We start from the raw sequence: 288,358 nt of genomic DNA on the forward strand, positions 1-288,358 counted from the left end.
CACATAGCTTTTATGACCTCGCCTTGGGAGTCACACACTGCCCTTTCTGCAATATCCTACTGGTGGCACACATCCATTGTATTAAGTACAGTAGAGGATTACATGGGGCGTGAACACCAGGAGGCAAGGATCATTGGAGAACATCTTGAAATTTTGCTACCACACCCCCATCTTCAAAACATGGCACCCAAGTTTGCTGCAGAAATGAAAAAAAGCACGGAGGATTGCACAGGAAGTTTTCATGGGTCAGGTCCCAAAATGGCAAACATCACTCCTGCTCACACTCTTCTGGCTGGAATTCTGTCACATGACCATACCTAATCCTAAAAGAGGCTGCAGAATTATGTCTAGCTGGAAGAAGTGGGTTTGGAGATTAGCTAACAGTTCGCCTGCAGTTACATAAATTCAATAATCACAACACTAACAATGAATAAAAGAGAGAAATTGGATACCTTATGCAACACCAAAGTGAGAGAGAGTTGCAGAAGCAATATTCAAGACCAGATCTGCTTGGATGCTGCCAAAGAGAGATGTGGCTGGTTAATCTGATAGGGATTTTACAATATAGTTGAAACATAAATATGTCAACTTGCAATCATAAGATAGATTAGGAAATACTAAGGGCTATAGTAGAAGATAAGGAAACCACTCTGCAGGCAGAGATGATGAGGGAAGTGAACCTTCCAGGTAAAACATCTTTTGTCTTGGTCCGTAAGAGAAGCCTTCACGGAAGAGAAGACAAATCGATTTGAATCAGAGCTAAAGGAGAGAAAATATATTGCAGAATGAGAGAACAAGGGTGAATCAGGCATTGTTTTGAACTTTCAGGCTTTCAGGGTGAACAAGGACACTGAAGCCTGAAACCTTAGTCGTGAGAGGCCCCAGGTGATTGACACAGAAGGGCTGCAGGTGGGTAGCGAAAGTGCGGTTGAGTAGGTGAGCTGGAGTGAAGCACCATAAGCCTTGAACCCCGCACTAGCCCCGGACCCTGCCTCTGTCTGGGAGTTTACGGACGGGGTGTTGTCCATAAATCACACGCTCCGCCCTGTGATTCCCACATCACTTCCACAGCAGTGGTAAGGGTGGCACAAGAGGGCCAAGGGCTGGCCGAAGGGAGAGCAGCTGGGGTCTAACGGACGGCGGAGGGAGATGGAAGGAGACTGCAGCTGAGCAGCAGCAAAGCGTTACAGAGGAGAGGCTGGATGCCAACCTCCAGGGACACAGCCTCAGTGGGCTTCAGGGTCATGGGCGATGACGCCCCTCTCGGCTCTGCATCCTCACAAGCAAAGATCTGCAGCTGCACCTGTTCCCAGACTGCTATGGGCTCCGTGTTTTCCAGATACCTTTTGTCATCAGTCCCGGATTTTAAAGAGGGAGGTTTTGGGATTTTGTGTTTTTTGTTTGTTTGCTTGCTTGCTTGTTTATTTTTCAGAGGAAAGTGGGATGCAATTTCAGAGTTAAATTGATTCTTTCCCTCCCTCTGGTGAAAAGATGAACTAACAACTTAGGTGTAGTGCTTCTAATCTTTATAACCACAAGCTAGCAGTTTTTTATCTAAGGTCGTGTGTCTCCTTGTATGCCGATGTAATGAGTTAGTGATAATAACAACAACAGCTACCATTCACCAAAAAAGTACTATGACCCACCCATTGGGCTAAGCAATTTAAATGATTTGATTTCTTTCTCTGAGGTAAAAAATATCGTTTTTATGCCCACTTCACAGATAAAAGAAGCGAGGTTTAGGTCAGCCTTATTTGGCTCCAGACCTCACAGCTAGTGACGGTGACAAATACAGGTTTCAACACCAAAGTCTCCTCCAATCCAGCAGTTTCTGGTATCCTTTTTTCTGTTCAGTTCCACATGTTTCACAATCTTTGTGGATAAAAATAACAACTAGTAAATATTTTTACTAGGTCAGTCTATAGTATTGTGTGATGGTTAAGTAGACCACTGACTCTGGAGTGAGACTACACAGCTCAGATCCCAGCCTTGGGTTCATCATCTGTAAAATGAGAATAATAACATGTACCTCATATGGATGCTGTGATGATTAAATAAAATTGTGCTTGCAATGTACTTAGTATGGGGTCTCATACCTGGGGACCGCTAAGTGCCTGTCATCCATTATCACTGTGGGTGTCATCACCATCACCATCTTTATTATCACTGTGGTTTTGAAATTTATGGTACTTAGCTGGTACCATGCTAAGCCTCCATCCACCACCACCACCATAGATTAACTCATTTAATTCTCACAACAGCCTTGTAAGAAAACTGGGGCTCAGAGAAGCTCCATAGATTGCCAAAATCATCACCTTGTGGGCAGCCCAGCTGGTATTCGAACCAGATCCAACCCGGAAGAAACCATGCTCCTCTGCTGCTTGTTGTTCACCAAGAATAATGACCTGATACAAAATCAATTCAGAAAGAAAAGCTTGATCAGTCATTATTTGTAGTCAATAGAGTTGTGCAGCACTGTAAGCATTATTTTTTTAAAAAAGAAAATTAAACACTGCCCTCAAAGGTCTTGTAGTTCAATAAGTATGTAAGTTAATTACACTACAAGACAGAACAACACCACTCCTATCACAGTGGCACCAAAAGTGCTGGGCAGGGATGCTGGGGGGCGTCAGAGAAGGTTGCACGGTGAGTGTGACATTTGAGCTAGACCCCAAAGGATAAGTCGGGCATTTAAGAGACACACTGGGGTAAAATCATTTAAGACTAAGTAAAGAGCTTGAGGAATAATAAATAAATAAAAAACAACTCTAGTCCTGGAGTTTGACATGTTTCCGATGTGAAGTCTGGTGCGGTTAGAAAAAGTGGCATGTATCCAAGGAATACTAGTCCTTTACAAGACTAATAATAGCTGCTATTCTGTAAAGGGGAGAAACAGATTCCATGGTCACATAAGTTGGGAAACATTAAGTTAAACAAAATTAAACACATTTCTTCATTTCAGGACTTCCCAAGAGTCTAGAATGTCCTAATGCACCATTTGAATATCCAAGAGTGAGGCAAAGGGAGCAGTGCTTTCCAGTTTCTTACCCTGAAACCCTTCTGCAGAGGAGCATCTCGAAGTATCCACATTCTGTGGAACACACTTTGGAAAAGTGCTGGTCTCAAGCACATGGCGCATGGAGATAGAGGAACATGCAAGATAGGAAAAGATAGAAGAAGGGAAAAATGGAACGAGGACAGGACAGCTTCGAATGCCAGAAAAAAATGATTTAAACTTTTATTTGTAAGTAACAGAGGTTTTGGTGGTAGCGGCGACATGGTCAGATTCACCATTTAGAAAAACTGCTCTGGTTGCAAAATAGAGGGATAAATGAAGGGGGAGAGTAGAAGGAGTCATGAGATGACTGAACAGGTGCGATGAGGAATGATGGGAACATGAACTCAGTGATGGGGAGGAGAAGCCTCACTCGGGAAGTATTCACAGGACAGAATGGAGTGGTTTTGGTGAGGAGTCGGATATGGAAGACAGGAACAGCAAATCGCTTACAAGTGCAGAGCTTGCTTTTAACTAAAGGAAGTAATGCTGAAGATGGAAAATATTCAGTGTTTTTGTGGTGGGGTGAAAAGGAGGATTATGGAGAGAAAATAATGAACTTGGTTCAGGACATGCTGAGTTTGAGGTTCACCAAGGGCGTCGGGTGCTGCAATTGTCACTTATTGTGACAAGTGTTGTCAGCATCTCTTAGGAGTTTGTGTAGAGGTAGAACTAGACATGTTAGAGTCATCAGCTCATACATGGAGGGTAAACAGAAGACAGAAGAAGGTGAAGCGCCTTGCCAAGTATGCAGAGAAAGAAGACTCTCCGGGCCAGTGTCCTGTGGGCTTAGACCTCTGCTTCAGGTCAGTAAAGTTTCACCCTTCATCCACTCCGCTCCTAATCAGTGCCCAATTTTCTGCTCCTCTCTACCTTGTCTCTGCAGAAGCTCACCTTGGAACTCCGTTCTCTCATCTGCTCTTGGGTGGTTCCTTCTGCAGATGGGCCCACCAGTAATAATCTACTCATCTGATCAGCACAAGAGGCTTTACTCTTCAGGCTTAGCTCTCAAAGGAAGTCCTGGCAAGTACAACAATGAAGACCATCATCTTGATTTGGGCTCCCCCAATGCAGACTATGAGACAAGGTTTCATGTGCAGAGTCTAGTTAGGAGATACTCCCAGAAAAGCACTGCTAGGGGAGTGAGGAAGTAAGGGAAGGGAAGGAATCCAGTAAAAGGTTGGGCAAAGGAGGAAGTTCCTTCTGTAGTCAACTGGGCCCCAATCCCACTGGGGAACTATGAGGAACTATATGGAATATACCTGATGGTTCTCCCTCATGGTGGCAGGGTGTGGCTGTGTATACCCATCAGTTCCTATCTATCATCCACCAATGGCTACAGGCCATTGCTTCTACATTAACTCCCAGGAATTTACAACTTTCATATGCCCAGGCCAACAAGCTCCCAAGTCCAGGAAAAGCTCAGGAAGAATCTCAGGGTTCCTAGTAGGAAGATGTTGGTACATAAAGTGATCAGTGCTAAACACCAAGGATGCACAAAGGTGGGGCAGCCACTAATAACCAAAGAAGCAGCTCCCTGTTTAACTGGAGACAGAGTCTTTGATAAGGGAGAGGAAGAGGGCTTCTCTCCTGAGAAACTGGCCAATACCATCCCCAAGGAGAAACCTGAGTCAAATGTGCTTATTTCATGCAGTTAGCAGTATATTTTAATGATCCTGAAAGTTCAGCAGTCGCCACCAGCACCAAATTTCTCTTGGCTCTACCTCATTTTCTATATATAGGTCAAAGAACTCTCAGCCTCACATGAAAGCATTATTGACCAAAATTGTTTCAAATGTCAAATACACATCCCAAAAATGAAAACCAATCAAACCAAGGCTTAGAGAAAGTATGTATATGTCGGACTTACCCTATAAATTACTTCTACCTTTGATTAAATTCCTCTCTCTAACAAGTTTCTAGACTATCAATTATTATAATGGACAGGGCTGCTGGACTTCTAAAGGAGGCTTAGTAATTGCATTCAAATGTATTCTTCAGAAACATGGTCAGGACCTGGCATTTGAATGCCAGCCTGGAGTAGTGAAAGACACGAGGAAGAATGAACACAAAGAAATGGTTAGCCAGCTGGTCAACCAGCAATCCTGATTCATGGCAGGGTATGTTTAATATTCAAATACACAACCTGGGTAAATTTAATTTCCATGGAAGTGATGTTTACCAAATTGAGCACTACACTTTTCTGAATTCTGGAAAATGAGCATACAGCTGTAGAATTTTGCAGCTCACGCATCTCAAGGACTTTTGGGCTATCATTTGCTTCAGTGAAATAAACGGCCATGCAAAGAATTTGCAGCCACAGGCCTAACAGAGAAGAAGAAAACCATCACTGTTGGTTTTTTTCTAAGTCACAAACTTAAGTGAAAATAAGTCAATGTTGCCTTTTCCCAATCTCAACAGGGTGCTGAAGTTTTTTGGCTGGGTTTCTGGTATTTACTGCTCTCAGAAAATTTGTCTCCAGGGTCATATTTTTACAAGGACAGATTTTCCATAAAAAGCAAATTTTGGACATCAGCTTGTTCTAAGACAAAAAAAAAAAATTATTTGTGGAGCTAGCCCTAAGAAAAATTGAGCTGCCTTACCTATAAAATGGTAATAATACCTGTTGTGAAGATTAAATGCAATAACAGTGCTGAGCCAGGGCCTGGCACAGGAGTTGAATAAACTGTGCTCACCTCCCCAGGTCCCCGAAGGAGCCGCACTGCTAAGTCTGAGGGATATCGTTTCTCTGAGTCTGATAATTTCTAGATCAGTAAACAGTCAGGGCTTACTCAGGGAGTTTGACCCTCATGGGTGGCATAGAATTAGGGACTCACTACATGGACTAGATCTTGGGCAAGCAATGTGGGAGCTGGTGGAAAAGCCTAGAAAGGTCATTGCTTCTGCATCTGATGGGGGCCTGAAGTCACTGAGGTCAGCAGGAAAGGCTAGCTGGAAGAAAAGCTAGGTGTGAAGAAGGAACCCACAGGGATAGACTGGAGCCCATGTCTATTCTCACCGCCATCAAACTTGATGACGCAGTTAACACGGAGAAGATAACTGGTGCATATGCCATAGAGCTATACCCGTGCAGCCCAGGACTTGGGAGAAGCTGAAGGAAGGCGTGGATGGGAGCCGGGGGAACTGAGGGTCTAGTGCAGCGCTGCCCACAGCCTCCAGGTGAGTGAGTGTTCACAGGTGTTGCGGCTTCCCTTCTGCCTTCCAGACCCAGACAACAACAAACTAGAGCTACGCAGGGGAGGGAGCTCTGGGAAATGTAGTTCCACCAAAGCTAAGTTGACAGAGCAGAAAGCCATTACAACTTTCCTGAATAACGGATTACTGTGCTTGCTCCCAGAAAGCTGCTGGGAAGCAAGATAATGCATACAACAATATCCTATATATTTTGCCTCAACACACAAACTTGAGTTCCCCATTCTCTGTACTATATAAATCTACCCAGAGACTTAAAACACACACAGCTATCCCTTGCTGAAAAATTTTAATTTATTCATGAAAACCTGTCCATAACTTAAAAGTCATTAACCTTCAGTTTTTTCATAAATATTAATGGGTAGGGAATAGAATGTACTTCATTTCTATTAATTCCTCTCTGTCTGTATTAAAACATTTACAGATAGAAAAATGTATCACTTGAACAACAAAAAGAAATTGACATAAGCAATGAACAGCAATATGAAAATTAAAATTAAGTTTATACATAAAATGTAAAATAGTAAAAATTATTCTCATTCTGTCTTCTTTTTTCTGCACATTTTATTCACCAATTCTTAATTATATACTTAATAAATGTAGTGCAGATATTGCACTTAATTGCACTTAATAAATGTAGTGCAGAAAAACATAGGGCAAAATAAAGGCTGAACATGAAAGTGCTTTAACATGTATGTGAATGGTACACATGTGGAAGAGACTCAACATGTGTAGAAGATGCTGCCACTTCACACCTCACTTGGCGTAAACATATGAAGGAAAATTTTGTGGGCTCACCCAAATAGGGCACACAGCTCAGAAGTGTCCCATGTGATACTCTTTGACTAGTGAACGTGGCATTGAGTAAATCAATGAGTGTGTCCTTCCCTGAAACTGTAATATCAAAAGTTAATTCTTATACTGTATTTATTTAGTGCATTTTGGAATAAGAAGCTTATTATACAAAAATAAGGTGATGAAATTTATATGGAACCCAGAAAGAACTCAAACAGCCAAAGCAATCGTATGCAAAAAGAACAAAGCTGAAGGCATCAAATTACCTGACCTCAAATTATACTACAAGTCTATAGTGACCAAAATAGCATGGTTAGCATGGTACTGGTATAAAAATAGACACATAGATCAGTGGAACAGAATACAGAACACAGAAATAAATTCACATATCTACAGCCAACTGATCTTTGACAAAGTCGACAAAAGCACACACTTGGGAAGGGACACCCTTTTCAATGACTGGTGCTGAGAAAATTGGATTGTCATATGCAGAAGAATGAAACCAGACCTCTGTCTCTCACCATATGCAAAAACCAACTCAAGATGAATTAGACTTAAATGTAAGATCTGAAACTATAAAAATACTAGAAAAAAACCTAGGGAAAACTTTTCTGGACATTGGTCTAGGCGAAGAATTCATGACTAATACCTCAGAAACAGATGCAACAAAACAAAAACAGACAAATGGGACTTAATTAAATGAAGAAGTTTCACAGCAAAAGAAACAATCACTAGAGTGAATAAACAGCTTGCAGAGTGGGAGAAAATATTTGCAAACTATCCATCTGACAGGGGACTAATATGCAGAATTTACAAGGAACTCAAACACTCAAAAAAAAAGAAAGAAAGCAAATAACCCCATTAAAAAGTGAGCAAAAGATATACAGAGACATTTTTTGAAAGAAAATATACAAATGGCCAACAAGCATATGAAAAAATGTTCAACATCACCAATCATCAGAGAAATGAAAATTAAAACCACAATGACATATCATCTTATACCAGTCAGAATGGTTATTATAAAGTCAAAAATAGGCAGAGTGCAGTGGCTCATGCCTGTAATCCCAGCACTTTGGGAGATCAAGGCAGGTGGATCACCTGAGGTCAGGAGTTCAAGACCAGCCTAGCCAACATGGTGAAACCCCATCTCTACTAAAAAAAAAATTAAAAAATTAGTTGAGTGTGGTGCTGGGCGCCTGTAGTCCCAGCTACTTGGGAGGCTGAGGCAGGAGAATCACTTGAACTTGGGAGGCGGAGGTTGCAATGAGCCAAGATTGCACCATTGCACCCAATCCTGGGCAACAAGAGTGAAACTTCCCCTAAAAAAAAAAAAATAACAAAAGTTAGCGAGATGCAAAGAAAAGGTAATGCAAACACACTGTTCATTGGAACATAAGTTAGTACCACCTCTATGGGAAACAGTATAGAGATATCTCAAAAGAACTATCATTCAATTCAGTAATCCTACTACTGGGTATCTACACAAAGGAAAAGAAATCATTATATCAAAATGATACCTGCACTCGTATGTTTATTGCAGCACTATTCACAATAGCAATGATTTGGAATCAACCTAAGTGTCCATCAGTGGATGACTGATTAAAGAAAAAAAATAATAAATATATATATATATCACATTTTAGATATATATAAAGAAAATGTTATGTATTATGTGATGTATACATAAAACACTACTCAGCTGCAAAAAGAATGAAACCATGTTTTTTATAGCACTATGGATGGAATTGGATGCCACTATCTTAAATGAAATAACTCAGAAACAGAAAGTCAAATACCACATGTTCTCACTTATAAGGCGGAGCTAAATAATGTGTACACATAGACATTGGCAGTGGAGTAATGCACACTGCAGACTCAGAAGGTGGGAGGGTGGGGGTGTGAGAGGTGAGAAATTACTTAATAGGTACAATGTACGTTACTTGAGTGGTGGATACACTAACAACCCAGACTTCACCGCTATGCAATACAGTGAATAGAACAAAACTGCACTTGTACCTCTTAAACTTTTACAAATTTTTTAAAGGGAAAAAGTGGAAAACAAAAGCTGGAAAGTGGTACCGTTTTTCAGAAGTCATGATGATGAATGTTTGACATCATTTGAGTCACTACGTCAGTGAAGTCTTATAGGTCCTTCACATATGTGCCTCATCCAATTCTCAAAGCCACTGTCAAAGTGAGATTTTCATTTTAAAAAATGAAGTATGATAAGTTCCTGAAACACTATTTACGTTGCTAGAAATATCTTTTGTGTTCAGAAATTTGACTCCCAAAGCAAAAGAAATCGGGAAACCTGACAGACAATGCTAACTGCCTATCCAATATTCATTCTTCTCCTTTCCTTACTAAGAGAAAGCCAATTTCATTTGGGATAACAATGTGCCTGGTTAAAAATATTGAGCCTTCCAGACTTCCCTGCAGCTAAGAGTGGCCATGTGACTCAGTTCTGTCCAATTAGACATAAGCAGAAATGTACCAAATGGAGCTTCTGGGGAAGTATTGTTCCCCAGATAAGCAGCATAGATTCAGCTGAATGTTTACCTTTGCTCTTTCCTTCTTTCCCCACCCGGAATGCATTCTCTATGCCTGGAGACCCATCCTGTGACACTGAGAGCAAAAGTCTCCAACTTAGGGTGCCGAGCCTGAAGAGGGAGGCAACCTGGACATTTATAATATCGGAAGCCCTGTGCTGGCCCTGAGTCATCCACTACTAGCCTTCCTGCTGCATGGGAAAGAATAGCTGCTGTCATTTAAGTTTTCTGTTCCATCCAGAAAATGGAACATATGAAATATGAAAACATATTATTTCAGTTTACAGCTTATATTTCCAGTGTTCCACATGTTACAAACAGGGCTTACTATTTTAAAAAAGTAAACTGGTTCTGTGATAACATAAAACAGTAACTAGATTTATCAAAAAATATATATTTTAAGAAATATACACAAAATAAGAAATATTTAAATTAATAATTATTTCATTTTCATTGCCCAAAAATAAATACTTTGAAAATATTTCTTTTAGCTTACTAAAAAATTGTATTTCAGGTCAATGATGATAAAATATGATAATGTATCTCTGAATAAGATGGGTCATGGCCATGGGATTTACTTGTTAGTTCGTTTATTGATCTATTATTTGTTTATATCTAGAATCTTCACACACACAAACATCTCATTAAAAATGTTTTTAATGAAAGATGAATGTACCACAGTGATTAAAATAGGGAGAAAAAATTAATAAAACATGTTTTTAAAAAGAGAACATAATCATAATTAAAAGCTAACTCAAGAATATTGAGTAGCCAGGCATGATGTCTCACACCTGTAATCCCAGCACTTTGGGAGGCCCAGGAAGGCAGGTGGTTTGAGTTCAGGAGTTCAAGACCATCCTGGGCAATATGGTGAAACCCTGCCTCTACAAAAAATATAAAGATTAGCCAGGCATGATGGTGCGTGCCTGTAGTCCCAACTACTTGGGAGGCTAAGGCAGGAGGATCACCCAAGCACAGGAAGTGGAGGCTGCAGTGAGCCATGACTGTGCTACCCCCACTTCAGCCTGGGCGATGGAGTGAGACCCTATCTCAAAAATAAAAATAAGAAAAAAGGAGAAGAATGAGTACAGCTAAACATTACATTTTGCTCTGAGCCTCCTGTAAGTCAAAGAAAAGAAACAGACATATTGAGTGACAGTACCCTTGTCAACTACCAGAAGGAAATGTACCAGTTCATAAAAAAAAAGCCTGTTTACCAGCCAAAACAAAAACTAAGATAAATTTATTATATAAATATTTAAATAAGGTACCTCCAATCCTCCAATGATATAACAGTAGTTTGCATTTGTCCAGCACTTTACAATTTGCAAAGCATTTTTATTTTATCTTATGGCAACCCAATAAAGTAGGCAAAGCAGGTATTACAATGATCCTTTTACAGATGAAGGAACTGAGGCTCTAAGGCTGATACTATTAGCATAGCTCCACTAGACAGATCAGAAACTGAGGCTTACAAAGCTTAATAGAAAGCACCTGAAGAGATAGTAATGTTGGTTACTGTAACGAAGAAGGCTTGGGATGAAAGGAATACCATGGATGGATAAAATGCTTAGTCTATGTTAAGCTGGAATTTCCTAAAAGACATGTTTTTTTTTTTTTTTTTTTTTTTAAAAGACATGTTAAGGGAGCAGTTTCAAGCATGATTCTGGTGCTCAGGGGAGAAGCTCAGACTGGAGAAATTAATTAGGAATCATAGAGTATACACGGTGTTTAACATTATGGATCTGTTGATATCATCAACATATGAGAAAGTACATGTGAAGGCCAAGGACTGAGACATGCCAACATTTAGCAGGAATGGGAATGGAGGAGAGGTGAGGGCAACAGAAAAAAAAAACAGGTAAGCACATTGCGGTGGCATTTCAAAAAGGAGAAAGTGGTCACCGAAGTCAAATACTGCTGAGATGTCAGGTAAGATTTGGATATTGGCTTTGCCAAGACCAGGCCACCAGTGGTCTTGATGAGAGACAATGCAGTGGTGGGGATGACAGCCCTACTGGAGAACACAAAGAAGGGAATAAAGCAAAGAAGGGAGACAGCACCCATGAAGATCTCTGGACATTTGTTACAAACAGGAGCAGGAAAGTAAGTGATAGCTGAGTGTGGACTTCAAGTCAGGAAACAGAGAAAGCAACCAAGGCAAACTCTGAAGGGGGCACAGGAAGGATGAAACTCACCAGTTTCTCTTTCCAACTCAGAGCCTGAGGTCACACTTTTGTGTTTTCATAAATCTCATGTTGCATAGATTTCTTTTACCAGCCACAGCAAGAAGGATATGCAAAGAATATTTCTCCTATCTGTCCAAACTCTAAGTAAGAGATATTCTAGCAATTCAATCAACACATTCCTACAGTGCCCCTCTTTTATTTTTTATGCCTCTGTGTGGCTTTTTTACTTCCAAACGTTGCCTCCTGGTCCCCACCTCATCTCCATGACTTCACAGTTCTCAGAATAATTGGACAAAACCTAAGCATACCTTTATGACTTGGGGCCCAGGGCCCTGCAAGGGAAAGCAGAAGGTAATGGGAAAGGGTAGATGACATTTAAAAGTTATATCGTGCAACAAAAGCAAAAAAAAAAAGACAAATGGGATCTAATTAAACCAAGAGCCTCTGCACAACAAAAGAAACTATCATCAGAGTGAAGAGATGACATACGGAATGGGAGAAAATTTTTGCAATCTATCCATCTGACAAAGGTCTAATATCCAGAATCTACACGGAAATTAAACAAATTTACAAGAAATAAACCACACAACCCCTTTTAAAAGTGTGCCAAGGACATGAACAAACACTTCTCAAAAGAAGACATACATGCAGCCAACAAACATATGAACAAAAGCTCAACATCACTGATCATTAGAGAAATGCAAATCAAAACCATAATGAGATACCATCTCACGCCAGTCAAAATGACTATTATTAAAAGGTCACGAAACAACAGATACTGGCAAGGTGTGGAGAAAATAGAACGCTTTTACACTGTTCGTGGGAGTGTAAATTAGTTCAACCATTGTGGAAAACAGTGTGGTGATTCCTCAAAGACCCAGAGGCAGAAATACCATTTGACCCAGCAATCCCATTACCGGGTATATACCCAAAGGAATATAAATCATTCTATTATAAAGATACGTGCACACTATGTTCATTGCAGCACTATTCACAATAGCAAAAACATGGAATCAACCTAAATGCCCATCAGTGAATAACTGGATAGACAAAATACTATGCAGCCATAAAAAAAGAATGAGATCATGTCCTTTGCAGAGACATGGATGGATTTGGAAGCCATTATCCTCAGCAAACTAACACAGGAAGAGAAAGTCAAACACCGCATATTCTCACTTATAAGTGGGAGCTGAACGATAAGAATACATTGGCACATGGGGGAGAACCACATACTGGAGACTTTGAAAAGAGTGGAGGTGGGGGAAGGAAAAGCATCAGGAAGAATAGCTAATGGCCACTGGGCTTAATACCTAGGTGATGGGATGATCTGTGCAGCAAACAACTATGGCGCACATTTGCTTATGTAACAAGCCTGCACATCCTGCACATGTACTCATGAACTTAAAATAAAAGTTGGAAAAAAATAAAATACTAAAAATAAATAAATAAATAAATTTTTAAAAAGTTGTATCATGGCTAGGCCCAGTGGCTCACACATGTAATCCCATCACTTGGTGAGGCCAAGGAAGGAGAATCACTTGAGGCCAGGAGTTCCAAGACCAGTCTGGGCAGCAAGGCAAGAACCCCATCTCTACAAAAGTAAAATAAAATAATCAGCCGGGCATGGTGGCCCACACTTGTAGTTCCGGTTACTTGGACTTGGGAGGCTGAGGTGGGAGAATAGCTTGAGCCCAGGAGATAGAGGTTACAGTGGCTGTGATTACACCACTCCAACCTGGGCAACAGAGGGAGATCCTGTCTCAAAATCAAAAACAAAAAAAGTTGTATTGTGTTCCTAGTGCTAAACCAGGACTCCCTGATCTCAAACCCACTTCTCCTTGCACCTCACTGATAGGAATTCTCAGCACCATTTACAGAATAAAGGTCTGCAAAGGAATTCAAATTATTGGTACCATTACAGTGAAACCTGGACAAATGGAAATGCTGGACCCCAAATCAAGCGTGAGCTTGTACATAATCCCCAGAGACACCCCCTGCCCAATGTTAGACAACAGAGGCTCAGAGGTGGCTACGCCTTGTCCAAGGAAGAAAGATGCCAGGATTCCAGGGCCAGTTGGGCAAATGGGAAACCAAGCAGACAAACACCTTGCTCCCAAAATATAAAACTGCTGCACAGTTTCATTTCTATTGCTTATTTATAAAACTACTTTTTGAATCTACAGCTTAACAAATTTGCACAAACTGAACACACCCATGGAACCAGCCCCTAGATCAGGAGACAGACCCTTCCAATTCCATTTTCAAAGAGTTAACTGCATTCTATTTGAGATCCAGAATTCTGATGAGGCTGAAATTGTGCGATGGTTAAATTTTGTTCTTTGGAAATATTTATACTGTTCTTATTTTTATTATCTAGTATACATTTAATCAGATGATCTTAAGTTATTCTGGATAGATCTATGGTAACGGTTCAAAAGAACTCTTAGACGTCACAATTAATTTCTGAGATTTGTGAATCAAAATAAAATCCCCACATTCTCTGAATAGATGGATACACACAAAATGGGGCAAGAACAGTACCATGTTGGTGGCAGGACTTAAATAATGGGTATGACAGCTTCCTGTAGAAATCTTTCATCTTTGCTATGTGTTTGACAATTTTCATAATAAAATTCTTGATTGCTTACAGCGATATTATTCAAGTTTTAGTTTCTCCCTTGAAAAAAGAATTTAATTGGATTAAAGCTGATTTTGTTAATATCAGCTTAGTTTTAAAAAAAAAAACAGATTTAATAATATTGTATCTGAATACTTTTTAAAATGTAAATTATTATCATTACTAACAAAATGCAATGCCTGTTATGCATCTTTTCCAGATCCTATCCCTCTGCCAGTCCTTCACTGTCTCCACCAGGGGACTTTAAAATGAAATCCTTTAGCTCAAGCATCAAAGGCCGACCTAGAATATCACAGCACACCTGTATTGTGCTGATTCCTTCCATTTAGGCTCATCAGAAGCTCATTTGAGGCGCGATTGCACTGACCCTGTTCAGCCAGCGGTCGGAAGGTCACATTCCAGTGGCCAGGGAGCCTTGATCAGTAGATAAGGCAGTCAGCAGCAGCCAGGTCAGCCCTTCCAGGAGCAAATCTCCTACGTGGTTCTGCCCCCATGGCTAGGACTCTCTGTGACAAAGGAAATCCAGAGCAAGTATATCTACAGGAACGACAGGAAAGCGGAAAAATGTTCTGTGTGGTAGTGTGACTCTAATCCCGCACTTTTTACAAATGTCTGGGACAAAGCAGCAGCAGGGCAAACACGCATTTAAGGGCCGTTCACGCAAGCACAACTCCGGCGGGACGAGGGACAGAAGGGGGCGCTACTGTGCGCAGTGCTGGGTCGGAGGCGCCAGTGCTTTCTCCCGGGTGCGGCCTCTCCGTGGGACAGCCATTAATCACATCAAATGAAGAAAATGAGTTGCTTTCTTACAGGCATTAAAAATAAAAAGCACAAAAAGCGTGCAAAATATAGTAGTCATGCTGGCTGAGCACGGCCTAGACACACACACCTGAAACAGCCGCAAGCCCCCAACTCCTCTCCCAAGATAACTGTCCACAAAGCCAGGAGGCGTGCAGCCGAATGGCTGCAACTCCAGGCTCCTCATGAACATCAAACAAGGAGGTAGCCACCGATTATAGGGTATTGATCGCGTGCTCAGTGTTTGCAAACATTTCCTCTTTTATTTCTTACCACAAACCTTCCCAGAACTGCTAACCCATTTTACAGATGATGACACTGAGGTCTGAGTGAAGACAAGATGTCAAATCAGTGAGTGGAGAAACCAGATTTCAAACCCAGCTTGACTCCAAAACTTACATCTCTTTCAGAGATATGCTAGACTGTCCAGGGTTCAATATAACTCACTCCCTATAACTTCCTCCTCACAAAGCAAAACCTGAATAAGGTAAGGATGTTCAGAGTTAAAAACAAAAATCTCACAGCATCCAGTTCAGCTTGGACAAAATGCTGTTTCAAAGTTAATTTTGTTCCTTTTCTACCAGAACAAGTTTCGAAATTAATTTTTCCCATTCCATCAAATATCAGTTATTTGCTTACCACTTTGACCATTCAGCTAGTGTTTAATTAAAACATGCCATTAAATCTAGTTGCTTTCTTACCTAAATAAATATATTTTAAATGGAAACTCGACGTCACTACCATATAGAAAACTAGTATTACCATAAACAGAAGGTGACTTTCACAGCTGATACATAACTTTGAAAGGTGATATAAAAATATCTACCAATGCTCCAGCTAAAGTCACTCTATACACTCTGTAAGAGCCAGGCACAGTAGCACACATCTATGGTCCCAGTTACTTGGGAGTCTGAGGTAGGAGGACAACTTGAGCCCAGAATTCAAGGCTGCAGTAAGCTATGATTGTGCCATTGCACTCCAGCTTGGGCAACAAAGTGAGACCTTATCTCTTAAAAAAAAAATACATAAATAAAATAATTCTACAAGGATGTGCAGAAAATTAATACTAGAGAAATAATACCTCACCGACCAACAGAAAACCCCCTAAATATGGTGGGAAGGAAGCTTAAGGCAAGGAACTTTTTTACCTGTTGCCCAAGAGAATGATCATTTGAACAGCAAACTAGTGCACACACCACCAAAAACAGTACACCTCTGCTGGGTCTTAGGAGACCTGGACCTCTATGACACCACTGGTTCATGGGACAATTGATTGTACCATACCTAATTCCAAACAAACCAGGAGCCTCAACTTCTTGGTGCAGCCAGTTCCAGGGAAAGCAAGGAAGTTGGGCTCTGCCAACCCCTAACATCCCCTGTCATGGCCCCACCAGCCTCTCACCCTCCTTCACTACCTGTGCCACCCCAGTTCTTCATTCAGTCCCCAGAAGGCCTTGACCACAGTTAGCTGTCACCTAATCCCTGACAAGGTGTAGATGCCAAGACTTAAGCCTGATACTATGCAGCAGCAGATGTGCTTACAAAGTGGGACTAGGAGCCCTCAATGCCCTCCAGACCCCCAGGAACTGCATTTCTAATGCTGGACATTCATGCACTTTGAGAAGTAAGTGATAAGCTATTTAAGCCAGTGGGGCCTCGGATCATGCCATATAGACAACCAACTTTTAATGACATGAACTTTACACCTTACATATAACCACATGTTATCTTTTCCTTAAAAACTTTAAAATCAAGCTGAATTAACCACAAAGAAATTCTCTTCCTGATGAATTAATGGCATTTGCAGCAAGCTGGATGAGTTTGGAGACTATTATTCTAAGTGAAGTAACTCAGGAATGGAAAACCAAACATCGTATGTTCTCACTCATATGTGGGAGCTAAGCTATGAGGATGCAAAGGCGTAAGAATGACACAATGGACTTTGAGGACTCAGGGGGAAATGGTGGGAAGTGGGTAAGGGATAAAAGACCACAAACTGGGTGCAGTGTATACTGCTCAGGTGATGGGTGCACCAAAATCTCACAAATCACCACCAAACAACTTTCTCATGTAACCAAACACCACCTGTTCCCCAATAACTTATGGAAATTAAAAAAAATTAATAAAAAAAAGAAATTGTCTTCCTGGCTATTACAGGAAAAAAACACACAAGAGAATGTCCCATATTTTAGAGACCATAAAACATGCAGTGGGTAATCCACAGCCTAAGTTTGTTGAGGTAGAAAAAGTAGTGTGTATGTGTGTGTGGTGTGTGTGTATGTGTGTTCTTTGTACTATTTCCTGACTAGAGGTAGCACTGTGTTGATATCTCTGTTTTAGTATTTCTCACATAAGAAGTCTCTCATTTTGAGCTTGGGAGAGATCAGAATCATTTCTTATCTGGATCACTAGCACAATGGCCTGATCATCATATTTAATCAATCAATGAATGAGTGAAAAACTCTGCGACCTTTTTTGAAGCCCCTTCTCACATGAAATCAGTACTTTTTCACTCATTTTATTCCTACTTGTGAATCCTAAAATCAAGACATTTGAAGGAGGAAGTTTTGAATGACTTTCCTTCGAACTTATAAGCAAAGGTATATTTAGCTTCTCAATAAAGGGCCAATGACAAATCTGGCCTGGAGTCAACTGACCAGGTTGAGGTCCTGACCCTGTCATTTATGAGCTGTAGGTCCCTGGACTTCTCAGCCTCTGTGTTTCAGCTTTCATCTGTAGCATGGGTGGAATTTTTAGAAATAAACTCTACAATGGAGAATACTAGAAACAGTCCTGAAATCCCAGGGGGAGAGAGGTAGGAGGTTATTGGTGTGTCGGGAACTCTATGGGAAGAGCAACAAGTGAGTGCTACAATCCCCCTTCTCCTGGACTACTGTGGGACTGCATGCCCATGGTAGTCACTCATTAGCAAGACCCATCCTTTGTGCTGCTACATTCCATGAAGCCTGAAGACCAAGGCTCCCACAGGGCACTGCACAGAGTACATGCCATTGAATGCAGTCAGTGAATGAATGAATGAATGAATGAAAATTACTAGGTTTATTTTGCACAAAGTGACACTATAAAGGCAATAACTCTATTCATTATCTATTGGTATAAAACAAATTTCCCCAAAACTTAGTGGCTTAAAACAACAAATATCTTACAAAGTTTCTGAGGGTTAAGAATCCAGGAGTGGCTTAATTGGGTTGTTCTATGTCATGAGGCTGCAGTCAAGCTGGCAGCCACAGCCACAGTCATCTGACAGCACAACCTGGGCTGGAGGATCTGTCTCTCAAAGACTGACTCACATGGCCATTGTCAGGAGACCTCTGTTCCTTGCTGACTGTTAGCAGAAAGACTCAGGTTTTCAATTCATGGACCTCTCCATAGGGCTATCATTGTATCCACAAGACAGGGCACCTGGCGTACTCCAGAGCAAGTGACCCAAGAGACAACAAAAAGGAAGCCACAGTGCCTTTCATCATTTAGTCTTGAAAATCACCCACCATTATCCTCACATGACTCTGTTCTTCTAGAAGCAACTCACTGAATCCAATCCAGTCTACACTTAAGGGAGAGGAATCCAGTCCCATCTTTTGAAGGGTTTGTGGATATATTTTAAGCCACTATAATGACCATGTTTTCCTCCAACCCCCTCTAAGCCTATGACATAAAAGACATCATTCTCAGCCTACATTCAGATCTCCCAGCCCTGTCATTCCAGATGGATCCCCTAGCCCACTCTTGCACATGCCCCGTTGATCTGCTTGGTGGTCCTCATGCATGCACAGCGCTTTCCCATCTTTCAGCCTTTCTTATCAATGTTCCTTTGGACAGGAATATTCTACAGACATTTGGGCATAGTTGAATCCTATCCATTCATCAAACTGAGCTTAAACTTCTCCATGGTGCCTCCCCCAAGCTCCACTGAAATCCTGAAGCCCTTTGTATTTTCCGGGGCACTAGTCATTTTCTTCCTCCAAATTGTACTAATGTCCATGACTTAACTTTCCCAATTAGACTGTACGCTCTTTGTGCAGAAGGTCCAGGCACATCACAGGATGTTTGAGAGCATAATCAACTCCTTATTGGGAACTGGATCAAGCCTCAGAAAATGTTTTCTGTAAAGGACCAGATAGCAAATATTTTAGGCTTTGCAGGCCATTTGATCTCTGTCACAGCTACTCAACTATGTCATGTAGTATGAAAGCCGCCATAGACAAACGATAAACACATGCGTGTGGCTGGGTTCCAATCAAATCTTATTCACCAAAACAAGCAGCAGGCTGGATTTGGCACAGGGGCCACGGTTTGCCAACTGCTGAGCTAAAACATCTCCTAGGTATCATCAAGCTCCAGAATTCCAGGCTTTCAATATAAAAGCTGCTGCAACTATTTTAACATGAATTTTTTGTTGTTGTTGTGAAATTGTTTATTTTCTACTATTTCTACAATCTAGGTGCTCTTCCTTTATAAGGAAAAAAAAAAGGAATACAACTTCCCAAGTCCTTCTCTTTCATAGATTTAGGAATTATTTTAAGGAAAAAGGGGCTGGATGAGATATACACATGTAATAATATAGTAGTCACTTTCTTGAAAGTCTCTTAATTCTTCCATATTTCCCTACCTCATGTGAAATGCAACTCATTTTATTCCCAGTTACAATGAAACTACAGTTCTGTCACGGCTAAACTGGAATTTTCATTCAAAGCTGAGCTTTAGATTGTTCTAAAAGACGGTCTAAATACCATCTTTGACTCATATATTTAAATTATTACCTTCTTTTATAAGAAGAGATATGAATGAAAAGTAATAGTTGAAGAATCAGTGACTCACAATCATAAACATGAATACTAATATGATTATTTAAAGAATGAAGTTGAGCTTAATAAGCACATAATACAAAAATAAATAATTGTCAAGTTTCATGGAGACAGCAAGAGGATGTGAAAGGATATAAGCTTGAAAAGTCAAGTTATGGGTTTTCATGAGGAAATAACATTGCTGAACAAAGCCACTCTTAAAAAGCTCAACTCACCTTTACAACAGTGGATATGAAGCTTGAAAACCACCCGGGTGACAAATGAAACTTGCTATTTTCAGGGAAACGTCAGGATGCAAATTATATTCTTGTTTGAATAGAGCTAAAAGAGAGGCCACTATGTGTGTTTGACGGTGACAAATGGCTTCCAAAGAAAATAGGGTAGTGTCTGTCCGGTCCTGCCTTTGGGGAACCTGTTTTGCCAGCTGTCAATCCTTCAGCCCCTTTCTGTCTCAAGTGATCATGGGAAATGATCATGAATTACTTATTGTCCTAAATTTACATAGACCTCTTCATTTCAACTATTTCATATCACCTGAAATTCTCTAGACAAGGGAAGAAGAATGTTACCTGAAATGTAATTAATGAATAAATGTTCAAGGCATTCAAACCAGTTTTGACTGTCCTCTCTGTCTTTTCTGACCACAATTCTTTCCTGATTACCAGTGGAACTTTGAGGACAGCATATTTAAGCTTCAGTATCTCAATGTCACAATAAAATAAAGAAAAAGATGCTTATAACAGAAGTGAGAAGATACATACTTCAGTCAATTCCGTGATAATGAACTGCAAAGGGTCCCAGTTGGTAGTTGTCTTATTATTTTGCTGAGTGAGTTAGAGCTGGAAATTAATGGAAGAATCTAAAAAGGGGTTTTCTTTAACATGATGCAAAGATTCCTATTTTAATTGTGGGATGTTATTTGTAGTCAAGCTTACTGAAATGCTATATAAGAATATGATTGTCTCATCAATAAGAGAATGAATAAATTATGGGATGGGGGGTGTTTTGTTTGTTTGTTAGTTTTGAGATAGAGTCTCACTGTCACTAGGCTGGAGTGCAGTGGCGCGATCTCGGCTTACTGCAACTTCCGCCTCCCAGGCTCAAGCGATTCCCCTGACTCAGCCTCCTGAGTAGCTGGGACTTCAGGCACGCACCACCATGCCCAGCTAATATACATATATGTGTGTGTGTATATATATATATATATATAGTATTCTAGTAGAGACGGGGTTTCACCGTGTTGGCCAGGATGGTCTTGATTTCCTGGCCTTGTGATCCGCCCATCTCAGCCTCCCAAAGTGCTGGAATTATAGGCGTGAGCCACCACGTCCGGCCCAAATTATGGTTTATTTTTGTAATATGATATTACACCACAATAAAAAAGAACAAACTACTGGTACCCATAAAACATGAGTGGATCTCACAGACATAATGACAAGCAAAAGAAGCCAGACAGAAGAGACTACTCACAGTATGAGTGCATTTATATGAAGGTGAAGAACAAGCAAACCAATATATAGTGATAGAAGCCAAGATGGTGGTTAATTCTGGGGAGAGATGAGGTGTAGACTGGGAAGGGGCATGAGAAACCCTTATTAAATTATTGATCTCAATGGTAATTACATGGATCTACACCTTCATAAAAATTCAGCAAGCTGTACTTAAGACAATTGTACTATGTGCACTTTCCTGTACCTATGCTAACCCTTAATTTTAACCCCCTGGGGTTCCTCCATAACCATGCTTAACAGCATGGTCTCTTGTGTGCCCAGTTTTCAGCTTTTGATAATGATTATCTGGTGAGATAAAGATGAGTAGAAGTGGGAGGATCTGCTCATAGATAAGACTTCATAACCTTCATTCTGACAGCCTCTGATGCAATGTAGTAAACAATACACCCTAAAGAAATAATCTAAGACCTAGACAAATCCACATGTTCAATAATATGTATTGCAAAGTGATTTATAAAAATAGTAAGATTGGAAACAGCCTACATGTCCACCTAAAAGGAACTAATTAATTAAACTGTAATACATCCATATCATGGAGCATCATACAACCAGTAAGTTATTTATTTGAAGAATGCATGGAGCACTTGACAGGGATTATGTCATCTAATCCTCATAAAATTATAGGAGGTATATCTTATTATCATTCACATTTTACAGAGAAGGAAATTGGGGCTTAGCATGGCTGTGTTCAGGAGGCCTCAGTCCCTAAACACATGAACCTCCACACGAGGGGCTTGAGCCTCCTCACAACATGGCAGCTGGCTTCGCCCTCCCCCAAGCAAGTGGTCCTTGTGAAGCACAGTGGGAGCCACAATGTCACCTCAGAAGTCACACACTGTCATGTCCACAGTGTCCTGTTGCTAACATGGGTCAGCTCTAATCAGTGTGGGAAGGGACTACCAAAGAGTGTCAGCAGCAGGAAGGGAGGGTCAGCAGGTCCCACTTGGAGGGTGGCCCCAAAAGAGGTCTTCAGGAAGGGCAAGTTGCCCTCCAAGAGTTTTCTTGGGTTTCGTTGGAATCAAAGACCAAACCCTAAAGGCTGTTGCTGAATACTTCTGCCAGATTTTTGGTTGCTGCATCTCTCCAAGCTATTCTGGGAATCATTTCTTCAGGGACTAAGGAACAAATTCTCTCCTTGCTTGGTGATGTTGAGGACTTGGCAGGGTTGACGACTTAACAGGCAAGTATGTGCATGTGTCAGGCCTGCAGGCACAACGGCAAGCTGATCACCTACTCAGATAAAGCGATCCCCTTGCAGAAGCAGTTCTTCGGTCCACTGCCTCTTTTCCTCCTTAGGCTGTCAATTCCTCACCTTTTCCACATACACCTTTCCCATTCCACATGGGTACATTTTCTAGGAAAAGTGTTCATACTTTCATTCAGAAAACAGAACGGAATGCTTGTTACCTACTAAGCCTCCCTGACAGTTGATGGGGACTCAAATGCTGAGTGTACTCAGGAGAACAGGCAGCAAGTGGCAATGTGGGCAGCATTCCAAATCTGTTATCCTCACCAATGTAGAATCTACAGAACCACCTGCAATTCAAGTTAGAGGATTGCAGTCCAGTTTTCTAACAGTAAGTAATTTCCATCACCATGACTGCAGACGTGTGCCCTGGGATAAGATGAGTGATGTTCCAAGTCACCACCCTAAATGAGGTCCAGGATTGACAAAGATGGACCTTACCTTCCTCAAGTTCTTCTTCCAAAAACCCAAAGATCTCACTTGCCCAGAGCTCAGGCATCAGAACTGATGGAAAAACAATGTAGTCTTAGGAGATAACAGCAGGGCAGCACCCGAGTTCCCAAGAGAAACTGTTTTGAGGTCTCCTCTACTATAATTTTGGTTGAGGAGTAACCTGAAGCCCTACACATTTTGTAACCAAGACCAGAAAAAGGATATGAGGAATGTGTGAAAAATATCTCTTATTTGTATTTCAGGGAGCACCTTTCTCTGAGAAGCTCAGAGGCTGTTTGAACACAAGTCAACATTATATATGGTGCTTCTGTTCATGCCTGTTTGCTTGGATTGCTCAATTCTGCTTCCACTGTGGATTCTTTGTTTCCTTTCTTTTGCTTATTGCTGCTCACGGTTGTAACGGTGTTCTGTTATATCCATTTACTAAAGGACTTGAGACTTATGTTTTAGGAATCTAGAAGACCAAGGTGACAAGCTTAAAAATGGAATTTTTTATGATTGCAACATGGTGATTCACCCTTTTATATATTACAAGTTCAATAAATGCATCAGCACACTGAGAAATATTTACAGCATGTCCTGCTTTTGTCAAAGTGCCAGTGAATGCGCATACAGCCGCTGGGAGCAAAAATGTCTGAAGAAGCAGAGACAGATGTTCTTCTTCCTGTAGGATTAGGTTTAAGGTGATTCTCTCCAGAGCGTGGCACATAACCCTGTGCAGGTCAAAGTGATAGCTTTAATAGGAGATTTGGCAGTATTTAGATGGAAAGATGGAGATTGGATTTGAGGCTGCAGTGGGGCTCTCTAACCCTGACTCTGAAAGAGGGAAACCTACACCTCTTTGGTTCCCTGTACAGTTCCAGGTAGGGTCCCTGGATCTCCCTACAGAGGGCTTCAGAAGAGTGAAAGGAGGACAAAGACTTGCCCTATGTTGCTTGTGGCATGGGAGCCAGGGGATCTAGGGATGTTTTACTCACTCATGAGAGAGGCAGTACAAAAGAGGAGAAGCTGGGCCCTGGGTTTGTGTTTAAGACCCCATAACCCCACCCTTGGGCAGCACAGACCTTAAAAAGAGTAGGTTCTCACCAATTACATTATCTACTTCCTTGGGGGAAGAGGAAGCAGAGGAGACACTAAAAGTTCCCATTCCAATGTTGCTTCCCCTGAGAAGCGTAGAGAAAACATGAGAAGGGAAATACAACTGACCTTGAATAATCTGGGTCTGAACTGTGTGGGTCCACTTATACATGGATTGTCTTCTACCTGAAAATCTTCTTCTATCTGTGCTACCCCTGAGACAACAAGACCAACACTCCTCCCCTTCCTCCTCCTCCTCAGCCTATTCCATGTGAAGACAACAAGGATGAAGGCCTTTATGATGATCCACTTTCACTTAATGAAGAACAAATATATTTTATCTTCCTTATGATTTTCTTAATAATAATCTTTTCTCTAGCTTATTTAATTGCAAGAATACAGTATATAATACATATAACATAGACATATGTGTAAATTGCTTATGTTATCAAGAAGGCTCCTGATCAATAGTAGCCTATTAGTAATTAGGTTTTGGGGAAGTCAAAAGTTATAGGCAGATTTTGGCTGCAGATGATGTGAGGGGGGTGCTGGTGCCCCCAACCTCCATGTTATTCAAAGGTCAACTGTAAGTCTGCCCATTTCACATGCATTTGTTAGAAGAGGGGGGTCAGTGAAAACACTTTTTTATTTATGCACATAACTAATATTCTTCATTCTTGAGGGTGGAAGGCAAAGGAATTTGGGCAAGAATTTAATCCCAGCCTCAGTCTTGATAATCACAGTTACCCAGCTACCATGACTTTGCAGGGAGAAATGAGAGAAATAATTAAGACTGTGTCATCCCAGTCCTCTGGGGTCACCAAGTAGTAATCTTATGATTTTTCCTCTTCCACAAAGTATCAAATTGGCTTCTCCCTCATTGTACCCACTGCCTCCCCATCCAAACACAAACCTGGGGCAGCATTCTCCATGTGGCTCCAATTCAGGTCAAACTTCATCCCACACTGGTGATTTCTGTTGGCTTGGTCCCTGCAGAAGGGAACGTGGTAACAGTAGTTTTGTGGCTTGCACAATTTATGTTATGAATAAAGCACTTACATGCTTAATCCCTTTTAAGCCTAGTCAATTGTCTTTCAGGCCTAAGGTACTATTTGCATCACTGCCTACATGTCCCAAAAGCAATAAAAATCCTTGCCTAGTTTTCTGAGTCAACTGACTACTGGGACCAACATTGCCTGAACAGTTTTCCTACTGTATATACTTCTTTGGATCTGTCGCAGGCACAGTCATATATGTGACTGCAAGTCATAGATTGTGTTTGTGTATGAGTGATGAATGTGACTGTCTCCACTGGAAGTGTGGCTCCAACCAAGCTCAGGATAAGAACACCAGCTAGATGAACAAACAATCTAAGCTGACCCCTGTTGGCAAAACAGCTGCCACTCAGCTCACTCCTTCCCTCCCTTTTTGACATGTCCAAACACTTTCACTGTTGCCTTCACTGAGGTGCCAGTCCTTAGATGTGGTTGATACATGGAGGTGTGGAGTCTTAAACAGGACTAATTTCAAAAGACCTGGTTCAAATTCTGGTTCTGCACTTAATAGGCATGTCACCTTGAAAAAATCATTCTTAGTCTCAGATTTATAACCTACAAGGTGAGAATAAGTGAGAATGTATTCTTTAAAAGCCGGGGGTAAGGGGTAGAGACAGAGTATTGCTCTGTCACCCAGGCTGGAGTGCAGTGGCACAATCAGCTCACTGCAGCCTCTGGCTCCTGGACTCAAGCAGCCCTCCTACCTCAGCCTACTTACTAGCTGGGACCACAGGCATTTGCCACTCTAGCAGGCTAATAATTTTTATTTCCTTGTAGAGATGGGGGCTTCACCATGCTGCCCAGGCTGGTCTCGAACTACTGGCCTCAAGTGATCCTCCCACCTCAGCCTCCCAAAGTGCTAGCATTACAGGTATGAGCCACTGTGCCCGGCCTTCTAAAAGTTGTATGTGTGATTCCAGCTATGGTGGGCTAGCTTAGAATAAACCAAACCCTCTGTACAGAACAACTAGAAAACTTGGAAAAAAGTCATGAAAAATATCAGTTTGGAGATATCAGAGTACTGTGAAAGCTACCTGAATCTGAAGAGCCATAATCCAAGACACAAGAAAAACATGTCTAGCCTTTCTCCTTGAGAGACTGATGGATTCCAAAGCAGCAGCCTAGTGGCCTAGAAACTGAAGGGGAGGAGAACAGAGAAGGAAGTGACAGCTCCAAAAGTCTGAGATACACTAGGCATAGCTTTAAGCAGTCTCACAAAGCTGGGTGAGGGGAACAAAAATTAGAACTCAGAGCCTGACAAAGAAGAGAAGCTCTGGAAAACACCACAGGCTTTGGGTTGGGACTGTTGCAGGGATGAACCCTAGGAGTAAGGCGAACTAGAATTAAACAAGCCATGAAAAACACTGGCTCACCTCCTGGCTAGACTGATGAGCTCTCCTTCCATCACAGCCTGCCTGAAGCACAGGTAAACCCTATCTATAGGAAGATAAGACTGTCCAGAACCTCCAACTATCACTAAATGTATTATATATAATATCTGGCATTTAATAAAAAGTACCAGGCATACCAAGAGATAAGACAAAATGATAATACACAAGTTTAAAGAACAATCTTATACAATGTAATGTAAATGTAAATGTAACCCAGGTAACAGAGTTGTCAGAAAAGAACTTTAAAATAGCTGTGATAGACATGTTCTAGAAAATAGAAGACAAAAAATTTCAGCATATAAATCCAATTTTAGAAAAGAATTAAATGCAGGTTCTGTAATGAAAAATAAAGAAACTGAAAATAAAAGCTAAACAGATGGGTCCAAAACCAGATTAGACTTGGAGGAAGAAAGATCAGTAGAAATTAAACAAACTGAGGCACAGAAGAAAACTAGATGGAAAATACAGAAAATACATAGTATAACTGGAACCTCAAAAGTAGAGGAGAGAGAGAATGTAACAGATGCAATATTTAAAGAAATAATGACCCAAAACCTTCCAAAAGCAATGGAAGACAGAATATCTTACATTTAGGAAGTGCTATGAACTCCAAGAGAAAAACATACAACGAAAACCACATCTAGGCCTATCAGGGTTTTGTTAAGCAGAGCAAACAGAAGAAAAAATCAGTAAGAATACAGAAGATTTAAATAAGGCAATGAATAAGCTTGAATTGTTTGCCATATATAGAATATAGCAGAATAGACATTGTTTTCAAATCCATGTAAAAAATAAGAAAAGTAAACATAAAGATAAAAGTAAACATAAGTAAGGGGTAATAAAGCAATCTTAATCAATATCAGAAGTTTGACATCAGAGATGCCATGTTTCTGGTCACAGCTGAATTAAACCAGAAATTAATAGAAAAAAGATAACTAATAAAATCCCAGTGTTTGCAAAGTAAGTAATACACCCAAAATTTCCTATGGGCTAAAGAATAAATCACAATAGAAATTATAAATTTTATGGAACTGAATAGTAATAAAAATGTGACATGAAAACTTTAGGGATACAGATAAAACCATACCCAGAGGGAAAGTTATGGCCATCAGTGAATATTTTAGAAAATAATAAAGGTAAAATTAATGAGCAACTCAAGAACTTAGGAAAACAACAGCAAATTAGACCCAAAGAAATGACAAAGATGAGAATAATAAAAATGATAACAGAAATTGGTGAAACAAAACCAATATACAATAGAGAAAAATCTGGAAAGTCAAAAGTGGGTTCTAGAAAGGAAGGGAGGAGAACACAAGCTACTAATATCAGGAATGAAAGAGAGAACATCTCTACATAATGAGAGAACATGATAAACAACTAATTTAAAACAATGTACCAACAATCTGGGCAATATAGTGAAGGACCTGAAGGACCTGCCTAAGGCTGTCTTACATTAATTTTTTTATAACTGGAAGGAGTATACTTTAAAATAATAATAAACAGCATAGTATAGTAAAGAAATTAATCAATAACATAGTCATTTATTATTATTATCATAATAAATGAAAAAATGTGCAAGATCTCTCCATGTGCAATGTTTAAAACTAGAGAACATTATTAAGAGAAATTAAAGAAAACCTGAATACAGTAATGCACCACATAACAATGTTTGGTCAGCAACAGACTGTATATACAATGGTGGTCTCATAAGATAATTATAATGGAGTTTAAAATTTTCTATGAACTATATACAGAAAAAGAGAAAGAGTTTCTTAATCATTTTATGAGGCCAGCATAACCTTGATGCCAAAATCTGAAAAAGCCATCACAAAAAAGGAAATTGGCCGGCTAATGTCACTTGCAAATATAGATGTAAAATTTTTAACAAAAGATTAGAAAACCAAATTGTTATACATAAGAGAATAATATATCATGACCAGCTTGAGTTTATTTCAGAAATGCAAAGGTGAAAACATATAGAGGTCAATACACTGCAGTAAACATCTAGAAAATGAAATTTTAAACATATCCTACTGATTCTACAAATGCTAATAATAGCATCAAATTCCTAGAAATAAACCTAAAAAAATGTGCAAGATCTCTACAGAAAAAAATAGAGAACGCTATTCAGAGAAATTAAAGAAAACCTAAATATGGTAATGCAACACATAACAATGTTTTGGACAACAGACTGTATATACAATGTACAATGGTGGTCTCATAAGATTATTATAATGGAACTGAGAATTTCTATCTTCTAGTGATGTCTTAGTCAGTGTAACATTACTCATACTGGTGAAAACAAACCTACTGTGCTGTCAGTCATATAAAAGTATAGCACAAGCAATTGTGTATAATACATAATACTTGATAATGATCATAAATAACTATGTTATTTGTTTACATCTTTACTATACTGTACTGTTTTTATTGTCTTAGAGTGCACTCTTTCTATTCATAAAAAACATTTTAATGTAAAATAGGCTCAGGCAGGTCCTTCACCAGGTATTCCAGAAGAAAGCATTGTTATCATAGGAGATGACAGCTCCATGCATGTTATTGCCCTAGAAGATCTTCTCTTGGGACGAGATGTGGAGGTGGAAGACACTAATATACACCTCAAACAGATGGGTGCCCCACTGGGACAAAACTTCCACAGACAGCAATATTTGCCATTCTGCAATATTTGCTCTTCTGCAGCCTCTGCTGGTAATCCTGACCCTGTGTAGACCTAGGCTAATATGTGTGTTTGCATCTTAATTTTTAACAAAAAAGTTTAAGAAGTAAAACAATAAATAAATTTTAAAACTAGAAAAAAGCAGGACAAACACAAAGATGGCCAAACGAGAACAGCTTCGGTCTGCAGCTACCAGTGTGATTGACGCAGAAGACAGGTGATTTCTGCATTTGCAATTGAGGTACCTGGTTCGTCTCACTGGGACTGGTTGGACAGTGGGTGCAGCCCATGGAGGGTGAACTGAAGCAGGGTGGGGCATCGCCTCACCTGGGAAAAGCAAGGGGCTGGGGGATTTCCCTTTCCTAGCCAAGGGAAGCGCTGACAAACTGTACCTGGAAAAACAGGACACTCCGGCCCAAATAGGGTGCTTTTCCCATGGTCTTAGCAACTGGCAGACCAGGAGATTTTCTCCTGTCCCTGGCTCAACAGGTCCCATGTCCATGGAGCCTTGCTCACTGCTAGCGCAGCAGTCTGAGATCGACCTGCAAGGCTGTAGCATGACTGGGAGAGGAGCATCCACCATTGCTGAGGCTTGAGTAGGTAAACAAAGAGGTCAGGAAGCTCAAACTGGGTGGAGTCTACCGTAGCTCAGCAAGGCCTACCGCCTCTGTAGACCCCACCTCTGTGGGCAGGGCATAGCTGAACAAAAGGCAGCCCAACTTCTGCAGACTTAAATGTCCTAATCTGACAGCTCTGAAGAGAGCAGTGGTTCTCCCAACACAGCGCTTGACCTCTAAGAATGAACAGACTGTCTCCTCAAGTGGGCCCCTGATCTACATGTAGCCTAACTGAGAGACACCTCCCAGTAGGGGCCAACAGACACCTCATACAGATGGGTGCCCCTCTAAGACAAAGCTTCCAGAGACAGCAATATTTGCACTTCTGCAGCCTCTGCTGGTGATACCCAGGCAAACAGGGTCTGGAGTGGACCTCCAACAAACTCCAACAGTCCTGCAGCTCAGGGACCTGACTGTTAGAAGGAAAAGTAACAAACAGAAAGGAATAGCATCAACATCAACAAAAAGGACATCTACACCAAAACCCCATCTGTAGGTTACCAACATCAAAGACCAAAGTTAGATAAAACCACAAAGATGAGGAGAAACCAGAGCAGAAAAGTTGAAAATTCTACAAACCAAAGCACCTCTTCTCCTCCAAAGGATTGCACCTCTTGGCCAGCAACAGAACACAGCTGGACGGAGAATGACTTTGATGAGTTGACAGAAGTAGGCTTCAGAAGGTCGATAATAACAAATGTCTCTGAGCTAAAAAAGCATGTTCAAACCAATCTCAGGAAGCTAAACACCTTGAAAAAAGGTTAGACAAATGGCTAACTAGAATAAACAGTGCAGAGAAGACATTAAATGACCTAATGGAGCTGAAAACCATGGCACAAGAACTTCATGATGCATGCAGAAGCTTCAATAGCAAATTTGATCAAGTGGAAAAAAGGGTATCCATGATTGAAGATCCAAATAATGAAGTGAGAAGACAAGTTCAGAGAACAAAAGAGTAAAAGGAAATGAAAAAAGCCTCCAAGAAATATGGGACTATGTGAAGATCAAATCTATATGTGATTGGTGGACCTGAAAGTGACAGAGAGAATGGAACCAAGTTGGAAAACACTCTTCAGGATATTTCCAGGAGAACTTCCCCAACATAGCAATCAGGTCAACATTCAAATTCAGGAAATACAGAGTACACCACAAAGACACTCTTCGAGAAGAGCAACCCCAAGATACACAATTGTCAGATTCACCAAGGATTAAATGAAGGGAAAAAATGTTAAGGGCAGCCAGAGAGAAAGGTTGGGTTACCCACAAAGGGAAGCCCATCAGACTGACAGTGGATCTCTCAGCAGAAACCCAACAAACCAGAAGAGAGTGAGGATCAATATTCAACATTCTTAAAGGAAAGAATTTTCAACCCAGAATTTCATATCCACCCAAACTAAGCTTCATAAGTGAAGGAGAAATAAAATCCTTTACAGATAAAGAAAATGCTGAGAGATTTTGTCACCACCAGGCCTGCCTTACAAGAGCTCCTGAAGGAAGCAATAAACATGGGAAGGAACAAGTGGTACCAGCCACTGCAAAAACATGCCAAATTGTAAAGTCCGTTGGTGTGAGGAAGAAACTGCATGAATTAACAGCCAAAATAACCAGCTAACATCATAATGACAGGATCAAATTCACACATAACAGTATTAACCGTAAATGTAAATGGGCCAAAATGCCCCAATTAAAAGACACAGACTGGCAGTTAGATAGAGTCAAGACCCATCAGTGTGCTGTATTCAGGAGACCTATCTCACGTGCAGAGACACACATAGGCTCAAAATAAAAGATGGAGGAAGATCTACCAAGCAAATGGAAAGCAAAAAAAAAGCAGGGGTTGCAATCCCAGTCTCTGATAAAACAGACTTTAAACCAACAAAGATAAAAAGAGACAAAGAAGGCCATTACATAATGGTAAAGGGAACAATTCAACAAGAAGAGCAAACTATCCTAAATATATATGCACCCAATACAGGAGCACCCAGATTCATAAAGCAAATCCTTAGAGACCTACAAAGAGGCTGAGACTCCCACACAATAATAAAGGGAAACTTTAACACCCCACTGTCAATATTAGACAAGTCAACGAGACAGAAGGTTAACAAGGATATCCTGGACTTGAAATCAGCTCTGTACCAAGTGGACCTAATAGACATCTACAGAACTCTCCACTCCAACTCAACAGAATATACATTCTTCTCAGCACCACGTCACACTTACCCTAAAATTGACCACATAATTAGAAGTAAAGCACTCCTCAGCAAATGTAAAAGAACAGAAATCACAACAAACTGTCTCTCAGACCACAGTGCAATCAAATTAGAATTCAGGATTAAGAAAATCCCTCAAAACTGCACAACTACATGGAAACAGAACAAACTGCTCCTGAGTGACTACTGAGTAAATAACAAAATGAAGGCAGATAAAGATGTTCTTTGAAACCAATGAGAACAAAGACACAACATACCAGAATCTCTGGGACACATTTAAAGCAGTGTGTAAGGGGAAATTCATAGCACTAAATGCCTACAAGAGAAAGCAGGAAAGATCTAAAATCAACACCCTAACATCACAATTAAAAGAACTAGAGAAGCAAGAGCGAACAAATTCAAAAGCTAGCAGAAGACAAGAAATAACTAAGATCAGAGCAAAACTGAAGGAGATAGAGATACAAAAAACCCTTCAAAAAATAAATGAATCCAGGAGCTGTTTTACTGAAAAGATGGAAAACAAAATTGATAGCTAGCAAGACTAGTAAAGAAAAAAAGAGAGAAAAATCAAATAGACACATTAAAAATGATAAATGGGGTAACACCACCAATCCCACAGAAATACAAACTACCATCAGAGAATACTATAAACACCTCTACACAAGGAAACTAGAAAATCTAGAAGAAATGGATAAATTCCTAGATGCATACACCCTCCCAAGACTAAACCAGGAAGAATTTGAATCTCTGAATAGACCAATAACAGGCTCTGAAACTGAGGCAATAATTAATAGCCTATAAACCAAAAAAAGTCCAGGACCAGATGGATTCACAGCCTAAGTCTACCAAAGGAACAAAAAGGAGCTGGTACCATTCCTTCTGAAACTATTCCAATCAATAGAAAAACAGGGAATCCTCCATAACTCATTTTATGAGGCCAGCATCATCCTGATACCAAAGACTGGCAGAGACACAACAAAAAAGGAGAATTTTAGACCAATATCCCTTTAGAACACTGATGTGAAAATCCTCAATAAAATACTGTCAAACCGAATCCAGCAGCACATCAGAAAGCTTATCCACCACAATCAAGTCAGCTTCATCCCTGGGATGCAAGGCTGGTTCAATATACACAAATCAATAAATGTAATCCATCACATAAACAGAAGCAACGACAAAAAAAACATGATTATCTCAATATATGCAGAGAAGGCCTCCAACAAAATTCAACAGCCCTTCATGATAAAAACTCCCAGTAAACTAGGTATTGATGGAACATATCTCAAAATAATAAGAGCTATTTATGACAAACCCACAGCCAATATCATACTGAATGGGCAAAAACTGGAAGCATTCCCTTTGAAAACTGGCACAAGACAGGGATGCCCTCTCTCACCACTCCTATTCAACATAGTGTTGGAAGTTCTGGCCAGGGTAATCAGGTAAAAGAAAGAAATAAAGGGTATTCAATTAGGAAAAGAGGAAGTCAAATTGTCCCTGTTTGCAGATGACATGATTGTATAATTTAGAAAACCCCATCATCTCAGCCCAAAATCTCCTTAAGCTGATAAACAACTTCAGCAAAGTCTCAGGATATAAAGTCAATGTGCAAAAATCACAAGGTTTCCTATACACCAATAACAGACAAACAGAGCCAAATCATGAGTGAATTCCCATTCACAATTGCTTCAAAGAGAATAAAATACCTAGGAATCCAACTTACAAGGAAGGTGAAGGACCTCTTCAAGGAGAACTATAAAGCACTGCTCAGTGAAATAAAAGAGGACACAAATGAATGGAAGAACATTCCATGCTTATGGATAGGAAGAATCAATATTGTGAAAATGGCCATACTGCCCAAGGTAATTCATAGATTCAGTGTCATCTTCATCAAGTTACCACTGACTTTCTTCACAGAATTGGAAAAAACTACTTTAAACTTTATATGGAACCAAAAAAGAGCCCACATAGCCAAGACAATCCTAAGCAAAAAGAACAAAGCTGGAGGCATCATGCTACCTGACTTCAAACTATACTATAAGGCTACAGTAACCACAGCAGCATGGTACTAGTACCAAAACAGAGAGATAGACCAATGGAACAGAACAGAGGCCTCAGAAATAACACCACACATCTACAACCATCTGATCTTTGACAAACCTGACTAAAACAAGAAATGGGGAAAGGATTCCCTATTTAATAAATGGTGCTGGGAAAACTGGCTAGCCACATGTAGAAAACTGAAATCGGATCCCTTCCTTATGCCTTACACACAAATTAATTCAAGATGGATTAAAGACTTAAATGTTAGACCTAAAACCATAAAAACCCTAGAAGAAAACCTAGGCAATATCACTCAGGACATAGGCATGGGCAAGGACTTCATGACTAAAACACCAAAAGTAATGGCAACAAAGGCCAAAATAAACAAATGGGATCTAATTAAACTAAAGAGCTCCTGCACAGCAAAGGAAACTACCATCAGAGCGAACAGGCAACCTACAGAATGAGAGAAAATTTTTGCAATCTACCCATCTGACAAAGGGCTAATATCCAGAATCTACAAAGAACTTAAACAAATTTACAAGAAAAAAAAACCCATCAAAAATGGGCAAAGGATATGAACAGACACTTCTCAAAAGAAGGCATTTATGCAGCCAACAGACACATGAAAAATGCTCATCATCACTGGTCATTAGAGAAAGGCAAGTCAAAACCACAGTGAGATACCAATCTCACACCAGTTAGAATGGCAATCATTAAAAAGTCAGGAAAAAACAGATGTTGGAGAGGATGTGGAGAAATAGGAATGCTTTTACGCCATTGGTGGGAGTGTAAATTAGTTCAACCATTGTGGAAGATAGTGTGGTGATTCCTCAAGGATCTAGAACTAGACATACCACTTGACCCGGCGATCCCATTACATGGTATATGCCCAAAGGATTGTAAATCATGCTACTATAAATACACATGCACATGTATGTTTATTGCAGCACTGTTCACAATAGCAAAGACTTGGAACCATCCCAAATGTCCATCAATGATACACTGGATAAAGAAAATGTGGCACATATACACCATGGAATACTATGCAGCCATAAAAAAGAATGAGTTCATGTCCTTTGCAGGGACATGGATGAAGCTGGAAACCATCATTCTCAGCAAACTATCACAAAGACAGAAAACAAAACACCACATGTTATCACTCATAGGTGGGAACTGAACAATGAGAACACTTGGACACAGGGTGGGGAACATCACACACTGGGGCCTGTTAGGGGGTGGGGGCTGGGGGAGGGATAGCATTAGGAGAAATACCTAATGTAAATGACGAGTTGATGGGTGCAGCAAACCGACATGGCACATGTATACCTATGTAACAAACCTGCACGTTGTGCACATGTACCCTAGAACTTAAAGTATTTTTAAAAAGTAGAAAAAAGCTTATAGAATAAGGATACACAGAATGAAAATAGTTATACAGTTATCCAGTGTTTTCATGTTTTAAGCTAAGTATTATTACAGAAGTCAAGACTTTTTTAAAAACTTGAAGTTTTAAAAAGTAAAAATGTTATAGTAAGCCAAGGTTAATTTATTATTGAAGAAAGAAAAAATACTTTTATAAATGTAGTGTGCCCTAAGGATATGAACAGACATTTCTCAAAAGAAGACATCCATACAGCCAACAGACACATGAAAAAATGCTCATCATCACTCGCCATCAGAGAAATGCAAATCAAAACCACAATGAGATACCATCTCACACCAGTTAGAATGGCAATCATTAAGAAGTCAGGAAACAACAGGTGTTGGAGAGGATGTGGAGAAATAGGAACACTTTTACACTGTTGGTGGGATTGTAAACTAGTTCAACCATTATGGAAAACAGTATGGCGATTCCTCAAGGATCTAGAACTAGATGTACCATATGACCCAGCCATCCACTACTGGGTATATACCAAAGGATTATAAATTACTCTACTACAAAGACACATGCACACGTATGTTTATTGCGGCACTATTCACAATAGCAAAGACTTGGAATCAACCCAAATGTCCATCTGTGACAGACTGGATTAAGAAAATGTGGCACATATACACCATGGAATACTATGCAGCCATCAAAAAGGATGAGTTTGCGTCCTTTGTAGGGACATGGATGCAGCTGGAATCCATCATTCTTAGCAAACTATCACAAGAAGAGAAAACCAAACACCGCATGTTCTCACTCATAGGTGGGAACTGAACAATGAGATCACTTGGACTCGGGAAGGGGAACATCACACACTGGGGCCTATCATGGGGAGGGGGGAGGAGGGAGGGATTGCATTGGGGAGTTATACATGATATAAACGTCATGCACATGTACCCTAGAACTTAAAGTATAATAAAAAAAAAAAAAAGAAAAAAAAAAAAAAAAAAAAAAATAAATGTAGTGTGCCCTAAGTGTACAGTTTATAAAATGATACACTCTGTATAAAGTGTATAAAGTGTTTATAAGTCTACAGTAGTGTACAGTAGTGTCTTAGGCCTTTACATTCACTCACCACTTACTCACTGACTCACCCAGATCAACTTCCATTCCTGCAGTCTCTATTCATGGTAGATGCCCTATACAGGTGTGATACGGTTTGGATATTTGTCCCTCACCAAATCTCATGTTGAAATGTGATTTCCAGTGTTGGAGGTGGAGCCTGGTGGGAGGTGACTGGATTGGGGTGTTGATCCCTCATTAATGGCTTGACACCATTCTCTTGGTGCTGTCTTCAAAACAATGAGTCTTGCTCTGAGATCACATGAGCATGTAGTTGTTTAAAGTTGGCACCTCCTCCTTGGCTCTCTCTTGTTCCTGCTCTCACCATGTGACATGTTGGCTCCCCATTGCCCTCTACCATGATTGTAAGCGTCCTAGGTGTCACCAGAAGCAGATGCCAGCACCATGCTTCCTGTGCCAATTAAACCTCTATTCTCCCAGCTTCAGATATTTCTTCATAGCAATGCAAGAACAAGCTAATACAAAGTATATCATTTTTTATCTTTTATATCATATTTTTACTGTACCTTTTCTGTTAGATATGCTTACACTCACAAACACCATTATGTTACAGTTGCCTACAGTATTCAGTAAAGCAACATGTTGTACAGATTTGTAGCCTCAGAGCAATAGGCTATACCACATAGCCTTGGTGTGTAGTAGGCTAGGCCACCTAAGTTTGTATAAGTACGCTCGGTGATGTTCACACAATGACAAAATCACCTGACACAGTTCTCAGAATGTATCCCTATCTTTAAGTGACACATGACTATAAATAGAGGAGTACACCATCTTGAGGAATTAGAAGACTCAATTTTGTATTTATATCAATTATCTCCAATTTACTTTATAGATCTGAAGCAATCCAAATCAACACCTTGACAGACTTTTTCTATGTAAAAAGCTGTGAATTTATATGTAAATGCAAAGGGCCAGCGTGGTCAAAACAATCTTAAAGAAAAAGTTGGAAAATGTACATGATCACATATTAATAGTATCCGGAACTCTTTTTTCTAAAGATACTTAAAGAAATTATCCAATCTAAAGTGTAGAAAGAAAAAAGATGGTTTCAGAGACCTATGGGATGGTATCGAACAATGTAACATATGTGTAACTGGAGCCCAACAGGAGAAAAGAGTGAGAATGAGACCAAATATATATATATATGAAGAAATAATTGCCAAAATATAACTAAATACAATGGAAAACACCAATTTTAGATTCCAGACATTCAGCAAACCCCAAACAATACAAAGAAAGCACATCTAGATATATCAGAGTAAAACTGCTAAAAGAGAAAAATCTCAAAAACAGAAAATGGAGAGAAAAGATGTATTACATAACATAAAAAAAAATTACAAATGACAGCTGATACGGTTAGGCTATGTCCCCACCCAAATCTCATCTTGAATTCTAGTTCTCATAATCCCATAAACCCCCCCAGTGGGAGGTAACTGAATCATGGGAACCAGCTTTTCCCTTGTTGTTCTTGTGATAGTAAGTCTCATGAGATCTGATAGTTTCATAAAGGGCAGTTGCCTACATATGCTCTCTTGCCTGCCACCATATAAGATGTGCTTTGCTCTCCTTTGCCTCCTCAGCCATGTGGAACTGTGAGCCCATTAAACCTTTTTCTTTATAAATTACCCAGTCTCAGGTATTTCTTCATAGCAGTATGAAAATAACAGACTAATACAACAGCTGACTTCGTGTCCTAAACAATAGAAACTAAAGGACAATAGAACACTGTATTTATAGTGCCAGCTGAAAGGCAGAGAGAGATTGTCAACCCAGAGTTTAATATTTGGTGACAATACCCTTCAACAATAGGGGTAGCTTTTGGTCCAAGGTGGCAGGGTCGAGCCAGCAGCACCTGCCTCTGCTCCCCAGCTCTCCACACTCCATTGTCCTGCCTGCCACCATGATGGAACAGTCCGACTCCTTCACCAAGGACTCCCAGATGGCTGTGACTCAGATCCAGCAGGTCAAGCTGCTGCTGCTGCAGGTGCAACATGCCAGTAGCAGATCACAGCCCAAAAGTAGCACAAAACGTGGGGGATGGACTGCGTCCTCTGCATCTCCAAGGAGCATGGGGCTGTCCTCCTGGAAGGGCAACCTTGCCAGTGCCTTCCATTACTTCCCATGCAAGCCCTTAACTTTGCCTTCAAGGATAAGTACAAGCAATTCTTTTTTTTTTTTTTTTTTTTTCAGTTGGAATCATTTTTAATATTTAAATACAAAAAGTAAGCACTGACTTCTGTTTTTTTTTAAACACACACACAGGTCTAACAACCAAACTGTGCAGGGGAAATGAACTCCTGATCTGTCTTCCACAGTCCCCATTCTGTGGCTGAAGCTGCAGCCAGCCTCCCTCCTCTCATACATAGGGATTCATAGTGGCCGCTTTACACTACAGGTGTAATGCCTTTTGTCTTTCACATTGCGTGCATGTCCCTCCCCAACAGCTCCATTCTTTAAAAAAAATAAAAATAAAAAAGGCAGTCATTAATGGTCAGGGGCACATCCCTCCCACTGGCATCGGTTCCTACCCACAAGGGGAAAGTGACATCTTCTAGTTAGAAGCAATTTGGTGAAAGGAGTGGGGTGGCCAGAGCAGGAATAACCGTCTGCATGGCTGCACTCTGGTATCAGAGTGAAGACAGAAGTAAGGATAGTGTGGAGGGCACAGTTGCAAGTTGAGTCTTTCCATGAGACAATGTGAGGAGAATTCTCCCCACCAGGTTTAGATAGATCAATGTGCCAAAGTTAAAAAAAAAAAAAAAAATCCAAATAATCAGCAGTTCAAACACTTGAATTTCAAACTTATCCCACCAAGACAGCTCAAACAGCAGTAACAATCTAGATCTTTCCAGGAAGTGAGGGTACAGCCCCTGGCATTCCTCCTGAGAGCCCTGTGTTAGGCCCTAGAAGTATCTGCCGCTGCTGCAGTTGCTGCTGTTGCTCCATTTGCAACTTCTCGGTCTCAAAGACAACGGGAAGAACCAGGATCATAAAGGAAGTGGTCCCAATCCACAAGGCTGCCCTGGAAAACCTGTACATTTTTTGAGCCACAAAGAGGGAAAGATCAAAAGTGGCTCCAGCCGCGGACCGGACCCTCTCCGGAAACATCTCCGTCAGGCCCCATAGTCTCTCCGACAGGGTTTCATCTAGCTCCTCATCGTCGTCCTCCTCCAGCTCCTCCTCAGGCTTCTCCGCGTCGCCTTTCGGGAGCAATTCGTCCGGGGACTGGGGTTCCCCGGCACCGGCAGCAGCAACGGCGGCAGCCATGACTGTAGGGGACACCGGAAGCGGAAAAGAGGTCAAGTACAAGCAATTCTTCCTGAGGGTGCAGACAAGTGCATGCAGTTCTGGAGGTGCTTTGCTGGCCATCTGGCCTTGGGTGGCATGGCTGGCACCACCTCACTCTTCTTCATGTACCCCCTGGATTTCCCAGAACCTCCTGGGAGCTGACTTCGGGAAATCAGGAACAGTGCATGAGTTCAAAGACCTGGGAGGCTGGCTGGTGAGGATCACCAAGTCCAACGGACCCAGGGCCTGCCAGGGCCTCAGCATCTCATACAAGGCATCATCATCTGCCCAGCAGCCTCCTTCTGCTAGTAGGATACAGCTGAGGGCATGCTCCCCAGCCCCAAGAACATGCACATCCTGGCAAGCTGAGTTACTGTAAAGACTATGAGGGCCATGGCCAGCACGATCTCCTATCCTCCCACACGAAGCTCAAATGAGCCCACATCAGGTATACAGGGACCCTAGATTGTTGGAGGAAGATCTTTAAAGATGAAAAGGGCAAGCCTTCTTCAAGGGCGAGGTCCGATGTCCTTTGAGGTGTCAGGGGCACTTGGTGCTGGTCCTGTAAGAGGAGTTGAAGAAAGTCATGAAGTGCATTTGTCTCCTCCACAGAAATGGGAAACAACAGAATCACGGTGAGTACTCAACAGCTGAAGACCACTAACCTTCAAGAAACTAAAACTGTCTGTCCTGGCCAGACATGTCTGTGGAGGGCAGGGGAAGGCTCTGGAAAAGGGGTGCGTTGTGATCACGTTCGACCATCAGCATCACAATCAATGACCATGATCAATTCTATGAACTGATCGCTGGGGGAAGGAATCATGATGTCCTTGCAGGCCCACAGGCATTTTCTCTGCTGCTCAGACCTAGAGTCTAGTTGTTTGTAGGACCTGAGTTGTGTATAAGTATTTATGTAAGACAAAAGAAACATGTGTCCCATTTGTATTTAAGCACTAGCTCCTCGTTTGCACTGCCAAATATTTGCAATTATGTTCTATGTGGTCATTCTGCTGCAAAACAATAAAAAGAGAACACTGAGAACCTCAAAAAATTAGGGTAAATACATTTTCACAGAAAATAAAAACCGAAAAAAAAAATCATCACCAGCAGATCTGTCCTACAACAAATAGTAAAGAATGTTCCTCAGGCCAAAGGCAATTGATTCCAGATAGGAATGTCTATCTACAGGAAAGAAGGAAAAGCATGAGAAATGATAAGTGAGTAGGAAAATATAAAATAACATGAAATTTCTTTCCTTCTCATAATTGTCTTAAAACACAACTGATTATACAGAGAAAAATATAACACTGTAAGGTGAGGCTTACGATGTATACTGAAGTACATGTCAGGGGAACAGGTTCAAGGGAGTTTACTCTTGTAATGTTATTACATTTGTAAAGTAGGAAGTGAGACATTTCAGACCAGGTGTGAAGTACAAACTGGGAAATGGTACAAGGTTGACTTTAAGTAAGCTTTGATAATTGAAGGATGCATATGGTTAGCCACAGAGCAACCACTTAAAAATTAAATTAAAAGTGATATTCCTAGGAAACCAATACAGGAAATACAGTCTTAAAACCCAATAAACAGGTGGCAAACAACCCAATTAAAATATAAGCAAAAGGGCCTTGCAGGGTGGTTCATGCCTGTAATCCCAGTAGTTTGGGAGGCCAAGGCAGGCAGATCACTTGAGCCCAGGAGTTTGAGACCAGCCTGGGCAACATGGTGAAACTCCATCTCAACAAAAATTACAAAAGTTAGTCAGGCACGGTGGTGCACACCTGTAGTCCCAGCTACTTGGGAGGCTGAGACTGGAGGATTGCTTGAGCCCAGGAGGTCCAGGTTGCAGTGAGTTATGAGTTGTGATCATGCCGCTGCACTCCAGCCTGTGTGACAGAGCAAGACTCTGCCTCTTTCTCTTTCTCTCTATTTCTATCTCTATCCCCCAAAATATTTTTGTAAATCTTCTGCATATATGTATGCATACAGAGAACACTGAGTGTGCATGTTCTTGGGGCTGGGGAGCATGCCCTCAGCTGTATCCTACTAGCAGAAGGAGGCTGCTGGGCAGATGATGATGCCTTGCATGAGATGCTGAGGCCCTGGCAGGCCCTGGGTCTGTTGTACTTGGTGATCCTCATCAGCCAGCCTCCCAGGTCTTTGAACTCGTGCACTGTGCCTGATTTCCCAAAGTCGGCTCCCAGGAGGTTCTGGGAAATCCAGGGGGTACATGAAGCAGAATGAGGTGGAGTCCAGCTCTCAGGAAGCTACATCTCTAGGGAAAAGGGGAGAACACTACATCAAGGGAACACCCTGTGGGACAGAAGAATCTGAATAGCAGCTCTTGAGTCCCAGATCTTCTCTCTGGGACTGTATGGATACATATATGTAGAAGATTTACAAAAGAAAGTACACAAATGTCCAGCAAATCAATAAAAAGCATTTGCATAATTAGTCATCAAAAAAATACAATTTACACCAAAATATGATACCACTATACACCCACTAGAATAGACATAATGAAAAAGACAAAACATTCTTAGTGTGGGTGAGGATCTGGAGTAACTGGAGTAACTCATTGCTGCTGGGACGAGTATGTTGAAGTCAACAATTTTGGAAAAGTGTTTGGTAGTTTCTAGAAGCATATACACACTCTATGACCCAGAAATCCCACTCCTAGATATTTATTGAAGAGAAACAAAAACATGCCAACAAAAATACTTTTAAAATATTCACAATAGCTTTATGCATACCAGCCCCAATCTGGAAACCACCCAAATATATATCCCCATTGGAATAAATAGTGATATATTCTACACAATGGAATACTATACAGTCATAAAAGGAATGCAAACTGAAAGAAAAGATACACAAAAATAATCCATAATGAATTATTCCACTAATGGAAATTAGGACAAATTAGGAAAAACTAATATTTATTTGGGATAAGAAATCATGAGAGCAGTTAGCATTGAGGGAAAGTGGGTTATGGAGACTGAGAAGGACAAAATGAAGTTTCTGGGTGCAGATATTATTCTCTTCTTGAGCGAGTCAGAGGCCACATGGATGTGTTCAACATCTGAAAATTCATCAAGATATGAACTTCTAATTTGTACACTTTTCTGTATATGCTTTACTTTGATAAAATAGTTTACTTTAAAAATATGCTTGGCTGCCACCACAATAATCATTGTTTCAAACAAGAATCATCAGTTGGGGGAAATGGCTGGCTGGAGGCAGGTCTAAGTTGCAGCCCCCACTCAGACAGACAGAGCCGCATGCAGAGACCCACATTGTGAACTCTTGCTCCAAGAACTAGCGCAGGAACATACCAGGAAAGCTGAGAGAATCCCTTTGAAGGAGGTGAATTGCCCCTGCAGGCTCTGTGGAACAGCTGAGGAACTGTGAGTCAGCTTGCTTTCTCAGCTGGGAGGCTTGTAGTATGGGGCAAGTTCACAGCCCTGCTCACTGGCTGCCTAGAAGAAAACTCAGTGCTGTTGGGGTGTGGCGGGGGGAGGGAGGCATGCTGGGAGAGAGATTAGCCTTTTGGGCTCCATGGGAGCTGGGGGAGTCCTGTGGCAGCTGGCTTTCTCCCACTTCCCTGGTAACCTGTACGACACAGCAGAGACGGCCCGGCCATAATCCTCCTGGAAACATAACTCCATTGGCTTCCACACCGCCATCCCCCTCAGCAGCTGCAGTAAGCCCTGCCCAAGGAGAAGCTGAGCTCAGATACACCTAACTTTGCCCCACCTGATGGTCTTCCTCACCTGCCCTGGTAGCCAAAGGACATATTCTCTTGGGAGCTCTACCACCCACCACCTGATCCTCCCTGTATTACTGCAGCTGATGCACTCTTGCAAGCGCCACCTCCTGGCTGGAGGCCAACCAGCACAAAACCAGTGCACTAAACAAAAATACAACCAAGAACCCTCACTGAGTTCACTTCACTTCCCTGCTGCCGCCACCACAGCAGGTGCTGTTATCCACAGCTGAGAGAACTGAAGACACATTACATCACAGGACTCTTTGCAGACACTCCCCATTACAAGCCCAGAGCCTGGTAGCTCTGCTGAGTGGCTAGATCCAGAAGAGAAATAACAATCACTGCAGTTCAACTCTCAGGAAGCCACATCTCTAGTGAAAGGTGGAGAGCACTACATCAAGGGAGTACCCTGTGGGACAGAAGAATCTGAATAGCAGCTCTTGAGTCCCAGATCTTCTCTCTGACATAGTCTACCCAAATGAGAGGGAACCAAAAAAAAAAATTCTGGCAACATAAGAAAACAAGGTTCTTTAACATCCCCCCCAAAATATCACACTAGCTCACCAGCAATGGATCCAAAACAAGATGAAATTTCTGAACTGCCAGAAAAAGAATTCAGGAGGTTTACTATTAAGCCAATCAAGAAAGCACAAAAGAAAGGTGAAGTCCAACTTAAACAAATAAAAAAAAAATTATACAGGATATGAATGGGAAAATCTTCAGTGATAGTATAAATAAAAATCAAACACAACTTCTGGAAAGTAAGGACACACTTAGAGAATTGCAAAATGCACTGGAAAGTCTCAGCAATAGAATCAAACAAGTAGAAGAAAGAATTTCAGAGCTCAAAGACAAGGCTTTCAAGTTAACCCAACAATGGTACAAAAAAAAGAATAAAAAAAGAACATAGCCTCCAAGAAACTGGGATTATGTTAAACAACCAAACCTAAGAATAATTGGTGTTTCAAGGCAAAAGAGACATAAAAATTTTGGAAAACATATCTGAGGAAATAATTGAGGAAAACTTCCCTGGCCTTACTAGAGATCTAAACATCCAAACACAAGAAGCTCAAAGAGCACCCAGGATATTCATCACACACACAAAAAAAATTATCACCTAGGCATATAGTCATCAGGTTATCTTAAGTCAAGACAAAGGAAAAAAATCTTAAGAGCTGTGAGGCAAAAGCATCAGGTAACCTATAAAGGAAAGCCTATCAGATTAACAGCAGATTTTCTCAGCAGAAACTCTACAAGCTAGAAGAGATTAGGGTCCTATCTTTGCCCTCCTTAAAAAAAAAATTACCTGCCAAGAACTTTGTATCTGGTGAAATTAAGCTGCATAAATGAAGGAAAGATACAGTCTTGAAAAGACAAACAAATGCTGAGAAAATTTGCCATTACCAAGCCAGCACTACAAGAACTGCTTAAAGGACCTTTAAATCTTGAAACAAATCCTCAAAATACACCAAATAGAATGTCCTAAAGCATAAATCCCACAGGACCTGTAAAACAACAACACAATGAAAAAAAAAATGAAGGTTTTCAGGCAGGCAACCAATAGCATGATGAATAGAATAGCACCTCACATCTCAAAACTAATGATGAATGTAAATCGCCTAAATGCTCCACTTAAAAGACACAGAATGGCAGAATGGGTAAGAATTCACCAACCAAGTATCTTCTATCTTGAAGAGGCTAATCTGACATATAAGGATTCACATAAACTTAAGGTAAAGGAATGGAAAAAAATATTCCATGCAAATGGACACCAAAAGTGAGCAGGAGTAGCTATTCTTATATCAGACAAAACAAACTTTAAAGCAGCAGCAGTTAAAAGAGACAAAGAGGAACATTATATAATGATAAAAAGACTAGTCCAAGAGGAAAATATCACAATGCTAAATACATATGCACCTAAAACTGGATCTTCGAAATTTATAAAACAGTTACTAAAGACCTAAGAAATGAGACAGATAGCAACACATTAATAGTGGAGGACTTCAACACTCAACTGATAGCACTAGACAGGTCATCAAGACAAAAAGTCAACAAAGAAACAATGGACTTAAACTATACCCTAGAACAAATGGTCTTAACACATATTACAGAACATTCTACCCAACAGCTGCAGAATATACATTCTATTCATCGGCACATGGAACATTCTCCAAGATAGACCATATGATAGGCCACAAAACAAGTCTCGACAAATTTAAGAAAACTGAAATAATAACAAGTACTCTCTTAGACCACAGTGGAATAAAATTGGAAATCAACTCAAAAAGGAGCACTCAAAACCATGTAAATACATGGAAATTAAATAACCTGCTCCTGAATGATCTTTGGGTCAACAATGAAATCAAGATGGAAATTTAAAAACTCTTTGAACTGAATGATAATAGTGACATGACACACCAAATCCTCTGGGATACAGCAAAGGTGTACTAAGAGGAAAGTTCACAGGATTAAATGCCTATATTTAAAAGTCTGAAAGAGCACAAATAGATAATCTAAGGTCACTCCTCAAGGAGCTAGAGAAACCAGAACAAACCAAACCCAGACTCAGAAGAAGACAAGGAAAAACAAAGATCAGAGCAGAACTAAATGAAATTGAAACCAAAAAAATACAAGAGATAAGTGACACATTAAGCTGGTTCTTTGAAAAGATAAATAAAATTGATAGACCATTAGCAAGATTCACCAAGAAAAGAAGAGAGAAGATCCAAATAAGCTCAATTAGAAATGAAATGGGAGATATTCCAACCAACACCACAGAAATACAAAAGATCATCCAAGGCTACTATGAACACCTTTACACACATAAACTAGAAAACCTAAAAAAGATGGATAAATTCCCAGAACTATACAACCCACCTAGATTAAACCAGGAAGAAACAGAAACTCTAAACAGACCAATAACAAGCAGTGAGATTGTAATGATAATTAAAAAGTCACCAACGAAAAAAAGTCCAAGACTAGATGGATTACCAGCTGAATTCTAGCAGACATTCAAAGAATTAGTTCTAATCCTATTGGCACTATTTCAAAAGATTGAGAAAGAGGGAATCCTTTCTAAATCCTCCTGTGAAACCAGCATCACCCTAATACCAAAACTAGGAAAGGACATAACAAAAAAGAAAACTACAGAACAATGTCCCTGATGAACGTAGATGCAAAATCCTCAATAAAATATTAGCTAACCAAATCCAACAGCATGTCAAAAAGATAATCCACCATGATCAAGTGGGTTTCATACTAGGCAATGCAGGGATGGATTAACATCCACAAGTAAATTAATGTGATATATCACATAAACAAAATTTAAAACAAAAATCATATGATCATCTCAATAGGCCAGAAAATCTCAATAGCCAGAAAAATCATTTGATAAAATCCAGTGTCCCTTTATGATTAAAACGCTCAGCAAACTTGGCATAGAAGGGACATACCTTAAGGTAATAAAAGCCATCTATGACAAACCCACAGCCAACATTATACTGAACAGGGAAAATTTGAAAGCATTCCCACTAACAACTGGAACAAGACAAGGATGCCCACTTTCACCACTTCTACTCAGCATAGTACTGGAAGTCCTAGCCAGAGCAATCAGACAAAAGAAAGAAATAAAGGGCATTCAAATCAGTAAAGAGGGCGCCAAACAGTCACTGTTTGCTGATGACATGATTGCATACCTAGAAAACCCTAAAGACTCATTCAAAAAACTCCTAGAACTAGTAAATAAATTCAGCAAAGTTTCAGGATACAAACTGAATGTGCACAAATCAGTAGCCCTGCTATACAACAACAGCAACAAAGCTGAGAATCAAATCCAGAACTCAACCCCTTTTTAAATAGCTGCAAATAAAATAAAACACTTAGGAATACACTTAACCAAGGAGGTGAAAGAGTCCTACAAGGAAAACTACAAAACACTACTGAAAGAAATCACCAATGACACAAACAAATGGAAACACATCCCATTCTCATGGATGGGTAGAATCAATATTGTGAAAATGACCATACTGCCAAAAGCAATCTACAAATTCAGTGGAATTCCCATCAAAATATTATACCACTATCATTCTTCACAAAACTAGCAAAAAAAATCCTAAAATTCATATGGAACCAAAAAAGAGCCTGCATAGCCAAAGCAAGACTAAGCAAAAAGAACAAATCGGGAAGCTTTACATTATCTGTCTTCAAACTACACTATAAGTCCATACTCACCAAAACAGCATGGTACTGGTATAAAAACAGGCATATAGACCAATGGAACAGAATAGAGAACCAAGAAATAAGCCCAAATACTTACAGTCAACTGATCTTAAACAAAGCAAACAAAAACATAAAATGGGGAAAGGACACCCTATTCAACAAATGGTGCTGGGATCATTAGCAAGCCACACGTAGAAGAATGAAACTGAATCTTCATCTCTCACCTTATATAAAAATCAACTCAAGATAGATCAAAGACATATCTGAGACCTGAAACCATAAAAAATTTAGAAGATAACATTGGAAACCCCATTCTAGACATTGGCTTAGGTAGAGACTTCATGCCCAAGAACCCAAAAGCAAATGCAACACAAGCAAAGCTTAATAGATGGGACTTAATTAAACTAAAAAGCTTTTGCACAGCAAAAGAAATAATCAGCAGAATAAACATACAACCCACAGAGTGGGAGAAAATCTTTGCAATCTATTCGTCTGACAAAGGACAAATATTCAGAATCTAGAAAGAACTCAAACAAATCAGCAAGAAAAAAAACAAACAATCCCATCAGAGAGCGGGCTAAGGACATAAATAGACAATTCTCAAAAGAAGATATACAAATGACCAACAAACATATGAAAAAATGCTCAACATCACTAATTATCACGGAAATGCAAATCACAACCACAATGAGACAACACCTTACTCCTGCAAGAATGGCCCTAATCAAAAATCAAAAAATAATAGATGATGGCATGGATGTGGTGAAAAGGGAACACTTTTACACCATTGGTGGGAATGTAAACTGATACAACCACTATGGAAAACAGTGTGGAGATTCTTTAAAGAGCTAAAAGTAGATCTACCATTTGATCCAGCAATCCCACTCCTGGGTATCTACCCAGAGGAAAAGAAGTTATTATATGAAAAAGATACTTGCACATGCATGTTTATAGCAGCACAATTTGCAACTGCAAAAATATGGAACTAGCCCAAATGCCCATCAATCAATGAGTGAATAAAGAAAATGTTATATATGTATATAAAACACGGAATACTACTCAATCATAAAAAGGAATGAAATAATGGCATTTGCAGCAACCTGGATAGAATTGGAGACCATTATTCTAAGTGAAGTAACCCAGGAATGGAAAATCAAACATTGTATGTTCTCACTTATAAGTGGGAGCTAAGCTATGAGGATGCAAAGGCATAAGAATGGTATGATGGACTTTGGGGACGGGGGTAAAGGGTGGGATGAGGGACAAAAGACTATACATTTGGTACACTGTACACTGCTCAGGTGATGGGTGCACCAAAATCTCAGAAATCACCACTAAAGAAGATATTCATGTAACCAAACACCACCTATTTTCCAAAAACCTACTGAAATATAAATAAATAAATAAATAAATGTAAAGCAAAGCCCCACAGAGGGGGAAAAACAGAATCATCAGTGGATGTTGAACTGTGTGGCCTGAAGGCATGATGGAGAACAGGAGATCTGTTGTCTCACTCTCTCCCCAGAACACACTTATCACTCGCAAAGAAAAAAATAGTAATTTTACAATAAAGGGAATTGAGGACACCATCTAACCAAGTAATCAACCTATCAACATTAACATGTGTGTTAGTTTGCAAGGGCTACCATAGTACCACAGACTGGGTGGCTTAAATCACAGAAACTTATTTTCCCATACTTCTGGAGGCTGGAAGTTCAAGATCGAGGCATCAGGAGGGCTGTTTCCTTCTGGGGGCCATGAGGGAAGGGACTGTTCTTCCAGATCTCTCTTCTTGGCTTGCAGACAGCCACTCTCTCCCTGAGTCTTCATAGCATCCTCCATTTGTACATATCTGTCCAAATTTTCTCTTTTGTTCGGGGGGGACAGTTTCACTCTGTCACCCACGCTGGAGTACAGTGGTACAATCTCAGCTCACTGCACTCTCTGCCTCCCAGGTTCAAGCAATTCTCATGCCTTGGCCTCCCAAGTAGCTGAAACTACAGAGGTGTGCCACACACCCAGGTAATTTTTGTATTTTTAGTAGAGACAGGGGTTTCACCATGTTGGTCAGGCTGGTCTCAAACTCCTGACCTCAAGTGATCCACCTACCTCGGCCTCCCAAAGTGCGGTACAGGCACAAGCCACCACACCCAGCAGATTTCCTCTTCATATGGAAACACCAATCATGTTGGATTAGGGCCCACCCTAATGACTTCATTTTAACTGAATCACCTCTTTAAAGAACTTGTCCCCAAATACTACCACATTCTGAGAAACTAGGAGTTAGGGCTTCAACATCTGAATTTTAGGGGACATGACTCAGCCCATAACAATGTATACCAGTCATGGAACAACTGGGCACCATGGGCCTCAAGATAGAAGAAATTGCAATGATCACAGCATCATTTTTGCGACTTTCTTGCCAGAAATCCCAAACCTGCATCTCATCATAAAAAAAAAAAAAAAAAAAAAAAAAAAGGCAGAAAAACATACATCAAGCGAGGGACATTCTACAAAATAACTAACCTGTACTCAAAAGTCTCAAGGTTATGAAAACAATGGTTAAGGAACTGTTCCAGATGAAAGGAGGCTAAACAGATGCAAATTAAATGCAATGTGTGATCCCGGACTGGCTCCTGGCTCAGATGAAGGAAACAATCGATGAAATTTGAAGAAAGTCTATCAGTTGGATAATAGCATCATATGAATGTTAATTTCTGATTTTAATAATTGTGCTGTGGTTTATAGGAAATGTCCTTGTCTTTTGGAAATTTTCACTGAAGGATTTAGACGTAAATATAAATCTGGGGAATCTTGGTGAAAAGTCCTTGTATCATTTTTGCAACTTTTCTGTAAGTCTAGAATTCTTTCAAAATTAAAAATAAAAGTTACAGAAGAGAAAATACTTTAAAAACTCTGCAATTCAAAAAAAAAAGTGTGTGTGTGTGTGTGTGTCTGAACACATCTAGCATCCACAGTACCTGAGAAAATCAAGGATATTCATTTGCTCATTCTTGCATATTTATGTAACTAGGAATTATTGATATAGGAAGTTGAAATCAAAGGCAACATGTGTCTAAACTTATAATGTCTAGGAATCAAATTAATTGGCAGAGTGGCCCTTTAAAATAGGAGTGAGTGGGTGATTTGCTCAAAGACCTTCATCTTGGGTTCCTCAACTGTTCCCATAGCTTTGGCTCAAATTCTGGTTAAAACTAAAATTTCAAGAGCATGAACCCTTATTAAAATGTTGCTGGCACTGCCTGGACTTATATTTAAAACCAAAGTCATAGTATAAAATTTCACATGACTCCATTCTCCCAATGTTTTACCTCTGAAAACATTATGTGACAGTCACACAATCCCCAAAATTAAGATGACAGACATTTCCCCTACAAGGATGATTATTTCAGCATTGTGTAGGTTCAGATTCTAACCTCCCTCAATCAGGATTTGACTCAACTCTTCCACGTGGTTCTCTCCTTATTTGTTCAGCCAGCAATTATTGAGTGTCCAATGTATGCCAGGCACAGTTCTGTGAACTACATGAGTGCAAAAATAAATAAGACATAGAAACTGTCTTTGAGGGGCTTGCCTTTACCTAAGATGTTGAAAATAAATGTTTTCCCTTTATTCTTAAAATTATTATTAAAAATAGGAATTATTTGGCATTAAAATCTTGTGTACTGCCTTAGTTTCCTAGGTTTGCCATTCATAAAAACAATAACAAAAGCCCAAAACCAAGGTGTGAGGAGGGTCAGGCTCCCTCTGAGACACTGGACAGAAGCCTTCCTTGCCTCTTCCCTGCATCTGAGGGTAGCTGTCAGTCCTTGGCGTTCTGCGGCTTGTAGCTGCATCAACTCCAACTTCTGCCCTGTTGTGACACAGTATCCTCCCAGCGTGTCTGTCTCCACATGGCATTTTCCTCTTCTTATAAGGACACCAGTTATACTGGATTAGGGCTCACATTAATGACTTCATCTTAAATTAGTTGCATCTGCGAAGATCCTGTCTCCAAATAAGATCACATTCCCAGGTAATGGGGGTTGAGGCTTCAACACATCTTTCGACAATTCAACAGTTCAACTCCTGCAAGCACATTTCAATAAATGAATTTGTTCTTCTCCTCAGGGGACTTAAATCTTCCTAAGGAGAAAACAAATTCATGTTTTAGACTTGTTTTCCAAAACACTATAAATGACCCTCCACAATGTGAAGGGCATCTTTCTGGGCCTCAGAAGAAAGTTTTAACATAATACTTGCTTAGTTAGATATGTGGGTGAAAGGGTCAGTTCAAGCATAACGCTAGGTATGAAGTCTCAAGGCCACTCTGATCCATTATTACATAAATATTAAACCTGTATTATCCATTATTACATAAAGATTAAACCTGTATTATCCATTATTACATAAATATTAAAAACCTGTACTTTGGGCTGGGAACGGGGGATGCAGGGAGGAGAGGGGAAGGGAAAGTGCCTAACTGTCAGATTAGAGGCGGCTGGATCCCACCTCCAGCCAGAACAGCCATCATTACCGCCTTACCTGCTGTATACACTGGGCTCCTGCACAAAGATCCCCTCTAGAAAACAAACAAAGTAAAACAGGTTCCCAACTTAAAACATTTGAAAATCAATGGCTTAGATTTCTGGGAATTTTTTTATACATAGATTGAGAGGGTACATGTGCAGGTTTATTATGTTGGTATAGTGTAATGCTGGGGTTTGAGCTTCTAACGAGCCCATCACCCAAATAGTGGACACAGTACCCAGTAGATAATTTTCCAACCCTCACCCCTTTCTCATTCTCCCCGCTTTTGGAGTCCCCAGAGACTCTTAATTCTGTCCTTATGATCCTGTGTACTCATTATTTAATTCCCACTTATAAGTTAAACACAGCCACATTTTATTCCTGTGGTGATGTTTTTCTTTCCTTTGTCTTCTTAATAAAATTAGGCTGGTCAATTTATTTTCCAGTTTCAATTATATTTTCCAAACCATTGTTTTTCTGCCCTTGTACTAATAAAATGCTGTCGTCCTAGGTCCCTGCTAATAGTAAAAATGTTTAAATAGTGGAAAGCTAACATATTTTTCCTCAATTTTTCTGACAATAATTCAAAGATTTTTTTCCTTAAAAAAAAAATCAATGAGTTCTCTTTTAAAATTCAAATTCTAGTATTGATTTAAACGTTATCACCACTGATGTATGAAAATTTCAGATCACTTTTTTCTTTGCATTTTTAATCTTTTCTCAATACACGTTCACTTTCTAAATAATTTCTTGACTCACAGAAGAAAAATTGCATGAATAAAGTTAGTTTTCTACCTTCCTCTTGCCATACCTTCTTTTTTTTAACCTCACTGTCTTTACATCCTCCCTACTTTATACCTTTACTGTTCTTTTCTACTACGCTTACACTTCCACAGTTTTTCATTTCTTCATTTTTCTAAACTTCCTTATTTCTAATTTTATAGTCACATATTTTAATACACTTGAATGATTCTATTTGGCATTGTTTATTACTCTTATACCACTTTTAGTAAAAATTAAAAATATACTTTGTCATATTAAACAATTTTATTGAAAAATTTTCGAAATCCAGATAGATTTAAATTTTTTTTTTAACTCTTGAATGACCTCTTTGGACAGCATTTTCAATACTTCGATGTACTGTATATACTTCCAGACCTTTGCTATGTAAATAGATTTTATTAAAATGTAAGCATACTGTAAACTGATATTTGTGGATAGACCTAGTGAAATTACAGGGAAATCTACAACTGGCAGCAGTGAGCCGGTCTGTGGTTGTCCCTGGGGCGCACCGAGGAGAGGAAGCAGCTGTGTCCCCAGCGCACCCATGGACACGCACCCCACTTCTGGGCTCCCCGACCTGGCCCAGACGTGCGGTCAACTGCATCCTTGGAACCCCATACTGGTCCTCAAAAAGCTAAGGGAGTCATATCTACCCATCTCCTCCCCGCTCCTCCCCACTACCCCAGTACTCACATCCTAGGTCCTCTGTGCTCCGCCTCTGATGGTGTGGAATATGCTGGAATGCAGGACCCATAGAGCAGCTGCTGAGAGTGCCACAGCGCCCAGGCCACAGCGGCCAACCCTGAGGGGTGGCCTCAGCTGCAGAGTCACCTCCAAACCATGCCCAACCTGGCCCACTTTCAGAATCTAAAGTTCCGACTCTCTCGCCCGAAGTTGGGACCATTCTGGAGGGCCACTCATCTTCCGAGCTGCCCCCTACAGCATGGCAGACAGTTTTCCCTTGCTCACTCCTGCTTCTTTCTCTCCCCTTGCCCTCTAGGTGAGGATCCCAGGAACAGCTCCCACCGTGTCCAGAGTTTGTTCCTGCTAGTGGGTTCGTGGTCTCGCTAATTTCAGGTATGAAGCCGCAGACCTTTGGGGTGAGTGTCACAGCTCTTAAAGATAGCACGGACCCAAATAGTGAGCTGTAGCAAAGTTTATTGTGAAGAGCAAAAGGACAAAGCTCCCACAGCCTGAAAGACGACCCAGGCGGGTTGCCCTTGCTGGCTGGGGTGGTCAGCTTTTATTCCCTTATTGTCCCCTCCCATGTTCCATTTCTGTCCTATCAGCGTGCCCTCTTTTCAATCCTCCCTGCAACTTGCTACTTTTAGAATCATGCTAATTGGTGCATTTTACAATCCTCTTGTAAAGCAGGAAAGTTCCTGATTGGTGCATTTTACAATCCTCTTATAAGACCAGAAAGTTCCCCAAGTCCCCACTTGATCCAGGAGGTTCAGCTGGCCTCACCTCTCATCAACAGGCATCCTAGTGCTCATCTCCATCTGCGTCAGCTCACTGGGGACCCCAGCCATGCACTGGTAGGTGGGATTCCAGAAACAGCAGCACCGATTTTTCCTCCCCCTGAAGACCACCAGGCTCCCCTGGCCCCTCAACATTTTAACACATCGTTGTATATTCAGTTAAAAAAAAAAACGGGCTGGGTAGGGTGGCTTATGCCTGTAATTCCAGCACTTTGGGAGGCGGAGGCGGGCGGATCACGAGGTCAGGAGATGGAGACCATCATGGCTAACACTGTGAAACCCTGTCTCTACTAAACATACAAAAATAATCAGCGGGCGTGATGGCGGGCGCCTGTAGTCCCAGCTACTTGGGAGGCTGAGGCAGGAGAATGGCGTAAAGTCCCGAGACAGAGCTTGCAGTGAGCCGAGACTGCACCACTGCACTCCAGCCTGGGCGACAAAGCGAGACTCCATCTCAAAACAAAATAAAACAAAAAAATGATAGCTAATTTTATTTTGCCTTTCTTTGGTTACTACTGAAGTGGACATTTGTTTCTCTTACTTACTGGGCATTTTCACTTGCAGTTTGTGACTGTTATGTAAATCATATTATTTTCACTCAACTGCTTTCTCCTACTGATTGGTAAGAGCTTCTTAGATGAATTGTTAAAGCTTTGCTATACATTACAATTCTATTCCTAGATGTATTTTTTATTGTCTATCTATTTATAATGTTTTGAGATAAGCTGAAATTTTTGTTTCTATTTAGCCAAATGTCTCAGTCTTTTCCTTTGTGACTCAATGTTTTTAATATCATATATACAAAATTCTTGGTCCCTCCAGGATTATATGAATATTCACCAGAGGGAAAAGATGTCTATAATTATTTCAATGAACATTATGAAGTTGTCTATACATTGGAGAAACTGTTATTTGTTTTGTCAGTGTTTAAAAAACTCTTATTTTGTCAAGGTAGAAGATAAAAATCAACCGCTATGACATTCAGAAAGGCTTGTGCCCTCCCTCTTGCAAACTCTGAAATCATTCATTTTCACAGGCCAACCAGGTGTCCTGGTGCAGTCTTCTCCAGGACTATCTTGGCATTTATTGTCTTTTAAACTATATTTCCTGGGACCAGGACCAGCAACATAATTTGCAGGGCCCAGTGTGAAAGTAAAATGTGGGGCCCCTTGCTCAAAAAGTATTAAGAATGTCAAGAGGGTAACAACAAAGCATTAAACTAAGCATGAGGTTGCATAGGGGTCTCACACCCGTGAAATTACCCTGCTCAGAACACAGAGAACTAACCTTCTAGATCAATTTCTGTTACCAATTAAATTAGTCAAGTCAGTCAAAAATGTATTTCATGAGTTTTTCACTTCATTAGTTCCTAAAAAGATGTGATTGAATTCTTTTTGACTGAATTAGGTGGATTTATTAGGATGGGGGGAAAAGTGAGGAAGTCATTAGGCTGAAAGTTCTGCAGACAATTTGGGGGCAGTATTTGAAGTTAAAATCTGAGATATATTATCTTTGAAGATCCCAAAGTATAATTCCATAATTAGATAATAACTGCCAATAATGATCTTTGGCCAAGATCCTGGGCTAAGAGTGTTTACAGGGAAATCCTCATGGCAATCCCATGGGTCAAGGAGTCACCTATTTTACCGATGGTTCACACATGGATGGTTCATCGATTATACAGATGCAGAACTTGAGGCTTGAAGGAGAGCAAGTAACTTCACCAGTTAACACTGCCAGTCAGCAGCAGAACAAGGGCTCAGATTCGAGTCTGAATTCAGAGCCTCACTCTTGGCCTCGATGTTGTTATGACATCATGATCACAGGTCCCACCGTCTACAAACACAAGTGAAAATCTGGATTTGGAAAGTGCTATGGTTTGAATATTTGCCCCCTCTTAAACTTATGTTGAAACTTAATTCTCAATGTGACAATGTTGAGAGGTCAGACCTTTAACAGGTGATTGAGTCAGGAAGGTTCTGCCTTCACGAATGGATTAAGCCATTCACGGATTAAAAGGTTAATGAGTTAATGAATGAATGGTTTATTGATTAATGAGTTAATGAATTAATGGGTTATCAGGAGATTAGGACTAGTGGCCCTATAAGAGGAAGAGAGACAAGAGCCAGCACAGACAGCCCTTTGCCATGTGATGGCATGTACCACCTCGGACCCCAGAGTCACCACCAGCAGGAAGGCACTTAACAGATGCAACCCCTCTATCCTGGATTTCGCAGCCTCCATGAACTCCAAGAAATAAATTTTTTTCTTCATAAATTACCCAGTTTCAAGTATTCTACTGTAAGCAACAGAAAATGGACCAATACAAGAAGGCAGTAGGGAGGCTCACCTGGTGATATTGTATGTCATGCATTCTTAAGATGGTCCTCGTACTTGTAAAAGAGCCAAAGCTCTGGGATGCCACTGAATTTGTAGGCCCACATTTCAAGGCTGAAGGAGGTGGAGCTACTCTGTTTTCATATAAAGACAAGGAATTTTTTTCTCCTCTGTGTAAACAGCAGGTTGTTTTCCTACTTCTAAACTGAATGCTAAGCTTCAGTTAAAAAAATTTTTTTGTGTGCATAGAACATTAAGGATTGGGCAATTGCATCTCAAAAACACAAGTGTTCAGGTTCCATGTAAGTGGCCAGCATTTCAGGTGCTTACTTAAACCTTGCCCTCACCCAATAGAGTTTAAAAGGCAACAGTTACAAGCATTTGCACTAGATTAACCTTCTGCCTTTGATCCTACCAAAAACAGTAGCATCAAAATGACCTGTTCATAGTACCGTGTTACTTATCTGCTTTCGTGGCTGCCTACAGACCCAAAACAAAACTGAAAACAAGAATTGAGCCATCTGCATGATTTAAGCCAAAATCAGGAAAGAAAATACATATTTTTAAAATATATTCCATGTATATATGGAACTTCTTCAGTTTTCCAGTTTATTTTCTGCTTATAAACATCAAAATAAAATATCAAACATCTTTACCTTTTAATATTTCCCACAGTCTCTTCAGGATGCAGACAACTGGACTGAAGTTTTCAAAAGACATTTATTTGTTCTTCTCACTCATATCTAATTTGATAAGAATACAGAGGTCCCCCAATTTCATACCTAATGTTTGTTTAGCATAGTGATAGCCAGTGCTTTTAATGAGAACCCTGAAATAAGATGCAGAAGTGACTCCCAACTATTAAAAATAATATTGTAAATATAATGTTGCAAAAACTGTATTTATAATATTTTAGAAATTGAAAAACTCTTTTAATATCAATTCTTGGGGGTGCACCTAACATGGCCAAATAGGAACAGCTCCAGCCTCCAGTTCCCAGTGTGAGCAACACAGAAGATGGGCGATTTCTGCATTTTCAACTGAGGTACTAGGTTCATCTCACTGAGGCATGTCAGACAGTTGGCGCTGGTTCATGGGTGCAGCCCTACCAGTGAGAGCTGAAGCAGGGTGAGGCATCACCTCACCTGGGAAGCATGAGGGGGAAGGGAATTCCTTTTCCTAGCCAAAGGAAATTGAGACACACAACACCCGGAAAATTGGGTAACTCCCACCTAATACTGCGCTTTACCAAGGGTCTTAGCAAACGGCACACCAGGAGATTATATCCCACACCTGGCCCAGAGGGTCTCATGCCCACGGAGCCTCCCTCATTGCTAGCACAGCAGTCTGAGATCTAACTGCAAGGTGGCAGCAAGACTGGGGAAGGGGCACCCGCCATTGCTGAGGCTTAAGTAGCTAAACAAAGCCGCCGGGATGCTCGAATTGGGTGGAGCCCACCACAGCTCAAGGAGGCCAGCCTGCCTCTGTAGACTCCTCCTCTGGGACAGGCCACAGCTAAACAAGAAACAGCAGAAACCTTGGCAGAGGTAAATGCCCCTGTCTGACAGCTTGAAAGAGAGCAGTGGATATCCCAGCACAGAGGCTGAGATCTGAGAATGGACAGACTGCCTGTTCAAATGGGTCCCTGACCCCTGAGTAGCCTAACTGGGAGACATCCCCCACTAGGTGCAGACTGACACCTCACACCTCACACGGCAGGGTACACCCCTGAGACAAAGCTTCCAGAGCAAGAATCAGACGGCAACACTCGCTGTTCAGCAATATTCTATCTTCTGAAGCCTCTGCTGTTGACACCAGGCAAACAAGGTCTGGAGTGGACCTCAAGCAAACTCCAACAGACCTGCAGCTGAGGGTCCTGACTGTTAGAAGGAAAACTAACAAGCAGAAAGGACGCCCACACAAAAACCCCATCAGTACATCACCATCATCAAAGACCAAAGGCAGATAAAACCACAAAGTTGGGGAAAAAGCAGAGTAGAAAAGCTGGAAATTCAAAAAATCAGAACGCATCTCCCCCTCCAAAGAACACAGTTCATCGCCAGCAACAGAACAAAGCAGGATGGAGAATGACTTTACGAGTTGAGAGAAGAAGACTTCAGTCAATCAAACTTCTCAGAGCTAAAGGAGGAACTATAACCAGTGCAAAGAAACCAAAAACCTTGAAAAAAGAATGGATGAATGCATAACTAAAATAACCAATGCAGAGAAGACCTTAAAAGAACTGATAGAGATGAAAACCATAACACGAGAACTACGTGACAAATGCACAAGCTTCAGTAACCAACTCAATCAACTGGAAGAAAGAGTATCAGCAATTGAAGATCAAATGAATGAAATGAAGCTAGAAGAGAAGTGTAGAGAAAAAAGAGTAAAAAGAAATAAACAAAGCCTCCAAGAAATACGGGATTATGTGAAAAGACCAAATCTACGTCTGATTGGTGTCCCTGAAAGTGACGGGGAAAATGGAACCAAGTTGGAAAACACTCTACAGGATATCATCCAGGAGAACTTCCCCAACCTAGTAAGGCAGGCCAACATTCAAATTCAGGAAATACAGAGAACGCCACAAAGATACTCCTCGAGAAGAGCAACTCCAAGACACGTAATTGTCAGATTCACCAAAGTTGAAATGAAGGAAAAAATGTTAAGGGCAGCCAGAGAGAAAGGTCAGGTTACACACAAAGGGATGCCCATCAGACTAAGAGCAGATCTCTCAGCAGAAATTCTCCAAGCCAGAAGAGAGTGGGGGCCGACATTCAACATTCTTAAAGAAAAGAATTTTCAACCCAGAATTTCAGATCCAGCCAAACTAAGTTTCATAAGCGAAGGAGAAATAAAATCCTTTAAAGACAAGCAAATGCTTAGAGATTTTGTCACCACCAGGCCCACCCTACAAGAGATCCTGAAGGAAGCACTAAATGTGGAAAGGAACAACAGGTACCAGTCATTGCAAAAGCATGTCAAAATGTAAAGTCTGTGATGCTAGGAAAAAACTGCATCAACTAGCAAGCAAAACAACCAGAGAGTATCATAATGACAGGATCAAGTCCACACATAACAATATTAACCTTAAATGTAAATGGACTAAATGGTCCAATTAAAAGACACAGACTGGCAAATTGGATAAAGAGTCAAGACCCATCAGTTTGCTGTATTCAGGAGACCCATCTCACATGCAGAGACACACACAGACTCAAAATAAAGGGATGGAGGAAGATCTACCAAGCAAATGGAAAACAAAAAAAAGCAGGAATTGCAATCCTAGTCTCTGATAAAACAGATGTTAAACCATCAAAGATCAAAAGAGTCAAAGAAGGCCATTACATAATGGTAAAGGGATCAATTCATCAGAAAGAGCTAACTATCCTAAATATATATGCACCCAATACAGAAGCACCCAGATTCATAAAGCAAGTCCTTAGAGACTTACAAAGAGACTTAGACTCCCATACAATAATAATGGGAGACTTTAACACCCCACTGTCAACATTAGACAAATCAACGAGACAGAAAGTTAACAAGGATATCCAGGAATTGAACTCAACTCTTCACCAAGCAGACCTAATAGACATCTACAGAACTCTCCACCCCAAATCAACAGAATATACATTCTTCTCAGCATCACATTGCACTTATTCCAAAATTGACCACATAGTTGGAAGTAAAGCAGTCCTCGACAAATGTGAAAGAACGGAAACTATAACAAACTGTCTCTCAGACCACAGTGCAATCAAACTAGAACTCAGGACTAAGAAATTCAATCAAAACCGATCAACTACATGGAAACTGAACAATCTGCTCCTGAATGACTACTGGGTACATAACAAAATGAAGGCAGAAATAAAGATGTTCTTTGAAACCAGTGAGAACAAAGATACAACATACCAGAATCTCTGGGACACATTTAAAGCGGTGTGTAGAGGGAAATTTATAGCACTAAATGTCCACAAGAGAAAGCAAGAAAGATCTAAAATTGACACCCTAACATCACAATTAAAAGAACTAGAGAAGGAAGAGCAAACACATTCAAAAGCTAGCAGAAGGCAAGAAATAACTAAGATCAGAGCAGAACTGAAGGAGAGAGAGACACAAAAAACCCTCCAAAAAATCAATGAATGCAGGAGTTGGTTTTTTGAAAAGATCCACAAAATTGATAGACCGCTAGCAATACTAATAAAGAAGAAAAGAGAGAAGATTCAAATAGATGCAATAAAAAATGATAAAGGGGATATCACCACTGACTCTGCAGAAATACAAACTACCATCAGAGAATACTATAAACACCTCTATGCAAATAAACTAGAAAACCTAGAAGAAATTGATAATTTCCTGGACACTTACACTCTCCCAAGACTAAACCAGGAAGAAGTTGAATCCCTGAATAGACCAATAGCAGGCTCTGAAATTGAGGCAATAATTAATAGCCTACCAACCAAAACAAGTCCAGGACCAGACAGATTCACAGCCGAACTCTACCAGAGGTACAAGGAGGAGTTGGTACCATTCCTTCTGAAACTATTCCAATCAATAGAAAAAGAGGGAATCCTCCCTAACTCATTTCACAAGGCTTACATCATCCTGATACCAAAGCCTGGCAGAGATACAACAAAAAAAGAGAATTTCAGACCAATATCCCTGATGAACATCGATGCAAAAATCCTCAATAAAATACTGGCAAACCAAATCCAGCAGCACATCAAAAAGCTTATCCACCATGATCAAGTGGGCTTCATCCCTGGGATGCAAGGTAAATCAATAAATGTAATCCAGCATATAAACAGAACCAAAGACAAAAACCACATGATTGTCTCAATAGAAGCAGAAAAGTCCTTTGACAAAATTCAACAGTGCTTCATGCTAAAAACTCTCAATAAACTAGGTATTGATGGAACATATCTCAAAATAATAAGAGCTATTTATGACAAACCCACAGCCAATATCATACTGAATGGGCAAAAACTGGAAGCATTCCCTTTGAAAACTGGCACAAGACAGGGATGCCCTCTCTCACCACTCCTATTCAACATAGTGTTGGAAGTTCTGGCTAGGGCAATCAGGCAAGAGAAAGAAATCAAGGGTATTCAGTTAGGAAAACAGGAAGTCAAATTGTCCCTGTTTGCAGATGACATGATTGTATATTTAGAAAACCCCATCATCTCAGCCCAAAATCTCCTTTAGCTGATAAGCAACTTCAGCAAAGTCTCAGGATACAAAATCAATGTGCAAAAATCACAAGCATTCTCGTATACCAGTAACAGACAAACAGAGAGCCAAATCATGAATGAACTCCCATTCACAATAGCTTCAAAGAGAATAAAATACCTAGGAATCCAACTTACAAGGGATGTAAAGGACCTCTTCAAGGAGAACTACAAACCACTGCTCAGTGAAATAAAAGAGGACACAAACAAATGGAAGAACATACCATGCTTATGGATAGGAAGAATCAATATTGTGAAAATGGCCATACTGCCCAAGGTAATTCATAGATTCAATGCCATCCCCATCAAGCTACCAATGCCTTTCTTCACAGAATTGGAAAAAAACTGCTTTAAAGTTCATATGGAACCAAAAAAGACCCTGCATTGCCAAGACAATCCTAAGCCAAAAGAACAAAGCTGGAGGCATCATGCTACCTGACTTCAAACTACACTATAAGGCTACAGTAACCAAAACAGCATGGTACTGGTACCAAAACAGAGATATAGACCAATGGAACAGAACAGAGCCCTCAGAAATAACACCACACATCTACAGCCATCTGATCTTTGACAAACCTGACAAAAACAAGAAATGGGGAAAGGATTCCCTATGTAATAAATGGTGCTGGGAAAATTGGCTAGCCATAAGTAGAAAGCTGAAACTGGATCCTTTCCTTATTCCTTATATGAAAATTAATTCAAGATGGATTAGAGACTTAAATGTTAGACCTAAAACCATTAAAAACCCTAGAAGAAAACCTAGGTAATACCATTCAGGACATAGGCATGGACAAGGACTTCATGGCTAAAACACCAAAAGCAATGGCAACAAATGCCAAAATTGACAAATGGGATCTAATTAAACTAAAGAACTTCTGCACAGCAAAAGAAACTACCATCATAGTGAACAGACAACCTACAGAATGGTAGAAAATTTTTGCAATCTACTCATCTGGCAAAGGGCTAATATCCAGAACCTATAAAGAACTCAATCAAATTTACAAGAAAAAAACAAACAACCCCATCAAAAAGTGGGCAAAGGATATGAACAGACACTTCTCAAAAGAAGGTATTCATACAGCCAACAGACACATGAAAAAATGCTCATCATCACTGGCCATCAGAGAAATGCAAATCAAAACCACAATGAGATACCATCTCACACCAGTTAGAAAGGCAATCATTAAAAAATCAGGAAACAACAGGTGCTGGAGAGGATGTAGAGAAATAGGAACACTTTTACACTGTTGGTGGGACTGTAAACTAGTTCAACCATTGTGGAAAACAGTGTGGTGATTCCTCAAGGATCTAGAAGTAGAAGCACCATTTGACCCAGCCATCCCATTACTGGGGATATACCCAAAGGATTATAAGTCATGCTGCTATAAAGACACATGCACACATATGTTTATTGTGGCACTATTCACAATAGCAAAGACTTGGAATCAACCCAAATGTCCATCTATGACAGACTGGATTAAGAAAATGTGGCACATATACACCATGGAATACTATGCAGCCATAAAAAAGGATGAGTTCATGTCCTTTGTAGGGACATGGTTGCAGCTGGAAATCATCATTCTCAGCAAACTATCACAAGAACAGAAAACCAAACACCGCATGTGCTCACTCATAGGTGGTAATGGAACAATGAGATCACTTGGACACAGGAAGGGGACCATCACACACCAAGTCCTATTGTGGGGAGGAGGGAGAGGGATAGCATTAGGAGATACACCTAATGTAAATGACGAGTTAATGGTGCAGCACACCAACATGGCACATGTATACATATGTAACAAACCTGCACGTTGTGCACATGTACTCTAGAACTTATAAGTATAAAAATAAATAAATAAATAAATAAATAAAATATATCAATTATTTATCTTTTTAGTGGTGTCTACTCTGGTAGATCGCCTAACTTGGCCATAAGTTTCTCCCATCCAGGTATGCATGCCCCTTTGTAATGTGACTTTGCTGTTCTTCCATAAAGAGGTAGAGTCTACTTTATCATCTCTTGAATCTGAGTTGGCCTGGTGATTTGCTTTGACCATTAGAATTCTGTAGAAGTGATAATATCCAACTTTCAAGGCTGGCTCTTAAGAGACCTTGTGGTTTCCACTGTCACCCTCTTAGACTGCTTCCCTGGGACTGCTAGGTAAGAAAGTTGGTCTAGCTTCCTGGATGAAAAGAAGTCATGCAGAGCAGAGCTGAGAGCCCCAGTCAACAGTCAGCAGCCACTGCCAGCCACATGAGTGAGGTCACCTTGGGCCTTCCAACCCAGCCAACCTCCAGCTGAAGCAAGCTGCATGAGCTAGCTCAGGGGAAACCTGCTAAGGAACCAACCAGCCAACACACAGAATCATGATAAATAATAAATTGTTGTTGCTTTAAGCTACCACATGTTGGTATTGTTTGTTACACAGCAATAGATGGCTGATACATACACAATACTGTCACAAATATCAGGTACAAATAACTCTGCATTGCATTGGAGGCTATTGCAAATGTAGGGACTCTCCAATTGTGACATTATACAGACATCAGAAATAAGTAAGATCTCGAGGGTAGACTCTTCACTTGTGGGCAGAGAGAGAAGAGGATGAAGCCACTGAGGGACTTATAAATATCTCCTGGTTTTGCAGGGATTAAGCAGGGCTCTGAGGCCAAACTGTATAAATTCAAGCTCTGTCCCTGCCATAATTAGGTGGGTAACCTCAATCAGGTCATGTTACCTCAATTTCTTCATCTGGGATGCAGGGATAGAAACAGTACTTCCCGGCCGGGCGCAGTGGCTCACGCCTGTAATCCCAGCACTTTGGGAGGCCGAGGTGGGCGAATCACAAGGTCAGGAGATCGAGACCATGGTGAAACCCCATCTCTACTAAAAATACAAAAAACTAGCTGGGTGTGGTGGCGGGCGCCTGTAGTCCCAACTACTCAGGAGGCTGAGGCAGGAGAATGGCATAAACCCGGGAGGCAAAGCTTGCAGTGAGCCGAGATTGCGCCACTGCACTCCAGCCTGGGTGACAGAGCGAGACTCCGTCTCAAAAAAAAAAAAAAAGAAACAATACTTCTCCTGAAGTCTGCAGGGGAAGTGTTCATATTTTGAAACATATACGGTACCTAGTAAGAGTGTAATAAATATTGGCCTTTATCATTGGAGGTACAGAAAGCCTATGTACTTCATAAAAGCAAATTTAATATCAGAAGATGACAGCCTCCATTTGTGCAGCTGGCTTTCCTGTACTCTGACTTTTAAAACTGTAGCCTTCGCACTGGATGCCATCAATGTCACGTCTTTCTTTACAGAAAAGTTTGGGGAAAACAAGGGACTCCACATGTATACCTATACAAGAGAGGTTCATGAAAAATATGTCTCTTTCAAGCTTTTAACTTTTTCTCCTACTATTCTCTCTTTTGTAAGTCATAATACTTCTTTTGAATACTTTACACATGTGAGGGTATGAGAAATTTATTTTTATCCAAGGGAATCACAAGTTTAAAGGCTCTACATGGATAAAAACAGATGGAAGTGAACTAGACCATTTATTATTTTCATTTGTGTTAAACTCGCAAAATAAACCTTTTACTGGACCAATACTTACCACCATTACCGACTGATAACATAACAGCTAAAAGTGGAACTTGCAAGAAAAAAAAATCTGTGCTAATTTGTTTTTACTTAACAAAATGAAATTCTTGCAGCTAAAATTCCTTCTGATGCTGAGCCTAGTGTAACCTGAATAATTCTCTAAGGCTTTAATTGTTATCAAGACAATTAAAAATAAAATGTTGGTTGCATTCTTGACTGAACTGGTAGATCTTTAATTGATTCCAAGCATGACTCAGATACAAACTTTATTTTACATTCTTGATAGAATCCATTCCATGTGACCACAAGGAGCTGAACATGCTTTCCCTGCACTTTTTTTCCTCTCTCAGTCCTCTTATGCCTCAACGTAAATTTATCATGAAGCCTCAATTGTTAGACTTGACTATGGTGTTATCCAAATTTAAGAGAGTGATAGTGTGCTGAGCATAGCAACCTGGAAGTTTATACAGGAAGAAATGAATCTGGCCATAAACTGTAGAATGTGCTCAAAAATAGAAATTCAAATTGCAAGTGCGTCTCTGGAGTTTCTTTCAGAAAAGCATCCTTTTGGGGTAATATTAATCATTCTCCAATGGTTCAAATGACATCATAGGATAGAGGAGTCTGCACGGTTTTGAATATGTTAAGCACTTTTGATTATTTTCAAAGTTTCAACAAGAACGTAAAATATATTGTAGCCAGCACATTTTCTTTTAATTTTTAAATTCATGCATATTATCAGAGAAATGAAATCCATATGCTTGTAAAAATTCATTTACACTTTGCACTTCAAAATATGTGACAGAGTCTTTTCATAAATCTTTTAATGTCTTTGTTTACTTTTGCAAGCATCCGGTTTGTGAGAACAAACTCCAAATAATTTAGAATCAGAACCCAGCTGCCATATTCAATTAGCATGCACCCTTCACAGATGACTAATAGGGCTGCAGACATCTGGAACAAACTCGTGGACACTCTCTAAAACTAAGACGCACTGTTAAGTAAGAAGGCCTGATGAATGCTTGTGAATGTTACTGTAACAGTAAACTCTACTGCTACCTTTTAAGTCATCTTTTGTCACTAATTTGGTGTGTGTGCCTTGGAAGGCTTTGAGAATTTGTAGATTTCCTCTGGTTAAAGTTCAGCAATATATGAAGATCTCACCTACATTTTGAATTTCAAATGGACACCTGAGAAGGACAGGACATTTCCTCTCCCAATGGCCATAAAAATCTGATAGGATCTTTCAAACAGGGAAGATTTGAAATGTAACTCTTTCTGAAGATGATCAGTTAAAGGCTTTTGTGCTATCTTGTGGTGTCTCCAGTAGCAGCTAGAACACATAGTTTGCCTTAACGAAAGTCATTTACTCATCAAAGAGACACAAACTGAAACTCAACATGGCTGCCCACAATCATTGTGTAGCAGGATGAGCTGCAGACAAAACTCCTCAGACACCAAGTTAAAAAAGGAAGAGGTTTATTCAGCTGGGAGCATCGGCAAGACTCTTGTCTCAAGAGCTGAGCTCCCTGAGTGAGCAATTCCTGTCTCTTTTAAGGGCTCACAACTCTAAGGGGGTGCACATGAGCGGGTTGTGATAAATTGAGCAAGCAGGGGGTACATTACTGGGGGGCTGCATGCACTGGTAATTAGATCGGAATAAAACAGGATAGGGATTTTCACAGTGCTTTTCTCTACAATGTGTGTAATCTATAGACAACATAGCCTATTAGGTCAGGGGTTGATCTTTAACTACCAGGCGCAGGGTGTGGCGCTGGGCTGTCTGCATGTGGATTTCGTTTCTGCCTTTTAGTTTTTACTTTTTTTTCTTTGGAGGCAGAAATTGGGCATAAGACAATATGAGGGGTGGTCTCCTCCTTTATTCCCCTCCTTTGAGACTCTCACTCAATAGTGGGAGTTCCCACTTTCATTTTTACTACCTATGTCTTCTTGCAAGACAGATCGATAGTGATTCGTGTAGTACACTTGTGCTGAAGCATTTTGGTGAACTAAGGTAGTGATGAAGCTTTTTATCATTTGAAGAAGAACAGGTAGCAAACAAGGGAGCAGTAAGCAGATTCCTATTACTATTGTAACTCTTATTATAAGAGTTTTAAATTAATCTTAAAACTGGGAACCATTTTCTAAACATGGCCTCAGGATTAAATCCATGCCACACTTGCATGGGCACATGTGCCGGTTTTGTCATATCTCTAACTGTGTCTTCAACTACTTGTCCTTGATTGTCTATGTGTAGGAAGCAATTAGGAAGGTTAAATTTCCTACAGACCTCTACTTCAGCTGCTAGCAAGTAGTCGAAAGCTAATCTATTTTGATAGATAGCATTTCTCATCTGAGTTTCAGAACAGTCAAGGCTCTGCCAGTTTTATTAGTGATTATTTTTAAGACAGCTTGTAACCGTATGATTCGGTTGATCATGTAAATGGGGGTCTGGTATCCCCATGAGCTGTCTTGTGCCTAAGTAGCAAGCCAATAATATTGTATGATTCTCTTATGAGGCCATTTATCTATCATTTTTTCAATTTCTTGTAGCTATGCTTCTCTTTTCACGGGAAGCATAGACAGGTAAGCCCAGGAGTTCACCTGTTTTTATGGGCAGTAGAAAGAAAGATGGTTTAATAGTGCCAGTAACACAACTACCTGCCTACTGGTCAGGTAATTTGGCATGAGCTCTATGCCCACATATCTAGTATAATCCAGTGGGGGCCATCCAGTCTCGGTGGGACTCTGGGTGGGTCTACATGGTTTGCAACTTTGGGAATTTACTAAATGGATTTCTTTCTGTGTGATTTGAACTCCACCAAGTGACTGTTTTTGTGGTACCATTATACAGTTTCTGTCTCAGACAACTAAGTTGTCCTGCAGGGTGAGTGAATTCTTTTCCTTCTCTAGCTATGCAATATTGTCCAATCATTGAGGCTTTTAGGACCTAGAAATTATCAGGGTGATTTTTTTGAGCTGGGAATTCATTGGGAAGTGGGTCTGTAGGTACTAATTCTTAGGCTTCCTATGGCCATTGATCTCCTATTACAGTTCCTCCACATACATAACATGAAGTGACACTGAGAGACTGGGCTACATGCTCAGCTAATTGCAAAAACAAATTTCTTGTTTTTCCTGGAATTTCTGGTACTGGCACATTTAGTTCATCATAGAAAGTTTGAAACACTGGCTCAGGAAAGCATTTGTAAACTTCTCCTCGAACCAAGATACTTACTCGAGGATCCAGTCCAGTACCATCGATTCCTAAGGTCACATGCTCCTCTTTTTTCTAGCGAAGATCAAGGGGATTGGTTATTACTAGCTCTAAGGGGTTACGTTGTCCTTTAGTATAGGAAGGGCCATTTTTTCCTTTCTGAAGGTGGACTAGATCATTTCATTTTTTTTTTTTTATCCAAGTGGCCTAAATGACACAAGACCAGTATTTAAAACACATTTATTTTCACACAGTCTTTTTATGACAGATGTACTGATTTTCTGCCATATCGTCTGTTTTTTAATTAAGAGAACCACACCTTATTCCTAACTTATTTTTATTAATGACAGCACAGGCATCAAATTTTAAGGTGACTTGTTTGGGCATCCCTTTTTCTTCTGTTTTGGCTAACACTTTATTCATATCATTTATGAGCCCTTACCAGTCCTCAGTCCTTAATCTTATTTTAAAAACTGTGGTCATGGGAGGCTCAGATGGGTCATAACACACATCAGGTTGGTCATTTCCTGGGCTACATACCTTGTAAAGAATAACATTATACAAACCAGTTCTTTTTAGAGTTGCAGTACACTTATAGTAACTATAAAATAATAGGACTGTAGCAACCTTTTGTCCTACCTCAGTGACTTGATGTATACACTGGGAACAGTCCTCAGTCTGAGGAAGGTCAGTTGAAGTCCTTACTGTAAAAGTCCAAATTTTAAGGAAAATGAGTCTCGCAATGAGTTTTCTCATGCTTTGGCCGTGCATGGACCAGTCAGCTTCCAGGTGTGACTGGAGTAGGGCTTGTCGTCTTCTTCAGAGTCACTTTGCAGGGATTGGCAAAGCTGCTCCCATCCACGTACCGCTCACAGTCTACTGATGTTTAAGGATGGTCTCGGAGGTTGGGCCTGCTAGAATAAACTGAGTCCAACACCTCTACACAGTTATGTTCAACTGGGCTCTCTGATACTGGGAGCAAGGTGGTGGGGTTTAGGGTGTTGCAAACTTCAGTGGTTATGTAGGGATTTTCACAGAGCAAGCTTTGGTACTTGGTTAATCTAGCATTTGTTAACCAATGATGTCCTTTGGTGGTCATTAAAGTTACCACAGCATGGGGGGCCTTTATATTCAGGTTTTGCCTAAGGGTTAGTTTATCTGCTTCTTGTGCTAACAGGCCATTGCTGCTAGGGCCCTTAGACCAGCCTTTGGAAACCCTGTTTAGTTATTTTGAGGCCTTTGAGAGATAGGCCTTGGCCAGGGCCCCAGAGTCTGAGTTAAAACTCCAACTGCCATTTTTTCTCTTTCTGACACATAGGGTGTAAAGAGTTTTGTCAGGTCAGATAACCCCAGCGCTTGGGCCGACATGAGTTTTTCTTTTAACTCATGAAAACCTCATTGCTGTTGGTTGTAACAGATGTAGTTTATTTAATCTACATTTTTATTAACTGTCACCTACCAAAATACTGACTCAAATCCTGCAGCTATTTGATTTCAAGCTTTAAGTTGATCTGATATTCCTCGTGGGACTCCAATTGCATAAACAGACATGAGAGTCGAAAGACCCATAAGGGGTTTCTCTCACTTTATGATGTCTTATTTTTTTCCTTCTGGTTGATGAAATGCCAAGGTGAAAGGGATAGCCAAATGGACTAAAGTACATGTGCCACTCCAGTTATTCAGCAGAGTGCCCAGTAAAGGTCCACCACAATACCACCACACATCCACTCGGGAATGAACAAGGGCTGACTGATTGATAAGCTCTTGAAAATTCTTAAGCTCACTGCATCCTTTCAGGCCTCCAAGGAATGCTAAGTTTCCTCCTTGTCATGAGAGACACGAAGTGAACTTAGTGTTGGGAGACGGAAGCTGGATGGCCCTCGGGGGCTGACCTGCAGAGTGCCAGACTTTAGGATATAGCAGAGAGAGCTTGGCATGATTTATTACTCCAGGCTGTAGAATTCTGGAAAAGAGCTACCATGCAGCCCACACCTAGTCGACTGGAGGACCATCTTAGTTTTTAAACTAAAGAAAGCCAAATATCATTTTACATTTAACAATGCTTCTTGTATGATTTTTATACCAGATAAGCTAAATTTCATCTTTATATTAGTGTGATATTACTGTTAAACCTAATTTTAATAAAACCTTGTAGACGTATTTGTCTAATTTTTAATGTTTGACCATAAGGTAAGATTTTATAGACTCTTTTTAACCTTTTATAACTTTTGCTAAAAAGCAGATTGGTGCTTTAAGAAAAACCTGTTATGCTTTTACTTTAATGTTCAGTTCACAGAAAAACTGGATGATACTTCTTTAACTTTAGCTAATATGTTTACACACAGAATTTTCTTTACAATTATCATTTTAAAATTTGCTTAAACCTTCAAAACAATAATTTTTTTAACTTTTTAATGTAGGTAAAAATGTACATTCTTATGCCTCCTTATAATCCTTTTACCAAAGGTATATTTTACTTTTCTTATACACCTGCACATAAACTAATTTTTTTCTCAATAGTTTTACATTCAGGAGGCCTAGTTACTTTTAAATTACACAACATTTTTTGCGTAAATTCTTTTTTATAACATTTTTCTCTCTCATGACTTTCGCAGACAATTCTTCGACATGCCTCAACTTTCTGATTTATTACAAATATTTATTTTTTTAAACAACCAGTTAATTTATTTCAGGACAAGAATTTACTATATAATTGTCTTTTTATATAAATTCCACCCCCCCACACACCTTTTTCCCCCGCTTAGGATACTTCTGAACTGGTGAGGTGTGCTCACAATGAGGTTTCCTGTAAAAGTTATTTTTTTACTTTTCTTTTTCTTAACTACTTGTATACCTCTCTCTTTCTCTCTTCCTTTCTCTGTTTGACTTTGTCTCTTTCTCTTTGACTTTCCTTTTGCCTCTGTCTCTTCCTCTCTCTCTCTGCCTCTTTCTTTCTCTCTCTCTCTCCTTGACTCCCTCTTTGTCTGTCTCTTCCTCTCTGTCTCTCCCTCTCTCTCTCTTTGCCTCTTTTCCTCTCTGTTGCTTTCCTTTTTCTCTCTCTGCTTGTATTTCCTTGTCTCTACCAGCCACTTATGCTGCTGTTCTCTCAACCACTGTGTGTTGGGGGCAGGGGGTCTAAAACCAGCTGTAACCAAGTGTCTATGCATGGAAACTGGTCTGGGTTCCCTGGCTTACAGGTTACCTTGTGCCATACCTTTGAAAAAAGGGACCTGTCCAGGCTTTCCTCTAATGGCCAACCTACCTCTAATGCTGGCCAGTGTATCTTACACAAAGTTTTAAGTTTTCCTAGTGTCATAGTACTCTATAGTCTCCTTTAAGTTCTGTTTTTGAAATTTTTCAACATAGTTCCTAGTAGGGTGGGCTTATTTGTGCCTGACCTATGCTTCTTTGAGACAAAACACCACGCTCACACCACAGGCACACCACAACACAAAGAATGGGTAAAAAGGGCACACACACACTTCTGCAGTTTGCACCAAACCAAAATCAAAATCAAAGTATCCAGAAATCCAAGCCAGGTCAAAACCAAAACCAAAGTAGCAAGCAATCCAAGTCAAGTCAAAAACAAAACCAAAGTGCCAGTACAGGCACACCATGGGCGATCAGGCCACACTTCCACTCAAATGGAGTAGGCAAGTTCCCAAGTCCAGTCCTATCAAACAATTCAAACCAAGTCAAAACCAAAACCAAAGTGCCAATAAAGGCATACAGTGGGTGATCAGGCCACGCTTCCACTCAAATGGAGTGGGCAAGTTACCAAGACCAGTCCTGTCAAGCAATTCAAACCAAGTCAAAACCAAAATCAAAACCAAAGTGCCGATAAAGGCATGCCATGGGTGATCAGGCCATGCTTCCACTGAAATAGAGTGGGCAAGTTTCAAAGACTAGTCTTACCAAGTTTTAGACGTCCAGACTCCAAGTGCCCATTCCCTCCCGGTGTTCAGCCGCTGCGTTGATCCCCCACGGGGGCCTGCCACTCACTGCTCTGGCGAGGCGTCCCACGGGGCAAATGCCTACCCGGGAGCGCGCTCAGGATCCGCACCGCTCAGGCTGGTCGAAGTCCCCCCAAGCGATGTTCCATAGGGCAGGCTTAAGTTGCCTAAGGAGCTGCCTCTACCATCCGCCAATCGCCTCACTTCCCGGTCAGAGAACCAAGAAACGTAGCAGGACTAGCCACAGACAGAACTCCTCAGACACCAAGTTAAAAAAGAAAGGGGTTTATTCAGCTGAGGGCATCAGCAAGACTCCTGTCTCAAGAGCCAAGCTCCCTGAGTGAGCAATTCCTGTCTCTTTTAAGGGCTCACAACTCTAAGGGGGTGCCCATGAGGGGGTCCTGATCAATTGAGCAAGCAGGGGGTTGACTGGGGGCTGCATGCACTGGTAATTAGATCAGAACAAAGCAGGATAGGGATTTTCACAATGTCTGTAATCTATAGATAACATAGCTGATTAGGTCAGGGGTCGATCTTTAACTACCAGGTGAAGGGTGTGGTGCTGGGCTGTATGCTTGTGATTTCATTTCTGCCTTTCAGTTTCTACTTTTTTTTTTTTCTTTGAAGGCAGAAATTGGGCATAAGACAATATGAGGGGTGGTCTCCTCCCTTATTCGCACTAAAGTCAGCAGCAGATGCAACAGGCTTTTCAGCCCCCTTGAGGTGAATGCGTTTTCCAAGTAGGACGAGGTCTCTGCACACCAGTTCTGGATCTGTGGACATGACACAAAGCATGATCACATAAAATTGATCTAAGTGGACTTGCTACACAAACTCTACTTCAATGCAGTAATGGCAGTGACCTGCTGGCTGTTAATCCTCACAGGTCTAGCCATGAAATCATCAAGTAGTCTTAAGGTCTTTGTGAATGTTCCAGAGCCATCAGATTGGATTAGTAGCTGACAATGGCTCTTCCCTCTGATGCTGTCAAGTGCTCCAGTAAATTCAGAGACTTGTGTTAGCAGTCTTGATGGGCTCTGGAACATTAACAAATCTAATATAGAGCCAAGGCCAGGGGTGGTGGCTCATGCCTGTAATCCCAACACTTTGGGAGGCCGAGGTCAAGGTGGAGGATGGCTTGAACCCAGGAGTTCTGGGCAACACAGCAAGACTGCATTTCTACAAAAAATTAAAAATAAAAAAATTAACCAGGTGGGTTGGTACACAGCTGTAGTCCTAGCTACTCAGGAGGTTGAGGTGGGAGGATCACCTGAGTCTAGGAGGAGTTCAAGGCTGCAGTGAACTATGATCAAACCATTATACTCCAGCCTGGGCGACAGAGTGAGATCCTGTCTCAAGAAACAATTCATATATATATATACACATATATATAATAACCAATGTGGTCTACAAGCTTAAAACACGATTTAATTCGCCATAAAATGTTGATGTACAAAGAAAAAGAAGAAAACAGCAACAATAATAACAACACTAATAAAAGCTGACTGTGACCCAAAGCAAATCTCTACTCTTAATGTGTAGTACTACATTTAATTCACACAACAGCCCAGGGAGAGAAGTATAATTTCCATTAAACGGATGAGGAAACTAAGGCTGAAAGGTTTTGCCTAAATTTACCCAAAGCAACACAACTGGTAAGTGGTAAAACAGACTTTGAACCTAGACAGGTCTGCCAACTTTTAGCTACACATCCCCTATCTTTTCCTAAACTGCTTCCTGCATAAAGATGTTCCACAGCTGGTATTCTGAGTTATGTATGTGCAAAAGACCACATTACAGATGGTAAGAGAGGCTCCTTTTTTTAAATCTAAGAAATAAATTATCGTTGCCTCACCCATGGTGATCTTTCTGGATTTTATCCTACAGTAAATAGAGAGTGGGAAGATAATCATTTTCCTTGCTGTTTGTTGTCTCTGTAATATGTTGGTCCTTACAGAGAAATATTGTATTATAACTTTAAATGATTAAAACTTTCAAAAAGATCACTAAATATAGATAAGTTGCTTAAAATGAGAGACAACCCCAAATGAATCAAAAAAACTAAAATTTCACAAATATAAATGAAATAATTTTATTTCCCAAAAATGTCAGTTTAGATTAGGTTGGATTTTTTTTTTCTCTTTTTTGAGACAGAGTCGTACTCTGTCACCCAGGCTGGAGTGCAGTGGTGCAATCACAGCTCACTGCAGCCTCCCTCTCCTAGGCTCGAGGAATCCTCTTGCCTCAGCCTCCCAAGTAGCTAGAACTATGGGCATGCACACCACATCCAACTATTTTTTTTTCAGTAGCAATGGGATCTCACTAGGTCGCCCAGGATGGTCTCAAACTCCTGGGCTCAAGCAATCCTTCCTCCTCAGCCTCCCAAAGTGCTGGGATTACAGGCCTGAGCCACTGTGCCTGGCTAGTTGCTTTTAAAATTCACATATGTTTATTTTAAATTCAAAGACTTCAATATACGTATATCTTACAGTCAAAGTTGGAAGTGAAACTTATTTTCAAGGTGCTATTGATGTCTAAGCCAACTTGTTTGCTAAGTCATGTGTTGATGAGCCTAGAAAGTCCATTTTTTACCACATGTGCGAGCATCTGGCTAACAATAATAATAATAACAACAACAAGAGCCCTTCTCTTGTAAGTGGACGTTAACAACAGGAAAGTTCCCACTTTAACAAAAAGACAAATCTTTTACATTGTATTATTTATCTTCATGCTTGTCTTTATCTCCTGGAACAATGTGTGCTCCCCCTGGTGGCCAGAATAATACTTTCAGCTTCCCAGTTCAAGCTAATCATATTCCAACTTGTTTGCCAAAGAAGCGTTTTATTTTTCATGCTTCACAAGTTTCAGGCTCCAATTCAACTTTTTAAGAAGTCAGTTTCTTTCCATTCATTTAAATATCTTGCTTACTTTTCATCCAAGAGATTGTTGTTAAATCTAGTAATTTTTGTTTTGTTGTTTGTTGTTGGGGGTAAAATAAAATCTTACAAAGCTAAAATCACATCCACAAATGACTGAAAGAAACCCTGAAAGTTAAAATTGTGAGGTCTATATAAGAAATGACACTGCAGATAATCCATCAAGTCAATATATTTCACCAGAGAAAAAGGAAATAAGACATTACAGTATGGAAATGTAATTTAATAGCTCAATGAATACTTATCTGCCTATTTCATCCTTAAGAAGAAAAAGGAAAGTGAAGGCAACCCAGGTGGTTACATTATAATGCAGTCGAAATTCCATCACCCATGAAAACTGCAATTGGGATTCCACTTTTGGATTTGGCCGGCCAGAAACAGATGTGTGTTCCAACAAGAATCACAGGCCGCATCTCCTGGACAAGAGCTCTTTAGAGTGCAGCAGGAGTTTCAGCTGGTTTTAACTCCAAAGAAAGGACTAGACTAAACTGAGTATAATTGTTCCAAGTGTTTAGAATTCCCAAGTTGGATCCGGGCTAAATGTGTGGTTCTCATTTTATGGCCTTGAAAAAGAAGACAGTGTGATTCTTCCTTGTTCTGTTAAAAAAGAAAAAAAAGAAAAAAAGAAAAATTTAAGGTTGAGATACAAAGGTTTGGCTAGAAGTAGCTCAACCATAGGACATTTCTTCAGTGAGTAAGGCTATGGTTCAGACAGCAAGGTCAAGGTGAAAACCAAATACCACTTTGTGCATAAATCTTGCTCATTAAAAGAAGGGACTCAAATGTTTCTTATTATATAGACTGTCTGGATGCACGATCCTTTCAACTGAGTTCCTCGGGCACATTCTAGCAAGATTCTAAATTCATATCATCCAGCATTACAAGGGGCAGGTAGAGTTTCTTTTGAAAAGAAACCCAGGCCAATGTAATCCTAGCTAGGGAAGCTGATGCCAGGAAATCTACAGCGTGCTTTACCGAAACCACAGTTCAATTAAATAAATTCCATCCTTCTTACCAGGAGTCAAGAAACACACAAATGGCAGAAATACAGTTGTCAGTGAGTGGGGTTCACTTGTCAGGAGGTTAATTCCACATGGATTTTAGTAAATTGAATTTGGGATAGGTTAAAAAAAAAATACTTGTGCCAGTATTGAAAACCTAAACTTTATTTGTAGCCGGTATTTCTTCAAACAAGGTTTTGCCGCACCCCTCTGCCTCCATGTCTCTTTCCTGGCCCAGAGAGACTGACTCCCTCCAAAGGAGAGGAAGCCTTCCCCTCACATCTTCGAATGCCTTTCAGTGATCTGTAGAACAACTCGGGGCATATTCAAGAAGGGCAAAACTTCATGCCTCTTGTTCCTCAATCCTCCTTTCCTTTGGTTTGTTTTCCTTGCTTCTTGCCAAAAAGCAGCTACCTTTGGCAGGGAAGTTACTACAATCCATTGCAAGTACTTCCTCCAATAATGAACACAACAAAATCCTGTCTTTATTCATTTAAAGCACGAAGCTGGCCCTCTTTACAAATACCCTGTTTTTAATAAATCCTTGGTAATAGACATCCATTTACGAGAATAAAGTGGGTACATTGGAGCTGAAGCTGATGGTACACAGATCAGATCTTCAGCTCATGTCTGTGTGTGTGCACAGCACAATTCATTAGGGTGAGCCTTTAAATAACACATGGACAGAAACAGATACTTTCCCGCATGCATGTTTTTCCTGGAAAGATTCACAAAACACTGTAACAGCATTCACCTTTAAGAACAAAGATAAGAGTAGAAAGAACTTCCACTTTTCATTTTAATGTTTCTGTACTGCTTGAGTTTTTTAGTGATACACATATATTATTTCTATTCTTTAAAAAAATCAGAGGGCTACTGAGAGATTACGTCTTTATTTTGGGGGGTTACATTTCTATATTTTTCTTCAAAAAAACTTATTCTTAAATTAAAAAAAAAAAGGCAAAGACAAACTGTGTTTAGGGAGTGATTGTTTCTCAAATTATTCTGCCTGACGTGGTGGTGCATAATTTTATTATGAGCTCTCAATGCCTCCACAGATCCACATGAACAAAGAGCAACAAAAGTGCAATATTCCAGTGGGATCTTTTGGAAAATATTTAAATTCTGGGTCTCCCACCAACCTTACAAGTGATTCCTTTAACTTTTGTTAACAGATAAGCAAAATTGTCTCCAAAGAGGTGAAGCCACACCAGTGCCAGTCTTCCTACAGGGCAGGTCACCATGTGCATTACTGCATTGAAGGCTACATTTCACAGACAGGCTCAGAGAGGTCCCAGTCCCCTGACGTATACAGTGGAGCAAAGATTTAAGCCAAGTTCACTGAGACATTCTGTGACCCCCAGCCGCGAGAGAGGGGGTATGTCCCTCCACACCCCACATGATGTGCCAGAGCCTACTGGCTCTGGGACGAAGGCTGCTTATCCTTTGTGAATGCTCAACCCAGAGCCAGGGAACTCAAAGACCCGCCTCCAGCCACAGGATACAGGGAACAAGAGGCAGATTTGAAAAATGCCTTCCTTTGAGGGTGGCACTTAAAACACCGGTGCTTTGCATCCATCCTGGGGCGCATTTCCCAGCTCTTCTCCCCCAGAACCCTGATCAGCTCTAACACAGAAGTGGGCCATAGCAGGGAAATGAGGATGGTGACAACTCAAAGGTAGAAGTTGTCATATAGATTCTTCTCAGTCCTTCAGAAAAGGACGTGATGTCTTCCTCCGGGCCTGAGCAAACCAGTCCTTCTCCAGGCATCACAAATGGGTGTATGAAAATTCTGTCCAGGATGTCACAACTGAGCATGCAATGCTCATCTAAGCACAAGGAGACAGGCTGAGAGGATGGGGGACTTGGGAATATACTTCTTTGTCATACTTGTTTCCTATTATCAGTATGACAAGCTCTTCTACAGGATATGCTGCCATGGAAGGCTGAGGACCTCAGTCTCAAAGTCCAAGTCTCAATCCTGCCTCTCTGATGAGATAGTGTCACCCAGTTTCCAAGGACAAGCCCACTAATTCATACCTTGCTATGTGGTCTAGAGAAAATAAATCAAATCTCTAGCCATCACTAACACTGTCTACAAAATGAAACTTTAAAAAAAAAAGACAAGAGACTTTGAATCTGAGAAGAGTCTAGGAAAAAAGTAAGTACTGTTTTATAACTGATACCTTCAACAGGTACTATCGCAAAGAGATGCAATAAAACCAGTTTACCATTGGTCCCTAGGTGCATCCAGTGCACACACCAAGCAGGCAGCTCCACTCACAAACAGCAACTTCAATTCAAAAATCTCTTCCAACAGTTTTAGAAAGCCAAACAGAGAGAGGGAAAAAAAAATTAGCCAGAAGCCCCTTCGTAGTGCAAACCCCCTAGATTACTTGGTAGCCTGGGATTGTCTTCTTTAGCTTTTAGAATACTAGAAATGTTCTGAAGAACTCCTCCATTCTGGCTTAGTGCCTTTTGCCCATTTTACTCTTTTCAGAATTAACTGCATTTTAAGATGATTTCTGCATATTTCCTCTCTAGCTAAGTTTCTCAGGGCTCACCTGGCACCCATCCCTTTCGAGGGAAGAAGGGGCTCCCCACCCCATTGGCAAATGCCTTCCCCATTTCCATTTCGCTTTCCCTTCCACTTCTTGACCAACCTGGAATGCAGGTGCTCCTGAGGAAACCAAGAAAATAATTTCCCTTGATAGTGTTCATCCTGGGAACTCAGGGGAGAGAGTAGCTGCGGAGTAAGAATTCAACACTCTGCACTCAGAAACAGACTTGCTCACCTCACCACACACCTTTCAGACGCTTTCCTTTATTTAGAGGCAGCCACCTTAACAGGCGATGTCAGGCTCTCACCAGGGATATTGCTGGGACTACAGAATTGCATTATGTCCAGGGTCCCACCACCAGCTAGCCTAACTTGGAAGCAGTTCACAGCTCTTGCAGCTGGCTCTAGAAGACGCTTTCTGGGTTGTTTCGTTTTGTTTTTAACCCTCATCCCTTGCAAACCAGAAGTCCAAATGAACCTTTGTACCTGGAAGCCGTTTGTGGTTTAAATTAACAAATGTGCTGACCCCTGAACACCAAAAAGTGCTGATGTGTTTACCATTTGTTCGATTCCCTGGCAAGTGTTGTGAGTGGAGGGATGGGAGGAGACACCTGCAGGACATCCAGTTTTCTAAGCACAGAAAACGCCAACAACCCCTGTGCTCCCTATTCCTATCCCACTCTTCTTTGGGGTGACATCATCTCAGAAGGGAAGAGAAGCCCGGCGGCCACTGGGCTCTGAGAAAACAGATTTCCAGACAATATACTGCGGGGATCGAAGGGAGAGGACAGTTCATGGAGGGTTTTTTAGGGTTTGTTATTACAAAAAATATATATAAAATAAAGGCTGTGGCTTTTCTGTCCACTTCTTAGGTTTGAGCTCCCCTCCATTAGGGCTGGGGGTCTCAGAGGAGTGAAGGCTACAAAGTCCCAGGTGCCAAAGAAGGGACTGTCACCGAGATGGCTCTAGGGCTCTCAGGGACTGAAGGAGGGTTGGGGAAGCAGTAAAACAAAGGGAATTAGGGCCCTTGACAGTAGAGTAAGAGAGAGAGAGAGGGAAAGACGGGATGGACCAGGAAAAAGGGCTGAGAGCATATAGAGGAGTAGATAGAGGAGAAGGGGAAGGAGCCGGACTGGAGCAGAGGTCGGAGCAAGAAGAGAGTGGAAGGGCAGAGGGAGCCATGGAAGGTCGGGGAAAGCCGGGGGTGGAAGGGAGGGAGGAAAGAAAAGAGAAAGGGAAGGGAGGGAGAGTGAGAAAAAAAGAGAAGGGAAGGAAAGAGGGAGAGAGGCGAGACGGAGACGGACAAAAGAGTGACAAAAAAGAAATTTGAGGCCGGCAGAGCGAGGGAGGCCACGTCAGAGCAAGGATTGTGAGGAGGGTGCAACAGTCTAAAGCCAAAGTTAAGAGAAGCCTCAAAACCCAGGCCAATAAAGGAAGTGTGGTGGGTCCGGACAGAGGCAGGGCTGGGCCTGGGGGCTGGCTGGGCGTGCACCCGGGGGCCGGCGCTGGCTTCCTCCGCCTCCGCCGCGTGTCCTCCGGTCCTGCCCGCGCAGCTTGCCGGGGCCGCCGCGCAGACCTGTGCGCCCGGGTCCGCCTGCCGTTCCCTCCGAGCTCGGGTCCGGGGAGAGCTGCCCCTAGGAGGTCGAGGCCGGGATGGGCAGTCCGTGTAAGCTACTGAGGGCGTCCGGGGCCTTGCTGCCGGGGCTGGGAGGCTTCCTGTCAGCCACTGCGGGAGGAAGCACATGGGCGTCGGATCACTGCCTAACGCCGCTGCAGGGCGAGCGGCACTGGGACGCAGGCAGAGCGAAGTGGTGCGCGCTCAACCCTTGAAGACTCTGGAAGAGGGAAGCAGAGACTCGCGCTCTCCAGAGACCCCAAGCTTCCGTGGGCGACCAGCCCTCCCTCTCCCGCTAGGGGAGCCACTTGCAAGGACAGCCTTGGCAAGCGGGACTCTTCGCAAGGCCATTTGCAAACACTGACCGCTGGCCGGGTGCAACTCCCGTTGCCCTCCAACCCCCTCACCACCTGCTCAGTAAAGGAAGTGACGGGCGCAGAGGGCTGGGAAGGTTTCAGGTCTGATGGAGACTTCCGCAGAAGGGAGCGGGACTCTAACGTTGCGCGGACCCTCACCCTTTCCAAACCCCAGGCGCGTGCAGAAGTGCGAAGGGCAGCCAAAGCGTCGAGTCAGCTGACACCCGCGGCTCGGAACTTGCTGTGGGCAGGGGGAAATCGTGCGCGAAATGAGCCACCAGAGATTCCCCTGGAGCGGCCTGGATTCCTCCGACACAGGAGGCAGTTGCGCTTTAAGTGAGAGGCAGACTTCGTTGTGCCCACGAGGTCCGGGGATCCAGATGCGCTCACCACTGTGGGCACAGCACGTCCTGGGACCTGTAGGCCTCCGGATTAAGTGACAGTGGGATGGCCAGATCGGGCGGTATTCTGCGCCTTACTCTATTATTTGGGGGTTTGGGAAGGGGCCCAAGTTTTACTACTGGAAACCAGACAGTGACGCCGCGATTGCGCAAGCCTGTTTTTCCTTTCCCAACCTTGGGCCACTCTGCTTCTCCTACAACCAGGATCCACAGTATGTTTATACCTACAGGGGCCTATTTTCAATTTTCTTTTTTCCCCAAGTCCTCCTTTAAAGGGGGAGCTTGGAGCGCCTCAATTTGCGTGAGGGGAACTCTGGATTTTTTTTCTCCTGCAACTTCCCTCGCCTCAGCCTCAGGCGCAACTTGCTGTGGCTGCGCAGAGTTGGGCCAACCACCTCTGTGCAAGACACACACACCCAGACACAAACACACACAAACACACGGTTTCGCTGAGGTTTTAAAGAGGTCTAAAGACCTTCCCTGGACGGTGGCCCCTCTGCTTTTCCCTGGCTCTCAGTTCTTTTTCCTAAACATAGTTGTGGCCGCCCAGCCAACAAGTATTCAGACCTTTTCTTTCTACCCTGGACACACACTTCAAAGTGAGGACCTGTTTAGAAAACATCTGAGGAGGAGGAGGTTTCTCAGCCAAGGGACGGTTACCTTAGAGACAAGCAAGAAACTGAACTCATGAAAAATAAACACCCAGGACGACTGCATCCCACCCTACAGGGGCGAATCCTGCTGTGTTTTTAGCCCAGTCCAGACCATCCTTTCTCATAGGGCCCCTCCTGCCCTCCATTCCCTCCACAGGACAAATGGGTGGGTACTTCTGGGCCCTCGGAGGCCAGGGCCTGGGTCAGGCTCATTTAATTCAGGGGCTAAGAATGGGGAGAGGCATTTTTTTAATATTCAACTGCAATTGCAGGGCACTCTGGGACCACCGTTGAGGGGAAGGGACCCCTGGGGTTGGGTCAAATGAGGCTACGGTTGGCAGCATCCGGTGCGACAATGCCAGCGCCCTAGTGCTCTCTGACAAAGTTTACTTCTAGGATCCTCCAAGAACCAATCCCCAGGCAGAGGTAACTAGAGCAAAGCTGCAAGTTATCTTTAACAAATATAAGCAATATATTTTCTTTGTGAGTATGCAATATCTTATAGATTTGATTTCCAAATCTTGAGTCATTCCAGAGCCCCACAGGGAGGGACTTAAAACCCTGAGGTTTCGAGAGTATTTGGAAACACCCTGTAAATACCAGCTGTCTTGAGGGAACATCTGGTGGTGTCTGCCACCTAAGAGTGGGGAAGGGGAGATGGTCATCCCCTGGCTGTGAAAAGGCATTTGGATGTGGGTGGAGATTCCTAGAATGTCGGCCTTTCCAAGTGAAGATCAAGCGAAACTTTTCCTATTCTTCTTAATTCCCAAAAATTAAAGTTTCCTTTCAGGGGATGGGGAATGTAAATTATACCTTTTGCCTACATAGTAGGAAACCCAGACTCACTACCTTTAAAAAAAAAGAAAAAATTAATTATAGTATTAATTAAATAACAATTAATCAATTAATATCTAATTTATTGCTAAATTTTCATTTTGACATTTGATTAAGTTTCACTTAGGGTAACTGTTAAGCTGTTCATTTGCACTAATTTGGAGGACATGTTGATATATATTGCACTGTGTGTGTGTGTTGTGTGTATGTGTTAGGTGATCAAAGGTATTTGCTTTTACTGAGCGTTTATTATATTAAATTGCTTTTCATTATACAGAAGAATTTTTTCTTACTGAAAAGAAATTCAGTAAATGCTATTCTCACTATTCTTATGAATTGAACACTTGGTGATTTACTATAGTAAATTGTCCTGTGGGACAGGTTTCTTTGAAAATATTAATTTCTTAAGAACTGGTCAGAAAATAAAAGGCAGTGATTTTTATTATTTTTCTTTCTTTTCAAAGACTAGTTGTGTTGAGGAAATAGATCTTTGAAGTCCGCTGTTCTACCAGTAAGGAGTAAAAATCCATAACCCAAGTATGTATGTAATTCTCAGGCTATGAATATAGATAGATAATGAATGATTATTTCTACATTCCTGTTCGAACACAAACAATTGCATGCCAGCTTGAGAAATCATTACTAATGATGTCCCCAAGTTATCTGATTATCTTTTATTAGAACCTTTAAAGAACTTGGAGGACCACAAAATTAAATTAACTTAATAACTAGAGTAACAAATTATTGCTGCAGCTTTTGAAAACAGGTGGGATATTACATAATAGCAAGCCAATATAATGGTAAAAGGGACTTAAATACCAGCACCATTCAATGGTTCTGTATTTCTGAAAAGGAAAGTGTCTTCTAAAGAAAATCAATCACCAGTGAGGCTAAATGTTAAAATCAGCTTCCCCACCACTTTCACCTCAAATTAATGAGAAGTAGTTTAGAATTAGGAACTGTGTGTGCTACCTTTGGGTTATTATCTGCACTTTATAATTTGTGTCTAATGTAGAGCTTAAAATGCCTCCAGGGCAAAGTAGCTCTATTGGAAAACAAATGCATTCCTCTGAAGATTGTGGGTCTTTTTTCTAAGTCTTCCTTCTCCTTAAGATGAACCCAGGGAAACATTTCAAATCTGTAGTTATACTTTTTAAATTCAAAAGAACCTGCTTATTTAAATGATTTGTGTAATGTGGTACATTTTATTTTGATTTCGATTTTGGCAGATAACCTCAGTTGTTGAGAAAACAGGTTGATTGGAAGCTGAGGATGAGTGAAGCGCTCATCTGCGACCCCTTAGCTATCCTTAAATGTAAAGCTTAAAGGAGTTCTCACTCTTAACTTTTAACATTTCCTTCACTTGGATTTTTGTATAAATGAGCAAGTGATAGTATCCCGTTTAAATTAAACTTAAAGTTTAAAAGAGCTCTAAATCCCAATTTTTATAAATTTTCCTTACTTGGATCTGTCTGTAACTAAGCAAGTGAACATTATCCTAATATCCCAGGATGTCTGTGCTCTGGGAAAGGTGGAAATAGAAAAGTATTTTTCTCCCTTCGTTTCACTGTTGTGGATGGCATCTTTATTTCCTTCCTGCCCCCATCCCCACCCCCACTCCCCAGGGCATGCCCTCCTATCTTATCAAGACTACTTGGAAATAACACTTTCTGCCTGGGCAGCACCAAGGAGGATGGCCCTCCTGTGCCCTGCCTGCCCACTGCCACCTGCCACTACATCCACCTGGCTTCCAGACCTGGACAGGTGGAGGCAAAGCAGTTAGTAAAAATCCTTTTATAATCTGAGAACACCACGCTGTCTCCCAGGTCTGTGCCTGGTCCCTTTCTCTGCTGGGGCTGGGACGCCCTGGGGGACCCTTTCCTTTCCCAGGTTGGTTGAAGTTGCACATTTCTGGTGCTCAGAACCTAAGCACTGGCAAGTTCGAAGTTAGCAAATCAAGCCATTCCTTTGAACAACAAAGAACATGAGACTCAAGGGCTGGTGAGCTTTTCCCAAGTTAAAGGAAAAACTGGACCCCTCCGGGCAGTGTGAGAGGATGCCCCTCACACTGCTGACTGTCAGTGACATACCTAAAATCTCTTCCTTGACTTTTCAGGAAGTGGACTTATGGAAGAGGAAGAGGAAGAGGAAGCAGAAAAGGAGGCAAGACTACCAGGCACATTTTCCACAGAAAGAGAGAAACCTCTCCTTCCCCGCCACCCACCACCACCACCAACCACCACCACCACAGGAAGCTCCTGAGCCTGGAGTAAAGGACAATGATTCACATGGCCTCTACTTTCCCACAGTGTGTATTTAAGAAAAAGAATCCAAAGGCTCTTTTTTTTTTTTTCTTTAAGGAAGCTGGGAAAAACAGGTGGGCAGTGGGGCAGAGATGGGAAGGGTCCTGGGATGGAGGTCAGGTGCCATTAGCAAGTCCAACCCCACCTAAAGGGCTCAGGTGCTAGGACAGGTCTACAGAAAGGTGAGCCTTGAGGGTGCCTGCTAGACGTATCCCTGGATGGAGAAACAGAAACCCAGAAAGAAGCAGGAACTTGGTCGAAGGTGCCAGAACCGGATCCAAACCCACGTGTCCTGTATGCCAGAAGGACCCCCTTTCTCATCTCCCCTCATAAGTGGAGGGGACAGTCTTGGGGCCAGTCTCTCAACCTCAGGTACCTTTATAGGGACACCTGTCAGAACGAATCTGCTCCAAGAAGCTACAGGCATATAACGGTTAACCCAGAGGAAGGGTTTATGCCCAGGATCCACCTCTTCCCCACACGCTCTCCCTTTTCCCAGGCTCACACCCCCTCCCCAGTACCCTTCCTAACCCTTCCAGTATCCACCCGACCCCCTCCCTGCGCTCCTCACCTTCTCGGCTGGGATGCTTGAAGGTCATTGCTGCTGCGAGTTCCCCGCCGTGCACAGCTACGCCAGCCCCGGGGGGCGCCAGCGGAGGGCCTTGCGCCGGCGGCCACGGCGGGCCCGGGGCGAGGTAGCCGCCTCCCGGGGCGCTGTACACGCCGTGCTGGTTGGAGGCCGGGTAGGCGCAGGCGGGGAGGAAGCCACCCACGGCAGAGAGGGTAGAGGCCGACTGTGGGGATAGAGAGGGACCGTCAGCAGCAGCAAATCCTGCCTTCTCTAGCCCACGCCATCACTGAGACGGGGGTTCTCATCTATTATCCCTCCCCCACGCCCTGTCCCCATCCATCAGCCCCCATGAGAGGCCTGGCCTCTAAATTTCCTAGTAAGGACCCCTTGGCAAAGTGATTTCTAAGAATTCACTCAAACTGTTACAAATAATGATTTGAAGGGGTCACGGTGTTCGTATCGGGATTTAGAGAAAGAAGGTCCTTGACTGTGGACCTGTGATCTGGAGTTCCTGCTTTTTTAGCTAAGGTGTCTTGGCAAAGGCAAGTCAACCCCGCGAAAGTCAGACTCCTCCAAACTAGTACGCTTGAGGAAAGGACAAAAAGGATGCTTGCTGGCCAGCCTCCAGATACAACCATCTCTCTGCCTGGAAATTTTGTCTTTTATTTCTCTCTCTTTTTCCCCACTTCCCCAAACCTTCTGCTTCCCTACTTAAGGTCACCTCCCACACGTGCCTCCTGGTTACCTGAGTGTATTTAATGTCTGCCTCTAAGGCAGGTTTCTCCAGCCCATTCACTGCAGGGGTGGTGGGGAAGGCCGTGCGGTTCACGCCGGCCCAGTCTTCCATCTTGGGAGAGTAAGTGGTGCCTTCACTCCCAGCCAGGGCCCCTGCAGGGGACAGAGGACAGATTAGAAGGTGCCTCCAAATCTGCCCTGGGCACACGTGTGGCCAACCACCCAGCTTATATCTGAAGGCAGGGCCAGGGTTCCCACAAAATTTGTAGGTGGCCTGACACTCCACCAGTAGACAGAGGGCGACAGGGACTGGGATGTTCACCACTCTGGGTGGGGCAGAGGAAAGGCAGCCAGGCCTGCTGACCTGTCCTCCTAGCCTTCAGCCCGCTTCCCACGAACGGGAGGCTGCTACTGAGTCAAAGCCTGGGCAGACTCAGCCAAAGCGGCTGCTCCATTGTCTAGACACAGCTCCCAGAAACTTCCAAGTTCAAATCTACAAGAAATCAATACAAGAAAATTGTATTGATTTCTCAACATCTGCACAAGCATCTAGAGGGCAGGGAGACGATTCTACCAGAACTGCCTCCAGAAACGCCCAGGGTTTCCCAAAAGAAGTGTCAACATTATGGTCCCCGTTCAGATAGAAGCAGACAGCTGCTCCCCGGGCCCTTGTGTGTACCAGGAACCAAGGGAAAGCTCCAGATCTGCGTGCAGGCTTGGTGGGGTCACCTCCCGACCAGCTGCCCACTGACATTTCATGGGAAGCTTTAGCGTCAGGCTGGGTTAGAGCCACCAGGAGACATAAAGGCAGCGCAGGGCCACAGAGGCGCTGCTACTGCTGGAGCTGAGCACTCACAGTTTCCAGCCACCACTCTTTCCTCCTAGGCTACCTTGAATTTTGCTTCTTACCCTCCTCCTGAGTCTGCTCTCCTAAGAGTGTGCCATCCCCTGGCCAGCTGCTGGCAGCCGGGGACAGGGCAAAGAAATCCAGACCGATTCTGGCCAGATTCTTTCCTGGTCAGGCATCAAAGTTGTTCCAAACCTCCCTGCCTTCCCCATCTTCCTCATCACCCATTTGACCAACAGTTTGTTGAGCTTTAATTGCAGACAAACGACAAATCCTTGTGAAGGTGGCTGCAGCCCCAGCAGCCATCACCCCAAACTCCAGGACCTGCAAGGCCACAGGGCCTTAGAGACGTAGGCCACTCAACAGACCACAAGATCCCTTTTCCTTTAACTCAGAAGAGCCACTGGGCCTGGGACTAGGGGGCCAGAACCCTTGGGAAATTGTGAAGGATTCTGAGAGCTAAAGAAAGCGTCTCAAAATTGCCTGAGCGTTTTTTTTTTTTTTTCCCTTAAATTTGGCAATAGCGGTTTGCATACTTTTTGCAAGAATGAAAAAGCGCAGTTTCAGGCCTCCAAATTTGTGGTTGGCGATTGCTCTTCCATTTGGGAAATATTTTCCATATTTGTCATAAAAAGTTCAAGATGTCCGAGGTCTCTGACAAAAGGCCCAGGACCACCAGCCTCCCTGGCCAGTGTGGAGCCCTCCCCTAAGCCAGAACCGGTCCCGGGAGGAGAGCGAGTGTGAGTCCTCTCCTGCAAGCCTGCCCGCCCCAGGTTCTGCCCCTTAATAGAAGGCTACGGAGGCCGCCACGACTGACCTGTTTGTTCCATAAACGTCCGGATGCCCAGGATGTTGCTGACCGAGTGTGCCGAGGGCCATGAGCGCGGGATGCTGACGTGGCCCGCCGTGCCCGGGACCCCGGGGTGGCTGCCCATCTTGGCGCCGGTGGGCGACACGGGACTGGGGTAGGGGTACTGGTAGATGTGGTTGTAGGGCAGCGTAGGCTGCGACGGCGGCTGCTTACTTGCCTCGTACGGTCCTGGCTGCGCCAGGCTGCCGATCTTGTTGCGCAGGATGCGGCTGATGGAGCTCACCGAGGGCACATTGTACTTGTCACAGACGCCGTCGGCCAGCAGCCGGTCGCGGATCTCCCAGGCAAAGATGCCAGGGTCTCCCTGCTTGTAGTCCCGGATGTGCTTGACCACGTTGGGAGTGGTGACGCGGGGCTTGCTGCCCCCGATGGCCCCGGGCAGAATGGAGCCGGTCTCGTTGTAGCGCGCCAGGATCTTGCTCACGCAGCCGTGGGATACGCGGAGCTGCCGACTGATGTCACAGGGTCTGATGCCCAGCTGCGCCAGCTCCACAATGCGCAAGCGGATGGCGTTGGGCAGGGGGCGGCCGTTGACGAACACACCGCCCAGCTGGTTCACCTCGCCATACGTCTGCTCTGCGGATGCGCCAGACAAGAGTGAGCAGGCAGGGGAGAAAACACCGGGCGGGTTAGCCAAGGGTCCCCACGCGGATCGAGGGACTGCACCCAGGCGCACTTCCAAAGAGTGACCTGTGGGTCCCCAGACAGCTCGGAGTCCAAGGGCAAACCGCCTGGGTCCGGCTCGGAGTGGGCAAGGGCACAGAGGAGCCGCGGAGTGGAGCGCCGCGCATTGTAGCCCTCCGTGCCCTTTCGCGACTTTTAGCGCGTCTACTTGGAACACGCCCTTCCCAGACTTGCTGAACTGTCCCCTCCTTGGGGACCAGAGGAGAATGTAGCTCCTCCAGGACCCAGGACTGGGTCGCCCAGGGAAAGCGGACTAGAGGGAACGGAGGCACACGGACCCGACCCACCTCATCAGCCCGCCCGCGCTCTGCCTGTCGCCTGCCCCTTACCCATAGCGCGCGGGCCGGTCAGCTGCCTGGCGCCGGGGTGGCCGGGGTGGCCGGGGCTGGGCCCGGCGCAGTCCGGGAGAGCTTGGGCGCCGCCGCCGCCGCGGGAGAGGCATAGAGGGAGGGCGCGCGAGAGCCGAGAGCCGCGGCGGCCCAGCCGCGGGCTGGAGACGCGCTGTGAGCGGCTGCCGAGCGCGCTGCCGCCCGCTCCAGGGCCTGCCGCCGCCGCTGCTGCCCCCTCCCAGGACACTCTCCACGCCCGCGACCCCAGGCCCAGGGTGAACTTCATCCGATTGGGAGAAATTCGTCTGACCGGGAGGCTGCAGCGTGCGGGAATCAATTTGACGTGTCCTCCACGTCAATCTCGGCAGTCACGCCGGAGACGCGCGAGTTGGCAGCTCATTGGTTCCCGTCACTGCTCCCCAGCGTCCCCCTCCCCGCCCTGAAACTCTACCCCCTCCTTCTATCCTCCCGCCTCGGCCCTCCTTCATTCCCCCCCACCCCCCCACAACCCACTCCTCTACACACACACACACACACAGACAGACACACACACACCATTTGGGCCTGGGACTTTGCACTACTCTGAGCCCCTTGCAGCCCCCTCCCTCCTCTGGCTTTGGGAATGATGGGGAAGTCATCTCAATTGATTAGTGTGCTAGTACTAGTACTCGTTTTCGTTTTGGTTTTAATTTTATTTCCGCCACCATTAATAATAAGATAGAGAATAAAAGTTTATCGTGGCAAGGTGTTTAGGATATGGTTGTCTCTACCTCCCCACTCCCTGGGCAGCGGCCGGGGAAGGGTGGGATCAGTACCCCAGCTGGCTGGGAGTGTCAAGGTGAGCGTCCAGCGCGGTGCAGAGCGCCTGGCAGGAAGACGCAAGGCAGAACTGATTCATGTGTGTCCCATTCTTGGCCAGGTCCTCAATCCTTCTCTCAGGAAATCTTCACAACGTTTAATAGCCAACCACTCTCGGAATAGTGGGGGTGATTTCGGTGATGCGAGAGGGGCACGGTCCAAATCCTGTCTTCTACAGCCAGGCCCAGCCACCAGAACTCATTCCTCTCCAAGAGGCGACAGAAGGGGCAGGAGGCAAAAGGATTCCGGCCTGCTGCTACGAGGCGCACAGATCCGGCGCCCTCCGGTCCCCAGGCGCGACCAGCGGGAGGCCAAATGCATAGCTCCAGCTCTAGGCCTGAAGGACAAGTTCCTTTCCCCTTGGCGGTGGAATCCGGCACCACTCTATCCCGGGTGGCCTGGCCTCGTCTTTCTCCCAGTACCTGCAGCTTCAGGAAGTCTCGGTTAAACCACAAAATGGTCATTTCTCCTTCATTTAAATGAGGTTTTTCGCAGTCCTGAATTATTTGCCCCTGAGATTGAACATCGACAATTTCTCTGTTTCTACCCAGCACCAGAGCAGTTCTGAACTCCCCAACCTGTGCAACTAACCGTGTCCGGTAGCCATGCGGTGAGGCCCAGGAGGAGGAAACTCGTGGTTTTGAACCTGAACTGATTTGAGGGTGTCAGGACCTGAGAGTTCTGAGTTTGAGCCCAGTAAGCACCAAAGGCATTGGGCTGAATGTGCTAGACCAGGAAGAGGGCATAGGGGAGAGAGTAGGAAAAGCAGAGATTTCTGAGACTCCCAGCTCTCCCCTGGAGGGGAGAACCCTCTTCCCCTCCCTCCCGCCCACCCCAAGGGTCTAGCTCTTCTTAGCCACCCAGAGTTGAATATGGCGCCAGCGCGGTGACAGTGGCTGAGGAGCACATGGACCCTATCAGCCCAGCCTGGGGAGCCTTGGCTGCGGAGGCCCCGACCCCTTTCCCTCCACTGCAGGGTCAGAGAGCATCCCTGGCTCCTAATCCACCCGTCTAAATGTATCTGTTAAGAGAGACTGACTCAGGCTCTCTAGAGAGAGCACGCGGTGGGGCCACAGGCAAGAATTACCTACGGAAAAAGAAAAATCAGGTTTAAAAGAAGTGAACTCTTCCTCTCCAGCGGCATGAACACAGTACAGTCTCTGTCTCTGGGAGGTCCTGGAGACCTGGAGGAGGTTTGAGGGTCAGCGCACTGGCAGGAGGATGCGAGCGTGGGAGCAGAGGAACCTATGTAGAACATCAGGCCTGTCCATGACAGCGTAGGTAGGTTTGGAGTAAGGAACGGGGAAAGGGAATGGTTTGGATTAAAGTGGGCACGCCAAAGCCAGGAGTTACGGGAAGGCAGCGAAGAGAGGACTAAGCATGTACAGTTTGCCCGGGACTCCGGGGGTGCGGGGAGTGGGGACGCACGCTGCCCAGTGCTCTCCATTGCGGAATCTGCTAGCCTCTGATCTAGACCTTCGTCGGGCGCGAGATACCGAGAAAGGCTGATTTCCAGACCTTGGAGTCTCTGAGATAAAGGAACGCCACATCCCTGCCTCAATCCCGTGCATACTCGTGATCCGGAAAAGCAGCTAAAGCCGCTTCTTCCCCCCAGTAGGTGAGGAGTCAATAGGCACACTCAAAGACAAGGAAATAAAGCCGGTTGTGACACCGTGAGAGCTGGTTAGCCCAACTACCCTTTCAGGGGAACGTCCACCCCACCTCTGCTGCCGAGCTTGGAAAACTGGCGAGGAGTCGCAGTCCGGGACAAAACTCCGCCCCCATCCCCGTGAAGGCCGCCCTTGGCTGGGGGCGACTGTAGAAGAGTGAGGCTGGGGATTGTGCACGATGAGAGGGGGTGGTTCTCTGGGGTAGCAGAGTCCGCGGACCCTTGTCTCAATCACGGCCCCTTTCCCGCAGCCAGCTGTGCGCGATCGGGACCACACAGTCCTCGCTGCAGCCTTCTGCACGATCGGGCATAGAGAAAACCTTACAGTTTGTCGCCCCCTGTTGTCCCCCGGCTGGGCATCGCGGGTTCCAGAGCGGCAGGCTAGGCTTGGGGAGAAGTGGCCCTAAGATGAGATTGCAGAAGGAAAAGAAACGTCTCTCCCACCTCCCACGGAGGCAGCTTAGCCCTCTCCATGGCCCGGGGACAGCTACTAGTCAGCGCTGAGCGCACAGAGAGGTAAAGAGCTCGCGGATTCTGCGTTTTTACTTGGCTGGGTTTGGCACCGTATTTCAACTTGTTCTGGGCGCGGAGTGCAACAAAGTGCCGCTTCCAGGGTCGCGGGAGCCTGTTAGCTGAGGGCGCACTCAGAAACCTGGGGCAAAACTCTTCCTCCTGGGGCTGGACTCCTACCAGGGCAGAGGATGGATGTGAAGGTACCCCAGCGGCCTCGGGCCCTCGCCCAGTTTTTCCCAAGGCAGGGAAAGAAAGAGAGGCAAACTCTGTGCCAAAATCGGGAGTCAAAAAAGGAGGCGCGAAGGGGTGTCTGTCCTTCTGGGAACTGGGGTTGGCGGCAAGGGGGGTTGCTGGTGAGTACTCCCTTGCTGCACGCCACCTGAGCCGTGAACTCAGCACCTGAAACTTCAGACTGCTAACCACCCAGGGGTTCGGTGACAGGGCTGTTCTTGGAGCTACAGTCGCCCCCACTTCAGGTCTCCTACCTGGCTTTGATTTTTGGTGGGAGTTAAAACAAGTAACAGGCCGGGATGTTCCCGGGGTCCATGCATTTCAAGGTCTCCAGGAGAAACCTTAAAACGCTGATTTAAGTCCAACTTGGGCATACAGGTGCGCATTTCGGTTCTTGTGGGAAGTAGCAGAGAACAGAAAACACAGGTGGCACTCCCCGAGGGCCCCGGCCAGGCTTGGGCCTAACAACGAACGCTGGTACCCACCAGCAGCAGCCTGCAGGGGCCGCAGGGCCGGGATCGGGGTCTTCCTCACGATGCCCTAGCCTCAGGCCTTAATAGGCCTGCTTTCCCTCCTGCATGAGTCCTGGCTCTGCTTAGGACCTGCGCTTTTACTGTGTTTTTAAGAGCACTGAGCCGTGAGTCCTGTGGTTCAAAATCAAAGTCAAATTGAGTCTCTTAATTTTCTTCTTAAATTTACTTTTGAAGAGAAAAAAAAAAAAGCAGCTCATCATGTACCAAGCTCCACACGTACACATGCCCTCAGTTTTGCAAAAAAGATCCGCCACACCATACTTAAAAATAAGAAGAAGAAAATTGACGAAAAGAGAAATGAGGAGCTGCTAGCTGCAAAGAAACTATGGGAAGAAAAGCTGAGGCAGCTCAGGGAGCTGCAAACCCTCGGGAAACGCGAACAGCTAACAAACCAAAAGTTGGCTTGTGCGACAAAGCAACGAAACTCCGCGGGGAGTGACTGCGGCGATGGAAGAAGGGGGGCGAGGAAGGGAGAGGAAGACTGGATTCTGAATTGGCGCCTGTGAGCGCTGCCTCAGAGCGCGAGGTCAGTGCGTCCTCCCTACGTTGTGGATCCTCAAGGACGAGGTGGGGAGTGCGTTTTGCACAGAACCTGCCTCTCCTGACTGGGACACACAGACTCTCCAGACCCCAAATGGAAGGTGTTGAGGACCCTACAAGCTGGCAATGAAACAGAGCCCCCAAGAGCAAGAAATAACGTCCTTGGCTTCGCAGACCCATTCCCGCGGCTTATTTTCATTTGGCCTGCAGCTGATCAAGGCGGTCCTAAAGTTGGTTCTTTGCCTAGGTGTGCATGATGTTCGCTACCCTGGAAACGCTTATTATCTAAAATGAGTCGGGTCGGCAGTGGTGGATGGAGCACCGTTTCCGCTGACACTGGCCACTACGAACGAGTAACGTCCTTGGAAATGTATGGCGAGAGAAGCCAGGAAAACGTTTTTCGTTTTCCTAAAATGAAATGAATAAACAAGAATAGGTGAACATTTTCAATGTGATTAACAAAATGCTGAAAGACGCGAGTGCTCCTCAATTCTGTTCAGAGATGTAAGAAAAAAGCAAATTAGAAAACTGATTTGCTGTGAAACTTGCACTAGAAATAAATAGGGGGAAATTGAGTATTGGCAACAAAGATCTAAGATACTTTCTACCCTGCAATGCAGGGATCTGACTACTACATTAATAACATTTATTTTGGAGTAGAAACATTTTAAACGTGGAATTTGGCTGATAAAAATAAACTACAGAGAGTTGGTGCCCTTTGTAGGAAGAAACGGTTTCTAGAGCCTTCAGGAGGATCTGGCATTCTTGCCATTCTTGTGTGTATATCCTCACTAGCCCCAAATCGAGTTCTGCAGATTGCTATTATGTCTCTCTCTTTCCCTGGTAATGAGCATGTCAAATAAGCCTCAATTTCCTCTTATATAAAATGACTTCTACCATGCAATTAGATCTTATTTAATTTCATTTCATCAACATGAATGCCTGCAGAAATTTCCAGACATGGGTCAAAATTCCACCTTTGCCGTAAGCGCTCAAAAATGTTTAAGTGACAGTATCAAGTCTAAATGTCACTAATAAAAAGGAAATTATTTGGGAAACTTGAAATGTCCATGTGTCACATCTCCCGGGTATTTGGAAAAGGGGACATCTAAGAGTAGCCACAGGGGTACAAAGGATAGAAATAGCATTTGTGAAGGGAGCTGAGAGGGAGGTGGTGTAAATGCCTGCAGGATTGCTCGCAAAGGCAGCAGTAAGGAGGGTCTCCTGCTGTCTAGAGGATACCCCTGCAGATCTGACTAGCTCAGCCGCAATTATTGACACGTGTGAGACATCTACACTGGCCCAGCCTAATTGGAACCAGTTTGAATTGTGTTGCCCTTGAATGCAAGGGTCATGCTTTGGAAATTCTGTTCCTACATGGTATAGAACCTGAGTAATGGACAAGGAAGCTGAAGGACCCGTGTGGAGCCCTTTGTCTTGATTAAAGACAACATCAAGCCAGTCTTTGTTTGCCTGGATTTGTCTAGTTTCTTATTAAATGAGACCAGTCCTCTCCAATCTTCAGCACACACCCACACAAAAACATAATTCAAGCCCTGAAAATGAGATAGGTAGAAGGTTTGCACAAAGGAACACTAACACCTGCAGGTGTTAAAGCCAAAGTACTGCCCCCATCTTCAGTATCCACTTCTTCCATTATTAAAATTATTATTAGAATTAGATGCTAAGGCTTTTATGTTTTATATCCAGCATACTATTTAGAAACACTGCTATTTTGGAATAAAGGCTTTGTTACAGGGTTGTGTAAACTCAGAAGTCTTGAAGTCCTCTATAATTGAATATTCTCATGAAAGTAGGTTCTCCTTCACATTCATTTAATTTATCATATGTATGTCACTGTTATTTCTATCCACCATGGCATAAATCATTTTCCTTGTTAGAAATCAAGTGTCTTTTATGATGAGCTTTCTTTAAGGCACAAATGGATAATTTTTACTTGTGAGTAACTTTTTACTGTCTGCCTAGCCAATCACTTTTAACTAATTATTGTTCTATATATGTTTGTCTCTAATTGCTATGACATCCCAGTGCTTGCTACATATACATACATACATACATACATACACACACACACACCAAAAAAAAATACACACACACACATATAATATGTCCACAGCTTGGTGATGGTTTTAATTTTCTTCTCCCTCCCCCTTGTGTACAGGCTATGAAGTTTTATTGAAGACCGGTAATGCCTCCGGTTTTGATTTAGTGTTTTGGAGTTTGTGATCTCATTGCCTGGCATGGAAAATATTAGACAGGGTCTGTAGATTGCATGCAGGAAAAGACCCGCATCACCACCGTGGGTGAGTGCTTCTCCCCAGTCCTGCAATAAGCCAACCGAACAGCCATCTAGAGTTGATGTTCTGTTCTGTGCCGTTGGATAGACACCACTTCAACCAGTCCTGCTTTCGTAAAGGGTTCTTTAAGAAGCACTGAATCTCAACTGGTGCTGCATATTTAACTCACCAGAGGGAGACTTAGAAGGTCCTGATGCCTGGGCCCCATCCCCAGAGATTCCGGTTGAATTTTTCTGGGCTGTGGCCTGGACACTGGGATTTTTAAGAGCTGCCCAGATGATTCTAATGCGCATTAAAGTTTGAGAATCTTTGCTTTAGGAGAAACTGGGAAGAGAAGGGCTGTTGTAACATGACACTTCTTGCTTCACAAGTGTTTTCCTGGATGCCAAAGGAAAGGCTGGCGGCTCACTGGTCTCACCTCTGGGAACACCTTACAGTGGCTCACAAAAACTTATTTAAATCCATGTCTAAAACAGCCTTCCGGGGCATTTTCACACTATATCACTTTGACTTCTCCTGGAAACAGCTGAAAAGGGAGAACACTGCCTTCCCAGGCTGGGTTGGCTGCCTGAGGTTTGTCGTCTTTAAAGATTCCTTTGTCTTCCTGCCCTCACACAGGTGACCCCAGCCTCCTGTTTAGGTGTAAGCGTCTGTACAGCTTCACTGTACAGTAAGCTGGAGGAGGTGGGGAGCAGCAGAGAGTCAGTGACTGACCTAGCCACTCGGGCTGACAGATCAACTTTGGGAGAGGTGGCAATGAATCGTAAATGCTATGCAATGGGAGAATCGGAATGATTTCATTGTCTGAGGAGGTGGGAGTTGAACTCGACTCTTAGCACTGTTAAATAACACTTAAATAGCACAGTTCTCTAGATATGTAAAGTCACAGGGCAATCATAACTCTCGAGCTCCTGATACCATCTGAGAAATACAGAATCTTCTGAAGGGCCCAGTGTAGTTTGTCTCTTTATGACTAGTGGGATTGCTAACATTATTTCATTGCCATGCAGCTTGGAACGAGGGTGACTCTTGCACACTGGCTAGGGACTACTGTATTGCAGATCTAAGCATTGCTTTTATCCAGACCCAGACTTGTGGTCCTGATAGAACACTTCACTTATCCTCTTCCAAGTCTCAGAAATCATATAAAAGAAAGCTCCTTTTTATTCTCACTAGCCTCACCTTGGTAATAAATGTTAAAATCTAAACTGCTTTAGTTGATTTGACTTTTATTGTTTTGTAAGCTTATTCTAAAATATAAACCACATTTCATTTTTTAAACAAGTTCCAAAAATATCTGGAAGTAACTGCATCACTGTAGGACCTTTACATCCTCAAAAGGTACGTAAAAGTACAGCATTGGAAGCAATGGTTTTTCAGATTCTTTTTCGCTATAAAATGTTGTTACTAAGTCACTATTAAGACTAAAAGAGCAAATACACAAATTCTTGAGGGGCTTTGGGTCTTGTTTATCTTTTAAAATCTTACATGGACACCTCTTGAGAAGATCTTGAAATGCATATTTTAGAAACCTCATCAGTTTTTTTTAAAGTATCTTGTAAAATATTCTTTACATTCATCTACTTTAGTAAAAGTAACTGTATGTTATGTGATGATGCTAAAATAGTTTAAAGGTACATGAAAATTAATAATAGCAACAACAGAAACCAAAATGTCCTTAAAATGACATTTAATATTTGGTATTTCTCTGCAATACTCAGAAGCTTAAGGGCTATAAGGTTACTGGAAATGCAGTAACAGATGCTGAACGAGGGTGCAGGACTGTAGATTTTACGAACGGGTATCCTGAGAAAATAAGTTTTGACAAGGTTTCTAGGCATTTCAACGCTGGCAAAGTAGATAATTGAATTAACATCCGTCAGACTGGGAAATGCTCTACATTTGGAATATCGCTTTTTGACAGGCCAACAAGGCAAGAGCTTTGCTCCCCTGTAATGGGTACCCTATAACAGTACTGTCCATTTCATTTTGCATAATAACACCTCTGGCTGAGCCCAAATTCTGTGTGGTTTAATCTCTGCTGTGCAATTTTGTTATCCAAAATATAACCCACTTCGTTTTGCAAGGGGCTGGTCATTTCATGTGCGGGACATGTGTTCATGTCTGTGATGTTAGCCAACTGATTTGGGCAGAGTGAATCAGGCACTTTCGTCTTACTTTCTCTTTAAACTGGGGTGTAAGTAAGTAACTGTGGAAGAGGAGCTGTGGAATTGGCTGGGGCTTGGCATTCAGAAGAACTTTAATTTGGACGAATAGCTTTAGGCAGGGTTTGATGGCATTTTGTTACGACTCAGGCTTGGGGTTCTTCTGCCATTTTAGGCTGTACTCACCTGCCCTTCATTACAGAGGGAGTGAGGATTTAATTAACGACCCTCAGTTCTCATTGTGTCTTCAGAGCTTCTCTTTGCAGTTCTAGTATTTAGGCTGCTAGGAAGGTTGAAGAAATCTGTGATCAGACACAATTAGAGCTACTACCCATGGCGAGTGCTTCTGCATGCGTGCGCGCGCATGTGTGTGTCTGTGTGTGTCTGTGTATTTCATTGTCGAGTAAGCACACAGAGGGTCTACACATTCTCTTTAAGGCTCAGTATTTGTAGGTCAAAAAATGCATATGTACCTCAAACTCAGAAAATCACCTGGCTACAGAAAAGCCCAATATTGACAAGTCTAGGCATTTTTTAGCTCAAAAGTCCTCAGGCTGAAATCCACGTTCTGAATTCCACCTCCTGAGGCTTAATCTCATGGATCTCATGGACCTCAGTGTTCTCATCTATAGGATAGGGTCATGGCCAGGGCCAAATGATCTAACCACAGAAAACACTTGATGACAGGAGGTGCTGAATCACTGGCCATTATTCTCATTATACTATTTTTCCATACTTTTTTTGAGACAAGGTCTTGCTCTGTCAGGCAGGGTGAAGTGCAGTGGCACAAACACAGCTCACTACAGCCTCGACCTCCTGGGATCAAGCCATCCTCCCACTTCAGCCTCCTGAGTAACTGGGACTACAGGTGCACGCCACCACATCTGGCTAATTTTTTAAATTTTTTTGTCTCACTATGCTGCCCAGGCTGGTCTTGAACTCCTAGCCTCAAGAAATCCTCCTGTCTCCGCCTCTCAAAGTGCTGGAATTACAGGCATAAGCCACTATGCCCTACTTATTTTTCTATACTGTTAAAAAACTAATACAGTTTAATTTGTATCTTTTTTTTTTTTTTTTTCTGACGAAGTTTCTCTCTTGTTGCCCAGGCTAGAGTGCAATGGCATGATCTCAGCTCATCACAACCTCCACCTCCCAGGTTCAAGTGATTCTCCTGCCTCAATCTCCCGAGTAGCTGGGATTACAGACATGCGCCACCACGCCCGGCTAGTTTTGTATTTTTAATAGAGACGGGGTTTCTCTCTATTTAAGAGAGACGGGGTTGGTCAGGCTGGTCTCAAACTCCTGACCTCAGGTGATCCGCCCACCTCGGCCTCATAAAGTGCTGCGATTACAGGCATCAGCCACAGCTCCCAGCCTTTATGTCTCTTTTATAGGACATCTGTTAAACATGCTGTGGATGATTTGCCAATAGAAATAGGTATAAACCAAGCCATCTTAAATTGAGTCTCGAGAAGAAAACAGCTCTATTTTTCTGAGTTTCCATTTGCTTGCCACATTCTTCCCTGGTTCAGAAGCACTTCACAGGGCTGGTTTCAAGACCCTGAAGTGACACTCACTAGGAAGACAGGGTCAGCAGCGTCTGTTGCCAATAGAAGATGAGTGATGGAGGTGGTGAGTGACAGCTATACGCTCTCCAGTTTCAGAAAGCCGAGGAAGACGGCAATCCACAGCTGGCCCGGTATTTTCCTGCAACACGGGAGAACTATGGTTCTTCCTGAGGTCCAGTCCTCTTGAAATGCTGGGCCCTGCACTATACAGGAATCACCGGCTCATTCTGGTTAAATCCACTGTAACATCAAGCTCTTCCTTTGTCAGAAAGAAGAAGATATTTTACTTCTGTGTTTACTTTTATGCTTTTTGTGTCCTGAGTGTGGTTTTTCCCCTTCCTTGTTTGCCTTCTGAACATGTTCTTTCACCAGGAGCTCCCTCAGGGAATGGGCCCAGTCCCTCACAAATCAAGCCTGGGCTTGGGGTTCAGGGACTGGCTCTCTGAGCAGGCCCCTGCTTGTGACAAGGGTTCCTGACTAAGGAATAGTGAGACTTGACTCTTCCATTTATCCCAAGTTACCATTTTTCAAAAAATTCACACCTCTCTTGGGTTGCCCCCCATCTATAACTTTTCCCCATTCCCTGAAGTGCCTGATGTCTAAGATTTTAGTGAAGTGACATCTTCTATTATGAAAATGTTGTACTCTTGGGATAAGCAGGCTCCTAGTTATTCGTCCTTATTAATGCGGTAGAGTGCTGTAGGGAGCTCATGGCCTCTGTTCACCGTGAGGCTGGGCAGCTGTGTATTGTAGGAAACACTGCCCAGCTGCCCAGATCCCCCCACCAGCATGAGACACTCATTCCCTCAAGGCTGGTGGCTCACAGCAGAGCCTCCTTCCCATTGCCCTAGGCTAAAGAGAACCATAAAACCCAAGCAAACACCCCCTTCCTGGGGACCACTCACTGTGGAGTACAAAAGCTTCAATGGAGGACAAGTCTGAGGCCCATCCCAGCACCAGAGCTCCATGGAAGATCAGCTTGAGACTGCTTTGCTACTGCGTCATGGTCAGACTTCTCTGCTGGTCAGCTCCTGTCCCTCATCCCTCACAGGTATCAATCCCGAGAACTCTTCCCAGTACACCAGCTGCCTGCCGGGAAACCCAGCCCATGCCATGCCAACCATGTGGGTTTGTTATGACAGTTTCCTTGCTGCAAAGATGAAGGCATGGAGATAAAATCATTGATACCTAATCACAGAGAGATAGAAGCCAGGGTGGCTCCAGCCAGCTCACAGCCTTCCTGCCCTGGCAGAAGGAATTATTCTGAGAAGGTGGGAGTTCTTGCCAAAAGGAAATGATTTAGCCTGTAGTGCTCCAAGAGCAAGGAGGGGGCAGGCTGAGCTGCAGCCGGGCCACATCAGAGTTAGATTACCATGGGGTCTCTTAGAATCTCAGAGGCAAGAGAAAGGCAACGAATATGGAGATGGGAGGGCTCTGGGACAAATGCAGCAATTTAAGAATGTGGTCTGGCTCAGTTTCTAGCACATAGAGATTTCTGAAGTGGAAAAGCAACAGAATCTTCTAGGGACCCCACAAATTAGAACTTGGGAACATAAACTATGTTGGTGGGCTCATACCAGCTCTAAAAAATAGCTTCATTGAGCAAATTAATCAAGTCATTTTGATCACAAAGAAAACCTACATCTACTGAGAAATAAATTATTTTCAGACCTTTTAGGAGGTGGTGTTAACATATAATCCATTTGAGCAAATATAAAGTTCATTCTTTCTACAGTCGACATCCGCTGGTGAGGCAGGGCAAGAGGCAGTTTCTGCCTTTGAGGACTTTGTGTTCTGCTCACCTGCTTCCTAAACTTGGATGTGCCTCTCCTGTTAGTACTTGGCAGTGGGATGGAGGGAGCGTCTGCCACGGGAAAGCACGTCTTCCTGAAATCTCAACCTCACCTAATGATTTTGGAAAATAACATTATTTTGATATGAAATCAAGTGTAGACTCTTCATGGCACAAGATCGAAATTTTTGTCCATTTGAAGGACAGAATAGAATACATTAAAAAATGCCGCCCTGGTTATCTAGAACCCAGGCTGAGGTCTCTTTCCGGAGTTGCAGGGCATTTGCCTCTGGGAACCAGGAGGGGGTGCTGTGGCAAAATAGTTTGAACCCCACTGTAAGTAGAGGGAACCCAAGGTAAACACACAGTTCTGAGACTGAGGAGGCCATGGGCCGCCAAAGAACACGGGGCATTTCAGGAAGGAATTGGCATCTCAGACGGACCTTGACGAATGGGTGGATTTTGACAGGCGGAAGTCCAGAGGCCAAAGGAAGGACAGGAAACATCTCCCTGGGAAAGCAAAAGTGGTGGCAGAGGTAAAGTCACAGGAAAGCAGGCTTGAGACAGTTTGGCTCAGGAAAGGAGCTGGGCAGTGTGGGATGTGGTAGCGCAGAGAGTGGGAAAGAGGGTTAAGGTTGAGTACTCGTGAGCCCAAAAGGCAGGTTAAAGTGCAGTTACTGAATTGAGGGGGGCGTCCTCCGAGGGGAGAGGCCCAAGTGGAACATTGACTTCAGCCTGAAGAGGCTTCCTGACTCACCCACTTGCATCCTGTGACCCAGGCAAGTCATCTAACCTCCGAACATCTGTTTTTCCATCTGGAAAATGAAGTCACAACAGAACCCATTTTGTGAGGATGGCCAACCATTAAATGAGATGAAAAAGATAAGGTGTTTGGCCGCATGTTCTCACTCATAGGTGGGAACTGAACAATAAGAACACTTGGACATAGCATGGGGAACATCACACACCAGGGCCTATCATGGGGTGGGGGGAGGGGGGAGGGATACCATTAGGAGATATACCTAATGTAAATGATGAGTTAATGTGTGCAGCACACCAACATGGCACATGTATGCATATGTAACAAACCTGCACGTTGTGCACATGTACCCTAGAACATAAAGTGTAATAAAACAATTTTTTTAAAAAGATACAGTGTTTGGTACAATGTCAGCTACATAGCAAGTGCTCAATAAATGATTGTTATTATAATAATATTATATAGCTATAATAGATGACAATTTTCATATAATACATAATTGTTATGGTTTTCAAGACTAACCATGACAGTACTGAGAAATCAAGAGAAAACCAGATGAGCTGTGAGTTCAGAATGCCAAGAGAGGAAAGATGCTCAGACAGGCGTCCTTGCTTGGCTAACGGTGAGAAGATCTTAGCTATTCACTAAGGCAGAATTTCTGCAAGCCGTAGCCTGCTGGCATCCTATATATTCCTCCCTGGAAAGCAGCAAAGTCTCATTTTTAAAATCTCTTCTGAGTTGAGTTGCACTTTCACAATGTTCTTCCTCTCTGTACTCCCATCCTAAAGCACTCAGTCTTGGAAGCAACCCCTGGAAATCAAAGCAGCCCTCAGAGGATGGCCTGAAGGGGCCAGACCGCAGAGGGAAGCAAAGGCAGGAGTCAAGGAGCCCAGTCAAGGGCCACCGTGGGCTTCAGTAGGGGAGGACTCTGGGCAGAATCACCTCTATTTGCTTCCTTTAACTTGACTTTCAGACACCAACTTCTCCGCCATTGTCTGTCTTCTAGGTCTCTGCCCAGCTGCTAGTAACTGGGGGTTCCCCAAAGCCAAGGGCTGGGCCGAGTGTTCAGGCTTCTTATGTGACTGTAGGGTCAGCCCTGCAGTTCAGGGAACCCCATCTTCAGCCTGCTGTGGGACCGTGACCCTGCTTCCCATGGACCCCTGGCCTACCCTCCTGTCTTCTCTCTTTCAAGCTCCATGGAAAGGACGGTACTGTTTCCTCACTCTCCTCACCTCTGGCTCAGCCAGCCTCTCTTGCTGGGGTCTTCCATTGCCGCTGGCTGTATCAGAATGTGCTCCAGCCTTCTCTGAAGTGGTCTTTGCATCATGCCTTGCCCTCCATCCCTTCTGCCTTCCTGCTGTCGAGGCTCTAATCTCCCCCAAAATCGCCCAAATCTTGTGATTTTTTTCTCTTCCTTCACTCATGACTCCTTTCAGCCCCTGCACCCTAAAATGTAACTGTTCTCAATCTCTTTAGTTTTACTTTTTCCTCTCTGGAGGACCTCTGCTGCATCCACTGCTTCAAGCCATGCTCGCAGGAATTCCAACATCACAGCCCCCTCCCCAGCTGCCACCTGTTCCCAGAGCGCTGATTCTCATTTCCAGCCACCAGCTGCACTCCTGCCCCATGACACAGGCCTTCGGGGCCCTGCTTGTCCTATTTCACTGGTGCTTTTCCTACAGTTGGAACCCCCTTCATTCTAGCTCCAGGCAACCTCTCCTAGATGCCTTGATTCACCCGCTTTGCTGATTGGATTCCTGACTCCAGCATCTTCTCTCCTCCCGAATCTCTACAACACTAACCATTCTCTCCTCCCGAATCTCTACAACACTAACCATTCTCTCCTCCCGAATCTCTACAACACTAACCATTCTCTCCTCCCGAATCTCTACAACACTAACCATTCTCTCCTCCCGAATCTCTACAACACTAACCATTCTCTCCTCCCGAATCTCTACAACACTAACCATTCTCTCCTCCCGAATCTCTACAACACTAACCATTCTCTCCTCCCGAATCTCTACAACACTAACCATTCTCTCCTCCCGAATCTCTACAACACTAACCATTCTCTCCTCCTGAATCTCTACAACATCCACCAGATGAGGCTTTCCACTTTTTATTTAAGCATCCCAACTTCTCTGGAGGCTCCCCTAGGCCTCCATCTTCCCCTAAAATGAATGAATTGAACCTGTTTCCTGTTAGTTGGCTCAGATTTCTAGTGCCTTCCTCAGCACATGGCACCTAGTCATTTTTGATAAACCTGTCTCCCCAGGAGATCGCCAGCTCCTGGCTGGGTGCTGAGTGGTACTCAGCTCAGTGCCCAGCACCTGGAGCTGTGCCCACTGTCTTAGGCACACAGGAAATGCATGAACAGATTAATAGAGCTGCAGCTCTGATGGATTCAAAGGGACTCAAAACCCTTTAATGGCACCCCACCACCTGCAGAGTAAAGTTCAGGCTCACATCTGGACAGGTAGGGCCCCCCCAGTGCTGACCCCAAGGGCCATTTTTGTCTTCCACTGCCCTCTGCTCCCAGCAGGCCCATAGTGCTCTCAGCTGCTGCCCACACTCACCAAGACATTGCTCCTGTGAGCTTTTCCTCCTACTATTCACTGCCTGTCAGCTTCTCCTCAATCAGCACCTATTGAAACCAAGATCCAGCTCAAGTGCTTCCCCTTCCATAATACATTTTTTAAATTGCCCCATCAAAATCATGGGCCACTGTTCCCCAGTGAGTGCTTTTTGCGGGGTGCACCTTGTTGCTGGGGCTTCCTGTTACACATACTGGTACACATGCCTTCTCCTTCCTAAACAAGCTGTATACCTTTCAGACTCAGGACCATTCATGTTTTAAATTTTTTTTTCTGTTGAGACAGAGTCTCGCTCTGTTGCCCAGGCTGCAGTGCAGTGGCATGATGTCAGTTCACTGCAAACTCTGCCTCTTGGGTTCAAGTGATTCTCCAGCCTCAGCCCCTTGAGTAGTTGGGATTACAGGCACCCACAACCACTATTGTTTAATTTTTGTATTTTTAGTAGAAACAGGGTTTCGCCATTTTGGCCAGGCTGGTCTTGAACTCCTGACCTCAGGTGATCCACTCACCTCAGCTTCCCAAAGTGCTGGGATTACAGCCACTGTGTTCAACCGTTTTTAAATTTTATTTTTTGTAAATATGTAAGATATTCGCATGATCTTAGGGCCCATACGATAGATAAAGGTCTACCTTGAGAAATCTTCTTACTCACACCCTGCCCTGTCCTCCCTGAGGTCAGTTTTTACTCTGTTTATTTTGTTTCCTTTTATGCAAATACATGCAAATAAGAGTACATGGTCTTTTCTCTCCCCTTCTTACCCAAAAGGCAGCACTCCAGGTACTCTTTCTGCACTTGCCTGTATTCACTGACTCCAGTGATTTTTCCATAACAGCATATGGAAAGCCTCACAGTCTCTGTTAATAGCTGTGTGGTGTTCCACTGACGGAGGTACCAAAGTGTTTTCGGCCTTTGAGTTGTGTCTAGTTCTTTGCTATTTTGTGGACACACAGGTATGCATCTGTGGGATAAATTCCAGAAGTAGGATTTCTGTGAAAATAATATATGCATTTGTAATTTTGATAACTATTCCCAAATGTCCTCTCCAAGGGTTGTACCATCTTCTGCCCCCAACAGTCACTTTTTTCAGCCAATCTAATAGGGATGGATGGTAAGTTATTATTACATATCATTACAGTTATTACAATTAGATCTGCATTTCTCCTCTTAAGAATAAGATTGAACATCTTTTCACATGTTTAAGGCCTTTTGTAGTGGTTTTGTGAAATGTTTTTGTTTATTTTCATATTGGGTTGTTGGCCTTTTTCTCAGATTCTTGGAAATCTTCAAATATTAGAAAGATTTGCACTTATCTGTCATATAATATGAAAATATTTTTCCCAGTTTCTCAATTGTCTTTTGATTTTGCTTATGGTGGTTTTTTTGATGTACAAGTTCTTGACTTTTAGGAGTCAGAGCAGTCTTTTCTTTTTAATGGATTCTGGATTTTGTGTTACAATTAGAAAAGCTTTCCTTCCTCCATGTTATAAAAAATTATTCCATGCTTCTGTCTAGTACTTTCATGGCATCATTTTCCACATTTAACCACCTGGGATTAACCTAAGTGTGTGGTGTGAGGTATGGAACTGTCTTTCTTCAGGCCACCTAGTAGAGGAACAACCCATAGAATTGTAGGTCTGAGCTTGACCATTGCCAAAGCTCTGAACCTGCTCTCTTGTCCTCTGATCCTGCCATTCTATGCCGTTCCTTCTATGTTCAGTAATTGACCAGTTCTTCATTCTAAAATGTCTTTGACAATGTTATTCTCCAACCTACAACTTTCAGTACTCCTCCATCCCTACTCTGCCACACCTATGGCCAAACATTCCACAAATGGTCCAGGCTCAATGTTACCAAAAACAGAAAAGAGAGAAATTCCCATTTCTCACTTTTGAGCAACCAGGTCATTCTGCCTAGGGAGGAATCTTCACTTCCTCTGGATTACCAGGCTGACTTAGGGAGTTAGTAAAGTGGTTCGAACTAACAATGGCAATAATATTATTTAGTCTTGTAATGCACCAGACACTGTTCTAAGTATATGTATACAAAGCACTTAGCGCATGGCCTGTTATATGTGTTTTTAAAGTGTTATTGTGCATATTTCTAGCTTCGTCTTGCTTTGCTTCCCTCTAAAATAGAAACCTCCCTCTGAGGTTTCTATTTTTGATATTAGTTTATTAGCTATACCCGGAACACTTTAGAGTTAAAAAATTGTCTTCAAGTCTTTTACTAATGAAATCCTGTTTATCAATAAGGCTTTCAACATCTGAACCAAATGATCAATCTTCTTCTTTTTCTTTTATTTTCTTTTTGGAGACAAGGTGTCGCTCTGTTATCCAGGCTGGAGGAGTGCAGTGTTCAGTGGCACGACCATAGCTCACTGCACCTTTGAACTCCTGGACTTAAGTGATCCTCCTGCCTCAACCTCCAGAATCAATGATATTACAGGTGTGAGACACCATTCCTGGTCTCCAATTATTAATCTTAATATCACAAAGAGAGAAACAACCAGACCTTATGTGTCTCTGTATGGTACAGCAGGAAGCCCCAGGCCCATGGAGTAAAACTGAATCTGATAAAAACTTTGAATCTAATCACCAGCTTACAGGAATTATAAGATAAAAGTTCTTATTAAATGACCTCATGAGGATGCAATTAGCCAAATCTGAAATGTGGGAAATTTTACAGAACAATGGCCTAAAATATTCTGTAAATAAATGGCAGTGGAAAACAGAAGGGCATGTAACACATAAAAGTAAAATTAGAATAAATAAAAGAGACCTAAGATATAGAACAACCAGTGGAGACGGCTGACCTTGTTTGAATTCTGATTCAAACAAATCAACTGCAAAAACTCATTTATTCATCAACCACAGAAATGTGAACACTGACAAAATGTTAGAAAATATTTTTAAATTATTGTTAATTGTTTAGGTGCATAGCAGTGTTGTATGTCTGTTTTTTTAAAATCCTCATCTGTTAGCGAGACATACTGAAAGATTTTCTGTGAATAGGCGTCTGAGATTGGCTTCAACACAATCCAGCAGATGTACAAGCTATATTCCAATACAATTCTTGCCCATGCTTATTATATCAGAAGCCATTCAAGGTCAGGAAGCAGATCCTACCTTCTTCCATTGGGCCTTGAGTGTAGGTTTTCCAAGAGGCATATGTTGAATTATCTGAACACAGTCACATCAACAGAGGAGCAGAGTTTGGTTGCCAAGTGTCCCTCATTTTGAGAGTTCGGTAAGTTGGGCCATCACATGAATATGACAAGATGCTAGGGGTCTGGTGAGAGTTGGCCTTCTTAGTTTTTTCGTGGAAAACATTGCCAAACCTATCCTCAGCACCTAGTCTCCTTCCACCAACAGAAGCCTGGGAAATGGTAGTAACAAGAGTTTCATTATTGTAACTTCCAACCCCCCTTTTGTGGAACACAGGAAAATAAAACACTATGTAGTCCACTTAAAATTGTCCTTAAGGCTTTTAGTGTTTCGTTCCCAAACACAGCTGAACTCAAATAGCTCTCTAAAGACAGGCCAGAGTTCATTGCTCTGTTTCTTTTCCTAAATGCTAACCTCCTGTTCACCTACAATTTAGAGAGCTACAATTCCTGCTTACTTAAAATACACAGATGAGGCCAGGTGTGGTGGCTCACACCTGTAATCTCAGCACTTTAAGGGGCCGAGCCAGACGGATCACTTGAGGTCAGGAGTTTGAGACCAGCCTCGCCAACATGGTGAAACCCCGTTTCTACTAAAAATACAAAAATTAGCCGAGCATGGTGGCGTGCGTCTATAATCCCAGCTGCTCGGGAGGCTGAGGCAGGAGAATCACCTGAACCTGGGAGACAGAGGTTGCAGTGAGCCAACATCATGCCATTGCACTCCAGCCTGGGCAACAGAGTGAGACTCCATCTCAAAAGAAAAAAACAAAGTGAAGTTTGAAGCTGAGTTTATTCATGTCATATGAAGCACAGTTTTCTAGCTTTAACTTTATCATCAAATCAGTATGGAGGACACCAATAAAATGTGTCCATCAGGGAGAACATTTTTTAGATTCAAATTGTCTTTCTTAAAGAACTGGCCTGCTTCCTCTTCAGATGCACAACTGTATACTCCATCATGCTTCCCCCACATTTTAATGTTCAACTTCAACGATTGTATTGGCTATCACTGCTGGAATAGTCATCATCCTTTTTTGACCTTGCCATTTACTTTTTTATTTTATTAGCCTTATTGACATACAACCCTACTGATACACCAATATAAAATAAAGCAGATATTTATAACTTTTATGGAAGCCTAACATGTGTAAAGCTATTTACACAGATGCTATTGGATATACTTTTGAAAAATGTCAGGTTTTGATGTAATGAGAGGTAAAGTTGGGTGATGGCCTGGTAATCTGAGGGGAAGTCCTCTCACCATTCATAATGATCTTGCATAAAACACTCTACCTATGGATACATTTTGTTTTCTCTGGAATGGGACATTGGCCATCCCGTTCCATCTGTTTTTCTCATCTCTAGTCTCAGAAATTTTGTGTGGGTGACTTTGGACAGCCAAGAGATTATCACATTATTCCTGATAACCACAAGCAGATTCTGCTCAGAAACCACAGAGTGGCTTGGAGCTCAGAGGCAGCAATGCTCTGACCATGACCTTCAGTGTCATCATTCCTAGGACTTCTTGATCCTTTGCTTCAACTGCACATGCCCCCACAGAGGCATCTGCAGCTGGCTCTTGACAGTGCAAGGAGGTCTGAGTTCTCCCACCACTGGTAGATTGTCTTGAGTCATTTCTACTCCCAAGCCAGAGCTGCCCCAGACAGGAGCACACACTGAGAAACGGCTGCCCAAGCCAGGGTGTCAACTGTATCTCATTAATAACGAACGACCCTCTAAGTGTCCCTTTCTGAAGCAGTCACTGGAGCACAGAAAAAAAAAAGTGTTGTTTAGTATTTCCAGCTGGGAATAATCTGAATTGCATTATACTCACCATTCAGGTCATGAAAGCAGAATTGGAAGTCTGAATTTCAAAAGATGTGAAGAGGTTTCCTGTGTTAAAAAAATAATAATTTTAAAAAAAGAAGATAAGGTGTTTTTAAGTTTAAAAAAAAAAAAAAAAAACTATTTCCAGGGAACATTCCTTTTATGCCTAGGAATAGAAGCTGTTTCCAAGGTGAAAATCCTGAGGTGGAGATAGTTTTATGACCCAGTGCTAAGCCCCTGCATGAGAGGACCTGCATCTGAAATACTGGAAAATCACAGCAGCCGCACACATAGAGCAAATAAACAATTAAAGGGGACAAAGGAGACAACGCAGTCACTTCCAAAGAAAACAGGCCCCTTTTTGATAAAACGTTCTTTACCTTACCAATTTAAGAGGAGAAAAATGCCAATTGGATGTTTAGCCCCACAAGGAGTACAAATGCAACTGAGGAGCAAACCTCAAGGTCGGGTCTTGCCTGGTTACCGAAGAAATTACAGCAGCTGCCTCACTGTCAACTATCCCACTCCACCGGGTCCACATGGCTGCAAACTGATGTGCTCCTTCTTGGCCTTGCTAGGAAGGGCTGAGGCTTGCTGAGCAACTTTTATGTGCCAGGCAGCATTCCAGGCATTTCCACTTACTATCTTGCTTGAGCCTCACAACAGCCCTGGGAGGCTAAACTAACCAAGTTACCTCCATTGTACAGACTAGGAAATTGAGGGCTATAAATGACAACTCACCTCCAGCCACACAAACCAGGAAGTGCCTGAACCAAGATTTGAACCTGGCATTTGACTCCAGAGTGCACATTGCTTCCCTATGCTATTCAGGGGATGAGAACATTGGGGCACAAACACTTTGTTCTCAATTCAGGAAGATCCAACCCTCCTCTAAGATTTAATATGCAGCCCATTCAGAATTTCCCAGAAGGGATTTCTGACCAGCAGGCTACCCAGTCCCTGAAGGACTCCTGTAGCCCCAGTGGGATGCTTTGAGTGCTCACCAATACCTCCACCAGGAGGCGGCTGATGGGAGGAGAGGCAAGGAAGGCAATTGGGGAATTTGACTAAGCTTGTTTTCAAAAATATTTGGTAGATGATTTGTAAGGTGAAGACCTAATAGAATTTACAGATTTTAGTTATCTATCAATTTCATTTTAACTGGAATCCCAGGTCCCATGGATGGCCTCTGGATCCACAAATCCCCTAACATTGATTGCAAATTTGTGTGTCTTAAATAATCCTTTGTTTCCATTATATTGTCAAAAGGCTTGCTAAAAAAATTTCTAAAATCATTGCTATCTTTGTTATTCAAACTTGTGAATAAGTAAAAGTGTATTGTAAAATAGGTAACATAGCGTCAAATGCAATCATTTAAGGTAGCACAAGTTTTATTCTGTTTCCTACCAGGAGTCAATTTCGCATTTTAGAAAAGACATTGATCTTGAAATCGGAAGACCTCAGTTCTTGTGCCTGCTCAGCTATTCATCAGCTGTGTGTCCCGAGGAAAGGCCTGTATTTCTCAGCTGGCTTCTTTTGTAGAAGGAGGATAGCAAGATTTTGCCCTGTCTGCTAAATCCAATGGTTCAGTTATGGGTTTAAAAAATATAACATTGTCGGCCGGGCGCGGTGGCTCAAGCCTGTAATCCCAGCACTTTGGGAGGCCGAGACGGGTGGATCACGAGGTCAGGAGATCGAGACCATCCTGGCTAACATGGTGAAACCCCGTCTCTACTAAAAAAATACAAAAAATTAGCCAGGCGATGTGGCGGGCGCCTGTAGTCCCAGCTACTCGGGAGGCTGAGGCGAGAGAATGGCATAAACCCGGGAGGCGGAGCTTGCAGTGAGCTGAGATCCGGCCACTGCACTCCAGCCTGGGCGACAGAGCGAGACTCCGTCTCAAAAAAAAAAAAAAAAAAAAAAAAAAATATATAATATATATAACATTGTCTTGTGAACGAATATCAGCCCTTGAAAATGTCCATGGAGTTTAGATACAATATTTTCCTAAGCTTTGGATAATATTTCCTAAGGACAATATTTGTTCTTCAGGGAGTGATCCACCTTCCATGAAAGGTGGGCATTAAAATGAAAGGTAAGGCAGGTACTTGTCCTTATGTTGAACGTTGGGAAATACTGCTGCCTTCTCAGGCTGCAAGGACTCTGGACTCTTGAGCGGCCCAAGTGCCATGAGGTCTGTCTACAGCCGGAGGAGACCCTCACTGAGAATTCAGGGCCTGGCAGTGAACATTAAAGACTTGAGTCTCCTTCATCTTTTTATGAATTTGTCTTGCTTGGCCCCACCTCTGTTTCAGGTGATGAACCACGCTGACCTTGTAGGAGGAAGGTAAAATCACAATACCTGGGCCTAACCTTGTGCAGAAATTTTTAGCCAAATATGGCAATTGCTAACAAATGCAGGCTCCTCCATCAACAGTCTCAACCCCCAGAGTAATTGTATTCATTAATACCAATGGCTCTAAATGCCAGTGACTGCTCAAGCCCCTGTTGAAGAACCTCATCTCAGACCCTGTAACACTTTTTTGAGGCCTCTATGTGAAATAATTTATAGTCTTTGGTCTGGTGGCTTTGTATCACTGAGACTAATGACTGTTTCGATTTGAATTTCAGATGCTTAATTACAGTGGAACACTTCAACACCATTAAATTAATGCAAGCTACTAGCTTATTCTTGATCACGGCCTGGCACACATTTATAGAAATATCATATATTTAATTCATACCACACATTCTGCAAACCTCGGAACAAAACGGGAAAATGCCTTCCACAAATCCGCTTGTGAGCTAAGAACTCTTCCACCAAGGAAAGAGTTTGGGGCAGTATGTCTCATCTGCTAATGAGATTTTAGTGTTTGGCAGAGATCAGAGTCCCTTTTCTCGGGGAATAATGATTTTCCAATTTGGTTTTCATAAGGACTGCTTATATTACATTTTGTGAAAACTAATGAAATTACATATTTCTTGTAATCATGGCCTTATTTACACCACCATGTGACCAAGCCTATTATTTGGACTTGGCAAATGAGCAGACAGGCCATTAATCCTCCGCCTTTCGGTGTAGAAAGCAAGCTTTTTAGGTGCCACAAAATCCTGCAACGCAAGTACCTATGTTGGAAGAGAGTTAAAGGCAACATCAGGCCCCTGTAAGATAATATTCCTTGGGAATGGATGTTAAGAGTTAGTTTGTGTCTTTACAACATCAGTCATATGGGTATTGTTTGGATCTGACAGTTTTTCTTTCAAGATTAATGTGCTTATGAAAACCTTGTGCGTTACTCTACGAGGCAAGCTTGAAATCCATCAGCATTACCATCGGAATGACACAATGCTGGGAGAGCAAACCAAATGACAAACAGAATCTGGTTTTCAGAGGCCAGTGTGTGTTGAAGAGAAATGATCTGAAGCCAAATTTGGCCTCCTTCCAGAAATTCCTCTTGCTACACTGTTGGCACAGGCCACCAAAGGGTGGGGGCTGGGGGAGGAGGGAGAGCACTTGGACAAGGAGGGGGAGACAGTACCATGGGGACAGGGGAGTCGGAAGGGAGCATGATGGATTGGAAAACTTGATCTTTATTGCAAACAATAGTCATATGTAAAACTAAATCACGGAGAAAGAAAAAAAAACCATTGTGAAAAATGGGACTTTTTCTGGATCATTAGGGAAAGTCATTTCTAACATCACCATTTGACATGCAGTTGGTGATGTCCATGCAATTGGATTTGAGGCGTAAGAGCAGAATGGGGGTGGGGGCGGTGCACCAGCTTAAGGGGAGGAGAATCTTGAGGACCTCCACTGCATCAGGAGCCTTTACCTACTGCAAAGGGATGCTTGCGCTTATGAGAAGAGGAGGGGGAATTGTGATGTGGTCTGTAGGCCAAGGGGAAATCAAAGCAATGTCCAGCTTGAGAAATCAGGCTGCTGTCTGCGGCAGCCAGCGATGCAAACAGCACTCACCAGGCTCAGGGCAAACAATTATATAGAGATGGAAAACGGATGCCAGGCCTGGCAGCAAGAGCAGCAGGCAGGGCTGGCGAGGCCCCACTCAGGCGTTCGGACTTACAGTCCACCAAACTGAGAGGGATGAGGGCATTCTCACCCCCCACTGCCGTCACGTTGGCTACCATCTTTCTTGATTTCAGGCAGTTTCATTTTGGCTCAACTTGGCCAGATCCCACTCCCTCAGCTCAGAAATAGGTGGCCAGAAATAAAAGGGAGCAATGCTTCAGAGTCTCCTCGATCCACAGCGTTTTTGAGTCCCAAATCGCTTCCAAATGTGGCAGCCCAGCGAAGCGCCAAGAGATCGCACTGCCTGCAGCAACTGCACATTGGAGACATGATGAATTGGTGGGACCCCAAGGCAGGCTTTGTCAGTGGAGCCAGCCAAGAGGCTGCTACTGCCTGGGGGAGTTAGGAAACAGCGGGACAGGCTGGGTTTTCACACCATCTCAGCCCAGGCCGGCACTCTGCACCACCGACAGCTTCCAGTGGGTGTTGCCTCCTGTCTGGCTAGGGAGAAGCTACACAACACCAAGTGTCTGAAACAAACAGTAGATGCAAGAGTGGGGAAGATGGGACAGGCATGAGCAGTTACCAGAGAGAATCCCACCAGCTGCCTGGGATTTGTTCCTAGACATCTGCATCTGGGGGCCCCTTCTCAGCTCAGGCCTTAGAAAAGTGTGTGTGAGTGGAGTTCAGACTGACTGGCTTGAGACGGGATTTCTCAACAGGCTGCCGGCATCCACATCTCTGCAGCTTTCAAGGAAGGGAGGGAGGCCTGGTGGCTGAGGCTACTGTAAGCTACAAGCCTCCACATGGGCTTCAGTCTCCTCTCTTGACCTCCCAGGCGTCTCATCTTCTGGGCAGATGACGGGCATTCTGTGTGCATTTGGTGGGTGGGCTACTTAACCTGTCCTGGGGGTTTTGAAAGCAGAATTATTATAATGCACCTTGGCTTCTTGAGAATCCAGAACTGATTCCTTTAATGATTTCTTTCCTATGGAGGTGGCCATGATCAAAGCCAGCCCTGCAGGGAGAAGCAATGGTCCGGAACTGGGTGAAACCCCTGTCAGGCTCATTTTATTTCAATCTACACGTTTTGAGGGAGAGGCAGCCAGGTGGGGGGATACAGTGTTCCAGTCTCACTCCTGACACTTATTTTCAGCTGTCCTGACCAGTCCATTAACAACCTGGCATCTCCACTCCCTCATCTGCAAAATGGGAGTAATACAGTGACCACCCATTGATAAGGCGGTGGCAGTGAGGAATATATAGGTTACCGGGTTTAAAAAATCATCATCATAAACCTAGTCTATTGACAGAACATGGGGTTTTCTAAGTGAATTCAGCTCAAACTCTTGAAAAGTAAATAAATGGAGTATATATCAAAGACTTGAGTGCCTTTGCATAATGGTGACATGGACATATATTTATTTCATTTTGGTGACCCAAAGCTCTTAAGAATTCAATCTTTCTTTTTTTTTTTTTTTTTCGGCTTTTTGTTTTTGTTTTTTGTTTTGTTTTGTTTTGTTTTTGAGATGGAGTCTCACTCTGCTGCCCAGGCTGGAATGCAGTGGCACGATCTGAGCTCACTGTGACTTCTGCCTCCTGGGTTCAAATGACTCTCCTGCCTCAGCCTCCTGACTAGCTGGGATTACAGGCACACACCACCATGCCTGGCTAATATTTAGGATGTTTAATAGAGAAGGGGTTTCACTATGTTGACCAGGCTTGTCTAGAACTCCTGACCTCAGGTGATCCACCCACCTTGGCCTCCCAAAGTGGTGGGATTACAGGTATGAGCCACCACTCCCAGCCCTTTCTTTTATTTTCAATAAATAAATCTATTTCCTTTCTCCTCCCATAAGCCTATACCATAAACCAGTCTATTCTTCTATTGTGCCCTAAAAAGATTGAGGAGACATTATTCTATGCAGGTCCTAGAGAGCATACCACATCATTTTTCTCTGCCCTGTTAAGTGGTGCATTCTGGAAACATTTTTAATCTACAGGAATGAGCTAACCACTCCATCCTCGAGGCATACTAAGTCTCAGTGAAACACTTAACTTACATGCTGTCTGTGCCGCCACAGACCATGTCATACATGCGATCTGACATTGACGGAAACATTGTTACATAGCACATGACTGTATAGAAAATTGTTTAAACTGTGGCACAATGGAGTAATATGCAACCAAAATTAACATGATATCAAAAAACTAACATGTGGTGATAAAACCAGAGCAGTCCTTTCTTGAGAGTGGAGTGGGGGTTTGACCAGGAAGAGACACAGGAGAACTTGTAGGTTGACGATAATGCTTTATACCTTGACAGGGGTGTGTATTACCCAGGTGTATGCATGTGTCAAAATTATTTGAATTGTTCACTCAAGATCTGTGCATTTCAGTGTATGTAAATTTCCTTTAAGCAAAGAGCCATAAACAAATATTGAGCTCTAGTTAATTGTGTGCATGCTGAAGAGTACTGGTTTCTGCAACTTACTTGAGGCTACGTTCTAAATGTATGTGTGCCCCGAACGTTCATGTATTGCAACCCGATCCCTGATGTGATAGTGTTGGAGAGGGGGGCCTTTGGGAGGTGATTAGGTCATCATGGGGTCCTTGCTGTCTGCTCTCATGAACAAGATTGGTGCCCTTGTATAGGAGACCCCAAAAAGACAGCTAACCCTTCTACCATGTGAGGACACAGCAAGAAGGTATCATTTATGGACCAGAAAGTAGGCCCTTACCAGACCCTGAATCTGCTGGCATTTTAATCTTGGGCTTCCCAGCCTCTAAAACTGTAAGAAATAAATTTCTGTGGTTTGTAGATGACCCAGTCTGTGGTATTTTGTTACAGAAGCCCAAACAGACTAAGACTTTTGAAATCTGTTAAACAGAAGATGGATTGATGGATGGATACAGTGATGGAGAAATGAATAGATATTTAATAAAATAAATGTAGCAAAAGATTAGTAATAGAATATAGGTGGTGGACATGCAGGTGTTCTCTGCCTATAATTTCCGTCAACTTTCTGTGTTTGAAATTGTTATTAAAATATAAGGAACAGGATGACAGAGAATATTTAATGATATTTCTCCTGATATTTAAATATATTTCATTCCCTTTTTTGTGAAAATGTCAAAAGGGGTTATTTCTAAGGACTGGAATTAGAAATGGCTTGCTTATGTTCACATGCTGAGAAAATGTGTCATTTTGAATTAGAGGTTGCTTTTTATAACCTTGCTTCTCTCACTGCTCTAAGTGGAAATTGAGGCCAGTGTTGCCAGGTGGAGTAGACAGGTTCTGCACCTCCAGCCCACCCTGTAAGGGCCACTCAGGACCTCTCCCACGTGAGGTTCAATAGATTTTGTGATCACAACCACAAATAAATGTGTGTTTGTCATGCAGTTTCTAAAGCCTCAGAGGTGTATTGCTCAATTATAAATTGAGGCCAAGCTTTCTTTTCTTTGAGACCAAACTACAGATGACTTGAAAATGACCATCAGAGGTGATGTGATAATCCACTTGGTTTCCAAACAGCTCCTTGAGGTTGTAAATCAAATCCCAGTTCTGTTCTTTCCCCAATGCTTCCTATGGGACTGATAAAGCCTATTCAATGTGAAGGGAGGGGTGGATCCTAGAGCTATTGTGGCAAATGTGCTAAGTGAGTCTTACACCCTCACTGTGTGGTGAGAAGTAGATCTCAGAATAATTTACCAACATGTCATTTTTGATGAACTACTGAAGAGAATATTTGTATTATTTTCTGCCCTGACACTGTTAAGTAGACGTGAAAGATTTATTTTCTTCTGTTGAATTATTGACATAATACTTACGCCCTTTCATTCTAACTTTTTAAATTTTTCAATTTACATACAGTGAAATTCCATTTTCTTGGTATACAGTTCTATGAGTTTTGACAAATGCAGAGTCATGTAACCACAACCCTAATCAGGATGTAATCTTTTCTCCCAAGAAGCACACATATAAATATTTGAGCCTCTGGCTGTGGCAATGGTTTGGAATGTTGTTTCAGTTCTTTATTTTTTTAGAGATGGAGTCTCACTACGTAGCCCAGGCTGGTCTCAAACTCCAGGGTTTAAGCAATCCTCCTGCCACACTCTCCAAAGTAGCTGGGATTACAGGTGCGAACCACCACGTCTGGCTCAGTTCACTTTATGCCTGGAGAAATAGAGGCTACATAAAGATTGTGGAACCTCTTTGCTGAAAAATGGTGTTTGAACATTTTGAACATTTATCCTCTTCTTGAAATAAATCAGATTGTAGGAAAACTTGAGTAAGGTGTGGAGTGGGGGGAACTCTGTATGAGTAAATAAGGTGACATTTTTTGCCATATGAGTTCAAAATCAAAATGTGGAGCGTAGCTGGATGGTGCAGGAGCCAATGGTGATATTTAACTAGGGCATGGCTGCTGATGCCAAACTCCCTGGGCTCAAACCTTGCTCTGCCACTTGCTAGCTGTGTGACCTTGGACAAAATACTTCTTTGCTCTGTGCCTCAGTTTTCTCATCTGTAAAACTGGTCATAATAACATTCATCACATAAGGGCATTGTAAAGGTTAAATGAGGATTTAGGTACATAATAGGCAATTGATAAACTTTTATCACGCAATCAGGAAATCCTATTTCTATGCATATAATTCTATTTCAAACGTGTATGCTGGACCTAGTCACATGGAACACAAAACTGAAAAGGTTAGGAGAGGGGAATGTGCCTCTGACTCCAAGCAGCTTTTTAATGGAAAATTCTACCAAGAGAGAAGGCTGGTGAAGAAAATCCCAAAAGCTTTTTGTTCCAGGGAACACGGGAAGCCAATTGGGAAGACATTCTCTTTAAAGTAATTGACAAGCCACACTTGCCCACTACACCTGCCTACAGTGCGCAGGACATGGGCTCAAGAACATCCCACATTGAGATGCCTTTCCCCACTGCATCAGACTGAAATGGGAAGGCTGAGGGGATGCCTCTTAGGCAGGACCCCACTGCGTTGCCTAAAAACGCTGGCTTTGAACAAGAGCTGTCTGCGGTTTGTCAGGCAGGTCCGCCATCAACAGACACATTACACCCCTGCTCGGGCCTGCAGGCCTGCTCACCAGCACACCCCTGTTGAGGAGATGAGGAGGATGTTATAGTCCATGCTTATCTAATTTCTGTAGACGTTGGAATCTCACATCTCACTGGGGATTCAAAAATAGTTCCAGGAAATGGCTCTTGGGGAGAAGAAGTCTCTCACCACCTGTGTTTGTGGAGTCGCTGATTTGGCTGGCTTGAGCCTGCCCTGGTTCTCATCTCTTTCTGTCATGCTCTGAAGCCTGGTACTGTCCCTCCCGCTCACCAGCCTTGCTTCCCACCACTCCCCAACCTCAGTGGCTACTCCAGTCCCACTCTCCTGTCACTGTCACTCCACTCAGCTTGTGGCCCAGGACTCCAGCCTTGCCTTCTGAACTGGGTTTTCTTTCTGAAAATAGCTCCCCTCCTCTCTCGCCCTAGCATCCCACATGTCTCTTCCGTTCTACAATCCAATTACACGGTTGAACTGACAACCCAAGTCTCTCCAGACCCTGTGTCCATTGAATCCCTCTGAAAACTGAAAAACAATGTAGGGAAAAGCAGAGTGAAGAGTTCAGCTGAGGGCAGGGAACTAGAGGCTACCCATGGGGAGCGGGGGGACGGACTCTGTACACGGCAAGGCAGAGGTGCTGCTTCAGATGGGTCCAGTACTTTGTTTCTTTCTCCTAAATTCTCAGTAGAAGAACTTCTACTGAGGAGTGTTGGCCATTGTCTCACCTAACTCTAGTCATGTCAGACACAACCAATTCCCCAGAGCGCTAGGCATTGAGAGAATTTATGACCTTGATGTGTGTGTGTGTGTGTGTGAGTGTGTGTGTTTGCTTTGCATTTCTGTTTACCAAATTCCTTTTTAAAAAAAAAATAAGGATTACCTTAAGGTAATCAGAAACTCTCCACAACGTGAAATTGTGACATTTTTACTTTAATTTGAACAAAAGCATTCAAATTGACTGCAACAGTCTAAGCAAGAATGGCCCCCAGTGAGGGATAGAGCAGCCAAGTTTTTTCAGTGTTCTGTTAAAGGTAGATTGGCCTAAATTTGCAGCTACACATTGAGCATTGAGGGTTGAGGGAGGTTGAAGGCACCGGGTATGTCATGAGGTTGAGAACACACTGGCAAGAACAATGCCATCCCTGCTCTTCTGTGATCCCATCCCTAAACTTAACAGTGCCAAAGAATACCCATCTGATTTCACCCAAGGTTTCTGTATGTCAAAGTGGGAAAAAGGGAGGGTGGTTGTCTCTGCCCCTCCATGTCTGAGGCCTCAGCTGGGGATACCTGACTGGGAGTGACTGCACCTGCTGGAATCATCTGGAGAAGACATCTTTTTTTTTTTTTTTTTTTTTTTTTGAGACGGAGTCTCGCTCTGTCGCCCAGGCTGGAGTGCAGTGGCTGGATCTCAGCTCACTGCAAGCTCCGCCTCCCGGGTTTACGCCATTCTCCTGCCTCAGCCTCCCGAGTAGCTGGGACTACAGGCGCCCGCCACCATGCCCGGCTAATTTTTTTGTATTTTTAGTAGAGACGGGGTTTCACCATGTTAGCCAGGATGGTCTCGATCTCCTGACCTTGTGATCCGCCCATCTCGGCCTCCCAAAGTGCTGGGATTACAGGCTTGAGCCACCGCGCCCGGCCCATCTGGAGACATCTTTACTCACATCTGCGGTGCCCGGGCTGGGGTGACCAGAAGAATGAGCCTGCTGACTGGAGCGCCAACACAAGGCCCTGCACATGACTTGGGCTCCCTCACAACATGGTGGCCTCAGGATACTGGACTTCCTACATGCAGCTTAAGACTGAGATGTTCCAGTGTCCAAGTTGGAAGCTGCATGGCCTGTCATGACCTTGCTGCAGAAGTTCTGTGACATCACTTCAAAAAAAAAAGTATATGTGCAAGTGTCCTTTGCTGGTGTGTTGCATATTCACTCCACTCAGATGTACAAGAAAATGCAACTTTTTTTTTTCTTTTTGAGATGGAGTCTCGCATGCCCCCCAGGGCTGGAGTGCAATAGTGTGATCTCAGCCCACTGCAACCTCTGCCTCCTGGGTTCAAGCAATTCTCCTGCCTCAGCCTCCTTAGTAGCTGGGATTACAGGTGCCCGCCACCACGCCCGGCTAACTTTTTGTATTTTTAGTAGAGATGGGGTTTCACTATGTTGGCCAGGCTGGCCTCGAACTCCTGACCTCATGATCTGCCTGCCTCGGCCTCCCAAAGCGCTGGGATTACAGGTGTGAGCCACCACGCCCAGCCGAAAAATGCAGCTTCCTTACTCTCCGTCACTGTTTCCATCATTCTCTGGAGCCCCACACCCCCAGTGGGGAGACACAGGTTGCTAATTCACAATATTTTTGCCTTCTTTGGTTTAATTAATTACCTTCTATTAAAAGAGGCTCCATCCATGAAATATTCAGTATGCTCAAACGGCAGCACCCTGCCTCCTTCCCAAGATGTCACCTGGGGCAACTGAGAGTGCCCCTGGACGTTGCAGCAGGACTCCCTGGACTCCTATCTATCCTCGTGGAGACGTGGCTGACGGGCAGTGGGTCTGGTCTTTGAGTGTGTCCAGGCAGGATTTACCTGAGGTGTGGCTCATGTGAGTCTGTCCCGGGGAACCTTGCTGGTGATTTCTGCTGGCCTCTGCACCTGGAGAACTCATGGTCTTCTCTTAGCTCTTTAAGAGTCAGGTGGTTTCCCTTATTGAGTCACAACATGGCTCTTACATGACATCATGACTGCAGAGCCCTCCCTGCTCCTAAATGGTCTTCAGCCTGGTTACCTTCCCTGGAGCGTTCAGATAAAGCCATACTCCTAGACACATGTTAAAACATAGCTGCACATTCTTTAACATTGTTTCCATTGAGAAGTGGTGTTTCTGTACTTTCTCTTTGAATCCGGAAGACTTGTGGATACTTTGACCAATAGATCACGACTGAAGTAGAGGGATTGAGATTCCCTCTATTCCTGACTCATAGTAAACATCTTGATATTGCCCACAGTGTTGGGCTTTTGATATTTGAAAATACTTTGGTCTCTCTCCAAAGCCTAGCTTCCAATATTAAAGTTGAGAACTAAAAAAAAAAAAAAAAAAGTCCCTTTCTATCTCAAAAGTTGGACATAGATTCTTGTCCTGGCATTCTTGTTGTAATGATCCTGTTCCTCCTGGAGGCAACTGGGGGGAAGCCACAAAGAGCAAAGACAGTGATATATTCACAAACATTGTCCCTAGTACTTCAGTTATGCCTTAAGCATAGATGGATACTCAGACTGATCATGAGCTCTAATGACAATAATAGCAAGATCCTACATTGTGAATTGTACAATTTGGAATGTGATTTCTTCGACAATAACTTATTGCATTTTCACAGCCATCTTGTGACGTAGCAGGGGCAAGTCTCACTACCAATGAAGAAACCAAGGCTCAGAGAGGTTCAAAAACTCTCCTTGGGACAGGCAGCAAATAATGCGAGCAAGGGAGCGCATGGACTGCTTGAGGCCAGGAGCTTGAGACCCGTCTGGACAACATGACGTAAACCTGTCTCCACAAAAAAATTAGCCGGGCATGGTGGTGCCTGCCTGCAGTTCCAACTATTCGAGAGGCTGAGGTGGGAGGATCACCTGAGTTCTGGAGATTGAAGCTACAGTCAGTCATGATTGGGCCACTGCTCCCCAGCCTGTCTCAAAATAAATAAATAAAAATAGATGATAAAGGTGTTTCTGAAATGTTACGGTGTTGAGTGGCCTTTCTTCTTAAGGGTGGCAGAGGATTCCAGAGTATAAAGAGGGGATACTGGAAGACATTGGCAAGGGTGGCACAATTTTCGAAGCGTTCCCATCACACAAAAATATTAACATGGAGAAACCAAAACCCCAGGAACCTGAAAAATACCAGCAGATAGAGATGAACCACCCAGTAGCTACAGGGTCAGCATGGGCTCTGCAAGGGGAAGGAGAGGGAGGTGGGGGGCCGAATGAAAACCCTGAACCCAGTTTTCTCCTCAGAGCCGGGAGGCATTTGCAACTGTGCTTAGTTAAGGTCTGAGCGGCTGGAGCAAGCAATATGCTCTCAAAGCTGACCCCTCAAACTCTCTCAGAATAAACTGCAGAGATCAGAATTCAACCTGAACAGTGGGGGTGCAGAAGAGACAGCAGAAAGGAAACGTCCAGAAAAATGTGGAAGAGGCACAGACCCAGAAGATCTCAATACCAGCCCCCAGGCTTGTTCACACCCACATGGATAAGAGAAGAGCCCTCGGGAGCCATGACGTTAGAAAAGTATCTCGAAGTATGCTTCCCTTTTAAAAGCTCCAAAAGTCTAATTTCACGGAAAAATAAGAACCAAAAAATGATTGAAGTCAAATTTGATACAAAATTATTATAAGAAAAAAGAGAAGAAGGTAAAGAAAGAAAAGGGTGCACACCAGCAAAAACTCACACTTCAAAAAGTCTTTATAATGTGATTTACTTCAATACAAATATAACTTTACAGTAATTCCTAATGATGTTCAAGTGATAATATATTTTAAAAGCCTAAAACAGGATAAACAATAACTCCCAGGCATGTGGAATTTATCCTTGTGACCATGAGCAAGGCAGTCATCAGCAAAATTGTCCTCATGCTGGGCATGGTGGCTCATGCCTATAATCCCAGCACTGTGGGAGGCTGAGGCTGGAGGATCACTTGAGCCCAGGAGTTTGAGACAAGGCTGGGAAACATAGTGAGATCACAGCTCTACAAAAAAAAAAAAAAAAGGCAGGTATGGTAGCACATGCCTGTAGTCACAGCAACTCAAGAGGCTGAGATTGGAGGATCACTTGAGCCCAAAATGTAAAGGCTGCAGTGAGCCATGATTGTGCCACTGTACTCCAACCTGGGCCACAGAGAGAGAGAGAGAGACCCTGTCTTAAAAAAAAAAAAAAAAAAGTGTTCTCCGTCCATCCTGCTTCTGACCACACTCACAGAGATAGGAGTCAAGTTCTGGCTTATGCCAGGACCCATGGAATCAAAGGGAGGTGTGAGTGTGTGTGTGAGAGTGTGTGAATGTGTACGTGTGTGGGGGGTGTGTGTGTGTATATGTACACGTGTGTGAGTGTGTGAATATACAAATGTGTGTGTGGGTGTATATGTGCATTGTGTGAGTGTGCAGTGTGTGAGTGTGTAAATGTGTATGTGTGTGTAAATGTGGGTGCAGGTGTAAATGTGTGTATGTGTGTGTGAATGTGTGTGGGTGCATGTGTGTGGGAGTGTGTATGCGCATGTGAGTGTGTAAATGTGTGTATGTGTAAATGTATGTGAGTGCATGTACATGTGGGAGTGTGTGTAAATGTATGTGAGTGCATGTATGTGTGGGAGTGGGTATGCATGTGTGAGTGTGTAAATGTATGTGAGTGCATGTGTGTGGTGTATGCATATGTGTGTAAATGCGTGTGTAACTGTGTGTGAGTGCATATATGGTGGGAGTGTCTATGCCTGTGTGAGTGTGTAAATGTGTGTGTGTAAATGTGTGTGAGTGCGTGTGTGTGGGAGTGTGTATTCGTGTGGGAGTGTGTAAATGTGTGTGTTGGTGTGAATGTATGTATATGTTGGGGGTATAGTGTGTGTGTGTGTGTAGGAAGGAGGTTGGAAATCCAATAGACTGACCTTTGTGCTTATCAATAACACTCTTCTGAAAAATAAAACACAGATGATTCCCCAGTTTAAAACCTGTCCTGGGTGAATGGGGGTACCTTTGACAGTAGTGTAAGCAGATGGGGAGGGTCTCCAGGGACCTTAGAAATTTAATTGACTTAAGCAATTGGCCTGTTTTACAGCCTCCTGCCTTGCAGCCGGTTTTCTCCCAAACCTTGAGTGGAATGAGGTCACCTAGTCATTGGAACCGGCTCCTGACAGACCTCTGCAACTTACAGAGTGAACTTTCCATATGATGCTAGCATCTCCGCCCTGGGAGGAGCCACAGCTTCATCACCAGAACATGCGACCTACATGCTGGCGTGATGACTCGCTGCGTCTGTGCCACCGGGACCCCTCCTCCACATGCCATGACGCGTTCTCTCCCTTCTCCATCGCCCCATAAAGCCCTCCTGTCTCTTTCTCCGGGGAAGCACTCCTTTGGAAAGTATTCCTGTGCTCTCCTTACCTTAGGAATAAAAATCCTATTGAGCAAAACCTGAATTCTCACCGAGAGTTGTTACTCATCAGGCAAACAAACCCCAGGTTTTGGGGGTAACACTAGTTCGGAGATGAATATGAAGTTTGGCTTTGGGCCTGTCGAATCTGAGAGATGACGGAGATGCAGGCAGAGCTGCCCTCCTGGCACCCAGAAACCTGAGACTGAGACTGAAAGGAGTTGGCAGACCTGGAAGCTGCAAGAGGAACTCGTGCTTGGGGCTTATCATTCTGCATTTGCCATCTTGAAATTCTTGTATTAATTTTGGATTTGTGTTTTGCAACTGAATCCCATGGGACAACCGGGCACAGGCCAGGTAGTTGAAGCCGCGACTCACACATGGTCTTGCAGTCCAAAACCTCGGATGAGTTCTAGGCCGCCTGCTCCCTGCCCCCAACTCCCCGCACCACCCCCAGGCTTCCTCATGACCATGGCCACCCTCTGCTTGGGGCAGTGACCTGGTTACATCAGTAGGACAAAACTGTGTCCTGGCATTGCCCGCTGTCCCTAGTGAACACCTGAGTGAGGCCAGGACAGGTTAGGATCAAGTGTTCACCTGTGGAGTATCAGGGCAGGACAAAGCCATCCCCAACCCCCTGCAAGACTGGCAGCCCCTACACATTCAGCCAGTGACTTGGCAGAAGGCATTTTGCCCATGACCAATCCAGATGCCTTGAAATGCCAGGGATGGTCTCCCAGCTGCAGCTGAAGTCAGAGGTGGGTCAGGGGAGACAGGCTGGGCTCCTGGACTTCTGGCGAATTAGGGGAATATTTTCAGTAGAGTGGAAGGACACACCACATTGGAAGGGGCTGTGGTGATACCAAAACAGAGGCATACCTAGAAGCAGAAGGAAGGAATGAGAGCAAGCGTCAAGACAAGATTTCTTTGAGATGCAGACAGCCTGGAGGAAGAAGACCTAGTAGCGCAGGAGAATCAGAGAAAGGAGGGGTGTGGTGGACAGCAAGGCATGCTGACCCCATCTCCTTCCACACTTGCAGCCCTGCTGGGGAAAGCACTGCCTCCGGGGGCCTCCAGCCATCAGAGCCTTAGGGTCTGGATCAGAGAGTGCCCCACCCACACTGAAACCCCTCCCAGCCTGTCCCAGGTCCCACGGCTGATTATTATGGGAGTGGAGAGCTGGCTATCTTGACCAACTCAGGCCAACTCAAAAAGGCCCTCCTGCTGCAGAGCTCCCTGTGGAGCTGGCCAAGGCTGTCCTTGGATGGGAATCACAGCTCCACTTCTCCCTCTGCCCTCTCCTGCCTCCTTCCCTTCCCTTCTACAGGTGCTGTCCCCGCTGCTTCATATATGGCCTGCACACTCCATGTCAGAGCCTGATTCCTGAGGACTCTTCTTGTGGCGGGTGGGATCAAAGGTCCATGAGACTGTGGACAGAACAATAGGGACCTATGGGATCTCTGGGGCATGGGTGGAGAGGCCAGACTTCTAAGAGAGGCCTGAGATTCAAGCACCAAGCCATTGGTCCCACCCAGCCCACCAGCTCTGAACGACACCCCACTGAAGATCGACATCCCATGAACCCCATGGTTTGTGTGTGAGCAGCCCTCTTGAACCATCAGACCAGCAGGGTGGCACCTGAATTAGCTCTCAAGCCCCCCAGGCATTGGTCACATTCGTAGACCTGAAATACTTAGAAATAAATGCTGTATGTAATCAATTGTGTGATATTGGGCTGTTCAAGTTTAGTTACACTGGAATTACACCCTAGAAGTATGGAATTATCCATGATAATGCCAAAATAATAACAAAGGGAAAATAAGTATAAACAAGACAACTCCACTTAGAATCACATCCAAAAGTCACATACCAGGCCTGGGAGCTCCCGATTCATCATTATCAATAAAAGACGGCATAGGACCTGCTCAAGCCAGTTGTCTGATGACGTGGCTCCTACGGAGTGTTTTGTTTTGTTTTGCTGTGGGTTTTTTTGTTTTTTTGTTTTGTTTTGTTTTGTGTTTTGAGACAGTCTCACTCTGTCACCAAGGCTGGAGTGCAGTGGTGCCATCTCAGCTCACTGTAAGCTCTGCCTCCCGAGTTCATGCCATCCTCCTGCTTCAGCCTCCTGAGTAGCTGGGACTACAGGTGCCCACCACCATGCCTGGCTAATTTTTTGTATTTTTAGTAGAGACGTGGTTTCACGATGTTAGCCAGGATAGTCTCGATCTCCTGACCTCATGATCCGCCCTCCTCAGCCTCCCAAAGTGCTGGGATTACAGGCGTGAGCCACTGCGCCCGGACCAGAGTAAGTTTTTATGCTCCTCTCCAACATCTTCCCTTCCTCTGAGACTGAAGAGCAGGAGGAGAATTTTGGAGAAAGGGGATGCTTCCAAGTGAGTTTGTTAAAATGGACCTGCTTTCAACCTCTGGGCACAGGAATCATTTCTTATGTTTTACTATCATTATAGAGGAAGGATAGGATGTAAGATGCTATGCAAAACACAGAATGAGTCTGCTTTTCTTTCTGTTAGATTTATGCCCTAAATTTATTAATTCTAAAAATATAAGACATATACAAAAAGTTCTCAAATCTGTGATAAAGAGACAAACCTCAGAGGACAAAGGACATGAACAGGAAATACACCTGAGGAATACAGCTAATGTGCAATGAAGTGTTCTAGCTTACAAACTGAAATAACAATGCGACAGCCTTTTTCTTCGATCGTAACAGCAATACTTTAAAAAGGGACGCAACCCAGTGTCAAGGGTGGAGGGCAAAGGGTACTTTCATACAATATGATGGGCATGTACTACCTTTCTGGAGATCAGGTTGGCAATATGTGTCCTAAGGAAAGGGTCATTCGTGACCTGTAAAGATTTGCCCACAGAGACATTCGTTGCAACACTGTTTGTAGTAGTGAAAACTAAAACCAACTGAAGCGTAATCACAGCATTGGTGAAATCAATCATAGTACATCTAAAACAGAATAATACAATACAATCACAGAAAAAGAATGCAGTATATTTGGGGAGTGGAGGAGAGTAAAATAACAGTGATTAAAAGCATAGGCTCCAGAATCATACTGCCTGGCTTTAAACCCTACCTGTTCACTCACAGCTGTGTTAATTGCTCTCAGCCTCAGCTTCCTCCTCCATTGGATGAGGACAATCACAGCATCTTCATAGGGTTGTGGCAAGAAGGCAATGAGACAATGCTTGAAAATGCTTGGCAGAGGATTTGACGTGGAGTAAGTACTCAGTAAGTGTCATATAGTAATAGTAGTAGCACTGGTATTTACCAACATGGAAAGATGCTCACTGAAGGTAAGTGATTAAAAAGATACACAATGTACTAACTAGAATCAATGGACTGAGAGCTTATTAAACAGAAATAAATGAAAGAGAAAGGATAGCTGAAAATATACTTAAGTCTTGCATGACTGTCAAGTTATGTGGTGAAAACTGGAAGCCTTGTGGAACATTTTGGCACAAATAAAATCTTTTGTCTGAGTGATCTAAATGGGCGCTTTCTCGCTTTTTTGTTTGTTTTTTTTTTTTCTGAGACAGTCTCACTCTGTCACCCAGGCTAGAGTGCAGTGGTGCGGTCTCAGCTCACTGCAACTTCCGTCTCCCGGGTTTCAGTGATTCTCCTGCCTCAGCGCCCCCCAGTAGCTGGGACTATAGGCACCCACCACCACGCCCAGCTAATTGTTTTTGTATTTTTAGTAGAGACAGGGTTTCACCCTGTTGGCCAGGTTGTCTCAAACTCCTGACCTCAAATGATCTGCCCACTTAGGCCTCCCAAAGTGCTGGGATTATAGGCATGAGCCACTGCGCCCAGTCTCTCATTTTTTCTTGACAAAATATTCACTTTGCTATTCTTTGCCTCTGTTGGGGTTTCCTGCTGGTCAGGAGCGGCTTACAGATTCTTAGAGGAATCTGTTGGTGACTCAGGTGAGATTTTCTGGAAGACGTGGTGTCTTAGACAAGCTTCTGATAAACAAGCTCCTTTGAGAAGCCCGTGAATCCGCCTGGCTGAGTAACCAGTGAACAGGAGAGAAGACAAACCTTGCAGGCAGTTTCATCCTCCCTGGGGGTCATGAACCTTATATGGGAAACAGCCTGGAGAAGGAAAAAGGAGTTTTGGTTAAGAGGATAGTAGAGGAAACTCAAGTTCTTCAAGGTTACTGGCTGAGCTCATGAAGTAAACACCCAGATCTGAATCACTGCAGACAAAGGAAGTCAGTAAGCGCACAGCAGAAAGGGTCGGGGTTGAGCACATCATTTTAAAACGAGTCCCAATGTTTGTGGAGGTCACATGACACTGTGTTGCACAAAGGGTGGAGCTAGACCCTAATTCTACCCTCGCTGGAGCTTTTTTTCGTCATCCCAAATCTGCATTTGTAGTATTTTTCTCCCTTTGGGGTGGATATGCTGCTCCCTACCTTCCAGTAGAATTGATAGAAGAAATACACCAATGGTAGTGAAGTCTGTGTGGGAAATGAAGATTGAGGGTTTATCAACATCTTTCCTGTTGTAATGCAAAGTGAACTCCCAAGTTCAGCTGCGCCTGCAGGTGCAATCCTGACCCCAGACCTGAACATGAAGGAGATTGTTGATAACGCTTAAAGGAAACTCAAGGTGGCTTGGATACCCCAGGACGTCGTATTGGGTAGGTAGGAGCTTCCAAGAGACCAGGTCAGCAGAAGCATTGCTCCCACATCCTCAGACACTCCTCTATACCCCTGGTTGCAGCAGGGGTCTGCTGAGTGCAAGGGAGCCCTTTGAAGAGATGGGATGGGGCTCCCCATGCGTGTTTGCTTCCTTAGGGTCAATCTGTTCAAAAAATGTTTCCCTATTGCCTACAGTGTGTAAGGAGTGAGCAGCCACATACAAGCTTCTCCTACAGGGCTTGCTATCCAGTGGGCCTTCCGAGAGTGGTTAAATAGAATGGAACCAAAAGAAATCAAAACCTGGCCGGGCGCAGTGGCCCAAGCCTGTAATCCCAGCACTTTGGGAGGCCGAGACGGGCGGATCACGAGGTCAGGAGATCGAGACCATCCTGGCTAACACGGTGAAACCCCGTCTCTACTAAAAATACAAAAACTAGCCGGGCGAGGTGGCAGGTGCCTGTAGTCCCAGCTACTTGGGAGGCTGAGGCAGGAGAATGGTGTAAACCCGGGAGGCGGAGCTTGCAGTGAGCTGAGATCTGGCCACTGCACTCCAGTCCGGGTGACAGAGCGAGACTCCGCCTCAAAAAAAAAAAAAAAAGAAAAGAAATCAAAACCTGCAGCTGGAAACACAAAGTGCAGCTCTAAGCCCCAGACAGCGCCAGCCGAGCCAGTGCTATGCCCACCCTCAGGGTTCTCCTTTCCTGAGATTATAGAAACTTCAAGAAAATTTTAGCCTTTGAAATATTCCTGGTTAAACTGATCCCTCTTGGTCTTTGTACCACAAGAGGTGTTTGAACCACAGCATTTCAGCATTAACTTACTGACTGAGTTGAGAACCATGTTTCCTTATTTGAGGCTGCTGGTCAACCCAGGCTCACTGTTCTGATACTCTTCCATGAACTTGGAGTCAGACAAACCTGAATTTGAGCCCAGGCTCTTCCCAGCAATCTTACTACCTTTCATTTGTCCAGCATTTCTCCAAGTGTGAACGGGGTCCTGAGAATCTTTCAGGGGGCCTGTGTGGTCTAAAAATATTCATAGTAATTTCAAGAAGTTATTTATTTTTTCCATTCTCCTTTTCTCACAAGTGTACAGTGGAGTTTCTCAGAGGCTATAGGAAGTGTGTCATCTCAGCAGATCGAATGCAGAAGCAGTTATGAGAATCCAGCCATCTTCTATTAAGCCAGACATTAAAATAATTTGGGAAAGAAATGTAAAACTGCCACTTCACTCACTTCCCAGCCCTGGTTCTTACCACATTCATTGATTTTTTTGTTTTGGATAATAGTTATTTTTTAATGCAATGAGTCATGCTAATATGTAATGGGATTAACACTCTTACTTTAAAAATGTATAATTAAATTTAATTTTTTTTCAGTTAAAAAAAGTACATTTGGATAGAGATAACCCACACAAACAAAAACTCCTTGAGGTCCTCAATTTTTAAGAGAGTAATGGGGTCGTGAGACCAAAAAGTTTGAAAACTGCCCACCCTAGTTCATTCATTTTCCCACTCGAATACAGTGGCTTTGTTTCTTATTTCATGGAGACAGCAAAATCGATCAGAAGAAAGGATAACTGGCTGTGCAAGGTGGCTCACGCTTGTAATCCCAGCACTTTAAGAGGCCAAGGCAAGAGCCCAGGAGTTCAAGACCAGCCTGGACAACATAGGGAGACCTTGTCTCTACTAAAAAATAAAAATAAATTAGCTGGGCATGGTGGTGCACACCTGTAGTCCCACCTACTCAGGAGGCTGAGGTCAGAGGATTGCTTGAGCCCAGGAGTTCAACGCTACAGTGAGTTATGATCATACCACTGCACTCCAACCTAGGCGATAGAGTGAGACCCTGTCTCAAAAAAATGAGGGAGAACAGCCTCATATTCCCACCACTAACTTCCCAGCCCAGCTACATCTGTCCCCATGCAGCCTCCTTCCCTCCAGCTCCATACATAAATTGACCCATCTTCTATCCAAATTTAGTTCACTGCTCTTGCCCAGACCCCATCTCCTCAACCCCTTCCCAGGGATTCTTCCCTGTAATTCTCTCTCCTACATCATGGATTTCTTCTTCGACTACCCTCAGCAGCATGCAAACATGTTCCAATTTCTCTGTCTTCAAAAGCTCCTCCCAGGACTCCACATTCTTCTCTACCTACTGAACCATTCCCCCATGTGCCCTCATAACAAAGCTCCTAAACATAGCCTGTTTTGACATCTTCATTGATTCACTTCTCTTTTTCTCTTTAATCCATGCCACTGAGCACATTCTTTGAGGTCATAATGGATCTTATTTTGCCAAATCCAATGGACAATGCCATATCTTTGTCTTATGCAAACTTTGAGCAACATTTGGAATAGCTGGTTACTCCCACCTCCTGAAAACACTTTCTTCACATGTTTCTAAGAACCCACACCCTCCTCATTCTCCCTACCCTACTGACCACTTCTTCACAGCCCTTTCTCCAGGCTCCTCCTTCTGCACTTGTAAGTGTTAGGGTACCTGAGGTTCAGCCTTAGGCTCTTCTCTTCTCTCTCTACCTCCTTCTCCTGGTGATCTGTGTCCCTTAGTTCCAAACACCGTTTCTATGCTGATGACACCCATATGTATATTTCTGCCTCATATATCTTCCCTAAGTTCCAGATGCAGCCATCGATTATCTCCTTAGCATATCAATGTGGTTGTCAAATAGGCATTTAAAACTCAGTATGTCCAAGCAAAACTTTCTTTTTAACCCATCCGAAGCTCCTTCCTCCTGCAGTCTTATCCTCTTGGCATATGGCACAACTGTCCACCCAGTGGCTCAGACCAAAAGCCTGGGAGTCGTTTTTGACTCCTCTCTACTTCTCACACCCCATATCCAATCTATCAATAAAGCCTGACTGCTTCTTGTCACCCCTATGGCTGACACTCTGTCCAAGCCACCATCATCTTACACAGGGACTACAGCAATAGCTCCTAACTGATCTTTCAGCCTTCAGCAGTTCACTTTCTAAACCAAAAATCAGAACATGTCACTGTACTCGAAGCCCAGCCATGGCTTACTTACCATTGTACCTGGAATCACAGAACATGGTACAACTCCAAGGTTTTTGTGGTCTAGTCCATGCCTCCCTCTCCAGCCCTGGTTCTTAACCCATACTCACTCTTGCCATCTACCTTGCCCCTGTGACTTCATCTCCCACCTCCCTGTGCCCCAGACACATTGGTCTTCCTTCTTGCTGTCCTGGAACAAACCAATCTGTTCTTGTTCAATCTGCCAAGAATGTCCTTCCCTATTCTTTCACATGGCTCACTTCTTCACATCATTTAAATGTCACCTGCTCAGAGACCCTTCCCCAAACACTCTAAAATAATCTCTTCTATTAGTTAGGTTGCATTCAGCTGAAAGTAACTGCTTAAACAATATAGACATTTAATAATTAAACAATATACACACTTAATAATTAAACAATATAGACATTTAATAATTAACGAGGCCCATAAGAGAAATAAGCAAAAAATTTACATCACCTATGATCACACATTGTAAATAATTTTAGAAATCTCTCCCAGCCTTTTTCCTATGAAAATGTAACTATTTTAAATCTATTTGGGACCATTCTAGAAATACAGTATTTTCTTAGATTTTAATTTAATATTAAATGATAAATGTTTTACCAAGTCTTGTGCAAACAAAATCACAAGCTCCTTGAACTGTAGGAAACCTTGGAAATTATTTAGTTCTGGCTCAGCATGCAAACTTTACAAGATGAGGCACCTGAGGGCTGAGTTGTTTGAGTTTCTCCAAAATGTTTTAATACCTCAGTGATTTTCAGTCTGATTAAGCTGAGGGAGAGCCAGAAAGCCTGGACCTATTGGTTGCTTTGTGTGCATAATCAACTAAGGGCATGTGTCTCTTTATCCCACAGAAACTGGGCTGCCAGCAGAGCTCTGCTTATCCCTTAGTGATTTTGCTGACAAATATGTTATCCCTCTATACCTTTCTGTCAACAACTCTCCCTCAGGAGAGGTTCAAGACCTTGATAGGATCTGGGCACCAAAGCAAACCTGTCAGACCAGCATACATTGGGAGACAGCTGCCTGCTCCGCACCCTTCTTGGGGATCTAGGTGTTTTGTCCAGCTGGCACATTTGCACTTCAGAGGTGGGAGGGGCACATAGCACGGGGGAGTATGCCAGGGGAGAGAGCACAGCAAAGCCTCGGGCCATAAGACTGCTGATGGCAGGATGTATCTATGTTCTGTAATGGAATGCCATCACTCTCTATTTTGGAAACATGATGGCATGGAGCAATTGAAAGACTGCGGGATGGGTTAAAAACCACGTCCATTGCTTTATTGCTATGGGATCTGGACCAAGTTCCTCTCTGGTCTTTAGTTACCTCCTTGGTAAAAAGGGAATCATAGTTCCACCTTGTAGAGTTGTAACACCCCAACATTCGTGTAGGTACTCAATAAGCAACAGCTATTATTAACAAACTTTCTTTTTTTCCTCTGTAACAGTCTAAGACACAGAGTAGGGGCTCGGTTAATATTTGTTGCATAAATATGGGATCCAAGCAAATAAGATCAGATTACATATTTTGAGACTAACCTACTGAGTCTACAAGAATAATGGTAATAATTGTTGCCTACACATGATTCTAGAAAAGTCAGAAGCCAGGTCTCTTGAAATAGACATTTTCATACCCTCTTACTCTATCAGGATTTCATTTTGTTCCCAAATCATTTTGACTTAGAGAGAATTTTTTTTTTATTTTATTTGCCTCCAAAGAATCAAAATAAATAGTACTCTTTCAGATCTTCTAAGTCATTATCTTATCATATAATACCATTGGTTAAGTTCTCTTCTTCATTACAAAAATGACAGTTAATTATAGAAAATTTGAGAAGTACAAAAAAGAAAAAAGGGGCCAAAGTATCACCAATAGCTATAAAAATGTCGCCGTATTTTCATGCACACTTAGTTAATTGTGATCCTACATTATATCCAATTTTATCTTCTGGCTTTTCTCCTTAACATGATGAAACGTAGTTTTCCAAAATAATACCCTATTGTTCATTCTGTTACCAATTGTTCAGAATTTTAAATAATGTAAAATGAATATAATTCTTAATTATATGCTGCAGTCAGGGAAACATTTCTTAAGCTAAGTTCCTAGAAGTGAAATTATTATTTTAAAAAATACAAACATTCTTTGGTACATACTATTAAAAAGTATTCAAAAATTGTTGGAGAAATTTATAATCTTTCACCAGTCCTGGATATTCTCATGATAATTGGGAAGAAATATTTCATTTTAAAAATTATAATCTATTTTTTTCCCAATGAGGCTGAATAGCATAAAATATTAAATAACAGTATTTTCTCTTTGGTGAATTATCACATTTTGCTTTTGCCCATGAATTTTTGTGGATGTGGTGTGATTTTTATTAAATTATATGACACTATATATATGTTTTTTTATTATACTTGAAGTTCTAGGGTACGCGTGCACAACGTGCATGTTTGTTACATATGTATACATGTGCCACGTTGGTGTGCTGCACCCATTAACTCGTCATTTACATTAGGTATATCTCCTAATGCTATCCCTCCCCCCTTCCCTCTCCCCACAATAGGACCTGGTGTGTGATGTTCCCGTTCCTGTGTCTAAGTGTTCTCATTGTTCAGTTCCCACCTATGCGTGAGAACATGTGGTATTTGGTTTTTTGTTCTTGCGATAGTTTGCTGAGAATGATGATTTCCAGCTTCATCCATGTCCCTACAAAGGACATGAACTCATCCTTTTTTATGGCTACATAGTATTCCATGGTGTATATGTACCACATTTTCTTAATCCAGTCTATCATTGATGGACATTTGGGTTGGTTCCAAGTCTTTGCTATTGTGAATAGTGCCACAATAAACATACATGTGCATGTGATATAATACTATATTTTAAGGATTAACCTTTTGTCAAATGTTATAATTTTTAAATGTCTTTCTGGATGCATTTTTATTTTGTTATACACCCTTTTGGAAATTAAAGGGATTTTAATTTCTGTTTGGACAATTTCTGTTAATATTCTCATTTATGAGTTTCTTATTTGATTTATCCTTTGAATTACCTTTCCCATTTAAAGATCAGATAAATACTCACTATTATATTTTTAAATGCTTTAATCATTTATGTTTTTTGTGGATAGGGTTTGCTTTTACTATTTTTTAATTGTGGTGAAATATATATGATCAATATGATATATGTATGATCAATGGTATATTGCCATTTTACCATTTTTAAGTGTATAATTCAGTGCCATTAATTACATTATAATGTTGTACAACCATCACCACTATTTCCAAAACTTTTTAACTCACCCAAACAGAAACTCTGTACCCAGTAAAAAGCAACTCCTCAACCCCCAGTCCCTGTGACCTCTAACCTATGTTCGTCTCTATGAGCTGCCTATTCTACATACTTCATATAAGTGGAGTCATGAAATATTTTTCCTTCTGTGTCTAGCTTATTTTACTTTGCATAACGTTTTCAAGGCTTATCCGTATTATATAGAGCATGTCAGAATTTCCTTTCTTCTATGGCTGAAGGTGTTTCAGTGCCATTAATTATGTGTATACCATATTTGTTTATCCATTCATCCATTGGTGAACACTTGGTTCTTTTCCACCTTTTGGCTATTGTGAATAATGCTACTATGAACACGGGTGTACAAATATCTGTCTTAGTTCCTGCTTTCAATTGATATGTAGATATACTGAGAAGTAGACTTACTGAATTAAGTAGTAATTCTATGTTTAATGGCTTTTTAGTAACCGCATGCTGTTTTCCACAGTGGCTGCACCATTTTACATTTCCATCAGCAATGCACAGTGCTCCAATTTATCCACATCCGGGCCAACACTTGTTTTGTTTTGTTTTGTTTTGTTTTGTTTTTTTATAATAGCCATCCTAATGAGTGTGAAGTGGTATCTCATTGTGGTTTTGATTTGCATTTCCCTGATCATTAGTGATGTTGAGTGTTTTCTTATATGCTTGTTGGCTATTGGTATGTATTCTTTTGAGAATTGCCTATTCTTGCCCTTAGCCCATGTATTGATGGGATTTTGTTGTTGTTGTTGTTGTTGTTGATTTGAGTTCATTGTAGATTCTAGATATTAGTCCTTTGTCAGATGGATAGATTGTGAAGATTCTTTCCCACTCTGTAGGTTACTGTAATTACTCCACTGACTATTCCTTTTGCCATGCAAAAGTTCTTTAGTTTAAGTCCCTGCAATTTGTCTTTGTTTTTATTGCATTTGCTTTTGGGTTCTTGGTCATGAACTCCTTGCCTAAACCAACGTCTAGAAGGGTTTTTCCAATGTTATCTTCTAGAATTTTTATAGTTTTGCATCTTAGATTTAAGTCCTTAATCCATCTTGAGTTGGTTTTTGTATAAAATGAGAAATGAGGATCCAGTTTTATTCTCCTACATGTGGCTAGCCCATTACCTCAGCACTATTTGTTGAAAACGGTATCCTTTCCCCACTTTACATTTTTGTTTGCTTTGTTGAAGATCAGTTGATGTAAACATTTGGGTTTATTTCTGGATTCTCTATTCCGTTCCATTGGTCTACGTGCCTATTTGTGTAAGCACCATGCAGTTTTGGTGACTATGGTCTTATATAGTATAGTTTGAAATCAGGTAGTATGATGCCTCCAGATTTTTTTTTTTTCTTAGTCTTGCTTTTGCTATGTGGGCTCTTTTTTGGTTCCATATGAATTTTAGAATTGTTTTTTCTAATTCTGTGAAGAATTATGGTGATATTTTGATGGGAATTGTGTTGAATTTGTAGACTGCTTTTGGCAATATGGTCATTTTCACAAAATTGATTCTCCCCATCCATGAGCATGAGATGTGTTTCCATTTGTTTGTGTCCTCTATAAGTTCTCTCAGCAGTGTTTTGTAGTTTTCCTTGTAGACGTCTTTTACCTCCTTGATTAGGTATATTCCTACTTTTTTTTTTTGTTTGTTTTGCAGCTATTATAAAAGGGGTTGAGTTCTTGATTTGATTTTCAGCTTGGTCACTATTGGTGTATAGAAGAGCTACTGGTTTGTGTATATTAATTTTGTATCCAGAAACTTTGCTGAATTCTTTTATCAGTTCTAGGAGCTTTCTAGAGGAGACTTTAGGGTTTTCTAGGTAAACAATCATATCATTGGCAAACAGTGACAGTTTGACTTCCTTTTTACTGATTTGGATGTCCTTATTTATTTCTCTTGCCTGATTGCTCTGGCTAGGACTTCCAGTAATATGTTGAAGAAGAGTGGTGAGAGTGGGCATTCTTGTTTTGTTTCAGTTTTCAGAAGGAATGCTTTCAACTTTTCCCCATTCAGTATTATGCTGGCTGTGGGTTTGTCATAGATAGCTCTTATTATATTGAGATATGCCCCTTGTATTCGATTTTGCTGAGAGTTTTAATCATAAACATTGCTGGGTTTTGTTGAATGCCTTTTCTGCATCTGTTGAGATGATGATGTGATTTTTGTTTTTAATTCTGTTTATGTGGTGTATCACATTTATTGACTTATGTATGTTAAACCATCCCTGCATCCCTTGTATGAAACCCACTTGATCATGGTGGATTATCTTTTTGATATGTTGTTGGATTTGGTTAGCTAGCATTTTGTTAAGGATTTTTGCATCTATGTTCATCAGGAATATTGGACTGTAGTTTTCTTTTTTGGTTATATCCTTTCCTGGTTTTGGTATTATTACAGGACCCCAACACTTACTCAAAGGTAGCCTTTGGGTCGGGGTTTCTGCACTATAGTCCCTTCTGTGGTAGCCAGAAATATGTCACAGGACTCCAACACTTACCCAAAAGTAGCATTTAGGAAGGGAGTTTCCACACTATAGTCCCTTCTGTAGTTGCCAGAAGGATGTTATAGGAAAGGGGTCCTGATCCAGACCCCAAGAGAGGGTTTTTGGATCTTACTCAAGAAAGAATTCAGGGCAAGTCCTTGATGCAAAGTAAAAACAAGTTTATTAAGAAAGTAAAGTGGTGAAAGTACAGCTACTCCATACACAAAGTAGGACACTCCTGAAAGTAAGAGATGGAACGCATCCACCCTAGGCACAAGGCTTGTATATATGGGGAGATGTGTTTTGTTACAAGGGTCTGTGATAAAGGATTAATTTTCTTAATTACTGTATTTTGCAAGAATCAATATTATTGTCTTTAAAGCAAAATTAGGAATGCCTTTGTTCTCCAGATATTGGGATGTCTGGACAGTCCCACATCTAGGTCTGTTTAGTAAACATTATTAATTTGTTCCCTTAACCGTAAACATCTAGAGGCTAGGAATGCCTAACTTTCTGAGAATGCAGCCCAGCAAGTCCCAGCCTCATTTTCCTAGCCCTCACTCAAGATGGAGTTGCTCTGGTTCAAATGCCTCTGGTATATCTTCCCCCTCACTTTACAAGAAGACCCTCAATTCTAAGGGTTGCAGAGGGATGAAGATCCATCTTCTGTGACGTCTTCAGGCTGAATAGGGGTGGTGATATTCCCGCCTATTAGGGTCTCTTGTGTCAGAGTAGAGAGAAGCTCAGTCCAAGAGTGTTGGTATAGTGGAGGTCATTACTAACTCCGAGTTCTGACAAAAGGTGATATCTGGAAGATTAATAAGTGTTCAATTTAAGAAAGCATTGAGTGAGCTTGTCTTGCGTTTCTACACAAAGAGTACAACCACAATATATTCCACAACAGCAAAGCAAAATAAGTAAAATCGTTCCAAGTAAACTAAACAGGAAGGCTTTCCAAGAACTGGGCAGTTGCTGGAACCAAGTCAGTATAGGGTCAATTGATATCACATCAATGGCAAAGACCTGAGTGTCTAAAGCTTTCATAGCCTGAGTAATATCATGTGAATAGTCTGGAACATACACAAAATATTCAGTTTTGATCATACACAAGTTCCTCCTTAGGCCGCTGGTACATTAAAATGTCCGCATATCCAACAGTTTGTCTGATTATGTAAAGAGGCTAAAGTCTATGGCCACTCAGTAAATAAGTTACTCTCTGCATGATTCCAACTTATACCCAAAAGTAGAATGCCAATCCATATCTTTATGTTACCTATCCCTCTCATTTCTTCTGAACAGGAGTCAGAGGTCACTGATTGGCTCACAGGAATAAACAGGATCAGTCTCTTGTGTTCCATCGACCTGTAGGACTTCATAAGAGACAGGTTTAATTCAAGATAAGTGGACCCAGCTGTTTATTCACAGAAGTTTAACTTCAGTTGGGGTACTAAGGAGAACCTGATAGGATTCATTCCATTTGGAGGAGAAGTGATCTGCTGGGGATCCTTCCTTCCAAGTTTTTAATAGGACCCAGTCTCCCAGCTGGGTTGTAACAAGATTATCTTCCTTAGTGGGGGAAGGGAGTCTTTGATTTCCATATTCAAGCAGTGCGTTTTGCACTTGTCCTAAGTTGATCACATAATTCTGTAGGTTGAAACTATCTATGTCTATTAGGCAGTCTGTAGTTAAAAAAGGCCTTCCATACATTATTTCAAAAGGGCTGAGCTGCAGGTTTCCCTTAGAGGTTATTTGAACCAGTAATAAGGCTACAGGTAATAAAGACAACTAGGTTTCTGATGTTTCTTGGCATAGTTTAGTAAGAGTCATTTTTAGAGTTTGATTAGCTCTTTCTACTTTCCCTGAAGACTGTGGCCTCCATGCTTAGTGAAGGTGGTTCTGAATTCCTAGGGCTAAAGATATGTTTTGGGTAATTGTCGCTGTGAAAGATGGGCCATTATTACTCTGCAAGCTCTTAGGCAGACCAAATCTAGGAATTATTTCCTTTAGTAGGAGTTTAGAAACCTCAATTGCCTTTTCAGACCAGGTAGAAAAAGCTTCGATCCAACCAGTAAAGGTGTCAACAAATACTAATAAATATCTAAACCCTTTACATGGGGGCATCTGTGTGTAATCTATTTGCCAGTCTTCAACAGGGTACGTTCCTCTATGCTGAACAGGCCTTACTAGAGGAGGAGGTAAAGATTGGTTATTTGGGTTATTCCGGGCACATAGTTCACAGGCCTGAGTTAGCCGCTTTACTGTTTTGAGTAAGTCTTTTCCTATAAAAAGGAGAGACATTCATTGAAACACGGAATCTCTTCCCAAATGACTAGAGTCACACAAATGCTTGACTATTTTCCACTGATTAGCATGTGGTAACAACAGTTTGTTGTCATTGATAAGCCAGCCAGAAGATCTTTAATTAAACTCTGACCTTTAGCCCATTCTTGTTCCTCTTTACTATATCTAGGGTCTGTCACTGAGGTGGCTGAAGGCACTAACATGCCAGTAAGTCCTATTGGCTCCTTTAGCACTGCTACATCAGCAGCTGCATCTGCAAAGGAGTTTCCCTTAGCCGTGCCAGTCTCCTCTTTGATATCCTCTACAATGGGTTATAGCTACTTCCTTGGGCAGCAAAACAGCATCCAATATGCTTCAAATTTCTAAGTAATGTTTTACAGGGGAACCCTTAGCAGTTAGGAGTCCCCATTCCTTCCAGATAACAGCATGAGCAGAAGTATCAGAAAGGCATACTTAGAATCAGTGTAAATGGTAATTCCTAGGTCCTTTCCCAATTGCAGGGCTCTAATAAGAGCTATTAATTCTGCCTTTTGAGCTGAGGTAGAAGCTGCTAAGGCCTGAGATTCAATTACCCCATGTTGACTGACAACAGCCCCAGCTTTCCAGTTTCCCTGGTGCACGAAGTTACTTCCATCTGTAAACCATTCTACCTCAGGATTATCTAGAGGCTCATCCTTTAAATCCAGATGGCTGGAGTAAACTAGCTCTATAATTTGTATACAAGAATGATCTAGGGTGCCGGTTCAGGTAAATAGGTAGCTGGATTCAGTTTGGCATACTTTAAGAATTATATAAGGATGTTTAGCAACAAAGCCTGATATTTATTCACAGGAAAAGAGAAGGAGCAATTTCTGTCTGCCTTGTGATTTATGAAAGATACTACTGTTTGCAGCTGAGTTAAGAAATCCCTTCCCAACAAGGTATGGAGCATTCAGGAGAAAACCAAAGTCCCTGATGAGCAGCTTAAAGGATTCATAAAACGACATCTATGGGATTGTCCATCTATCTCCATGATTATACCGTTTTGGGGTGACAAAGGCCCATTATAATGGGTCAAAACAGAGTAAGCAGTCCAGAAGGGAGTTAATATTCTTACCTGCCCCGTCAAGTGTTACCCATGGCTTCTCTGGAGATATGGCTAGTTGTTCAATGGGAGCTTCAGTGGAAGGTCTCAGGCCCCGTCACCTTTGGGCTTGCCTGACTATTTCAGCCATCATTGGTTCAGGTCCCAGTGACTCCCTTCAGAATCCTAGGGAATTCCTCTTCTTATGGCCAGTTTTCTTACAGTGTGCACACTGATTTATGCCCAAGGCACGGTGACTCAGACTCCCAGCTTTGGGCTTCCCACCTTTCAGCTTCACTTGTCCAGGCCAAGAGCCAGGAGGGCAGCCCCACGTGGGAAGTAAGCTTGAGGCTGCAGTCAAGAGTATCACCTTGTGGGAGGCCCTTCTTGCTCTTTCTGCTTCCTCTGCTTTGTCCCTGTTATTAAAAACTAAAGATGTCATATCAAAAAGCTGTCCATAGGAGTTTGGGGACCTATAGCTGGTCTTTGTAGTTTCCTATGGATATCAGGGGCGGACTGGGTTATAAAATGTACTCCCAGAGGGTTTGGCCTTCCTTTGAAGCAGGATCAGTGTTAGTATATTTCCTGATTGCCTCAACTAAATGCTCTTGAAATAAAGCTGGATTCTCATCTTTGCCCTGAGAAACATCCTTAACCTTTTCATAGTTAATGGGATTTTTCATACATTTCTTCATCCCTTCCTACAAACAAGTGACCATAAAAATCTCCTCCCCAAGTCCTCATTGGCCTTTGATAGTTCCACTCTGGATCTTGATCTGGAACTGCCATACCTCCTGCCTGATATATATTATAGTTCAGATTGTGAGCCAATACCTCATCTGCATGAGTCCCAGCTGTCCCCAAAATGCATTGTTTCTCTTCCACTGCACATCACAGAGAACACAAAACATGCAGATCTTGCCAAGTTAAACTACAGGTCAGAGTTAATTTCTCAAACTCATCTGTGAATTTTCCTGGATCTTCAGAGAAATGACCAAACTTCTCTTTACACAGAGCCAAATCAGACATAGACAACGGAACATGTACTCTCACAGTGCCTTCTTCCCCATCTGCCACCTCCCTAAGTGAACAAAGATTTCCCTTTGGAGGCTGATAGGAGGCTTCACGATGAGTAGTACTTGCTGGGCTAAGTTCCTCAGGGAGTGGTGGGTATAGAGTGGACTAGACAGGTAAGGAGGAGGGGACAAAAGGTTCTCAATTGAACTTTCAGGTGGACTGGAGGGAGAAAGGACCTCCACATCTGAACCATCACAGCTGACAGAAGGAGGGTCTACTCCACCCAAAACTGCCTGCTGAATGGCCGGCGGGGGTGGGGGGTGGGGGGCAGGGAGGGGTGCATTAAAGAATCGTCTGGTATATCTAGCTCTTTTTCTCCTTTTCCTTCTTTTCCTCTCATCAAACATGATTCACATTATCCAAATAACATAAGTGAGTCGACCCATGAATCACAGATAAACCACAACATGGACTTCAACAAAAATGTCAAATAAGGCAAAGAAAATGAAGAGGATTTAGGAGAGAATGACCAGAGCAAGCAGGTTCTGGGCAATAGCGGCACTGTGGATTGAACAAGCAAAGCCAGTTTGCCCAAATCCAAGAAAGGAAAGTTTTTTAGTGTGCAAAAAAACAACAAGGAGAAAAGTCCCCTGATTTCCACCCTAGTGCTTCTCTATCACACCTAGTCAGGATAGCGACAACCAAACGTAACCACATCTATTTAATTTTATTGCTTATAACTGTTAAATACCAAATCTCAATCCGCAATTTTAGAGACAGAGCCTTCAATGCTTTTTGCTCCCAGTGTTTCACAAGTAAACAGACAGAAATCAGGAGGTACATAGGAAAAGAGTAAGTTAAAATCCCTAAGACCAGTTAAATAAAGTCTCCTGAAAATGACAGCAAAACAGACAACAACCAAGAAATTGATTCATGCAGCAAGGAGAGCAAGGCAGATTAATACAAAGAGCATAGCCTGCGGTGCCAAACTCATTCTTAGCTGAGAGGGACTTTATTGAGAGGGGCCTACAGCCCCCTAAATCTTAGAAGGGACTTTAACCCTCCTAAGTCTGGCCTCTAACCCAAGGTGGGTCAAGTGTCCTTGCCTTTCATTAAGAGGGGCCTCTAAACCACTCTGGCTTAGGAGAGGCTCTAATTCCCCCAGTTGGGCCTCTAATCCAATCCCATTCTTTACCCAGGTACCCCACCACTTGCTCAAAGTTGTCCAATCAGTGCTACAGTCTATATCCTTTGGGTTGGGGAGTTTCTTCAGTATTGTCCATTCCATGGTTTGCCAGAAATGTGTTACAGGACCCCAACGCTTATCTAAAAGTAGCGTTTGGAAAGCGGGTTTCCACACTATAGTCCCTTCTGTTGTCGCCAGAAGGATGTTATAGGAAAGAGGTCCTGATCCAGGCCCCAAGAGAGGGTTTTTGGATATTGCACAAGAAAGAATTCAGGGCAAGTCTGCATTGCAAAGTAAAAACAAGTTTATTAAGGAAATGAAGTGGTGAAAGTACAGCTACTCCATAGACAGTGTAGGACGTTCCTGAAAGTAAGAGGAGGAATGCATTCACCCTAGGTACAATGTTCATATATATGGGGAGATGTGTTCTGCTACAAGGGTTTGTGATAAAGGATTAATTTTCTTAATTACTATATTTTGCAAGAATCCATATTATTATCTTCAAAGCGAAATTAGGAATGCCTTTGTTGTCCAGATATTGGGATATCTGGACACTCCCAAGTCTGGGTCTGTTTAGTAAACATCATTAATTTATTCCCTTAACCACAAACATCTAGAGGCTAGGAATGCCTAACTTTCTGAGAATGCAGCCCAGCAAGTCCCAGCCTCACTTGTTGTATATAGTTATATTGTTATATAAATTGTTTTATAAAACAATTGTTTTATAAATCCCTCAATTGTTATATAAATTTGGGAACTCCGGTGTTAGGTGCGTATATGGTTAGGATTGTGATATTTTCCTGTTGGACAAGGCCTTTCATCAATATGTAATGTCCCTCTTGGTCTTTTTCAGCTGCTGTTTCTTTAAAGTCTAATTTTACTGAAATAAAAATAGCTACTCCTGCTCCGTTTTGGTGTCCATTTGCCTGAAATGTCTTTTTCCACCCCTTTACCTTAAGTTTGTGCAAGTCCTTATGTGTTGGGTGAGTCTCTTGAAGGCAGCAGATAGTTGGTTGGTGAATTCTTATCCATTCCAGAATTCTATATCTTTTAAGTGGAGCGTTTAGGCCATTTACATTCAATGTTAGTATTGAGATGTAAGGTATCATTCCATTCATTGTGCTATTTGTTGCCATTATACATTGGTTTTTTGTTTTTGTTTTTTAAATCGTATTTTTGTTTTATAGGTCCTGTGAGATTTATGCTTTAAAGAGGTTCTGTTTTGATGTGTTTCCAGGATTTGTTTCAAGATTTAGAGCTCCTTTTAGCATTTCTTGTAGTGGTGGCTTGGTAGTGGCAAATTTTCTCAGCATTTGTTTGTCTGAAAAAGACTGTCTTTCCCTCATATATGAAGCTTAGTTTCACTTGATGCAAAATTCTTGGCTGATAATTGTTTTGTGTGAGGTGACTGAAGGTAGGACCCCAGTCCCTTCTAGCTTGTAGGGTTTCTGCTGAGACATCTGCTGTTAATCCAATACGTTTTCCTTTATAGTTTACTTGGTGCTTTTGTCTCACAGCTCTTAAGAGTCTTTCCTTTGTCTTAACTTTAGATAACCTGATGACAATATTCCCAGGTGATGACCTTTTTGCGATGAATTTCCCAGGTGTTCTTTGTGCTTCTTATATTTGAATGTCCAGGTCTCTAGCAAGGTTGAGGAAGTTTTCCTCAATTATTCCCCCAAATATGTTTTCCAAACTTTTAGATTCCTCTTCTTCCTCAGGAAAACCAATTATTCTTAGGTTGAATTGTTTAATATAATCCCAGACTTCTTGGAGGCTTTGTTTGCATTTTCTTATTCTTTTTTCTCCGTCTTTGTTGGATTGGGATAATTCAATGACCTTGTCTTTGAGCTCTGAATTTCTTTTTTCTATTTGTTCAATTCTATCTCTGAGACTTTCCAGGGCATTTTGCATTTCTGTAAGTGTGTCTATTATTTCCTGAAGTTTTGATTGTTTTTTATTTATGCCATCTATTTCTTGAATATTTCACCCTTCACTTCTTGTATCATATTTTGGATGTGCTTACACTGGGCTTCACCTTTCTCTGGTGCCTCCCTGATTAGCTTAATAACTAACTTCCTGAATTATTTTTCTGGTAAATCAGGGATTTCTTCTTGGTTTGGGTCCAGTACTGGTGAGCTAGTGTGATTTTTTGGAGGTGCTAAAGAACCTTGTTTGTCATATTACCAGAGTTGGTTTTCTGATTCCTTCTCATTTGGGTAAGCTCTGTCAGAGGGAAAGTCTAGAGCTGAAGGCTGTTCTTCTGTTTCTTTTGTCCCATAGGGATTTCCTTGATGTAGTACTCTTTGTGGCTTCCTGAGAGCCCAGCTGTAGTGATTGTTATCTCTCTTCTGGATCTAGCCACCCAGAAAGTCTACCCAGGCTCCAGCCTGGTACTGGGGGTTGTCTGCAGAGTCCTGTGATGTGAACCATCTTTGGGTCTGTCAGCCATGGATAACAGCACAGTATTTAGGGTGTCTCCTGGGTTCTGCAGGAGCAATCCACTTTCTTCAGGGGGTCTGTGGGTCCTTTCAGGTTTTCTGATTTATTCCTCCAGTCTTCCTGGAGCAAAAATTCATGATGCGAGCCTCCCCCTGCTTCTCTGTCCGACCAAGTTGGAGTTGCAATCTAGTCCTGCTTCCCATCCACCATGATCTCTAGTTTTTACACATAACATTGGTCAAAGCTCCAACTTCGTTCTTCTGCACATGGATATCCAGTTTTCTTAGTATCATTTGTTAAATGCCTTCAACAAATGATAATAATTCTGCATTGAATAGTTTTGGCAGCCTTGTCAAAAATCATTTAACCTTATATGTGGGGTTATGTATTCCTGGGCTCTCTTTTCTGTTCCATTGAGCTATATGTTTGTGTTTATGCCAGTACCACAGTTTTGATTACTGTAGCTTTGTAATGTATTTTAAAAATCAAGAAGTGTGAGACTTTCAACTTGGGTCTTTTTCAAAATTATTTTTGGCTATTTGGAACCCCTAGAGATTCCATGTGAATTTTAGGACAGATTTTTCTACTTCTGCAAAAGATGCTATTGTGATTTGGATAAGGATTGCATTAAGGCTGTAGATTGTTTTGTGTAGTGTTGTCATTTTAATAATATTAAGTCTTCTAATTCATGAACATAAATATCTTTCTTTTTATTTATGTCTTCTCTAATTTCTTTTAGCAAATTTTTATCATTTTCTTTCATTTGTTTGTTTGTTTGTTTTTTGAGATGGATCTTGTTCTGTCACCCAGGCTGGAATGCAGTGGCACCATCTTGGCTCACTGCAACCTTGACCTCCCAGGTTCAAGCGACTTTCCTGCCTCAGCCTCCTGAGTAGCTGTAATTACAGGCACATGCCACCACACCTGGCTAATTTTTGGATTTTTACTAGATACAGGGTTTCTCCATTTTGGCCAGGCTGGTCTTGAACTCCTGACCTCAGGTGATCCACCCACCTCAGCCTCCAAACGTGCTGGGATTACAAGTGTGAGCCACTTGCCCAGCCAACTTTTTATCATTTTCAGTGTAGAAGTCTTTCACTCTTTGGTTAAACTAATTCCTAAGTATTTTATTATATTTGGTGCTATTGTAAATGGAATTGGTTCTTCTAATTTTATTTTTGAATTGTTCATTGTTAGTGTATAAAAATGCAATTAATTCTTGCATATTGGTTTTGTATTCTGTAACTTTGTTGAATTTGTTTATTAGTTTTAAGACTTTTTGTGGAACCTTCAGTGCTTTCTACATATAAGTTCATGTCGTCTACAAACAAGAGATATTTTTATTTTTTCCTTTCCTGTTTGAAGCCTCTTATTTGTTTTCCTTGCCTAATTGCTCTGGGCAGAGCTGCCAATACTATGCTGAATAGAAGGGGTGAACATGGGCTTCCTTTCCTTGTTCATGGTCTTCAAGGAATTTGTCAGCCTCCTACCATTGAGTATGATTCTAGCTGTGGATTTTTTTTTTTTTTTTTTTTTGAGATGGAGTCTCGCTCTGTCGCCCAGGCTGGAGTACAGTGGCCGGATCTCAGCTCACTGCAAGCTCCGCCTCCCGGGTTCATGCCATTCTCCTGCCTCAGCCTCCCGAGTAGCTGGGACTACAGGCGCCCGCCACCTCGTCCGGCTAGTTTTTTGTATTTTTTTAGTAGAGACAGGGTTTCACCGTGTTCGCCAGGATGGTCTCGATCTCCTGACCTCGTGATCCACCCGTCTCGGCCTCCCAAAGTGCTGGGATTACAGGCTTGAGCCACTGCGCCCGGCAGCTGTGGATTTTTTATATATACCTTTATATTGTTGAGGTAGTTACCTTGAGTGTATTTTTTTTTTTTTTTTTTTTTTTTTTTTTTTTTTTTTTGAGACAGAGTCTGGCTCTGCCGCCCAGGCTGGAGTGCAGTGGCCGGATCTCAGCTCACTGCAAGCTCCGCCTCCCAGGTTCACGCCATTCTCCTGCCTCAGCCTCCCGAGTAACTGGGACTACAGGCGCCCGCCACCTCGCCCGGCTAATTTTTTTTTGTATTTTTTAGTCGAGACGGGGTTTCACCGTGTTAGCCAGGATGGTCTTGATCTCCTGACCTCGTGATCCGCCCGTCTCGGCCTCCCAAAGTGCTGGGATTACAGGCTTGAGCCACCGCGCCCGGCCGAGTGTATTTTTTTAAGCTTAAAAGGATGTTGACTTTTGTCAAATACTTTTTCTAAATCAATTGAAATGATCCTGTGGATTTTTTTTCTTTATTCTATTAATGTGGTATATATTACACTGACCAACTTTTTATTCTAATAATATATTGTATTTAGCCCAATCATATCCAAATACCATCCCAAATATTATCATTTTAACATGCAATCAATATAAAAAATGTTGAAATCATTTGCATTCTTTTTCACTCCAACTTGAGCATACCTTTATATTCACATATATTTTCTTGCTTTTTAAAAACGGCTTAAGCTCATTGGAGAAACAAAGCAAAATAAAGACAGATCCACACTGACCCATTTTTGCATATTGAACCATCCCTGCATTCCAGGAATAAACCACATTTTGTCATGGTGTATAAACCTTTTAGTAGGCCAGGCGTGGTGGCTCAAGCCTGTAATCCCAGCACTTTGGGAGGCCGAGACGGGTGGATCACGAGGTCAGGAGATCGAGACCATCCTGGCTAACACGGTGAAACCCCGTCTCTACTAAAAAATACAAAAAACTAGCCGGGCGAGGTGGCGGGCGCCTGTAGTCCCAGCTACTTGGGAGGCTGAGGCAGGAGAATGGCGTAAACCCGGGAGGCGGAGCTTGCAGTGAGCTGAGATCCGGCCACTGCACTCCAGCCCGGGCGATAGAGTGAGACTCCGTCTCAAAAAAAATAAAAATAATAAAAATAAATAAACCTTTTAGTATGCTGCTGTATTTAGTTTGCCAGTGTTTCGTTGAGGATTTTTACATTAAAGTTTATCATGTATATTGGTCTGTAGTTTTCTTTTATTGTAATGTCTTTGTTTGGCTTGGTATCAGTCAACACCAGCCTCACAGAATTAGGTAGGAAGTGTTCCCACCTCTTCAATTTTTTGGCAGAGTTTGAGAAGGATAATGTTAGTTCTTTAAATGCTTAAGAGAATAGGCCGGGCGCGGTGGCTCAAGCCTGTAATCCCAGCACTTTGGGAGGCCGAGACGGGTGGATCACGAGGTTAGGAGATCGAGACCATCCTGGCTAACACGGTGAAACCCCGTCTCTACTAAAAAAATAGAAAAAATTAGCCGGGCGAGATGGCGGGCGCCTGTAGTCCCAGCTACTCGGGAGGCTGAGGCAGGAGAATGGCGTAAACCCGGGAGGCGGAGCTTGCAGTGAGCCGAGATCGCGCCACTGCACTCCAGCCTGGGTGACAGAGCGAGACTCCGTCTCAAAAAAAAAAAGAAAAAAAAGAGAATTCACCAGAGAAGCCATCAAGTCCAGGGCTTTTCTTTGTCAGGAGATTTTTGATTACTAATTTAGTCTGTTTACTAACTACAGGCCTATTCAGATTTTCAGTTTCTTCATGATTCAGATTTGATAGGCTTCGTGTCTCTAATTTGTCACTTCGTCTAGGTTATTTAATTTGTGGGCATACAGTTGTTCATAGTGCTCTCTTATAATCTCCTTCATTTCTGTGGACCAGTTAGTAATGTCCCCACTTCCATTCCTGATTTTAGTTATTTGAGTCTTCTTTTTTCTTAGCCAATCTAGCTAAATGTTTATCAATTTTGTTAACCTTTTTGAAGAGTGAACTTTTGGGTTTTTTTAAATCTCTATTATTTTTCTCTTCTTTAATTTATTATCTCTGCTTTAATCTTTATGATTTTCTTTCATCTGCTAACTCTGGGTTTAATTTGGGTTTTTTAGTTCCTTAGTTGTAAAGTTCATTTGTTGACTTGAGATCTTTTTTCTTTTTTAATATGTTCACAGCTTCATTTATTCATTTATTTATTTATTTTTGAGATGGAGTCTTGCTCTCTCACCCAGGCTGGAGTACAGTGGCACGATCTCAGCTCACTGCAACCTCTGCCTCTCAGGTTCAAGCAGTTCTCCTGCTTCAGCCTCCCAAGTGGCTGGGACTACAGGAATGAGTCACCATGCCCAGCCAATTTTTTGTATTTTTAGTAGAGACGGGGTTTCACCATGCTGGCCAGGCTGGTCTCAAACTCCTCACTTCAGGCTATCCACGTGCCTTGGCCTCTAAAAGTGCTAGGATTATAGGCGTGAGCCACCACCTCTGGCCTAATGTGTTCACAGCTTTAAATCACTACTTTTACTGAATCCTATAGGTTTTGGTATGTTGTGTTTCTATTTTCATTCATCTTTAACTATTTTCTCATTTCTTCTGTGATTCCTTCTTTGATCCTTTAATTGTATAAGAGTGGCTTGTTTAATTTCCATGAATTTGTGAACTTTACAGTTTTTCTTCTGTTATTGATGTCTAAATTGACCCCATCGTGGTTGCAGATGATAGTTTGAATATATCTGTTTCTTAAAATCCACAGAAATTTCCTGCCTCAGCCTCCCGAGTAACTGGGACCACAGGCGCCCGCCACCATGCCTGGCTAATTTTTTTTTGTATTTTTAGTAGAGATGGGATTTCACCATGTTAGCCAGGATGGTCTCCATCTCGTGACCTCGTGATGCGCCCACCTCGGTCTCTCAAAGTGCTGGGATTACAGGTGAGCCACCGCGCCCAGCCAGGAGAACCCAGGAGGCTAAGGTTGCAGTAAGCCGAGATGGCGCCACTGCGCTCCAGCCTGGGCGACAGAGCAAAACTCCATCTCAAAAAAAAAAAAAAAAAATCCACTGAAATTTGATTTGTGGCATGACATAAGGTCTGTCCTGGAGACTGTCCCATGTTCACTTGAGAGGAAGTTGTTCTGTTGTTGCTGAGTAGAGTGTTCTGTATATATCTGTTAGATCTAGTTGCTTTACTGTGTTGGTCAAGTCCTCTGTTTCTTTACTTATCTTCTTTCTGGCTTTTCTGTCACTCCCTGAGATTGAGTTTTGGAGTCTCCAATTATCATTGTGGGGTTAACTAAGTAATATTTGTGATGAATGTTTATAAGTAGGAGTTTGTCACAGAACAACATGGAATGAGTCAGGGATGGGGAGCCGGTTACCTTCTCAGAAGAGAAGATAACACATACAAAGGAACTGAAGTATGGACTCATAGAGAATAGGTGTGTTTGTTGTAGCAAGAGAAGTGCTGCTGGGATAAGTGAGCAGGGCTAGTCAGATGGTAAAAGGTCTTGCACGCCATGCTAAGGAGTTGGAATATCGCCCTGAAGGCAGTGGATATCCATGAGCTTATAACAATAACATGGTCAGGGTTTCATTTTACAAAGATGATTATGATTCCAAGAGGGAGAACAAGTTGAAAACGTGATGCAAGAAACAGGTATAGGAGACAAGACCACAACCATTATCCAGCTAAGGAAGGATGTGGGCCTGGGCTAAGGGTGACAATGGGGTAGAAGGTTAGGTTTTCCAGATAGGAAGTGAATGATCACCTTTAGCAGGTGCAAGACAGAGAAGAAACAATAATTCCTTCTACCTTAGAAATCTTAATGCAACCACAGCGAACCCCAGAAAAACAATCAAAGTGGGTTTAAGCAGAGCATCCCACAAGAGGAAAATTATTCCTCTCAGGGAGCCTGACGAAGTCTCCACACTAGGCACCTGTGGAATATGCATCAATTGTGTTTGTGCTAATCCCAGGGATCTTGGAAAGCAACACAGATTACTGGTGTCCTGTTAGATCAGAGGCCTCCTGTACGTCTTTCCTTCTCCTGTCTTTCCCCTCAGCCCCATCTTTCATTGTATTCCTAGGAGACAACTGTTTTCCTTCTCTCATCTTCTTCTGCCTTCCTGGGCTGCCCCAGGCTGACTGACAAGGGAGCCTTCAACCATCATGCACATGAAGCCGAAATTTAAGTCCCTGCACAACGCTTACCCAAGCTCCTCCAAAAAACTTGTCTTTGCATGTTCATAGTAGACAATAAGCTGTTTGTTTTGGCTAACACACACACATACCAAAAAATGCTGATGGAAGGAAGCACGCAACACTATATGGCAGGTTTATTGCCCTAAGTTTTAAGGTCAGTATGAAGCTGGGTTGGAAAGGACAAGGAGAAAGAACAAAATTGGTTTTCTTTATCATTTTAGGAGAGAACTCATTATTTGGGTATTTTTATATGCCTGACATTCCCATGGTGACAACAGAGCAATTATTAGGGGAGAAAATGCCACAAATGAAAAAATAAAATGCATCAATATATGGAATCGTGTTGCTTTTCATGAACATCTCAAGGTAACTTCTTTCATGCAGTCTCATATGAGTAAAACTATGTTGATTTTTGAAATGTATTATTTTTATCTAGCCCATTCCTATGTAGTTCAAAAAAGTGATGACTATTAGGGAATACTTTAGAATCTGATTGACACTATAGCCTGGCCAGTATTTTGTGAAGGGTTCTGCTGTGACGTATTGCTGAAACTTGTTGACCTGCCTCTATTTCATTTCTCTGTTGATTTTACTGACTCAGAGTTGACTGTAAGATATTAACAAGCAAAATTTTTCCAAAAATTAGCTTATCTTATGAGACTCAAAAAGCCAATCTATTGATGGAAAGGTCTTTCATAATTTATTAAAAGTTTAAGTTTATAGGTTTTTTTAAAGAAAGGAATATGCTTTTATTATCACTTCCAGCCTATTGCTGAAGTAGGCTGGTAAAAAGATTATTGTCTAACAGGAGGCCTCAGGGAGCCCTATCAGATACCAACAGGTGATGCTCACATGTCCCCAGCATTGAGCTCATGTTATAGCATTCTCTCCTCTGGTCTTTTCAGTCACCCTGTGATGTGGGTACTGTGATTATTGCCCCATGCAGGTAAGGAAACAGGCACAGACAGTTGAAGTTATACAAGTTCACAAAGCAAAGGCGTGGAGGAGCTGCAATCCATGCCCAGTGTTGAAAAATTGGAGTTCTGGCTTTTTAACTATTTTGCTGCACAATGCCCAGAAAGACACCAGGAGCTGTAAACTGCACATCCCTCAGGAAGAGTTCGTGGCATGGGTACCACAAGCCTATTTTAGGCCATACTGCCTGCTCCTTGACCTTAAGGTTTTAAAAATACCGTTGGGGAATGGGGGAGAAACACTCCCAAAGAAAGCAACCAAGGCAATTACATGCTAAACACATAATCACATTCAACTCTATGTGAGTAAATCAAATCCTTGCTTCTAGGCCTTCTGTCACTGATTTTGTCTTAAGTCCTACAATTTGTTCTCTCAATCTGCTGAGCACTGCTCTTTCTTATCAAGGCTACAAAGACAAACTTCTGCCCAGTCCCCAGTCGAGTGATCACAAAAAGCAGGTTAATGGGGTCCTCTGAAGCAGTGAGAGTTTCTGTTTTTGGAAGTCAATCCAGAGGTGTCTTGGTCGGAAAAAAAGATACAAACTGTAAAAAGAAAACTGCTTGGGTCATCAGATCCATTTTAGTGTGTCACTGCCAGCTTTAAAAAAAAATACATAAGATATAATACAAAGTGAAAATTGTTTCATGAACTTTTAATTTCAATTACAAATTACACATTAAAATGTGTATACCGGGTCATATTGTAAAATGTATTTTTTGTATAACTTGTAGTCAATAACATTTGAAAGATATTGTTCTTAAAAAGCAAACCATTGCCCCCAAGTTGGGACATCTCTGGTCTTTTTATCCCAGTGGGGTTCTTCATAGTGTGCATCTGTGCACATCACACCAAATAGAAGATGTACAGAACACCTGCAGTAATAGGGGTCAGGGGAGCTACAGGAGGCCACCTAGAGACTGTGATAGAGTCTTTATGGTGCCATTTTTTCTAATAAAGACTTGAGTCTGGAAAGTTCTGAAGGCTCGAAAGGTATTTATTCAAGAACAGGAATGTGGGATGAAACGTGTCAGACAAGTCAAGCCTTGTGAGTGCCTCTGAATCTGGTTTGCTGATGACATTCAGATTATCCACACCGATGTGGCTGCCCCTCCTGAAGGGCCATAACCTGGTGCACAGGAATCCCCACGCTAATGTTTCTCACCATCAGCTCCCGGGTCCCCCCAGTCAACAACTGCTCTGCTCCGAGACCTCTCATCTGCTGGACCAATCAAAGTCCATCACAGCAGCTCCTTCGATGCTTCCTCCACCTTCACAGTATTTTTTCCCCAACAAGTTGGGTTCCTTCTTCCAAATTCTTCCCAAACTCCACAACTTCACCAAACCTTACTTGAGCAACCCAGCCTCGTGCCAATCCCTGCCTCATCATCCTTCCATCACGTCTTTCTCATCCTCACAGCCTCCACATGTCCCCACAGTCAGTGCTTATGGGATGTTTGTGCCTGTGCTTGCCCATCCAACTGTTTGCATGTCTGTGCCTCCCCCGCACCTTTCTGGGCTTGGACCACATGCCCAGGGTACGGTCAGCCCCTACCAGGGCAAGGAGCACAACGGGCATGTGTTTCACAACCCCATAGGCTGCACAGCATTTGGCACGGGCTACTCCCAATGTGCCTGGCTACTCCCGTCTGCCAAGAAAGGAGCTCTTCTAGCTCAGAGAGTTGAAAAATCCTTGGAAACTGGAGTCTGCGCTAAGCCAGGCTGTTTTGAGAAGCTAGTGTCTGCATCACATACATTCAGACTTAAAGTACTTCTCTAGAGGTATTCTTCGACTTAAACCACCTAGCTGCTTCTATCACCTTGACAGCTAGGCTGAACCACCCATATTAGCAGGTGCTTCTTTGCTGGCCCGTTACTACCACCTATCGGCTCCTGGAGGAAACAAGAATGAGCCACATGTCTGAGGATAAGTGCGTCCATCTGAATTCCCAAAAGGCTTTCAGGGGCTGGAAAATGATCACCCAAGAAGCCACCAGGTAGGGGATTCGGTGCTTGCAGAATGCTTTTGCCATCCTGGCTCTGCCTTCCTGCCCCTCATCAAAATTGGCTCAGGGAGTTCAAATATAGAACCAACATTTGTTTTAAAAACATAAAGATAGGTAAGCCCTACCCAATAAAAATTGACATAGAGAGGTGAACTACCCCTCATTCAGAGAAAAACTACTATTCCAGGCCCACCTTCCCAAGCACCTTGCTTCTGCAGAATTTTTATCCACAAGGCATCTAATAGGTTACCTATCTTTGCCAGGACCTAAAATCCGGCCCCTTAGCAAAGCAAAAACCACATCTAGATCTTTCTAAGATGAAAGATAATCATGTCTCTTTACATAGTATCAGCATAAGGATGGCCACCGAAGCAGAATTTCACATGATAAACTAAGCTATCTTTGGAAAACACAAGTATTTCCCAAAGTAGAATGTAGACTGTCACAACCCACCAAAAGTGGAAATTTTTGCATTCAGATTTCCTGGCTATGAGCTCAGACCACCGCCACTATGAAACAAAGTCTGGCTAGAATGGACTGCAGGGAGTGAAGTTGATGCTGCTTTTCTCAGGATGCCAGGGTTTAAAGTTGGGCTTTCCCTGGTTCCAATTCATTGTCTGCCATTGCTCCAGGAAGAACATAGCCCAATTGTTCCTAATTTTGAAAAACATCAGAGCTGACCATTTGCCACAAGAAGTTAATTTTCAACGAAAAGAGAGGCAAACTCTTTCGGTTACTTATTGCTGCTTAAAAAAACAAAAAACAAAAAACAAAAAAAAACACAACACCTCAAAATGTAGCAGCTTGAAACAATTTATTATTAAACTAAAACAAGTAATTAAAGCTACACCACGTCAGCCGTGGCCACTCCTGTGTTCGGCTGGGTGGGGCTAGAGCCCCCCAGACAGCCTCTGTCAGGTGTCTGCACCTGGGTGCTGCTGCATGTGGCCGCTTCTTCCACGTAATGACTCGTCCTCCAGGGCCTCTTCCCATGGCATCACCCTACCAAGATAGCATGGATATTCTTACAGGACGGCAGCCCACTTCCAGGAGGGCCAACACAGAAACTCCCAGATCTCTCAACCATCAGGCCTGGAACTGACACAGTGTCACTTCTGCTTCATTCTACTGATCAAAGCAAGTCACAGACCAGCGCAGATTCAAGGGAGCAGGAAGTAGATTCCACCTGTCAATAGGAAGAGTGATAAAAGCCTATGTGGAGGGGAGAACTGTAGGCACCACCTCTGAGACAAGCTAACACAGACCTTAACAGAAGAGAGAACCAGATTGGCCTCATTCTTCCACTATCTATATGGAGGATCAATGGCTTTATCCGTACAATGGCATTAACAATGAATACTTGGAGCATTGTTCAGATCCAAGGAGGTAATGACAGTTAATGCTAGGCACATGGCATACGCTTGTGGCTCTCCAAGTGTAGCCAATTCCCATGAAACATTGGGCTCCACCAGGAGCCTGTGAAGACCAAAACTAAGAGGAGGTGCCATTTTGGAAGCTTTCAGGTTCAAAGCTGACTCCAAACCACACCCTGCGGTGAGTTTGCCAGGGAATTTTCATGCTTTGGTTGATTTTTCTCACCTTCATTTTCTTCTCCGACCCATCTAAAAAGGCTCCAGAATTTTTTCTTTTGAAATCAAAGATTCAGAGGAGACTAGCTTCTCACTTGCAATAAGGATGCTACCATACCGAAGGGCACCCTGAGACCGGCACACAACAGGCCAGTAAGGCCGTGCATGCAGGACATGGAGCCTGCTGGCCCTCCTACAAGCAGCTCCACTTTTATCCATTTTATGTATTAGGGTTGTTCAACAAAAAATCGGGTGTGTGGTTGGAATCCCTGGTTTATTACAAAGTGCCACCTTGGCTAGCAGCATATTAGCAGACTGAAATACCAGATAGCCAAGTTTTGATGGAGACGAGAGAGATTTATACTTTAAGAGAAATGGGCAAAGAGAAGATGCATGATTGAGGGAACAGGGCATGCATAAAGTGAGCATCTTGGGAGGCAGCATTCAAGAGACGAACAGAGTATGAGTTTGTAACGGATGCATACAAAAAAGCCTTAACAAAGGAGGAAATCCTGCCTTCAACAACATGAAGAAACCTGGAGGACACCATGCTAAGTGAAATAAGCCAGACACAGAAGGAAAATTACTGCATGATACCACTTTCATGAGGAATCTAAAATAATTAAACTCGTAGAAGCAAAGAGTAGAATGATGGCTGCCAGGAGCTGAGGGGAGGAGAAAAGAGAAAGGTATTAGTCAAAGGGCACAAGGTTTTGGTTATAAACATGAGTAAGTCCTAGAGAGCTGCTATACATCAGAGTGTCCATAGCCAGCAATACTGTATTATGTACTTAAAAATTCATTAAGAGGATAGATCTTGTGTTACATGTTCTTACCACAAAAACAAATAAATAAAAAGGGGACAAGGACACTTTGGGAGGTGATAGATATGCTTATGGCCTTGATTGTGGTGATGGTTTCACCTTGTGTACTTATCTCCACACATACCAAGTTGCATGCATTAAATATGTGCAGCCTTGTACCTACGAAAGTTAAAACTAAAAACTTTTAATAATATATATACAGATTATTGTATGTTAATCATCCCTCAATAAAGTGTTGTTTGTTTGGGTTTTTTAAGAGAGAGATGAAGCAGAGTTGGAGAGTGCTATGACCTCTGAGCCAGTCTCTGCCAGGCCTGCCACATCTCCCACCGGGAACTGTCCCCATGCTTATTCTTGGCTTCCAGAATCACTGCATCAGGTCATTCTCCCTGGAAGTGCTGGGGAGTTACCCCTAGTGAGACACTCAGCAACAGACAGGCAGGAGTGGTGGTGAATACCACAGCTTTCTGAGCCCGCCTTCTTATCTCTGGGGGTGGAGGGAGAATCCCCAAGTTTGTCCCCTTTGTCCTCACCTCCACTACTTGTCCACTTGACTACCGATTTTAACCCATCCTAGCCACTCTTTCCATAGAGAGGGAGACAAAAATGAATGGAATTATTCAATGCCCTTGTAACTGCAAAGGGCAGAAACCAAACTTATATTAGCTCAAAGAAATAGGAGATTTATTGCTCACTTAACTACAACTTCCAGCAGTCCTCTAGCTTCAGGCACGATGGGAGTCAGGAGCTCAAATGATGCCATCTCCGTCTCTCAGTTCTGCTTCCTTAGAGGGGTTGTATCCTTAGAGAGCTGAGATTGACACCCACAATGCCAGGATTAGTGGTCTCAGTGCAAGGACGACTCTGCTTCCTTGATGGTTCTAGTGTAAGTCTAGGATGCAGTTCTCACGAATCTGGCCTGATAATGGGCCAACTCTAAATCTATCATGGGTGCAGAGCAGCAAGGATGCTCTGGCTGGCCAACACTGATTTGTGTATGCACTGCAGGATTTAAGCAACATTGGCTCCACACAAAACACATAGAGGAAGGTTATTTTCTTTTTATTATTATTATTATACTTTAAGTTCTAGGGTACATGTGCACAACGTGCAGGTTTGCTACACAGGCGTACATGTGCCATGTTGGTTTGCTGCATCCATCAACTCATTATTTACATTAGGTATTTCTCCTAATGCTATCCCACCACCCCCCAACAGGCCCCAGTGTGTGATGTTCCCCTCCCTGTGTCCATGTGTTCTCATTGTTCAACACCCACTTATGAGTGAGAACATGCAATGTTTGGTTTTCTGTCCTTGTGATAGTTTGCTGAGAATGATGGTTTCCACCTTCATCCATGTCCCTGCAAAGGACATGAACTCATCCTTTTTTATGACTGCATAGTATTCCATAGTGTATATGTGCCACATTTTCTTTATCTAGTCTATTATTGATGAACATTTGGGTTAGTTCCAAGTCTTTACTATTATGAATAGTGCCACAATAAACATACCTGTGCGTGTGTCTTTATAGTAGCATGATTTATAATCCTTTGGGCATATACTCAGCAATGGGATTGCTCAGTCAAATGGTATTTTTAGTTCTAGATCCTTGAGGAATCACCACACTGTCTTCCACAATGGTTAAACTAATTTACTCTCCCACTAACAGTGTAAAAGTGTTCCTATTTCTCTACATCCCTTCCAGCATTTGTTGTTTCCTGACTTTTAAATGATCACCATTCTAACTGGCGTGAGATGGTATTTCATTGCGGTTTTGATTTGCATTTCTCTGATGACCAGTGATGATGAGCATTTTTTCATATGTTGGCTGCATAAATGTCTTCTTTTGAGAAGTGTCTGTTCATATCCTTTGCCCACTTTTTGATGGGGTTGTTTGTTTTTTTCTTGTAAATTTGTCTAAGTTCTTTGTAGATTCTGGATATTAGCCCTTTGTCAGATGGATAGGTTGCAAAACTTTTCTCCCATTCTGTAGGTTGCCTGTTCACTCATAATAGTTTCTTTTGCTGTGCAGAAGCTCTTTAGTTTAATTAGATCCCATTTGTCTATTTTGGCTTTTGTTGCCATTGCTTTTGGTGTTTTAGTCATGGAGTCTTTGCCTATGCCTATGTCCTGAATGGTACTGCCTAGGTTTTCTTCTAGAGTTTTTATGGTTTTAGGTCTTACATTTAAGTCTTTAGTCCATCTTGAATTAATTTTTGTATAGGGTGTAAGGAAGGGATCCAGTTTCAGCTTTCTACATATGGCTAGCCAGTTTTCCCAACACCGTTTATTAAATAGGGAATCCTTTCCCCATTGCTTATTTTTGTCAGGTTTGTCAAAGATCAGATGGTTGTAGATGTGTGATGTTATTTCTGAGGCCTCTGTTCTATTCCATTAGTCTATATATCTATTTTGGTACCAGTACCATGTTGTTTTGGTTACTGTAGCCTTTTAGTATAGTTTGAAGTCAGATTTCATGATGCCTCCAGCTTTGTTTTTTGTTTGTTTGTTTGTTTATGATTGCCTTGGCTACGTAGGCTCTCTTTTGGTTCCATATGAACTTTAAAGTAGTTTTTTCCAGTTCTGTGAAGAAAGTCAGTGGTAGCTTGATAGGGATACCATTGAACCCATACATTACTTTGGGCAATATGGCAGTTTTCACTATATTGATTCTTTCTATCCATGAGCATGGAATGTTCTTCCATTTGTTCATGTCCTCTTTGATTTTGTTGAGAAGTGGTTTGTAGCTCTCCTTGAAGAGGTCCTTCATATCCCTTGTAAGTTGGATTCCTAGGTATTTTATTCTCTTTGTAGTAATTGTGAATGGGAATTCACTCATGATGTGGCTCTCTGTCTGTTATTTGTGTATATGAATGCTTGTGATTTTTACACATTGATTTTGTATCCTGGGACTTTGCTGAAGTTGCTTATCAGCTTAAGGAGATTTTGGGCTGAGACAATGGGATTTTCTAAATATACAATCATGTCATCTGCAAACAGAGACAATTTGACTTCCTCTTTTCCTAATCGAATACCCTTTATTTCTTTCTCTTGCTTGATTGCCCTGGCCAGAACTGAGGAAGGTCATTTTCTAAAGGAAATTCCAGGTACTGTCACCAGAACAAGAGGAAGATGGAGTTTCTTTGGGAAAAAACAACAGTTACCCACCTCAAGAACTAACAATGCTGAATATATATCATGGTTCTGCCACCTTCCAGGCTCTATTTATATGCTGTCATTAAATCCTCAGAGGTAGACATGATCCCCAATCCCCCCATTTTATAAAGGGGAATACTAAGGTCAAGGAGGTGAAGCCACTTGCCCAGTGCTGCACCATTAGAAGGGATGATTTGACCCGCGTCCAGATTAGAAGTTATTTGCTTTTCTTCCTGAAGTTCCTGCCTCTACATTCTGTTGGATTTGGGTATGACAAGCTGGCCCACAAGTCTAGCTTTGTAGTTTGGTGATCATGCACTTCTCTGTCTGTTGGTCAAAGCTGGCATCCAAGAGCAAGTAGCCTGAGAGGCTTCACTAGCGCCTCCAGCTTCATATCCCTATTCCCAGAATTCAAGAGGCAGATTCCTGGCTCTCCTAGCTCGTGACTGTGGGGATTTCCAATTCTTTTTTTTTTTTTTTTTAGACTGAGTCTTGCTTTGTCACCCGGGCTGGAGTGCAGTGGCATGATCTCAGCTCACTGCATCCTCCGCCTCCCGGGTTCCGGTGATTCTCCTGCCTCAGCCTCCCAAGTAGCTGGGATTACAGAATGTGCCACCACACTCAGCCAATTTTTGTATTTTTAGTAGAGACAGGGTTTCACCATGTTGGCCAGGCTGGTCTCAAACTCCTGACCTCAGGTGATCTGCCCACCTCTGCCTCCCAAAGTGCTGAGATTACAGGCATAAGCCACTGTGCCCAGCAGGTTTTTCTAATTATCAGCCTTATTTCAGAAGAGAAAAGAGGTGTTGCTTCCTCGACTTGACCTGCAGCTCAGTTTGTTTTTCACTTTTCTGGTATAATCTGGGCGACAACTCTGATACTTCATGCATGTCTGTTCTGTTCCACGTATGGATGCCCTTGGCATGCCTGTCTGTTATCCACCAATCTGGAGACACTGGGGAACAGTTCAGAGCCCCTCGAGGCCCTTGCCTTCCTACTGACTATCTCCATTTTCAGGAGAAGGGCAGCAAAGGAAGAAATTATGAGTAAGAAATCCACCTCATATCTTCAGCCAGGACCCAGCAAGAGCCCCTGAGAAGGGAAAGTTACTACCCAAAGCCCGAGTAGCCAGAGCACTTCTGAATCATTTTTTTGAACACAGGACACTTTTGGTAAAGCCCTTGAATCCCTTCTCAGAATGCTTGTAAGCACATTAAGTAAAATACACAGCAGTACAAAGGAAACCAGTTATACTGAACTATAATTATCAAAATATCTTACAACAAATTTATGATATGCTAATATCTGTGATTATTAACTGGCACACTAAATAGCAGTATCTAGCTGTATGTCTAATCGTTAACATGATTTTGAAGTCATGATGAGTATAAAGAATGTTTTGAAATACCTATAAAACTGTAATGTAATATGAAAATATCTATGGCTTCTACTGATGACAGTCACAGGTACTATTAACACTGCCATGAGTTGTTGTCCACAGAATTGAAGGAAATGCTAAGTTGTGCATCACTTTCCATGACAATAAATGTGCAATTATATTTCTTATTCAAGTTTACAAATCTCTTGAATTCTACTCCCAGAATTTTGGGGGACTCTCAGTGGATCCCAGGCTAAGAATCAAATGACATTCTAGAGTGTCTGGCATTAACAGCATCCATGCATGGGTGTCTACAGCCACCCTCTTGGCAGCTCTGTGAGTATTGTCATCTCCATTCTTCAGCTCAGGAAACCAAGGCTGGAAAAGGCTAAACCATGGGAAGGCACAGAAGTGAGTGTACCCAGCTCTGGAGCCCATGCCCTTCCTGTTTTCCTGCTTCTGTCCAAGCAGCCTCATCTTGGTGAAGCCAGTTTGTCATGCCTCGTCTCCAGGAAGAGGGGCGATGAAGTGGAAAGTCCACACCCCCAACGGCAGGAACAAAACAAGCAACACTGCAGCAATTTCTGCTTCCCACTTCCCATAAGCCATTCTCAGAGATGAAGAGAAATGTGGCTATACATGCAAGCCCTTTAGAGGGGAAACAAACATGTGAAAAATTCCACTCAACAAGGCCTGCAGTTAAATTGTGCCACCTCATGTGTAAACCCAAGCCTCCTGGGAGTTAATGCATTTGGGGCTCATTAATATCAGCATGAGCAGTGTCCAAGGAGCACTGCTGAGGCCCTGCACACTTAGGATGTGAAGAACTGCCTCTTGCCTGCACAGGACATGCGGGCTCCTGAAGGCTAGGCCTTTGGAAATGAAGCATCAGGCTCAAGTCCTGCCGTCAGCCTCCCCATAGCCATTGAATGCAGGGAAGGGTAAAACTGCAGCCTCCTGGCCAAGGCCCAGCTCAGGAAATTGCTTTTTACCTACTGGGACTCCACATGCCTTTTCACTTTGCTGGCCTCTGTCCCAGCAGCCAGTGCAGTGAACATCTGCCAGCCATTGAGTCCACCTCACTGGCACCCAGGGCCTCATCTCACATCTCAGCGATTCCTCATGGACAATACTCTCAGTCTGCATGGAACAGAGCAGACCTCTGGGTTGGGAAGGCCCACTGCAGAGCTAAACTGGAAATAAAGACTTAACTCAGGCTATAACAGAGGTATCTAGAGTTCCTGTCAGCTCTGTTGGAGTGTGAGGTTGACAACTCAGCTACCAGGCTTACCCAGCTTAGCTGAAATCTGTTCCAGAGGTGGACTATGCCATCCAGGCTCAATTCTCCTGTGCAATAGCATCCCCGGGGTCGAAGCAAATTGAGAGCAGATTTCATTCCGTTTGAAGCCTTTAAAGGGGCTTTGGTTTTTTATTAATCTGAATCTCCTCATGAGGAAACAATCAGACAAATCCAAAATGAGGGGCATTCCAAAAATAACAGCCTGGGGTTTTCAAAATTGTCAATGTCATGGGGGAAGAAAGGGCTGAGGAACTGTTCTAGAATAGAGGACGCTAAAGAGATAAGTCAGCAAATGCAATGTGTGAACCTGGGCTGGATCCTGGAGCAAAAACACAGGAAAACAGTTATAAAGGACACATACTGGACACTTGGGGAAATTTGAATATACACAATATTAGGTAATAGTGTTGTTCCAATGCAAAATTTCCTGATTTTGATGTAGGCAAAGATCCTTGGTCTTAGAGCATCTGCAGATCAAAGGTTATGTGTGCATAACTGCATCTCAAATGGGTTCAGAAAAGAGATAGATAGATAGATAGATAGATAGATGATAGATAAGCACAAATTGAGCAAAATGTTAACAACTGGTGAATCTAGATGAGGAGTAAATGGGTATCTATTGTACTATTTTGCAACTTTCTATAGGTTTAAAAATTTTCAAAACAAAAATGTGGAAGGAAACTCTTTAGAAAAGGAAGAAGGAAAAATAAATTTTGTACTTCCAAATAATGTAATGTAGTAGTTACCTTCCAGGGAAGGTAAGTGAATGGAATCAGGGAGATACATACAGTTAATTTCAACAGCTTTAGTAATGTACACTTTCTTAAGGTGGATGGTGGGTTCAATGTTTATTTTAATACAATGCTTCATCAATACATATGAAATATATTAGAGTCTTTCATATGTATCAATTATTACATAGAAATACATATTTTACCAAATAATTACCTTCCAAAAATGTTTTCATTAATATTTTTCTTTTTTCTTTCTTTCTTTTTTTTTTTTTTTTTTGGAAACAGGGTCTCACTGTCACCCAGACTGGAGTTCAATGAGCTGTGATCGTGCAGTGGCATAATCACAGCTCACTGCACCCTTGACCTCCGGGATCAAGGAATCCTCCCACCTCTACCTCCCAAGTAGCTGGGACCATAGGTGCATACCATCATACTAAGCTAATTTTTAATTTTTCTGTAGAGATTGGGGTCTCACTACATTGTCCAAACTGGTCTCAAACTCCTGGGCTCAAGCCACTCTCCCGCCTTGGCCTGCCAAAATGTTGAGATTATAGGCGTGAGCCACTGCACCCAGCCAATATTTCTTTATATTTTTTATTTATTTGTCCTCAGAGGTAGATCAATGAAAGTATTTTTTTGAGGAGGTCCTGAAATTCCATGTGTTTGTTATTGGCCAAAAAAGCCCACCTCAGCTGGTAGAAGGATAGAGGGTCTTTATTTACAACAACAGAACTGCTTAGCTGTTGATGGCTTGTTGGTGCTTGTTGATGCTTGTTGCCAAAGATTTTCAGGACCGCCTTCCGTAGTGATCACCAGCTCCCTGCTTTGATGGTTGGTTCACTACTGGTAGGGAAGAAGAGTACTTCTTTTGGCCTTAGGGGTTTTGCCCTGACTCTTTCTTTCCCTACAGCCACCCCCACCCCAATGCTACCCCCAATGCCTAAAGTTGGTTAGGGGTGGCAGGCAAGTGCTGGAACCACAGGTAGAGAGGGGGATCCCCGAGCTGTGTGATTTCTCCCAGCAACTTGCTGTTAATGGAAACAAAGCCTGGGGAGCCACCAGACACAAAACCATGTAACAATGGCCACACCAAGAGTACAAACCAGACGGAGCAGCCCTTGCCTAGACCTGTCCAGTGTCTTCCCAACGCACCTCAAATGAACATCAGTCTCCTTGTTGTGACCTTTAAGGCCCAGAAGGGCCCCTCTAAGCCTCTGTATCCTCATCTTCTACAACATCCTCTCCCTACCTTTTGCTCACAGCGTGGCGGCTGCGCTGGTTTTCTCTGCCCCTCATACGCACACACCTCAATACCCCTTGGGGATTTTGCATTTGCTCTTCCCATCTCCTGGGATGCTTTTCTCCACAATCCTCACATTGCTGATTCTTCTGGTTGTTCAGGTCTCAGTGCCAATATCACCTCTTCAGAAAGCCCCTTCCTAACCCCTTAGTGTGAGACAGCCCCATCTTACAGGTACTTGCTTATTTTTTGCATAGTATTTTTTCTGTAGTTGTCTGGTTTACTTATTAACTTCTTTATTTTTCATTTCCCACCAGTAGGATATAATGGCTTGCTCGTTGCTGAAGCCCCAGCACCCAGACAGTGACATCCTAAGGACCTCATTCACACATCCACTCATGTGTGACTTAGGCAGTTATTCTCCCTGCCAGCTTCAGTTTCTTGCTCCATAGAAAAAGTCCTACCACTCACAGCACCATATCAAGGTGAAGAGAATATACATCAAGGGCAGGTACCACCATAGCTACCGTGCACCTGCTACTGGGTGGGCGCTCTGTAAATGCTGGTTTCCTTCCTGTCTTTCAGCTCCTTACAAAGCAGTTTTGACCTACGCCGTACCATTTGCCCTTTGTCAAACCTTTTAGTTAAGCTGTGTTAAACCTTTTGCAGTAGCTAGGGAAGCAATTGTCACCCCTATTCCATAGAAATGAAAACTCAGAGAGATGAAATTACACAGAATCACACAGTCAGGGGTAACATGGGCTATTCTTGAATCCAGTCTTCCTGTTTCAAAATTTTGAACCCATGTTCCTTACACTCCCTCACAATACAATGTGGTTACTTACGGACATACAAAGATAGAAATGAGACATGATGATGATGATAGGAGGTATTCACCAGCTTTCCAGATGGTGGGAGAGAGAGACGGGGAAGTGCGGCCCTCCTTCGTACATGTTTGTAGAGCTTGCTCTACTTACAGCCAGACCTTTCTTTCTCGGTTGTTGTGGCCCTGGGGTCTGATTAGGAGAAATGAACTTTTGTCCTAGAGCCCTTTTGTCTAGAGCCCTTGCTGGTCTGGACCGGGGGAGATGATCCCCGACACGTCCTTAGGAGCCCACATTTCTAAAAGAGCATCCAGAACAATATCTGTATCTCCAGACCTCAGCACCAGGGATGAGCTCAGACAGGTCCAGTTTCCCTACCCACCAGGAGACCAGGTTGCTGCCAGATGTTCCCAGGTTAGAAATGACTGACTTCCTCATTGTCATTGTTCATTGAACAAAGCTGTGTTGCCTTGGTCTATCGGCACCATTGCTTCCACATGGGTTATCTCTAATCTTTCTCCAAGAGCTGAAGATTTGCCTCATCTCCAAGACCAGAAAGCTTCTTCTTTTCCCAGCCACGGGAATGGACAGGATCCCCAAATCTGGCCTCAACCATCACGCATGCCTGGGCAAAACCTCTCCTGCTGATGTTACCAAAACGCTAGGGTTTCGGTCTAGGTCCCATTGCTTGCAGCACAGAAAGCCAATCACTGAGATGAGTACTGCCGAGAAAGAAGGCTTTAATTCAGTGCTGCAGCTGAGGAAATGGGAAATCAATCTCAAATCCATCTCCTCAACTGACTTAAATTAGGGGTTTATATAGCAGGGAAGAAATGTAACCATGTGTGGGAAAATAGGTATTAGGAAGGGTAGGGGAGAGGAATTGGTCCACAGGAAGCAGGTGGCCGGTTAGGCAGTCATGACAGGTGGGAGGTCTGACATCTCATTGTCCAGATGCAGTGATCTGATGAGTTTCAGGTCCTTGATATAATCTGGGAGGCCTGATTATTGGTTTCCTGAGAAATAAACTCAGGTAAGACATATGTAACTTTCTCAAGTTTTAAGACTGGGAGAGTCAATTTCTATGTTTGTTCAAAAGAAACCATAAACATTAGTTATATGGGACAATTGGGCCAGTGTCGATGTGAGCAATTCCTGGCAAGCCACAAATAAGTAAGAGGGTAGCACAGGTGCAAGTAATTAAATGATGTGTACCAGGGACTCAGTTTTGCTGCTATGACTCAAACACCAACTCTGCATAGCAAACTCTATGGCAGTAACATCAGCTCACAATGATGCTGATGACACGTGTAACACTAGCCTTTACTCCGCACTTCAGCTGTGCCAGGCATGATACACATTTGCCCCTGTGCACACTCACCCAGATAAAATCGAGGCTTAGAGAGATTAAATGACTAGCCCAGAGTTGAAAGAACTTTTAAAACTTCTAGTAGTTTCTATTTTTAGCAAATTTACAAATACATACTGTTTAAAGAGCCTAACAATTCAAGTTTTGTTATAAAATATCATTGCCCCTAATCATCAGGCCCCATCTCGGATCTTAGCTGATTGTTTTGGCATAGGCTGCCTTTGCTTGAACAATATGTTTCTATTGCCACATCTTGACTTTTACATCACCCCTCTGTACACACACGCCACTTTCCCATAACCCTGGCTTCTCCCAACATAATTATTTCAAAATTTGTAGTTAGAGACAAATCATCAGTGTTTGAATTATTATGAATATATAAATACTCCTTGGAGCTTATTATGATTTAATTTTTGTAGTTATTAATACTCCAAAGTTAATAATTTTTTCTTTTGATTTGCTTAGATTTCTGTGTATTTATCATTCATTCAATCACAAATGCTATCAATTGTCTAAATTTCTTCATAATGCATGAGGCTTTCTATTGATTTTAATTTCCTAAGGAAATCTCCCCAGGAGCCTTCAGAGGGGCTCTAAATTGTCCTGATTTCTATTTCTATGTCACCCACAGAGAAAATGAAAAGAATGGCAAGCCCAGAAGTTGAGCAGTGTACATCCTGCACAGCCAAATGCAACAGGTCTTCTCCGGAGTCTGCTGCCACTCAGTTACCCCCTGTGTTGGATCTTCTCATTCCTATACCTCTTGTCTTCTTCTTTTTGGATTTGCTCTGCAATTTTGATGGAACACATCCTTGAATAGCTTTTGGAGACCTTGCATATATGCAAATGTCTTTTATCTACTCTCAGTCGATTGGCGGTAGTTCAGCTGGGAGTAGAATTCTAGTTGGAGATCATTTTTCTTCACTATTTTGAAAGCATGCTTCATTGCCTTCTAGGTGGCATTGAGAACTTCAAAGCCTTCCTAATTCTAGGTTCTTTATAAGCCTCTCTACAGATAGATATAGATATAGATATAGATATAGATATAGATAGATACATAGATATACCTCTTCTTTTTGACGCCAGTGATGATGTGCCTTGTCATGGGCCTATTATCACCCATTATGATAGAAACTTGGGGGACCCTTCCAATCTGAAAACTTACGTACTAAAAAACTTGGAAAGTCTTTTGAACTTTTCCCATTTATTCTTTTATTCTTTAATCCTATTTCTGCAACTTCTGTTAATCAGATGTTGGGTCTCTTGGACTCATTCTCTAATTTTCTTTTCTCTTCTAGTTTTCATCTCTTTTTCTTTTTGCTCTGTTTTTTGTAAGAATACCTCAACTTTATCTGGAAACTTATTCTGAGGTTTTCTTTGCTGCTGTGTTATTTTCATTTCCAAGAGTTATTCGCATTCTCTGAATGTTTTTTGTAACATCTTCTTCTCTTTTGATTATTGCAGTTTATTTTCTTATCTCCCTAAAGCAGGGGCCCCCAATCCCTGGGCTGCAAACCACGGGCCATAAGCCAGGTCCGTAGCCTGTTAGGAACCAGGCTACGCAGCAGAAGGTGAGAGGCTGGTGAATGAGGATTACTGCCTGAGCTCCACCTCCCATCAGATCACCAGCAGCATTAGATTTTCATAGGAGTGTGAACCCTATTGTGAACTGCATATGCAAGGGATCTAGGTTGTGTATGCCTTAGGAGAATCTAAAGCCTGATGATCTTAAGTGGAACAGTTTCATCCCAAAACCATCCCCACCCCCAACCTCCTCAACCCCCTCAACCCCCATCGTGGAAAAATTGTCTTCCATGAAACCAATCCCTGGTGTAAGAAAGATTGGGGACCACTGCCGTAAAGTATTAATAGTCTGTTTCTGGAGTGTCTTCTTCCTATTCTATGCTTCTTCTGTCTGATTACTTTCACCTTTATTTTACTCTAAGTCAGTCTTTCTCAACTAGGTTCTTCTTTCGAACCACAGATCATAGAAAATTATTTGTGACTATTTTCTTAATTCTGCCCCCTCAAAATGGTACATGGTATGATTCTAGTATGTCTGGATGCCTTAGGCTTACTTCTTTCAAGGAAATCCTGATTATTCATGAGACAATTGTGATATCCTGAATAATGGGCTCCCCATATCCTAATCTCCAGGACTTGTATATAACAAAAGGAACTTTTCAGACCAAATTAAGAATCTTGAGATGAGATTATCCTGCATTATCTCAGCGAGCCTTAAATGTAATTACCAGGGTCCTTAAAAGAAGGAGGCAAGCTAAACAGAGAGAAAGCCATGTGACAACAGAAGCAAAAATTGGAGTGAAGGGGCCATAAGCCAAGAAATCTAAGCACCTCCAGAAGCTGGAAAACGAAAGGGAACATATTCCTTGGATTCTCTAGCAGGAACCAGCCTGGCCAATACCTTGCCTTGACCCAGTGAAATTGATTTCAGACTTCTAGGCTCCAGACCTGCAAGAAAATAAATGTGTGTTGTTTCAAGTCCCAAGTTGGTGGTAATTCACTATAGTATTCATAGGAAATGAGTCCCATAAGTAACTCTTAGTTCTCTGCTAGCATTTCAGAGTAAGGAACTAAATGCTAATCGGAAGATCAGAGTGCAAGAACTGCACACGGCATCTGCATCTCCACTGTAGGAGACTCCGGATGGGCCATGTTCCTGCGAAACTGTTAATTTCAGTACCTTTAACACTTTCTTCTTTAGCTGGACAGACTCCCGAGAGAACACTCTCCAGGTCTCCTGACTGGAAGGTGAAGACTGACTGCAGCATCCTGGGAGCCAGGTCAGGAAAGCGGGCTGAGGCTCGTCAGCATCCAGCTGCCCCTCACCACACTGCTACAGTGCACAGCCCAGGTGTCCAAAGACCATGCCTTACCCTCTCCAGCCAGTCTTTGCTGAGAGGGGTGGGCAGTAGCCTGGCTGCCCACAGTAGGGTGCAGACATAGAGATCTGAGTGCTTACTAAACAAATCCTTCTTATTTGAGTCTTTCTGCCTTTCTCCCAATTTCAGAGGTACCTGCTGCCCCTAGGTCTCGAGGTTTATGGAATTTGCCGCACACATTTGCTATTTTAAAATTTTCGCCACTATGGCCTTCTGAGCTTTGCTTTCTTTCATCAGTTACCACTCATCTATCTGTATTCTGACTCCCAAACCATGTTGTTGTCATTTCTTCTCCCATTTTTTCCATTGTAGTGGGTTTTACCTTTTTCAAAACAATCCATTCCAGTGGGGCTTCAGGAGGAGAAAAACGCAGACACATACGTTCAATCAGCAAACTTCACCTACAAAGTTTTTAATTCACTTATCCATCTTATGTCTCACTTGTTTTTGTTTTAATTTAGAAACAGAGTCTCACTCTGTCACCTGGGCAAATACGGTGATATGATCACAGCCCATTGCAACCTCAAATTCCCAGGCTCAAGAGATCCTCCCACCTCAGCTTCCTAAGTAGCTACAGGTGCATGCCACCAAACTCAGCTAAGTTTTTAATTTTTTATAGAGATGGAGTCTTGCTTTGTTACTCAGGCTGGTTTTAAACTCATGGCCTCCAGCTATCACCCCACCTTGGCCTCTCAAAGTGCTGGGAGTACACGTGTCAGCCACCACCCCCAGACTTATGACTCATTTCTATCCTAATAACATCTATGTAAGATGAGTGAAGACCATATTCCATATTCTCATTCCCATTTCATGAAAAGTGAGCCTCAAAGAAGTCATGTGCTTTATCCAAAGATAAGAAGTCTGAGGCTCTGAGTCCTGGTCTGGGGTTCCATGGGCCAAGAGGTGCTATCAGTCACATTCTGTCACCGTCACAGAAACCTGCAATACCCCAGAACAGGCATGGGGAAGGTCAGAACATAGAGACGGAGGCAGTGAAAACAGTTGAGGGTGTTAAATTGTCTCAGAAGATTCATTGAGGCCAAATTGCAGAAAGAAACAAAGAAAGAAAAGAAACAAGACATGGGGATAGGGGGGAGGAAGGAAGGAAGAAAGAAAGGAAAAAATAAGAAGAGAAAGGAAGGAATGAGGAAGGAAGGAAGGAAGGAAGAAGGAAGGAAGGAAGGAAGGGGAAGGAGAAGGGGAAGGGAAGGAAAGGAAGGATGGGAGAGACAGAAGGAGGGAGGGAGGAAGGGAGGGAGGAAGGAAGGAAGGAAAAAGGAAAGAAGGGGGGAAAAGGAAGGAAGAAAAAAGAAGGAAGGAAACAAAGAAGGAACGAAGGAAGGAAAGAAAGAGAGAGAGAGAGAGAATCTGACACAAATGAGAATTCCCCAGTGAGAAAGCAATCCTAGGAATGTCAATAAATTTTTGAATGAAAGTCAAAGCTTGAAATTTTATTGCGTGTAAATTTATTCAGTCCCTCAAAAATATCTATTGAACAATTTGCCAGTTATTGAACTATTATCTCTAAGCTCCAAACTTATCCTTTTCTACCCAGCTTTGTAATGCCAGGGCTAGAACTCTGCATCTACCATTCTGCCCAGCCAGCTGCTACCTGTTGGGATCCACCAAGAGGGGGTAGTAAAGGGAGACCCTGAGGCTGGGGAAGGGAAAGTGGCCCTCTTCTTCCTGTTCCTGAGTACTTCCTGCTCCTGAATACTTCCTGTTCCTGAGCACTTCCTGTTTCTGATTAGCTCCTGTTTCTGAATACTTCCTTTTATTGTCTGCATCGCTTCCTCAGTGATAACCTAGGCACTGGAAGTTCTTTCCTGTAGCAGCGACTCCATCCAGTTTGCAGTTTTTACAGTATACACAACCCAGTTTCAATGTTATACACAACCCAGTTTCAATGTGGCCCCACTCAGATATCTGAGTCCCAGCTCCATGGGGCCCCTCCTCTGAGCTTCTACATTTTAATAATTTTCTGTTCTTCCTTCTATTCCCTCACCCCTAGGGGAAGTAGCTATTTCCTGCAGTTGCCACCACCATGATTTATTAGAGTTCTCTTTTTGCCTTTCTGCGAAAGAACCCAGTTAACAATTTTTATATAAAATTATGCCTGTTAAAAGGTGTGGTTTTTATCTCCTGACTGATTCAAGCACTCACTATGAACCACCACTAAAGCTCTATATTAGGTACAAATCTGGAAGGAAAGAGTCCCCCCTACATAAATGCTGACACATTGCCAAAGGATGAGAAGGTGGCTTTCCTAGATGAATCAGGCTTTGTAGTTATGCTGCATTGACCAAATGTTTGGACCAGTGCAGTTTGTGGTTCCCATGGGCAGTGTCCCTTAACTCCAAGAAAATGACTTCAGATATCAAGTCTCCCGGGGCTGTCTCTGATGTGCCAGGAGACAGCATGAATCTTGGACAATGGTGCTATCAATTTTCTGTAAGTCAGCCGAGATGACGGCTTTGCTCAGTAAACAGATTTCTATTTGAGCACTTTCAAAAGCCAGATTCATTATTTCAGGCATGGTCAGTATATGTTTCTGTGCTAGGCAGGTTATTTTATAGCTGCAGAACGAACAGAACATTTCAGATCTCATCAGAGTTCCCTGGACGGCTGTAAAATGTCTTCCTTAAATGTCCTCAGGATCCACATGTGAGACTGAATCAGTTTTTCAGGTTGGGAAAGCCAGTGCTGGAAAGAAAGAGGCAGTTTCGGGCAGCCACAGTTACTCAGAGCTCAGTTCTGGCCTCTGAAAGCTATCTCCTTCTCTTCCTGGGTCAGACTTACAGGTCATCTTGTTAAGACATATTAATCCCCATGGCTGGTTTTGTCTGTGTCTCCTTCCCACCCTGTCTCCACCAGAATGAGCTTCTTGAAAACAAGGCTAGGGTCTTGTTTATGTCTCGGGACTGCAGCATGGTACCTAGAGCCTAGCTGATGCTCTTGTTTTTCTTGAGCTGGAACAAGCTGAATTGACCATGATAATTCCTAGTGGAAGTTTTAAGCACTATGTAGGAACATGACTCCATGCTCTGATGACCACACTCTATAATCTTTTATAGGTACATACATAGTAGGTATATGTATTTATGGAGAACATGAGATATTTTTATATAGGTATACAATGTGTAATAATCACATCAGGGTAAATGGGGTACCCATCACCTCAAGCATTTATCTTTTCTTCATGTTATAAACATTCCAGTTATACTCTTTTAGTTATTTTTAAATGTGTAATCAAATTATTATTGACAAGTTACCCTATTGTGCTACCAAATATGAGATCTTATTCATTCTATTAATTACCCAATTGACAGAATATCATTCATTCAATTATATTTTAGTACCCATTAACCATGCCCACTTCACCTCCCCGCCACCCCACCCCCACCACCACTACTCTTCCCAGCCTCTGGCAACCATCCTTCTACTCTCTGTCTCCATGAGTTCAACTGATTTAATTTTCAGCTCCTACAAATAAGTGAGAACATGTGAAGTTTGTCTTTCTGTGCCTGGTTTGTTTCACTTAATGTAACCACCTCCAGTTCAATCCATGATGTTGCAAATGATAGAATCTCATATTTTTACGGCTGCATAGTATTCTATTGTGTATATGTACCACATTTTCTTTATCCATTCATCTGTTTATGGACACTTGGGTTGTTTCCAAATCTTGGCTATTGTGAATAGTGCTGCAATAAACATGGGAGTGCAGGTATCTCTTCAATACACTGATTTCCTTTCTTTCAGGTATATACCTAGCAGTGGGATTGCTGGATCATATGGTAGTTCTATTTTCAGTTTTTTGAGGAACCTCCAAACTGTTCTCCCTAGTGGCTGTACTAATTTACCTTCCCACCAACAGTGTACAAGAGTTCCCTTTTCTCCACATCCCTGCCAGCATTCGTTACTGCCTGTCATTTGGATATAAGCCATTTTAACTAGGGTGAAATGATATCTCATTGTAGTTTTGACTTGTATTTCTCTGATGATCAATGATGTTGAGCACCTTTTCATATACCTGTTTGCCATTTGTATATTTTTCTTTTAAGAAACATCTATTCAGATCTTTTGCCCATTTGTAATTGAATTACTAGATTTTTTCCTTTTGAGTTGTTTGAACTCCTTATATATTCTGGTTATTAATCCCTTGTCAGATGGATACTCTGCAAATATTTTTCCCATTCTGTGGGTTGTCTCTTCACTTTGTTGACTGTTTCCTTTGCTGTGCAGAAACTTTTTTTTTTTTTTTGACAGAATCTCACTCTGTTGCCCAGGCTGGAGTGCAGTAGAGCAATCGCGGTTCACTGCAACCTCCGTCTCCCCAAGTTCAAGTGATTCTCCTGTCTCAGCCTCCTGAGTAGCTGGGATTATAGGCACGTACCACTACACCTGGCTTATTTTTGTATTTTTGGTAGAGATGGTGTTTCACCATGTTGACCAGGCTGGTCTCGAACTCCTGACCTCAGACAATCCACCCGTCTTGTCCTCCCAAAGTGCTGGAATTAAAAGCGTGAGCCACCACGCTTGGCCAGAAGCTTTTTAACTTGATATAATCCCATTTTTCCTTTTTTGCTTTAGTTGCCTGTACTTTTACAGTATTACTCAAGAAATTTTTGCCCAGACCAATATCCTGGGGAACTTCCCCAGTGTTTTTTTTGTTTGTCTGTTTGTTTGTTTGTTTGTTTGTTTTTGGCAGTTTCGTAGTTTGAGGTCTTACATTTGTCTTTAATCCATTTTGGTTTGATTTTTGTGGGTAGAAAGTGACAAGGGTCTAGTCTCATTCTTCTGCACATGGATAGCCAGTTTTCCAAGCACCATTTATTGAAGAGACTGTTCTTTCCCCAGTGTATGTTCTTGGTACCTTTGTCGAAAATGAGTTCACTGATGATGTCTGGATTTATTTCTGGGTTCTCTATTCTGTTCCATTTGTCTATGTGTCTGTTTTTATACCGGTGTGATGCTGTTTTGTTTACTATAGCCCTGTAGTATAATTTGAAGTCAGGTAATGGGATTCCTCCAGGATTACTCTTTTGCTCAGGACAACTTTAGCTATTTTGGTCTTTTGTGGTTCCACATACATTTTAGGATTTTTTTTCTGCTTCTCTAAAGAATGTCATAGGTATTTTGACAGAGATTTCATTGAATGTATACATTGCTTTGGATAGTGTAGGCTACAACCTATAATTGGTTTTGCCCTTTCCACTTCTGTCTCCTCTCCTTTTAATCAGAAGAGGGAGAGAGAATGGGCTGGACGTTCTTTCCCATCCATGGCCTGAATGAAATGAAAATGCCTCCAGGAAGAGCTGAGGATAAGAGTACAAGGGCCGCCAGTGATCCTGGAAATAGATAGAGGCAGCCCAAGATGAAAGACACCTTCAGGCGAGAACACACGTCTCTATCCGCTTCTCTCTCTGTTTAAAATTGAGCCCTTCTGACTTTCCTAATGATAAAAATGCAAATTTTTAAAGATCATAAATCATCTTTTTCATCTATGAGATTGATAGTTACTTATTAGTATTATTAACAGTAATAGTAATTAATAGTATTATTAACAGTCAATGTATATTGAGATTGACTTTTTAAATTCACCTATAACATTTACAAAGATTAAAAAAGGGAGGCACTGAACATATTTTAAAATTAGTTTTTAAAAAAGCAACCTGGCAATATCAAGCACTGGCAAGGATGCAGAGCAACTGAAACTCTCAGGAATTGCTGGTGAAACGCAGACTGGCTTGGCTGCTCTGAAAAAGGCTTGACAGCTTTTAAAAGGTGAAACATACACTTAGTGTGCAACTCAGTAATCCCACTCCTAGGCACCTACCCAAGAGAAATGAAAACTTATGCTCACACAAGAAAACTCTATACATAAATGTTTATGCATCTCTATTCATAATCAACAAAAACTGGACACAACCCATTTGTCTTAGTGGGTAAATGCATAAGCAAACTGTGGATCATCCGCACGATGGAATACCTACCACTCAGCAATAAAAAGGAACGAACTGTTGATGCATGCAACAGCTGAGTCTCAAAGGCGTTATGCTAAAGGAAAGTAGAAGCCAGACTCAAAAGGCTGCATATTATGCGATCTCATTTTTGTAACGTTCTAGAAGAGGTAAAACTATAAAGACAGAGATAAGATCAGCAGCTGTCAGGGATAAAGGACATGTTTGACCACAAACAGGAAGCACAAAGTAGTTTCTGGGCATGAAACTGTATCTTTTCTCCCCAGTTTTACTGAGGTATAGCTGACAATTAAAAATTATATATATTTGAAGTGTGTAACTTGATGATTTGGAGTTGTTCTGTATCTCAATTAGAGTGGTGACTTCACAAACCTATACCTACATTAAAATTCCTACAACTACACAACAAAGTCAACTTTATCTTATATAAATTTTAAAACTAATAATAATGAGATATTAAATATGAATAAATAGATAAACAAAGATGGGAGGGCTTTTGGAGAAATGGCTGATGCCAGACCTGAGGCAAAGAAAGTGCAAGGTGAGCCTGGAGCATCTCATGCCAGAGAGCAGAGAGGGGCTCAGAGGACACAGGTCCAGCTTGAAGGGGCTGCCACTTGCCAAATTTGGGATGATCTGGCTGTTAAAATGGATAGCGACAGAAATACACTGGATTGAGAAAGAAGCCATGACTACAATCTGATACTAAAAAAGTTGAGGGGTAGAATAAGAAGATTTTCTTTACAGAAAAACGATAACTTTTTTTAAAAGTAGAAAGAATGGGAAATGAAAAAGCACTTTATAGTCAGGAAAGCAGCAATTGATCCAGGCAAGGATGATCAATAGATTCTAAAATCACTGGGTAAGAGATTGTTGGGAAGCAAGACATTCTGTCTCAAAGTATCACCCAGTAGGTCACTTAATAATCACAGAAGATCAGGGTACATTTCCAACGGAGAAATATAGCAGGCACTCACTTAACTGAGTGATCAAAGTTAATGTCACAAATTGTGGACAAATTGGCATCTTGTTGTTCCTCCTGATATCATGCCCTGAGAAGGAGGCAACAGCATCTGTATAATATGCCTGCCAACAATATTTATGCTAAATCTAATCCTGAGGCACAATCAGATAAATCCAGGCCTAAGTACACTCCATAAAACTCTTCAAAATGTTCTGGATTCAAGAGACGTGACAGGGAAACAGTATGTGACCCTTGATTCCATTCTGGATCAAGACAAAATCTGTTAAGTACAGACAGTCCACAACTTACAATTGTTCAACTTACAATTCTTCAATTTTACAATGGGGCAAAAGTGATAGGCACTCAGTGGAAACCGTACTGTGAGAACCCATACCATTCTGCTTTTCACTTTCAGTATGGTATTCCATACATTACATGAGATATCTAACACTTTATTATAAAATAGGCTCTGTGTTGGATAATTTTGTCCAACCGTAGGCTAATGTAAGTGTTCTGAGCACATTTAATGTAGGCAAAGTTGTTATAATATTCAGCAGATTTAGTGTATTAAATGCATTTTTACTTACATTTTTTCAACTTATGATGGGTTTATTGGGATGTAATCTCATTTCAAGTCAAGAAGTGTCTTTTTTCAATGACTTGATATGAATTTTGTATTAGAAAATCGTATTTTAGCAATTCCCAAGTGTACCAATTATTTTATGCTTACGTAAGGGTGTGTTTTTGTTCTTAAGAGACACACGCCGAAGTATTTAGCCATCAAGTGTTATGATCTCTATAGATAACTCCAGTTTGTTAAAAACTAACAGAGAGCAGATGTGGCAAAACGTTAACACCGGGTGGATCTACATTGGGTGAAGCACTTACAAGTGCACATTTCACTTGTTCCTACAATTTTTTCAAAGGCTATTTTTTTTTTTCTGAAGAAAAATAAAGGAGAGAAAAAACTGATGAGGAAGCCTAGTACTGGCAAGGTCGTGGGGCACTGGAAATTCTCCTGTACAGCTGGTGGGAGTGTGAGCCAGCACATGCTGTCTGGAGGGAAGTCGGGTGCACAGTAAAGCACAAATTGAGCATACACTTTGACCCACAAACCCCACACCCCACCACTTTCAAGTTAACTTAGAGAGAACTCACTAAGGTACAAAGATATATATGCCCTAAAATTTCACTGCAATCTTATTTTTTATACCAGAAAAGTAGGAAATAGCTTAATGTCCATCAACGGAAAACTGGTAAGTAAATTGTGCTTCATTTCTAGCCTACTGGTCAAGATCCTGGGCTCTAAGGTCAGATACCCTGGCAATGCTGATCGATTTTCTTGTGCCATAGCCTCTTCATCTGCTTAATGAGCATAATACAAACTCCTGTTCGGTAGAGTTGTTATGAGATTATGCAAGGCCATGCATGTGCCTGGCATGTAGCAGGTATCAAATCAATATTACATACCATTAGCTTTATGTAATTGATAAAAAAAAAAAAACTATGAGGCCAACCTTTGTTTATTGACCTGGAAAGATGCTTCTGTCATAGTGTTGAATGAAAAAGCAGGTTATGGGATAGAAGAGCACAAGGTCTGATTGCACTTATGTGAAAGTGCGTTTTTAATTTCCATTTGGATATATTTGTAGCAAGATGTCTGGAAGATTGGCCACCTAAGCGTTAATAATGGGTCCCTAAGGGGAGGACGCTTCCAATCTTTCATTTTCTTCTTTGTACACTTCTATATTGTTTGTTTTTTCTTTTTTTCTCACAACACATGTAACAGTTTTACAATCAGATTCTTTTTAATTGTGAAAATATTAATAAATCAAATCCATAGATCTTGCCTGCTCAGACCTGACTTTGTCTGAGGGGTTGACCAGATGCCCTGCTGATTGATTCCCCAGAGGCTACTCCCTTATCTTTGGTACAAGTTACTGTCCCCTTTTCTCAGCCTGAGTGTTCTCTCTGCCAGGCATGCCGGAGGCATTTACATGTTCAGCTCTTTGTTCTCTCCACGGGATTATGTTTTCCCCACATTTCTACCTCATTTTCACGCAGCCTACAGCGTGTGTGTGAAGTGTGTGTTTGGCTCAGGGGATGACAACACACCTGCAGAGGATTCACTGAAGCCTACCTTGGGTGGCACTCAGCTCTTTTCTGGGTGTTTTCTAAAGGCATCCACACTGTCCCGCAGAAATCCAGTTTGCAGCACCATTTCCTCCCCAAGCCCGGTTTTCTGCAGCCTGGACCCTCACCAAGGTGCCAATATCGAGCTGACCACGAGATGGCACTCTTTCCTCGCATCAGGGTGGCCGAAGCCTGCATCCCCAGACCCGTGTGCTTCTGAATCCAGCTTCTGTGCTGCCCGAAGCAATTTCAGCAGAGATTATTTACTAAAGAGACCTTCACTAAAGAAGAGAACAGTAGGATTAAATATTCGGAAACAGAAGAACTCGAAGAAGAAAATACAATTTCCCAACGTCACATGCTCACCCATCCTTCTCCTCTTCAACAAAAGTCGCAACAGTTTTGTGTCCATTTGCAGTCTGGGGTAGAATTAGAATTGCCAAGCACCCCAGTGAGGTCTGAATCCACATTCCTTTATTTCTTTGTGCCACTCAAAGCCAGATATTGATGTCTGAAAACAAGATACATAAGCTTCATTATTTAAGTGTCTCTTCCTTAAACAAGACCGCTTTAATACTTAACAAGGTAGGGAAGCTACATAATTTAAAATCTATGCGACAAGAAATAAGAAATTATTTGTAGCGGGCTCCACTTTTACACCCACCAACAAAGAAAGACATTCACAATTTTTTGCCTTCCCAGGGCCCCAAAATACAACACAGGCCTGTTCTCCTGCTCCGGGCAGAAGCCGCAGCTGAAACTGTTCTTTATCAGCTTTTCTTTCTCAATATTTACCAACCAATAAATCTTTTTTCCCCGAAGACAACTGACATTCGAATCCTGTTCATGTGGACGCTTGTTATCCAAATAATATTAAATAAACTGCTTCATTTTCCACTGAAAAAGTATTAAGATGGATTTTTGTTTCTTTGCTGGTCAATATTGAAGAAGAGAGGGGCTGCTCTCATCCATGGCAAGGGCAGCTGCCTGCCTGCAATGAGCACATCTCAATCTCCGAACCTCCTGCGGAGGTGCCTCCTCTCTGTCCTATCCTGGGGCCATGAAAGCTCATTGTCAGGCTCCCACAGTCCCTGCTGTGTGGCACCAGCAGGGTCGAGCCTGTCTGTACCATTGTCACGGTCATAACTGAGGACTCCATAGAATGTTGCCAGAGCTGCAGGAGTATTTTGCCCATTTTCCAAAGTGGGATAAGTCAGTCTTTTGAGAAAAATTCCAATTCTGTTGCTCCACAAGCCAATTCCAGCTTCCTTTTTTATTATTATTATTTTTATTTTTAGACAAGGTCTCACTCCATCACCCAGACTGGAGTGCAGTTGCGTGATCACGTCTCACTACAGTCCCAGGTGATCTTCCCACCTCAGCCTCTCAGGTAGCTTGGGATTACAGGCACACACCTCCATGCCCAGCTAATTTTTTATATTTTTTGTAGAGATGGGCTTTCACCATGTTGCCCAGGCTGGTCTTGAACTCCTGGGCTCAAGCAATCCTCCTGCCTCAGCCTCCCGAAGTGCTGGGATTCCAAGCATGAGCCAGGGCGCCCAGCTCAACTCCTGCTCTTTCCTGTCAGAAGAGTGCGTGGTACCAATGGTCAGAGAGATGGTCAGAGGGGTCAGGAGGGAGGAGGTCTGGGCTAGCTCTTCTGCTGACTTCCTGGGAGGACCAGCAATGAGACTTGCATTTCTGGGCCTCAGTTTCTCCATTCATACAAGGAAGTGTTGGACCCGACTTTCTTTTAAACCTTCCCGTAATGCTACTTATCAAGGATCTGAAATAAAGGAGGCTTTGGAGCTGGCTTGATCTTAGTGGAAATTAAACATCTGAGTCCCTAAAGAAACTTCTAGGGAAGAAAAAAAGAAAAGCTTTTGAAGATTAATAGTAGCAAATAATATTTACGTGGAGATGTCTCTGTCCTAGGTACCATTGTAAAGGTTTGGTCGTATGATTTAACTCCGACAATACCCCCCTATTCTTATACCCACTTGACACTCAAGGGAGCTGAAGCACTGAGGGATGCATGACTTCCCCAGGGATCGCATCGCTTGGAAGGATCGGAAAAATGGGAAGCCAGGTGGCTTGGTTTCAGGGTTCATTCTCTTAACCTCCTAACCCCACAGCTGGCAGCAAGCCCAGGAAACCTCTGAGGGTTGCCGCAGCCCGGTGGGTTGTGGGGTGGAGCTGTAGCTGGAGGCTCTGGCAGTTGGAGTCATGGGCCCCGGCCTTGAGCACTACTCTGTGAGCGCTCATGTCTCTTTCTCTTATCTTTATTTGGCCTTTACTCAGATAGACATTGCCAGGGGTGATAGCCATGCTCATCAGTGTACCCGGATTTCTGACATGATTTTATTACTACATAAATAAGACATGAGTAATGTTTCCTCATTAAAAAAAAGAAAAAAAAAAAACACTCCAAGAATTACAAGTAAGGCTAAAAATCCCCTTTGAGCACCACCGCTCTCGGTTTCCTCCTCTCCTACTACAGGAGATACTGTCATCGTTTTGGATGGTGCACTACAAATTATTTTCTATGAGGTATGTACCCTTAGAAAACCTGTGGTCACGCTTGTAGTTTATGAGGTTCTGTTTCCTTCAGCAGTGCTATCGTGCTGCCTGTATTATCTGGAAATCACTTTCCTCGGTCAACGGTGCATCTTGAGACTCTTCCATGTTCCCACTTACAGATATGTCTCGTGCTTTTTACCACTGGAGAGTATCCCACTGTGTGAATGAATCTGAGTTTATCTGTCCATCCCCCTTTTGATGGCTATTTAGGGCATTTCTAAATTTGTATTTTTCCAGAAATTACCATAACGTATGTCCTTTCACATACTGCCTCATGCATGTGTACAAATATTCCTTTGGTCTAAATGATGAAAGTGAAATTGCTGGGTATCATCATATTTTATTAAACTGGCATAAACGTTATATGAGATTTTTATGAATGCTCCCCCCAAAAATATTGGGATTTGAAACTCTGTAATAACGCCAAACTACTATAAGTGGTAACAAAACATGAGCAAGATTTGAGGGCCATGGGATGCAATAATGGTGAGAAAAGACATGGGTGATGCCTGTAAATTGTAAGGCTATGCTTTTCCCTTCCACCCAAGAAAGCACAGCAGAATGCAAGACGGGTGAAAATGACATGAATCCTGAAAACTCTTAAATGCATTAGAATTGGAAATTTTTGAGTAACATACTTGCAAACATGGCCGAGATCTGCTGTGATTTACCTGCAGGGTCCATCCTTCTGCACAACCCATGCTGCCAACCAGGAGACATTCTGTGCCCACCAACTCAATGAGGCAGCAACCGGTTCTGTACATGAAGATTGCAAGGGATCCCAGATGACATGTTAGAACAGACACTATCCAAGTAGGAAAGGACATATCCGTCAGCCATGCTACAAGTGTCATGCCACCATGGAAGTTGATTGCTAGATACTGGACTGGCATACACCACATACACACACACACACACACACACACACACACGCTGAAGCATCCTCAGAATTCCTGGAACTCCAAGGTTCAAACGTCCAAGAAGAATACCTTGGTGTGAGGACTGTGTGCTTGGCCAGGCTCTTTGGAGCCTACTTGGTGTCTCTGAAGGACTGGAAGTAGAATCTGCTTTTAATTAAGGGAGCCCTAATACCAGTCTCTGCCAGAATGCCAGAAATTACAAATCCGCGTGCCCTGTCCACCCTCTCTCCAGTGGAGACTCTTATCTGATCTTAAGATCAACCTCAGGCTAAAAAACAAAGAGTGAACCAAGTCAGTCTGTATGGAACCCTAACATTCTCTGTCTTGGCGCTTCCCCTGCTGAAGACAGCCCACTGCTCTTACTTCTTACAGCTGGGTACCACAGATTTGATGGCTTTTTTCCTTCGTACCTTTCCCATTCCCACCCTGCCTTCCTGAAAATAGCTCCTGTTTGCTCTCTAGACCTGTGCTAGTCAGTGGGTGGTCCTGGGCATCTGAGCTGGTGCACTGAGGATTTGTGCTGATCTGCAGTGAGATCGGTGGAGATTTGGAGGGCAACCACTTGGAGACTTTGATACCTAATTAAGCAGAGTAACTTTAGGTCTGTTAAATCTAATAATAACTTTAGGCTTGAATTTTAGTGTATATTTTTATTCCATTTTCTTAGTAATTCATTGTTATTGCATTGTATTTTTATTTTTATTGTTTTAGAGACAGAGTCACTCTGTAGCCCAGGCTGAAGTGCAGGGTTGCCATCATAGCTCACTGCAATCTCAAATTCCTGGTCTCAAGTGATCCCCCCTCCTTGGCCACCAAAGCACTGGCATTACAGGAGTAAGCCACCACACTCAGCCTGTTATTGTATTTTATGAAAATGCTCACCTATGGTGGATTGGAAATGCTTTTAAACATGTATTTTTAAGTCAAGATGTCCTCTCTCTGTCTCTTAACTTCCTATGACTTGACTAGCAGGTACATTCAAGTAACTTCATGTATCATGAAGCAGATGGAACAGGCGACTCTCCATTCTAGAGATCCCTGGCTGTAAGGGGCTATCCCCTTTGCTAGTGTGGGAGGTCAGTATGCCTTACAGAATGAACCATACGGATTCAAAGACTAATCCCAAATATGCCAGGATTGTCACTTTCATTTCATTAGACTTTCTAAGCCCAAGGAAATTGTTGTTTATGCTGAATGGCTGTGTTCCCTACACCTGGTAGAAAAGAAGCCAAGTTCATGAAAAGGCAGGACAGCAGGTGGTTTGTATGATCGTGTGTTTAGATAAAGCCACCTGCCTGTAAAGAGGCACCTCGGATCCTTTGGATTTTTCCTCTCCAGTGTTCCAAGAGGAGTGCAATTTTTAAAAGTACACATATGAAGACGTTGCCTTTTGAATAAGACCTCCAAGAGTAACTAAGATTTCCCAAGGTTTGTCTCAGCCCTTAAGGGCAAACATGATCAAACATTTGCTTGAACTGATGCTCCTAATTGTCTGTTGCTGGGTACCAAACCTCCACAAAACTTGGTGGCTTAAGCCAACAGCAAGTTTGTTTGGTTCCTGAAGATGCCATTTGCATAGGGCTCTGTAGGAAGAGTGCATCTCTGCTCTACCAGACATCAGCTGGGCAGCCCAAAGGCTGGAATGGAGTCATCAGAAAGCCCCTCGCTCATGGCTGGTGCCAGCCCTGGGGAGATGCAAACAGCTGGGCCTGGACCAGTAGGGGCTTATCCCTGACCCCAGCATCTCTCTCTGTCCTTGCATGGTCTCTCCACATGATCTCTCCAGCACAGCACCTTCAGGACAGTTGGACTTCCCATGTGTGCCAGGCTCCCAAGGCACTTGGCCCAAAGAGACAGCCATGAGGAAACACTACCACCTTCCATGGCATAGCCCCAAGGTCACACATTCTCTTCACCAAGGTAGTCAACAAAGTCCTACCCTGGTGCAAGGGGAGGGAAACAGACTCCACCTCTTGGATGAAATGAGGCAAGGTTCTGGAAGAGCATGTGGAACAAAAATACTGATGCAACTGCCTTTAAAAAATACAGTCTATCACCACAGATACACAGCTACAGAAGAAAAATATGCAAGCAGTTCACTGAGAGTGTCGAGCAAGGCTAGGTGTGAAGGTGCTCGAGTGGCAGTCAGCTCTGTTTCTCCAGCTTTGATGCCTGTGGTGGCCCAGATGTAGCTGAGAATCCCCCAACCCCTGTGGTCATGGCAGGCACTTGAAGCCACCTCTTCAAAGAAGAATGAATTGATGGGACCCTTTGCTCTTTCCCACACGTTCCACATGCATGTCTGGAGTCAGAGTCATTGTCTGTGGCTCTGATACCAAGCCCAGCTAAAGCGTTCCACCCTGACCTGGTGGAGTCATCCAGATCAAGAGCCTCTGCCTCCATGCAGCCCTCCTTGATCCTCCTCCTCTGGCCACATGCAACATTCCACCTTTTGTGCCACAGCTGGACCGTCCCATAAGCTCCCTACCCGAGTGTGTTAGCACATCAGTGCCCTGAGTCATTGGCTTGTGTTCCCCGAAGAGCCCATAAGTCCCTCAAGGCCTGAGGCCACATCAGCGGTTTGTCATATGCCTCACTGTGCCTGGCACAGTGACTAGCACACACGGGCCATGGACTTTTGACATGTATGACAAGGAAAGAACAGATGAAATCCCAGAGATTTCAAGCTGTTTGTTTCGTTTCCATAAAGAGAAGATGAAATTTTATTTGGCTTATATTTGTTTCATTGGGAAACCCACTCATATACACACTCTTATATGTAACCTTGATTATGGTGAACATGCATTTGTCTGTGAGTGTGTATGTCTGTGTGTAAATGTGTGTATGTATACGTGCATATTTTGTATAAGAATAAGTCTGCAATTGTGTGTGTTAAGGGTATAAAAAGTGTGTATGTCTGTATATGTGCTTGTGTGGGTGTGGGGATATTTATGTGCCTGAGTGTGCACGTTTGTGTGTGTCTGCATTGGTTGTTCATGTGTGCTTGTGTGTAAATGTATGTATATCGGTGTGCATATGTATTTATGTTTATGTCTGTGAGTACATATATGAATGCATGAATATATGTATGCTTGCATGTGTGTCTACATATGTGCATGTGTATTTGTGTGTGTGTGTTTCTGTCTGAGAGCATGCACAAAACCACTCATCCAAGAGGCTGGCAGTGGGTCTGCAGGCCTGGGCCAGGAGGCGTCCTGCCTTCATTGGGAATTCCTCCAGCATCCCAGGGAAGCCATCCTCACTTCCTCTCTGGGACCAGGAGCTAAGCAGAGGTCAAGTGACTTGCCCCAGACCCCACAGCAAGTCGGTGGCGGCTCTGTGAGGGTCTGATTGCCAGGCTCACGCCCCTCTGCAGGCCGAGCTGCCTCGCTGTGGCATGTTGGCACCAGGCCCAGGCTGCGCCGCCCGGCTCTGAGAGCTCCCATTGTGGCCGAGAAGTGGCGGAGTGCCATGGCCCGGCATCCGCAGGTGACGGCCGAGGGAGGAGTGACTCCCGAGGCAACAGGAAAAGGGCACCCCTCATTTTGTGTGGCTAAAGGGTTGGAAATAACAGACATGTAAAAGAGGGAGGGGGAGAGAGGAAACCAAAGCTAATGAGGAATAAAGAAGACGTGGAGAGGGACACACATGGAGAACGGTGGGAGCCGTGGGCAACGCGGGAGCCCCGCACTCACACAGCAACAGGAAGCAGAGCCAGCCGGGGGCCGCCGGCTCAGGAAACGTTTTGTTTCCTCCTTTAATTGGTGACCCCGCTCAGAGTTGCTGGAAATGGGCATAGCCCGAGAGACTCGAGTGTGGCTGTGGCAAACAATGGGCTGCTGAATGGCCTGGAAAGGCAGCCAAGAGTGGGTGCAGTCCCAGCGCCAGTGGAGCTTAGAATGGCTCTGCTGGGCACAGAAAGAAGGCTCTGAAACTCTCCCGAATTGTGCTCCCAGCTGGGCTCTCCTGGAAAGCCACCTGCACAGAGGTGCCCGTGGATGCGAGAACTCTCCGTGAGAGATGCCCAAACGCCACTGGAAATAGAGTCACATGAAGAAAACTGCATTCAGCAGAGCATGTCTCATCTAGTGTGGGCAAAAGAGATATTTTAAAATAAGCTTCCAGGGGTAGGGAATCAGAGTTCCCAGGGGTCAAGCTTAGGTAACTACCGGTGGTTAATGAACTTCTACCTAGAGTGGCTGGTGCTGGCTAAGAACCGGCTTTTGTTTGATGGACTGGGGCCTGTGAGTTAGGGACTGGGCACAGTCACCTGGGACAGCCAGGGACCCACCAAGCCACCACCAGCCATTGCTGCCCAGCACCCCTCGTGGACACCTCTCCTCAAATGAACAAATATTGAAACATCAGCTGAAAGGAACACCAAATTATTTCCCATACCTGGACTTGGTCAAAATTGCAGGACTTATTCTAATACCAGGAAAATTAACCTAAAGTAGAAATCTCAAAAAGGGGCAAATTGTAGATAGAGACAGGACATACTATTTGTCTTCCTCTTCTCCTAAGACACCTTGAACATGGAGGAATCAAAGAATAAAAATCTCTTAAGAGCAAAGGATAGCAGTAGGGAAACCAAAAAGCAAAGGATGAGAGGTTTCTAAAAAATAACGCTAGGGCCTGAGTGGCCAGAGCGTACTGATGAACAAGCCTGTGTGAGGGAAACGGTGGCTCAGAAGGCACAAGAGGGGACCGCAGGGAAAGGGCCACCCTGCCAGCAGGACACAGGCTCCGCAGCCAGCAGACCAGGACTGAGCAATTGAGGAAAAGGGACTGCAAAATAGGAGAGGAATTAAAAACCTACTCCCAACCTACTGCACCATTCATTTCTTACACCCTGCCCTACTTTTCCTCCAAGTCTGAGCACAAAGAGGGCAGGCTGCCCACCCAGCTTGTTCCACTAGCTCCTGGGGAAGAGAAAGACAACGGCGACAACAAAGCTTTCTCTTCTAAATTGAACACGCTTTCTAGGAGTTAGGAGCCAGGACTCCTAGAGTGTGTACCAGCACCCATGGCCATGCACTCCTCATTCTGGCATTCGGGGGTCCCCAGGCCCAAAACCTCCTTCCCTGCCTCTTCTCCCTAATGTGAAGCCTATCCAGTCAGTTAGCCCTGCCTTCATGCAGGCGCTTCACCCAAACCACGCAACTAATAGCAGCAAAAGTGCACACCAGCTACCTAGAAAAATGGATCCACGTCTTCCTTCTTAAAAATGAACACCGAAACAGATCACCAGGAATATGGAGAATACTAACTACTACATGAAGCAGAAGCACCAAACAAACAGAACTAAACACCACCAAAGGAAACAAACACAATTCAGGCAACCAAAGAAGAAATTAAGAAAAAAAAAAAAAAAAACACTCTAATTAATGACCTCAGAAGGATTTTGAGATTATATCACATCTACAAAACAAGAATGAAATGTTCTAAAACTTGAACAAAAAATAAGAAAGAGCTCTGGGAAATTAAAAATAGGTTTTCTGGTTTTGAAAATCAGATGTAAATGTTGAGAAATATTGTCAAGGTAATTTCCTAGAATCCAGAGCAAATATACAATGGTCAAAATCATAATAGAGAAGGTACAATGCACAGAGAATCAATTCAGGAAAATGATCTGAGCATTAGCAGTTTCAGATGAAATGCAGGGGCACAGGGGTAGTGGAGAGGGGATTATCAAAGACATGCAATAAGAGAAGAAAGGCTGCCAGAGAATTTAATCTGAATCTACATCTTTAAATGGCCCACAGCATGCCAGCAAAATGAGTGAAAAAGGATTCAGAACTGTGTACATAGTTATGAAATATCAGAATCCCAAGGATATAACAAAAATATAAAATGCTTAAAGACAGAAAACTTAAGGCATATACAAAGGATTGAGGCTTATACTAAGATCAACAATACTGAGTGTTATTAGCCAATGCAGAAAAGTACTCAAGTTTCTATCAGAAGATTAATTTACAATAATTTTATACTCAAATTAATGTATGCAAGAATTTTATACCCAACCAAACTATTATTAAATCTAAGATAAAATAAACACATTTTTAATAATTCAAGGACTCAGAAAATAAATCTCCTAATATCTTTTTCACAGAAATTACTTAAGGCTGTGCCACAACAAAAGAAGAATAAAAATTAATAGACTGAAAGAGTCACGTACAAAAAACAGTAGAATGAGCCCTAAAGTGCAGCTAAAAGAAATGCAAGAGTGAAAGTTGTAAAGTAGGTCTATAAAGCAAAAATCCAAATCAGAATAGAAAATACGTAGGCTCCACAAAGAATATATTCATGAAAGACTGGGATGAAACCAACTGATAGAATCAGTAAGAAGTTTAAAAATAGCTGTGGCATGGTGACATCTCTACAAGAAAAAATATATATATAGTCATTTTTCCTTATTCTCAGGGAATGTGTTCCAAGAACCCCAATGGATACCTGAATCCACAGATGGTACTAAACCCAATGTATACTGTTTCTTCTATACATACCTATAATAAAGCTTAATTTATAAATTAGGGACAGTAAAAGATTGACAACAAAAACTAATAATAAAATAGAAAAAATGTAACTATATATTGTAATAAAAATTAGGTAAGTGTGTAAGTGTGTTCTCTTTCTTTCTCAAAATATAAAAAGAGTTGACTGTGGGTAACTGACTGTAGAAAGCAAAACCTGGGATAAGAGGAGGAGTACTAGGGAAACAAAATTGTGCAAGAGAATCAAGCTTCCACTGTGAAACAGACTACACTGTGACATGATTGTGAGAAATCAATGGTGGGTAAAAAGGGGACTCTGTTTGTCCTTGGTGCTAGAAACATCCTCCTTTGAGTGATGTAGGATTCTTGGCATGGAACTCATGAAGAAGAAAAGGCAAATCCACTTGGCCCTGCAATTCAAGGTAGATATAAAGGCATAATAATGTACACTTAGTTTATTGGTTTTCAACTTTTAGAACCAACTTACAGGGAAAAAAAAAAAAAACCAAGATTATTCAAATGTGATTACAGAATGTAAATGTTAGCAACGTAAACACTGTAAAAGTGAAGACAGAACTAGAAATACATATAGAAAAATAGAGAACTGGTGGAAGAGAAAGGGGGTGAAATATCTGATCTTAGACTGAAAAGAATCAGAAATACAAACTACCATCAGAGAATACTATAAACACCTCTACGCAAATAAACTAGAACATCTAAAAGAAACAGATAAATTCCTGGACACATACACCCTCCCAAGACTAAACCAGGTAGAAGTCAAATCCCTGAATAGACCGATAACAAGTTCTGAATAGTTCAACCATTGTGGAAGACAGTGTGGCGATTCCTCAAGGATCTAGAGCCAGAAATACCATTTGACCCAGCAATCACACTACTGGGTATCTACCCAAAGAAATATAAACCATTTTACTAAAGACACATGCACACATATGTTTATTGCAGGAATATTCACAATAGCAAAGACATGGAACCAACCCAAATGTCCATCAATGGTAGACCGGATAAAGAAAATGTGGCACATATACACCATGGAATACTATGCAGCCATAAAAAGAATGAGATCATGTCCTTTGCAAGGACATGGATAAAGCAGGAAACCATCATCCTCAGCAAAATAACACAAGAACAAAAAAGCCAAATACCACATGTTCTTACTCATAAGTGGGAGTTGAACAATGAGAACACATGGACACAGGGAGGGGAACATCACACACTGGGGCCTGTCAGGGGATGGGGGGCAAGGGAAGGGAGAGCATTAGGACAAATATCTAATCCATGCAGGGCTTAAAACTTAGATGATGGGTTGATGGGTGCAGCAAACCACCATGCCACATGTATATCTATGTAACAAACCTGCATGTTCTACACATGTATCCCAGAACTTAAAGTAAAATAAAATAAAAAAAAGTATTAGGATATAGTGTCTGTACTTGATGGAACAAGAAATAGAAATCCATATATTTTGCTTAAAATTAACTATAAATTTAAAACTAAATCTTTGGGCTAACCCAGAAGCAGATTCTAAATTAAGGATTCAACCACAGGTGGTTTATTTGGAAGGTGAAGAAAATATCGGTAGAGGAATAAGGAGGCGGGATAGGGAAAGGAAGCAGCCTTGAAAGGGCCTGTGATCAAGTCTACCATCCCTGCGGGTGATCGCTGCACAGGTGGGAAGTCAAGTTCAGATCAATAAATGCAGGTGCAGCCAGCTGGAAATCAGGTCAGTGTGCCCCCAAAGTGGTAAGGGCAGTGGGATACAGGTATGGCAACAACAGCTGCCATGTATGTCTATTGCAAATTAGAAAGGGAGACACATTCCCAAGTAGGCATGTGCTGTGCCATAGTCTAGGACATAGCTAGGTAATAGGTGATGCCAAAGCAGAGGAGGGTGAAACTAAATGCTTAGAAGAGGGGATAGAGGAAATAAGCTGATTCACCCTGAGGAACTAGTTCAGGCTAAGGGATTGGAGAAGCAGCTGTTAAAGAAAGGGGTTGAGGTCTGAAGATCTCATGAAGAAGGTGGAAAACTTCAGAGGGGAGCTGACTGAGTTCTGTTTAAGGAGCAGCCAGAATGCTGAGGGGAGGGAAAGGGAAATGGAGTCAGAGTGGAGTGGGAAGGGATTAGGGCTGCCTTTCTGTTTCCCCGGAATTAGGGCTACCTTCCTCTTTTCCCAGCAGTAATTCTAATTCGGATTTGCAACCACTTGCAGCCACTTCTGATGCCGAAATCCCTACCTCTGGCTAAGAGTAAGCACTCAATCAATATTTGCTGAATGGCTGAATGAATGAATGTGAACCCTGTCAGAGTATAACTAGGTATTTCAACTGCAAAACATCTTCTATGAACTGAAGCTGGTGGCATCTTCTGAGGTGCCTGGTTGAGGCATTTTGTTTTACCATAGCCATTCTGCTGTTAATAATAACCACAAACATACAATAAACCCCATGTCTTAGATCTGAGGCAAGGATTGGAGTGTAAGTAATTATTTGGGAGATGACTTCAAGAAACATGGGTAGGGGAGTGAGGAAATAAGGCAGGGAAGAGTGCCAATGAGCAAGATAGTGCTATGAGCAATGGAGGCACAGTCCTTCCAGCTTGGGCATTTGGGGAGATGGTGTGGAACATGAAGGTGGATTATTGATCCACAAATTCCTGTCCATCATGCTTGAGAGCTGCTTCCAATGGATCAACCCTTTCCTTCTCCCCCCACTCCACTCCACCCAATCCCCACCTCCAGCCCTCCCTACCCACAGTAGAGCTTGCTTCCCAAGCCCCAGGAAGCCCCAGGTGGAGATGTGCATATATGCTTGAGGAGGAAGCCATTGATAGTGAATGCTAAGGGGATATGAATGGGGCACTGACTACATTTGCTACAGATTACCTAATGCCAGGCACATTGAACAATAAAAAGAAAAAGAAAAGAGCTAACTGGGCTAAAAAACTGAATGAAGGCCAATATACCAAGAATATAATGAATAAGAGGGAGAATGGTAAGATTAAGCCAGGAAAGCGGTAAGAATCAGGGAGGGCCCTGTCAGCCAAGTGTATTAATTGGGATTGGCTACACTATGCCAACCAGTAAAAACTGGGAGGAAGAAAAAAGAGCACAGATATCAGGGAATAGAAAAAATCTTGGAGTCAGAGTGGACCCTAAGCTCAATGAAAGTTATAAAGAAAGCATGTGAGGATGATGCCCTTAGGAGCACCTGCACATGTATGAAATGTGGGGGTCAAGGACCAGCCTCTTTTGTGTTAAGCAAGCTTGATTGAGCTCTAATTGTGTCTAGATTTAGTCTTCTCACTTTAAAGTGTGTGTGGAAAAAACAGTTGAGGAGATTTGGCAAAGAGCAATGAAGAAAGTTGAGTTTGCATAACAAGCCCAGAAAAAGAAGACAAAATAGCTATCTACAAGCTTATTGATGTTTATTGTGAAAGGAACCCCAGCCAGAGGTTGCTTCATTCACAGGAGAGATGGTGAATAGAACCCTGGAGTCTGACTAACTCTGTCCTCAGAATCCGCATGATGCAGTCCGTGCCACCTTGATCATCATCTCGGTGTTCAGAGTTCCCCTGCATTGGTCCAGGGTACCTTACTGGACCAACAATTCAGTTCAAACTTCCTTCAGCTTTCCCATGGAGTCATGGGAGATTTTTAGGGGTTTCCCTGCCCCTAGAAGAATAAGTTGCAGCTCCTCCCCTCTAAAAGCTCTGATAGCAGGAGAAAATATCACATTTGAGTAGTTTGCATGTTTGCCAATCTAAAGATGAGGAGTTGGTAAGACAGGAACATGGAACCCTTTCTGTTTGTATAATTCCATGGGCACTAAACTGTAGTCTTGAGTCAGAATCCTACATTTTTCATTAAGGGTCTGTAGAGAAATCTCCAAAAAGATTTCTGTCTTCTGACTTTTTCGGTCCAGTATCTGAATATCTTCATCCGTGGTCAGGAGGGAAGAATGCAGTTTAAACAATGAGAATAATATTAGTAATAATAATCGCTGTGAGCTTTCACCAAGTACTACTAAACGGCAGATGCTGTGCTGCCCGTCTGTTCCCACATATCTACTGTGGCATAAATAAACCACTCAAAAATGTGGTGGCTTTTTAAAAACATCATTTATTTAGTTTCTGAATCTGGCATGTCAACCTGGACCAGTGGGGAACATCATCTTTGCTTCACGTGGTGTCAACTGGGGATGCTTAAATGGAGTCTAGGAGTTCATTTCCAGGATTGTTCAGATCTGTGCCTGGTGAATTGATGCTGCCTGAGAGCAGCATCAAAATGCTGACAGCAGTGACAAAATTTGGGGAGGTCGTAGAGAGAAGATGAAGGAGTTGCAACAAATAATAGACTTACTTATGCACACCTGAGAAAGATAACTCTAACCTGGTCATGGGAGTGCCCAGAAGCAAAACCTAAGAACCCATGAAGTCTACAATTCTGGAGGCACCTACTCCAGAGAATGGGAGCCCAGCTGGGCCTGAATTGAACGTAGGGGAATTGGATGCAAACCTATGGAGGAAGACACACTTCCAGAGAGCTGTGTCTCCCTCACTGTGTTAGAAGACTGAGCTTGACTCTCCTGGAGATAAAGCAAAACGTTTCTGGACTGGGGGATATCAGGCACATGGGAGGACTGGTGTCCATACTACAAATAGTTCATTCTATGGAATTTCCACACTGAGTACTGGAACCCTCAAACCTATTTACCCCCAGACTCACTGGTCAATAAATATACTGCCCAAAGGAAAGTGAGAAGATTATTCTCTGGGAAATTTGACCAATACAGGAGAAAGGACCTAGATCCTGACATTAAGAGTTCTCCTACGATGACCTGAAAAGATTACCACACAGTGGAACTCATAAGTGATGAGCCTCAACTATATGCACAAAATTTCCAATCTGCTTTTCAGTGCTCCACTTTTAAATTTGAGTAGACAGCTAAGGATCCCCAGACTTATAAGAAAAGCTCTAGCAAGAAGTAGATCTCCCATAAGAGAAAACAGAAAAAAAGTAAATTAGAAGAAACAGAGCCCATGTAGAAAGACAAAAATTATACCAAAAAAGTGTCATTAATATTTTCAGAGAAATCAAAAGAAGCTACTATATCAATGAATCTAAAACAATATTCTGTAGAAAGGGAACAGTCAGAGAACAAAAAACGAGCTCTTAAGAATTGAAAGATATGCTGGGCATGGTGGTGCATGCCTGTAGTCCCAGCTACTGCGGAGACTGAGGCCGGGAGACCACCTGAGGCCGGGAGTCCAAGGCCACAGTGCACTGCGTGATCAAACCTGTGAATAGCCTCTGCACTCCACCTGGGTAGCGCTCCACCTGGGTAGCACTCCACCTGGGTAGCGTAGCAAGCCTCTGTCTCTTAAAAGAATAATTAAAAATGTGATAGTAGAAAAAAAAAACTCAGCAGAAGTTTGGGAAGTATAGTTAACAAAAGCTCTTTAAAAAAAAAAATAAGAGACATAGAACTTAAACTTTAAAATACCTTTAAAATTAGAAGATCAGTCCAGGAGGGTCAATAACCACCAATGAAAGTTCAAGAGTGCAAACATAGAGAGGAGAATATTCTTTTTTCAAGTAAATAAATAACTCAATAAGGTTTACCGGAACTGAAAGACATGAGTCTCCAGGTTGCAATCCCCTATCAAATATTCTTCAAAATAGGTGAAAATAGATTTATACCAAGGCTTATTATTTGGTAATTTTAGAGTATTGGAAACAAAGAGAAGACTCTAAACATTTCCATAAAGAAAATAAAATTGTGTACACAAACGATTAAGAATCAAAATGTTTTTGGACTTCTCAACACCACCAAAGCTAGAAAAAAAGTGTTTCCAACCTGAAATTCTGTATTCAGCACGCTGTCAACAAGCACAAGGATAAAATAAAGACATTCTCCAACTTTTCAGGCCAAACTTTTGGGTCTCTTTTAGGCGCCCTTTTGCAGAAAGCAACTTGAGAGGTGCTTCCCCATGTGGATTTTACCAGTTCCTGGTGAATGATGCACCCACACAATGAAGACAAGGCACAGAGTAATTCAAGTAGTGAAATTTGAAAATATAGGTTTCTCTACCCTAATAGAAAAAAACTTATTTTTTTTTTTTCTGGTCATAAAATATAGGGAACTTCAGGTTAAACCTGGAAGATCAAATACAAGTATTGATCACTGTTCCTTCCTCAAACCCTTCTAAAATGATTTAAAGGAGCAGAAATTGAAAAGAGGCAAGGAAATGGCAGGGGTGGAGGCAGTAAATCAAGAAAGAAAGATGTGGTATCCAGAAAACATTCTTTTGAGGTGAGATCCATCCCAAAAGAAAAGCAGAAAGAACCAGATGCTGACAGTTCAGGGAGCTTCCAGGGTGGCCGGGGGAAGCAGGTCCGGAGAGAGGCCTGCAATCTTGGGACAAGAGGATGGGGACACCCAGGAGGGGTGTCATCAAGATGATAAAGCTGCTCCCAAAATACTTGAATATCCTTGAGGTAGGAGACTGGCAGGACTTATTTTCGAGTCACAATCCCACTGATGGAAGCAGGATCTAGCCAGAACAGGATGCAGGGAAGAAGCCACCCAAAACCAACAGACAGCAACGAAAGCAACCTCCAGTTGGCCTCACTGCTCATTACCATGAAGACACTTCCACTAGTGCCATGACAGCCTGTAAACGCCATGGCAACAGGCCATGGCAACAGCCTGGAAGTTAACTTAAATGGTTCCTGAAACTTCCCGCCTCTTTTCCAGAAACTTCTCAATAACCCACCTGTTAATTAGCATGTGATTCAAAGTGGGTATAAATACAGTTGCCAGTGTACACTGCTGATGCTGGGCACACTGCCTATGAGCCAAGCACTGCTTTTTAAAAGTTGTTTTCTCTCACCACTGACCTTGAATTCTTTCCTAGGTGAAGCCAATAACCCTCCCATGCTAAGTCCCAATTTTGAACCTTCCTGCCCTGCATCATCTTGAGAAGAAACAAGATTCCAGCAGAAAGCTTGAAAATGAATGAGTGATTTTCTTTTAATAACAAGCAAAAGTTTTTTAAAAAGAGACTGTTACCAACTTTGGAGGAGAGGTTGTACATGAATGGAAATGTAAGTCTACACAGCACATGGTGTGGCTTGGCTGCAAGTGGTATTGACCTAGAGTCATAATACTGCGCATATCTCACATTGACTAATGAAATGACCACAGTGGAATGATGAGGGATGGAAGGAAGGTACGGAAGGGGTCTGAATCCTCATCTTCCACAGCAGGAAGTCAATATATAATATCTAAAACCAAGCAATAACAAATAACAGTAAAACCACTCAATTTGAGATGGAGTAATAAATATCAAACCTGGCTCTGCTCTTCATTAGCTGTTACTAAATCTCTATGAATCCCAGTCTCCTAATCCCTAAAACGGTGCTCTATAAGAATTCAGAGTTGTTGCCTTCTAATACTGGTGAGGGTGAGGGAGGTGACAAGGTAGAATCTCTCTTATTACCAGCCTTACGGGACTGTACAGTTTTTTAAACAATACACCTGTATGACTTTGTATTTGTGTAAAATATATATTTAAAGAAACCATTTGCATTTATAAAATTTAAATTTAAAAACGAATAAAAGGAATTCAGGCCTATGTAAAATAGAATGAAGAAGCTTTTGCAAAATTCTTACCCCCAGAGATATCAACTAACTGTTTAATACATGTTCCTTCATCTTCTTTTCTGAACACTATTAAACTAAAATGGTATCACATTAAACCATATTGCAAAAATCCATTATTCTCAAAGAACAATATCTCTTGGATGTCTCTCTTTGTCGATACATGTGGGCAATCTCAAAAACACTATTGTGAGGACAATATTAATGACTGCCGAGCAGAGCCATTTTGGGGATTAAATGCTTATGAGACACTGAATGTGGAATCACTATGTAAATTATAAAGCAAGATAAGTAATGTTGGTTATAGCTATAATTATAGTTAAAAATATAGAAAATCTGATCTGCAGCCAAAGTGCTTGATTAAGTGGTGTACTCCATGATCAACAGATATTCTCATTCATCATACCCAGAGATCACAGAAATCACGGGAGAAGCTGCTGGGTTTTCAGAGTACACCTGAATTAGAGCATGCCATGCATTATTTAAAACCAGGAGAAACAGTCTAACAGATGTTCTAGATAATGGCTGTTTGTCATTGATATTATCTCCTTTGTCTGGGAACATGTACTCATGTTTATAGAAGCCCTCTTGGGTTCCACATACTGAATAATGATGGAAATGATTCTTTAAAATGCAGCTGCTGGACTATATTTTTTCAACTGAGAATCTAGTGTGACCAAAACACAGCTTTGGGCTCACAAGCCAACTGGTCGGCCTGATGTGGTGCAAGAAGCAGTGTGCAAACTGGCTGTGCTACTTACTAGCTGTTACTAAATCTCTATGAACCCCAGTCTCTTGATCCCTAAAGTGGTACTAACAAGGCTTTCCTTTCAGATTTGTTATGCATATAAGAGATAATATGCATGATGTGCCCAGCATATTGGAGGCATTTACTAAATCAAATATATTACTACTTTGTACGTACTTATGTGGAAGTAATGCTAGGAGATAACTTCATTTGCTTAAGCTAAAGCAGTGAAAACAATTAATTCCTAGACCCATCAAACTGAATTTGAATTCATCCAATATTAATTCTATTTGTGTACACCTAACGGTGACCAAAATCTATAGCAAGTAGGCCATTTACTTTGGTGTCCAACCCAGGTCTGAGTCCAGGCTCAGCAAACTTAGAAACAAGAGGCCTTGGGCAAATTACCTAATACCCTGAAGCTCGGTTTCCTCATCTGTAAAACAGAGATAATAATAGACACTTTAGAGTATTGTTATAAAGACATAGTGAGGGCATACTTGTAAAGTATCTATCATAGTACCTGCTTCATTTTAAGTGACCCATCAAACATAGCTATTGTTATTATAGAACTCAGATCCTCTTAATATCGCTCACTAGCAGGAAGACTCTACTGCAGGCACTTCCCAAGTGGAAACATACTTGCAGACTAGTAGATATTACAGAGTTTACATGCTTTTATAATGAGAAAATACCAGAGGTTTTGTGTCAATATCAGTGCGCTGATGCATTATACTCTGCAGGTAATAAAAGACTGTAAGTAACTTTCTTTTAGGGCTTTAACAGGTTTAAAATGAAAAGGGTCTGACAGCAAATTGTTTTTATGTTAACTAAATTAACCAAAACAAAAGCAGCAAGAAGGAATAAAGGAAAAAGAGTTTGTAAACCTTAGAATCCAGCCTTGACTCTGTTCTAATTCACTGAATGACCTTGGACAGGCCCAGGTCTTTGTTTCTTTGCTTGTAAAATGAAAGTGTCCCTCTGTCCTTGCGAGAATTCAGCATTTTCTTGGAGGTGTTAGTCAATGCAATGAGATGAGGAAAAGAAGTTAAAGGTGTAAGAATGTTAAACAATGGGTCAACATTGTGATTATTTTGCAGACAATATAATTATCTACATAAAAAAATTCTAGAAGATGTGCAGACTATTAGAATTAATAAAAGAGTTCAAGAAGATTTTCATATGCAAGACACATTAAAAATTACTAATGTTCTTTTATACCAATAATGACCTATTCTTGGAATCAGAAAAGAAAAAAATCTCTTTATCATAGCAAAACACTACAAGACGCCCAGGAATAAATTTAACAAAAGATGCACACAACTTTCGTGAGGAAAATTATAAAATGTTATTAAAAGATATGAAATGAGATTGAGAAGGTGTTGAGGTGAAATGGGTCCATGTTTGAGAAGACTCAATATTATAATGATAGTGATTCTTCCCAAAACTAATTTATAAATTTGACAGGGTTTCAATCAACAGTCAGACCAAACTCTTTCTGAAATTTGATACACTGACTCTACAATTTATACAGAATTATAGTTTATAACCAATGGTGATTTTTGGCCCCAGTTGACATTTGGCAATATCTGAAGTCTAGATACAGAGACCAGAGATGCTGTTCATCATCTAGAGCACACAGGACAGACCCTACCACAAAGAATAATCTAGACCCAAGTACCAATGGTACCAAAGTTGGGAGACCCTAATATAAACAAGCAAAGGCTCTGGAATGGATAAAGACTAATTTGAAAAATAACACAGAGGGAGACTTGTCTGCAGTTATCAGAACTTAATATAAAATGTTAGTAAATATTAATAAAACTATGTGGAAGCAGTACAGGGGTAGACACATTTGTAAATGCAGCAAAATAGAAAGCCCAACCCACACATAGATGCGATATGAAAGAGGACAGCTGGACAGCCACTAGCTGTGTGGCCTTGAGCAAGTCACTTAACCTCTCTGTGCTTCTTTCATTCCCTAATTGCAAAATGAAGATAAAAGGACTACCTCCCTCATAACTGGTGGGAAGATTTGATTAGGTAACCCAGGCAATGTGTGAGAACACAACCAGAACTCTGAGAAGGCTGGCTATTGGTGATATTGTTGTCTTCCTGGCCGGGCGTGGTGGCTCACACTTGCAATCCCAGCACATTGGGAAGCCAAGACAAGTGGATCGCTTGAGCTCAGGAGTTCAAGACCACCCTGGGCAACATAATCAGACTCTATCTCTACAAAAAATACAAAAAAAATTAGCCAGGTACAGTGTCGCCTGCCTGGGGCCCCAGCTACTCAGGAGGCTGAGGTGGGAGGATTGCTCAAACCTGGGAGGCAGAGGTTGCAATGAGCTGAGATCACGTCACTGTGCTCCAGCCTGGATGACAAAGCGAGATCCTGTCTCAAAAAAAATTGTCTTCCTGGCCGGTGGAGGTGGCTCACGCCTGTAATCCCAGCACTTTGGGAGGCCGAGGCAGGCGGATCACAAGGTCTGGAGATGGTGACCATCCTAGCTAACATGGTGAAACTCCGTCTCTACTAAAAATACAAAAAAATTAGCCGAGCACGGTGGCAGGTGCCTGTAGTCCCAGCTACTCGGGAGGCTGAGACAGGAGAATGGTGTGAACCCTGGAGGTGGAGCTTGCAGTGAGCTGAGTTTGCGCCACTGTACTCCAGCCTGGGCAACAGAGCGAGACTCCGTCTCAAAAAAAAAAAAAAAAGAAGTCTTCCTTATGAATGTTACATGTCCTAATCACCTAAAGGATTAATTGAATTGGGGGGAAAAAAGCTAGTCGATTCTCAATTATCCATACTATTGGAAACAAGCAGTAACACAGAATATACATACTACAACTAAGGACAACCTAAAACTGCACTATCCAAGACAATAGCCACTAGCCACGTGAAACTATTTAAGTGTTAAAGTCAAATAAAATTTAAAATTCAGTTCCTCAGTAGCACCAGCCACATTCCACAAGCTCAATGTTACATGCAGCCACCACTACCATACTGAACAGAACCGAAGATAAATATGCATATCATCAGAACAGTAAGCTCTGTTGGACAATGCTGATCTAAAAGCCATATGTGAAAAATGTACCTTCCTACTTCTATATGAAAAAAGTATTCATTCTCTAAGAACAGGTAAGTAGGTTTTGGGGAGGCAGATAGGTCGAAGGTGAGGGGTCTTGGGTTACCATTACACATAGCAAATCACATATTCCTAACTAATCTACTTTGGCTTTTTCTTCATTTAAAAATATTTTATTTTACATTTTTAAAACTTACTTCAATGGAACAGCCCTTTAAGATGCAAATCTGGAAGTCAGGCACAGTGTTTTACGCCTGTAATCCTGTAATCCCAGCACTTTGGGAGGCAGAGGTGGGAGGACTGCTTGAGCCCAGGAGATCAAGACTTGCCTGTGCAACATGAACATGGTGAGACCTCATCCCTATAAAAAATCAAAAAATTAGCCAAGTGTGATGATGCATGCTTATAGTCCCAGCTATTCTAGAGGCTGAGGTGGGAGGATTGCTTGAACCCAGAAGTTCAAGTAAGCCATGATCATATCACTGCACTCCAGACTGGGTGACAGAGCAAGACACTGTCTCAAAACGAAAAAATAAAAATAAAAATAAAAACTCATTTCTGTGGGGAAAAAAAATCCAGTTTAAGACATCTGAGTAACTCAGCATTACCAATTAAGATGCCACTATGGGTGGCACTGTGACTCATAAGAGAGGGCCATGCTGCTGGGCTATTTGCACATGAATATCCTGGTCTGAAGTCATTACAAATCCAGTATGTTTGCGACTCAGTAAGATGTCCTTACTTAGTTTTTCTATTACTGTTATCACGGTGGATCAAAACAGATAGATGCATTTACTGGTTCCCCTCTAACGATAATAAAAAGAAACAGTTTATAAAATCAGATTATATGAAAAATTGCCTAATGATAATAATTTATAAGCTCATTGTGGAATAATGATGTATTCAAGAGTTGTCGTTATATGATGAAAGAAAGGTAATATGAAAGATTTTCTCTGTGAAGAATGACTACAGATGAATTGCGCCGAGATACAATTCTCTGATAAGGGACAATAAGAACCTCTAGAACACTTCATAATAGACTACTCAGGGTGAATTGAGGATTGCAATAAAAGCCCATAAATTAAAAAGTTTCCATATGATTTCTGATAAAAGACATGCCAAGGTGAAATAAAGAATCATTGGAATCAACTGATATCCTGCCTGTAGCCAGCAGGTCATAAAGGAAAATTTTCTAGGAAACTATATAAAATATAATTTTTTAAGCTCGGAATTTTCAAAACCTGGGTTTCAACTACATCTTCTTAGAATTCTTTTGCTAGGGAAAAGAAAATTTTAGAAAAGAAGAAATAAGCTTTCAGTGCAATTCAAACTGCATCCATTCTCATATCAAGACCCAGAGAAAATGGGTAGATGATGTCTACAGTATAAGCACATCGTATTAATCTGTCAGAAGTGGATGACTTCAACAAGCTCACAATTTTTTTAACAGATGAAGAACCAGGCCACAAATGAGAAAAACAGGCAACAGGGAAGCTAAGTAAAGGGTCCAAGGTCACGTATTTACAAAGGGTGAAGCCACAATTTCAACCCCAGCAGGCTGACAGCAGGTTGAGAGCTTGTGATCACCACTCTGTAGTTGCCTGAATACAGCATATCTGTCCCAAGCCACACTACGCAGCAGCCAATAGGATGAGGTGAAGCCAGACATTCCTGGGTATAAAGTTCTTCAAGACACATCAAGCTAAAAGAAAAAGAAAGTGTGGGAGGGGGGATGGAGAAAGGAAGTTGCAAAATAATGCATATGATCACAAGGAGTAGACAAATCCTGAAAACAAGACCATGCCTTTTCTACATGCATGTTAGCACATGTAAACACATAGAAAATATATGCACACCAAATATCTAGAATATACACCAGAATGTAACTGCAGGTACCTTTGGGAAGGGCGGTGGGGTTGGAATTGAGGAGGGAGAGGGGTTTAAATGGCATTTTCACTTTTTTCTCTGTGTACTTCTTTATTGTCTGATGTTTTCTATGATGATAATATATTCTTGAATTATCTAAAAATTAAATAGCCGATATGTGCATAAATATATAACACCTCCCCACACAGAAATATGTCTAGACAAAATGACTACCTTAAAGTCATAAAATCTTTCAAAACATTACCAATTTGGATAAAAGAGACAAATGCCATTCTATTACTTGCTAGGACTTACAAGTCATTCAGTCAGGTTATTAGTGATTTTTTTCCAAACAGACGTCCTACAAAAGGAAGAGTGTGGGAGTCCAGGAAAGCATGAACTAGGACAGACTCAAGCTTGTGTCAAGACAAGCGTACCTCCATGTCCTTCTCTGCACAGTAAGGATCAATAATCATGCCCCTGCCCAGGAGGGCTTCTGGCGTCTAGTCCTTAAAGGCATGGGATGGCAGCATCAGAAAGATTCCTGGAGCAGTCTGGGTTGTGCTTGTGCGTTTCACCAAGCTCTCTGCTTTCCCAAAGATCCTGTACACTATCTGATATAGTTTCAGAAAACCAGCCAGGTATGGTGGCTCATGCCTGTAATCCTAGCACTTTTTTTTTTCTTTGAGATGGAGTTTCACTCTTGTTTCCCAAGAGTGATGGAATGCAATGGTGTGATCTTGGCCCACTGCAATCTCTGCCTCCCAGGTTCAAGCGATTCTCCTGCCTCAGCCTCCCCAGTAGCTGGCTTGCAGGCACCCGCCACCACACTTGGCTGATTTTTTGTATTTTTAGTAGAAACAGCGTTTCACCAAGTTAGCCAGGCTGGTTTTGAACCCCTGACCTCAGGTGATCCATCTGCCTCGGCTTCCCAAAGTGCTGTGATTACAGGCATGAGCCACCTCGCCTGACCCAAACCTAGCACTTTGAGAGTCCAAGGCAGGCAGATCACTTGAGCACAGGAGTTCAAGACCAGCCTGGGCAACAGGGCTAAAGCTCCTCTCTATTAAAATTACAAAAAATTAGCTGGGTCTGATGGTGTGCACCTGTAGTCTCAGCTGCTTGGGAGCCTGAGTTGGGAGGATCCCCTGAACACAGTGAGCCAAGATTGTGCCACTGCATTCCAGACTGAGCTATGGGAGTGAAATCCTGTCTCAAAAAAAAGAAAGAAAGAAATCCATAAATCCAAGTTTCTTAACCTCAGCACCATTGACAGTTTGGGCTGGAGGACTCGTTACTGTCGGTGCTGTTCTGTGCTCTCTAGGATGCCAAGCAGTGTCCCCGTCCTTTACCCACTTGATGCCAAAAGTGCCTGTCTCAATTTTGATTACCCAAGTCTCCAGATATTCCCAAATGTCTCCTGGGGGACAAAGTCACCCCTGTTTGAGAACCATTGCCCTAAGTTATTATACTAGCTAAAGCTGATATAACTCCATCGTCATGGGACCTTCTGAATAGACAACCCCTATTTTATATACTCCCACAAATAATTATAAAACTGCTTCCAAGCAGAAGTATGTGGAAAATAAAAATAAAATTTAAAAAATACAGTAAGGCAACTGTAGTTAACAATAATATAATGTATATTTCAAAATAGCTAGAAGAGAGGTTTCTGATTGTTCTCACCACAAAGAAATTATAAATGCATGAAGTGACAGATACGCTAATTACCCTGATTTGATCATTACACAAGGTATGCATGTAATAAAACATCATATTGTACCCATAAATATGTACAATTATTATGTGTTAATTTTCAAAATAAAACAAAACAAAAAGAAGTATTTGTGTAATGAGATATACCCACTAAAGTTCAATTTTAGGAGACATAAGTCATCAAATCTTATTTTTTAGCAAAGAGTATTTAATTGGTGGGCTGAGGGCTCTTTGGAAGAGTGGGAAGAGCAGATTGTAGGTTAGACTTCCAGTTACTCTCAGCAATAACATGCGCCTGTTCCTCAAGGACAACCACAAACCATGGGACCATCAGGGAGACAGAGAATCAAGAGGCTCTGGGAACACACCACCTTTTCTGTGATCCAAAGATCAGTAAGGAAACCATTATCATCTCAACTATTGGTCTAAACCACAGCACACCAGACAGATACACAAGGGCAAAATAATGAGTGACCTTCCCTCCATTGATCTCTTGACACTACAAAACTTGACTGCTGGAAAGGAACCACAGCACAACCCCACATCTCCAGGTCTGCTTGCCAGAAATGCACAGGAATGCAGAAAGCACAAAGTGGAAAAATCAGAAGGCAGGCTCCACTCTACCTCTGCTACAGAGACACTTTCCAATGACGTCTCAAAAAGAAGAAAGAAAGAAATCCATAAATCCCAGTCCCATGGGAGTCTGGAAAATGTGTTTTTCGGCTGAAAAGCCTCTTGAGGAGCACTGGGCAGGCCTGTCCACCAACAACCCCTCAGCATGTGGCAGGGGGACTTGCGCTTACCAGGACGCCAGGGCAAGCCTTTCTGAGAAAAGCGTGCTTAGATGAGATTTGATGGCTGAGGAGGAGTTATCTAGGCAGATCCTAGAAGTCTTCTAGAAAAGGCAACAATGGTGAGATACTAAAGAGCCACGGCCCAGTGCAAACCGATGAGGAACACAATGTGTATGGCTGGTGCAGGGAGATAGTCATGGTTTAGACAGTGCATGAAGAAGGGAACCTGGTATGGTCTGCATAGCAGTCCCTGCAGGTGCCCTGCCCAAGCCCCTCAGTGCTGCCCTCGCACACCAAAGGCTGCTTCCTGTGTACTCTGAAATGCGCTGACCACAAGCCCACAGGGTGAGCCAGTCGTCCTGGCGATCCGACGCTTCCGGACGCAGCCCTCACCCAGCCACAGACAGTGATTAGGAGCACAAGAACCTCAGCTTCTTGGGCTCTTCCTTGTGAGCTCGCCACCATCTCCCAGAGTTTCCTAGAGGAACTGTGCTCCAGTTGCCAATGTAACTGGCTTCCCTTCCCTGTCACACTGCCCCATCCCCTGAAGATGTTTATTCAGATCATCACTCGAATCTTTGTCTCAGGATCTGATTCTGGGGAAATCCAAACTAAAATACCCTGAAATACAAGTCGTCTTCTAAGCCCTACCTACTCAAGGGTTATAAGTCAACGTGAGGCAGATGTGGGGAAGCATCTGAGGGAGTTCAGCCATGACTGGCTTTTGCAGTCAAGACCCTGGTGCTGTCCACAGCACTCCAAAAATAATTACCCAACACAGCTGACAGCAGAGGTGCCTGACTTTGCAGGTCCAGCTCTGGTGAGAACTGTAGACAGACAATGCTGCATTTTTTCACATCTACACTTGGAAAAAACATTTGCTAACTTAGCAGGGGCCTCAGACTTTGAGCAAGTCATGGGACTTCTCGAAGAGCCTTCAGAGCTTGGAAGCGTCCTCAGCCCACCTCCCAACTACTGCATGCATCCAATTAACCTGCTCTGACTCGGACATTTCCAATATTCTTCACAAATATTAAACATTCCTCTTTAAGTGCATCAAGAGTTCACCTACTCACAAGTGTCATCAGTAAATTCTAGTGGCTTAGTTTAGGTAACCGGCAGAGCGGCTCTGAGGAAGTACATGGCCATTTTTTTAGGGCTGCTTACAATGTAAATCCCATTCCCTCTGCAATAGGGAAAACAGCACTGGACTGAGTCTGTAAAGCAATAGCCACTTGGTCTACATGACTTCATTCTGCAGTGCTATAAAGGAAAACCCCAAACTTTCTACTCCAAAACAATCTTCTAATAAAAACAGCATCAATATAATAATCGGAAAGCAAGAATTAATTCATATACATGAAGTTCTAGAAAAGGCAAAACAATAGTCCCAGAAAATGGGTCAGTGTTTACCAGGTGCTGGAGTTGCAAGGATGGGTTGAATACATAGCAGCCTGGAGAGCTTTTGGAGTAATGGAAATATCCTATGTCTTGATTGTGAAGATGGTTACATGACTGTGTACATTTACCAGACTAATCAAGCTATCCACCAAAAGTCTACAGATTCTATTCTGTGTAAATTATACCTCAATAAAGCTAATTGAACTACTTTTATAATTTATGAAAAACCATTCAGTAGTTGTCCCAATGATATGTTTTTATCTGTTGATGTATAGTAATATATGTTACCTATTCAATAGATTGTCTGTAGTTAATAATAATACTATAAATATAAGATAAGTCATTTTTGTTAAGTGTATTCTTTATTCTCTGGAAATTTTAAAAACTACCTGATTGAAATTCTCCATCCTCTAAGAGAATGAAAGGAGACAATAAAGATCACTGGTTTTGGAATCAAACAGATATGGGTTCAAATATTGCCTCTGTTGTTTTTCTAGCTGTATGACTTTGGGAATTTTACTTAATCTTTGGTCAAACTCAATGACCACAGCTAGCTTCAAGGGAATCTGGAAAATGTCCCATTTGTTCTATGCAACCATCTCTCCAGCTATAAATTTCTACAGAAGAAAAAGCAAGCAGATTTGGGTGAGGAAATGGGGTGCAGCTAGCCATATCCATCACAGGGTGCATTTCCTTTAACACACATTGGCCTTTGGGAATAACCCCACCAAAAGCAAATTCTGTTTCTTTAAAAAAAAAAAAAAAATACTTGTCCTTCTACTCCACCACTCACACCAAACATAAGAACCCCATTGACTCGTGAGCATCGGAAAGCGTGATCCCTCTGTGCCCACACAGGGAACCTCTCTGAGGGAGGCTTTCTCCCAAGTCACCCATGTTACAGTGGGATCCGCCTCCCGTGTTAGCAGCCAGCAGCCATGGTGCCGTTCCTAGCCCAGAGACCACCATTTTGGACAATCTTTCCCTTTGTTCTATTTGATTTCTCTCCTCAACCAGATGCAACAATGCCCATCTATGCTCAGCTCACAAGCAACCACCAATATGGTCACCCTTGTCAACCTAAGTCCCTTGGAAATACAGTGGGCACCTGTGCCACGTCTCCTTGTGAAATCAGAAAATGAGGCAAAAGAGAGGAAAAGATTATTTCAACATGAAAGAACAGCATATTACATTTCCTATGTCATCAACCCAGACAGTGGCTTTAAAATCAGAACAGCGCTGGAGGTGACTCCAGCCCCTTGCCATTTTGTGGGGCTCCCCAGGGAAGATGGAAGGACAGACAGTAGTAACACAAGAGGCAAAGCATTAAATATGAGGATCTCACATCCTTTTGGTGCCAGCAATAGCCATGTTTGCTCACGGCTAACCAGTCAGGGAAGGAGGATGATTTATTATAAGCTGTTGCAGAATATATTATGCAGGGTAGAGGCATGGAAAGGTCTTTGATATGTATCTGAAAGAGCTTCAAACCCATAAAAGAGATAAATTTTGTATGAAGAGTGTCACTGAGAGGCCGGGAAGAATCTCCAACACATCTTCATATCACAGGGAATAATGAAGGGCTGCTCTAAGCACACAATCCGGGCATTAATTTCACTTAAAGAGGCCGTCATTAGCATATCGATGCACACAACTTCACACTATAAGCCGTCTGTGCAATCGGGAAACACAGCTAAAGACTTCACGGTCAAGGCCTTGATCCATGGTCAAGGCCTGGAATGTGTGTTTTCTCAATTGTTTTGTCTTGAAATGCCGACCTGATGTCTGGTTCCTTTCTTCTAATCCTCCAAAACCACAATTTAAGAGCAGTAAACTGTCTTCCTTTTCTTTTCCCTTAACTCCCAGCTCCTGTGTAATTCCCAGCTTCTGATCAAAGCCTCCTGGAATACAAGCTCCAGTGGCCTGTGGGCTTGTTCAATGGCCTGTTCTCTGAGGGTGCTACCAGCACGGCCCTGGCTCCCCACGGCCTGTCTCCTTCAACCCGGCCTCCCCCGTTTGTCCAGGCTTTAGAGAAAGCAGGTAAGAGCTCTTCTGAAGCGGCTCACAGCACCCTGCCACACAACCAGTTACTAGGCAGACAACATAATATTTGTCGAGAACGCCTCTTGTTCTTGAATTATGGTTTCCTGCTCCAAGCTGCTGCTGTTTGAATTGGGCTGCACCTAATTATGGTTTTATTTGCTTTAATAAAGAGATGTCCAAGTGTGCGGAGAGTTACACACAAAACAATAATAACAATAATAATAGTAAAGTGTCTCTCTAAACATCTGCAATTAAGGCATTTGTTGTTAATTGCATTAGTTAACCTCCCCCATGAAGCAGCTGGTGAGGTTTCCACAACAAGGAAAAGAGAAAGCCAATTCCCAGAAGTATTGGGTTGGCAGCTTCTGGAGAGCCCATCCCCTGGGTTACCAGCTCCCTGTGCTTTCGGATGGAGGTACATTCCCACTGAGCTGCCCGTCACCCTGAGACCAGGGACCAAAGCGCCCTTCAGCTGGAGCATCATGGCCAAGCTCTTGCAGGCCACTGAAGCCCGATGGGATGGCCAGAGCTTACAGAGAGCCAGTCCTAGTGAAATAGCAATCATTGCAACATTAATAATAATTAGAGTGACACTGATTCAGCCCAGTTCTCAAGTCTGCAAAGCAGGATGACCCAACAGAGCAGCCCCTCCCACTATGGTCCAAGAGGTGGTATCCTGCCCTTTGCAAGACACAACAGGAAAATTTGGTGGAATCTTGATCCTAAACATGATTGCCCCTTCTGCAGTGGACTAATGTGATTGTACCGTTTTGCAGAGACACATAAATATTATCCCATTCTCACAAGTCCTGGAGACTCTAGGGGCATGTGACTGTCCCATTCTGCAAACAAGAATAACAGCATAACCAGGAGGCATTCACCCTTAATAGCCAGGCTCCAGGTCTCCTGCCCCTGCTCTGTAAGCCACAGAGCATATGACCACTGTCCAAATTTTTTTAAAAACTGAGGTGACATGAGTGAGCCTTTGTTTCCCACCCAAGGAACTAGATGTCCCAGATTTATCAAAATATTTTCAAAAATCTGAACCACAGCTATTACATTAATTCTCCAATTTTGGTACCTTGGCTAACATTAATTGTCTTCCATTAAAAAATTAGGAATATGTAAAGAATGAAATTTCATGTATTCAGTCAGCAAACAGTTGTGTGTCTAATACGCGTCAGGCATTTCACTAGGTGTTGAAGATCCAACAAAGGCAAAGGAAAAAATACTGTCATGAAGCTTCCACAAGGAAGAGGTAATTAATCAAAGATGCTCACAGTGAAATGTAAAAGTGTGGCCATGCTAAGTATCTGAAAGGAGAGGCATGGGCGTCATAAGACACATAACATGAGGGAGGCATTTGCAGGACAAGTTGTGCATACGGGGAGGCCTGGGCAGACAAGGAGAGGGGCAAGGGCTTCCTGAAGAGGGAAGAGCATGGGCAGAGGTCAGTCGTGAGAGGAACCAAGCCATGACGGGCTGGTGAGGTTGGAGAACAGAGAGTGGTGGGGTCGGGGGGTAGAGAGAGGGGCCTGAAGAGGTGGGCAGGGGCCTGACCCAGAAGATCCTTGCAATCCCTGCAAAGACAGAAGACACTGGAAATCCACTGGTGGTGTAGGCAGGGGAGCATCAGAACCAGGCTAATGTTTTGAGAACAGAACTCTGGCTGCTGGGTGGAGAATGCATGTTGGGAGGGCGTCAAGAGGGTGGGAGACCCAGCTAGATATGAACCCTGACTATGGCGGTGGAGAGAAGCAGAAGTCGGCATCAAGACAAAATTGTGAGAAGCAAAATCAATACAATTTGGCAGTGGAGGAGGGGCCAGTGATGCCCCCTGGGTTAATGGTAATGCCACTGTCTGTGCTGGGGGAATCGTAGAGGAGGACGCTGTGGTTTGAACACTGTTTGTTTCCACCAAATCTCCTGTTGAAGTTGATTCCAGTGTGTCAGTGCTGGGAAGTGGGGACTACTGGGAGATGTTGGGGTCATGAGGTAGATCCCCCATGAATAGAGCAATGCCCTCCCATGGGAGTGAGTGAGTTCTCACTCTATTAGTTCCAGCAAGAGTTGCTTGTTAAAAAGAGCCTGGCACCTCCCCACTCTCTTTTGCTTCCTCTCTCACCAGTGATCTCTGCGAGTCGGGGTTCCCCTTTCACTGTGAGTGGAAGCAGCCTGAAGCCCTCACCAGATGCAGAGACGCAATCATGAACTCTCCAACCATCAGAATCATGAGCCAAACAAACATTTTTTCCTTTATAAATTACCCAGCTTCAGATATTCCATTCTAGCAACACAAAATGGACTAAGACAGAGAACAAGAGTGAAGAGGAAAGATTGAGTCAGGTTTTGGACATGAACATGTTAGGTGCTTCTGGACCATTCAAGAAGGAGCACTGAGCTGGAATACAGGCCTAGAGCTGCAGGAGAGATGCCAGGCAGCATGCAGATGTGAGGGTTGTTGGTAGGGGGGTGGAAATGGAAACCACAGAAGAGGATGAGATCAACGTCTGTGAAAATATGGAGTCAGAAAAAAAGTATGGAATTGCTGAGCCCTAAGCAATTCCAATACTTAATTTCATACGAGAAAATGGCAAAGGAGACTCCAATGAGAGAAAGAATGTGGCCAGAGAGCTGTGGGGAAAGCCCAGGGAGCGTCACACCCTGCAAGTCAGGCAAGGGAGTGTGTCCAGAGGAAAGGAGTTTGAGGTGCCACCGAGGGCTAAGGAGAGTGACAACTAGAAAATATCCCTGATTTGGTGACACAGAAGGAATTGGTAACCTCAGTGAAGATGCCAGGATGGGTAGGGAATGGGCCAGATGGGTGCAGGGAGAGGCTGGAGGGAAGAAACAGGGACAGTGCTATCAAAAAGTCTGATTGGAAATGAGGAGGAGCAACTCGGGGCAGTAGCTGAACGGGCCTGAGGTGAGGGCAGATTTGGCTTGATTTTGTAATAGAAGAGATTAGCAGATGTATTAAAAGCCAATGGGGGAAACTTGCCCAATGCTACTTGTGAGAATTATGCATTTCACTGTAAATTTTTACTTAACAGAAAAGAAACAAAAATGAATCTTGAAATCTGGTCAGTGGTGTGCAGGCTGAAGTGTTTAGAAAGTGAGTGTAAAATGTCTGCAACTTGCTTTGAAAGGCATTTTTTTAAAGTCTTGGCGGGTGGTTAGAAGAATGGACAGGAGAGCAGATGTGTGATCCGGCACATACAGCAAATGCCAAACGTGGCATCTGGGTGGTAAGTGTGTGATGTTCTCTGTACAATTCTTTCAACTTTTGCAACATTGGTGAAAAAGAAAATAAGAAGGGTCCAGTTGACAGAAAAAGACTATTCAAATGCAAAAAGAAAACAGATGTGGTAAGTTTCCCAAGGAGCTGGAAGGAGATGGGGTTGATGAAGACATCTGGCTGAGATAGGAAGGTGAGGAGCTTCACAGAAACAAAAGAAAAAGGAAAATGACAGCAACTCTCCCTACTCAGCCATGATTAATCAAGCGGTAATCCACAATGGCCCTCCCCTGGCATCACTAACAGGCTTTTTTTTTTTTTTTTTAACATTGATAATGAATTTGCAAAAATCCCCATGATTTAAGGTCATCCTACAAGGTGATTCCAAACACACTGCTAAACAGGCTAAAGTTCTTTGAACTTCCCGTCAGATGCTCTGTCAGCCTGATGACTCCCACCACCCATGTCTTGAGAAAAGACAAGTGAAATGAGTTCCTGCCACATCCAAGCCACTGCGAGTTCTATTGTCTCTTGAGCCTCAACAAGCACAAGCTTTGGGATCCACAGACTTGAGCTCGAGAGTCCCAGCTGGATCCTTCACTAGCTCAGGGACCTCAGTCTCCTCCCTTGTAAAATGGGGGCAAGAACCACTCCTGCCTCTCCCAATCACTGAAAGGGTTACATGAATGAGGTCCTGCACACATAAAACCTCTAGGCCCACACTGGGTCCATAGTAACCAGAAAACACAGATTGTCATTTTCCAAAAATACAAAGCTTAAGTGCAATTCATGCACAAGGATGCACTGTTGTCACTCAGAAGACACTTTATAATGTCGAGAGAGCGGCGGTGCTCATCTTTTGAAATCTCTTTTGCTCTCTACTCACATCTCAAGCTGCATAAAAAGTGTCCTTTCTGGTGTCCCTGGTGCCTTAGGTCATGTTGCTCGTCCACATAAAAGCCCATTCCAGAATCATTATCACCCAAGCGGCTTCCAGATTGGCGGCTCATCACTTCTGAACCGTCCCAAGGCGGCCACGGAGAAGTGCCCCAAAGCCTTGTTTGTTTCCTTGGGCCAAAGGTCCACCTGTGGTAATTAGCAAGATTGGTCCTGGACCAGACCGAGTTGGTAGAGCCACAAGACCAAAGGATGCCCTTCAACATGCTGCATGGAAAAAGTGACTCTGATTATCTGCTCCCAGATCTGAAAAGCTACCTTGTGTGAGCTCAGTGGAAAACTCCAATTCATTAACCGATTTCAACAGAAAAAGACAATCTCAAAAGGCTTGTTGACAACCACTGTAGCCATGGTGTAACCTTATCCTTATCTTTCATTATTCTGCTTTTATTAGGAAAAGAAAAAAAGGCGTGTGTTTTCATGGACATAACCTCACAGAAAGCTTTCACACACAAGATGCACAAGATGAAAAAAATACACTTATTGGAGGAACGCTCGATATACTTGAAAGTGCTAGGAACATCTTCATTCTCTCTGTAGAAGTCACATTTCCTTTAGGATTGTGTAGCCTCAGATATAAAAATATTATTAATTCAATTCATATGAACCCTTACAATATCCCACTGAAGGTAGACTTTGTAACCGACTGCAGCTCAACCCTGCCCTCTGTATAGACAAGACTCACCCACAGTAGCAGAACCTTCTCCAAACAGAAATATGTGGCAGACAATGTTAATGGGTCCAAGCAACAACACATAGAATGGACAGGCAGTGGGTAAGGGGGTCACCTGCACCTGCCGACAGCCTCTCACCTGTATCCCAGCTGACCAGGCACCTAGGAACATAGTATCTCATACTTATTATGCCTGTTTCATTTGCTTGCACAATGGTTAGAGATTTTCGATTTTTTAGTTAGCTGTTTATATTTTTAAATCCTGACATTTCTAATTAAAAAAAAAAAAAATACCTGGATTTCCAGCTTTCTCATGAAATACCAGGAACTCTGACAAAATGGAGTCCCAGAGGTAGCACTAAGGGAAGACATAGGAAGCCCTAGACCTCCCAGTGCCCTTCAACACTCCAAATTCACCCTCCAAATAAACAGAAAATCTCAGTCTGCAATCTCCTCTTCCAGAGACATCCCTGGCCACACTCACACAGATGCCACCATGGGACCCTCCCAAGTAAAAATCATGGGGCCCCAACCCCTGCCAAGCTTGCAGGAGGAGAGGAGTTGCTGCCTCCTTTGGACAAGGCCAGTGACCTCTGTTCCACCTGAGTCACCACTGGACCCTTGCACTGCACACCTGACCCCTGGGAGGAATCACTTTTGAGACCTGGACCATGGTGAATGGATGAACTGGAAAAGGACATTGTTTTCAAATGGCAATTAACTCAAGATGCAGACAACCCTTATTATTTGTGGATTCCATATTTGCAAATTTAGCTACTCGATAAAATTTATTTGTTATCCCAAAATCAATATTCCCAGCAATTTCCTGGTCACTCAAAGACACCGGCAGAGTGGAAAGAAATTTGAGTCACCCAGTGCTGAGGAAGAACACAATGACATCTTACCTTCTGGTTCCAGTTCTCATACTGCAAATAAGCATTCTTTTTGTGATCTATTTAGTCCCACGATTTTCACATTTTTGTGGGGTTTCTTTGGTGATTTCACATTTATAATGGCCCCAGGCATCGTGTTGCAGTGCTGGCTAGAGTTCCCAGGCACGAGAGGCTGTGAGGTGCCTTACGGAGGAAATTCATGTGCTAGAAAAGCTTCCTTCAGGCCTGAGTCACAGTGTTGCTGGTCCTGAGTTTAGTGCTAATGGAGTCACACTATACCTCAAACAAGGCATCTGTCAACAGAAACATACATAGAACGAGGTTATGTACTGATCAGTTGACAAAATGTGACCAGAGGCTAGCAGGAATCTAACTCTATGCTTCTCTTAGGAGCAACGATTCAGCGTCTGCTAGTTCAGTGTTCATGGCAGCTTTATAGAACACAACTACCATGAGTGATGAGACTTTAAGTCACTGCTGCCACAGGGGGCCACCAAGAAAGGATTTACAACAGGAGTGATTTCCCTATGTGGTTTCAGGGATGCCAAGTTGCAGGGATGATTCAAAGAAAGGGTTAAGAGGAATGAACTGTTTCTTCCGACTCTGGGTGCAGAAGGGAGCAGAAGTACCCCCCTGGTCCCAGCCTTGGGGTCAACTTTGAGGCTGCCCTGCCCTTTGACTAGGGCCCCCTTTTCCCCCATTCTACCTGTGCCAGGCCCTGTTTTACTGTGTCTGGAACCCTATGCAGAGCCCACTTCCCTGCAATTGGTGTTCCCTCCTTCCATGGATGGAGTCTGAAGAACCAGGTCTTTGCACCTACAGGGAGCCCCCAGATCAGAGCTGCCGGGGCAGATCTCAGTGTCTGCAGGAGGGAGAGGTGCAGGAGTGAATAGATTGCTTTTTATGTCTTCAGGCTTTTTGAGCTTTCTCTTTTTAAAAGACACTAACTCTACATATAAAATGCATTATCTCCATATACCTGCTAGCAAACAGCCTTCCTTAAACAAATCAACCTATCCAGGGCTGGAGTATACAGCTGCCCAGGCTGGGCACTGCACAACCCCAGGGAGGAAGAACGCCAATTCACATCAGAGTCTATGTGCAGCACAGAGTCCTGACAGAGTGGGACATACCGTGAAGCTACATCTTCCACTGCATAATGTTCTCCTTTGGGAACATGAATCTAAGTATCTGCCTTCCCCACCCAAGTCAATGGGAAGTGGTTTCATTGGCCACCAGATTTCACAGAAAATAAAATGGGAGTGTTTTCCCTTTCCTCCAGAAAGACTTTTTATCACCAAGTCACCATCTTACTCCGGTGTTTCTGGAACTCGCTACTCTTTTTGTTGGTTTCCAAGCAGCAGCTGGAGACCTCCCTGGGTCAATCAGCAGCTGGATGCAAACCCAACTCAGGTTAGAGCTTCACTCCAGCAAGCACAGCACTGCCTCCTACAAGCCCTCATACAGCATTTGCCTCCAACACTACAGTTAAGCAGGATCCCATAGGCCTCGCTGTAACAATCTCTCCATGGGAAGGAAGGGAGGGAGGAAGGGAGGGAGGAAGGGAGGGACGGAGGGAGGGACCGAGGGAGGGAGGGAGGGAGGGAGGAAGGGAGGGACGGAGGGAGGGATGGAGGGAGGGAGGGAAGGAAGAATCTGCCCCAAAGTTGTTCTTGACCATTTTTTGAGTGACTTCACATTATTTTAAGCTTTATGCAGAAAGTACAATTTTATTAATATTTTTATTTTGCTATTTCATATTCACTGCAATTCAATGTGTAAAAGCTGCCACGGTGACACTAAGTGGTAAAGAGTTAGTGGTCTTCCCATCCACTAAGTGCATGGAACCAGAACAGAACAGGGCCCTGATTCCCACTGCCTGAGGCCAAGTTTCCATCCTCCTATGGACTTCTCTTCCCTGTTTTTCTCATCATTAAAAGAGAGAGTGACCATGGCTACTTCAGAGGAAGGTTATAGAGATTAAACGACATTATTCAACCTGTCTCAAGGGGCCATTGGGGAAAGTTTTCGATCTATAATAATTGCGTTTCAGTAACCTCACAAGCTAAGAAAACCATCAATGTGGACAGATGAATCCTGAATTCACAAACAGCACCTTCCAGGTAGTAGGAAGACAGGTGAAAGCTAGCTTCCCTCCAGGAACTCTTTGTTCATCCCACCTCTTTAAGTAAGTGCTTGGGCCAGGTGTAGTGGCTCAGGCCTATAATCCTAACACTTTGGGAGATCAAGGCGGGAGGATCTCCTGAGGTTAGGAGTTCGAGACCAGCCTGGGCAACATAGTGAGACACCTGTCTTTACAAAATACTTTTTTAATTAACCAGGCAACTCAGGAGGCTGAGGCCAGAGGATCGCTTGAGCCCAGGCTTTCGAGGCTGCAGTAAGCTATGATGGCACCACTGCACACCAACCTGGAAAAATACCTGAGCTATCTCGGTTATTAACCACCAACCAAAAGCTGAAATCAAATAGGTTTTTAGTTCTATTTCTTTATTTCCCTCCAAAATGTGATGGAGCTTTTTCCCTGGGGTGCTGGAAGAAGCGAGGGCAGAGAGATAATAGCAACTGAAAGTGGAGATGCTGAAAAGCATGCTTGGCGTGGATGGAAACTTGGCCTCGGGCAGTGGGAATCAGGGCCCTGTTCTGTTCTGGTTCCATGCACTTAGTGGATGGCAAGACCATTAACTCTTTACCACTTAGTGTCACTGTGGCAACTTTTACACATTGAATTGCAGCGAATATGAAATAGCAAGACACAAATATTAATAAAATTGTACTTTCTTCATAAAACTTAAAATAATATGAAATCACTCCAAAAAATTGTCAAGAACAGCTTTGGGGCAGATTGCATTTTCTCTTTCTTCCCTTTCTTCTGTTAATTTTGCATGTTAATTTTCTTCTTAACTGTTTACGATGTGCTATGATCTGATGACACAATTTTCAAGAGAAACAAGAGGCTAGGAAATGTTTCCTGGTGTGGCCACCACCTACAAAGACAGCTGGTGCCACAAAAGCGTGTGTAAGGTAAGTTCATGTGCCCGAGGGTTGACCTGCTGGAGCAGGCAGCCATGCACCCATGCCAGACTCAAGGAGGGCATCACACATGGGGGGTGCAGCACAGGCCAGAATGTAAAGCTGGGAAAGTGCAGGGCTTGCCTGGGGGCATCCAGCTGGAGTGGCTGTTTGAGAATTGCTTGTGTTATCGGGCGGAGAGGTCATGCACATGGAACGAGGGAGGATCACGGGTCATAAACTGGGAGCCAGAGCACCAGAGCCCATGGAGGGAGGAGCACAACACCCAGGCCCCTTGCCACGTTCATTCCAGTGAGGTAAAGTCCCTCTGGAATGGCTTGTGCACCCGGCTTGTGGACAGGAGTGGGATGGCGTGGCTGAGACAGAGATAGGAGGGAAGCAAGGGGAATGGGAAGATGTCGGCCTCGGAGGCCACTCCCAAAGGAAGGAGAGCAGGATGAAAAAAAACCCCCAAATCCATGTAATGCCCTAAAGTGCGCTGGGGCCAGCTAAGGCAATGCAGATTGAGGAAGAGGCTCTAAGTCAGTAAGACCAGCATCCAAGATTCCTCTAAAGAAAGGCACTAAAACTCATCAGTGTTTGAAAAGATATTCGGCTGCACTCGTACTTTAACATGTCCCATAACGCGCCCTGAGATACCATTTTTCACTTATCCAGTTGGCAAATAACATAACACTCAATGACTCCAGTGTTGGTAGAGGTGAAGCGAATCACACAAGTGTACAAACTGGCAAGGCTTCCACAGACGGCGACTTGCAGTTCTTTTCAAAAAACTCTCTGAGCCAGGAATTCCACTACCAGGACTATATCCTATATGTGTCCCCACACATGCACATAATGACAGTTGTACAAGGCTACTCATTGTGGCACTGTTGTCATAGAAAAGATTGGAACCAGCCAAGGTGTCCTTCAGGTGGGGACTGGTTAAATAAATAACAGCTCATCCACATAACGGAATGCCAGGCAAAGGGAATGAAGAAATCTGATTCTTCGTAATGACATAATCTCCCATTGTTTAATGAGAAAAGGGGGCAGGCTATGTATATCAGGTACAATTATTGGTGGTTTTTGAAGGGAAAACAAGAAAGAGAAAGAAAGTTTTTTGTTGTTGTTGTTGTTTTTTTTTTTTTTTTTTTTTTTTTGCTTATGCATGAACTATCTCTGGAAGGATGCAGAAGACACCAATTACTTTGGTTGGTTCTGTGGAGGAGAACAGAGAACAGATGTGGCTGGAAGACAGAAGGATGAGGAAAATGAGATCTAACACCTTTCTGTTGTTGAATTTTGAACCAGATTAAAGTTTTATCCATTTTCTAAATAAATATAAAAACAAAAACCCCAGGGCCTGAATACAGCTTTAGGTGAAAACAATGTTCCCACTTTCCACCACTCACCCATATCCAGCCTCCTCTCTCCCTCTCGGCCACGCCATCCCACACTTCCCACCCCTCACCCATACCCAGCTTCCTATTTCCCTCTCAGCCACACCATCCCACACTTCCCACCCCTCACCCACACCCAGCCTCCTATCTCCCTCTCAGCCACGCCATCCCACTCCTGTCCAGCCTTTTCCTTCCATTCCAAGTTTATGAAACTTCCCTTCACTTCACTCCTTTGGCGGGATGATTTCTAACACCTCACAGTTTTACAAGCTTTTGCATTTCAGATTTGAGTCTCTGACTTAAATGAAAAGCTAGATGTGTTTCTTATAGAAAAATTCACATATATTTACAAAGTATTCTTGTAATGGAAGATAAGTGAAAGCCATTTAAATGTCCATCTCTAGGGGAGAAAAATCAAACCAATCAGGTTATTTCCACACTGCACAACACCATGCAGCAGTGAAACAGTCAGATCACTGCTGTTTAAAAACCTCAGGCTGGGTGTGTGGCTCACTTTGGGAGGCCAGCACTTTGGGAGGCCAAGACGGAAGGATTGCTTGAACCCAGTAGTTCAAGACTAGCCTGAGCATCACAGGGAGACCCTATCTCTACAAAAAATTATCCAGGCATGGCAACTTGCACCTGTAGTCCTAGCCGCTTTGGAGGCTGAGGTGGGAGGATCCCTTGAGCCCAGGAGTTCAGGGCTTCAGTGAACTGTGCCATTGCACTCCAGCCTGGGCAACAGAAAGAGTCTCAAAATAAATAAATAAAAATAAAAATAAACCTTATACAATATATTTTCAGACTTTATATAGTACATAAAAATATATTATCAATATAAACATAAACTTTATATAAACATATTGTATAAAGTATATAATTAAATGTGTTATATTTTTATATATTTATGTAAAGTTTTAAAATTTTTTACACTTGTAAATATAAAATAGATATACATATATGCCATACAAAATATTTTATGCTTATGTATAAGTACATAAGCATATGTGCACATATATGTTTCTACATGTCTACATCTCTGTGTAACATATAGAAATGAATATATAATATACATATATATCATTTGTGAATGCATAGGAAAGGAATGGAAATGTTCTCTCGGGTGTAATAAGATTGGGATGATAAAAGGAAATGCAGGAAAGCTTGAGATTGTTACTGTATAAACCTGCATGGGCTTGTGTGATGTTTTTAAACAATAAAAATTAAACTAACCATCTTTTGGTGCCTGGCATGACAAGTATCTACCACTAGAGGGCACTGGAGATCGCTAAATATTTCCCAGGATTCTCTTTGAGGGAGGGGCGCAGGTGCGGGGGATTTGAAGGAGGTTCCTTTACCTCTTCTATAAGGGTCCCTTTCCACGCTCGGGGACTGGGCCCTGAACCTGAACTTTCAGTGAGGGTAAAGCTTGACTGGAAGCCCGCAGCCCTTCTCTCTCCACTCCCCTGAATGGACCCCTGCGGCCATCTGGGGTGGGAGTCCTTTATCCAGCCCACCGCATTTTCACCCACCACAGTTTCGTCCACCAGCCCTGGCCTGCGAGACGCTGCTGCGGTGTGGAAGGTGGAATGCGCCTGGCGTCGGGTGCATTTCAGTGAGCTCACCTTCACTCCTTATTCCATATGAGTGTTCAACAGGGAGCTCTGAGACATTCGAGGGGGCCGTTTGTGCTTGCTCAATTATAGTGAAGACATCTTCGCATTTGGGGGAAGGAAGAGGGAAGCTAGAATTTCTGAAATGCTCAAACTTCAGCCCGAAATGCATGTCGATGAACAACCAGTTGGTAATTACCTACCGTAGACCCTAAATCTCTGACATGTAATCATAGAGCATTATTGCCTGGTACTTAGTATGAGCGGAATATGCAGGAACGCAGAGTCAGTCAACGTGTGTTGTTGCGTCCAGAAGTTTACTGAGTGTTTTTCACCGGTATGGAAAACCACGGCACCATGACACCAAGCCGGTGGTGTTTGAGTCACTGGTCCTGTGCTCCAGGCTTGGCCTGGCTCTGGGGCTGTGGGGATCACATTCTTACAGGACAAACACCTGGATACTTTATTATGTCTTCTAGAGAACTTGTACCCAAGCATTCACCTATCGAATATGTGTGTGTGGGCGGGGAGGGTGTATGTGTGGGTGTGTGTGTGTCTGTTTACCAAAAGTTACCTTTTTCAACTTCTTTTGTTCCTCCTTTATATTACAGAAAGAACTTTTTTTAATGATGCATGTAAGTAGATTATACAGTCTGTGAATTTCATTTCAAGATAGAACAGGAAGCGTTACAAAATATTCGTGGTCTCCAAAGTGATTCTGACACCTCATGATGACTAAGACCTTTGGTTGCCGTTGTCTGAAATAATTTCCTCCCAGAGCAGCAGTTCTTCACCTCAGCTACACATTGAACTACGTGGGAAGCTATTAAAAATACAGATGCCTGAACCCCGTAGCCTTCATCATCTTGTGAGCATCTGGGCCAAGTTCAGGGCTGGTGCTCTTGTTCAGATGGATGTAGCTGGTGGTGCAGAGATCCGTGAGCTTGCTTTTAGGTGACTTTCTGCTGTTGTTGGTCTGGGATGCAGTCAGGATACTAGGGCTTGTTTAAAGCTCCCCAGTTGACTCTAATGCAGCCAAATGTGAGAACCATTGTCTACTCATTACCTTCAAAATGGAAAACTAACAACCTCTTACTCAGTGCCACCCCAGGTATGATGTGCACACCAGCAGCATCGGCATACCTGGGAGCTTGTTAGAAATTCAGAATTGGGGACCTATCCCAGACCAGCTAAATCCAAATCTTGGGAAGTGGGGGCCAGGTACATGTATTCCACTCCATGCCGCCACAACATTGGCTTACTTTTAATTTAGCTTTAAATTACAATTTTAGGCCGGGCGTGGTGGCTCAAGCCTGTAATCCCAGCACTTTGGGAGGCCAAGAAGGGCGGATCACGGGGTCAGGAGATCGAGACCATCCTGGCTAACATGGTGAAACCCCGTCTCTACTAAAAAATACAAAAAACTAGCCGGGCGAGGTGGCAGGTGCCTGTAGCCCCAGCTACTCGGGAGGCTGAGGCAGGAGAATGGCTTAAACCCGGGAGGTGGAGCTTGCAGTGAGCTGAGATCCGGCCACTGCACTCCAGCCTGGGCGGCAGAGTGAGACTGTCTCAAAAAAAAAATAAATAAATGAAAAAATAAATTACAATTTTAAAATGGAATTAACCAGAAGGCAAGGGTATAGGGGAAATTTTTTTTTAACCCTTCTCATGTAAACTCAAGTCTTTTATTCCTTTTTCGGGGTTAAAACAGGCTCTTCCGTTTACAAGGTTATTCATGAGTTTCAAAAATTCCCACTCTTCCTCCATGCTTTTGTAATTCCTACATTCCCGCATTTAAACTTGGTGGCCACAATCAAACAGAAATCATGAGGGTCCTTTCCTCTTGCATCTGGAGTGGCAGCCTTTGCAGCAGAGAGTAACTGCTCCAGATCTGTCAAATAAATGCAAGTATCTGTATTTCTAAATCGCCTCCCAGTAATACTTTTGCATACTGGAGTTTTTACTTTGGCATGCCCTAATCCTTACACGAGCACGAATTCCTCTAAATCCCAGCCTGAATTTGTTTAACTTACCAGAGAAGCCTTGCCCATTGAAGACTGGTTCTTCAGCCACTACTTTTCATTCTCATACCAACAAGTGCATTTTTAAGAACTTGCAAGAGTCTTGCCACTCTTCAACAAAGAAAGTCATCTCCAAATTAATCCACAGTCAGGAGCACTTCATGCTGCTTTTATATATCATTGAAGTCCTGCAAAAGCAAGCTCACGGATCTCTGCACCACCAGCTAAATCTATCTGAACGAGAGCACCAGCCCTGAACTTGGTCCAGATGCTCACAAGATGATGAAGGGCACCCCTCCTCCAACCTGTTCTTGTCCACTCTCCCAGAGAGGCTCAGTCTTTTGGCACAAAAGCAGTGGTGGCCATTCATTCCTTGCCCTAGTGAAGCCAACTTCCTCCACATTCATTCTGCCCATCAGCATCTGATGCCCCCACAATGGCAAACACTGCAGGGGGCCAAAGTCTGACTCCACAAGGAGGCAGAATGCCAGGTCTTCTGCAGTGGTGCCCTCGAATGGCCATCTCTCACTGCCCGGGGTTAGCCTACATTGAGATCAATGATTAGCAGGTAACTTGTGAAGCCTACCCCTAAAAGTCCCACTGCTCCATCTTAGCTCATTTGGGAAAACAGTTTTTCCAACACTTTTTACATAAACTCAAATGTTACATTCTTTCTTTGGATTTCACAAATAGGACTAATAATTGATCCACTCATGTAAATATGAATACAGTGAATTTGCACATAGTAGGCACTAGATTATTTGTTAAAATGTTGAATTAGGCCAGACACAGTGGCTCACACCTGTAATCCCAGCACTTTGGGAGGCCAAGGAGGGCAGATCACTTGAAGTCAGGAGAAACCAGTCTGGCCAACATGGCGAAACACTGTTTTTACTAAAAATACAAAAAAACAAAAACAAAAACAAAAAAACTAGCCAGGCGTGGTGGTGGTACACACCTGTAATTCCAGCTACTAGAGAGGCTGAGGCACAAGAATTGCTTGAACCCAGGAGGCAGAGGTTGCAGTTGCAGTGAGCTGAGATCGCACCACTGCACTCCAGTCTGGGTGATGGACTGAGACTCTGTCTCAAAAAAGAAAAAATGTTGAATTAATACATGTATGTGAATATGCTATATGTATGTGTACATATGTGTCTATCCATAGCTGTATCTCCATCTATATGTTCATTGATCTATGTATCTGTATATCTACAGATAGACTGCCCCACCTGACCCAACAAGCAGTCCAATAAATGAGCCCTTATTCCGTGCTGCCAACCAGACATCACAGCATTCCTAACATGTCTCACTGAGTCCTCACACAGCCAAGAAACAGGTATTATTCCTGAGGCCTCATAAAGCCATTTGAGAAATGTGTAGCAGAGAATCAAAGCCATGTATAGCAAAAAAAAAAAAAAAAAAAAAAGGCACTGGTGCAAAGATTTCCAGAAGTACTGGAGGAGCCATGGGCCACCTGAGAACTATTGACATTGATTTCACAAGCTCAGATGCAAGGGAGAGAAATTACCTGGTGTAGGGGAAGATTAGACCTCGGCCACCTGGATTGAGTTTCCAGTTTGCCAGGGCCTCAGCAAGTTCTTCCTTTTGTGCGCCTGTTTCCTGGTAAACTCTCTGCAGCAGAGAAGCTGGTGGGGCCTGGAGGAAACTGTGAAAAACAGGGACAATGAAAACAGCCCTTTGTATGACACATTTGGCCCTTGTCAAGAAATACAAACGGGGAACCTAGCTTAGGAAAAGCAAGTTGTCTTCATTCATTTCCTAAAGGAAGTGGCCCTTGCCTATGACTGCTATGAGTTGGTTTCCAAAGAGCTCAATATTAGGCTCTGATTGCTCCCTAGCAGAAATGGCTGCTTTCATTTATTCTTGCCCATCTGGCACAAAAGCAGTACGCAGAGCTCTAAAGAGATACGCAGAGGTGGCACGGTAAACATCGGCCTCCATTTCATTTCAGTGGGGGTGGGTCATGGATCTGCGGGAACAAACGCTGAATCCTTGCTCCAGGTGCATGAAAGGCCACATCCAATTTTGCCTCCCGTTGCTTCCCCAGTATCCAGTGTGCCTGGCCCCACAATAGATGCTCAATAAACACTTGAGTGAATAATTAAATTATTAGCATATAATCATGAATGTTGTTACCAAATATTAAACACCTTTTATAGACCAAGCTCAGGGCGAATTGATTTACATATCACTGTTTCATTTACTCCTCCTGACATCTGAAAGAGATGGAGGGACCATTAGCAAACCCACATGGTAGATAAGGACATTGAGAACTCGGAGTAGTAGAGATTGGCACAGGATTGCACGCCTGTCCTCAGGGCCAATATCCATACAGAGACAGTCTGACTCCAAAGCTTGTTTTAGGGAAGATTTTGTCATGTAAGTTTGTAATGTATTATGTAGTTTTTGTAAAATTGTAATTTATGTGATTTTTCTCTATTTGTAATTTTAAATTTTTTAATTATGTGGTTGTAATTTTACATGATTATAATTTATTACAATTGAAATTTTATGTAATTGTGTACATTTTAATGTAATTTGGAAGATGGCCCTTTTTAGGTAAAGAAGTTGTACATGTATACATTTCACAAAATATTTAAGTGAGAAATAATGCCAATCTTTTAGACTCTCAGAAAATGGAAGAAGGTATATTCTTCAACTCATTTTTGAGACTAACATAGACTTGAAACCTTAATTCATAGTAGAAGGGAGATGAAAGATGAATATTATGTATAACTGTAGATGCAAAAATTCTAAACAACAGCAGTCTGAATCCGGGGATATGAAATAGAAGGATACTTCATTACTAAATTTAGTTTATCTCAAAGACACAAAGCTGGCCTAATGTTAAAAAAATCAATCAGTGTAATTCATCACACTGAGAATGTAAAGCAAAAACGTGATTGTTTCACAGATGCAAAAAAGCAATTATAAGGCATAACACTCATTTATTATTTAAAATAAACACTGCCAACAAACTAGGAAAAAGAAGGGGACTTATTAATGTGATATTGTTTACCTACATTAAATCTTCAGCAAACATCAAACTTAATAATGAAATATTAAATACTTTCCTCTGGAAATCATGATAAGGACAAAGATGCCCATAATATCCACTTCCCTTCAACATTTAGAGTAGAAGTTTCAGCCAATAGAGTAAGACAAGAAAAATATACTAAAAAGCACAAAGATTTAAAAAGGAAAGAGCAAAACTATTGTTATTTTGAAGATAATGATTGACTACATAGAAAACAGAATAAGATATTAGAAATTATGAGTTTTACAAGGCTACTCAATATACAACAATCAACTACATTTCTCTGTTAGTAACAAACAGCTAGAATATTAATTTAAAGGAAAAATATATCATTTACATTTGCGTTGAAAGGAATATCAAGTACCTAGGAATAAATCTAACAAAACATTTCGAGACCTGTATGCAGAAAACTGTAAATTTTTCTTAAGGAAGACCTAAATAAAAGAGAAACAGGCCGGGCGCAGTGGCTCAAGCCTGTAATCCCAGCACTTTGGGAGGCCGAGACGGGCGGATCACGAGGTCAGGAGATCGAGACCATCCTGGCTAACACGGTGAAACCCCGTCTCTACTAAAAATACAAAAAAAACCTAGTCGGGCGAGGTGGCGGCGCCTGTAGTCCCAGCTACTCGGGAGGCTGAGGCAGGAGAATGGCATGAACCCAGGAGGTGGAGCTTGCAGTGAGCTGAGATCGCGCCACTGCACTCCAGCCTGGGTGACAGAGCGAGACTCCGTCTCAAAAAAAAAAAAAAAAAAGAGAAACAACACCGTATTCATGCACTGTAAGATTCAATGTCATAAAAATACCAATCCTACATGAACTTGGTGTATAGATTTACTGTAGTCCCAACTGAAATCCCAACAAGCAGATTCTAAAATGTATATGGAAATGAAAAGACCAAAAGTAGTTAAGCTATTCCTGAAGAACAAAGAAGAGAGTGGATTTGCTCTGCCCAGTATCAAGACTTAAAATAACACTACATTAATTAAAGCAGCCTAGTATTTGTTCAAGGACAGATAATAGATTAATGGAATAGGATAGAGTGTTCTTAAAGAGATCCAGATATATATGGACACTTGATTCATGACAAATATAAAATTGAAGGAGGATAGAGAGAAAACTATTTTAAAAATGTATGTGGCTGGGACAATTGAGTATCCACAAGGAAAACATGAAATGAGGCCCCTACCGCAAACCATATACAAAATTCAATTCCAGGCGGAGTATATGTGAAAAGAAAGTTGAAAAGATCAAGAAAAAAAAAAAAAAAGCCTTTTAGAAGGTTAAACAAAACTGATACATTTGAGTACATTAAATATAAGAATTTTGTTCATCAAAAGACAGCATTAAGAGAGCGAGAAGGCAAGCCACAGAGTGGAAGAAAATAGTAGGGGCACATAAAACTGACAGAGAGCTCAAACTACATAAAGAATGTCTATAAATCAGTAAGGAATAAATAAAACATAGAAAAATGGGCCCCCAAAAACCCTGATATGCATTTCAGAAAAGGGAATCCAAATAGCCAACAGACATATGAAGGATGCCCAACCCTGTTAGTAACCAAGGAAATGCAACTAACATAATGTTCCTATTAGCCCAAATCTGGAACAACTCCAGTGTTCATGAACTGTAGAATGGATAAATAAATTGAGGTATAGTCATATAATACAATACCATACAAACAATAAAAATAAATAAACTTCCCAGGCACAGTGGCTCATGCCTGAGTAGCTGGGATTACAGGAGTGCACCACCATGCCTGGCTAATTTTGTGTTTTCAGTAGAGAAGGAGTTTCACCATGTTGGTCAGGCTGGTTTTGAACTCCTGACTTCAAGTGATCCACCCACCTCAGCCTCCTAAAGTGCTGGGATTACAGGCATGAGCCACTGTGCCTGGCCTATTTCCACCTTCTTAATATAAGGATTTTTGAAGCTCATCAGCAGCCCTCATCAAATACCCGTGGACTCTTTTAGCAGTGGGATTTATGTGTTGTAGAAAAACCAGTAATAGCTAATATCAAGCCCTCTTCTAAGTGCTTTAATTGTTTTAATTCATTTAATCCTCATAACCACCTTGCAAGTCAGTGATCTACCAAGGGCAGGTCCTTGGGGGCATTGTCTATAGAAAATCCTGATAAAATTTTCTGCTTTTTATTATCATGGTCCAGCAATTCTTAAAGAGATCAGGAATAAAATCCTCCTCTCTAAAAAAAAAGTATTTTGTTGATCAAAGGTCTAAATAATTCATGATGATTACTGATGAGTTATAATTTTATACAAATAAATGTAAGTTTCAAACTAGCATATTTTTATTACAGATTAACATTGCATCCTACCCGGAAGTTAATTCAGAGAATTCTCAGTTCTACAGCCGGCACCTGACCCATGTGGACTCAGGCTGTTTCAAAAGTGGGTTTCTATGGCTGTCTGAGCTGCCTTTTCTTCAGGTGCAATCACAAGACAAGCCCTGGGATGCCGCAGATTCACCATGAACGGTGGATTCCTGATAGACAATGATAGCAGGATGCCTAGAGAGGCGAAGATGCAAACTTTGAGTTATTTGAGTTCTGTCTCCATGAGACGTCTTGGAGTTTTGTGTTTAAAATTCCAAACGATGAAACAGAATGCAAACTATGAGATGACTAATTTAATACGAAATGGGCAAAACTGAGTTTGTATCTGAAAAAATGGTACTGCATTTGAATAGTATCTTTAAAATTAAAATGTAAACCAGGCGTTCTCCTTCCCCCTCGTAGCGCTCTGGCTCTGCAGGAGCCTCTGCACAGAGCAGAGAGCCTGGACATTGCACTCCTGATGCCCCTGAACGCACACCCGCGGGCACTGTCCCAGACCCCGTGGGGCACAGGCATACTTGCCTACCGGGCAGTGTTTTGTGCCAGTGAACTCAAGGGGAAGTAACTTAAATAAACACTGACCATGGCTAAAATGCCTCGGTGTGAGAACAGGAGGTCAGAGTCCAACAGGGCACATGGTGAAGTGCAGTCGACTGGAAACCTGGGGCAGAGCCTGGGTGTTTTCTGGCACTCAGCCCTGGAAAGACTCCATTAAACCAGAGTCCCTGGGGGACAAGCACCCTGTCCTTCTTACACATTATCGCCTGTCATTCGCACAGGTGTTTCCCCCAGATCTTCCCATTCCACAGGTTCCCCTCTATTGACCCTGCCACCGCCCACCCATCCAGCTCCCCGAGCTTGAAATGCTGGTCTTCAGCATCTCCACGCTAAAACAGTTGCTCTCTCCTCAAAGTCGCTTGAGTCTCTTTTTTCCTTCCTTTTTTTCCCAGTGTAAACACCCAGGAAAGGCCTCCACTGCCTGCCATCTGGGCTCTCCAGCCCCTTTCTTGGGTTCCCTATGTCATCTCTGCTCTGAGCCTCTCCTCCATTTCACACTTGGTCTGTCACAGGTCTGCTTCAGGAGCTGACTTCCTGCCTGAATTAAGCCAAATCCAAAACTCTTTTTTCTGGATTCAGTCAACTCCTGCATATTCTCTCCATCCTGCACCCTCAGTCCTCGCCAACTCGCCAGTGTCATTTCTTCCTCTTTTCCACCTGAGATCCTTCCTCCACAAAGACTTTCGCAATTCTCCACAAAACTGAGCCCATCCAAAGCAATAGACATTCTGGTGGGTCAGGCACAGTGGCTCATGCCTGTAATCCCAGCACTTTGTGAGGCTGAGGCAGGCAGATCACTTGATGTCAGGAGTTCGAGACCAGCCTGGCCAACATGGCGAAACCCTATCTTTACTAAAAATACAAAAATTAGCTGGGCATGTTGGCGTGCGCCTGTAGTCCCAGCTATTCAGGAGGCTGAGGCAGGAGGATTGCTTGAACCCAGGAGGCTAAGGTTGCATGCATCTGTAGTCCCTGCTATTCAGGAAGCAGGAGGATCGCTTGAACCTGGGAGGCTGAGGTTGCAGTCAGCTGAGATCATGCCACTGTACTCCAGCCTGGGCAATAGAATGAAACCCCATCTCCAGAAAAAAAGAAAAGAAAAGAAAGCAACAGACATTCTGTAATTCTATTCTAACCATCCCACTGCTTGTTTGTATTTTTGGGTTTCATGCTTATCTTTAATGGCTGTCTTCACCCCGCTCATCATCTCCCCTGAAGCCATCACCTGTCTCTCTGTTTGGGGTTTAAAGGTGCCTGTGATCTTTCCCATCATTCAAATAAAGAGAGACTGCATGGCTTCTCCAAGCTATCATAGAACTTGGCTTTCAACTTCTAGTCTTCTGGATTCAAATCCAATGTTCCTTCCCCTACACCAGGGATACTTAATAGCATACAAGGTAACTTTAGCCGGTACTCAGAAGAAATTTTTATCAATTCTATATTGATTTTAATGTGTGTTAGAAAAACCAAAAATCATCACATCCTCGGCTCAAGTTGCCACCTCCCAAGCCTAGTAATAACTCCTCTAATGCATCACCATTCTCAACAGAAAAACTGTCCACAGTCTTGTTTACTGCCATTTCATAAATGAGAAGTAGCAAAGAACAAGAATTTGTTTAAGCTAGTGGTTCTGTCAACCTTGGCTGCCATGAGAATTATTTGGAGAAACATTTTTTTAAAACACCGATGACTGGATCCCCTTCCCCTCCCTGCCTTGGTAAAATTGGTTGAGAGTAGAGTCTAGATGGTGTAAAATATCCCAGGTGCTTCAAATTGAAATCAGGGTCGAGATCTTCTGGTTTACGTCAGTGACTGCACAGCTGGGCCTGAGGATTGCATTTCTTTCTTCTTGTCCCTTTTTTTTTTTCCTTAGAGATAATGTCTCACTCTGTCTCCCAGGCTAGAGTGTAATGGCACAATCATGGGTCACTGCTCAAGCAATCCTCCTCCCTCCACCTCCCAAGTAGCTGGGACCACAGATGCAGGCCACCACATCAGCTAATTTTTAAACTGTTTGTAGAGATGGGGTCTTGCTATGCTGCCCAAGCTGGTCTCAAACTTCTGGCCTCAAGCTATCTTCCCCACCTTGGCCTCCCAAAGTTTTGGGATTACAGACATGAGCCACCCCACCCAGCCATGAATTGCATTTCTGAAAGCTCCCGTGTGATGTTGATGCTTCCCATTCAATCCAGGGAACACACTTTGATCCCCAATGATGCAGATGAATCTGGGAGGACCACTGTGGGTTTTTTCCTTCCCAGCATACTTTTGTTCTCTAGTAATAGCTCCTGACAACATGCTTTGGAGAGCCACGCCTCATCAACTCTTAGGTGTAGCTGATACCTCACCACTCAGGAGCAGGAACCACACCCAAGTCTGGCCAATGCCCAGAATCTGTATCTGCTCCAGTGAGTAATGGGTTCAGTGATGGGTGCTTAATACAGTCCAGTGAGAGTCAGTGCTGGGAATTTTGCTGAAACCCTTGAGAAGAGGTGCTAAGTTGGCAAGACATAGGCCTGGAGCTGCTGGTGACTGTTTTGCCTTTGCCTGGGAGGAACCTGCCTGAGGGTGGAGCAGGCAGGTGAAAGCAAAGGAGACTGACAGACCAAGTAGATGGCACCCTTTTACTCCCTGGTTCCAGCCAAACCTGAATTCAGACATACATTTTTCAGTGGCATGAGCTAATAAGTTTCCTTTCTTGCTCAAGCCAGTTTGAGGTGGATTTTTGTCAAGTGCAGTTCAGAAAGTGCTGATACATGAAACATCGCAGTGCACCTGCCACCCCGCAGAGGGGGCTTCCAGCCTCTCTTCGGGAGGCTGCTCCACCATCTTCAAAAAGGCCCCAGGATGGAGCAACAGAACCCTGAGATGTCAGTCAGTGTCATCACCTCCCTGCTTCTTGGGAAGACTGGGGGACAAAGAGGGGTGAGGAATTGCCCCAAGTTGTGCATTCAACAAAGCCAGCTAGGATTTCAGACCTTGGCTCTATCAGTAGGCACACCCACACCAGGGGGCGGGTGACAGCCAGCAGGCAGTGCCACCATGTTGCTCAGGTCTCCTTCGCAAGGACACCCACTGTAGGGAGAGGGTCTCACTGCTTCACGAAAAGTGGCTTTATTATTGCCCACTTCTCAGTGTCTCTAATTGCAATCTAACAAACACACACTTTTTTTTTTTTTTTTGAAACCGGATCTCACTCTGTCACCCAGACTGGAGTGCAGTGGTGCACTCTCGGCTCACTGCAACCGCAACCTCCCAGGTTCAAGCGATTCTCCTGCCTCAGTCTCCCATGTACCTGGGATTACAGGCTCCCACAACCATGCCTGGTTAATTTTTGTATTTTTAGTAGAGATGCGGTTTTGCCATGTTGGCCAGGCTGGTCTTGAACTCCTGACCTCAGGTGATCCATTCACCTTGGCCTCCCAAAGGCTGGAATTACAGGCGTGAGCCACCGCCCCCAGCCAACACACACCTTTTTAAAAAGCCATATCAAATCCATGATTTCTGGGATACTATTGCTTAGAAAAGTAGTTGTCAAACTGTAGCCCTCTAATTAGCAATATCAGAATCACCTGAGAAATCGATAAAATGCATATTATCAGCCCCTCCCCAGACCCACTGCACCCTGAGAGGGAGATCCAGCCATATATCATTGAACAAGACCTCCAAGTGATTCTGATACATGTTCAACTTTGAAAGCCACTGGCTATGGCTAAGTAAATTTTTTAAATGGGTTTAAAGTCTATTTAATGAAAATTACAAAGTAAATGTAAATGATTTGTGAATATAGCAAAAATGTAGGAAGCTATATAGAAGTGACTAAATATGAAGAAGTGCCATCCTATAACATGGAAGCCTCTAGGAGTGCAAAGGAAGGAAGGTCTACCCCAACCCAGGGAGATTAAACCCACCCCCAAACATTGCAAGAGTCCCCCTATGCTGGCAAGGGGGGCTTTGTCACTTGTTTGTTTGTTGTTTTGCTGAGGGACAGAGAGTTTACCTGTTTAACTCCGACCATTTATCCCTCACTATTTGGAAAACTATAAAATAGAAGAGTCCTCTCTTAAGATGATCTACCCAGATGACTTGGGGACTTTCCCTTTGTTACAGATAAAGAAACAGGTTTTGGCCCTAAGGCTTTGAACATTTCCCAGTGAATAACAGTCACTGCTGGTTATACAAACCCAGCTCACCTTGAACACACGAGACCCAGTGCAACCATCCCGTCACGTGGGAAGGGTGGGCCTGAAAGAGCCTTCACAATCACAGAGCATCCATAACGACCTTGAACGCAGATTCTTAAGAAGGACCAGGGATACACGTGGTTTCGTTGATAATGAGAGCGTGGATTTCAGGCGGGGCCCTCAGAATGCTTGAAACCAGCCCCACCAGGGGCTGCAATCCCTCGTGAATCTGACGCATCTGTTCACAACAGCCTTGAACCACATCCATGAAAATCATTGTCGCCACCGTTGGACCCACCTCCCCACTGAATAGGTGAGCAGAGTGCTTTGTTGAGACCCCTTTCCTAAAGGGTTCGTATATTTCTTTAACCATGTTTATGTGGGATTCTCTGACATTCAAAAGATAGCAGTCTCGCATTTAATGTCTTCCTAGCATAGCAATGTGTGTATCCTCGGTTCCAAATGCAAAATGTAACTCATGAGCATAAAAGCTCTAAAGAAACCTTGGTCACTCATGAGAATGGCATAAAATCCAGAGGTGCTGTCTCAAGACGGGGTTCATCTGTCCCTGAAACGAAGACACAGTGGTGGTCTTAAATCAGAAGACAGCTCCAGGGATTACCTGGTGTGAGAATGATGAAAAACAGCATTTTGTTTCTTTGTAGTCTATTTCTTTTTGTTGTTATTTTTGAGTTTTTTAAATTGGGATAAGATACATATAACATAAAAGCGACCATCTGAACCATTCTTAACCATGCAGGCGTTAACACACATTGTTGTGCAGTCATCACCACCATCCACCTCCATAGCTCCTTTCATTTTGCTAAACTGAAACTCTATGAGTGAAACAGCTCCCAGTTTCTCCCTCCCCCAGCCCCTGGCAACCACCGTTCTACCTTCCGTCTCTCTGAATTTGACCATAATCTATTTCTGAGTGAGACCTTTACCTGACTCATTACTGAGTAAATCCTAATGAGAGTAAAATTGTCTCAGCCCCTCAGCGAGCAAGTTTTGGATTCAGGCATCTCTGGGATACTCAGTATGACCATAAAGCAGAACTCACAGAATGTGGCCATAAGTGGGGATTTTCTGTTCAGTATTTTGCTCTGGATTTGTTTATGTGAACATCCCTGGGGTAGCAACAGGCACATTGGATTTAGATTCAGAAGAATTGGGATTGAAAACCCAATGCTTCATTATCTCGGAGAAGCCACCTCCTCTCTCCAAATCTCTTAGATTGGTTCTCATTTTAATTTTAATTTTAATTTTATTTTTTTTTTTTTTCTGAGACAGAGTCTTGCTCTGTCGCCAGGCTGGAGTGCAGTGGCGCGATCTCGGCTCACTGTAACCTCTGCCTCCCGGGTTCAAGAGATTCTCCTGCCTCAGCCTCCTGAGTAGCTGGGATTACAGGCATGTGCCACCACACCCTGATAATTTTTGTATTTTCAGTAGAAATTGGGTTTCACCGTGTTGGCCAGGCTTGGCTCAAACCCCTGACCTCAAGCAATCTGCCCACCTTGGCATCCCAAAGTGCTGGGATTACAGGTGTGAGCCATTGAGCCTGGTCTGGTTTTTATTTTTAAAACTCAGAAGATTTCATGTAAAAATTTCAATTTCTGGACTCTCTTGAAAAAAATCAAAAATCAAAAGAAGCACCCATTTTTTTTAATGTTCAAAAACTTCAACTAGGCACTTTACCAAAGAAAGATATACAAGAAGCCAATATGCCTAAACAAAGATGCTCAACATCATTAGTCATCAGGGAAATGCAAATTAAAATCACAGTGAGATAGGCCGGGTAATGTGACTCACGCCTGTAATCTCAGTACTTTAGGGGGCTGAGGAGGGTGGATCATGAGGTCAGGAGGTCGAAACCAGCCTGAACAACATGATAAAACCCTGTCTCTACTAAAAATACAAAAATTATCCGGGCTTGGTGGCACACGCCTGTAATCCCAGCTACTCAGGAGGTTGAGTCAGGAGAATCACTTGAACCCGGGAGGCAGAGGTTGCAGTGAGCTGAGATCGCGCCACTGCACTCCAGCCTGGGCGACAGAGTGAGACTCCATCTCAAAAAAAAAAAAAAAAAAATCACAATGAGCTAACACTTGGAATGACTTAATCAGTAAAGCTAACAATACCAAGTGCTCACAAAGGCACAGAACAACTGGAAGCTGCATCTATAAGCAGCCTGGAAACTTCTTACAAATTTAAAATGCACTTACCACATGTCCTCCCCTGGGTATGTACCCTAGAGAAATGAAAAATTATCTTCCCACAAAAATACACACCCAAATGTCTATAGCAGGTTTATTCATAATTATCCCAAAATAATGCAAATGTTCTTCAACAGGTGAATAGAGAGAAGCACTTGTCCGTCCGTGTCCTGGAAAACCACTCAGTAATAAAAGGAACACATGACTGGTACGACCAACATGAGTGAATCTCAAATGCCTCATGCAATGGAAAAGAAGCCAAACTCCAAAGACTGTCCACTATCTGATTCCATTTCCATGATTTACTGGAAAAGGCTAAACTGCAGGTCAGTGGCCACCAGGGGCTGGGTTGGGGAGGGTGTTGCTTGAAATGAGCATGAAGGAATTTTGTGGGGAGTGCCAGAACTGCTCTGTATCTTGATCTTGGTGGTGGCTACACAACTATTGTATTTATTTGCTGAAAACTCATAGAACTGCACACTAAAGAGTGAATTGTGCTACCAATAAATCAGACCTCAGTAAACTTGACCACTGCACCTCATCCTAAAAAAAAAATCTAGCACTCCTGGGCCCACCTTCCTGCACAGCCACAGTTGGCTGAACAGGACAGAGCTAGACAGTTAGGCAACGGGCGCTCACCTCCTTGCTTAGCTTGGGTTCCCCTCAGATGTGGTTCCTGTGCTCAGGACAGGCAGCTCACCTGTGAGGGGTTGGCAGGAAGCAAAAGTGGTGGAAAAGAGTAGAAAAAGGGCACATTGATGGTTTGGTTCATCTGATCGGGGAGCAATCACCCTGAGGCACTTTGCAGAACCAGCCTCCACATCCTCCGTGTTCTTCATTCGCAGATCAGGAGGCTACCACACTTACCTGGTCACATTCCTCGTTGTTGGAGTCACTCTCCATGCCATGAGCAGCCCCCGCCATTGTGTTGGGTTAACAAAAGCTCCTGCAACTTGGGAGAAAACTAGTTTCCAAAATATGGGGCCGTGCAGCAAGCTCTGCAAGGTCGGAACTGAGTATGGCAGGTGTGGCCAAGAGCAACGATGCCACTGGAGGATGACACAGGCTGCAAAGCATGCCCCCCACCCACCTTCACGAGGAACCCCACCCTCAGCCCTGCACCCGCTTGTGTCCTTGGGCCAGCCCAGGGAGGGATATGAGCTCATCACTGCTGCTAGGCATGATAAAGCGACTGCTTATAAACAACAATCAGGGAGTGGATGGGGAGTGGAGACCACGAGGCTGAAAATGAGTAAACCTGGTTTCTATTTCTGGTTCTTCCAACAACCAGTTCTGAGACCTTGAGCAAATCATGTGCCTATAATGGACCTCAGTTTTCTTCTGTGTCAAATGAAGACAGACAGAATTAGGTAAGCTCTCTAGTCCCTGCCATCCCTTAAAAAGCTATCATTCCATCGTGTCTCCAAGAAGTGTCTCTCTCTGCAAAATAGTCACTTTAGGAAGCCATGGTACATGGTACAGTTCACTGGAATTGCTCAAAACATGTCAAGGCTTAGAACACATGCTTTTCAACGGCAACAAAAGCCAAAATTGACAAATGGGATCTAATTAAACTAAAGAGCTTCTGCATAGCAAAAAAAACTACCATCAGAGTGAACAGGCAACCTACAGAATGGGAGAAAATTTTTGTAACCTACTCATCTGACAAAGGGCTAATATCCAGAACCTACAAAGAACTCAAACAAATTTACAAGAAAAAAACAAACAACCCCATCAAAAAGTGGGCAAAGGATATGAACAGACATTTCTCAAAAGAAGACATTCATACAGCCAACAGACACATGAAAAAATGCTCATCACCACTGGCCATCAGAGAAATGCAAATCAAAACCACAATGAGATACCATCTCACACCAGTTAGAATGGCAATCATTAAAAAGTCAGGAAACAACAGGTGCTGGAGAGGATGTGGAGAAATAGGAACACTTTTACACTGTTGGTGGGATTGTAAACTAGTTCAACCATTATGGAAAACAGTATGGCGATTCCTCAAGGATCTAGAACTAGAAGTACCATATGACCTAGCCATCCCATTACTGGGTATATACCCAAAGGATTATAAATCATGCTGCTATAAAAACACATGCACACGTATGTTTATTGCGGCACTATTCACAATAGCAAAGACTTGGAATCAACCCAAATGTCCATCAGTGACAGACTGGATTAAGAAAATGTGGCACATATACACCATGGAATACTATGCAGCCATAAAAAAGGATGAGTTTGTGTCCTTTGTAGGGACATGGATGCAGCTGGAAACCATCATTCTCAGCAAACTATCACAAGAACAGAAAACCAAACACCGCATGTTCTCACTCATAGGTGGGAACTGAACAAGGAAATCACTTGGACTCGGGAAGGGGAACATCACACACTGGGGCCTATCATGGGGAGGGGAGGGGGGGAGGGATTGCATTGGGAGTTATACCTGATATAAATGACGAGTTGATGGGTGCTGATGAGTTGATGGGTGCAGCACACCAACATGGCACAAGTATACATATGTAACAAACCTGCACGTTATGCACATGTACCCTAGAACTTAAAGTATAATAAAAAATAAATAAATAAAAAAAAATGAAGCTTCAAAAAAAAAAAAAAAGAACACATGCTTTTGGTTATATCCAAAAGTGAAGAGCTCCCATGTCTGGGCAACGGATTATAGTTTGGAATTTCAATGTTTATGAACCATATGGGGATCAACCTGGAAAAAGCTTGATCCCAAAACCAGGTATAAAGCAGTGCTTCCAAAACGTGGTCTGAGGACAGCCTGTATCAGGGGCACTCGGGTGCTTGTTACAAAGCAAATGTGCAACAGACCCAAACTGAAGGACCTTCTACAAAATAACTGACCAGTACTCTTCAAGACTGCCAAAGTAATCAAAGACTAAGAAAGACAGAGGAACCATCACAGATGGGAGGATACTACAGAGACATGACTGTGACTGCAATGTGGGGTCCTGGATTCCATCTGAGAACAGGGAAAGAACATAGCAGAAGAGCTGAGGGAATCCAGATAAAACCTGGAGTTCAGTCACTAGCATTGCCTCCACGGTAAGTTCCTGGTTTTGACCATTGCACTGATTGCATAAAACAATAACAGAGTGGGGTGAGCTGGGTGAGGGGTAAACAGAGCTCTCTGTACTGTTTTTGCAACCCCTCTGTAAGTCTAAAATTACTACAAGATACAAAGGATTTACAAAAAAGAAAAATATATTGCTGCAACTACTGTCACAATTCCTACTAAAAGCTAACACTCCTTGAAGGTTTACAATCCACCAGGAAGAAGAGTAGATGTGGATCACCTCTCTACCACCACCATCCTATTAAATCCAATTTCCTGGACTTGGAACTCAGAATCTTCCTTTTCACAGTTTCTCCAGGGGATTCTAACACAAGCTAAAGTTTAAGAACACAAGCAGTAAAATAATAAAAAAACTGTGTGTGTGAGTGTGTGTGTGTGTGTGTGAGAGAGAGAGAGAGAATGGGAGATCTGAAGACAAGACAGGGGGAATATTAACATCAGTCAGATTAAGTTGGTGGGTACATGGGTATCAATCATTTTCTATTTGGGTAAAATATGAAATCTTTTTTAAATTAAAAAATTTAAATTAATAAATTTTCTGAACTGATATGGCCTCTCAACTTTTCCAGCCTTCAGCTCATCACATGCGCTCAAGCTGCAGGCCTGAGAAACACATCTGGGAGTCGTCATCACAGGGGAAAGGAAAGGGCCTGAGGGCAGTCTTGAGTGTTGCCATGTTTCCTGACTCAGGACTCAGAAGGATCAGCAAAGGGAAGGAAGGAAGGAGGGAAGGAAGGGAGGGAGGGAGGGAGGGAGGGAGGGAGGAAAGAAGGAAGGAAGGAAGGAAGGAAGGAAGGAAGGAAGGAAGGAAGGAAGGAAGGAAACAGGGATAAGAAAACAAGGCTGAGGAAGTTGAACAAACCTCCACTGAACTGAGAACGATGACTGGGGTTGAAAACACAGTGTTTTGTGTAGATCTATGTGTGGATTGTACGGGTCTACCCAAAGGTTCTGCTTCTTTGTGGATAGACAAACTTTTTGTGGCTTTATGTCCTGTACCTAATGTCAAAAGCCATCCTAATTTGTTCCAACTCTGGGCCCCGAGGGCCAGGGTTGAGCGACCCAGGAGGGGAGTTTTCACAATTTGTTTTGTTCTGAATTGGCAGTCATTTCCAACGAGAGGCAGAAAGGAATAGGATGAAGACTCACAAAAACTCAAATGCCATCTTCTTTTACTCCCTCTGTCTCTTAAACTCAACTCTGTAATCATGGGGAGAGCCAAACATTCCACATTGCCATCTTTTCAGCAAGCTCGTTCACTCTGAAAATGTCAGCTCAAGGTCAAAATCACTTGAGTCCTCAAACACTCAATCCCAAAAGCCCGGTCTTCTAAGAGCAGGAGATCCCGAGTAGAAAGAAAAGACCACCCAGCCTCCCCTCTAAGTGCACAGTCTAGCTCCTGGACCACCTGGCCTGGTGGCCCACCAAGTCCCCGGGCTGCCTGCACTGGACCAATGCCAGGGTGTTGGAACAAGCCCTCCTTTGAACAAAAAGACGCCTAACAGTACCATTGAACAGACACACTGCTAGGATCCCTGCATCCACTTCCTGTGAAAACTACTAGGATGTTTGCATCAAAATCACAACAGTATTTAACTGGAGAGAAGGGGCAGAAAAAACAAATACGATGGTTCAATTGTCTTTTATTCTGCATTTCTTGCATTTCAGAACCAGAGAAAGTGGCGAGGAAAAGAAAAAGCACTTCTATATGCAGCTTAAACTTTAAAGATCATATTATTCAAGACACAGCTTTATCGGGGGAAAAAATAAGGGTAAAACAAAGCCAGATGAACTTAACGCGAATGGGATGCTTTTATGGAATCAGCAACGTTTCCATTGTTCAGCCTGAATTGCCCATATTTTTGTATTCACTGCAGACAATGAGTTCTTGTGACATTCTGGCATACATTATACTGGGGGAAGAAAACCCAACCTGCTTTATTTGTTCCATTTTCTGCTTTTAGACGTAATGGAAATGTTAACATGCTTAACATCCGTGGCCTCTCTTCCAGCCTCGTTTCACTTTTCGTAGTTATCATGAGTCTTGGTGAGGGTATGCGGTGCTTCCAGACAAGAGGTGGTGCATGCTAATGTGAGCTCAAAGCCAGCCTGCTCTATATCCTTCACGTGCAAACTCTCTCGCTCATTCTTTTAAAGACTTTCACAGCATATAGTCTCCATTATGATTAAAATGATCTCAACTGTCCTTCAGAAAAGAATGTAAGGCTTTTGACTACGTGAACCAGTTCAAGGAAAATCTCCCAGGAGTCCAGGACATGAAGATCACATTGTTGAACCTCTTTTATAAGCATTCAATTCCACCTGGTTTTATAGCTGCCTCACTCCCCTCGCTGGATGGGTTTCTCTTACATTAATTGATAACACTACGTTTAATTTGAAGTTCACGCCTAAGGTAGGAGCTATATAAATAAACTATTTCAGGTTCATGAGAGTAGGAGAAGGCAAAAGTGCCCTTATTTTTTTAAATCCTGTACAGGACTAGAATGACCATTCCATCTCAGTTGCCTGCTTTTCCAAAGAAGTGTGCATAAATTTCTTTCTTTAAAAAAAATGTGCAGACGGGCGTGGTGGTTCACGCCTATAATCCCTCAGGTGGATCACCTGAGGTCAGGAGTTCTAGACCAGCCTGGCCAACATGGTGAAACCCTGTCTCTACTAAAAATATAAAAATTAGCTGGGTGTGGTGGTGGGTGCCTGTAATCTCAGCTACTCAGGAGGCTGAGGCAGGAGAACTGCTTATCCCCAGGAGGCAGAGGTTGCAGTGACCCAAGATTGCACCACTGCACTCCAGCTTGAGTGACAGAGTGAGATTCCATCTCAAAAAAGAAAAAAAGTGTTCAAACTCTACACTTTTTTTTTTGAGACAGGATTGCCCAGGCTAGAATGCAGTGATACAATCATAGCTTCTGGGCTCAAGCAACCCTCCCACCTCAGCCTCCTGAGTAGGTGGGACAGGTGCATGCCACCACGCCCAGCTAATTTCTTGTATTTTTTATAGAGATGGGATCTCACTATGTTGCCCAGGCTAGTCTTGAACTCCTGAGCTCAAGCAATCCTTCCACCTCAGTCTCTCAAAGTGCTGGAATTACAGGTGTGAGCCACTGTGCCCAGCCTACATTTTTTTAAAGGGGGAATATTTACCTGGTAATAGACATTTTCCTGTATGGTTACCCTTTGTGCCTGTCTTTACTATTTCCATAGTGTCACAGATCCCACCACCAACTCCCTGCAAAAACAGGGAGAGAATCTTATTATATGGAGAAAGAGATTTGACTTCTGAAAAGTTCTGAGTAAGTGGAAGGACACTTCCCAGCCCACCAAACCCTCCTCAGATGAATCAAGAGAGGCCTTCTGGTCTCCTTTGGGGACCTGAGAGGAATGGAAGGGGAGGACAGTGAGGAAGGCCCTGCAGCTCAATCCCATGAGGTTTTCCCAGGTGGGTTCATCTTAGGTTGAGTCCCCAACACAATGCTGGCACCTCCATGAACATAGAAGCCTCATAAGTCCCCAAAGGGGGCTGCAAGAGTAAAGAGAATATGATTCAGCCTTAAAAAGTAAGGAAATTCTGACGCATGCTACAACACGCACAAACCTTGAACACATGAGTGAAATAAGTCCATCACAGAAGGACAAATCCTGTAGGATTCCACTTATATGAGGTACCTAGAAAGGCCACATTCATAGAGACAGAGCCTCCATTCATAGCATGGAGTTTGCCGGAGGCGGAATGGACCAGGGAATGGGGAGTGATTGTTCAGTGGATACGGAGTTTCCATTCTGGAGGATGAAAGGTTCTGGAGATGGACGGTGGCCATGGTTGCACAATATGGATGTGCTTAGTGCCACTGGACTGTACACTTAGTAATGGTTAAGATGGGAAATTTGCCGGGCGTGGTGGCTCAAGCCTGTAATCCCAGCACTTTGGGAGGCCGAGACTGGCGGATCACAAGGTCAGGAGATCGAGACCATCCTGGCTGACAAGGTGAAACCCCGTCTCTACTAAAAAATACAAAAAAACTAGCCCGGCGAGGTGGCGGGCGCCTGTAGTCCCAGCTACTCGGGAGGCTGAGGCAGGAGAATGGCGTAAACCCGGGAGGCGGAGCTTGCAGTGAGCCGAGATCGCACCACTGCACTCCAGCCTGGGCGACGCAGCGAGACTCCGTCTCAAAAAAAAAAAAAAAATAAGAAGAAGATGGAAAATTTTATGTTATGTATATTCTACCACACACACACCACACACACACACACACACACACACATTTTTTTTAAGCAAGCAAGAGTAGCAGACAGCCACTAGACAGTGTTTTCAATGGTACTTCCCAAGGCATCTTAATTGCCAACCATGACCATTTGTTCTGTGGGGTGGCCCATAGATCCAGCCTCAGAAGTCACCCACACCTTTACAGTAGCCAGAGTCTGGAAAAATGCCACCTTTGTGGACGAGGCTGGATGGTGCTGGTTGCCCCACCACGGTCTCGTGGCCCCTCGAAGTCCCCTCCAAGACTCCGAGGGAGACGCTCCTTCTTAGATTTCACTTCAGGCTTCTCTCTAGACCCACCAAAGCCCACAGCTTCCTTCTCATCCATTCATGAGAACCATGATCCAGCAAGTAGAAGAAAGAGACAGGATAATATTCTTTTTTGCTTGGTTTTGCTGTGGGTGCTTTATACAAAACACTAATTTAATATGATAATAATAGTAAAATACATTAAGCACATTTTTTAAAAATTCAGTTACATTAACAACAAAATAAATGAAAATTAAAATAATAAACCAAGACAGCACAAAAATTTCAAATGATGCCCTGTGTTGTCGAAAGGGGAGAAAAACCAACACTTCTCATAAACTCTTTCTGGAAAACAATTTGGTTAATATACATAAAAAATCTTTAAAATTTGCACTTACTTTAACCCAATAACTTTATCTTTTAAATTGTTTTATTTTACTTTAAGTTCTGGCATACATGCGCTGAACACGCAGGTTTGTTACATAGGTATACATGTGCCATGGTGTTTTGCTGCACCCATCAACCATCATCTAGGTTTTAAGCCCCGCATGCACTACATATTTGTCCTAATGCTCTCCCTCCCCTTGCCCCCACCCCTTGACAGGCCTCAGTGTGTGCTGTTCTTCTCCCTGTGTCCATGTGTTCTCATTGTTCACCTCCCTCTTATGAGTGAGAACATGCAGTATTTGGTTTTCTGTTCCTATGTTAGTTTGCTGAGGATGATGGTTTCCAGCTTTATCCATGTCTCTGCAAAGGACATGAACTCATTTGTTTTATGGCTGCAAAGTATTCCATGAAAACCCAATAATTTTAAAGAAATAGCTTTTAGGCGCTGGGCATGGTGGATCACGGCTGTAATCCCAGCACTTTAGGAGGCCAAGGCAGGTAAATTGCTTGAGCTCAAGGAGTTCGAGACAAGCCTGGGCAATATGACACAACCACGTCTACAAAACATGCAAAAATTAGCTTGGCATGGTTGCTTGCCCCTACTGTAGTCCAGCTACTTGGGGATGCTGAGAGAAGAGAATCACTTGAGCCTAGGGGGTTGAGACTTCAGTGAGCTATGATGATGCCACTGCACTCCAGCCTGGGTGACAGAGTAAGACCCTGTCAAAGGAGAAAAAAAAAAAAGAAAAAAGAGAAAGAAAGAAAAAAGAAAAAAGAGAAAGAAAGAAAGAAAGAAAAAAAGAAAGAAAGAAAGGAAGGAAGGAAGGAAGGAAGGAAGGGAAAGAAAGAAAGAAAGGAAAGAAAGAAAGAAAGAAAGAAAGAAAGAAAGAAAGAAAGAAAGAAAGAAAGAAAGAAAGAACTTGTAGGAATTTACAGTGAGAAAATTATCACTGGATTTATATTTCTGCCACCAAGCACAGTGCATGGCACACAGAGGTGCTCAATAATGTTTGCACAATGAATATTATTTATAAATAACATAAATTTTATATTTGTAACTTACAACTTCTAATAGCTGTGTTAGAAGTTGAAAATGGCTTGCAAAGGAGGAACATCGACTATCTTTACTTAGCAAATATTACTTATCCAAAGAAAAGCAACTGCATAATGCATCACAGTTTTGTTCTTCTTGTGTTGTTTTTTGAGACAGAGTCTCTCAATGTTGCCCAGGTTGGCCTCAAACTCCTGGACTCATGCAATCCTCCAGCCTCAGGCTCCCACGTAGCTGAGTACATAACAGTTTTCAAAGCAGTTTCATATGCATCACTTCCTTGGCCCTCACAGCAACAATGAGGATATTACCATCCCATTTTATAGAGGAGGAAACTAAGGCCTCAGAGAGATTAAGTGATTTGTGAAAGACGTTTGAAATTGAAGAGTCCTTGAAACAATGTATTCATTCAGTCCAAGCTCCCCAGCTTCCCGACAGCCTGGGTGGTAGGTTTCCTCCACCTCTTCCTCAAGTCAGCTCCAGCTCTCTAGATTAAACCAGCAAGCACCTAATTTCCGTTCTGACTCCCAGCCACTGTCTCTTCTTTGCTTCTTGTGGAAATGATGTAGGAGTGGCTGCCTTGAGCACTCACTGTAGCTTTAGATGTGCTTCCTCTCTGCAGCACGAGCTACTGGGCCTTGCTATTCCCCGTACTTAATTTGAGAATATTTGTTCAATTTGAGTATGTTTTTGACCTGCCAGGTATCTGTGAAACAAAATAACTCCTACTGATAGCTTCTTATCAAGAGTAATTTAAAACATCCATCATCTACTGCTGAATGTCAAAATAAAGGTTGAGAGAAATTCCCGTTTCCCTAAATATGTTTTCTTTTCACTCTTGTCAGCATCATTGTCAATCCTGAAATTATAGTGTGCCATGGAAGACCTCAGAAATTGAGGCTTCAAAAATTGTTACAATGAGAACATACAAATCAGCCCATGGTTCCCAGAGGCCCTGGACACAGTCGCCCCAGCAGAGGAGCCTGGGACCCGCCTGTGCCAGGATCCGAAAACAAAATGAGCACCCTGGAGGGGCGACTATCCCTCCTTGCAATCCTGGCTGGAAGTTTACAGCACTCAGTTATACCAGAGCCTTGTCTGTGTGCAGACTATGCTACCACCCTCCTGACAATGATTAAGCAGAAGGAGGGAGGAAAGGACAAATCTATATTAATAGCCCCCTCTGTTTAAACAACTCTGTGATTTTCATCATGTGGAGGTTGGAAATTGTGTTTTTTCAGTTCTTTCTGTCACCAACTCAGCTACTGGATGTACCTGGGTGCACACCTGCCAACAGAGACCCAGCAAGAGATGGAGGCTGGAGGGAGAGGCATGAGCTTAAAGCACCAGCCATAGCAGAGAACTTACTGAAAGATAATGTCATTCTCTGTTATCTGGAAGAAAACTCCAGTGTTCCTAAGATCCAGCTGAAGTGCTCCCATTCTCCATTCCCAAGGTTCACCCGTGGAACAGTCTGGAACTGTCTTTAGAAAAAAAGAATTCAATCACTTCAGAAAATCAGCAAATACATATTAACCACAAACAAAATTCAAGGTATGGGGTATCTGCAAATAGATCGAGATACGCAAATTTTCCCATCTTTAAGGGATTTATCATTGCAAAGGAAGTTATTAGGAGTAAGACCTGGGACGTGGATGGTAGGCATGGGCTGGCTGTTCAGAGGGCTACGCACAAGCATTCCCTGCCACAAGGGTGGAGCTCCATTTCCAGCTTGTGACTGCTGGAGAGACAGTGGTGTGTGGAGGGGGGACATTATGTGGATGTGCGCCCCTTTAAGAAGGTTTTGATGGGCGGGGCGCGGTGGCTCACACTCATAATCCCAGCACTTTGGGAGGCCAAGGACGGTGGATCACTTGAGGTCAGGAGTTTGAGACCAGCCTGGCAGACATGGTGAAACGCCATCTCTACTAAAAACACAAAAACTAGCTGGGCATGGCAGCAGATGCCTGTCATCCCAGCTACTCGGGAGGCTGAGGCAGGAGAATTGCTTGAACCGGGGAGGCAGAGGTTGCAGTGAGCGGAGATCACACCACTGTACTCCAGCCTGGGTGGCAAAGTGAGACTCTGTCTCAACAACAACAACAAAAAAGGTTTTGATGACTAACTGCAGTCGCTTGTTAACTGCCTGAGCAAGCCCACTCCAAAAATACCCTCTTCTCCCCCAGCCACTTTGCAGCTAGCAGTGGTCATAGGGCAGGGTTCTGGTTTGGGCCAGTGAGATGTCTGCTAGGACAGGCTTCCAGAAAAGCTTTGCATTCCAGATGAACACGCAGACTCAGCTGGTACATTTGTTTGCCGTTTAGTGTGCCCCCACCCTTCTCCCTACCTGGAAAGCAATTGTGAGGCCTGCAGGGATGGGGGACAGTAGCCATTTAGCCTCCATGAGGCAATATGAATGCGTTCATATTCCAAAGCCCTAGGGATGGTGGGATTGTTTCAATTCCTCTACCCAACCTCAACTACCTACTCAAGACTTCTTGTTATGTAGAAGGAAAAAGGTCCCTATTAATATCTTCCCCAGCAGTCAGGTGTTTTGTGGTTTGCAGCCGACTTCACCACTAACAGAGATATCAACACGCTTAAGTTATGCAACCAATAGACACAGAAGAAGAAAGCCGTTGCAAGAAATTTCCATTGTCTTGATCTTGAACTGACCTCAACAAGAATATCTTCAGCTTTGAAACCTCTGACCAATGGAAGGGGATTAGCAGATTCTCAGGGCAAAACTAGATGAAATGGTTGGCAACTGTAAGGTTTTGATTTTATGGCAGGTAGCATTTAAGGCTCTGAGCCGAGTGGGTGCCTACGCTGCAACGGAGTAGAAACAAATGGCATAAAGCAAGTCCTCTGGTCACTGTGGAGTGGCTTACTAACTCAACTGCTCCAACCAACAGGCTGCATTTGGGCTTTTCTAAGACACGAACCCTATCTTCCCCAGATATTTACTTTCCTCCTTTTTTTAAAAATTATTATTATTATTTTTTGAGACAGAGTCTCACTCTGTTGCTAGACTGGAGTGCAGTGGTGCAATCTGGGCTCACTGCACCCTCCACCTCCCAGGTCCAAGCAATTCTCCTGACTCAGCCTCCCTAGTAGCTGGGACTACAGGCGCATGCCACCACGCCCAGCTAATTTTTGTATTTTTAGTAGAGATGGGGTTTCACCATGTTGGCCAGGATGGTCTGGATCTCTTGACCTCATGATCTGCCCGCCTCAGCCTCCCAAAGTGCTTAGATTACAGGCCTGAGCCACCGTGTCCAGCTTTACTTTCCTCTTTCAAAGGGTCTCCTGATTCTGTTCCAACTGGGAAGCAAGGCTTCCCGAACTAAAGGCACAGAAGTAGTCCATGGCTGGGAACTGCACTCTGGGATAAGACCTCTGAATGAATGCACTACGTTGTTTTTTTTCCCCTTGATCAAGTTTTGTTTTTTTTTTTTCATGTTTAAATTTTTAACTGTGGTTAAAAAAACATAAAAATGTACCGTTTTAACCATTTTTAAGTGTACAGTTTGTAGGGTTAAGTATATCTACATTATTATGCAGATCTCCAGAGATCTTTCATCTTGCAAAACTGAAACTCTGTGCCCACTGAACAACAGCTCCCCATTCTTCCTCCCAAGACCCTGGCAACCATCATTCTACCTTCGGTTTTTATGAATATGTCACTCTAGGTAGCTCGTATAAGCAGTCATCCAGTGTTTGTCTTTTAGCAACTGATGTATTTCACTTAGCATAATGTCCTCAAGGTTCATCTATGTTGCAGCATGTGACAGAATTTCCCTTCTTCTTTAGACTGAATCACATTTCATTGCTTGTGTATATATACCACATTATTTCCTTATCCATTCATCTGTTGGTAGACATTTGGGTTTGCTTCCTTGATCATGTTTTTATTTCTTTTATCTTCCAATCATCAATCCCTCCTGCAAATATCATTTAGAGTGCCTTCACTTGGATGAAAATTATTGGTTTCCATCTGTTATTTCTACTTGAGCGTAATCATTCCAAAGGGAAAAGCCTATAGGCATTTGAGTGTTCGGGATTATATTTTAGCCACCACAGGCCAAAAATACGATGTATAGAGGTAAGAATACCATGAATAGCAGCTATGAACATTCTAAAGAAATTATCCACAGACCACCAAAAAATTAATCCAACATTTCAAGATGGTATTTGAGACAATCCCTAAACTATTCTCTGCCCTGTTCTGTGAGGTTAAACGCATGCTTTACAATATATAGAAGGTTTTTAAAAACATAGCTGTAATGTCATGCAGCTCCTCCCATCAAAAAGTTAAGTCTATTTCCCCATCCCTCAGGTCAGCTGGCTTAGAGCCACAGACCGTGGCGTGGTCCAGAGCTTAAGCCGCAAGGGAACTTACAGCTTTCACCCTTGCCCCTTGGAACACTCTTGGATGATGTTGAAAGCTACTCTGTAAGGAAGTAGGTGAAACCTCCTGGAGGGCAAGGGCCACGTGGAGAGTCTACTCCAGCTGACAGTTCCAAGTGCCAGCATTGAGTGAGGCCATGTAGACCTTCCTGTCCCACTGACTTCAAGTTGAATAGAACCACAGAGGAAAGCCCTGGAGAAGCCAACAAAGGAAACACCCAGCCAATCCACATCATCCCAGGAAGTAATAAACCACTGCTGTTTTAAGTCACTATGTTTTGGGGGTGGATTCTTACGCAGCAACAGTTGATTGACACTCTGTGTAGGCACTGAGTTACCTCAGGGCCCATATTACATTCTTAAATTGCTTGTTTGTTTTGTTGAGTAAACAACAATTTGAAGAAAAAAAAGGACAAATAGGAAAAAAAATACCTTTAATTCTACCAAGAACTATTAACTGATGTTAATGTTTCATTATTAATATCCTTTCTTCTGTACAGAATTTATTTTTACTTTCATTGAGATATAAGCCACCCAAAAAAAAGTGTTTTTTTTTTTAGAAACTAACATGTGCTTGAGGTAATTTGTTCAATCAACTAGTATTTACTGAGCATAATTTACAAAAATCAAAATTAAATTGTCCCAGTTACAAGCTTTGGAATCTGACAACCTGGACCCATTGATTCACTGCACTTACCAGAACCTGAACAACTTATCTGGCTGAGTCTCAGTTTCCTTATCTGTAAAAAGGGGGATAGTATTACCTGACTTGCAGAATTGCAATGAAACGATAAACGTGATTGTGTGGGGAAGGCATGGAGCTGAGCCCCTGGAACAGAAGAGGCATGTGATAAAGAACATCTTCCACACCATGGAGAATCCTCCAGGGGAGAAAGGCCAGCCCCAGCAATCACACAGAGTATCTCAGCCAGGCGACCCTGAGCTGAATTCTTAGAGTAACAGGGGATTTACTGCCTGCAGGCATCTCTGGACAGCTATTTCTCTTCAGAAGTTTTTCCTAATACAAAGTTAAAATCTATCCTGCTCTAATTTTCAGCGATCTATCATCATTGTTTCAACCCTCACATCTAAATAAAGCATGGAGATAGTGAATTATCTCCCAAGTGGGCGCCTTTCCAGCACTTTCCAATGGAACTTCCAGTGACGATGGAAATATTCCACATCTGTGTATCCGGTAACAAAGCTACTAGGCACCTGCGGCAGTTGATCACTGGGAATATGACTACTGCAACTAAGAAACTGAATTTTTATTTTATTTTAGCTAGCTTTAAATAGTCTCATATGGCTAGTGGCTTTCAGATTGGTCATAAGTGTTGGACATTAACAAAAAGCAACAAGGGTCCCCTCTCTTTTATTCACTAAATCAAACATCCTCCATTCCTTTACACATCATCTATATGTAAGCATCTGAGTCCTCCACATCCCAGTTCTGTCCTCAGGGATTCACTCTAATTTTCCACATCCCCATGAAAGGGTAGTACCAGAACTGAACCCCTCTGCAGGTATCCCAGGAAGGAGTACCAAATTCTGATTAATAGAGACACAGCAGCATCTCCGGGGCTGGCCTTGTATCCTTCGTTTCTGTATTCCTAGCATCCACTCCAGGAGATAGCTCATTCATAATTGATGAGTGGATGAATACATTTTCTCAGCAGGGTGGAATACAGTGGAACTCTCACTTCCTTTGTTCCAGATAAAAATTTCCATGACTGGAATCTAAGAACACATCCTCTTTTTTTAAGTTAATTTGGTGGGGGGAGACATCTTGACCTATATTGATCTTACTGTCAACTAAAGCCCCTCTTTTCCATGTCATCTCTCCTCCAACCTTGTGCTGTTGGGTGTGGCTTTCCAAATGCAAGCCTTTACATTCAGCTCTGTGATATGGTTTGGATATTTGTCCCTGCCAAAATCTCATGTTGAATTGTAATCCCCCGTACTGGAGGCAGGGCCTGGTGGGAGGTGATGGGACCATGGTTTAGCACCATCCCCTTGTTGCTGTTCTCACGATAGTGAGTGAGTTCTCCCGAGATCTTGTTGTTCAACAGTGTGTGGCACCTCCCTACTCTCTCTCTTGCTCCTGCTCTCACCATGTGAAGTGCCTGATCCCCCTTTGCCTACTGCCATGATTGTAAGCTTCCTGAGGCCTCCCTAGAAGCCAAGCAGATGCCATCACCATGCTTCCTGTAAAGCCTGCAGAACTGTGGGCCAATTAAACCTTTTATATATACATTACCCAGTCTGTAATTGCTCATTATAAAATGTATCAATGCAAGAACGGCCTAACACACTCTGAATATCTTTTTCTCTGATGTCCCACTCATGAAGACCATGAGGACTCTGATTCACATGTCCACAGGTATCTATGGGCCTCCCTGCCAACTGGAGATGGCTGCCCCTCTGGCTGGACAGCTCATGGCTTGACCATGGATAGCCACCTCTCTGGGAGGATCTGGAAAAAGCACTCACTCTACTGGGGACCAGCCATGCCGGTTTGCTGAGCAAATCCCATGTCTGTGAGAATAAACAGTTATCCTTACTCTCGATGGACGCCCAGGTCCTAGACTGCTGGACTTGGGAATAGGAGCAGGGGCTGAGTCCTGGCTCCCTCCCCACAGCCCTTCTGTTCCAATCCATCTGATAGTCCATCCACTATAGATGGTCCCTGACATATGATCGTTGGACTTATGACTTATCAACTTGACAATGGGTTTGTTGGGGGATAACCCCATGATAAGAGGGGAAGCATGTGTACATTGCTCCCTAATTTAACACTCTTATTTTCTATAATAGCACTATACAAACTATCTGAGGGTAAGAATCAGGGTTTTCTAAATTTTTAATCATCCTCAGATTCACACTTTTGCAAAAATACAATAAAAATAAATTATCAGAAAAATAAAATTTTAAAAATACAAGCCCAAACTTTATTTGTAGGTTAATCAGATGGAACATTACATTTCAGTAAAAACAAACACAATGAGAAAAAAAGAATTGTAAAAACTGGACATGCTCCTTTGAGAAGATATGTATAGGCAATTATCATATAAAATTGCAATTACACTCATAGCTTTTTGCTGCTCAGCAGTTAAAATTGTGGGACAGTTAATCTGGGCAATACCTCCTTTAACAAAGTCCTCCCATGGGAGGTGGGCTATGTCCCCTCCCCTTGAATTTGGACAGGTTCTGTGACCACACTGACCAATGAAATGTGGGAGAAGTCATGGTTTACCACTTTCTGGACTTGAACCTCAAGAGGCTGGGAATTTCTACTTCCTGTCTCTTGGAATCCTACAACATCAAGTAGAAAATCTAGAGACCTTGTTGGAGCGACCACAAAGAGAAACCCTGATTCTATCTGGGGTACAGCCCAGTCTTCCAGCCATCCCCTCCAAGGCTCCAGCAGGTGAGCAAAAATTTCTTAGACCTTCCAGACCAGAGTAGCCACTGGCTGAATAATACCCAGGGATCCCAGCCAATGCCAGGTAAAGCAGAATTGCCCGTTAAGCCATGTCTGAATTCCTAACATAAAAAATCACTAGATATAATAAAATGGACCAGGCATGGTGACTCAAGCCTGTAATCTCAGCACTTTGGGAGGCCAAGGTGGGAGGATCACTTGAGCCCAGGCATTCAAAACCAGCCTGGGCAATATAGCAAGACCCTGTCTCTACAAAAAATACAAAAATTAGCTAGGTATGGTGGCATGTGCTTGTAGTTCCAGTTACTCAGGAGGCTGAGGTTGGGGGATTGCTTGAGCCCAGGAGGTTGAGGCTGCAATGAGCTATGAGTCATGATTGCATCACTGCACTCTAGCTTGGGTGACAGACTGAGACCCTGTATCAAAAAAAAAAAAAATAAAATTGTTCTTGTATTTAAGCCATTAAGTGTTGAGGGTAGTTTGTTCTATAGCAATGCATAACCAAAAAGAGAACTAAAGAAAAATATGTAAAGTTTTTAACACAACAAACGAGCCTTCTCCTTGCTTGTTAACATATATAACCCAGATTGGATTGACAACAGTTCTGCTCACAGGGCATAATTACAGTTAAACCATTTCTAGTTTGGCTTGAATAACACTCACAGTAGAGAAACACATCCACAAAGGTACCTTTTTAAGAACTTCTTTAAACAATTTCAATAAATGTATAATATTCAATAAATTTATAATATTCACTTAAAAAAAATTTTTTTTTGAGACGGAGTCTTGCTGTGTCGCCCAGGCTGGAGTGCAGTGGCGTGATCTCCACTCACTGCAAGCTCTGCCTTCCAGGTTCACGCCATTCTCCTGCCTCAGTCCCCCATGTAGCTGGGACTACAGGCACCCGCCACCACGCCCGGCTAATTTTTGTATTTTTAGTAGAGACGGGATTTCACCGTGTTAGCCAGGATGGTCTCGATCTCCTGACCTTGTGATCTGCCCGTCTCGGCCTCCCAAAATGCTGGGATTACAGGCATGAGCCACCGGGCCCGGCCTAAATTTTTATTCCAAGTGAAGTAAGACTGTATTTCAGTGAAGTAAGACTGTACTTTCAAAATTCATCCTTAACTCTTCATCAGAGGCCAGTTACAAAACTTTACCCTGTAAAGTTACAGGATGTAGCAAAGATGATGAGATGCTTCTTCTGTGATTAGATTACATAAGGTTGTGACCCCGTTTTGCTAGTACACTCTTTTCCTTGTCAGTTCTGATGAAGCAAATTGCCATGTTGAGGAGGCCCGCCTGGTAAGAACTGTGGGTGGCCTCCAGCCAATAGCCAGCTAGGAGCTGGAGCCGTCAATTCAATAATCCAGAAGGAACTGAATCCTACTTGTGTGTCAGGATGTGGACGCTCCCCTGGTGGAGCCTTCAGATGAGACCCCAGCCCCGGTCTGTACTTTGATTCAGCCTTGTGAGAAACCCTAGAGCAGATAATCCAGGTAGGCCATGCCTGAATCCCCAGCCTTCAAAAACTGTGAACAGCCTGGGCATGGTGGCTCATGCCTGTAATTCCAGCACTTTGGGAGACTGAGGAGTGAGGATTGCTTGAGACCAGAAGTTCCAGACCAGCCTGAGCAACAATGTAATACCCTCCTTATCTTTACAAAAAAAAAAAATTAGCTGGGTGTGGTGACACGTACCTGTACTACCAGCTACTTGGGAGGCTGAGGCAGGATTGTTTGAGGCCAGGAGATGGAGACCAGCCTGGGCAACAAAGTGAAACCCTGTCTCAATACAATACAATACAATACCAAAACCAAAAAGCTGTAAGGAAATAAACGTGTGTTCTTTTAGGCTGCTAAGTTTACTATAATTGGCTATGCAGCAATGGAAAACTAGTATAGATTTTGGTACCTGAAAGTGGGGTGCTTCCATAACAAATTAAAATGAGAGAGTGGCTCTGGAACTAGGCAGTGAACAGCAGCGGGAAGGATTTTGAGTGGCATCATAGAAAAAGTCTAAAGACTGGTTAGTAGCAATCTGGACTTTGAGGGTGCCACCAGTGAGGGCTCAAAAGGAAGTAAAGAGTGTGTTCTTAGAAGCTGGAGGAAAGGGATCCTTGTTATGAAGTGATAGAAAGCTTAGCAAAGTTGTCATCTGCAGTTACGTAGAAAGCATAATATGCATCTGATGAACCTGTTTGTCTAAAGAGATTTCCAAGAAAAGAGATGAAGATATCATTTGGTCTCTTCTTGCAATTTATAGTAAAATGTAAGAAGAGAGATAAACTGAGAGAAGGACGATAGCAAAACACACCTAAGTTTTATCTCCCACTGGCCCTGTTCACTATATTCAGTGAGGGGGGAATCCTTCCCTGCCACAGATGGAAACTCCGCCAGAGCCTCTGATTTTTCAACTCATCCCAGGGGAGAAGAAGTCTTATGAACACTTTAAGCCAAAGTCTGTGTCATAAATCAGGGTGTCCAGTTAGTTATCAAAAGCCTTGCCTCAGTCAACAGTAAGACTTCTCCCAACCTTTCTCATCTTTGTCTTCATGTCCCCTTTAGGCACAGATGTGGGTAGCCTCTGCTCTCCACCTGTCTATGCCCACCTCCTCCTCCATTTCCTGTTCGTTGTTTTCGGCCAACCTTCCTCCCCGGAACCCACCTGGGTGAATATGGCTGGCATGTGGGGAAGAGGCCAGGCACTCAGCAATCCTTACTCAGCTAGGAGTTGCTCCCCTCCATCTGGCAGTATGCATTGGACATTCTCTCTTGGACACTGCCTTGAGTCCTGTGGAGATTCCCGCAGCCACTCTCTCCTGCACATCCCTTGGCTGAGGCAAGCGCAAAAACTCTATGCTAGGAGGCCACTTGAATTGTCCCCACAGGCCCCTGGGATCCAGAGGCGAAGTTCGGTGGATTTTGCACACAGATAACAAAGCTTAGGCCTCGAGGACGGCCCCGCAACTTTGAGCATTACAATTTATTAAATGACTTCGGACAACTCTTGAGATTCTAGTATAATTTTTCTTCATTGCTTTATTAATAGGTTGAACTACATGAGTAGGTTTTGCAAAGCTCTCCATAACAATGCATTTTTAAATTAAATCAGTGATAAGTTTCTCTACATCACTGATTATTTCAAAGAACCAGTGTTTGGGTTTATTCTTCAACATGATTGTTTTTCTGTTTACAAATTCACTTATTTCTGATTTTTTATCTTCTTTAATCCCACCCTTCTGCTTTATTTAGATGTTTTGTTGATCTGTTTTCTTAACTTCTTGAATAGGATACTCTTTATTTTCATTATTTCTTGTTTAGTAATGAAACTGTTTACATTCTTTCTGAAATGTATGGAACTTTTGTTGTGGCTTAAAATGTGGCCCCCTTTTTGTGACTCTGACATGGGAGTCTGAATAAAAGTATAGAGATTTCAACATAGATGCATGATGTCGCTAGTCTGTCATATGTAAAACTGATCTGTCTTATTAGTTATCAATATTTTTACTTTTTATTTTGAAGAAATTCAAAACTACAGGAAAATCATAAGAATAATGTCAATGAACTGCCATATATGCTTCACCAGCTACTCACACTTTGCCATTTGTATGTGTGTACAGGTGTGTATGTGTATGTGTGCATATCTGTGCATGTATGTATGCGAATGTGTGTGTATGGATATGTGTATTGTGTACATGTGTATATGCAGATGAGTATAGGTGGATGTATGTGGATGTGAATGCATGGGTGTGTATATGTACATATGTGGATGCATGCATACATGTATGTACGTGGATGTGTGTATATATGTATGTGTTTTTTGCTTGCTGTCTATACTTTGATGCTATATCCATGTATATGTATTGGGGCACTGCGTTTGGTAATGAGATGTCAACCGTTCAAGCATGCGTCCTTCCACCATAAGGACTTTCCTGGAGGTCAGGACACTTCTTCAGCTGATCCCTCCTAGATTTTCATGCTGAGTAGATGGGATTGGAGAGCTTGTGCTGAAGCAGCTGAGAGCCACCACATTTTCCCTAGAGGACTCCATTTAAGATCAAGAAGATCTCTGCATCTAAAACTCAGTTTCTGGGGCAAAAAGACTTCTAAAGATAAACTCTTATTGAGATATTTCCTGCTCAGTAAGAAAAAAAAAGGCTGAGTGTTGTGGCTTGTGCCTGTAATTCTAGATTTTGGGAGGCTGAGGTGGGAGGATCACTTGAGGCCAGGAGTTTGAGAACAGCCTGGGCAACATAGCAAGACCCCATCTCCAAAGAAAAAAAAAGAATAAAAAGGGTAATTTGAAAAGGATAAAACAGAAAATTAAAGTAGGATAAACCAAACAGAAACAAATGAATCTAATATTACTTCAGGGAGAAAACTATGCCCCCATGAAAGTCCCCATTATTTTTCAGTCGGGGAATACTGGGGCTTAATCTCTTGGAGGGGGGTTGTTCCATACCAAGGGTCCTTCCACTGATATTTCTAATGGGGGTTTCTGCCTAGAAGTAATTTTGGCCTCAGCATCTGCCCGACAGTTTCCTTCTGCCTTCTCTCCTTCACCTTTCTGATGGCTTTGGCAGTGTAAGACTGCCACCTCCTTGGGTTTTTGCACTGTGTGCAACAACTCTATAATTTCCTTGTGGTATTTAATGAGTGTTTCCCCAGAGAGTAGGAACTCCCTTTCTTTCCATATTGCAGCATGTGTAGGTAGGATTAGATAAGCATACTTGCTATCTGTATACACATTTATTCTTTTTCCCTTTCCCAGTTCTAAGACTCAGGTAAGTGCCACTAGTTCTGCTAACTGGACACTGGTCCCCGGGGGAAGAGGCTTACTTTCAAGTACGGTTACATCACTAACTATGGTGTAACCTGCCTTTCGTATGCCATTCTCCACAAATGAACTTCCATCGGTATATAGGTTAAGGTCAGGATTAGCTAAGGGGACTTCTAAGAGATCATCTCGGGCTGCCTAAGTCTGGACTATAATTTGTTGTCAGTCATGCTTGATTGGTTCCCCATCCTCTGGGGAAAAGTGGCAGAGTTGAGGACCATGTACGTGCGTATATGAAGCACCGGTCCCTCAAGGAGTAGTGCCTGGTATCTAAGTAGGCGGTTGCCTGATAGCCATAAATTTCCTTTGGCACCTAATATGCCATTTACATCATGAGTAGTCCAGACAGTGAGATCCTTTCCTTGTATTATCTTGATAGCCTCTGACACTAAGACAGCCACTGCTGCAACTACCTCAACTAAACAGTGAGGACAGCCTTTTGCTACTACATCAATTTCCTTACTTAGGTATGCCACTGGTTGTGGGGATGTCCCATGAGTCTGAGTAAGGACTCCAAGAGCTATCCCTACTCTCTCTGTGACGTATAAAGAGAAGTTTTGTCCTATCGGAAGGCTTAAAGCTGGAGCTTATACTAGGGCCTGCTTTCAGGTTTTGAAGGTTGTTTCTGCCTCTGGTTCCCATTCTACTAGATGGGTATTTGCCCTCTGGGTTTCCTTGGTTAGAGTATAGAGGGGCCTGGCTATCTCGCTGTATCCGGGGATCCATAGTTGGCAAAAACCGGTAATTCCAAGGAACCCCCGCAACTGTTTTAATGTGTTAGGGTGAGGATAAGCCAGTATAGGTTGTATTTGTTCCTTGCTGAGGACCCTGGTCCCTCTGGCTAAGATTAGGCCTAGATATTTGACCTGCTGTAGGCAAAACTGGGCCTTCGACCTAGACGCCTTGTACACTTGATTAGCTAGAAAGTTCAAGAGATCTAGAGTAACCTGCTGGCATGAGGCTTCTGAACTGGTAGCCAAAAGTAAATCATCCACATACTGAAGACCAGAGTGCCTGGACTTGAGAAGTGGCCTAGATCTTGGGCCAGTGCCTGATCAAACAGATGAGGGCTACCCCTAAACCCTTGCGACAAGACCATCCACGTAAGTTGGGACGTGTGGTCTGTGGGATCCTCAAAGGCAAAGAGAAACTGGGAGTCAGAGTGCAGGGGAATACAGAAAAAGGCATCCTTGAGGTCCAGAACAGTGAACCATTCTGCTTCCTCTGGTATTTGAGAGAGCAAGGTATAGGGGTTGGGTACAACTGGATATAGAGGAATTACTCCTTCATTGATGAGCCTAAGATCTTACACTAGTTTCCACTGACCATTTGGTTTTTGCACTCCTAGAATTGGGGTGTTGCAGGGACTTCTGCATTTCCTTACTAAGCCTTAAGCTTTTAAATGTTTAACAATATCCTCTAATCCTTTATGAGCTTCAGGCCTTAAGGGACATGGCCTTTGATAAGGAAAAGTGTTGGGATCTTTTAACCTGATTTGGACTGGGCAGGCATTTTTTGCCCTTCCAAATTGTCCTTCCAATGCCCAGACTTCAAGGTTGATTCCCTCCTCAAGTACGGGACAACAAATGGATAACCTGTTCCCCATATTCATGTAGATAATAGCTCCAGCCTTGGCTAATATATACCTCCCTAATAAGGGTGTGGGACTTTCAGGCATAACAAGAAAGGCAGGTGAAAAGAGCAAAGTCTCCCAATTACAACCGAGGAGGTAGGAGAAATACCTGGTTACAGGCAGTCCCAGGATTCCTCAGATGGTAACGGACCTTGAGGACAGTCATCCAGGACAGGAGATTAACACTGAGAAGGCCGCACCAGTGTCCAGGAGGAAGTCAATTTCCTGGCCCTCAATAGTTAAAGTACCCGGGGCTCAGTGAGGATGATGACATGAGTTGGCGCTTGCCCCAGGCACCCTCAGTCCTGTTGTTGGATCATCTGGTTGGGGGCTTCTGACCCAGAGAACCTTCATCCTCTGGGGCAGTGCACCTTCCAGTGATTGCCTCGGCATAGTGGACATGGACGAGGAGGCAGCTTGTTTCTCACTGGACAATCTTTTTTAAAGTGTCCTAGTAAACCACACTGATAACAAAGCCTACCGGGTGATTGGCCTGCTCCATTTTCTGTCCTCTCTGAACCACCAAGGTTTGTTTGTCTTAGGGTCATGACTAAGGCTGCGCCCTTTCTCTGATCTTGCTTTTCCTTTTGGGATTGTTCCTCTTGACCTCTATTATAGAACACTGAGGTTGCCAGGTTTAATAATGCCTCCAAATTCTGTTCAGGGCCCAGGGCTTGCTTTTGTAACTTTCTCCTGATATCTGCAGCTGATTGGTTAATAAACTTATCTTTTAGAATCAATTGACCCTTGAGTGACAGGGGAGTATATTTTCTTAAGGCCTCCCGTAGCCGCTTGAGGAAGGCAGAAGGATTTTCTTCCTTTCCCTGAGTTATGGTAGACATCATTAAATAATTCCTGGGCTTTTTCCTAATTCTCCTCAGTCCTTCTAGAACACAGGTCAACAGATGTTTACGACTCCAGTCTCCATGATCTGAGTCAAGGTCCCAGTGGGCATCCATACTGGGGATGGCTTGCTGACCAGTAGGGAATTTGTCCCTTTCTTCGGCTGTCATTCTATCATTTACTTGACTAAGATACCAGATATCTCCAAACTCTCTGACGGCAGCCAAAGCCGCATTTTTTTCATGAAAGGCCAGGGTTTGATCTAACAGTAGCATGACATCTCTCCAAGCGAGGTCGAAGGTTTGCCCTAGACCCTGTAGGACATCTATGTACCCATCAGGATCATCTGAAAACTTCCCCAGGTCTACTTTGATCTACTTTAAATCAGAGAAGGAGAAGGGGACATGTACCTGGGTTGGGCCAAATTCCCCTCCCCTACAGTTTGAAGGGGTCATAACTGATAGCCTGAGGGGTTTTAGTACTTTGGAGATTTCTTTGCTTATTTCTTTCTGGGCAGGGGAGATTAGAGAAGGATTATCATTAAAAGGAAGGGGAGCTATAGGGAGGCTAGGATATGGGGGTAAGCTGACAGGTCCTCCTGTGGGATGTAAATTGTAAGCTTTGCATAGTGGTGTATTCTCCCTCAATGAAAAGAAAGCTTGGGCATAAGGTATTTCACTCCATTTGCCCCCTTACAGAAAAGGTCAAGCTGCAGGATAGTATTGTAATTTGTACTTCCCTCAGGTGGCCATTTTTTCCCCATCAGAGAGAGAATATTGGGGCCAAGCCACAGTGCAGAAAGAAATGAGCCGCCTTTTTTTCAGGGTTTGTGGGTCAAATTGGTCCCAATGGCTTAGGATGCATTTCAAGGATGAGCCTGTTGATACCTGGGTGTTTCCCATCTGAAAGACAAAACCACCCTCAGTTTTGGTTTGTTTTGTTTCTCCCCCTGCCCAAGAACTCACAACGGTCCCTGGACTCTGCTGATTGGAAGAGTTGCGCTCACCGACGCAGCAGCAGAAACACCCCTTGCCCAAGAACCCGCAAAGGTCCCTGGACCCTGCTGATCAGAATAGTTGCGCTCACCGACGCAGCAGCAGAAACACTAGTTTTCCTCCCAGACCATATGGAGGACCAAGGAAGGTCGGATTTAGTGGCCCTTACTGACGCACTCTCAAAAACCCGCACCCTTACCTGTCCTCCTAGACCACAAGGAGGACTGAGAAAAAATCGGATTTAGAGGCCCTTACCGATGCATTCTTGAAAACCTGTTAGAGTCCTAAGCATTCTCCTCTTAGTATTGGGACTTTACCCTTGACCTATAAAGATGTTATGTCCCAAAAATGAAGTGGAGGGCCATACCCTGAGGGAGGGAAGGGATCTCCAGGGTTGGAAGAATGACACCTTTTATCCTCACTTATATGAACAGGAAGGACACAATTTCTGAGGCTCCCCATATCCTAGCTTCAGGAATAGCTTTTGTTAGGCCTGCTTGTCTGAGGAGGGATCCTAAAATTCCAGGTAGTCCCCCCTATGATGGGGCTTTGGGCAAAAATTATATCTTTCTTATTGGTGAGCTCAGGTACCTAAAGAAGGTAACAGAGTCTTGGAGTTTATACTAGAAGTCATTCTTATAGGAGAAACTAGAAAAACACCAGAGACAGGGAGTGATTTTTAGAAGCGGGACTAACCTCAGAGAAGAGAGGCGAGAGGAAGTTTGTCTGGCAGGCATTACGACCCAGGGGGCAAGAGTCAGGGTAGATAGAACAGATGGGTGAGTCTTGCTTGGGTGACATGCCTTTAAGAGTTCCACTCATGGCCACAGGGTCAACCAACTTGTTTTTGGGACCCCAGAGCTGCATGGCTTTCCTCTGACGACCCTCAGCTCAGCCTAGAAGTACAGGAAAAGCAGAAGCTGGTTCCAGGCAAACCAACACTCCCAACTCCAAAGAGTCAGGGGCTGTTAGAGAGCCCTTTCTCAGAAAGCCTGACACCCGTGTCTTTAATCCAGCAGCCACTCTAGTTGCTTTCAACTGGCTGACAGGTGCCTGGTATTTAGGCCCTTAATTCTAAGGAAAAATAGGACAGAATAGCAAGCGAAAGGGGTCTGCCGACTATCACGGCTCGGTGATAGTCGATGTCCCACTGCTTGGTGATAGATGAAAGTCTCACCACATGGTGATAGGTGAAAGTCCCTTCGTGGTCACCAAAATGTGTCTGGAATTGGTGGGTTCTTGGTCTCACTGACTTTAAGAATGAAGCTGCTGACCCCTGCGGTGGGTATTACAGTTCTTAAAGATGGTGTATCCGGAGTTTGTTCCTTCAGATGTTCAGATGTGTCTGGAGCTTCTTCCTTCTGGTGTGTTCGTGGTCTCGCTGACAGGAGTGAAGCTGCAGACCTTCATGGTGAGTGTTACAGCTCTTAAAGGTGGTGCATCTGGAGTTGTTCATTCTTCCCAGTGGGTTCATGGTCTCAGAGAGAGGAAGCAACAGAGAGACAAAGAAAGACAGAGAGGAAGAGATGGAGACAGAAAGTCAAAGAAAGAAGGAAGGAAAGAAAGAGACAATGGAGAAGTCAAAGAGAAAAAAAGAGAGATGGAAGCAGTAAAGAAAAAACTGTGTACCCTATTCCTTTAAAAGCTCCCAGAGTACATTTCTAAATGTCTATCCAGCCAAGGCATATTCTTCTTATGTGGAACATTGACCTATATCTACCTTCCCACTAACGGGACAGGCACCTGCACCTTAGTCTTTCTAAGTCCCAACACTAATATTGCCCCAGGAAATCAGACCTTATCAGTACCCCTCAAAGCTCAAGTCCGTCAGCACACAGCCACACAACTAATACCCCTACTTATAGGGTTTGGAATGGCTACTGCTACAGGAACAAGAAAAGCTGGTTTATCTACTTCATTATCCTACTACACACTCTCAAACGATTTCTCTGACAGTTTGCAAGAAATAATGAAATCTACCCTTACTTTACAATCTCAAATAGACTATTTAGCAGCAGTGACTCTCCAAAATTGCCAAGGCCTAGACCTCCTCACAGCTGAGAAAGGAGGACTCTGTCCTTCTTAGGGGAAGAGTGTTGTTTTTACACTAACCAGCAGGGATAGTACGAGATGCCCCCTGGCATTTACAGGAAAAGGCTTCTGATATCAGACAACACCTTTCAAACTCTTATACCAACCTCTGGAGTTGGGCAACATGGCTTCTCACCTTTCTAGCTCTCGTGGCAGCCATCTTGCTGTTACTCACCTTTGGGCCCTGTATTTTTAACCTTCTTGTCAAATTTGTTTCCTCTAGAATCGAGGCTATCAAGCTACAGCTGGTCTTACAAATGGAATCCCAAATGAGTTCAACTAACAACTTCTACTGAGGACTCCTGGACCAACCCGCTGGCACTTTCCCTGGCCTAGAGAGCTCCCCTCTGGAGGACACTACAACTGCAGGGCCCCTTCATCGCCCCTATCCAACAGGAAGTAGCTACAGCGGTCATAGGCCAAATTCCCAACAGCAGTTGGAGTGTCCTGTTTAGACGGGGGATTACGAGGTGACAACTTGCTAGCAGCCCTCACTCTTGGTGCCTCCTCGGCCTCCACGTTCACTCTGGCAGTGCTTGAGGAGCCCTTCAGCCCACCACAGCACTGTGGGAGCCCCTCTCTGGGCCAGCCAAGGCCAAAGCCAGCTCCCTCTGCTTGCAGGGAGATGTGGAGGGAGAAGCATGGGTGGGAACCGGGGCTGCATGCAGCACTTGTGGGCCATCGCGAGTTCTGGGTGGGTGTGGGCTCAGCAGGCCCCTCACAGGAGTGACTGGCAGGCGCCACCAGCCCCAGGCAGTGAGGGGCTTAGCACCCAGGCCAGCAGCTGCAGAGGGTGCTCCAGGTCCCCCAGCAGTGCCGGCCCACCAGCGTTGTGCTCAAATTCTCACTGGACCTCAGCTGCCTCCCCACAGGACAGGGCTTGGGAACTGCAGCCTGCCAGGCCCAAGCCTCCCCATCCCCCCCTCCCCCTTCCCCTTCGCCACTGTGGGCTCCCACCCGACCTAAGCCTCCCGGACAGGCGCTGTTGCATGGTGCCCAGTTCCATCAACTGCCCAAGGGCTGAGGAGTGCAGGCACGTGGCGCAGGACTAGTGGCCTTGGTGCAGGATCCACTAGGCAAAGCCAGCGGGGCTCCTGAGTAGGGTGGGGACTTGGAGAACCTTTATGTCTAGCTAAGGGATTGTAAATACACCAATCAGTACTCTGTGTCTAGCTCAACGTTTGTAAATACACCAATCAGTACTCTGTATCTAGCTAACCTAGTGGGGACTTGGAGAATTTTTCTGTCTAGCTCTCTGTGTCTAGCTAAAGGATTGTAAACGCACTAATCAGCACTCTGTGTCTAGCTCAAGATTTGTAAATGCACCAATCAGTACTCTGCATCTAGCTAACCTAGTGGGGACTTGGAGAACTTTTCTGTCTAGCACTCTGTGTCTAGCTAAAGGATTGTAAACACACCAATCAGCACTCTGTGTCTAGCTCAGGGTTTGTAAATACACCAATCAGTACTCTGGGTCTAGCTCAATGTTTGTAAATACACCAATCAGTACTCTGTATCTAGCTAACCTAGTGGGGACTTGGAGAACTTTTCTGTCTAGCACTCTGTGTCTAACTAAAGGTTGTAAACACAACAATCAGCACTCTGTGTCTAGCTCAGGGATTATAAACACACCAATCAGCTCTCTATAAAACGGACCAATCAGCTCTCTGTAAAATGGACCAACCAGCTCTCTGTAAAATAGACCAATCAGCTCTCTGTAAAATGAACCAATCAGCAGGATGTGGGTGGGGTCAGATAAGGAAATAAAAGCGGGCAGACCAAGCCAGCCAGTGGTGGTTTGGGGTCCCCTTCTAAGTTGTGGAAGCTTTGTTCTTTTGCTCTTTATAATGAATCTTGCTGCTGCTATCTCTTTGGGTTCATGCCACCTTTATGAGCTGTAACACTCACGGGGAAGGTCTGCAACTTCCCTCCTGTCAGCAAAACCACGAACCCACCAGAAGGAATAAGCTCCAGACACATCTGAACATCTGAAGGAACAAACTCCAGACACACCATCTTTAAGAACTGTAACACTCCCCCTGGGGTCGCAGCTTCATTCTTGAAGTCAGCGAGACCAAAAACCCATCAATTCTGGACACAAAATGAGTAACAGATCCATACTGAAGAAAAGGAAAAAAAAGTCTCATGAAAAAAGAAAAAAAAAAAAAAACCTATTCCAAGTAATTTTGAATGCAGTACTCTATTTCTCCTCAGTTTAAAGCCAAAAAGAGCTAAATAGATATTGAACTTCAATTAGAATGTTTATCTCAATGGTATGTGTTTGCAACACTGAAGCTTTTTCTGTATTATGTGGGATTGAGCAAATGAATAAATAATCAGCGACAGGTTTCCCACCATTGAAAAAGGGAATTCGAAATAGTGAAGTTGGCCAGGCATGGTGGTGTGTACCTGTGGTCCCAGCTACTCAGGGGGCTGGGGTGGGAGGATCTCTTAAGCTCAGGAGGTCCAGGTTGCAGTGAGTATAATTGCACCAGTGTACTCCAGCCTGGGTGACAGAGCAAGACCCTGCCTCAAACATGAAGAGAGAGAGAGAAAAAAAAGAAAGGAAGAGAAAGAAAGAAGAAAGAAAGAAAAGGAGAGAGAGGGACGGCAGGGGAGGGGATCCATGGAAAGTACCAGATAAGTCTAGAGAAAGGAAAGGATCCATGGAAAGTACCAGATAAATCTAGAATACATTGTTGTGACAGAACACATAAAGAAGTGCTCAAAAAATAACGAGATAGGCCAGAAGGACATTGGGGCCGGCTTGATGGAGCACCCTCTGGAAAAACTCAGGACAACCTGAGCATCAAAATGATTAGATGGCAGTAGGTCATAATCCTTGTAATAAAATAAGAATCAATAGACCATACCAGTATTAATTAGTTATTTATCTCTTGAGAAAAGGTGAAGTCAATTAAATAATTTAAAACTGCTAGAGTAACAAAAGTCACTAAGAAAGGCCTTTTAGTTAGCTCACTTAAGTTCTAAGAACTGAGAAGGCAAATTTGGATTATTCTTAGACGGAGAAATCCTCCTGAGGGCAGGACTATGGTGTCCAGAAAGAAGGCTATGGCCGCAGAGCCTTGCGCTCACCCCCTCGAGCTGGCTACCCCATTCTCTGTAGGATAGGTGCTAGGGAAGGGTTCACTTCCCCAGGTATGATAGCTGGAGAAAATCCAGAACATGCTGGAAGTACCCTGCCTCTATTTGCTGTCACATTTATTTTCTATTGCTGTGTGATAAATTACCACTAAGTTAGGAATTTCACCAAGGCAAACTCAGCCTCGGTACAGGTTAAAGGGGGTCCTCTGCTGAGGGACTTAAAGATGTCCGTTGGGGCTGTTATCTCGTATGAGGCTCAGTGTTCTCACCCAAGCTCACTAGTTCTTGATGGAATCCATTTCCCTGTGGTTGTAGGACACAGGTCTCTGGACAGGGACTCCTCTCGTCTTCAAGGGGGTGCTCTGGTTCCCGGCCATTAGGCCCTTAGGTAATTCCCTAAGTGGCTGTTTGCTTCCTTCCTGGCAAGCACCAGGTCACCCTGGATGTTTTATTCTCTTCAAAATGGCTCCCATGACTAGGTCAGACCCACCCAGATAATATCCCCTGTGATTAATTCAAAGTTAACTGGTGAGTAACCCAATCACAAAAGTGATATCCTGTCATATTTGCAGAAGGGAAGGGCTCATATCGGTTTGTACACGAGAGGGCTGGAACCTCGGGGACCCCCTTAGAATTCCATCTCCCATGACTGCTTTTTATAGGAGAAATTCAGCCAAGAATTCAGTCTCGCTGCGGATAATAAATCACTTTGTAGATAAGAGGGGCTTTTACCCTAAAACCTAGGTATTTTGCTTAAAAAATTAAGAGAAAAAAAGCTGCAACAGCACTTGTGGTAATTCATCCTAAGAATATAATTGAAAAATATACTCCAAGATATATACAGAATAATGCCTGCAACATTCATTATAAAAGTGAAAAATTTGAAATCAACTAAATATCTGTCAGTAGGAGACTAGTGAAATAAACTATGGAGCATCTTTTTAAATGTTAGATCTGTATTTACTGACATGGAAAGGTGTCCTAGAGATCCAGTCAAATGAAAAAGAAGCTTATGGAGCAATGGATTCCAAATAACCTCAATTATTTTATTTACACATATTTACTTAAACCTACGCATTTAGAAATCAAGAAATACATGTATCAAACTGTTAACAGTTATAATCTCTGTGGGGTGGGATTACAGAGGGACCTTCACCTTTCACTTTATACTTCTGCACTACTCAAATTACTTTAAATGAGAATTTAATTTTCTTATAATTAGCAGCAAAAAGTTAAAGTTACTTCCGCTTTGAGAAAAAAAAGTAAGGAATCTTAGAGGAGGATATTATTTTCTCTTTTGGTCACTAAAGTTACAGTCCAGCCTTGTTTTCTCTCCACCTTCAACTTTTCATACCATCTTGTCAAACAATACTGAATTGAGTGTTTTTTAAGACAAAATTCGAGTTCCTTACTGATGAGTGACAAATATATAAAACGCATACAACTATAGGGCATGTGGAGTAATTGGAACACAAAGTAAAAGGCCATAATATATATTTCTAGAACAATATAGTGATAATCGCAAACTCAAACAAAATCATTTATGTACTACAAATGTATTACTTGCTTATCAGCTTCTGTTTCATTTACTTTTGAAATTTATTTATTCTTTCTGTTAAAACATTGCTGAAATCATCAGCCAGCCAGTTCATCTTTAAGAAAATGCGCACTGGCTCTCATGTCATATTGATTTCTCAATGTGTCATTACGGTTAAGTTATTCTACAGCAAACAATGCTAATACTCTGAAATAATAATAGATTTCAGCCTTGCTACAGTATTAGCTTCCAACATGTGGCTGTTTTGCATGTTAAGAATTAATACAGCCTGCCAGGATCCTCTCGTCAGTTTGCCTCCCAAGTTCTCACACACAGGCTGTGTGCTTTCCCGTCAGACATATTTTATCCAAATAATTTTGCAAAGCAGTCATATTTTGGAAATGTCAAAATTAAAAATATATGTTCTGTATGTGCACAGATGGCAGTTCTGACTTCTGTAAGCAACAGAAACTCAAGACCCAGACAAGCAGAAGTTCTTTTCCAGGAAGCTGCTAACAGAAAGCTCAAGCAATACGACACTGCAGACAATGCCTGTAAATAATTCATTAAGGGTCATTATATAATCTAAATCACTTCTCCTGGAAAATCTCAGCTGTCCTCACTTCCCCTGTGAAGAGGAGCTATACTTGACTCCACCGAGATGGTGGAATCCTTTCTTGGGAGACACAATCCCCTGTTTAACTGCAATAGTCTACATATTGTCCTTGACAGTTCAGTTTGCCATTCAGCCAGACCGTAAAATAACAATAGCACCAGGGCGCCATCTGTTCCACCCAGGTGTGTGTGTTCTGTGACTCTGGTTAGCTTGCTGAGTATGATGGGGGTGGGGAGGTTGGTCTCTCTGCTTCTGTTTGGTTTTCATCATCTAAAGTGCCGTCTGAGTGGCTTGAGAGCATGGTTTTGTGCCTGGTACTCTTGTGTCATTATGTTCCATCTTAGAACTTGACGAGTCACCTGTATGTATTTGTGCCTGGAACAAACACAGTGTTTTCCCCTGAAATAACATACTCCCAGTGAGTTTCAGTTTGGCAAGGACTGTCTCTGCTCTTGGTGAAAGGACTTCCGTGCCCAAGAAGTAAGAGGTTCATCCCAAGCACAACTTTCCTGCAGGTTTTGGCATTCTTTGCAGGAGTCATGCCATAGTAACAAGCAGGATTGAGCGTGTATTAGTCCCTTTTGTGCTACTAGAACAGAATACCACAGAGTGGGTAATTTATAAACAAGAGAAAATCATTTTCTCAGAGTTCTGGAGGCTGGAAAGTCTAAGATCTAGGTGCTGGTATCCAGCGAGAACCTTCTTGCTGTGTCATAATATGCAGGAAGGCGAGAGGGTGAGAAGAGAGACAGCCTACTATCCAAAGCCTCTTTGTAAGGCAGTAAGCCCACCCAAGAGAGTGGAGCCCTCATGACCTAATCACATTTTTTTTTTTTTTTTTTTTTTGAGGTGGAGTCTTGCTCTGTCGCCCGGACTGGAGTACAGTGGCCAGATCTCAGCTCACTGCAAGCTCCGCCTCCCGGGTTTACGCCATTCTCCTGCCTCAGCCTCCCGAGTAGCTGGGACTACAGGCGCCCGCCACCTCGCCCAGCTAGTTTTTTGTGTTTTTAGTAGAGACGGGGTTTCACCGTGTAGACCAGGATGGTCTCGATCTCCTGACCTCGTGATCCACCCGTCTCGGCCTCCCAAAGTGCTGGGATTACAGGCTTGAGCCACCGCGCCCGGCCCGACCTAATCACATTTTAAAACCCCACTTCCTAATACCATTACATTGGCAATTAAATTTCAACATGAAGTTTAGAGGGGTGAGCATTCAAACCATGGCAGAGAGTAAACATCTGGTTAACTTCAGAAACCATTTGAAAGCCGACAGTTCTCCAGGGTTCTCAGGCTGGCTGTTTTTCACCTGGTTTTCTTTAAAGTAACCTATCTGGGGCAGCAGGTGAACTGCAGTGGGATAGGATGAATTTCATAAAACATGCATAGATCCTCATTTTAAAATGGCAAAGATAGGCCCTTCAATGATTACGTAGACTATTAAAGAAAGATAGTCTGGCTGTCCCCACCTAACAGACCAGATGGAAAAGATGATGAAATCAGAGTTCAAAGTACATGAAAATAAATGTTTTGGTTTATTTGACTAGTACAGCCTGAAGCAACCAGCAGCAGGTTTGAAATTTCCTTGGCCACTCATGTTTTATCATAAAAATTCAGATAAATTCTGTTTTCTCCTCCACAACATATCTGTATTGTTCATGTCAAAAAACAGCGTCACCAACATTTCAACACAAGGGGAAAGAGGGGCCATCTCTTAACTGTTTTGCTGCATAACTTGCAAGATGCTATATTTATACCCTTCTTTGGATTCTGGAAAACTGGTCCCTGTTGAAAAGAACTGCCATTGCACCTCTGAGTTGGCAATGAGCAACTTCTTGTGTCTGTTTTGGCACTGCCACGTTTTGAGAATCCAAACTTATGAATCATGCATTAAAATAGCCCTCAAGGAAAATGCACATACACACACACACACACCACACACACACACACTGCACTGCACATGTCAGATAAAGTATTGAAAAGCCTGGCAAGAAATAACACCAGAGAGCAGCATCTGAATGAAGGACAAGTGAACACAAAGCAAACAGACCATATTGATCTCAGATCATACCTAATTACGGAATTGCCATTGTCTTGTCCCCTGGTGTTGTCGCTCACTTTGTCTCTTGGTATTCTTCTTCTGATGCCTTCTATTCGGTCTGCTTATTTCCTCAATATCATTTTCCAAACTCACTGCTTTCAAATAAACACCCTCTCCCTCAGGTTCTTCTCTGTTTCCTGGAGCACACATAAAGCCCGGTGCCACCATCTCAGGTCCACTTTATATGCTCCAGCCCTGCTCCTGTCCATTCTCAGTGCTGCTTGCATGCCTTCCCCATGGTCCAGAGGATCCCCACCACTGGAAAATTCTGTTGTCACCTCAGTTTAAGCCTGGTGGGGTCTTTGCCCACCACCACCCACCTTGAGATCCTGTTCTTTTCAGGACAACTCAAAGAAATGACTTTGCAAGGGCAGTAAAAGTTACTAGCATAAAAATATGATAAGACTGACTGTTGTAGGACAAATGCCAGGAAGTATGGAAAGTAGACAGCAACTACCTTCCTCGTCTGCAAATAAAAAGACTGACTGGCATGGTTATGGGAAGTAGAGCAGGGAGTTATATTTTGGAATGCTATGAAGAGATATTTGAAACACTTGCAGATTTAATTATTCATCTCTTTTAAGATCCACTTTCTCCAGGAACTACTTTATTGACCAGCAGGTAGACACATAGACTAATGCCTTAGGTTGGCAGTATGTAGAAAAGTGTTAAATTCAGCCTTTTAATCCAGAAAATTTCTAGGAAACAATTCTAAATAAATACTCTCCTATGGGTTCAAAGATTAGTACATTCAAGGATGGTTTTGGTGCAGTATTAATTGGAGTTAAACTTGGAAACAACTTAATGTCCATCATTAGAAGATAAGTTAAAGAAATTGTAATGCACTGATACTGTGGAATATTATTATTCAGCCGTTAAGAAGAATTAGAGACCTGCAGAGATCAAAATACATTGATAAGTGAAAAAAGGCAGACAGAGCAATGCATACTGTAGGATAATATATGTATATGTTTGTGTGTGTACATGAATACATGTACATTGCATGTGTGTACACGTAGACCCAGTGCTAGCCACATAAGGTTCTATGCAAATTAGAATTCTCCTGCAAAGCACTTTATTTCTATTTGTTGGGGAAAAAAGTTATAATAAATAATCAAATCTTTAAAAACCTAAACAGAAAAAAATGAACTTTCCTTCTAAGACCCTCTGGGAAGTTACATTCTAAATACCAGAGCTTTGATTGACTAGGAATGAGCTAATCAGAACCCCAACCAATTTTTGGCATGCTACCTCTTAGAGAAAGGTGAAAGTCCATCATTAGAATAAACTTGCTCATGCCAGGGATAAAGCATCTACTTATCCCACCCCAAAAGGAAACACGCAGGTCATTCCCTAGCATTAGGACACAGTCTAATCACCCACACTCTTCTTGTCTTGAGAAACTGTGCAATAACTCCAGAAATCACAAGATCCTCTTAAAATGCTCAATTATCTTTAGAATACTATAACCACAGTGGATGAATGTGGACAGATACATTCTAGAAATACTTCCAACAATAGATTAAAACAAAACGATTGTATCAGCTCTAAATTAAATTTTAAGTGTTTTGCCCATAAAAATCCCACTCCTCAAGCACTTGTAGTTTAAATTTTTACTCTTAAAATGATGTCAGCTAGAAGGGAATAAAATAGACATTTGACCCAAAATCTCACTAATGATTTGTAGTTTTTGTTAAAAAAAAGAAAACTTCTTTTTTTTAGCTCAAAGCATTTTAGGAAGTAGTTGATACTAAGGAACTTCATACCATCTTCCCCTCGGGGAAAATAGCAAGTGGGTGTTTGTTTGTTTGTTTGTTTTTGAGACAGAGTCTCACTCAGTCAACCAAGCTGGAAGGCTGGAGTACAATGGCGAAATCCTGGCTCACTGCAACCTCCCTCCGCCTCCGTATTCAAGTGATTCTCCCGCCTCAGCCTCCCAAGTAGCTGGAATTACAGGTACCTGCGATTATGCCTGGCTAATTTTTGTAGAGATAGGGTTTCGCCATGTTGGCCAGGCTGGTCTTGAACTCCTGACCTCAGGCGATCCACCCACCTTGGCCTCCCAAAGTGCTGAGATTATAGGTGTGAGCCACCACGCCCGGCTGCAGGTAGGTTTTAAAGACTCATAATTCAGAAACCATCACACAGGGTCCCCCACCCCACCTCTTCGTCCCACGTTTACATCATCTGACATTCTTCAGATACCATTTTCCGATTCAGTATTAACCACCAGAGAGGAAAAGGCCTTGGGCACACTTTTGAAAACTTATCTACCTTGGTGGTTGGAACAGTTTGTTACCTCCACCTCCGTATGGCCCCCTCATTTCCTTTCCTTCTGACCTCACCAGAGGCAGAGAGCAGGAGTCCCACTCTCTCCCTGCAGATGGTCTTTCCTATCGTATTCAAAAACCATGGGTAAGTTTCCCTTCAGCCTGAGGAAAGAAACGCCCACCATGTGAAAGGGAACATGGATAATTTTTTAAAGTTTTTGGAGCATCCTCAAAAGCACAAGATGCGAAGAGTAATCCAACACCACCCTCCATAAAACAAGAAAGAAGCATCTGCCGTGTCCTGCTCGAATGAACAGTACGGGATGTTCACCTGGACAGTCGGTCCCTGCAAATCCCGAGAGATGTCCTGCATATGCATCTTTTGGAGTCTATCAATATTGATGCTGTGTTATGAACTCAGTCGCCATCAACCAAGGTCTCTCTTGTCCCCTCCAGCCTGCCCTATGTAGACACTTCTGTGATTCGATGTGTGCGGTTTCTGGAAAAACAATACATCTAATTTTCTCCTCGTTCACAGAAATCATCTGTTTCTGCCACAAGGGCCTGTGAGAGGGAGAAGATTGTCATCCTACCTTTTAAAGTAAAAACCTTGGCCCTGCATACAGATGACCTTCCAGTTCTGCAGACGTGGACCAAAAGAAAAGGTGTGCTCAACATCTGGCCACAGACAACTCCACTGTTTTAACAATGAAGTGGTATTTCCCCCAGGATGGAAACACGTGCTCAGGAGAATAAACAAACCTCTGAATGCTATCTGTAACAGCTCCATCTGCTGGTTCCCAGATAATGTTACAGATCTGACAGGTGGTCATCGATCATATTGATCCAATAATAAACAGTGCATTATAATAGAAGTTTTGTCGTTTTTCTTCTCAATTCATCCAGAACTGCTCCTGCCCCAGACACCAGCTAGCATATGCAAACAGCAACTGGGGAGGCTAAAATGGAGAACAAGGATGGCTTTGGAAGACAATCCAGCTAAATGGAGAACTCTCCAGAATAAAGGATATAATAAAGGAACAGTAGGGCCCTGTCTGTCCATCTTTGCAGCATCAGACAATAGACCTTGCTATCCTGTTCCTTGGGTTTTCGTCCCCTAAGGTGGAGGTAGCGATACTTGTAACTTGGGTCCAAGTGATGTTAAGAGGATTACAGTAATGAGGCCATGTTTGGTATGCTGTGAGCTCCTAAAAGTCGTGAGTCATATAAAGACAGAGGCATTATAATTACATCTTTATATTCACTGGAAGTTATTATTGAGCCTAAAATCTCCCATTAATTCAGCGAGAATTAGATGTCTATCAGAGACATACAGTTAGGTATTGTAATATCCAAAAAAGGTAGGTTTGGTGAAAAAGATGTGAAAGGGCCGTAGTAGGCAGAGCTCAAATAGGCCAAGTTCATCATTGTTTCACGAGCAGGAAAAACAGGTCCAGGAAACTTTCTTGTCTTTTTTATTTAATATGTATATGCCCACTTTCCTAATGGGATTGCTATCCCAAGTTATCTTCATCTGCTTAAAAGTCATATACCATTAAATCTCAGAGGCCTACCACAGCACTGAATACCCAAACCTAAGACGTTTGTACTCAGAGGCAGGCACTAGGATTGGACTAAATTTTGGCATCATCAGGGTACGATGGCTTGGGGGTTTTGGGCCTTCCATGATCTTCGTCATCCTCATCCTAAACCCATCCAAAGTGTCATGGCTTAAATTGTACCCCCTCCTGTCCAGAAAGAGGTATGTTGGAGTCCTAATCTGCAGTACCTCAGAATATGACTTAATTTGAAGATAGGGTCTTTACAAACATAATCAAGTTAAATTTAAGTCACTAGGGTGTTGTCTAATTCCAATATGACTGGCGTCCTTGTAAAAAGAGGAACTTTAGAAACATGGAATAGATGGGTAGAGACACAGAGAGAAGATGGTCATCTATAAGCTAAGGAAAGAGGACTGGAACCGACCCTGCCTTCACTACCCTCAGAGGGAACCACTGCTGCCAACCCCTTGACTTTGGACTTCTGGCCTCCAGAAATGGGAGACTATAAGGTTCTGCTGTTTAAGCCACCCAGTTTGTGGTACTTATTACTGCAGCCCCAGCAAACAAATACATCTAGTAAACACACCGTTTAAGTAAAAACAGTTAGCTTGTTAATGTATCAGTTGAATTATTGTAGAGCAAGTCTAGAGTCATTTCATTGCCTCTGTGACAGGCAGAATGGCCATGCCGTTTTCTCTGGAGTGAAATCCTTACAATATAAAAAGTTGATCTGCAAACAATTTTAAATGTTAAACCCAAGAAGATTTACAAATTCTCAGATGATCTCTAAATTGACAAGAAAAAAAAAGGAAACCTTTTCCTCATTGCCAAGTCCTTTATCAAGTTCACTTCCATGATGCTTCCCATTGAAATTGAAAACTGTCAAAGAATCACTGAGATTGATGACGAGTTGTTTCCATCCACAACAGAACGTCAACACCAGTTACAATTTGACAACCATAATCTAGATGACAATTTTGTGATTGGGTCCAAATGTAATTTGTTCTTCCCCTGCTGCTGTAATTGACCAGGCCTTATCATTTACTTTATTGTGATATCAGCCATGATACCTTTTTTCCCAAAAGATCACCCAAAGCGTGTAAACTCACCAGGGTCAGATAAACATTAACTTCTCAAAGAAAACCCTAGAGGGCTCAAAAGCAAACCTTGTAATTCAGCCAATGGATTGTGCATCACCTATGGAAAGCTGTTCAGGATGGGAAAAGTATAACTAAGTATAATTTCCTGCCTTCGTTCTCCCACTCTTAACACGTTAGACATGTCAGGGAGTCGGCGACCATGAATCCAGAATAATTCCATGAAATGCCAATCCACTCTCTCTGCATATCTTTTTCTAAGTGTTTTACTTCCATTTGCATGATGCCTTCTAGGAAAAACCTAGGCTCTTTATTTATTCTCCATGTTGTACCTGCCAGAGCATTATGCCCTGCCTTGACATTCCCTTTCTTAGTGGGGCACTCAAAACCCCGAAAGAGATGAAGGACAAAGGAAAAGGAGGGGGCACTGACTGCGATCCATGCATTGCGAGAGAGAAGGAGCTAACCTATGGTGAACCCACCGTGATAAGACAACTGCCCCACCCTCTAGACTGCCTTGAGCCTGGAGCCCTCCTAACCACAGGACTCAGTGCAATCCAGTCCTGTTCCAGTCTAGGGGCTTCGAATCTGTAAGATAAATACATCATGAATACAAACCCTCCAACCAAAAACCAAAGGATCAGATTTACATGTCAAATTTAATACTTCTCTAAACCAATGTTACTGGAAAGTGACATGATTTTCCACTGCAAACCTCTGGTCTTCTGCTGCATCTTTTTACTGGAAAGCAATAACATGATGCCTGAGTCAATCATTTATTTAGTCTTGAATGCCAGCAGCTGAGATAAATAGTGTCCCTCATTGCCACCAATAGAATGGACCAAAGAGAAGGAAAGCACTACAAGGGAAAACAAAATTAAAAGAAATGGAAATGGAGGAGAAAAACCAAGTACATGTAGAAAAAATAAACAGGAGAATTCAGACAACAAATGCTACAAGACTCTACGTGAAAAGTTGTTGGAGAATAAGGGGATATTTACACGGTGACAAAGAATATTGAAACAATGCCAAAGGTCACTCATCCCTCAGTGACTTCTTAATCACTCAGTCATTCACATGAGGTGATTTGGTGGTCACCACCTTAACCAAATGATCAAACTTAGCCTCTCTAATAGAAGAATATGATTTGCCTCCTAATGAGATGCAATGTGATGCACTACAATGTGGCCTTCTTCCCACAAATATGTAGCATATGCCTCATCATGACTCCAGATCTGGCATCCTGTTTCCAGTTATGCAGGGGTAGGGAAACAAGGCAGGTAACACCAGGAGAAAGCAATCTGGCAAATCCAGAATGTAGGGTGTTCTAAAAATGCCTTGGGTTCTCAAAAGTCAGTGTCAGGGAGGGAGGGAGGGAGGGAGAGAGGGACGGAGGGAGGGAGTAAGATAAGGAAGACTGTTGTAAATCAAAAGAGAATAAGGACATTAAAATATTTTGTAAACCAAATACAGTATATGAGCCTTGAATAAGTCCTGGATCTGGAAAAAAATAGACTGCCTATAAAAATACATTTTGTTTTTGGTAAAATGTGAGAAATGTAAATAAGGAATTAATATCACACAGTATTATGTAACTATTGTTAATTTTTAAGGTGTGGTAACAGGGTTATGATTATAAGGAAGAATTGTATTCTTAGGAGATGCCTGCTGAAATATTCCATGAGGAATTTTCTGCAATCGTCATTCCAAATAGTTGAGCAAAATGAAAGTGCACTTATATAGAATGATAAAGTATATGTGGCAAAGTACTGACAAATGTTGAATCCAGGTGGAAGGTACCCAAATGTTCACTATTCTTTCAACTTTTCTGTGTACTTGAAAATACTCAGAATAAAAATTGGGAAGATAGAAAACAACTTTCAGGATCACCTGTCTTCCCCCAGTGCCTCCCTCCCCTCCCAGTTTCTATCCCAGCACTTACTAGCCCAGATAAACAAGAGATGCATTGGCTTTTTAAATAGCTTTATTTTATTGAGATGTAATTCGTACACCATACAATTTACCCATTTAATGTGTACATTAATTTACCCATTTAATGTGTACTGAATGCGGCTTTTACTGTGTTCGCAGATTTGTGAACATCACCAAAAACAATCTCAGAGCATTTCCCTCAGCCCAAAAAGAAACACCACACCCCTCAGCCCTCACTCCCCGGCCCTCCAGCCCTTAAATCCCAAGTCTAGGCCACTGCTAGTCTAGTTTCTGTCTCTAGATGAATTTGATTGTTGCTTCTTGAAGATTTTATACATATTGCCAAATTCTTTGGCTGTGGCCAACTCTTTAACAAAACAATCTGTGTCCTGCAGTGTCTGTTATTCCAGTTCTCTGGTTCTCTGCAGGAGATAAGAAGGAACTGGTATTACTCTTGGCTTCTGAAAGCCCAGGAGCCTCATAAGACCATGCCTCTTGCCTTGTGGCTCTGCTACTGAAGGAACTGAAGGAAAAGCATCAAGTTTCTGGAGAGCACAGTCAACATTTCACTTGCTGAGGGCACGGGGAGAGGCATTGCCCATCTTCAGCTCCCCATTGTGCACTGGCATCTTTGCAGATGCACATGGCTTCCTGACAGCCCCTTGTGGTCTGGGGTTGGGGTACTTACTTCCTTCAGACTTCATCTCAGCTCTCACCTCCACTGTGCCTCTCTGGAGGCCACATGTGAGGCTCAGGTAAGGTATGAGCACGACACTTAGCTTCCTTAATTGAATCAACTGCGTAGCAGTGCCAACAGCTATAACAAGCAAGAACTCCTCCATGAGAGGACCTTGGAATAACTAGTTTCAAGACAATTCCATTATATCCTAGTTCAAGTCAAAACATGCTAGAGTATGTATTTCAGCTGATTGTGCATTGATTTGTAAGTGAGAACTGATCACTCCCGGAGAGGAACAACTGTAGCTGATGGTGCCTCTGGGGGAGCTTCCTGGAGGAAGGTTTCTCCAGTATGAAAAGTCTGTGAATTTTGAGTCCATGAGTAGGACTGGAATGTTTGTGAAGTAGCAATAGCATAAAAGATGGTGGAACTAAGAACAGCATGCAATCTGTTAAAGTTGGAGGGTATAATGTATGAAGTTTAGCCCTGGATTGCTGAATAAGCCCACAGAGAAGACACCGGATTTGTATCGAAGTAGCTGTAGTTCATTTACGCTTGCTCCCCACTGCATCTTCTTTGTCATGGATTATTATTATCAGTTACCTTGTAGACGCCCTGCTACATTTGCTGGTTTTAAATGGGTTTTCCTAACTAGGGAATGATGTGAAGCCTGACTTGATGTACTCTTTGCTTTGTGTCTCTCAGTTTTCCATCCTGGGAGCACCAGACACTGACTTTCTAAGCTCCTTGTCTGCATCTCAGTCCTCTGCCTAGCACATATCTGTGGTACATGCAGGAAGAAAGCATGAGCCTCTTCACAGGACACTTGTTAGACAAAGACACCCATTCCCACGAAGGCTACAAATGTGAAGGCCTGCCTTCAAATCCCCTTGTCTAATTTTGGTCATGAAGCAATATTTTTACCCAAAGAAGCAACTGATCTGTGATCTCAGCGCTTCCACTTGGAGGCAATGTAAACCCAAAAGTAAACCCTATAGTTTGGTTTTTAACCATAAATAAAGATGTAAAAATCCGAGAAAAAAGAGTGAAAAACAGTATAATTTCCCAAGATCAACCACAACTGCAGGCCTGAGGGTAGCCCCAGGTTTTTCCGCAGTTAACTAAAGCTTTCTAGCAGCTCATCTAAGGCCCAAGAAAGCAAACCCAGAGAGTCACTGTTCCTGCTCAGCACTTCAGGTTAAGAGGTTCATTTTATAGCTCTTTTTGCCCCTATCAAATGGGTCTTCCTCCCCACTCCCAGTCTATGTTGGTTCTCCCTCCTCTCCCACCCTCTCTCAACAGCATCATTTTTCCACCCTTAACAGCCACCTAAGGACAGTTATCCAGTGAACACAGACCCGGGGTAACTGGTAATAGTAAAGTCAAATGCTTATGTTTTTCCCTGCAGTAGGGCAACATTTTTCATCTCTTATTTTCCTTGGCCAGAAGGAAGATGTCATTCAGGGAACCCCAGGTGTTTTGAAGATGAAAAGGAAGGTAGGGGGCCTGGCTCAGTGCTTATTAACCACAGAGAGAATTTGGTTCACTTCAAGAAATAGTAAAATAATGGCAATGGAGAGACAACGACTCTTAATGAATTCATGTGAGTAAAGTGCGAGGTGACCAGTTTGGGGACATGCAGTCCTGAGGCCGCCTTCTGAAGAAGGAAAGCAAAAAGATTGTTTTCTATTAGGACAGAGTATTTACCTCCCTTTCCTGCAGCACCCAGGGCCACCGGATTCCATATTCCAGGCCAGGGCTGCCTTTCCCAGTGCTCTGGCTGCCCTTCAATTTAAATAAGGCAGGTGACATGCGACACTGGAGTCGACCACTGGCCCGAGGCAAAAATAATTTCAGGTGCTCCCTCAGCCAGGTGAACTGCTCCACTTCTCGAAATCCTTCCCTCAGGGCTCAGGAGACCCCACCCTCAAATCCCACCCACCCACAGAGTTGGGCGTCTCTAGCTTTCAAACACTACCCTTGCTGTGTCAGACCTAGGTCCCGTGAAACGTATCAACCTCCTGGAAAATAAAACAGCCTCCCAGGGGCCTGTAATAAAAGGAAGGCAAGAGCAGGGGAAACAGGAAAGCTAAGGAAATAAACCCCAGAGACTGCCTCTAATCCTGGACAGGTGGCATTTTGGCACAAGCGCACTGAAATCACTTTCCTCCTGGGCTGCCGGGGTGAATCCCTTTCCCGGGAAGACCGACACCCGTCAACCTGGAGAGGAGATCGTGCTGTGGGAGGAGCCTGGAGCCTGGACCAGAGGTCTGTGACCTCCCGCAAAGTCGTGCTATCGGCCTTGGATCCGCGTATCTAGTGTAAACGCGGTTTCACACATAAATAACGTGCCACATCTGGCCCTTTGGTTTTATGGCGTCTTAGCGACGGAGCAATTTATAGATGGCGACCTTGTTAACCAGCAGTCCGGGCTTGCCAGGAGCTGCGGAGTCCAAGACACTGTTGGGGACAGAGGAGGGGCGAGGGTCAGGAGAGACCTGGGGTCCCAGATCTCCAGCTCAGAGGAGCGCTGGAGGGAGGGAACCAACCGGCGCGTTTGGGGGCAGGGGGCCAAGGCAGGGGTGGAAGCCCCCTCCCCGCAAAGCCGACCATGTGGCGGCTGAAAGAGCCATCGAAGCCCAAGTGTGTTTGCGCTCATACCCAATTTATTACCGCTGAACATATGGCCAATATTTTGACTCACGTCAGTCCGGCAAGGAAAACAAACAGAGCGCGCGCGACGCGGGGGAGCGGCCCCCTCCGCTGGGGCTGCGCTGTGGCCGCGGGGCCGGAGCTGGGAGGGTGGGGCCGCTGGGCCGGGAGCCTGGAGCCGGGAGCCAGGAGCCGGGAGGGGGAGCGCTCGCCGGCCGCGTCGAGCCGCCGCCCGAGCGACCGCGACTCCGCAGCCGCCCGCGACTCGGAATAAAGAGCGGCCGCGACCTGCGCGCTCGCCTAGCCGAGGCTCCAGCGGCGCAGCCGCGCTCCAGGTGAGCCTCCAGCTCGCGCGCGTTTCCGGTGGACGCGGGATGGGGGTGGCGCAGGGCGCCCGGCTGAGCCCGAGACCCGCAGCGGAGCGCGGCGGTGGCGACGGAGGAAGCCCGGCGTCGCCCTCGCTGCCAGGCGCGGACTGTCTGGTCCTCCTGCCGCAGCCGCCCAGCGCGGGAACGCGCTCCGGGCACGGTCCCCGTGGCTTGCCAGCAGAAAGGGGTCTCGGTGCACCGCCGTCGCCGCCGAGCGGCGCCGGGGCTCGGGTTCACGGCGGATCCCGGTTACGCGCCCCTCGCTCTCCCGGGTCCTGACTCGGATCGGTCCCCAAGCTGCGTAGTACGGACGCAGCAGGTAGGCAAGTGCGGGGCCTCCGAAGTTCTCCCCGACTTCGCGGATCATGGCGGGAGTGGGGAGCACTGAGGGCCCCTCTGTAGCGCCTGCAGTCAGGAAAAGTTTTACCTGCCGCCGAGGCCAGGTGCTCCCGCCGCTGCGCACTTTTCGGTGCGGTCAGGGAAAGCAATACTGTCCCAGGGGCTGGGAAAGTGCGGGGCTGGGGGGCGGAGGAGGAGGGAGGGGCGCGGTACCCGCGGCCGTCCCCTGAGCCCCGCCTGGTAGGGCGCCCGGTGGGGGAAGGGCGCAGAGAGAGGGAGGTCCGGGTAGGTGGAGGACTAGATAAAGACGTGCCTTGAAATGCGGCGGGGCTGTCGGCGCAGCTCCGGGAGTAGGAGGTGGAGCGGGCGCGCAGAGCGCCTGGCTAGCTCCCTCCCCATTGCCCGGGGCCGGTTGCGCCTCAGCTGGCGGGGCTGCGGTGAGGAAGGGGCGGCCGCTGCACACAAGTCCACCGGGTAAGTCGACCCTGTGCGTCGCGGCGGGCTCGGGATCGGGGATTGAGACAGAGGCAGAAGTCCCGAAGGTAATTTGGAGATGGCGCCCAGTGGAGACACGGGCTTCTCCTCAGCCGAAACTGGGACGTGAGGGGACAGTGGTGATGAGCAGGAGGGCAAGTGGCGGGAGTCGCAAACAGGAGGAGCCGGGGCTGAGGGCCCGCGCAGTGACTGAGGTCTCTGGAGAGAGCGACTGAAGCCTGGAGTTTGGGAGGCGAGTGTCGCCCGGGCCACGCCCGGCGCCGGACAGTTCTCATTTGTGTCAGTAGAGATCGCCAGAGGATCAGAAATGAACTCGGTGGGGTCCTTGTCTTCGAGGGGCGCCCCCTTCGCCCCAACCTCCTCCCACAACACACACGCACACATTACCAGGAGGCCCTTTGGAGCTCCTCTGGAGCCTCCTTGACTTTGGTGGCTCTTGGGGGTGGAAAGGGGACGTTGCGTCTAGGGGAAGGTTGTGGACCTCTGGTGCTCACATTGGAGAGAGAGAGAGAGCCCGAGGAACCCCCTTTCTGTGCCCGAGGGCCCGAGGGTGCATTCCCTGTCCTTCCCAGACCCAGCCCTTAGCTCGAGCTAAGAGCGTGCCTTCCCCGCGCCACCGACAACTACTTTTCACATCAGTCTGCCCGACCCAGCTTAAAGTGCTGAATGCTAACCCGTTAGGAGAGCCGCTTGTTTTCCAAAGTCTTGTGATAATGATTTTGTCACGTGTTAAGAAGTAAATTCAGATAAGAGAGTGCTTTCAGCGCGTGTTTCCTGGAGAAACCCAAATCTCCCTTATTGAAATCGCCCTCATCCGGGGAAGGTCGGGCTTGGCTGAAAGAACGTTCCTGAAGGCAACACTGACGATGCGTAATCTCATTGTAACATATTTAATCATTAGAGCAGCGCGAACGAATAAAGCGAAGGGGTTCGCCCGGGGGGACGTGGTGTTTGGTTCCCCAATAAACCAGTGATAATGGATTGGCTAGGACAGGCTCGTTTGGCCTGAGGGGGGCTTAAAGCTACGTTTTTAAAGAAAATATTGGAGGGAGGCCGGTTCCATTTTGTAGCGTGCCCGGAGCCACAGTTCTTGTTCAATTTAACATCCATGAAAGTTAAACGGCTTTCTTCGTCTTTTATTTTATTGGATGCATTTTTAAAGATCTCATTAAAGTGCATTTATCAAAGTCCTAACATATGCCCACAGGGTCTTATGCCCACACAATGAGACTGATTAATAGAAAGACAAATACTAATTTCTATTACTATTTACATCCTCGGGAAATACTTGCTCCTTTTGTGGTGGGAGGGAGGCAGATAATTGGGAAAGTGTTGTATATTTTGCCTTGAAAAAGAATAGAGAGAAGGGAGCTCACCTGGATGCCTTCTTCCTGCACCCACAATTAATCGAAGGGGTCTCCGGGCTCTAGGTCCCAGGATCAGTTCTTCTCTCAGTAGCATCAATGGGGTTCCGGCCACTCTGGAGGAAGGGGGTGCGGATTTTCCCTCAGACACAGAATCTTAACTCAGTGTCTGGGCCTAGAGAACTCATCTACCCAACTCCTTTTTAGTTGACTTGGGAGGATTGTCCATCTGGGAGGCATCCATTCATTCTTCCCTTCCTGGGGCAATTGAGTTAATATAATATGGACCAAAGGGAGGGGGGAACTCACCTTAGGCTTGAACCCAAAGCTGGCTGAGATTTCCTTTCTTTTCACACTAATGCCCCCTTTCTCTTCCACCTGTCCCAATGGCTGTGAGTCTCTCCTGCCAGAGATCTGTGGGGCACAGTCTGGCCTCTCCAAAGTTGCAGGCTCACACAGCTTAAGGCCTCCCCAACCCAGAGACTCCACTCTGCCATCCCACTGACAGAAGGGAATTCCTATGACCCTGTTTCCTTCTCCCGGGGCAGAAGGTGAGGACAACTGGAGCTGGGACTGATTTTCATTTTCTGGTTAGGAAAAGTCCCAGCACAGGGTAGTATTCCCCGATTTCTTTCATCCAGGACATGAGAGCTGACACCTCTGCTTCCTGCAGTCTCTGCTCCCACACTGGAAGGCGAAGCCAAAGTGAGGCTGTTTTGGAGATGCCATCCTTAAGGTGAACGTCTTTATCGCCACACTCAGGGACCAGATTGGGTGACATTTTCCTTCCCCATTGATTTCAAGTGCATGCCATGCTCCGAGTCTCCAACCCAAGATCAAATAAACCTTCCCCCTCCGACAAAACCTTTGTGTCCGCGCCGTTAATCCTTGCTGGAGCAGGAAGGTGCAATGCGCTTTGTTTCCGGAGTGAATGAAGACAAACGCTTGCACCTTGGCGCTAACCAGACAATAAACTAATCCACTTGAAGGTTGTTATCTGAGATGGGATGTGCGAGGGCCTGAGAGCTCAGCCACATACTGTACCAGGAAAGCAGTTTCTTTTCAACCCTTTTTCATTCCAAAAAAAAAAAGACTAAGAAATGAAATGAAGTCAAACAAATTAGTGTTTCCAAATAAAGGGAAAAGACCTTGTGTGTTTAATGATTGGAAGCGCTTTTGTGGGTGGGCAGTGTGAGGGGTGCTGCCTAGGGCTGCTGAAGCTTTGGGCTCCTCAAGGTCGCCCCTTCTTTAGAGCAGGCCCCAAAACCCCATCCCCCACCTCCGAAGACTTTTTCTGCCCTTAACTCCCCTGGAGGACAGGGGCCAAGTACCTGCACTGCAAGCTTTCACTACCAGCTTGAACAGGGAAGGATGCTAACAGAGCGCCGCCTCCCAAGAGGTGCCTAGAACAGAAATGGGGGGAGGGTCGAATGCCGTCCACGTGAGCCCACTTCTTCCACAGGCACAAGAAAGGCTCCCCTCCGTGGGGTGTGCAGAGGCCTGGCCTGCTCTCTCCTGTATCTTCCTTTTTTGCCTGGTTTCCTGTTGTTTAGAGCGCACCCCCCTCCCCAACAGGGGGCGTAAAGCTGAGGCGTGGGAGGGCAGCAGTCGGGAACGCAGGGTGCCTCTGGGCGGCCCCCGTGCCCTGGAGCGCAGAAAAGGCGCTCGTGTTTGAGCTACCTGGGAAAGTAAACAGGTAAACACTGGGCCGACTTAGAGGGCCACTTGTCCTGGAGTGGGGCCACTTAGCCTGTGTACATTCACCTCCCCTCCCGGGCCTCCGGCGATTGTTCAGCCTCCCCGCTCCTGCTCCAGACGCCTGAGCCTGAACTCAATTTGTTGCGGAACCCAGAGCAGCAGAGCGAGAAAGGCTTTCCTCTAGGGCCCAGGGGCACAGGTTCTCTTCCTCCCCTCTCTTCCTTCCCCCGGGCCTAGGACTCCCAATGCATCCGTTCTCAATCTAGGAAGAATGAATAGAGTTAGAGATGTGTACGGAACCTGGAGCCCCAGTGCAGATAATAAAGATGGAGTTGGAGGATCCAGTTTTTCAGGTGACCCCAGCAGGGGTGTGCGGTGTTCGGGACGCTAAGGAGACACCAAGCAAATCTCCTCCGGCCCGGGGCAAGCTGGGTTCAGAACTTTCAGCACCCGCCTCAACTTCCTCCCCAAGCACCCAGCAGAACGAGGCATCTTGCAGAGTACCTACCAGGTCTCCAGACCACGGCAGCTGAGCCCAAAGCTCAAACCCAAACTTGACGGATTGGAGGACATTGAACTCGATTGGGTGCAAGATGGTACCTGGAAAGAATTTACTAAAGAATGCCGAGTAGGGGAGAGGAGAGGTCATCCAAGTGGAGCTGAAACTGGTGCAGGCAGACGCTGACAGGGTAGGCCGAGCTGTGGTACTCGCGGGGAGGCCTCTTGGGGAGTCCTCAGGATACAATCACCTGTTTAATTGCGGCAGAAAAGGTGCTTTTGGCGCCTGGCCCCTAGGCTCTTTGGACGCAAGCCGGGCCCAAGAAATTGAGGAGACATTGGACTGTGCTCTGGGTACCGGACTTGCCCTGGCCGCCAGCTGGGCCTGCGCAGGCCTCCCGGCGTCCACAGGCCGCTCCTGGGGGACTTGCATTTTATGATCTTCCACTAACAAGCCCAGTTTCTCCCCTCCAATTACGGGCCTCCCAGCGGTCTCCCTGCGCCTTTTCAATTGCAAATGTTAACGCTCTGGAAACGGACGCGGGAACCACACGGGCGAAGAAGTGATGGGGAAATGAAGTTTCGAGGTCCCAGGAGAGGCTGAGTGCTGTGGACCCGGCAGCACCGATCGCGGAGGAGGCAAGGCCGAAGCTCTCTCCAGTTCTCTCCCTCCCTGCCCAGCTGCCCCAGGCCAGGGGAAAGAAAACCTGGAAGACTCGCTGGGGTGAGAGTGTAGGAGGGGCCGGCGGCCTGCAAGGGCAGGGGAAGAGGGCGTCTCAGGTGCTCCGGCAAGAGGACACCTCAAGCTGAGACCCAGAAGGATTCAGATGGCCATTGAGGCTAAGGGGCAGGCGCAAGGGCAAACCCGGCCTTTGAGAACTGGGCTGAGGGCCTCCTTCTCTAGGCACCTATGGCAGCACCCCTTCCCCATGATTCATTCCAGGAGCCAGGATTCCCCTAGGAAAGCAATCCTCTCTCAGGTGCTCTGGGGACCTTGCAGGCTACCACGGGTGAGGGGAGGAGACTTGATCAATAGCAGCGGTGCTGATTTAGATCCTGGGAAGAAAGGCCCACTATGCTGGGGCAGGGGGAGAGAAGTTGGGAACTACATGGAACTTCAGCGAGGTGGCTCCCAGCTGAAGAAATGAACAGGATTTGGGAGGCCTCTGCCGGCACTCACCCGCCTAAGATGGCTCTGGGGATATACGAGAAATGACACTTGCTGCCAAAGACCCCTTTGCCACCCGACCCAAGAATTTGCCTGGCCCAACCAAGCCCTATTCTGGGCCCCCATCCTAGTGGCTGCCCTGGTCCCCAAGAGAGCCTCCACCCCCTTAGGACTGAGGAATAAGAGGAGGAACAAAAGGAGGGTCTTTGCTGCAACGCTTGGGTTGAGGAACTTTTTTTCTCACCAGTTATTTATTTAGCAACTGAGTAACAATAGCAGTGGCAGGCCCACCCCCGCCCCTGGATCCAAACTCGGGGCTTCCAGACTCTTGGAGAACCAGCTTCCCTCCTCCGACGGGGCAGAGCGACGAGCTCCCACGTGAAAGGGGCGGGTGGGGAGGCCTGAGAAAGACAGAGACGGAAAGCGAGGAAAAAAAAAAAAAAGCACGAAAAGTAATAGGTTCGAGAAACACGCATCAGTTTCTAATTCTTCCAGGAGAAAAAAGGGGGTAAGGAGGGGGAGAAAGGAGAAAAGAAAAAGTAGGAGGAGAAAGAGGAATCGGGGAGCGTCGACATGAAGGGGTTTGCTTAATATTGTGGACGGATTCAGAAATGAATGAAGAGATAGTCCATTGAAAAGGGTTGAATGCCATGACAACTAGGAACAACCTTAGATTTATTCCAAACAGTTAGGACACATTGAAAGAGAGCGTCAATCATGTATTATTTCGCCACTGAAATAAATGCAAAAACCGAGCTGGGACAAAGGCTTCCAACGGGAGCGGGACATTTGTCTACATTTCGCTCATTGTCCGCAGCTTAGCAATCGGTTTGTATTTGTGTTTGCCCGGGTCCGACCACCCAGGACGTGCCGACGAGGGACTCGCTCTAACCTGGGCCATTGTCACCCACGTCACATACTGGGGACGAGGCAGCGAGGGCTGCAGAAAGCCACCGAGCGGCTCAGGGAGAGGTGCCCTCACCCGGCGCTGGCAACCCGGGGGCAGTCGGGGCGCGGCGGCGGCCGCGGCAGCGGCCGCGGCAGCTGCGCCCGAGGAGGACCCGGCGCCCGCGCGCTCAGCTCGACCCTAGTCCAGGCAGCCCAGGTTGTGGGAAGACTAGATCTGGACCCCGCAGGGGCGGCCTTCTGTGCCCCTCCCCGCCCCTAGACAAAGCTCCTTCCTGACACTCGTCTGGGGCGAACGAGCATCAGGTAGCCATTCTACCCCCCCCGCACCCCCTCCAAAAAAATTTTAACTATGAGTGCGGCGTGGTCTTTTCCAACCCCAGAGCCGAGGAGGAGGTGCAAGTCCCGGGAAAGTTCAGTTCCCAGAGCGGAGAGTGGTTGGAAACTTCACACTAACCTGACAACCTGGAAACGTGGAGCGCGTACTCC

General features: G+C 43.3%; 3 protein-coding genes and 2 long non-coding RNA genes across 5 annotated transcripts in view; 2 read left to right on the forward strand and 3 right to left on the reverse strand.

Annotated features, from left to right (window-relative positions):
* Nucleotides 1–39,021: 39,021 nt before the first annotated feature.
* LOC117068376 (mitochondrial import receptor subunit TOM22 homolog) lies at nucleotides 39,022–40,161 on the reverse strand. The gene has a single exon (XM_033185449.1). The coding sequence runs from the start codon at nucleotides 40,120–40,122 to the stop codon at nucleotides 39,694–39,696; it is 429 nt and encodes a 142-aa protein (XP_033041340.1). The 5' UTR covers nucleotides 40,123–40,161; the 3' UTR covers nucleotides 39,022–39,693.
* Nucleotides 40,162–81,083: 40,922 nt separating this feature from the next.
* Nucleotides 81,084–90,230, reverse strand: PAX1 (paired box 1). The gene is made up of 5 exons (XM_033185325.1): nucleotides 89,945–90,230; nucleotides 88,878–89,507; nucleotides 87,224–87,366; nucleotides 86,479–86,701; nucleotides 81,084–81,471 (listed from the first exon to the last, which is right to left on the reverse strand). Exons 1-5 carry the CDS (start codon nucleotides 90,228–90,230, stop codon nucleotides 81,380–81,382), a joined length of 1,374 nt encoding a protein of 457 aa, XP_033041216.1. The 3' UTR covers nucleotides 81,084–81,379.
* Nucleotides 90,231–92,367: 2,137 nt separating this feature from the next.
* LOC117068378 lies at nucleotides 92,368–185,324 on the forward strand. Its single transcript, XR_004431095.1, has 5 exons — nucleotides 92,368–92,628; nucleotides 169,275–169,368; nucleotides 170,131–170,214; nucleotides 183,885–184,202; nucleotides 184,839–185,324. It is a non-coding gene; the product is annotated as an uncharacterized LOC117068378 (long non-coding RNA).
* On the reverse strand, nucleotides 129,496–224,170 carry LOC117068377. The gene is made up of 6 exons (XR_004431094.1): nucleotides 223,802–224,170; nucleotides 215,735–216,015; nucleotides 183,879–184,012; nucleotides 180,994–181,138; nucleotides 180,635–180,908; nucleotides 129,496–129,837 (listed from the first exon to the last, which is right to left on the reverse strand). It is a non-coding gene; the product is annotated as an uncharacterized LOC117068377 (long non-coding RNA).
* Nucleotides 224,171–281,257: 57,087 nt separating this feature from the next.
* The window catches only part of NKX2-2 (NK2 homeobox 2), an 11,497-nt gene continuing 4,396 nt past the window's right edge, over nucleotides 281,258–288,358 (forward strand). The window contains exon 1 of the mRNA XM_033185327.1: nucleotides 281,258–281,368. The gene's annotated coding sequence lies outside the window, so the exon portion shown is untranslated. The remainder of the gene's footprint in view (nucleotides 281,369–288,358) is intronic.

The sequence above is a fragment of the Trachypithecus francoisi genome, unplaced genomic scaffold (assembly GCF_009764315.1).
Source record: "Trachypithecus francoisi isolate TF-2019V2 unplaced genomic scaffold, Tfra_2.0 Lachesis_group21, whole genome shotgun sequence".
Taxonomy (NCBI): domain Eukaryota; kingdom Metazoa; phylum Chordata; class Mammalia; order Primates; family Cercopithecidae; genus Trachypithecus; species Trachypithecus francoisi.

What these genes read in the sequence shown, in the direction of transcription:
- LOC117068376 (XM_033185449.1), bottom strand. Translation starts at nt 40,122, where the DNA reads ATGGCTGCCGCCGTTGCTGCTGCCGGTGCCGGGGAACCCCAGTCCCCG.
- PAX1 (XM_033185325.1), bottom strand. Translation starts at nt 90,230, where the DNA reads ATGAAGTTCACCCTGGGCCTGGGGTCGCGGGCGTGGAGAGTGTCCTGG. An exon ending in GACCGGCCCGCGCGCTATGG is followed by an intron (nt 89,508 to 89,944) that starts GTAAGGGGCAGG and finishes GCGCATCCGCAG; the next exon opens with AGCAGACGTATGGCGAGGTG. An exon ending in CAGACATTAAATACACTCAG is followed by an intron (nt 86,702 to 87,223) that starts GTAACCAGGAGG and finishes CTATCCCCACAG; the next exon opens with TCGGCCTCTACCCTCTCTGC.